The sequence below is a fragment of the Triplophysa dalaica genome, chromosome 2 (genome assembly GCF_015846415.1).
Source record: "Triplophysa dalaica isolate WHDGS20190420 chromosome 2, ASM1584641v1, whole genome shotgun sequence".
Classification (NCBI taxonomy): domain Eukaryota; kingdom Metazoa; phylum Chordata; class Actinopteri; order Cypriniformes; family Nemacheilidae; genus Triplophysa; species Triplophysa dalaica.
In genome coordinates, this window is record NC_079543.1 from 23,891,641 (window position 1) to 24,127,884 (window position 236,244).

General features: G+C 37.0%; 3 protein-coding genes and 1 long non-coding RNA gene across 4 annotated transcripts; 2 read left to right on the forward strand and 2 right to left on the reverse strand.

Moving 5' to 3' along the window:
* Positions 1–23,001: 23,001 nt before the first annotated feature.
* Positions 23,002–212,865, forward strand: sdk1b (sidekick cell adhesion molecule 1b). The gene is given in 48 exon segments (XM_056771518.1): positions 23,002–23,205; positions 23,479–24,351; positions 98,443–98,599; positions 100,882–100,988; positions 102,243–102,390; positions 110,065–110,198; positions 131,464–131,490; positions 135,334–135,445; positions 137,179–137,369; positions 139,331–139,414; positions 141,601–141,792; positions 142,757–142,873; positions 142,977–143,144; positions 144,510–144,612; positions 144,708–144,881; positions 149,523–149,659; positions 151,884–152,031; positions 155,245–155,385; positions 156,798–156,979; positions 159,238–159,353; positions 159,616–159,811; positions 162,621–162,719; positions 164,475–164,666; positions 165,235–165,356; positions 169,030–169,120; positions 169,123–169,132; positions 170,192–170,342; positions 173,208–173,445; positions 173,795–173,910; positions 176,383–176,572; positions 184,784–184,882; positions 190,949–191,143; positions 191,388–191,589; positions 195,260–195,363; positions 195,492–195,562; positions 197,292–197,424; positions 200,198–200,254; positions 200,655–200,756; positions 202,673–202,788; positions 204,387–204,573; positions 204,976–205,113; positions 205,627–205,788; positions 207,881–208,006; positions 208,426–208,590; positions 209,008–209,145; positions 209,785–209,905; positions 210,136–210,265; positions 211,460–212,865. Coding segments are annotated over 47 exon segments (6,861 nt in total). The 5' UTR covers positions 23,002–23,205; positions 23,479–23,849; the 3' UTR covers positions 211,730–212,865.
* LOC130439096 (uncharacterized) lies at positions 90,713–92,557 on the reverse strand. The gene is made up of 3 exons (XR_008909404.1): positions 92,466–92,557; positions 91,798–91,891; positions 90,713–91,463 (listed from the first exon to the last, which is right to left on the reverse strand). It is a non-coding gene; the product is annotated as an uncharacterized LOC130439096 (long non-coding RNA).
* Positions 212,866–215,133: 2,268 nt separating the features above from the next.
* knstrn (kinetochore localized astrin (SPAG5) binding protein) lies at positions 215,134–217,749 on the reverse strand. Its single transcript, XM_056737565.1, has 8 exons — positions 217,630–217,749; positions 217,092–217,186; positions 216,957–216,983; positions 216,757–216,856; positions 216,531–216,645; positions 216,372–216,433; positions 216,056–216,130; positions 215,134–215,811 (listed from the first exon to the last, which is right to left on the reverse strand). The coding sequence occupies exons 2-8, from the start codon at positions 217,175–217,177 to the stop codon at positions 215,680–215,682; spliced, it is 597 nt and encodes a 198-aa protein (XP_056593543.1). The 5' UTR covers positions 217,178–217,186; positions 217,630–217,749; the 3' UTR covers positions 215,134–215,679.
* A 154-nt stretch (positions 217,750–217,903) lies between these two features.
* knl1 (kinetochore scaffold 1) lies at positions 217,904–231,766 on the forward strand. The gene is made up of 26 exons (XM_056737566.1): positions 217,904–218,019; positions 218,482–218,531; positions 219,357–219,396; positions 219,500–219,553; positions 219,635–219,720; positions 219,814–219,866; positions 220,084–220,105; positions 220,248–220,288; positions 220,481–220,533; positions 220,632–224,714; positions 224,867–224,975; positions 225,072–225,139; positions 227,050–227,148; positions 227,237–227,352; positions 227,541–227,631; positions 227,770–227,886; positions 227,996–228,083; positions 228,172–228,255; positions 228,354–228,393; positions 228,495–228,599; positions 229,703–229,803; positions 229,890–229,955; positions 230,168–230,277; positions 230,695–230,816; positions 230,914–231,039; positions 231,568–231,766. Exons 2-26 carry the CDS (start codon positions 218,512–218,514, stop codon positions 231,662–231,664), a joined length of 5,991 nt encoding a protein of 1,996 aa, XP_056593544.1. The 5' UTR covers positions 217,904–218,019; positions 218,482–218,511; the 3' UTR covers positions 231,665–231,766.
* Positions 231,767–236,244: the final 4,478 nt, after the last annotated feature.

Genomic DNA, 236,244 nt, shown 5'->3' on the forward strand with positions numbered 1-236,244 from the left:
GTTGATGAATGCGTGGATGGCAGCGTGCTTTTCTGACAGTATGTCGAGAGGCTAGAACAAAAACCTTGAGGGCGATCTCGTGAAATACTAATGAGTGTCGAGACTTTCAAAATACAATAGCAGAGGCTCAAAGAGTCAAGCTGGAGGGTGAGCGGGTAAGACATGAAAGAATAGGGCAGAGAAATGGGTGGTGGAGCGTTTTCTTAAAAAATCCCATTCATCACACAGGCAGCGGTTCAGTGCAGTAAACAGAGGCACAAGCATGTTTGTGTGTGTTTGCACGTGTGTGCACGGCACTGTGAATGTGAGAGTGATGAATGAGAAGATTTGCATGGAAATGCCCCTTCAGCTCAGTAAGCAAGCTTTATTAGTCATTGCTCACCTGTTGTTTGCGTTGTGACAAGCCCTTGCTTTCCAATCAAATGTATATAAACCAGTTCAGCAAACAAAGACTAATCATATGTAGATTATGGTAAACTTTGACTGAGAGATAAAAGTGTCCATTATTTTCAAAAGAATATCTTAACAAAACTGTTCCTTCTTGGCTGTGTTTCTCAATGAGGGAATCAATTTCTGCATAGTTTCCCCCAAGTGTGCTGTTGCTGCAAGGTAGATTCAATTCTCTTTCTGCCAGTCTGTTACCTGTTAGTTAAAACACGTTATTACATGGCTTATAAGAATGCTTGACTCTGATTGGCCAGTTACAACATTTGAGGTTCTTTATTCCCAGATAACAACCGCTCAAAACTGCTCACGGTAATTTTTTACTAATTAAATATCAATATATCTTTGAATATATGACATTATATTTACAATTAAACCAAATTGCGTGTTAATGACATTTTAACGTCTTTTCTTACCTTAAAAAAAAAGAAAGTAATAGGCTTTTCCTTGCAGATGGTCTTCATTCGATGAAAATGAGCAAAAATATATCAAATTCATGTCCTGTTTTTTCTCATGTAATAAGCGGGCTTATGTACAATCAGCCGGCTTTTATCGTGAAATAACCCCCTTCAGTGCAATACAAGGTCACACTGTCAGTGCTTATTTCTGCGATTAAAAACCGGCTGCCTGCAAATAGCAAAAAATCACCTTTGAAGATTGTCATGTTGTCTTATTGTATTTTTAACTTAACTTACATTTAGGCACATTTACACTTCTGCCTCTGTTAAAATGTTAAATGGATCCAATTCATGTTCAGTAAAATTAATTGAATGTAGGAAAACTAGCTAATATTGTGTAGTACTGTCTAAAAATGACTGGTATCGGAACCGGCCAATAGTTGTTTGTCAAAATCGGTATCGGGCCAAATAAATCATATCGCTGCATCCCTAAAACCAAATTTTAGTTCATATTCATGGAGTCTCAAAATAGATCAGATGATTACACTTAGATGTTCTTAAGATTATCTAGTACTAAATAATCATTTTTTTGTATTTTAAGTAGTGAGGGATAAAAGAGCACTTCAAGTACATTTTGGAGGTTCACCTGGCTAAATAAAACAAGGCTATATAGTTACATTCAAGCTATTTTCACATGAATAAATGAAATAATGAAAGATGAGCTTCAAGGTAAAAATTTCTGACTCCATTGGTGGATTTTATAGCGACTGAAATCTGTGTGGTCAGATAAAGTTGTAAGTATTCTTAGTTCTCAGATTAGTAGAAAATTAGATTTGTTTTGTCATTAAAATCCCAAACAGTTCTTTGTTAATCTTCTGAAAGGATTTGTCTGGAAACATCTTTGAATTTCCACACATTTCTTTATGCGTCTGCTGATTGACTGAGAAGGTTAGAAAGCGCCGCATCCTAAAGGGCCCTTGAGTGAAGTTCTATTACTCACTGACAGTTCTATTACGGGGCTCTTTTTCTTCAGTGATGGAGGTATTACCTGTTTGAAAGGTATTGCTTCACCAGTCATTGTTTGATGACATCGCCTTTTCGACTCGGCCGACATTTTTTATGTATGAACAGTGCGATCGTGTCTTCTCCATGTCAGATAAGAGCATGAATCCAAATGAAATGGCAGATCTGTGTCTCAGGGGACAAAAGTAGTTATATTCCTGGGCCAAATTGTGTTCCTGTCACTCCGTTAATAATCTACTCAGTCTGCTCTCTTGACGCCATGATAGAAATATGTGTGTGTGATGGTGGAAAATGAATTCCACAGCTGAGTGGATGGGATCTGGTTGAGTCATTGTGGACCGAAGGTGTGTGTTCTGTCACTGTCAGTTCGCCGCACAACAGTGTCCTCCAAACGCCTCATCAGCCCAGAGATGGATGCTGTCTACTTTGACTCCCCGTAGATATCGCCCGGTTGGTTAATGTAAGCGTTTAATTGGGTGTTTGTATGTGTGACCTGACTTTGGTAAAGAAGCCTGGAGGTAGCCTTACTTGGCCTAAATGTTTACATATGTCATGGTTTGAATTCAGTGAGACTTGTGCAAGAAAGCCTTTTCAGATATCTTATGGTCATTCTTGGCGTAAACGCTTTTTCACAGCATTGTATTTTTGCATTGAAGAAAAATCATTCCGGACAAATTCTAAAGCAGCGTTGCATGAATCCTCCAGGGTTGGAAATCCCAGAATGCATTGCATTGTGAATTATTAATTGATTCATATTTCATGTTTTATGCAATAGTTTATAAAAGGGATATGTCACCCAAAATGTCATAGTCTATCCTCATTTATTCATTCTCATGTCATGCCAAACTTGTATGACTTTTTTCTTCTTAAGAACACAAAATAATACATTTTGAAGAATGTTGGTAACCAAACAACAGTGGTCCCCATTGACTTCCATGGTATGGACACAAAACACTTCTCAAAATACTGGTTGGACTATCCCTTTAAGAAATTGTGTAATTTATTGAATTTGGAATTTTGTAGGAGAGTCGTCCACTATAGACTTCATAATGTCACATTGGCAAAAATGTGTGTAGATTTCTGTCAGTTTATTTCCAAAAGTAATAATAACCGTTTTTTAGGAACATACTTCAGAAAGTCCGGTAGATGTTTAGTTCAAGTACCGCAACAAAACTCTCTTTGATTCTGATATATTAAGTTATTTTCCCTCAAAAGCATTCCCTTCACCAGAACGGAACTCACACAAATGTTTTTGGCGACCAGTTAAATGGTCTGTCCTGACTACCTCCAGTAATCTGATTGGCGCTTGCAATCTTCAAAAGTGCTTTGTATGCATTTTGCTTTGAACTGATGGTAGGTGGTCAGTGGGTGTGGCATCAGACTATTGTTGAATCAGAATCTCTCCTACCTTATTTCATTTATTTATTTATTTTTTGAGGGAGAGAAGCAGACCATTGTGTTAAGAGAACTTCAACCTTGAAAGGACACATTCTGAATGCTCAAGAAGGCAAAGCTTTGGAATTTCAATATCATTTTTGAAAGACTCAGAGCATTTTCTAGCTTTCAGGAGTGATTTTTGTCAAAACATCTCCCAATATTCCCTTTTATTAATGGGAAGCACAGAGAAGTCATTTGGCTCTTCTTAAATGGAACCACTAAAAGCTTGACAGGGGCTTCTCGTCATTGGAAGATGGGACATATATCTTATGAAGGTCTTTCATACAGGAAGTATGTCGTAATGTCCTGTTTTGTCCTTTCTCCTTCACCTTACCATTCACTCATATGTGCACACAAAAACACACACGCTTACACACGCATACACTTTAAAGGGGTCATTCCTACCTATTATGCAGTGCATTGTCATGTACTTGAAAAATAGTCCTACTTTGGTTTATGGAGTGCCCGACAACAAGTTTATGAACATAGAAGGTGTAAAAACACTATTATGTCGTAATAATAGGCAGTTATTCTTACCTTACTTCTTGACTGACTCTCAAAATGATTCGTTCGCGATTCATCCATCTAATCCCCTCCTATCCGCTAGCCTAGTGTCATGTGATTGGTCAAACGCGTTCAGCATGTGTCGCAAATGGAACGCCTACCACCATTTCTGGATTACGGTTTACAGGTGGTTGGATATTATATACAGTGTATGGATAGAGATGGCGGGGATTTGACCCTACCAGTTTGAGCCCGAGTCTGACGAAGAAACATCTGAAGACGATAGTAGATAATAGATAGACAATAATAGTTTGAACACTTAAATTAGCCGAGTTCATAGCTAGATAAGCAAACTATAATACCCCAGAAATAACCGTACATGTTAACGTTAGCGTTATAGGCATTAGCTAAACACAGATATAATGTACACAAATATTTCTTGAAGTTAACACAATAATATATAGTCACACTTCCAGGTCGTGATTCGGTGGGGCTAACAGGTCCAAATTAAGTTGGTATTGCCCCCTCTTTCAAGGATAGTCTTTTAATATATCCTGCAGATAACGTGGCAAGATTATCGAAGCAATCTTCGGTGAAATGAACCGCTCACAATAAAACCTCTGGTCTTGTCTGAAAAATGAATTGTAACCATTGTTTTCTCAGAAGTTCTTCCTTTGGTAGTTTAAATAAGATGGACTTTGTTTCACAACGCAGAACACAGGTTCTAGACATGATGCACACGCATCACGATCGAGCGACAGTGTTTGGGGGAGGAGTGTGAAGTTTTCCCGGCAGTCCAAGCAAAACATAGGCGGGGACTTCTAGTGATGTAGGTACACAGCGGTTAGAGACTTGGGCTAAGTCACGTCTCGTTTGCGTGATTCAGAGTCAACTCCCTTTTTTACAAGCCAAAAACTGTGTTATTCATTCACTTTATGACGTACAACTTTGCAGACTGCTTACTTTCAAACACGGCAACATTTACATTTACATTTAGTCATTTGGCAGACGCTTTTATCCAAAGCGACTTACAGTGCACTTATTACAGGGACAATCCCCCTGGAGCAACATGGAGTAAAGTGTCTTGCTCAAGGACACACTGGTGGTGGCTGCTGGGATCGAACCAGCAACCTTTTAATTTACCAGTTCAGTGGTTTAACCCACTAGACCACCATCTCCAACATAACACACTTCATGAAATGTCATTTTCATGATCTAATGTTACTCTCTCTTTAAAGATGTATTAAAAACGTTTTAATGTTGCATGGTTGAACGTTTGGCCAGGAGTCCCTGGAAGAAGAGATTTTCACCTCAATGGGACAATCCTGGTAAACTAAAAATTAAATAATTCAAAACTTGGGGTGTGAACTGAAGCTCATTTTCAGAAAAGGAAGGCTTGGGGGGAAAAAAGCACGAGACATGAGCACAGTTTAGAAAGACCAATCTCTCAAATAAATGTAATCTTTTAATTTTTATGTGATTCACCTGTTCCAAAAAATATATATTTTGCACTCTAGTAAATTAATTAATTTTTTGTGTATTTTTATTTAAAAGTTCCAAAATGTTTACCTTTTTGGTTCTGTTAGTGGGAAAGGCCGCCAAGCAAAATTGATTTGTCTCTTTACACCTGCTGCTCTCTAATTGCAAGTCAATACGTGTTTGCACTCTTAGCGCCCTCTTGTGAAGCCGGAAAATCAGAAATCCGAAAAATCCCATATTAAGGCTTCACAGGAAGCGTTGTGAGTTGCTCTCTCTGGCCGTGTCCCTTCTGCAGCACGTGTGCAAAATCGAAAACCTCCCGCTTTGCTTTTGGCACGTAACGCCCCCAACAGTGATCCCCAAGAGGCACACTAAAGAACTCTATGACACAGAATACATGAAAAATATTGTTTTCTCTTTGATGATAAGAGGATGGGAAGTTAAATCAGAGGTCAGTTTAATTGGAAAAGCCTTTTTCTAAGCATTGTATGACTTCTGAAACTGAGACTGATGTTTACCTGCAGGCTGTCTATGCGTGTATGTGACATTTCTTTCATCTAACGCATCGCGACTGCCGTCCTCAGCATCATTTGTCATTGGCTACTGTTTTGATCTCATTGCACCTGAGGTATGAGTGTGACTGAGATACTGGGAGAATCCAGGCTTCAGTGGAAGGGAGGGGGACCTTTGACATTTTGCTAATTCAACAGCACAGAGGGGTTTGAACATTACAGCTACTGCCTGGAGCAAAGTTAGTGATACAAGATACAAGAAGGCAGCGCGGGAGGGAGGTAAAGTGGTAGACGACGAGAGGAAGGGACAACGTGTGTGAGACACAAAAAGACAGCAATGTGCGAGACAAATAAAGTGCTGGATTCTTCAGAGAATGGATTAAAAACCAAATAACAAATGGATTAGGGTCAGAGATGACTGGATCTAAACTCAACCTGTCATGGATAGATTATTAATAATGACAATAATATAAATCTCTAATCCCCCCAATGTGAATTACACTATACAGCTCATTGTTTATCCTGGAATTATTGCACTAGGGATTATTTGGTAATATTGTATTGACTGTAGAGTTTTAAGTAATGAAATTTGCCACGCTGAAACTTCATTAGCCTGAGCTGCTTGTCTTAAAGCGAGAGACGACAGTGGATACTGTACAGTAGTAACACCTGTATTAACACCTTTATGTTTTACATAAATAAACATCACAATTATATTTATAAAGAATTTTTTTAAGTTATCACTCTTTAGAGATCACTGTAGATAGTTTGTATTTTAGTTATGCTAGGTTGTGTTTGATAATAATAACAAACCCCCTCCGCAGGTCGCCTTTAAGAGCCATATTGCTGTCTCGTTTAAATAACCGTACTAAAATTGTATATTATTCCTCGTAAATGTGAAATATATGAAATTTTGCCAAGTAATAGTACCAGAAAATGTGAAATCTGATATCTCTGTCCCAGATCGTTTCTTGCAATATGCTTTGATTGTTCCCAACTGGCAACCGAGCTGTCGAAATACAGTACTGGGTAAATGGTCAGTGGGCGGGGTCATACGGATCTAAAAAACATTTGTGGGGGATAACTGGCTATAGCTTTGCTTTTGGGAGGAACCGATACTGTATATGAGCTTAGCATGTTTCCTAAATGTCTATGAACATATTAAAGGATTGTTAAGATTTATTACACAGCTCGATGAAATGCTTGATTCTGATTGGACAGTCGTAACATTTGCAGTTTTGTTATTCCCAGAACCGTTGAGAAAGAGAGTCGCGTCAACTCCGTTGACTCCAATTGACCTTTTTTTTATAGCAATGGCAGTTCATTGAGGCTCTCAATAGTTCTTGGAAGTTACTAGTAACGCAGTGAGCTGAAGCTAAATAGACCAATTGAGGTAAATTTTAACCAAGACATAAATTGTTTGATGATTAAAGAAATGAAAGAAATAAAACATATCTGAAGGCTCCAATAATCACGTTACACGCAAACATTTTGAACTTCCGTTGATGCAACTCTTTCTCACTGGTTCTGGTTATTCCCAGATAACAACAGCTCAAAACTAATAACACATGGTAACCTGGATGCAGCAAATCATTCTGACACTTTTGTTTATACAAACAAATTCTGCTTTTATCGGGAAACTAGCCCCTTCAGTGTGATACCTGCTCACACTGTCAGGCCTTCTATTTCTGCAAGAACAACTGGCTGCCTGTACATTATCGTTTACTTAATACAGTAAGTTTATTACAGACAGCCCCTTTAAATAAATATTTCAAAAATACCTAGTTGGTTCTTAACATCTAATGACGGTTTAATTATTTTCCTTTATGCTAGTATTGACTATTTTAATTATATTACTACTATCCAGTAAAGAGCTCTTGAAGGCCTTTTCATTTTCTTTTAATGACCCATTTCATTGTTAAATTAGCAGTTAAGCAGTGGCATTATAGCAGTAACACAGAAATCAGCCCAGGCAGTTTTAATATGAAAGTGGCTTTGAGATACTGCAATGCTCCACCGCAGATCATTTTATGGCTGAAAGTGGTTTATTCAGCATTGGATTGCAGTTTTATGAAGTTGTGAAACTCACACAACAATGAAGATTGATGGGATTGAAAGTGAAATGTTAATTAAGCACCGCAATCTTCCCGCTGGTAGAGGGGTGATAGTGCCCAATTTACCTTCATTGTTAAATAAGTTGTATAGCGGAGGTTTTTTTTCGAAATGAAAACACCACAGCCAGGGCGTTGTTCGAGGAAGATGTCACACGCGACTCTGGAAGGTGCAACTCGCCGGAAATTACATTTGCATATTAATCAATTAAAGTCTAATACGTGCCCGTCCTTAAGCTTTACTTCTACAGGCCAGCTTTGTTGCAGATATGAGACCGTCTTTTCTTCCGAGCCTCACCTAATTTCCTGATGAACAGCCGGTGGAGGACGTGCCATGTGCGGCTATCGCGTTTACCCCGGAGGACAGTTGATTTATCAAACAGAATTACAATGGTTTATGTCGTGGCACGCACACTAATGATCTGAACTTAAGTTCATTCTCTGCCCTTCTTCGGAAAGGATTGTACGTGCAATCCTTCCAATGTCATTGGGCCTGAGTTTTTTTTTGTGATGAGCAGAGGAACAATGTATGACCTCCAAACAAAGGTCCATTTGAAGCATGCATGCTTGTTTACTCTGTGGTCTGCTTTGTGTCCAGGGAAAATAGTATTGCCTTATCTGCTTTAGCCATCCCATCAATGTGTTGGTTGAAGCTAACATCGACATGGAGGTACAAGCGTCATAGTTGGCTGATGTGAGAGAGAGATTTTATGCACTGCGACAATAAACATTTACAATTTACATATCAGAAGTTAGAACAGTTTACCATGTGAATCCTGCTCTTGCTCATAAGATGTATAGGATATTGTATAGGAAAGGTTTAAAGATCACCCCCTAATCCTTTGCTCTCTAATTCATACAATCCTTTTATGAACAAGCTGTGCAAAAAAGCAGTCGCGAGAGCAGGTGGGAAAGCCAGATAGCAGACCCGCTTTGATCTCGAGCAATTCTTAACACGTCTTTGAAAATGAATTCATAGCTTCTTCAATTATGAGAAGTGCTCCTTTCCCTCCAGATAAAACAACGGCAACCGTGTATCCGTGCGCTCGCAAATGAGAGCAACAAGTCTCTCCCCTTTGCTGCGACGAGCGAGCCACAGAGGAGCCATTAGAGCGAGCTAGAATAAGCAAATGGTGAGAAATTCACAAAACACACAAGTCCTACAGTGAGACTGATTTGTTTCGGATTGACTAACAAGCTCCCAGATGGGGCTCGTACTTGACTCGGTAACTACTTGTTTCTTTTAGAACATCTTGTGGTAGATTTTTCTTGTTCTGAAGGAAAAATTCACAGCAGTTTCTGCTCTGGAGGAGAGAGGTGGGATACACGCGCCGGCATTTGATGAGAAAGAGAGTGCTTCTGTGTGAGGAACTGAGGCTGGGTGGAATATAAATGAAGAGAATAAAACAAGAAACTTGGTGAATATATGTACGAGAGTGGAACCATAGATATTAAAAACTGTACCGATCTTGTGAGGAGAGAAAAGCACAGATCTGGGAAAAGCAGAGGGCTGTCATTAGCAAAAAAGCTGTGAAGGATCTGGTGAAAATGATTTTTAGATCTAGAGTGAATCAGAGAAAAACCAGGGGGTCTGTAAGAAAGCTATTCTCAGTCATCTCAAGGGTTTACGCTCAGTCGAAAAATGAATATTTTGGTAGTTTGTGTGTTCTGTCTGTTGACTGAAATTGATCTATTGTTCCCCCCAAAAAGAACATAATTTTTCATCGTGTATTCAACCTTCCGTCGTGTATATGACTCTTCTCTTTTGTGGAACACAATAGAAGAGATTTTGAGAAATGCTTTTTTATCTTTACATCGGGGGTGACTATTGTTTGGTTATCAACTTTCTTCAAAATATCTTCTTTTGTCTCCTGCATAAGAAAGTAAGTCACACAGGGTTGAAATGACATGAACGGTGAGGAGATGATGTAAAATGTTTCATTTCGTGTAATCTAGCCCTTGTCACTAGTGTTTGAATCTATTTATGACAATTTTATGTCAGGTCTCCGATTCCTATAACCTTTTGATTTCGATTCCCTACCCTAATGTTATCCGTTGAAATAATGAAAATGTCAGTCAAATTCATATTTTTGTGTTTATTTTGTGTTTTATTTGTGTTTTAATTTTTATGTACCCAAAATACATTGCTGGGAGTCGGGCAGAGAGTTGTAACTATTGTGACTCTTAAGGCAAAATGGATGATGAATAGTTTATGATATTACGATATGTGACCCAGTCTTTGAAAACCAGGTTAAGTCTCAAAATCAAATTCTGAGTTAGAAATTAGATTTCAGCCATTAATTTCACTATAGGCCTACCTATATTACATGGTCTGTCAATATTAAAGATATCAAGATTACTGTTTGTTTTCACAGAATGTTCTTCACATCATGTAGAAAACAGTAAATCACCAAAAAATTACTTTAACTGGGTTTTCACAGACTGGGTCTGTGTATATATACATATATGTAGAAAAGTCTATCTATCTATCTATCTATCTATCTATCTATCTATCTATCTATCTATCTATCTATCTATCTATCTATCTATCTATCTATCTATCTATCTATCTATCTATCTATCTATCTATCTATCTATCTATCTATCTATCTATCTATCTATCTATCTATCTATCTATCTATCTATCTATCTATCTATCTATCTATCTATCTATCTATCTATCTATCTATCTATCTATCTATCTATCGTTCTATCTATCTATCTATCGTTCTAACTATCTTGTAAATTGCTTTGGTTATAAAAGATTCAATTTATTTCTCTTTGATTGCTCTTTTTTACCTATATAAGTTCTCAAATGACTCAGAAGGACTGTGTTCAAATGGTAGAAGGATTGGGTGTCTGAGTGACCGAGTGAGAAAGAGAGAGAGCGATTCAGTGTGTGTGTGTGTGTGTGTGGCTAAGTGTGGTTGACATGATTAGATCACATTAGATTTGCCACAAACAGCTGCAACCTGCAGCAGATTTCTCTCTCACACCGGTTTGTTTTGGTGTCTATATGGGGACTTCTATTGAATTTATAATGGCCTAATTGTATTCTCTATCCCTACCCCGAACCACACCCCAAACCCTGCATTTGCATGTGTACTGGGCATATTTATTTAGTATTTTTAAAAACATATATTTAAAAATAAAATGTATTAAACAATTATAAGTGATGGCGGGCACGGTGGCTTAGTGATTAGCACGTTCGCCTCACACCTCCAGGGTTGGGGGTTCGATTCCCGCTTCCGACTTGTGTGTGTGGAGTTTGCATGTTCTACCCGTGCCTCGGGGGTTTCCTCCGGGTACTCCGGTTTCCACCCCTGGTCCAAAGACATGCATTGTAGGTTGATTGGCAACTCTGGAAAAATTGTCCGTAGGGTGTGAGTGCGTGAGTGAATGAGTGAATGAGTGAGTGTGTTTGCCCTGCGATGGGTTGGCACTCCATCCAGGGTGTATCCTGCCTTGATGCCTGATGACTCCTGAGATAGGCACAGGCTCCCCGTGACCCGAGGTAGTGCGGATAAGCGGTAGAAAATGGAATGGAATTATAAGTGATTTTAATTATTGGTCAACATAAATAGATTCATGTAAATATTTAATAAATATGTTTAAATGTATGTGTATATGTGTTTGTAATTACAAAATTATTATGCAAAGAACACAGACATATATTATGTAAACATAAACTTTTATTCTTGAAGCGATAAATAGTTTGACAGCCCTTATATAAATTACATGATTTTAGGTTTGCGAGTGAGTCTCAAAATGGCACATTAAAAATTTGCATTTGAATTACGCCTTTTAACGTTAACATGTTCCATGCGATTCATTTTTTTCAGATTAACATATTTAAAGGTACAGTTCGTAACAATTTTGCCTTAAAATTTCCAAAAACCAGTTCCTTATTTATGGACCACAATTATACACAACATTAATAAAAATATATTGCTTTACATCATCCGCATGATTTCTCGTTTCCGTCTGATTGATGGCCATCAGCGGTGGTGTTGAAGACTAAACACTGTTTTCATTGTGCGCCCTTTAGTATCGGTTTTATAAACTGTAGCTTTAACGCAGAATCCATTTATTTTCTCATTCTTTGTCTAGCGTTACATTTTATATTCACGCTCTTATACTTATTCATGTAAAGGCCTTTAAACCATTTAAGTGTGATTTGAAACATTTGCTTTTACGCAACGTGACATCTTTCCTGTCTGGTGTATACAGTCACGGGTTAAAGGCTGCGTCAGTGAATCTCAGCCATCGCACCAGTATTAAATTCTCTTTCGTGCTTGAATAAACAAAACCCCACAAGATTATGCCAGAAAGCCCATTTTGTGAAGCATTTTTGTAAGCACAGACTTCAATGTGTTATAAAATCCTAAATTAATGCAAAAAGTTGTGAAAATGGGTGTCAGATCTGCGTGCGGTAGTACTTAAAGGTGCCACATTCTTAAACATGCTGCTGTGACTCCTTTCATTAATTTTAATCAAAGAATAAAGAATACTTCAATGTGTTCTGTAGCTTCAATTCTGGATTTAATTTAGAATTTAGCATGAAACTCTGTAAAGTGTTTGAAACCTTAATTCAATTTCTGTATATTTCGTACATTTGGAACCATGCATACGTCTCAATATTGTACTTCAATGTTGAACGGTTATAAATAATGTTAAAATAAAGAACAAAATATCAATTTAATGGAGACATCAGTTGCAGTAGGCTACTAATATCAATATGTTGGCTTACATAAAATGATGTTGTTAAAGAAATCTCTTGTTTCTGCATTAATTTGGAGATTAAATGTGTAATTATTAGAATGTAAAAGTATATTTAAAAACATTAATGTTATGTGAAATTATTTGTGATTAATCAGATTACATTTTTGAATCGATTGACAGCACTCATTTGAACATAATACGATTACAACAAGAATTTATTAACAGTAATGTCGTGTTTTCATTTAGTGGAGTCCCAATGTAAATAGAACAAAACGTTATTTTTGCATATTTTTCTTTTCTTGGCTTATTAAAATTGATTGCAATTGATTGCAAGAATAGTGTTGCAAGGAGCACAGATCAATTTCTTGTGTAATTACCTTGTGGTCCCGTCCACCTGAAGGGATACCACAGTAGATCAAATTGGAATATACGTTCACAAATGTAAACACATTCATGATTGATTCATTATTTTATTACTAAATTAAATATCACTTTTATGTTTTGCTGTCGCCTGTCCAGAACCCTAAGACCAAATACAAAGGAAATTTGAGAATAAAATGAAAAATAGTTGTAATTCAAATCACATTGCGGTGCCTCTTTCAAGGTGAAAAATAATAAATTTTCGTTCTTATTATGATAGTATTGAACCGTATGTGTTCTGCATAAAGAGTTACAGAGCATCGAAACACAGTTCCACAAATTGGAACATTTGCATGATGGGACAGGAATTTTTTAGATGTAGACTCCCTGTTATTATAAACGTGACTTGGCAAGGAATATGTCCATTGCTGGAAGTCAAATAGAACAGATAAAAGGAAGCAGGGTATACAGCACTTGTTGGTCTGTGACGGCCGTTAACCCGGTAGTCCTCACGTTTACTGTCAGTTTGACATATTAATGCTGGAGTGGTTTAGACTGACTGAAACCAATTATTTGGGAGAAAAAGAAATTACACACACACACACACACACATACACTGGAGACTTTTAGTTAAGCACTACTCAACACTACTCTTTCTTTATCTGAGTTATTGCTCTTAAGAGAAACCATGCACATTCTGGGCGAATTAACTGTCAGTGATTTAATTTTACACTGGAGGCAATTAGGTATATATAAATTAGTTTTTGCAAAGTGGTTAAATGGGTCGGATCACAAAGAGAATATTAATATAGAACATTTTAGATGTTTTTTCTGCAGTAAAATTTCCTTTTTTAAGTCAACACGAGGGGGGGCACGGTGGCTTAGTGGTTAGCACGTTCGCCTCACACCTCCAGGGTTGGGGGTTCGATTCCCGCTTCCGACTTGTGTGTGTGGAGTTTGCATGTTCTCCCCGTGCCTCGGGGGTTTCCTCCGGGTACTCCGGTTTCCTCCCCTGATCCAAAGACATGCATGGTAGGTTGATTGGCATCTCTGGAAAAAATTGTCCGTAGGGTGTGAGTGCGTGCGTGAGTGAATGAGTGAGTGAGTGTGTGTGCCCTGCGATGGGTTGGCACTCCATCCAGGGTGTATCCTGCCTTGATGCCTGATGACTCCTGAGATAGGCACAGGCTCCCCGTGACCCGAGGTAGTTCGGATAAGCGGTAGAAAATGGAATGGGATGGAAAGTCAACACGAGAATAAAGCAATTCCCAGCATGCTTTGCATGGAACTGAATGAAGAGAGTGAATCTTGAGATTCAATTGGTTTTTGCTTGAGTTATTTAATGTGCAGTTGCTGTGCAAACAAGTTTAGTTTTAATTTAAGAACACTATCAGTTACGTACTGTTAAAATTAGGGCTGTCGTGGTGTCGGATTTTCAATACCCGGTTATTGTGGCCGGAATAATTCACAATATTCGTGTTATCTATTGAAATGTAAAAAGTATAGATGATGTTGTCAGTCAAATGTTTCTTTTTTGTTTCTTTTGTGTTGTTTATTTGGTACATGAAATGCACTCAAAAGAGTTTGTAACCATTTTAAGCTCAAATTTTTAAATGGATGCTAAATTGTTTACAATATTACAATATGTGTAGAACTAACACAATATCGATATCCTTGCTTTGAAATATCACAATAATTGCCAGTACCTGTGTATTGTGACATCCCTACTCAAAATATTTGGTATTGCTGGCTCATACAGTACCTTACTGAAAAAGATTTATGTAATATTACTGTAGTTTGTCTAATCTTTGTCTGTTTCATTTCTACTAAACATAAAATGACCATGTCAATTTGATTTGTAAAGTAATTTTTTAAAGTACATTGTTCAAGATTCTCTCAAACTTTTGCCTTGAGACCAAAATGGCGTTACAGACGTAAAATGGATTGCAAATCCTGTTTCTGCCTTTATTTTATTTATTAATGTATTATTATCAGGGGCGGACTGGTCATACGGTATTCAAAGGCTTCTCCCGGTGGGCCGCATCCAAACATGGGTCACCGCACCATCCCCACCCACAGACAGACGGGCCACCACACAACTGAGGGCTGTTCTGGGCCAATAAGTCCCGGGCCGTTTTTTAGTCCCATCCCCACTGATTATTGTTATTTAAAGCCACAATATGGAATATTTGGCACTGCTAGATGGTGCACTTTCGAAACAATGACAAAAGGCGAAGCTAAATGACGTTATGTAGGAGAGAGATTTATGGGACATGTCGTTTTCACTAGAGGCGTATGGAGATCGTCCATCATGTTCTCAGACGAGGTAATGAATGAATTTTATTTTATGTCATCGTAATGAATTAGCTTGAAAGAATAGTGAAATGTAATGCTACGTTAGCCCGCGACTGATATTGGACTTTGTCAATTGATTTGGTAGCGTAATGCAACACAGTTTTACGTGTTTAAAACAGTCATAACGTCGTTGTTTAAAAAGTAAATTGGAACGAACCCACAATATTTACAAGTAACGTTACCGGGTACATATTTTTGTAGGACATATACTGTATTTTATAGGATAACTGCATTCATAACTATTCAAATATTCTGTGCATGAGTATTTTGTGTATAATAAAAACAAATCGCTTACCTGTCTATTAAAACACATGCGAGAGTGGAGTCTCTGTCGAGTCCAAGTTGGTCGCGAAGCTCTCTACATTTAGAAAACGCCACGCCGATATTTATTCTTGTTTCATTTCTGCGTTTTATCCATGCTTTCTTCGTCATCTCCCTGTTTGCCTCATTTGGCCTACGTTTAAGCTTTATTGGGTTTCCTTTACTCCCCAAAGAGTAATCGTGATCCATAATAACAGAACAACAGATGTTGCGTCCCAGATGCTGTGTAACCACATCGCATTTGCGTGTTGCCGTTGGGCTCTCACTAAATGCTTGGTTTTTCGAGTCTGACGTCATCACGCAACCGTGTTTTTTGACAATTTTCACAATCATAGGTAGTTTAGATGGTCCGAGTAAGATTTGGTTGTGGGTTAGGGTAAAGGTAAAGGTCCAAGCAAAACGTAGGCGGAGAAAAAAATTTAGTGATGTTAAACCGCTGCTGTTTGCAAATCGGACAAAGGATGACTTGTTTGCGTGATTCAGAGTCGACTCCCTTTTTCCAAGCCAACAATTTTGTTATTCATTCACCTTCGGATTTACAACTTGGATGACTGCTTACTTTCAAACACGGCTACATAACACACTGGATGAAATGTAAGTTTCATGATCTCATAATATGTACTCTTTAAGTACCGGTTATACTTGACTTTCGCACAAACGCATCCGCACATATGATTATATTTTAATTCTTAGAGATTCATCTTCTGTGAGGTCCCACATAGAAGAATAAAGGGACTTTCAAACATTAAATATGGGTTGCGAGATGGTCACTATAGGTGGCAGTGTGTAAGATGGAAAGGATAGGTTGGAATTGAATGTTCTACTGTACCAAAGTATCCAAAATATTATGTGTTGGCTCTGTTTAAGGACTTGTTGCATGACGTTTTTAAAAATATATATTTTTCCCTATTATGCAAATTGAATGATTCAGACTTTTTTGTGTTTCCGCAGCCTTGCCCCAAGCAATGAAGCAGGCCGCTACAACACGACGTTGTACCTGTTAAGATTCTGAATGCATGTTTTAGTGGATAGCATTCAGTGGGCCAAACAGATAGAAACAGCCCACCACTAATGCCCTAATCTCACTGTTACGATGTTCGGTTTAGGTCCCATCTTCCCATCTCTGTTCTTTCAAACTTGCGGCTTTTTGCTATAACTCGCATTCAGATATAATCAATTAAAAATGAGCTTTTCTCTGTTATGTAAATGTTTAAGCATGCAAACCCCATTTGAAACTCACCACGCCTGTTTTCTTTATACCCCCCACTCTCTCTCGTTCGGACTCTCGCGTTTTGCGAGTGACAGTCTCGTTGCTACATCTGTTTGAGACAGCGGGACGTTTCACTATTTATTGCTCAAATGTATTTCCTTCTGAGAGTGAGTGTGTGCGCGAGTTGGGGAAAACGCTAGACGCCTGTGATGTATTGGTCATACTAGGAGCTGACGTGAAGTTCATCTATTACGGTAGATGGAGTGAGACAGGATTACATTACCTAAGCACCTCCAGTGAGGTGGGTGGTGGTGGGAGGGGGGGTGTGATAGAGATGATAGGGTTTAAACAGGGTAAGTTAAGATACATGAGACCATCCGTCCCTCTGAAGTGAATATGTACACGTAGGAGTTTGTTAGCAAGGGGAAAGAATGACTGACAGAATTCACAGGGTTCGCAATTTTTCATGCACTTCGGGGGATCGTTGGGGTCCAGGTGCCTGTGCTGTCCGGTAGAACAATGGACACTGGATGCTGTACCACCTGCTGAGGAAGTGCTTCCAGGTTTAGCATTGACTAGGTTTTCACATTTTCTGAGGAAAGCGTGAGGGCTGCTTGCCTGTGCAAACTCGCTGCTGTGATAATAAGGAGGCTTGGGTGGTCGCCTGGGCTTTGCTATCTTATTGCACAAGTTTTTAAGCATGTTGCTGTGCAGTTGCTAGGGCTTTGCTAGCTTGTTGCTAGATTGTAATGTATCCGATTTTCTTGGCCCTATCTATAGCCTGGGTCCCTCCTTCAGCTTAAGAGTCATTCACACTATGAATGATAATAATAACTATAAAGCTTTAAAAATCTTTCTAAATTTGAGAGAATTGTGAAGTCCAGTATTGTAACGACATTACCGTATTACTAACTAGCTAATGGTAAGCCTTCAACTTTTTGCCATCGTGTCACGATAATGCTAACGCCGCAGCTTCAACACAATGCAGGAAAGGATACAATTCCTGTTTTCTAGTGGATGCCAATGGAAGAGTTTTACTACTAGCTTTACTACTAGTGATGCAACGGATCACAAATCTCACGATTCAGATAATTTTACGGATTTTGGTTTACAAATCGGATAATACTTGGTAGAACAATGTAGACGTCAAACAAAGCGACAATCATGATTTTTTGTGCAAGACTACAATGTAGAAGGCTGCGTAGAGTCACCAATCCAAGCGCTGCATGAACTCAACCAATCAGCATGTTCAGTGCCCAAGTCCTACTCCGAATGTTCCTGAACTTTAAAAAAAGTTCCTGTAGTCAATATGGGTTTTTTGTTTGTATTACATATGTCATCATTTATTCACACTGGTGTCAGTAAAAACCTGTATTAGACTCTTATTACTGCCGAACACAAAACCAGATATTTTGCGATATGTCTGTGGTTTGTGTCCATATGGGGGCCAATTTTATGAGAGTGAATACATTTAGAATTTTTATGTGAACTATCCCTTAAAATCTGTGAGTTTATCTTAAACTGTATATCAGATTTTTCTTGAAGTAGCCTATTAACACTTCCCTCCTCAGCAAACCTAACAATTGACTTCCTGTGATTTTTAAAACGATTGTTATTTATCAAATTAAGTGTTGTTTTTATAGATTTTGAGCACGCTTCCCCTTAACATATAGGCCATTTAGACCCTTTTGATTTGTTGACAGAATGTCGTAATGGTTTTGTTTATTATATATCCGTACACTTTTAGATAACCAACTGAGCTAATATACCCGCATCCTTTTGTTCAACCCCTATTCAAGCTTTTCCATTCCGTCTTTGTCACTCCATGCCTCCATTGTACTTTAGGGTGTGTCTGTAGTTTGTAGTGATTTATAGCAAGACAGCATGAGCACTCCAGATAAGGTTTCAGGAAATCACAGCTTACCTGAGCCAACCCCAACTTTGAGGCTCAAAATCGGGCACAAACACAAAATAACCTGTGGGCATAAAGATTGGTGCTTCAGAATCCTGTGATCATGGATATCCAGTGCATAGCTTTTCAGATCACCCCAGGCTATCATCTGCACGGTATGCCGCCAATCACAAAAAAACAAGCAAACTGAATGAAACAGACAGACTTATGGGAACGCAAAATCACAAATTAGATTTTTAATGTCTCGTTTCTCACAATTTCTTAATGTCAATCAACTTTTAGATAAACACATCCTTGTTGTAATTTCACATGTATCTTGTCTAGTGTCACTTGAACTCAATATTAATTTTCATCAAAGACATCCAAGACCAAATTGGGATTTAGGTCACATTTAAAGGAACGGTTCACCCCAAAATGAAATTCTGTCTTTAATTAACCTTAACTCATGGGTCAGTAAATGATGCCAGAATTTGAGATCTTCATTAAGAGCAACTTTTTTGTCAGCTCCTTCGGGCAGTTTCACAGAGAACATTTAAGTGTTCTTGTGTGTTTTCTAACTGTTTGTCTGATAGCCTTCTGCTGTTATCCTGAGTCTATAGACACCCCACAGGGGAAGCTCATGAGAGCTAATGCATGGATATTATATACCTGTACCGCCTACATACCTCTCTTATCTCTCCTCCTCTGTCTACCCATCACTTTCTGTCCTACCTTTCGGTATCTTCACTTCATGCCTGTGTCTTTTCGTTCTTTCTGTCTATCCTTCCTATTGTCACTGATAGCCTTTTTTACCCTGTCCTATATCTCCACATCTCTCATTCTATCACTCTTTTTCAAGAGTTGTCTAGTCTATTGGTTCTCTACACACACACACACACACACACACACACACAGCACACACACCTTTTCCCTTCATGATAGAAGCAAAAAAATGCTAATGGGTGGAGGTGAAAGATCATATTTCTCTGTTGTAATACAATTAAGACTTCGTCCTCGGGCATGAAAACCACGGGTTTCCTCAAAGCCCGGGAATCAACCTTTTCCCCTCTAAACTGCTATATGCGAATGGAAAAACTGTGGATAAATATAGACATGCTAATAGCATTTCAGCATCTAATTCTGCAGTCTTTTTACACTCAATATACACCGTGTTTTCTTCTAGAAAAGGCGTAGTGTGAAACCATGTCCCACAGGGAATCTTTTATGAGTTTCTCGATGTGAAAAAGCAGCCTTAATGTATCGGCCAGCAGGCTTCTACTTATATCCGACTTTATCAAATCCGTAGCCGAGTATGTGGCCCTTTTTAAACCAGATGCTGATTTAGTCTGTTTGGTAAGCGTTTCTTTTGTTTGATTGACAGGTGTTTAGTGTGTTATGGGAACTTGGGATTGTAAAAAGACTTGCGCCGCAAACGCACACCATCTACTCCTCACAAAGCGATCTGATCCTTTGAAACACAAAACTGATTCGCCTCTCAGTGAACAGTGCATCTTCGTGCTTGGCCGTAAATTTGATTGACAGAAGCATGATGGATCAAAGACCAGCAACTGAGCACATTCCAGGTTGAGTTTCATTAGATGTCATATTAGGTGGCGCTATTTGTAGAGTTAAGTAGCCACCGGTGATTTCGCCGAATACGACATGCCCCTGGGGCATAATCCTTGTTGGGCTATAGCAAATTTATGTCACCTAATCAGATGATTTTACTGTATTTGGTTTCGGGTATAGACTGTTTCATCAGTTGCATGCGCTGGCCCGAAGTTAACTACTGTTTTTTTGTTGTTTAATTTATATTAATATTCATTTATATGAATATTTTATTGTATATTAATTGTATTCAATTGAATTAAAACTACTATTGATTCTCTGCTGAGGTCTACCAGAAGCTAAGCTTAAGCCACATAACGTTTGTTTATGTTCTTGCCTCTGAAACCGTCTATAGACCACTTTGCAAGATGTGAACACTGGTCAAGAAGCACTTATGGTTTCAGTTTTCATTTAATAGCATTTTCAATATTACAAACTAAATCCTAATGATATTTGTTTAACATTTTGTTTTGCTTATAAATGTTCACTTTTGTAGTGTTAAAAAACTTCTAAAAGTCTAAAACTTAAAAAGTTCTTCTCGACCAGCGTTGTTTATGTCTTCCGAAGTGGTCTATAGGTAATCGACATTCTTGATCAACCAATCATTTCACTCCAATTTCAGGGGACGTCAATAGTTAACCCTTCACACTTTAAATCTTTGCCAAATGAGCTTATATTTACCGTCCTAAAGTATTGGTTAGTTCAACTTTTTTTAATATGTTCGGTGTCTTCGGCAAGTACATCTGTCATAAATTGAGTGCAAACCATTTACACAGAGAGAAAGAAACGCATTAAGATGTGGATTAAGGAACATTTAATTTGAGGAAGGGCAGTAGATTGGTATCACGACACGGTGTGTGTGCTCGTGTGCACCTGCGTCCACATGTCAGTCCACTATCACCGTCTCGGTAAGACAGGCTTTAAATGAATACTGCCCTGGAATGGCGATGGACGTAATTGCAAATCAAATTGGTTTTGGAATTAGTTGTTCCAATTACATACTTAATAGAAAGCAAGGAATGACCAGCGCAGACAGGGGCCAGAGTATTAACACATTTTGCCACCGAGAAATGAAGAAACTGCTCTCAGTGATGAGAGAGAGCACAGATCCCCTCCAGACCACCGCGCAATCACCATGACCACCTGACTTCCATTAGCTTTCAACAGAATGTACTACTCTACAGTTAAGAGCCGTATGTTTTCAACAGAGAGATTACGGACGTTTTTTTATTGTGTGTGTGACAAACAAAAACAATTATCATTGACATTGTATGTCTAGCATTTAGATTGTTGTCTAACATATATTTTGTCAATAAAACCAGTTCATCTTTAAAAGATCAATAACTTAATATCAATAATAATCTCTTTGTCGGAGGTCAACTTCCTCATAAACTCTTAAAAGCAGAATACAGTTCTAACATGATTTATAGTCTCAATCAAATCTAAGATCATTTTTAGATCATCTTTGTCGTTATGTCATTTAAAAATGAGCCGTGTTCTTAATAGTAATTACTGACATCATTAAGGTGGCTCAATGTTAACACATTGTCCTTGACATTCTAGTAGCTCTGAAATTTAAAAAAAGGTATTCTATCATGCATGTCTTTGTCTTTACAATCTTACAAATCATCCCTGTTAATTTAATGTATAGTTCACCTTACACTTATCATTCTCATGTTGTTCTAAACCAATTTGACAATCCATAAAGCACAGAATAAATTATTATGTTGAATTTCCATTGTTGAGCTCAATAACATGCCATAAAGCTGTCTAGCTCTTAAATATAGCTCGCCGGAGATGGTGGTCTAGTGGGTTAAACCACTGACTGGTAAATCAGAGGTTGCTGGTTCGATCTCAGCAGCCACCACCAGTGTGTCCTTGAGCAAGACACTTTACTCCATGTTGCTCCAGGGGGATTGTCCCTGTAATAAGTGTAAGTCGCTTTGGATAAAAGCGTCTGCCAAATGACTAAATGTGACTAAATGTTAAATCTGAATACACGTTTGATGTCAGGGATGACTGGTCATTACAGACCCAAATCAATTACTGTATATGATGTCACCGTCTTCGAATGTTTAGTGTATGGCTTTAGAACATTTAAAATACAGTGTTCAACTTTTTAGATTGTGCTTTCGTTTTGTCACTTGTTTATTTGGAGCTCAAAGTCCCATTGAAAAATAGAATGGAAAAAAACGGTATATTGTTAATAATATTTTGTTCTGTAAAAAATCAGTTGTTGCACAGAAGAGAAAATCAAGGTGGTTTGTAAATAATAAGTATCATTGTAGACCACATTTAAGAAAAAACATGCCCATGATTTTATTAATAGAAGACAGAGCCTTGTTAATTTAACAGCGCTTTAAAACAATGACAGCATGGAAGCCTCTAAAAATTTACTGAAAACCTCACCGTCAGTGTGTGTGTGTGTTTGTGTGATTTAAGATGAATGTATCTGTCTGATTGGGGGCGCATGGCACCGTGTTTCACAAGCTTTTCCATTTTCCACGTGCTCCCCATGAAAAATAATATAGCCTGTAGTCTGCAGAGCGCCGACCAATCAGAGCGGAGGTGGGCGGAGCTGACGGGACTCCGAATTCAACTTCAAATTGTGCCCTGGACAAAATAATGTTCCTGAGGGGCAAACGGAACCCTTCATACACACGTTTTGGGCGAAATTATGCTTTTGAATGCACCATCTTGAACTTTTGATTTCCTGACGAGAGTCTGCTGAAAGAGTGTCTTTAGCTCCGGTCGCAGGTGTTCGGTGACCGAGGTTTTGCGACTCTTCAGTGGATTCGTGCACCACAGATCAACCGAATCGCAGCATTAGGTGAGAGCTGTTGGTGTTTTTCCTTTAACTATATAAAGTTAAATCGTGGGATTGTCTCGTGCGCTAAAGTGGACGAGTGTGAGAAAGTGTTTGTAAAGTGATAAAGGATGCGCACCGCTGTCTTTTAATATCTTCACCCTTGCTAGTCATCATGACTGCTTTGAGTCAGAGAGTTGAAACAGTATTTAATTGAACACATGATGTTTTATAATTCTATATAACACACATATTTTATAATATATTCAACTATTGTCTTTCTTTTGCATTTCACAGCCGTTTATCCGTTCACGAGGAGTTTGCGCCGGACATTTTTGGGTTATGTGATTATTGTTGAATCCTGGCTAACCTGTTGGATACATAAAGTATTCAGGATACCAAATTAACCACTTAAGAAAATTAATCTAACCCTATTTTATCCAGAGCCCACCCGCCGGGTCCAAATGGATGAAGGCACGACCAACGCACACCGGTTTGGATCTTAAATGTCTCTTCAAGAAACGTCGAATGCCGTGAGAATCGGGTAGATCGGGTAGATAATCCGTTTTGGAAACGCCAAAACAACGCGGGTTTATAGGAGGTACCGACGCTGTACGCGGATAAATTAAATCGGATCAGTACTTCACCGGGATCAATAGAAAAGCATCATGGACCGGCTCGGGACACAGAAGAGCGGCTCGCGCTCAATGGAGATATGTTTGTCCTACAAATCCTTAAATTTGGAGCAAATCCGGTCCCTTTCCGCGCAGTTCTCTAACGGGAGCTTTGAGGGTACCGTGTTATTAAGTGCTAGCTGTGATGAGGGTAAAAGCTTTCCCCAAGCCCCGAGAAATGAAAGTAAAGCGACCGGACGCAAAGTGGCGGACTCGGAGCTCAACTCTCCCGCGTCGCGGATGAATGAGAATCGCCTTATGAATGCAGTGAAGCGGACCGCGCACTTTTCTCCGTTACTAACCTCGACATCTGCCGGGGGTACAGATTCCGGCTTAAGTGGGGTTCAAAGCGATCTTACCAAAGGCAAAGTTAAAGGGATTATAGACCGCCGAGGAAATATAAAGAACGCGACGATGAGGAGAGCGAGGTGCGGGATGTGGGGTTGGATATTTGCCCTTGTGTTCTTCTGGAATACCCACATGTTGCGCGCCCAAGGTAAGTTTGAAGTTCAGCACCATGAAACGATGTTTGTGTGTTTGTTCTCAAAGTTTGAACATTATTTTAACAAGTGGGATTTCAATACTTTTTTAGCTTCCACTGGTTTAAAGAATGGGATTGATAGTATCTGATACAATTGCATTGTTCATTATAATGAGTGTCATTCAAGGAGGGGTAACTTGAAACCTTTTTGAGATGCTAAGGGTTTGAGAGAGAGAGAGAGAATGAGAATGTATGGAGTCAGAAAAGGACATGGATGGAGAGACATGGTAGAGACGGGGAGAGAGAAAGGGACAAGAGACATGCCTTATAATTAACAAGGGGTTAATGTAGGCGTAGATTTTAAATTGAATTAAAAAGTTAACACCTATTTACTATTGTCCTACCACACATACTGTAGTTTACCATGGTATTTATACACATAGTGTTGTAAACTAATGGTAATCAATTTGCCAAAAACATGGTCACTATGCATTTACTGTAATAAAACCATAATTTTCTCCATTAATAAAGAGAGAGAGCGATATACGGATAGAGAAAGGGACATGGAGGGAGAGGGTGTGTCTCGGCAAAAGCGGTAAAGGTCATATGCTGTCAACACGCACGTTTTCTCAGGTCGCACACGTGTCATATCGACTGAACGTCAAAGTGACAAGTAGAGAAAGAAGGAAGCATGAATTCACGGAAGCGCACGAGTGTGAAATAAAAAGGGTACGAGACAAGGACAGTGACATGCTCAGATTCAGAATTATGATTCAGAGCAGAATTCGGTTAAGCCTTTGCTGGAATCGGATTCATCACTCCAGACCGCATATGCTGCCAGCTGGGTCGCTCTGGTGCTCGGCAGGCTGTTTTTCAGAGGGGGGCGGTGTGTTACTGATTGAATTAGGATGTTTAAAAGGAGAGCACAGATTTTGCGTGCCACGCGTGGGTGCGTCTCAGTCTTTAAAACGGCAGCGAGATTAAAAGATTGAGAAGTATGATTGTATTATTGCGAGCAAGGGCTCAACGCATTAAATGCGTTTGGCACGGAGATGCCTCGGGCCTTTCAGCGCTGGGGCTGTGAAATCCGTCTCTTTCTTTTGGAGGTCGCATTAATGCTAACGCATGAATGCGTTCGACTCCAAACAGATATGAGAACACCCACTCCTGTGACTTTGCTCTAGCTTTGGTAGCAGGCACTTTTTTCCGGTCTCTCACTTTTCTGTTCGCTGCAGACGCAGCTTTCTCGCCGTGTTAGTGTCAAGACCTCAGTACAGCTTTGGATGGGTCCCAAACCCCAACCCCAAGGAGTTCAGAAGGTTATTGATCACCTCCCATCCAGCAAATGGCAGGGTCAAAGTCAGAGAATGCATAGGATCAGATCGGGCATATCAAACGTGTTCCATTATTTTTAACCTTAAAGTTACAAAGTATTATTATTAGTACGTATTACCGTATGGTGCACGCACAGAAATCTAGAGCTCATTACTGTAAATTTTCCTAAGGTAATTGTGACGAACATTTGATTGACAGCTGATCTGAATGCTGTGATTCACAGTGTGAAGTTTGATTTACACGGTCACTGAAAATGTTTTTAAGTATTTTGATGGCTGGATGTTGCTTTTCACAAGCTGGATATTTATAACACGACTTCACACGAAGGGTGAGAGCCATAGGTAAACACACTTCAACAGGTTTCTTTCCGGGTTTGTCTTTGATCCCCAGCAGACCTTGAGACTCTTAAACTCCAAAACAAAACTTCAGGGAACTGTCACACGCCATCCCAAGCCGTTCGCCCGCGCTCTCTGTATTTACGACTCTTGCCAGGCATGTCAGCCGCTGAGTGGCTTTCTGCGTGTACGCTCTCAATGCGCGTCAGTGATGAATGTTTGTATTCGAACGCTCTGACATCTTGATGCGCCATCGAGGTCCCACAGAGAATGGCATGAAGGAGAGAGGGTGCAGGAGAGATGGGATGAGAGGGGAGGTGTGGGCTGAAACAATAAGATAGGAGGGAGATGTTAAAGAGGAGTGGAGCGTGAAAAAGAGGAAACGGTGCAGAAAGAGGAAGGATGGAGAAGTAGTTTTGGATGGGTGGATCTCTGCGGAGGGCAGTCCTGGCACCTCTTTAGAATCTTCCTCCTTTACGCATCCATCACAGGAGACAGCAGAGCTGTTTAAGGGTCACCGAGATGTCAGTCATTCCAAAATGGAAAAGAAAGCAGAGCAAAGAGGGTTAAAAAGAGAGATATGTGAGTGGTAGAATAAAATCCAGATGGATTTGATTGTGCGGGGTGGGTGTATGCGCTTGTCCGTAGATTCTGGCAGGTTCGAATGCGCGGCATGAAAACTGCTACTTGTGTCTGAAGCCTCTCTGTGCTGCTCTGGTCAGATGGGCTTTTGATCTGGTATGACAAACTCCTGCAGGCGCTGAATAAGATCTCCTCTCCTCCTGGTCAGAACTTCACCCAGACTCCCTTTAGAGCAGCTCTCCGGTACATACCGCACCTTTCCCACAATCTTCTGCCATGCTCCATGCACTGGCACACTCAGACGCGTACTGCCAACACGAAACAGTTAGCATAAATATTCAAACCAAGGCTGTTTTGAACCAGATTGTTCGTCACAATTGCGATTGATCAAAATGTATTATTATTACCTTTTTAGTGTGTATCAAGATACAGTGAGGGAAATAATAATTTGAACCCCTGCTGATTTTGTAAGTTGCCTGCTTACAGAAACCCTTGTTGGCAAGCACAGAGGTAAGACATTTCTGATAGTTGGTCACCAGGTTTGCACATTTGTCAGGATACATTTTAGTCCACTCCTGTGTCAATCTTTAAGGTTTCTTGGCTGTCGCTCAGCAAATTGGAGTTTTAGCCTCCTTCACAGATTTTCATTAGGACAATGGTCTAGAGACTGCTAGAACATTTAATGTCCTTTTCCTTAAGCCACTCTTTGGTTGTCTTGGCAATATGTTTTGGGTCTTTGTCATGTTTAAGGCACATCCACGACCCATCTTCAGTGATCTAGTTAAGGGGAGGAAGTTCTCGTCCAAGGTTTTACGTTACATGGGACTGTCCCTCAGCCCCTCAATGCGGTGAAGTCATCCTGTACCCGTAAAAGAGCAAAAGCCCTAAAGCATAATGTTTCCAACAATGTGCTTATCTGTAGGGATGGTGTTCTTGGGGTCATAGTCAACATTTCTCTCCCTCCTTTAAAAGGGATTAATATTGATCTCACAGCAGTGCCAGCACTTTTACCAAAGACTTTTCTGAATCATTTTGATGTTCATTGTCAAACTTCAGACGAGCTAGACGGGTCTTATTGGGCAGGAGGACCTTGCAGATTCTTCAGGATTTCAGTCTATTGTTGCGTAGCGTGTTACCAATGACTTGTTTGGTAACTGTAGCAACTGCGCACTGTACTAAGTGTGTAGTGATTGGTCCAATACTAGAGTGTTTCACTGAAATGTAACTCCTCCTACCATATTCGGAATATCAGGTTCCAAAGAAATTGTACTAACAGGTGTTAAAATGTCATCGGTACTTCCTTATATCAATTTGAGCCCAACTCTGACACGGAAAATGAAGATGATCAGGCCGATACATCAACTTTAACAGTGCGACTTTGAGCAGGATGTAAAGGATTGGTAAGGTTTTATTAAAAAAAGAATATGTTAAATAGTTAAAAACTATATCTTACTGTTTTACCTTTTATATACGACGTTATAAAGACCATAAACAAACAACCATATACATCATACAGAGTTAATATGAGATAGAAATAAGCTCGCATTACAGCAGGGAATGGTAACATAATAAATAACGCGAGTGCGTTGGCCCTTCTTGATCAACCAGTGTTACGCCACGTCTCGTCCCGACTCAGCAAAGACAATAAATCCCACTTTAAACACGACATTTGTTGCCTCTAGTTGAAACGTTATTAGTGATTATTAGGACTTTTTCACGTTGCGCGTGTTTTTCCTTTCTGTTATTGCATAGTTTCACATATACACACTACCACAGTGTTAAAATGATCCAAGTGCCCACAGATCATCAAAAATGTTGTATGCCAGGCCAGTAGTTGGCCATGTCACTTTGTTAAAGAGTGCATAACATGAGATCATGAAAACTACATTTCATGGAGTGTGTAATATTGTCGTGTTTGAAAGTAAGCAGTCGGCCAAGTTGTAAATCCGAAGGTGAAGGAATAACAAAGTTATTTGCTTGGAAAAAAGGGAGTCGACTCTGAATCACACAAACAAGTCATCCCTAGTCAGATTCGCGTACCACTGCCCGTGAAAATTTCACTCTTCTCCGCCAAACACTGTAGCTCGTGAGCCTTTTTCGCCGTAGACCAATCACAGCAGAGTATACCATCTGACCAATCACATTCGACTAGGATACAGGAAAGAAGGGGATTAGACAGATGAATCGCGGAACGAATCATTTGAGAGTCAGTCTAGAAGTAAGGAAAGAATAATGACCAATTATGTACTCTTTAAAAAACACTGCATGGGTTTAACTGCATGTGTTCGGAATATGCCATATGTAAATAATGTGTTTTAGCTGGTCGTACATGTTCTGATTTAGTGTATTTACATACATAGTAGCTCAAAATGGTTTCAAGTCTTTGTGAATAGTCTGTATTGAGGTGGATGTTTGAGCCGAAAGTTCACGGGTGCATATGTTTCGCTCCTTATTTACGTCCAACCTCTGCCCTATTGTCCACATTGTGCCTGCGCTCTTTTACCTTCTTTTTCCTTGTGTACCGTTATTTCTCACTTTGACACTCTTGGAATAATGTGAAGTGGCCTTGTTGTGTGAATGTGAGTGTGTATTCATGCATGAGTGAAGTGTCAGAATCGGGCCCCTTTAAGCCGCCAGGACTCCATTGTTCGACTTTATTGTCCAGCCATGGACACGTCCGTCCCCCAGTCGTGACCTAGACTGTCTCATTATACAAAGTCTTTGTGCTTCTTTTTCTAATCGGTCAAATGAGTAAACACATCTTAATTTTAATAGCAAATGAGTGATGTAAATGGGTTCCTGCTAACCATGTTTCATTATAATTATCTTTTTAAATTGCGAAATAATTTTTATAGTTGTTGTCAACAGGTGGTGTATTAAGAGTAATGATATTAATGCTTGTAATCTCTCCAGCGAGGAGCTTTAAGACAATGCTTTGCGATAAACACGTGGATTTAATTTGCTGTGCCTGTCTGAACACATCTGCCATCCGCACTTACAGTAAATGTTATCAGGCGATCATTACACACACACGACATGTTCGAGTTCTTGCCTGTCCTCCCCCTCTCTCCCTCCTGACTCGAACTTAGTGGGTTTTTGTCACGGTGGTAATAATAAATCTTATTTGAGATAACATCAAAGGCGAATTCACACAGAGCAATTCCGATTTGAATTTACATTGGAAGACCTCGTTCTCTAATTCTCTTCCCGTCTTCCCTTGTGAAATCATTTTTTTCAAAGATTCAGTCTTTTTTTCTTTCACTCACTTGTTGATGCCTGCAGCGTTGGCTTCTGGACGTGGCCAATCCGTCGCTACTAATCAGCTTCCACACAAATAACTTCTTTCTCCGCATTCATAAACGATGAGATTAACTCATCTATGTTATCGAGCATTATACGTTCAAGTGCCTACTTTGCTTTTGAAAGGGAGAATCACTTCATAAATGCGCTCTTTTGTACCATTCAACAGCTTCTGGAAACTCAGAAGGCCACGATTCGCATTACACAGTGCCACATTAACATCTTTTCAATTTCTGCATGTCATCGCTAACTGAGTTTATCAGTTATGCAGGATTAGCGTGTGAGAACCTCTGTCACTTTGTTATCTTCGTCGGAATGATTTCAGTGGCACGCACTACTTGAACTGGAAGCTCATTAATTTAAAATTAATTAAAAATAAATTTAGGGTGAAGTGACACGTCGGGTTTACGGAGTCAGCTAAAACGCCTGCGAGGAAATGGAGAGGGTTTCTATTGTTTCAAGCTCTGGAGTCGAAGCATACTTCAGATATTTACAAAAATGCAAAAAAATTTGTGGTGGGCATAGATTAATTTTTTTAATCTAGATTAATCTAGATTAATTCCAAGATTAATCTAGATTAATCTAGATTAAAATGGCTCATTTGAATTCTGCCGAAGGCATTCAGAATATGTGTGCTACCCAAATAATGACTAAAAGTAAGTCTTTGAGAACGGGTTTCTCAAGCCAGGTGGCGCATTAGACCAAGGGCTCATCTCCTGTTTCCAAAATGCATCACAAACTGCTTGAGAAAGCTGTTCTACTATGATAATTGGTGATGAAAATAAATTATGTTCAAAAAGATGAACTTGTGTTTACTTCCGCATTAGCTAAGGGATGATTTGCGTTTAGGTGGTACTTGAGACTGGAAGAGCTCCTACAGTACATTTACATTTAGTCATTTAGCAGACGCTTTTATCCAAAGCGACTTACAAAGAGTGAGGGAGCAACAAGCGATATGTCATTCATGAGCCATAATACATTAGATCTCAATACAAAGTTACTGGTTTCAACTAAAGCTAGACCGCTACCTGTTGAGAGAAAGTGTTTTTTTAAACCAATTCCGCATTGCACAAGGTGCAAACAACCTTAGTCTTGTCGATGTTTTTATTGGGAAGCTTCTTAAAAATTAATATTCCCTGAAGCAAACCCGGCGGCTTCATAGCTGCATCCATGTTAGCACGTCACGTTTGATGCGGTAACTTCACAGTAATGTTATGTTGTGTTCAGACCAAACGCGAATGGCGTGTCAAGCGCGAGTGATTTATGTGTTAATGTAAAGAGCCAATAGACCTACTTGCTGCGCAAATCGCGCGAATGAAGCCCTGGTTATGAGATGATGTGGCGGCGCTAAGGACGCGAATGAAGCCCTGGTTATGAGATGATGAGGCGGCTTCTGCTTCCGCGAATGACGCGAATCACGCGAGTTAAAAATCTCGTTCTCGCCCCGTACAGTGCAGTTAAGCTGGTATACATCCGCGCTAAACTATCAAGGTGAAAGTCATCATAGCTTGCGTAGTATAGACCCAGCTCCCAACCCAACTTTGAGAATAGATTAACGGCGGCATTTTTTTTAACGCGCGATAAGAGTCTCACTGCGTTAACGGCGTACAAAATATTTGGACTGTACAAAATATGGCCTGTGTTCATTTCAACGACCTGAGCTTTCGCTTTGTTTTTTTAGAGGATTTAAGAGATCTTGAGGGATCATTTAGCTACAGATCTTAAGTAAACTGTTATTGGCAGAAGGGGGGCGGAGTCTGACTGACTGAGTTACAGATTACCTTCTTTCTTACTGACATCTCTTTATCTTTTTATAATATGCAACTTGCATTACACTACAGTCAACTTTTATTTTTGTTTGTTTGTCTGTTGGTTTTTCTAAGCGTGTCCACAGGTTATCGAACCCAAGACCTTGCTAGCACCATGACCCACCAGTTGAGCAGGAACAGTTCTGCACAGCAAGTATTTAAAGGGATATTTCGCCCAAAAATGAAAATTCTGCCATCCTTTGCTCTTTATCTTGTCAGTTCAAACCTGCATGACTTACTTTCTTCCGCGGAATACAAAAGAAGACATCTAAAAAAAGTATGTAAACAAACAACAGTGGCATCGATTCACTTCCATTGGTTTTTTGTCCCCGCAATAGAACTAAATGGGTACTGCTGTTGTTCGGTTCCAGAATTCTTCAAAACATCTTCTTTTGTGTTTTGCAGAAGAAGAAAGTTTTGTGTCATGCAGGTTTAAAATGACAAAAGGGTGAGTAAATGATGACAGAATTTTCATTTTTGGGTTAACTATCCCTTTAAAATCCACTTCTTTCCTCCGAATAGCTGTGACATTAGAAAGTTTCAGGTGTTTTTTTGTTCACTGCATTTGGGTGATGAATGTTATATAAACTGTGGATATAACGTTGGATTTGGAGATTGTCTGAAACTGAAATATGGAGCCGTCCCAGCTCCAGAAGATGCCCGACATGAACCGCATGCTGTGAGTGAAACTGATGTCTGTGTTCTCTTGAAAATGTGCTTTAGTTCAGCCTACCCCTCCCCCCTGCACCTGCCTTGTGATTTTCGGAAGGAATCGTACAGCTGTATCTATCCTTTATAAATGTGATCAAACTAAATACTCTTTGAAGATACTATGTATGCAATACTACTCTATAGGTACTAAAGATTAATATGAGATTGGCAGAAACAACGTGTGTTAGGGCCGCTTTAAAAGAAACAAGATTTGTATGGCTTATGTAGGCTGATAGTATTATTGTGTAAAGTTAGTCTACCATGATGGTTAAGAGTTTCTGTAAGTCGACCACTATGTGAAATTGAAGAGTTTATTCAAGAACAAATTTAATCATAATCTTTCACAAATAGGCCATAAATAAGCTTTAAAATCAATGAATTCTTGATTGATTATAGAGGGTAGGGAAGGGTATTTATTTGTGTATTGAAAATGTAGTTTAGTATAATCTGAACAGAACTTTTTTAGGTAGTAAAGCATTCGACCTGCTGTGTCGTGACCGTGTATTCAGACATAAGTGGTCAGTTTTTGCGACACACATGAAGATTGGCGTTAACGTGCGTGTATGTGTTTGTACAAAAGAAAAACTGTTGAGAGCTAACTTACAGTAAACCATCTGGTAGTCAAGACAGGAACATTTGTTCATCTGCCAAACGCTTTAAGAAATATCACACCCTTGTGATCGTGCTTCAAATATTAGATCGGTTCCGAAAAATAAGCAACAAAACATATTTTTCTACATTTAGTAAGTAGTAAGTTATGTTTTTCATCGCACAAAAGCCCACAAACATGCATTAAGCACATTAGAGGTGCATTAGAGGCCCCAGTGGTTTAGAAAAAGCTGCAAAATGGAGGCTGTTTATCTTCATTTTACCACATCTTAAGTGAGCTCCAGCAAACATCGCTAGCATGGGACTAAAAGCATGACAATAAACACCCCACCACTTCACACTACCCTTCTCTCATCAAGTGAAATTTATATTTATATTAAGTCATTTAGCACTCGCTTTCACCCGGAGAAATGGACTTACAAGCCCGGAACAAACAAAAGACAACTGCTAGTTTGTCTGACAGCAGCTCCTTCCTCGTGCACGTTATCTTCAGCAGTTAGAGCTAAGAAAATGACACGTAGACCATCTGACTGCAGTTTTCCAACGTCTCTCTCTGGTGGTTCAATGCTAGTTCTGTTCTGTTAATGGAAAAATGGACTGAATCGCCCATTTGTTGCAAGTGTTCCATTTTACAACTTCCATTTCAAACACACAGGTTCGGCTGTTTCAAAATCTTAGTGAGTGCAAAAGCTGTCGTGTTGTCTACTGCCTATGTAGACAGTCTGCCTACTTTACCTGTCAACTCATTAAAAATGCACCACATAAGTAGAAAGTTTGATAAAATTGTTGCCGACTAACGATTTATTTCAATTTCTTGATGATAGTGTGTAAGTTGTTGTGCCAAATACGGACCAAGCGCCTGTAATCTTGATTTGTTTAGCGACAGACTAAATTGGTGAATGACTACGAGGAGGCCAAAAGTGATGTCCAACTTTGGATGCTTCACTCTTTATTTAAAAATATATGGTTGAAGATGTATTAAAAATGTTGTATGCTTTTCTCAAAGTTATGCTGGGAGTGTCATATAATTCACAAAAAAGGTTATAATGTTTAACATTTTGTTGCTGGGGTGGTAACGTAAGGACAGTTAAGTGTCCTTAGGGTACCATAATGTGCACAAAAAGATCATTTTATATTCACTTTATACCACTCCAGCAACAGGAAAGGTACATTTTTAAACCTTTTTTCTGATAGTGTATTGTATAAAAAATACCTTAAGAGTGTAATGTTTTGTCCACTTTTGTTCTGTGCACTTTGATTGTTTAAAGAAAATGTTCACCCAAAAATTTAATTCTGTCATAATTTACTTTCTTCATCAGAACACAAAATATAACATTGGAATGAATGTTGGTAACGAAACAACGGCTGCACTTATTCAATTGCATTGGTTTTGTGTCCATACAATAGACATAAATGGGTTCCGCCATTTAATCAGGTGGTTAAATTAATTTTTTTGCATAAAAAATCAGACTTACCACAGACACTTCATTGGTTTATTATGAGCAGTTTTATTTGTATGCATTCCTCATGTAGACTCAATGTAGCATTAGGCCTCAATGAGGTTATTTAGAATCAGGATTATTCCTTCGATGCTCTAAACTGCTGTCTAGGTGGGAATTTCACTAGGTGTTGGAATGAACCTACAGTCTTTGTGAATTCTCATGGAAGGCACTTCTTGTGGTCACAGCAACCCCAACACTACTTCACTCACACAACCGGATACAGCAATAAATAAAGTGCTTGTTTTTAGGTTACGTCCGTGTCAGTTGCATATAGAGAGACAGAATGAGGCAGTGCTTTAGCCAGCTTCAATTTACTGGTATGAAATATTATTTACAACTTTCATTTGAAGTGCTCACTCATGCTTTTATGACCCAACATGCGGCGAGCGGAGCGTAGCTTCGCTGTTCTGGGCGATTTGATGAAAAATTATACTGTTTCAAGCTTGAGAAACGGTATATTCAGAATGGTGTATGCTTTTGAAAGGGTTTCTAGTGTACAGTAAGTGCCTTAAGTCATGTTGGAGGGTGTGGAGTCTGCTTACAATGTACTTGAAATGGCGTTACATGAGAAAGCATTCACGTTGGCACTTCAGGAATGTGAAATTGAACAGCTGGAGTTAAAATGCAAAGTTGCAGAATGTCATGAGTTAACATCACAGATGTTTTCATGTGACCTGAAAGGTGTATTTTAATGGTAAAAATTAAGTTGTGTGCTCTTATAAGGGTGTCAAGCTTGGCCCATCTAATGGGATTTTAAAGTTGTAGATATTGTATTTATAACGCGGTCAAACCGTTGCAGTCTGTCATTTTGTCAGCTCTTGGTTTTCACACAAAAGTCTGCCACAGTTTTCATAGGCATTATATAAAGTTACTCACAGTTTCGGTCTGTCACTTGAGCAGCTTTGAGTTTTCACACAAAAGACTGCCACAAACTTTTCCTAATCCTGCATAGTTCTATTGACTTTTATGATTTATTTGAAAGTTTAATTTTTTATACATTTTTTTAAAGCTTTAACTTTTTCAGCTGTATCGCAGATTACTTCAGATACTTTTCTTTAAGCAGGCTAAGTTAAAGTCAGGTGATGCCAGATTCATGTTTCCTGTGGAATCGTAGTGTTGTTTTCAGTTTTATTATAGTTTTAATCATATTTTAAATTAGCATTTACTTTTCATATAAATTTTCAAATTCATTATTTTTATTTGTTATGACTATTTTGCTGATTTGATTATTTTAGTTTTAGATTTATTTAGATTTATTTAATTCATTTTTTATTTAATATTTGATAGAGATGCAACAATACTATATGTCTCAATCGATAGCGGATTATTCAGTGTGGTATCTGCCGATACCGATTTTGAAGATTAAACTAATTTTTCTTATCTTCCTGAATTAATTAATATAGTGAGTTTAAATATTAAACATCAAAAAAATCATAGGGAACCAAATCAAGAGGGGAATAGGTGTGGGGCATGAAATCATTAACAATCAATAATGACGAAACGAGAGGGAACCAACAATAAAAGGCCTCTGTCCACACAAAACATGAGGCTCTGTCATGATCCCCCCACAAGACCAAAAAAAACATGACATGATGTGGCAGAATCATGACAATTTCTCAATATTTTCTATATACAGAGCATACATTTTTGCCATTTTCCTGTCCTCTTTTGATTAATACGATATAGCGGCCCTGATTATTGGCTGATATATTGGTGCATCTCAAATATTTAATTGAATATAATTTTTCAATTTAATTGAATATTTTTTCATTATTCAATTATTTAAGTGACTGTTTTGGTTTATTGATTATATAAGATCTCTCATTTTCATTTAGTTTAGGTTTCCACATAATATTTAGACAGATATTGTATTTAATTTTAATCAATAGAAACTTTTTCAAGTTTTTGTTTCAGTAAACTATAATAACCATTTACCCGACAGCTAACCTTACAAATCAATATTTTAACCTTACAATTGTGAGACAGTTTTGAACACTGTTAAAAAATGATGTACTTGCTCATTTTTTTTATATTTTCCAAAATCCTGCAAGTTTTATTTAAAATTCTTGTTTGTTTCATTTGTTTTCAGTGCAAACTAGTGTAAATGTGACCTTTCGTGAAGCCTCCCCACAGGTTCTGAACACCCAAGGTGGCCTATTTCGGTATCTTCCTGTCATTTGCACAGTTTCCAGGCTGAATGAAAGTGGGTAGCGTGTTTTACAAATGACCTTTCACACTGCAGCCCAAGATCCGCTTTGGGCTAGGAAGAGAAGGGAGATCAATCTCCGTTATCTGTCTTTTTAATAACAGATTTTTCATAGTTGTTTACCGTTTGGTTTTGATTGAACACCATGCGTGGTCGTCTATGAGGAAGCTGACCCACTTTTAAGCTAGCGGTGTGAGCGCTTAAACATTTGAGCTACAAAATCAACACCGTTACTCTATGGTGAATATATTGAGGAGTGAGTCACTTTATCCTAAGCACCAGGGCTGAATACAATAACTCTATAAACACTATGTCACCGGAATGGAAATGTTATATTATTTACGCTTTGACGTAAATCTTAGCAACCTCCAACCACAATAAAGGATTAGAAAGAAAATCCCCGGCACAGGAATTTGTTTTGATGAAAAAACTTTGAGAAGTAAACTTTGAATTGACTCGATTTAAAGGTATTGGGGCTCATGAAACACAAGCAGAACAAATTTCTGTGTATGCTGATCGGAAAGACAATTTATGTAGGAATGGGTTTTATGAATGAGGCCAATTGTTTTTTTAAATGTTAAAGTTCTTTGTCTCATTCCAGTGGGAAGACGTTCAACAGTAAACACTGAGGCTCAGTGAACCGGTCAACGTTGATGTGTTTGTTTGGAAGACATGACCTTCTTGTTTAGCCAATAGTATAGTTTTGGGGCGGGGCTACCTGTTTTTTGAACAAACAGTTAACTGTAAAGCAAAGCTGGACTACAATCAGACCATATTAACATCAGGCCATCATAACCTGTGCTATTAGCATACTTCCTTAAAACTGAAAACAAGAAAGTATACTTTCAGTCTTTTTATGTACTTCTCAGCAATATACCTTTTTATTATCGTTAAGAATACTTGACGTGACAAAGATAAAAAATGATGTTTAGATTATACTTGTGATCAGTCTTTTGATGAAGATACACTTAAACTTACTGAAAAGAATAAAAACAACACAATATTCTTAGTATATTGACTTGTTGTTGTGTTTACTCTTTTGATTGAGTACCCTATAAAATACTTTTTCCACACAATCATACTCTCTTACAAGCGCACATGTTCAAGTTTATAAATAAACTGTATTATATGAATAATAAACTGTAAGTATTGTTTAGTTCACTTAACGAGAGCTGGAAAGTATACTTGCAGTATAAAACTTGTAAAATAAGTAAAAGTGTAGTAAGTATATTTTCAAGTATCAAAAATATTTGGTATAAATATTTGGTGATTAGACTAGCACACTATCAGTATACTTATAAGTTCACTTGTAGTGTAGTTGTAGTACAAAGAAAAAAACATAGCTGTGTATTCAAAATATACTCCTTTTATGCTTACAGTATGCTTAAAATTACACTTCTGTAAACTAAATGTGGGCTAATTTATCCCACGTAGGATAGGAATAGTACACTTCTAAGTATACTTGTATTGCTATTAGTATACTTGCTACAGTACATAAAGTAAATACACTATAAATACACAAGGGGTGGTTTCCTGTACAGGGCTTACAGCTAGTCCTGGAGTAAAATAAACTGAAAACAACTTGAACTGACATATCTTAAAATACACCAGTGCCTTTGTTTTGTCTCAAAATGCTCAGTAATGTTGTTTTTTTTGTAAACCATGTTTGTAAAAACTACTTAAAAGTTATAATTTAACTAAGGCCTAGTCCTGGCTTAATCGATTCCTTGTCTGGGAAGCCGGCTCTAATTATACTTATTAAAATGAACTTGAAGTATAATTCTTTTTCATATGGGAAACCAGGCTGGGCCAGCATTGAAACTTGCTAGTCCAAGCTAGTTTTTTTACCAAGATAATACTTTGTTTGTTCCTGTCACAAAATGAACAAAAGACTGAACTGAAGGCTTTTGGAGCTTGATTTTCTAATTTGGTTGTCCTAGTAAAATGTAGCTCAGACGTTCTGTGAAATGTCTTTTTGATTCAGTTTGATAACAACAATCATAGTGGGTAGGCTAGCACAACACAACTTCATCGGTGACTAAATCAGAAGGAATAAAGATGAAAACTGTGTGTGTGTGTGTGTGTTTGTGTATCTGTCTGCTGGTGACTGATACTAGCATAATGGATGAAGCGTAGACCTTAATATGCACAATCAATGCTTAATTGGTATCCGCCGAAAACAAATTATTCCTCAGAAAATGAGTTTTCTGGGTCGGGTCGTTATAATGTAATTAATTCAGCTGTTTAATCACTTGTGTTGCTGTGGGTTTGTTTTTGACTTTTTTGGTACATTTTTTTAAGGAGATTTGCTGGATTAAATGGGATGAAATTGATTGAGACTGATGGTATCTTGGGGGTTTGGTCAGTTGGCTTTCTCAGTTTGAGCGTCATCGTGTAACTAGTTGGTTTAGAGCAGGCAATCGATCCAGAAAAGTAAACTGACCGACATGTAGACAAACATTATTTTTTCTTTCTGCTTTGTGTATTGTGAAACATTCACAACACGGGAAATATCTAAATTCAGTCCGAGTGAAATGGCCTCCGGAAAAGTTTGTTATGAGACGGAAACCGTTAAAATTAATAAAATGTGTGGTGGGTTGTTGCGGTTATGGAAGTAGTAAATACCACATGCTGCGGCCCACACTGTTTCTACTGCCTAAAGTAGTCTGATGACATCCTCGTACAGTAGCTACAACCACACACTAGGTGTGATTTTTATTTATTTATTTTGACAGACGCGATAAGTCAATGGGAAAAGAAAGAGCGAACAGGAAAACAACAGGTTCAAAGAGAAGTTACATCAGACAGATATTTATTTAAAAGTTGCTCTGATGCGTAAACACTAGCATCGCTAATTTTCAACAACCTTTTAAAAGGGATAGTTCACCCAAAAATTCTTTCATCATTTACTCGCCCTCGCGACTCATGCTATACCAAACCTGTGTGACTTTTTCTATCTTTTGCAGAAAACAAAAGAAGATATTTTGAAGAACGTTGGTAACCAAACTAGGGATGGGCATTTAAAGCAAAAATAATATTCGAAGATCGATGAGAACTATTCGAAGATTATTCGAAATGCGCACCCCTCCCCCCATTGAAGCTATAAATCTGTGACGACACACTGTTTTATTTATTATGGAATAGGCAATCTTAAATAAAGCCATGCATTAAGATAACGCGCTGAAGCATTACTAAATTAACAACCGAATGACGGCACTTATTAACAATACGTCGAACAGCATCAACTGCTCATAATGCTAGGACATTTCCTTGTAAAATATGAGCATGCACATTTACACCAACTAAAAAACAGCAGTGTGATTGATCAAGGAAATATTATAAAGCCATAAAGATTTTAGACCAGACTTATAACGCGTTAAAACATATTAACCGAATGACGGCATTTATTAACAGTCCAGGATATTTTCATGAATTAATAGCTCAAAAGGCTTTCATTTCTATTGTCATGAAAAAGGTTCTCCAGTCTGGCAATGATCGTTTTTCTAGACTAAAAGTAAACTCGGGCTGTAGAAAAAACATAAGATTTTTAAAACCCTCTCCTTCGACAAAGCTGATCGGAAGCATATCATTAGCGATCATTTTAGTAATTAAAGCCATTATTTGCTCCGCACGTCTGGTATCCAAATTGGTTGGTCTGACCATAAAACTAGCAACTGATTGCTGACCTGTGGATGGACCTGCTGGGTGCTTCGCCCTCAAATGATTGTGCATCGAATAGTTGTTGATCCATGATAAGCCAGCTTTGCATTGCAGAGTTTGCACTTTATTCTCATTCATTTTATTATAGGACCCCCACACAGAACTAATTTTTGACATTGTCTCAATTTATCTTAACCGTTTTGCCACGAGCGTCTACAGTGTGCGTAACTTTGTTAACAATTGTTGTGAGAAAATGTTTTCCTCTACTGTCTCTTGATTAACAGCCTTTAGGTTTAAGGTGCGTCGTTATTGGCAGCGCCACCCTTTGGTTACATGAACACGTTACGCGTGAAAACACGTTGATTTTTTAAGATCGCACACACTATTCGAAATTCTATAATTAAAAAACTAATTGAATATTCGAAATTCGTGACTCATCCCTAAACCAAACAACTTTTCCCCCATTGACTTCCAATATATGGACACGAACCTACTGTGGCATTTCTCAAAATGTCTTCTTTTGTGTTCGACAGAAACAAGAGCCATAAACACACAATGCATTTGACAATGCAGTAATTAAAAACATTTTTAACATGATGTATACTGTTAGCTCTTTAAAGAAATTGTACCTGGAAACAGCTTGCTCGCATGACAACCCGCCTTCCTTTTGATGAACATCCATATGATGCTCCAGGAACACATATGGCCTAGAATTCAATCAACAGCTTTAGTAAAAATGTCATACTAAGAATTATGTAACGTGTTTATGCAGCGAGAAACACTATATACAGCCACGTATAAACCTGTCTTCATACTGAACAGGTTACAAGCGATGCATTCTGTTTGTCACCGTGCCCGCAAATATATCGGTCACATTTGTGACATGCCGTTTTCTTTAAACCACAGTTTGCCTTCCTCGTTGGTTTGTAGGAAGAGTTTTTAATTCGTCTGAAAACTGTCAGAACCAGATCACCTTGATTGCGACTGACCCGATGCAAGAAAACACGCAGACTTATTGCTCTCATTATATTCTTCCGAGACGGACTCACAAAAGCCATAAACCCCTGAAATATGGGCTTTTGTTATTTTATTTATTTATTCGGCTTTTATTGCTTCAATAAACACTAACTCGCTAAATTAAATTAATAAATTGAGTGATTTTCTCAAGGGTAATGGCCGGAGATACAGCACAAAGAAATAGTACTGTATTTTAAACTTTGTTTAATTGGTCTTGAGAACAACTTGCTTTTTGTTTGTTTTGAAGTGTAAATGCAGACTGCGCTGCTTGAAGTCAACAAGAAAATGTACTTTCCTCACATATGGGCCTTTTAACTTAGTTATTGTAGATAAGGAGTTTTTTTGTAATAACTTTTTCTTTCTCTGAAAGGACATTTGGTTATATCACCTGGGACGGAAAAATTGTGTGGTATATCCATATTTAGGCATTGTAGATTTGTTGCGTTTTTGCCATATTTGTGGTTGCCCATATAATGCCTCTCAACACTAGTGAAATGAAGGTTATGACAATAGATTTGAAACAGAGGTGTTACCGTTGGGATGTCTTGGTGCTTTTCAAGGTGAAAGTGGCATTCCCAGTCGAATTTTCACTCAGTAATGTGTCACTTCACATGAGGGAATTGGGTTGCGAATGACTTGAGTTGTTTGTATAGGGACAGAACAAAAATCATGATGTTTGAAAAACTTAAAAAAGGCATTGTAGTAAATAAATCACTGCTGTCCTTAAACCTAATATCTCCGTATGTTGTGATGTTTATTTTTATTATTATTAGTCACCCTCAAGTTGCTCCAAATCTGTAGGATTTTTTCTGTTCTGCTCTACTCAAATAAAGATATTTGGAAGAATGTTTGTAACCAGACAGTTCTGGGGCACTATTGACTACCATAGTGGAAACAATTACAATGTTGGTCAATAGTGCCCCAGAACTGTTCCCTACATTCTTCAATATATCTTCTTTGATGTTCAATATAAAATACATTTAAAAAGCAATTTTTCCTACTGTGGTAGGGGGTACCACTATTGGTTTTTAAAAGGGGGCGTGGTCACTTGACATGTCTTGCACTCTTTGCATTTTTCAGTTGAAATTACGTCAACACATCAAATAATGCTGCGTGTTCCAAGACATTGCAGTGGGGCTTTACGAAACCTACGGGAAATAGAGATTTTACACTTTGTCTTTTATACACATGTGTACCGTTATACTATATCAAAATGATACAACCTGCTTTGTTTTGAAATGTATTTTCTTTTTTATGCCATTAAAGGGATACTTCACTCAAAAAATTTAATTCTGTCATTTTTTTACTCACAACTCACGAGTTGTTTCAAATCTGTATAAATGTATTTGTTATGATGAACACTGAGAAATATATTTTGAAGAATGCTTTTAACCAGACAGATTTTGTCCCCCATTGACCACCATATTGAAGTATCACTTTAATAAACCACTGATTTGTTGTAATGTTTCATGGTGACTTCAACACTCCATTTTCTTTTTAATGATTTGGACATTTCTATCTACATCAGTCTAACCCATACATGAGTCTCTTTAGTCACACCAAACATGAACATGTTTATTCATGTTTTAAAATCTCGATGATGTCTCAGGTGGCAGTAATAAACAGTCCACTGTTTCCATTTCCAAAATCTTAAAGTAGAAAGTATGTGCGCGTGTTCAATATAAAGAGAGAAAGATAAAACGAGACCCACTAGACCCAGCGCCAGGTGTGATTTTGGATGATAGACAACCACACACCAAACTCCATCCACTTTGTACACACAGAGGAGATCTGACATCAAGTATTAACAAAAGGCGATGTGGTTATTGATGTTTCTGATAGCTGAGAACATTTCATACATAATTGTTCCGGCCAACCATCCTATTCCATTAATATACACTTGTGCATTGTACTGGTTTAGTGTTGTTAAAGCTTTTTCTGACTTATTTATTAAACTGTAAATATTCCTCTACACCCCATGCTACATAAAGTGTCAGCGTCACAGTGTGGGAGTTGCTCGGGTTATGAAGTGTTATTCAAGTTTGGTGAACTCTGACCTGCGAATTCGCATCATGCGAATGCGTGACACCAATAGATCAAAACGTCACAGCGTATGGAAAAAATGGAGGAATCGTGCCGCCTATTTTCGTACCACCGTCCAAACGATCTTAGCATGCTCAAAGTCAAGTCGGACCACTGCTTTAGACAGATATTTTTCTGATGTCTGTGCTCTATTATCAGGGGTTTAGTAAAATATATGATCCAATCTACAGGTAATACATTCTCACAGAATTTATATTTCAAATTTCCAGGTCCATAATGGCGGAATTGCCCTTTTGGTTTTGTTTTTATTTCCTATTTTTACACATTTTAAAGAGAAACATTATCGGAGCACCATTAAGTTTGATGAGTGAGCAATAACATTATTGTCTGGGCAGACGGGAACACTCCCATTCAAACTGCTTGTGCTAATGTTTGTTGAAAGCAAAAACTGTAGTTTGCCCACAGAAATAGAAACATTTCATTTCAGAAAAATAAATAATATAACTTTCCACACCTAAATCAATTCTCAAGACCTGTGCTATAATTCTCATGTCAATGTCATGTTAATTCATCTTTATGCCCTCGCTTGCTTAACAAACAACAGGGCTACATTAGCATGTACCCACACAAACAAAAATAAAGAGTTTGTGTTAACTTTTTTAGACTTCATTCACTCATGTCACTACAATGTGTTTAAGACCTCTTTCATTCATTTGTTTTTGTGTTTTTTCTGTCAACCTGTCAGAATGAATCGAAACGAATGTAATGAATCCTGTCAGCCGAAGACTGCCAAATGTGGAGGCGTTTGTTTTTTGATAGCTAATAACTATGAATTTAGGATTAATAAAAGCGGCATTGGGAAACCGGAGTGCAGATATAAATACCGTCTGTCACAAAATGCTCTATTTGGCTTTGGCCTGTGGCATTTATTGGCATGCTGTCGACAGAACTCAATTTTTACCCGTTAGTTTTCGTTAAATTAGATTACCTCTGTAAATTAGAGGGAATGTAGATGCTCCGTTTCAAAGTGAGCTGTGTACCTTAGGAGTATTTTAAGACATTATAGGTGTGCTATTGGTTAAAAAGAGCTCCGAAAGTGCCATTATGTTGACTTTATAGATAGCCTACCTCAAATCCCAGAATGCAATGCGACAAATTGATCAAATGCAAGAGTTGAAAGAAATGTTGACTAAATACAAGCGTATATTTCATTTAATATTCAAATGAACGAAAGAAACACTATTTAACCCAACAGCATGTTGCGTATGATGTCATCATACTAATGTCGAAATTTTGGCAGTTTTGTAAGATTAATTGGGTTTGTGTGCCACACAATTGCTACCACCATCATTAGAAGTACAGTAACTGCCTGTGTAAGTACCGGACAATAAGGGTGCGCACTACATTTTGGACCGGAGCCAGTATGTTATCTCTCAACAAATGTAAATTGGAGGGCTTCGAAAACTACCCTCCACTGGTGGGCCTATAAAACGGTTATTGGAAGCTTCCGCACACCTGTGCTTTTATAATACGAGTGAATTGCAATCTTTTTTCATTTCGTTTTGGCTCCTCACGCTCGTCCTTGCCATTTCTCTCCGTATTTGCGCCTTTATTATATTTGTGACTGTTTGGCACACGCACAATCCTATTAATCTTTGTAGCACCTGTTTATTCATATTACCTCTGTTGTAATTAGCATACACTTATATGCAGACCAATTTGTGAAAAGACCTTGTTATTCACAAATGCAATTAAATAAACATGTGTTGCTCTAATAATGATAATCAGAATTCATTTTCACTGCGTTTTACCTCATGCATTAACCATACGGTCGAGCTGGAAGCACTTTGGATGATTTGCGGCGTTTGATGGTTCCGCACACGGGCGCGTTTGATTCGGAACGCGAGTTCCGTGATTAAGCTCGTGATTAATTGACATCTGCAATATATGAGAAATACAGTAGTATGAGTCATGTGTCCTGTGCGGTTAATTCATTGCGACTTAGTCGGAGTCCCTGCGCCCCAATGCATGCATAAGCTATTGGGTTTTTCGCACAGGAGCAAGTTTCTGTAGACACAGAGAGAGTGATGTTTGCATTTTTGTTCAATGAGGCGTGCGGCTCACTGATAATGAATTGTACGGTTTTCTTCCTTCAGTGCACATATATATTCCCTGTCATATTTGATAATTATGGCTTGTCCAATCCCAGGGGAACGTTTTATTGCTTAGTCAGAGGTTGCGCTCTCATAGCACAGGAGCTTTGAGGGTCCTCAGTTGTGTTTAGTTAAAGTTTCAACTCGGTTTGAGACGTTTCTCTCTGGAGAATTTAAAATGGAAAGAAATTAGACAATTGTTAAAATGGTCATTTTGATAAATTTGTTTAAATCTTCAATATTGACTTTGTTGAATGTGACATTGTTTAGATCTCTTCTGAATGATATAAGGCAGATTTTCTTTTTCGCAAAGAGACGCATGAGACTTAAAGTGATAGTTCAGTTAAAAAAAGAAAATAATGTCGTCATTTGCTCACCTTCAAGTTACTCCAAACCTTTATACATTTGTTAGTTGTGCTGAGATCTGGGGAACAATGTTCTGGGGCCCTATTGACTACCATAGTAAGATAAACTAACACCATGGTAGTCAATGGAGCTCCAAAACTGTTTGATTTCCTAGATTCTTCTTAATTTCTTGTTTTGTGTTCGACAGAATAAAACAACTTCAGGAACTGTGAATAATAGTGAACTATCCCTTTAAAGGATCAGTTCACCCAAAAATTGCTTTATAAATGTTTTATACATGTAATAGCAGAATGTAGAAAAGCTAACATTGTAATTTGTCCTACTATGGTAGTTAATTGTGGCAAAGAACTGTTTGGTTACAAGCATTCATCAAACAAAGCCATGTATACAGATTTTTTATTTTTGGCTGAACTGTCCCTTTAAGTAAAAGTTACCATTTCCTCTCCATTTAATCGTTGATGACAAGGTTAAATCGTTTAGATAATAAAGAGATCTTTAATCGCTGACATTTAATTTCCCAAATTACTCATATGAAAAGTAGTTGAAATCCTGTCAAGCTATTCTTTAGAAAATATAAGCCAGATTGAGGCTTTTTTAATATCTTTTGAAGTACAGATACGTGACTGTCATATAAGATTACAATCAAAGCCTTGTTTATCAGGCACTAAAAAGAATGGAGACGTCAATTAGGATGAACACATGAAACATGAACATAAATTTACACATAATGCAACTAATACAACTTCCTAAAACCTCATTTACATAATTGTGTCAAACAGTTAAACGTGCCTGTTCTTAACCAATTAAATCATTGAATTGTTTTTGATCCATCTGAACAAACTAAATGGTTAAAACGAATCATATTTCCCAGCGCTACATATGAGAGACAAGATATTTAAGTAGAGCGTGTTTGATTAGTATATTTGATTAATTCACCAAAAAAAAGAAAAAGCATAACATCACCTTTTGTCACACTGCAGCTCTACAAATATTTGTGTGAAAGTCTCATTTTACAGTGAGTGTGATGTAAAAGACAACTGGGATTGTGTAATTACAGATTCTGATATAGATCCAGTTCTCCTTTGGTTTCGCAACATACACACATTGTCTTTGTTTTTTTTCCTTCTGAATTGATATGGATATTACCTCTGTCTGGACTCATTTGCGATGGAGGGCTTTGATGGTAGCTGTGGATCCAGGGACCGGCATGCAAAGCCTGATGGGAAGTGAGGGAGGGGGAAAATGTTCAGAAACGTTCCAAGTGTTTGTTTTTCGAGAACTTCCAAACTAGGACATCTCTGCGCTTCGGGTTCAGCCCTCCGGAGAGCGTCAGAGAATGTTAAACATGTCAATTTTTCTCAATATTGGAAGTTTTCTTGAACGATTCTGCAATCTCATTTTTATTGGACCCTGGTTGATCCTTTTACAAGTGCATACTTTGTTGTAGTAGATGTGTTTGCTTGTATTTAAAAGTTTTATTGTAATTATCTGACAGTTTCTGCTGCGAACATGGACCATCTGTTACTAAAACCTTACATTGTTTTGCTTTGATCCAGTTACTAATTCATTCATTTGATTTTTGCAAATACACACAGGTGCTGTAAAACTGTCCCGTAGGGAGCAAAATGAGTTTGGGATGTAGACTCCCTTGTTTTCAAAACTAACCAATCTGAACTCATCATTTGATGCACTATCAGCAAAACTCTTGCCACGTTCTTTCTGCTGTATTTTGCAGATGTTTTATACATCCTATCATTTCGGTGTCAAAACTCAAGCCACGGCCACAATTTTTTCTCATTCTAAATTCCGTTTCACTATGAAATGCGACAGAATACGGAACTAAAAATGATCACAACTTCCGATTCACGGGGACTTTTAAGCTACTTTGCTAGTAAGTATACAAAACACCTTTTGCTTGCTGTGGACATTTGAATTGTACTTTTAGCTCTTTTATTTCGTTTTAGATTTTACTTTAGTTTCATTTAATTTGATTTAACCAAAAAGTGAAATCAATTTTATTCATTATTTACCTTCTGAATTTTAGGAAGTTACGAGTTTTGCTTAGGTGAAACTTTCTGATATAATTTTGATGAGTTGATGTTGTTCTTTGCTGGAACAGTTGCTCATTAATTTTAATTTAATTTGCATATTTGTCGCCTAGTATTAAAACACACACAAAGATCAGCCTTTTCAAAGCGATTTAACTTGTTTCTTTGCTTGCTTAGCCGGGTTTATGTTTGTGTGCTGCTGTCTGGGCGCAAAACACACACTCAGACACATAGCCTGAAGACTTTATGGGGTAATTAAGCAAGTGCTTTGTTTACGGAGCATCTAATTGCAATCATAGTGTTTACTGTGTAGCACTAATTACAATAGCTTTCATTTGTTTATTTCATATACTTTATCGTAAGTGTTCAATTGGGGTACTTACAAGAACATTTCTGCTAGACTTGATTTTATGACTGCATTTTCTGTCCACCTCCCTCCTGGCAGATGTTTTTCCTTTTAAAATTATTTAGTGGCGGTTCATCTGCATGCTTTCTGTTGATGTTTCGGGAAGTTTGGCAAATGAGTATAAAAGCAAAAGAAAGGAAATGGATCAAGATGCTTGGTGTAATGATTGGTGTAATTTTCGGTTGAGGTAGATGCCGGAATTGAGGGATTTCAGAATAAAGCCTCAAATCCTCTTAAGAATTAGAGAATTTCACTAATGACTTTCATCCTTAACACACACACGAGAGAGAGAGAGAGAGAGAGAGAGAGAGAGAGAGAGGGAGGGATCCATCAAGTTTAATTGCACAAACTTTTACATGCCACAGATGTGCATTTGCAAGCTTTGTCTGCAGAGGAAAGCAGAGATAATTTTACTAAGTGATTGTGTTGAAGGGGGGCGGTAAAAATCTGGATATTTCATGAGCATCAGGATATTTTTTCGAAGCAGTATTTGCGATAATAGCTTGAAGTTATGTTAGGGATAATGTACAGACAGCCGGTTGTTATCGCAGAAATAAGCCCCGACAGTGTGATCAGGACCCGATGTGAAGCGGAGGGTCTTGTGTCACACTGAAGGGGCTTATTTTGCGATAACAGCTGGCTGCATATTATGGCAGCTTATTACACAGCTACTTGCCACATGGGAAATAAACTGGACATAAAATGTGCATTTGAAAAAATGTATTAGCTAATTTTTATCGAATGCAGACCTTCCGCGAGGAAAAGCCGTTTAGTTTATAAGTAAGATACTTCGTTGAGACGAAGTTTCATTTGCAGCATCCAGGTTACAAGGTGTTATTAGTTTTGAGCGGTTGTTATTTGAGAATAATAACCCTTGGAATGTCGCGACCAGCCAATCAGAAGCAAGCATTCAAATGAGCCGTGTAATAAATAGCTATAATGTTGACTAGTCGATGGGAGTTCATTTATGATTATTTACCCAACATAAAAGAGTATCACACATTTTTTTGATAACTGTTTATATCAGTAACTATTTTTTGAAACAATACAAATGTACATAGACACATATAGAGGCAACTAAACAGTTAAAGTAAAATCTCACGGACTCTATATAACATCCCCTCGACATGCATTGAGGTTTAAAGTCACCGTGAGTAAGCTGACATTCTAACTGTAATAAGAGCCACAGCAACTTTTGTTTAGATAACATTTCTTCACAAACAGTGGGTGAAAAGTGTCTGTAATTCAAGTGTGAGTCTTAACTTTGTGTGTGTTTGTTTGAACAAGATATAAAAGGTCTATGGTTCAACTCCCACATCCGTATTTGTTCTTTTGACATGATTCTCATTGAACAGATGTTGGTCTTGATTGAAACTGCTCTGCACCAGGTGGTTGTGTGTGCAGCTTGATGTTTATGTTTATAGGCCCCTTTTGAGAATATTTTGGATTAATACTGTTTCCGCACATCTGGCACTTCATGTATAAGAATTTTTCAATTTATGGTTAAGGTTGGCGATTCGTCTTGATGTTTGGCACAGTTAGCTTTAATCAGTTAGATATCCAGAGAGTGGTTTTATGGTCTTGATGGTGTATTAAAGACGCATGGTGGAGAGAGAGAGAGAAAGAGAGAGGGAGAGGGAGAGGGAGGAGGAGCGTTAGAGGAAAGATGTTGGATGTGGATAAAGGAGGAAATGATCAAACGCAAAACAACTGTAATGGAAGCCTCTAGTAATATGTATAGATTGTGCTTTCTTAAAGAAGATATAATATACTCTTACTAGTACATAATAGGGTTTTGTGGCATAGATTTGTGCCAGCACTTGTAGATCAATGGAATCAGCGATGCTTAGGTTAAAGGTTCAAATCCCAGAGGATTTAGGAACTGGTTAAAAAATTTTTTGACTACGTTTAAAGGGATAGTTCACTCAAAAATGAAAATTTTGTAATAAAAACCTGTATATGACTTTTTCTTATGTGGAACACAAAAGAAGATATTTTGAGAAATGGCTCCATTGTTTTCTGCATGAGAAAGTAAAACATACCAGTTTGGAATTACATGAGGGAGAGAAAATTATGTAAAAGTTTCGTTTTAGGGTGAACAATCACTAGGGTGTTCTGAATAAATGCAGAAAATATAGATTTGTGTACATTGTATTATATGCTTCATTTTACGATTGTTTGCACAAAAAACATAAAATATATTTTATTAATTAATAAATAATGTTATAAAATCCGTAAATTATTTGTTCAGTTTCAGTTGGTCCACTCTGTATTTTGTAAAAAAGAATGCCGTTCATTTTAATATATCATACAATTTTAATATTTCACACCGGTGATTGCCGCTAAAATAAAAAAATAAGTAAAATTAATTTCTATAATTACTATCTGAATTCATTTCAAGAGTTTGATGCAGAAAGCGCAGTTGGAATGGCGACACAGCATGCGGTTGCATCATTAACATCAGAGTGAGCAACATTTACAACAAATTGATGGGTTGTCACGACGGGTCTCCGTGTCATAATCACCCCTTTGCCCCAATGGTTTAAAAACGACTTTAAAAACTAGTCAATTTCTCAAATGGGTGCTTTTATTTTAATGATTGCAGACCATTTATGAGATTAACTTTCATTTGGGAAGATTAATATAAATTAAACTTTGGTATGCTTACAAAACAGCGATGGTGTCACATGCTGATAATGTGGTGCCAAATGATAACCATTATCATGTACCATGGCTTTATCATAATATACATAAATATAAACAAGGTGTTACCATAGTAGTATCACAGTTTATGTTTTTATATATATTAACATCTATTCATATTTATTGCTTTATATGCAGAGAATTGAATAATATAAAAAACAAATGTGGAAATGTGGATAATTCCCGCTGAAGATTGCAAGTATGGCTGTTTACGCAAGTCTGAAATTCATTTTGGTCTGATGTCTCAACGGCTCTCTGCCTCTCTCACACGAGTCTTTTTCATTAAAGCCTTATCTAAATTGTGACACGCAATTGCATGTTTGTGCGTGTATGCGCACTATGACGGTTCTGTTCTATTGTGTGTGAAACGCGTCTTCTGTCATGCATCGGTTCGAGGCTCCAGGTGTCTCCACCTCTTGTTATCTTGTCAGATGTCACACGAAAACAAATGCACGCTTACAGGAACGCACATGCATAGATGGGGGAACAGTAGAGACAGCGAGTGGTCTGTTTACCCGCTTAAGATGCAGATTTGAACCAATTTCACTCTTCCATGAATCCACCTTATGCCATGCTTGGCTTGTTCACAGCAATGCTTTGCTTTGCCTCTTGTCTTTTGAAGAGTTCAGATCTTGACCTTGTTTTTTATTCTCAGGCGGTCCAATTTACCTAGAAACTGCTGAGATAGAGGACTGCCTGAGTGTTCACACGGTACTGTATGGAGGTCTGAATATTTTTCCCAAAACACGAAAAAATACACGAGTGCCAGGGTTTTTAACTATAGATTGTTTCAAAGTGGCAACATAATCAAACATAACTGCGCATGCCTGTTTTCGTGGGCTACCCTTAACTTCCAGTACACATTCACAATCAATAGAGTGCCTGTAGATTATTTCTGATAACAAGGAAAAGAAACCAAGAAGAAACGTTACTTGGCTAAACTTGCCTCTCCAATATTTCGAAAATAGACTGCGATACAATGCCCAACCACTAGATGTCAATGTAGCATACAGTTTCTTTAAATGCGACCAAATTGCAGGACCCTTTTAACGAATTGTTTATTTAATAAAATGAAAAGTAAATTTTTACAAACCAAATATTTTATACAATTATTAAACAATAAAATAGTAATATAAATTAAAATAAAATAAATTAAATTAAATATAAATAGTTATATTATTGGAGACTAGCCAAACACAGACCAGGAGATAACTGCAGTCGGATCTGCCAACACAATAAAATAGTAATATAAATTAATATTAACATAAATAAAATAAAATATAAATAGTTATATTATTGGAGACTAGCCAAACACAGACTGGAAGTTAACTACAGTCGGATGTGCGCACACAATAAAATAGTAATATAAATTAATATTTATATAAATTAAATATAAATAGTTATATTATTGGAGACTAGCCAAACACAGACCAGGAGTTAAATGCAGTCGGATGTGCCAACACAATAAAATAGTAATATAAATGAATATTAGCATAAATTAAATTATATATAATAGTTATATTATTAGATACTCGCCAAACACAGACCGGAAGTTAACTGCAGTCGGACATGCGTGCACCTGATCCCCAGTTAACATCCGGTTTATTTTGACTAGTGCTTATTTTAACAACTGTAGTGCAGACACACAGAGCAGGAAAATAGACATACAGCAGTTAACAACATGCAGCAATATTAAAGTATTTGTACATGTCAGTCCGTTTACTGTTTGCGATATGTCTCCAGATTTGTGATATTTTATGAACCATAACGTTTTTATCTACATTTAGCATTAGCATTATTGATCCACATGTAAACCCTGTGAAAACCCAGGCTAAAGTCTCATAATCTAATTATTTATCTGAGAACAGGCATTAAAGATAAATTTCAAGCATTCAGTTCACTAAGATTTAAATCTTAAAAATTGTATAGCTTTAAATGCTTTCGTGTAGCTCAGTGGTAGGAGCATTAATAACGCAAGATTGTATGTTCGATCCCAGGGGATTGCATATACCTATGTATAAACGTAGAGGATAATGCAATGTAAGTCGCTTTGGATAAAAGCGTCTGCCAAATGCATGTAAATGTAAATGTAAAATGTAAAATAAATGTAACATTATTCAGTCAATATGGAAGATATTGTTGTTATGTTTTCACAGCATATTCTGTAGGATGATTTTATGTAGAAAACAGTTAGTTTGCTGGGTTTTCACAAGCAGGGTCACATTCTGTAATGAGCAACGTTCTAATTGGGAAATAAGTTAAAGGTAGGAGTAGTTCTGCTATGAATGGCATGCAAAGGCTCATTTAGTAAGTAACCTCGTTTTCTGTTTATGATGAGAGCATTTTAATTGGTTCATTACATTTGCTGTTTGTATGTTGTCAGTAGTTTTTTTTTATTTACAAATATGAATTATCAAACTTCCCCTTAAGCAACAGAGCCTACAACAGATACATACAGCCGATATCAAAATATAAAATAAATGCCCTTATGAAAGATCATATCTTTTATATATACTGTATATCCAACTGGGCGTAATTGATTAAATGTTTATTTATTTTCAAAAAACATATTGTCCGGACCTCCGTTTGGAAGAAAATCCAAGACCAAATCCAAGACCTCTTGGAACTTTAATTTAATACCCCTGCTATAGAGGGTCTGGAGAAGACCATGTTTATATCCGGCAGTGGCCGTGAGGAGGCTAACTTTTGTTTTCTTGTTAATTTTTCGATAATTCAAATTAGGTTAAGCATTTGTCTGTTCCTTCCTCCTCATTCCCTGAACTAAGAACTGTTTAAAATATACACACAGATTTCAGCCATCGATATGTTAGTTTACTCATGAACTTTATGTAGATATGCACAGTTAAATTTGCATTCTTATTGGAAACTTGGCAAACATACTGATTAGCTTGTTGCAAACAATGTGTGTCCCTATCACAAACGATTTTTTTTAGACCTGTCATAAGCCAAAGAAATGGCGCATATATTTAACTTCTGTACATCTTTTGTCAACGTTGACTCATTTTCTGATAGCATTTTCAGAAGTCAACCGTTCTGTAAGTCCTGTCAAGGAGGATGTGTAATTCACAGTGAGTAAATGTAAGCTGGAGGTGAGTTACGTTCACTTCAAGGGAAATTTTTGCGTTTTATAACAGATAATCTTCAAGCAGACACATGTTGTGATGCAGTTTTGGGTTCTCTCAAGTTTACAGGATATATGAAGAATTTGTTGCTCGGGGTAGAGGGCTAATCTTTGCTAATGCTAAATTAGCTGCTGTGATGGTAGATTTATTTTTAAGAGTATTAGTACACTGGCAGACAGGTGTCTGAGTGTGTCTCTCTGAATGTTTGTGTGTCTGTAAATGTCAGTTATTGGGAAAGACGACTTTGTAGCCTATTACTCCAGACAGCAGGATCTGTATAATATTAACAGAAATGTAGGTTTTTAATTAAATAAATAAATTAATTAACTTAAATAAATACATTTAATAAAAATGTATTTGTACAGTTTAAATGTATTTGTACATGTATGATTCATTTTTTATGTATTAATGCTATTCAATTAATAATAATACAAATTAAATAATACAAGTCAAATACAATTACATAACAAATACATTTAAATTTTAATAATTATAATAATATTAATAACAATAATAATGATGATGATGATGATTATTATTATATTTGAAGTAATCTTATAGATTATTAGATTAATATAATTCTTCAATTTTAAATAATTGGATATTTTAGTCTCACTGGGCAGCTATGGATAATTTAAGGCTTGTTTGGGCATACAGTACATTTGTATATTTGGCATTTGTTGTCCATTTTCTTGGCAGTAATTGGCAGCCTCAAGCCAAACTATGCAAACAAAGTGGCATGGATGAACTTTTTGTGCAGTATTGATTGATTTCGTGTTGTGTCTGTTTGTTTCTTTGAGTTATCTTCCTACTTTTGCTTGAGCATATGTGAACTTTGTATAGTGTGTGAGCCTGAGCCACTTTTAGCATTTTATTTCGTTTAGCTGGTATGTTTCTCCGTCAATGCGGTCGGAGAAAACTGCAGCATGGAAAACTTTGGCAACCTGCGTTTTGCGCTCTGCTTGTATTTTGATCTTTTACACGTCGCTTGAGCTCATAGTTTCCGCCTCCTTTGGCACGGCTGGACTTCAAAGTGTTTGGTGTAATAAAAACATTTTAAGGCCGTCAGATTCCAGAAGAGAGTTGTTGGTTCAGAGAAAGAGAGAGGGGATGTTCTCTGTGTCCAGTCTCCCACCACTTAACCTGAATGAGATATGAAAGAGGGAGCAAAAGAAAAGGCCGGAGAGAATTGGGTGATAGTAGACAGACGTGTTATCAGTCTTCATTGAGATAAATGGGCCGCAGGCGTGAGTTCTCTATAGAGAGAGAGAGATAGCGTGCGCGTGTGAGGTTTTGTTAGACGCTATCTGTGTTTGTAGGCTGCTGTTTACAAGCGAAGGACAATGGACAGACATGGGGTCATCAACACCAGAGAGCAAGAAAACAGAAGGACGTAGCAGAGTTCAAACCTAGACAAAATTGATTTACTTTGGAAAACTATATCACAGCTAATGTAAATGGTTCTTTATATGTTGTGCTGTTGAATTGTTATAAGTACATTCAGCATATATTTAAGAATATGTTGAAAATTAGAGAGTTTTTGATTGAACAATTTTTGTAAAAAAGTTTGACATTTGACCTTCTTTCTGCCCTTAAGAATGAAAAAGACTTTTGTTACTGTACATTGAAAGGGATAGTTCCCCCTCACCATCAAGTTGTTCCAAACCTCTGGCTTTAAAATTTCTCGGTTCGGTAGAACACAAAGGAAGATATCTGGAAGAATTTTAGCAACTGAGATTTCTGAGGCACCACTGACTACCATTGTAGGACAAATTAATGTGTCGTTTTTTTGTTCTGTTTAACACAAAAGACGATATTTTGAGGAATTTAGGAAAGCAAACAGTTCTGGGGCACCGTTGACTACCTTTTGAACTTTTCCTACTATGGCAGTCAATGGTGCCCCAGAACTCACAAACATTCTTCCAAATATCTGTCTTTGTGTTCAACCGAACAAACACATTTCTACAGATTTTGGAACAACTTCATGATCGAATTTTCATTTTTGGGCGATCTCTTTGAGACTTCTTCAGAATATGTCATGATCTCCGTTATGATTGGCTAACCACATTGACATAAATGTCAGCTCCCCTGCCCATTTGCTAACGTAAGAAATAAGTTGTTATATGTGAATATTTCTATGTGGTGAGTGAGTATGCAGATGAATATATGAGTATGTCTGCATGAATTACAATAGCCGCAGTCAGAATTGGTTTACTTTGTGTTTTTATTGCTTTTTAAACTTTTTCTTTATTTTCCACTTGAGTGAACATCTGAAGATGTCAGTTTATAGGCACTTTGTATTGCATGATGTACAATTATGCCATCAAACCCTATGCAACAGCAGGAAATGGCTTTTCGAAAAGCTGCCAATAGTGACATCTATACAAGAATGGGTTAAACTTTTTTGTAAGTGACAGGAAAATTCTTTTTATGTCGACGTGAAGTGCTCTGATTCAGTATTCTTGAGCTCTTGAATACTGTTTGCTCTTACCTGCAGCCATGTGAGGCTGGATACTTTTCCTTTTAAGTACTTTATTGCTGATGCAATAGAAGCAAAGCGACCGCTGTGCACTCTAGGGGTCTGTATTCAGGTTAGCATATTTTATTCTTCTGGTGTGTTTTTCAAGAATGTAAAAGGATAATCAATTTGACTGAACATTGAAAGAAATGTTCTTTAAGGTTCAAGAGGCGAGCTTAAGATTCCGGTCTTCGAGAACATGGTTAACCCAAATCAATCGGATGAAATAATAATTCGCTTAAATTACTTGCTATACTTTACTTTTATTTTATGTACTTGTTTCCATGGTAGTTAAAGGGATAGTTCACCCACAAATGAAAATGTTGTCATTTCCTTCTCATGTTGTTCGGACACAAAGGGAGATATTTATTTTTGTGTCCGTACAATTGAAGTCAATGGGGGCCGGTGTTGTGTGGTTTACGACATTCTTCAAAACATCTTCTTTGGTGTTCTGCATAAGAAAGAAAGTCAAACCGGTTGGAAATGACATTAATATGACAGAATTTCATTTTTGGGTGAACTATCCCTTTAAGCTCATTTTACCACAAAATCACATTACAGCTAGATTGAAAAATCTAGCTGTAACTTGACAAAATCTTATAAAAATGGTAACTTGACAAATGTGCAATACTTAAATTACCTTTACAAGTATAATACAAGTATAATACAATCAATTCAATTTACATTGTACGCATTGATGACTGTAATTACTATAATAACGTTAAAAATATCACTTATTAATATCACATTATGATGTTGATACAATGCGGTCTGGGAAAATGGCAAATTTAATGATAGGCTCTTCAACCGTTTTTTGGAAAGAAGGAGCAGCGATTTGACAAGAAAATTGGAAAACTGTTACGTAACTTCTCTCCGATCTGATCTCTCGCTGTCACTCAGACAAACACACAGCGGTTGATTGGATGACAGTTGCTGGTTTACAGGTGGTCACAGCTGTGGGGTAAATGTTTCTCAGTTAATCAGGTTGGCATGAGTCTTGCCGTATCATGTTGCACTAATGTACGTGGGCGTGAATGTGGATGTGTCAAGTGTCAGCAGTTGTCTCCCCGAGTTGTCTGTGGATGTGTATCGCGTATCTGTCGGAGGTCAGCGAAGCCGCGTAGACACTCTCACGGATGGACACACACACACACACACACACAGATAACTCTTTTTTACTATTTTACCCAGAGAGAAACTGGATACCTTCAATAACGCGGGTTAACATTGCCAGCAGCAACTGGAGCAGGTGGCTGCTTTTTATGTGTCAAGGGTGTGTCGGAGAAGGCAGATGAGTGTCTTCACAAATGTAACATAAACAACAGGTCAAAAATAAAACAAGTGTTATGAAACATGAGAATGAATAGTGTATAAGGCACAGATTTTCCAACACAATCTCACAGCCATTTGTACGTATTTTACTAGGTGGCTAATTTGAATTCATTGGTACTATCTCATTTATACATTTCAATGCATTTCGTTTTATTGCCAGTGACATTTTGCTGCGTTCACACCAAATGCGAAGCATCAAGTTCTACACTATTTACAACTCACAGGAATAGTTCATTGTCAAGGTGTCCATGTACTTTTCTTGCGAATTCTTTGCGCCGTCTGATTTGCGTTGCCCGCCACAAGTTAACATGTATTCACATCTTTACATTGACTGTATGTAATGTATACGTTGAAATTGCTTAATTCGCGTTTGCCGTAAACGCAGCATTACGGGTGATGTTAGGCGTTAATTGTGGCGATTTTTTTATAATTTAACATTTTTGTACTGTTCACTTCGTACAAATTTATACTTATTAAAATAGTAAATAGTTACGGATTACTGTGAGATCAGGCTGGATTGACACATTCTATATGAAACTTTGATTTGAAATTTAATTTGAAGGGAACATGAATTGGACTACAAAAAAGCTTATGGCCCATTCACACGATAACTTTTTATAATGAATGATATTAGCGTTAACATCAACAGATTATGACATGGGGTCAACGTTTAGGATTTTTGGTCACACTTTTTAACTCATTCGCCGCCAGCCTCTTTAAAAAAAGTTGCCAGCCGACGCCAGCGTTTTTAAAATTTTCAACCAACTTTAATGTCTCACAGTAAATGTTCTGTAAAGAATATGTGGACAAACATATATATGTCAAATGAAAGAAACCGTATTCTTCTATCTTCATTTGTTCCTCTTTTATCACTCCGAAGATGTGAGTAAGTTTCTTCAAAAATGCATCATTTTGATTAAACAGCTGAGATAATTAAAGTTTTTTTGTCAAAGATTCCGCCAAGATTATAATCAGAACAATCATTAAAAACCGCTAAAAGATATACTTCTAGGTCCTGGGATTCTGTACTTTTTCCCAAAGGTGTGTAATAGCGCCACCTGCTGTAAAACAATACTAACACTGATTGTCGTAAAAACTCGTCTTTGGCGGGGAAACGTTTTTTTTTTAAATGACGAGATAACTCGTCAATGGCGGTGAGAGAGTTAAGGTCAAGTTCTCGGTTTTAGTAAACTATTAACTACGACGTTTGCTGAGTTAACTCTTAATTTCTTTGATAGTTATTAATGTAGTTGTTAGTTTTAGGTATTGGGTAGGATTAGGGATGAAGAATATGGTCATGCATAATATGTGCTTTATAAGTGCTTATAAACAGCAAATATGCTAATTATAGGCATGCTAATAAGCAACTAGTTAAAAGTGAGAATTGGTTTTATACTAAAGTGTTTCCGGATTTTGGCCCACTCAGGCCAATGGTTCAAATTTTTACTTGCCCTGCCACAAAAAGTAATAAACAAATAAAATAATAAAGGCATAGATAAATTGCTATTGCATTTTGAGCTATGCAACCTTAATAAATAAGATGAAATAAATGATAAACTAACCCAACTTTTACAGATTTCAAAAATTGTTAAAGACAACTGATAATAATGGAAAAAAACAAATAAAATTATGAGCAATAGCACAATAAATACAACTAAACAAATGTAAATTCCTAAATGAACATGTAAATAAACTGTGTTGTTTATTGTTATTATTGCTTCTTTTGTCCTGCACTTTCGCTTTTTAAATACGTTTTCCCTTTAAAGGATAATGGATTTTGATTGGCTGTCAATGATTTATCGTTCATCAGCTGGAATAAAATCGTTCCTCTGTATCATTATCGTTACAGTTGTTATATGGATGCCTTTTTTCTCCCATAACTTTCGGATGATTTTAGAAAAAAACTTGATATTTACATTCAAAACTATCAGTTTTTGGTGTGAGCATGCTGTTTAGAAAAACTACCTTTTGCTACATGTGTTTGTGTCTGCACGCCAATGACTGCTAGTGTTATCTCCATTGTCATTAAGCACTACTTCACAGATTCCTTTCTTTATTAAATTCCCAGTTCCTCGCAAACTCCCAATCCTGTTCCTCTATTGAAATCCCGACTCCGAGCTAATCCTCTTTACCCCAGAACTTCTCATGGGCTGATGTTTCAGACACACACACACTCATAATTCTTAAGACTGAAGTGAACCTGCAGCTAGTTTCATTCACCGCCCTCACTCTCCGTCTCATGTATGCTAATGAAAATATATGCTAATGAGTGCCGCTGTTTAAAATCAATTTAGCTCATCTGTTGTACTAAGTATAGATACTTGTCCTGAGCTTTAAAGCACAATTAAATGAGCGCTTTGGTTTGAATGCAGTATAAAATAATGAAGTTGTACGCTTTAATATATTAATTCATAATATATTGGTTTATATACTGCACAGTTAGTTCGTTTTCTTTTACTGTATATAGCTAGTTCTCTTTCCATACACATTCGGGTCATTTTGGAGGGCTCATAACATAGGCTACCGAAATCAAAACCTATTCATGATTTCTGGTTCTGTATTGTGAGTATGTGTGTGTGTGTCTGTGCTTGTTAAACGGCAGATCACCGAAGGCCCTTTTGTTGTATCCCAAAGAGGAGCTTTCACATAAATCAAAGCAAATAAAGGATTATGTTACTGAATAGCACCAGATATACATGAATTAAACAGTGTCAGGTTTTATGGACCATTTCTGCATATATTTTGAATTTCTTTAATGCGAAAAAGATATTTGTGGCGTCTACTGTGAATATTTGCGCTTACGCATTTGCGACGTTCATAGCCTCGGTGCATATCTTACATCTGCAGTTAATCTGCAATCTTTTTATCTCATTAGCGATTGAAAGCTTTTAAGATTTCCATCACTATCCAATTATGTACTTATGTCGGTATAGGAATTATCGGATTTTGACCCAGTTTGTTGAGGAAATTACAGTTGGGAAACAAAGAACGGAAGGTGCAGCCCACAGCATGCAATGCTCTTAAAGGGGAAACGCGTTATTAGAGTCAACGTGTGAGATTGCGAATTTCTGCGTTCAAACAATCCCCTCACCTATTTGCCATGTTTTTGTTAAAAATGAAAAAGAACAGTTGAGCTCGCACATGAAAAACTGTTACTTTACTTTCCCCCGATTCGTGGTGGACAGTTTATATAATAATACAAGCTTGGCATCATTTCTCTTTAAAGGGAAACTTCACCAACAAAATTAAAATTCTGTCATTTATTCTCCCTCCTGTCATATCGAACCTGTAGAAATTTCTTTATTTTTCAGAACACAAAAGAAAATATTTTTTAAGAATGTTGGTCAACAAACAAGGGTGGTATCTATTGACTTGCATTAGTTTTGTATGGGCACTGCCATTGTTCGTTTTTTCAAACATCTTTCGTTAGCAAATTATGGCTGAATTTGCGATTCATCAGAGATGAAGATAGAGATGCAAAAGTGAGCACTGTAGCTTTAAGATCTTGTGTGACTTTAAGAGAGGGGCTTATTCAACGTTATTTATTTCAACCAATTTACTTTAATCTCTCTGATTAGAGCATTCATTGAAAGATCTTCACCAATTCAAAGATTCACTTTCTGAAGCCAACGCGTAACATCAGGAGCGGGGCATCTTGGCTGACAAGGTAATTAAAAATAGAGCAGCTAATCTCCAAGTAAATTACTATTGAGCTTGTGAAACAACAACAAACTCCATGGCAGAAGTAACCAAACATCAGTGCAGTTAAAATACAAATGACAGAATTAATATATTAATTAATACAATAAATTCAACACACAAATCCTTTTTTTTATTAAAGAACATCCATTTGTCCAGAACGGAAACTTATATTTCAATATACAAGAACATTCCCAAAATTATTGGTTCCATTTTATTGAGGATTTTCTCTAACTGTGCCAAATTAGACGCCAATGGACACCAGTTTTCAAGTCACACTGCGGATTGTACGTGTGCTCACTGCTTGAGGTATTGTAACATAACAGCCTCGCCTGTATACACCATCATCCATGTTGCATTTGATGGCAACAGGCTGTTAAGTCCCTCCGGCTTAAAGGAAAGCTTAAGGCTTAATGCTGTCACCACCGTGCTTGACAGCGAGGTGGTCTTGACTGGATGCTGAGCTGTGGTTGGTTTACAATGTGCTCAAGGCCAATACTATAATTTCAATGCAATTGCTAAAATCTAAGCGTCGAATAGCTTTTCGGTTATCAACAGTATGTATGTGACCTCGCAACGCCTGTGATGTTTATTATTCAATTATTAACTGAGCATATGCGTTTTCAAGTGAGACTTGATGTAAGTTTTATACACATGAAGTGTGATGTCCCACAATAATTGAATATTTCACCCCGTTCAGATTTTTGAATAATAAACAGTGAAGTGTCATCAGACCAGGCAGGAAAGTAACTTCAAAAGTAGATGTTAGCTAACGAGATGAATATGCCAACAAATAGGGCTAAAGGCCCCTCGGGGAACAAAGGTTCCTTTTTTTCCCAAAACTTCATTAAGTTTTGGGAAAGAAGGGGAGAAGCAGTTTGTTGCAGTTTGAGAATCATCTGAAAGTCGTAAGTTTAATTGATTATTGTGAGTGTGTCTTATTGAATCTAGCGCAGTTTCGTTTCCATTGTGTGCGTCCGGTGAGTCACGTGTTAACAGTTGCGTTTAATTGGCGTGTTATTGGGAGATTTTGGAAGGCGTATCCAACGCCAGCTAAAGTATTTAAACTGTTGTTTAAGCCCAGTTCGTGGGAGAAGCAGTTTGTTGCAGTTTGAGAATCATCTGAAAGTCGTAAGTTTAATTGATTATTGTGAGTGTGTCTTATTGAATCTAGCGCAGTTTCGTTTCCATTGTGTGCGTCCGGTGAGTCACGTGTTAACAGTTGCGTTTAATTGGCGTGTTATTGGGAGATTTTGGAAGGCGTATCCAACGCCAGCTAAAGTATTTAAACTGTTGTTTAAGCCCAGTTCGTGGGAGAAGCAGTTTGTTGCAGTTTGAGAATCATCTGAAAGTCGTAAGTTTAATTGATTATTGTGAGTGTGTCTTATTGAATCTAGCGCAGTTTCGTTTCCATTGTGTGCGTCCGGTGAGTCACGTGTTAACAGTTGCGTTTAATTGGCGTGTTATTGGGAGATTTTGGAAGGCGTATCCAACGCCAGCTAAAGTATTTAAACTGTTGTTTAAGCCCAGTTCGTGGGAGAAGCAGTTTGTTGCAGTTTGAGAATCATCTGAAAGTCGTAAGTTTAATTGATTATTGTGAGTGTGTCTTATTGAATCTAGCGCAGTTTCGTTTCCATTGTGTGCGTCCGGTGAGTCACGTGTTAACAGTTGCGTTTAATTGGCGTGTTATTGGGAGATTTTGGAAGGCGTATCCAACGCCAGCTAAAGTATTTAAACTGTTGTTTAAGCCCAGTTCGTGGGAGAAGCAGTTTGTTGCAGTTTGAGAATCATCTGAAAGTCATTTTGGAAGGCGTATCCTGCTGAATTCAAATGCTAGACTAAAACGGGTATATAAGTAAGACTATCCACCGCGTGCAGCGGTCGCGTGCAGCCCTCATCGTGTGAAGACCGAAGAGAGTAAAGACCATCGACTCTACCTGTGCGACTCCACCGAGCAACGACACAGACAAGGCACTTGAGTATTACTGTTTGCACTTCGACTATTATCTTTATTTGTCTTGTACATTCCTTCCTTTTTTACTATGTGTTTCCAAATCCATACTGTCATTACATCTCGTACACAAACGGTTGCTCGCAGAAGGCCACGCATGGCTAATGCTAACAACCTGCGTACTCTTTCTGCATCCAACACTACCTCTATTACCTTTCCTATTGGTTTATGGAACTGCCAATCCGCTGTAAACAAGGCAGATTTCATCACAGCTATTGCAAAACATTCTGGTCTTTCTATTTTAGCACTTACTGAAACCTGGATCAAACCCGAGGACACTGCCACACCGGCTGCACTCTCCAATAATTGCACTTTCTCCCACAGCCCACGCATATCAGGGAGGGGCGGAGGAACCGGTCTACTTATTCCTAACAACTGGAAATTTAAACAGCTTGCACCCTCATGCAACAACACCGCCTTTGAGTTTCATGCTGTCACTGTCATATACCCTGTTAAAACACATGTTGTAGTTATATATCGTCCCCCAGGGCACCTTGGACTCTTCTTGGAGGAATTGGACACACTTCTGTCATCATTCCCCGAGGATGGTACTCCTCTGGTGGTACTTGGAGACTTCAACATCCACCTGGAAAAACCACAGGCTGCTGACTTCAACAACCTGACTGCATCGTTTGACCTCAAGCGAGTCCCCACTTCAGCAACCCATAAATCTGGTAATCAACTTGATCTCATCTACACACGCTATTGCTTCACCCATCACTCCCAGGTAACCCCACTGCACACGTCAGATCATTTCCTCATAACCCTTGATCTCGACTTAACTTCTCCAGACACTACAAATGATTCCCCACTGGTCACATTCCGACGCAACCTACGATCACTCTCTCCTTCCCGCTTATCCTCTGCAGTCTCTGCTACTCTCCCACCCGCTAAACAGTTCTCTCTCCTTGATGCTAACACTGCCACCAACACCCTTTGCTCCACACTAACCTCCTGCTTAGACATCTTATGCCCTCTTAGATCTAGACCATCTCGTGCATCTCCTTCTGCCCCCTGGTTATCTGAAGTTCTCCGTGAGCATCGCGCATCTCTCAGGTCTGCTGAGAGAAAGTGGCGCAAATCAAAAGAACCCACTGACCTCTCTCTCTACCAGTCTATTCTCTCTTCCTTCTCTGCGGATGTCTCCTCTGCGAAAACCCAATACTACCACACTAAAATCAACAACTCTCCTGACCCTCGTACTCTCTTTAAAACCTTTTCTGCTCTCCTCTGCCCGCCTTCCCCCTCACCTCCATCGGACTTAACAGCTGACGATTTCGCATCGTTCTTTTTAAAGAAAACGAGCACCATCAGCAATCAATTCTCTGCGCCACCGCCTCTTGACCACAGTCAATCCCCTGACACATGCTTGTTCCCCTCGTTCTCTCTCCTATCTGAAGAGGAAGTTTCCAAGGTAATTTCTTCCAAACACCCGACTACCTGCCCTCTAGATCCCATCCCCACACATCTCCTCCAGGCCATCTCTCCATCGGTTGTTCCCTCTCTGACTCACATTATCAACTCGTCTCTCACCACTGGCACATTTCCTACACTCTTCAAAGAGGCCCGTATTACCCCACTACTAAAGAAGCCTACTCTTAATCCTGCACTGTTAGAAAACTATAGACCGGTATCCCTACTCCCCTTCGCTGCTAAAACTCTAGAACGTGTTGTTTGTAACCAGCTCTCATCTTTCCTCTCCCAGAACAACCTCCTGGACAGCAACCAGTCTGGGTTCAAGAGCGGTCATTCCACTGAGACTGCGCTGCTCTCTGTTATTGAAGCCCTGAGACTGGAAAGAGCCTCCTCTAACTCATCTGTTCTTATCCTACTGGATCTATCTGCCGCCTTTGACACCGTTAACCATCACATCCTCCTGTCCACCCTCAAGGCGATGGGGGTCTCTGGAATGGTGCTACAATGGTTCAGGTCTTACCTCTCGGGTAGGTCCTTTAGAGTATCTTGGAGAGGTGAGGTGTCGGAGTCACATCATCTCGACACAGGTGTGCCTCAGGGCTCAGTGCTTGGTCCGTTGCTATTCTCTGTATACATGACATCCCTTGGCTCTGTCATTAGGAAACATGGCTTTTCCTATCACTGCTATGCGGATGATACACAACTCTACATGTCTTTTCGCCCTGACGATCCGACTGTCTCTGCACGCATCTCAGCTTGCCTAGCCGACATCTCGCTCTGGATGAACGCCCATCACCTGCAGCTGAACCTTCCAAAAACAGAACTGCTTGTAATCCCGGCTGACACGAAGACTCATCACAACCTTTCCATTCAACTGGGCTCATCAACCATCACACCTTCCAGAAAAGCAAGAAACCTGGGAGTGGTAATCGATGATCAGCTCAACTTCACAGATCAAGTTGCCAACACCGCCCGGTCCTGTAGATTCATCCTCTACAATATCAGAAAAATTAGACCCTTCCTATCAGAGCATGCTACACAGATCCTTGTCCAGGCTCTTGTCCTGGCCAGACTGGACTACTGCAATGCACTACTGGGAGGACTTCCAGCTTGCACAACCAAACCTCTACAGATGATCCAGAATGCTGCGGCAAGAGTTATCTTTAATGAACCAAAGAGAGCACACGTCACTCCTCTACTCATTAAGCTACATTGGCTTCCCGTAGTCGCTCGCATCAAATTCAAGACTCTGCTCCTGGCCTACAAGACCACTACTGGTTCGGCACCACCTTATCTTAAATCGCTAATGCAGACATATGTACCCACCAGATCCCTACGCTCTGCAAACGAACGACGTCTTGTGGTGCCATCCCATAAAGGTAAAAAATCTCTCTCGCGCACCTTCTCCGGATCTGTTCCACCTATGTGGAATGATCTGCCCGCTGCTACAAGATCTGCAGATTCTGTAGCCATCTTTAAGAAACGCCTGAAAACACATCTCTTCCGCCAACATCTGACTGATCTGTTCTGACTCTTTTCTTCTCCACTCTTTTCTTCTCTACTCTTTTTCTTCTCTACTCAACTAAAAAAAAAAAAAAAAAAAAAAAAAAAAAAAATGTATGAATGAGTGAATGGTTACGTATACTGTGTTAGGCTATATGAGACTAGTCTTCATTTTAATTGCACTTATGCTTTTGTTGTACTTATGCTGTCCTAATTGCTTCCATTACCTACCCCACTTGTAAGTCGCTTTGGATAAAAGCGTCTGCTAAATGACTAAATGTAAATGTAAATGTAAATGTAAATTAATAATGATTTTACAAAATGTTGGCATTGGCTGAAATGTTTGCATATATTGAGACCAAGGACCTGTCAAAAGGCAGCTTGTTTCTACTGCAAGATAGGGGCATAATCATTAAATTATGAATTAATATGTCGGTGTTGTCTGACAGGTAATGAATATGCATTTGATCCTTAAGTAAGCGTATTCGTATTGTGTGTTATATAATATGATTATACTAAGTGGATGTTTACATGATTTTTTAATCAAAACAAATTTGATTGTTATATCCTTTGGGACTATAAAAATGGCGTCTATTAAGCAAGTAAATAAAAACAAAGATTATAGATATTAACAAGATGCACTACTCTCAACCTTTGGAATGAGGATGACGCAATGCAACTCTCAATGTAGCCGCACGGAAAAATCCCACCTTCCAGTAGAAAGAGCCAAGCGTTAAAGACTATTCTGTGCGGCTGGGCTCTAACACGAATGCTTTTGAGGTGCTTGCCAGAGCTGTTGAGAGAGGGCGTCCAATGGAACTGTTTTATCACTGCAATGGCGGTTCATGGAGCCTCTCAGTAGTTGCCAGAAGTTATATGTAATGCGTGGAGCTGCAGAAAAACACACTGATTGAGACCGATTTGAGCGCATTTAAAGACACTTGTTAATGAATAAAAAAACATAACGTCCTGAAACTATCTGAATGCTCAATGAATGACATCATGCTCGTAATTTTTTAACTACCGTCGTTGCGACGCGATTGCTAACCTACGCTTGCTAACCTGCGCGCATGCACGGTAGCTGAGTCGACCTTAAAATATGTTTTAGGACAGTTCGGAAACATAAGTTATGGTACAGTTGATGTCTGAATTATTTGTTGATTGGAAATATGCTATTTTTGCCAGCAATTTCACTAATATCTGTCTTCCTCCATTCAGTTAGATAGGACTGTGGTCTTGCTATGACGGAAATAGCAAGTTTAACAGTTTCAGTGCCCAAAGTAAACTTCAGAAAGGGCTACGGTGATGGACATTAAAATGTATTCACTCGGGAAAGATACTTGCTTATTTATTTAGAGTGATTTGTGGTCAGTAACTTTAGCAATCTTTCTTTCCAATTCTGGTGGAAGGTCCTGTGTGGTACAGTGGCTAAAGTTTGCGGTTTATGCGTGGAACACGTCCGCCTAGACTTTTCACACTTTCCCTCCCACACAGCACTCAGAAGCACACGTTCACAACGTTCCCGGACTATCAACGCTCAACAGTCGTGATGTATAGTCATATGCATTAATGACCACTGAGTGCAGGTACTGTTGGAAAGGCTTTTTACACTCTCGGACTGTATTTAGATCATATTCTCAGAAAGTACAGGTTCATTTTCCTACGTTTCAAATTCACAATCCTTTATTCATTTGTTCGAATGAGGAGTAACAATGGCCATAGATTTAGAAAGCTGCACATCTTTCCCTTTTCCATTAGAGCGGAGAATTGGAAAGAACATTGTATATTTAAGTTCGCAAAGGAAACTGAGTATGTGTTTTTTTGAGGACAGAAAGGCCGTGTTGGATATTCAGTCTTTCAGCTTTTTATGCATTAATGAAATGATAACATTGGAGTAAAGGAACGTTTGACTTTGTAAATTTCAGTGTGCATTTTAATTAGATGAAAACCGAGCCTGGGTCTTATGCTAAATGATATTGAGATCCTGTTTCACACAAAATGGTTTAGAATTGAAAGCTGGCTGAAAGTCTGAAAATCCAAAATCCATTTTTACACACATTTTTTACGCATTGGATTCTGATAGCTTTGACATTCTGCAGTCAAAATATTTTGCATATTAAACACGAATATATACTGACATTGAATTGAAACGATTCACCGTGAGCCTGTTGAAAACCGGTTATAAAATGAAACGATTCAAGTCGGATGAGATGTTGAATGAAGCGCAATACCAGTCTGAACAGCAGGGGGCGCTGCATTTACTGCACACTTGGAAAACGTGGATCTGCTTATATTTCTTAAAAAGAAGTTAGGAAAAGCACAGACAAAGTTTTAGTTTGTTTATTTTAATGAGACTTTTGTTTTATTACTTTTTTATTTGATTTGGAATTCATTATAAATCTTATCGTATTATGAGATCAGTATCGTGAATCGTATTATATTGTGATTACAACATTACAGCCCTTATACTCACTGAGTTCATTTGTGTTCAAGGTAGTTCCTGTTCACACTTACTTTCGATAATCCGAATTTGAATTCAGTTTACACTGATTCAGTATCACACCCCTTCTGCTGAGATTTCAAACATAGCAGTAGCATAGTTTTGTTCCTGGGCGAGTATTGACTTCAGAAAATGTCTGATCAAATACAATCGATCAAATCTGGGTTCACACTAAAGCTCCCTAAATCAAATGCCTGTGCACATTAGACCTGCAGAAAAGCATCTGAAAAAGCAAATCTAGATTTCTAGATGTCCATAAATAAGCAGATTTTTTCTTTTGCGAAGTTCACATCTTCCGTAACTGTTGATGTGATGTGTGAGTCATACAATTAAAAGTCTATCTATTTGTGGCAAGCTGTAACACAATGAGACACAGAGGGAAGACATCTGATGAACTTGTGAACTTTTATCTGTAGGCATTTAGAAAGCAAGTGTGTCTAGTGTTTTAAAGGTGAAATGTGTCATTTTTGGGGGGATCTATTGACAGAAATGCAATACAATGTACATTCATGCATGTGTATAAAGACCTTATATAATAAAGCGTTATGTTTTTATTACCTTAGAATGAGCTATTTCTATTTACATACACCGTGGGTCCCGTTGCATGGAATTTGCCATGTTGTTTGTACATTAGCCCTAAATGGCAAACCGTTCTACAGAAGATACATTATCAATTTCGGCAAGGAAGCAAAAACGTGATGACATCTTAGTTCTGTGTGAGCCGCCATAGGATTTAGAAAGGGAGGGGGAGAGGTGGAGTGAGCCGTTGGTTGCAATACATAACCTCACCCCTTGATGTCGCTAAATTGCATACACTGGAACTTAAAAACTGTGATATAATTTAGCTTTTTGTCTTTTATGCCTTTGTCTGAAGTGTTAATACTTCTGCAATGAATGTTTGGTTTGAAGACTATAGATCCATCAGTGCAAAATATTCAGGAAAGGGTTACATTTTGTACAAGACGTGTGTGCATTGGCAGTGAGGTACTAAATATATTAGTCTGACATAGACATTGCACTCAGACACTGCATATACTCCAAGAATAAACCTCCAAAAAGTCCCTTTTCCTAATACGTTGTTCCACAATTTGGGAAGAAATAGCAGCCATCCAGGAAAATTAGGTTATGGAACTGGACATGTGCCACTGCTCTGTGTAGTTTTTCCTCTTTAGAAAATGAGGGATCTGAGGGAAAAGTCAAGAGGAACAACACAAAGACTAAAGGCCAACAGTAGTATAACATCAGTGAGATGAACAGTTTTATTTTCCTGCAAACTCAAATGGAATGTAAAAACCGAGAGCTACATTTAAAGACAAAGGCCATGGTTTGACTCTGGAGATGGTGATAAAGGAAGATAATTGATACGGGGGGGGGGGGAAGCCTGTCAGCTCTTAGAGCTGCTGCTATGCCTCAGTCTGTCTCTGCCTCAACTCACTCACATACTTTCCACATTAAAAACACATACTGGAATCACAGAGTTTTGACTCTTTCTGTAATCGTGATTTACCACAATGACCGGCTTCATGTGTAGTGTGTGCGCGAGCTTAATCATTCATCTGATACAGTTTTCTTAAAGGGAGTTAGAGGCTGGCTTACCGAAAGGAAAAATAAAGCATGAGAGGAGTATGGGGATGGACAGATGCCGGATTAGATTCCCTTTTTGAGCTCAGCATTGAACAACTCATTCCATGTGCTGCTCCTTAAAGGGACCATATTCTATAATATTCTATATTTTATTTTTATACAGCATTAATGTTTTTTTAACTAATTTGAATATTTTAATAATATTTTTTCTTGAGGTCTGTGTTCAAGTGTTTGTCAGGGTTTTTTGAAGCACAATTTTTAATTTAGTTTCATGGAAATGTGATGTGGAGTATTTTCCTCACTCTTTCTTTCTTTCTTTCTTTCTTTCTTTCTTTCTCTCTCTCTCTCTCTCTCTCTGTTTTTAATATTGGACCATCAATCAGCAGCAATTGATGTATTGCTTTTACTTTTCCTAGTATTCAGTTTTGCATGTAAGAAAGTTTGATCGCAATTGAAAGTTGTTTAATAAATGACTTCACTCGATGTGTGCGATCGGCGTACAATGACTTTGAGCGAGTTTGTAGAAGCGTGCAATTTGTCGATGTCATAAGTCATAAGAAGAATAGATTTAAAAGCTCTGATGTATTATTGTGAAGTAAATGGATATTTATTTGCATAAAATATTTTTCATGAAAAACTTTTGTTAGGGGCTGGTCTGAGGATGATAGCTCTCCTCTTAATACTGCCAAAGCATTGTGTACATAAGTCGTGTATTTGTTTGTCTATTTGTGTGTGTGTATATATGGCAATATGCTACCTGTTAAAGATTACGAAAGCTTGATGAACTTTACAAGTGTTTATCTGTCAGACCGAGCCGTAATTAATAGTATCAAAGGCTTATATCTCTCAGCTGTTCATTTGAAGCTCTACAAATTTTGGATCTGTTTATATTCACACCACCTTTGAGATCACTCTGGGAATAGTGAAGATTTAGCTCAACATCCACAGGTGCCAACGTGGATCTGTATAGGGTACCCCAAACTTCATGAAACGCCATCTTAACTACCAATGTTGACAGCTTGCATCCCACGAGGGAATCATGTTGAGTCTCAGAAGAAAAACAAGCGGGAACATGTTGCTCGGCGTGGCTCTGTGATATTTCTTTGTTTCGGTGTGTGCGCCAGCTCGTTCCTAACAAAGCAGATGGAGGTAGGTTTGGTATAATGACTCCGGTGGGGTTTGTCCCCTGCTGATGACATTATCGCCGTGGCAGGTGTGGTGACCTCATGGTAGGGGACCTGATTGAACTCGGGGCACGGCCCTTTACCATCTGCCCGTCACAGAACTGAGACTTCCCATGGAAAAACAGCGTCTGCGTTACAGATCAATGCTATGCATGCTATGCAAACTACAGTAGATTCTCTAAAAGTGCAACTAACTGAAAGTTGCGACTTTACTAACTTAAAAGGAACAGTACACCTAAAAATAAAGATTCTCAGTCACAAGAAAACGTTTTGTGTCGAGTGGAAGTCCGTAGGGGCAAGTGAATGATGACAGAATATTTATTTGGGGCTTAACTGTCCCTTTTACTACTAACTTCAAGTGATAGTTCACCCAAAAATGTGTCATCATGTACTCACCCTTCTGTTGTTTCATTCCTGTATGACTTTCTTTCTTCTTCAGAACACAAAATAAGATATTTTGAAGAACGTTGATAAGCAAATAATGGAGGTGCTCATTCACTCTTTTGTATGGACACAAAACCAATGCAAGTGAATGGGTGCCGCCTTTGTTCAGTTACCAACATTCTTCGAAATATCATCTTAATATCTTCATAACAAGAAAATCTAACTGCATTCAAAACACATATTCTTGAATTATTATTTTCACAATTAATAAGATTCATTTGCAGTTTATTCCCTAATTTTAACCTCTCAAATAACCACTTAAATGATGTTGGAAGTGCCAACTACTGTAGTTCCACTCACACTCTTTAACAAATGATGTCAGCCAGGTGACATAATTTATCACAGCCCCCCAAATCTTATATCAAAATATATCTCTTGATGCCATGTCAATGTGTTGACGTTGACAAATTCCAAAGTTGTCCTCACCTTGACAGGTTTTAATCTTTTAATGTCCCGATAAAATCAGTGAGGATGGATCAAAGGGGCAAGCAATCGCAAAGTTACATTTTCGTGGTAACATCATGATCCAGAAATTAACCATGTGTCGACCTGGCCTTGGAAAATGACCTCACGGTCTCTCAATTCTCCTGGAGACTTCGTGCATAGGCTGTGCCGCTCTATAGGGCTAATTGCATTTTAGAAGCATGCCTCATCGATAACACGAGCTCATTAATGCTTTTGATGGATACGCCAGATGGTATCGAGAAACTTTTTAAGGAGGCAGACGTGGGTCAAGTTTAACAACTTGTCTGAGGGTCATTTCAGTTTGTTTAGGTAATTTGTCTGTTTGTTTGCGTTGGTGGGTGGCGGGGTGGCTAGACGGATAGATGGATCAATATAGAGATAGACAGGAGGATAGAGAGAGACCTTGCTTATAGGTTATAGCCAGAATAACACATCTCACAGGTTGCTCTTTCATGACTCAGGAAGCCTAATTTATGATTTATCAGATACAAAATTATAGTGGATACCGTAGCTATGGTAGGGAGAAATGTTTGAGTTCACTTGGAAATTTTGGATTGCAGACTTGCAGGGCTCCTCAAATACAACAAAAGTTGTAATCACGATTATTTTTGCCCAATGTTGAGATCATTTAGCATCATTTCTTATAACTAGATAATTATTAATAAATAAGAAAATAAATAGCTTGTCAATTGAATAGCTAATTATTAATAGATATAAGTATCACTAAATAATAAATGAATAAACTTGTCAACAATAACATTAATACCATAAAAATAGACGGACCTTGACACTGAATGGATACATTAAAATAAACAATATAAAAAAAATAAAAAAAATATCAGAATAGAATTTGACTTTGCTCAAATAAATTTGACAGGTAATCACTTTCAATGTTGGTTCTCTGATTTATGACACAACTGCATCTGTATACAAATTTTTTAACATACAGCATATTATACTAACTTTTATAAACTATTATGCACATCATTTATCTTCTAGCATTTCTATGCAAATGAGTTGATTCCGCCTGGATAAAACACTAGAGAATTGGTCCTGTACGTAAATATTTCATTATAAACAAACCCACAGTTCTAGTTGTATGGTATAGTTGGCAACCCTATTTACACAACATGTACTTGGCATTCAGAAAGAAGCTTCTCCACAGCTGAACGTTACATTCTTTAATAAATAACACAATTATGATGATAAGTCGTGTGCATCCATTATATCAGAGTTAGCTGGTGTTATGAAGGATGCTAATGAACAATCACTGCATATGCTCTTCTGGTGTATGTTTTTGTTTCTTCTGTGAATCCGTAAATTGGTTATTTTGCATCAGGTGGGTGATGTTATTTTATGGGGTCTATGAAGTATTAACATTGAAATGATTTCAAAGATGCTTCAAAGATGATACATTATTGATTGCATTGCAAGGGCTCTGTCATTTGAATCACTTGTAGCATCTCACTCAAAAAATAAAATGACCGTGGTGCAGTATAGCAATGCTATCTGATGGTTATACTGCCATGTAAATCTCAGTGCTTGAAAGGCGGAGACAATGTCCGTTGTTAATGTTTTATGCGTGATGCTTTTTAAGTTTCAGATCTTGGAAAAGAACTACATGTTTGTCAGAGTCACTTGGATTCTTTGTAATAAACGTTGATGCGGTGCAATGTAAGTGCACTCAAAGTGTTCTGTATTATTGAAGATGCGCGGTATATTGCCGTGTATTATCGAGATGTTCTTTTTATGAGCATTTCAAATGGACTGGAGTGTTTGTCCAAGGCCAAGAGAAGATTATGCGCAGGTCACGTGCATTCACTAGGTTTCATTGATTTACACAGTCAAGGACTTGAGTACGCAGCATATATAACACGTTGTGATGTCATAATGTTGTTTTTAAGTGGCTTTTTTATAAAGAAGGTGTGCTGTCAAGCATAAATGCGTGAACAAATTTGTAGCCAGTCACAATGTGTTACCTTGCAAAGTGTGTGGCTGTGCTGTCTGAGAGCAGGGGAATTATGTGTGGTTGTGATCGTCTGGAGGAGACATGAAATATTAATGACACTGATGATTGGCCGTCAGACATGACAGATGGTCAGTAACATGGTGTGCGCAGGTGTGTGTGGCACCTTCCTCAAGTACCTGCTGGAAATGCCACTAAAACTGCCTGTACTGCATCCATAGAAGTGTCATACCGCTAACTCTTAAAGGAACAGTACACCAAAAACAAAAATTCCAAAAAAATATTACTCACTAACTCATGGCATTTCATATCATTTTTGGCAATGAAAATTATGTAATGTGACCAATCACAATGCAACATTTATGAATATGCAAATGAGAGCTACATTGCTCACATAAAGATTTAAATAGCTTTAAAGGAACAGTTTATTCTTTCTTCATTTACTCATCCTCTTGTTCTTCCAGATCTGCATACATTTCTTTGTACTGATGAACACAGAGAAAGATATTTGGAAGAATGCTTGTTACCAAACGGTTCTTTGCCACCATTGACTTAATGACCATTGACTTAATGACCATTGACTCTTTGTTCGTTTGAACACAAAATAAGATATTTCGAAGAATGTAGGAAAGCAAACCGTTTTGATGCACTTATGACTGCCATTGAAATTTTTCCTACTACGGCAGTCAATGGTTGCAAAGAACTGTTTGGTTGCAACCATCTTCCAAATACCTTTCTCTGTGTTCATCGGAACAAAGAAATGTATACAGATTTGGAACATTTTGAGGTTGAGTAAATGAAAAGTTGGGGGAACTTTCAGGTAATAAACTTCAACTGCTCTTTCAACTGCCACTTGAATAGAGTTTTACATAGCAGGGGATAAAATTTCATTAATAATTTGTTCCAAACTTTCTCTAAAGCATAACCAATTAGACCTACTGAGGGCTTATAATCAAATGCTTCAATCTTTGGCGAATCGTAGGAAAAATTAGTTGGACAAAAATAAGCTCAGATTTTATTACATTTGTAAAATAGCTTTAGATGTACACTCACCTAAAGGATTATTAAGAACACCTGTTCAATTTCTCATTAATGCAATTATGGTGGTGGTGTAATGGTGTGGGGGATGTTTTCTTGGCACACTTAAGGCCTCTTAGTGCCAATTGGGCATCGTTTAAATGCCACGGCCTACCTGAGCATTGTTTCTGACCATGTTCATCCCTTTATGACCACAATGTACCCATCCTCTGATGGTTACTTCCAGCAGGATAATGCACCATGTCACAAAGCTTGAATCATTTCAAATTGGTTTCTTGAACGTGTCAATGAGGTCACTGTACTAAAATGGCCCCCACAGTCACCAGATCTCAACCCAATAGAGCATCTTTGGGATGTGGTGGAAAGGGAGCTTCCTGCATCCCACAAATCTCCATCAACTACAAGATGCTATCCTATCACTATGGGCCAACATTTCTAAAGAATGCTTTCAGCATCTTGTTGAATCAATGCCACGTAGAATTAAGGCAGTTCTGAAGGCGAAAGGGGGTCAAACACAGTATTAGTATGGTGTTCCTAATAATCCTTTAGGTGAGTGTATTTCTTTCTCTCTGTTGCTTCTTTAAGGGTCAAATGGTTTTGTTTAATAAAAGATCAAAGAATGCATGTCAAACACACACACATATACACTAGCGTATACGCCTCCAGCTTTAACTTAATGTTTTGATTGAATTAATGTCGGTCTCTCATGAAGGGTCTGATCAATCTGTAGGGTCATTACTGAGGACTGAGAACGGAGAAGTTCACGTCATTTGTTTTGATAATTGTTTGTTGTGATTAGAGTCAGGATGATTATTCAACTCATATGACAGTGAAAATCCATCATTCCTACATGTTTATAGCACAAAATACGGTGCCCTTGATCTTTAACGTTCTTATAAATTTATCTAAATGCCCATATGTACTAAATTTTATGTTCATTGTCTGATCAAGGCATTACTTTGGCAAATTAGCTACTTGAAGACCCCATTAACTGGTAAGAAAGGCATGTCTTTTCTTTTAAAACAGGCAATTGGTTTTAGCTTTAGTCAGGTGGTGAGGGGGAAGGAGACCCAGACAGCATTTTATTGGATACGCCTGTGAGTACATGATGAGTCATCGACTATATTTTGAATGTGTATCTGGTGTAAGTCAAAGCAGAAGTTCACTCCAAAGTTAAAATTCTCTCATTATTTTCTCACCCTCATGCCATTTCATGTTTATGTGACTGCTTTTCCGATCAACACAAATAGTTATTTTGTAATAATATCTTGGCTCTTCATTTAATTGGGTAAAATGTTTGAAATCTCGAAAAGCTCATCCATTCATGATTAAAGTAATCCAAATGATTTGTTAGTTAATGCATTAGCTAACATGACATGACATGAACAATTTCGTTTTTCAGCATTTATTAATCCTTGATAATGTTAGTGAAGGTCAATATAATTTGTCATGTTAGTTCATGATGCGTTACATTAATTTATTGATTTGAAAAATGTATTAGTAAATGCTACAAAAACATGAACTAAGATTAATAAAAGCTGCAGAAGTATTATTCATTATTATTTCATGCTAGCTAATGCATGAACTAATTGCTAACAAATTCAATGTGTTACCCAAAAAGTTTTGTTTAGGAAAACAAAATACAATGTTTTACTAACTTTTTACTATAAATGTTGAATTCCAGTAATATTATGGAGCAAAGAAGAACCAGGAGTATTTAATATTAATTCAATGTGTTAAGGTGAAGTCATATAGGCTACACATTGGAAGACATAAGGTGAAATAATAATTAGATTTACTTTATTTTGGAGTAACTACTCATAAGTTTGTCAACTTACAAATCAACTTCTTGTCAACAAGAAATTGTATATGCGATACACGATAAATTGCTAAAAAAATGCGATAAACAATACGTGATATGATGTGTCAAGTTAAAAAAATGTACTCATATATTATATTATATCAATTATGCAAAATTAACCATTACAACATGCACATTTGCGTTATTTCGATCATTTCGATTTACAGTATTGTGTAGCTATAGTGTGCACTAGCACATAGACGGCCTCAAATCTGATTAACTTAAAACCAGAAAAGTTTTTGGCAGCTGTAATATCATTTGTTATTTAGTTATATTAAAATGAGTATTTAGAGTCTCATACTGACAATATCTGAAAATGTTGTAATACATTTACTTAAGTGTGTATCTATGTGTCCTTTGCATAATTCTGTTGAATAGTACAAGATATGCTGTTGCGGTTGATGAAACCTCCTTTCTCCCTCATCTGACCATTTCTCTCACACACATTGTATATGTCCGAAACGGCTTTCTTATTGACTTACTGCCCAATCTGTCAAAAGTGCATTTTCATGCACAACAGCACACTGGTAACTATGAAAAATCGTCTCATTCTAAAACCCTGACAATGCAAGAAATCTGAATTTGGGGAAAAAAGAGATTTGAAATGATCAGGTTTTCTTTAATTATTTATTGTCAGAACATAAACAGATATAACACATGCATGTATTGAATATCCCGCCAGCACTTCCTAAGGCTGCTTTCACGTGGGCAAATATTTATTGATAAAGCAGTTCTCTATGTAGAAATGTGTGTACATTTGACTTATTACTCCTTCAAATGGTATTGCTACTATCAAGTGCTGAACCACATGCACAGGATTGTGGGATATCATATGCACCCGCCTTATTCGGACGTGCATTGATGTCTTCCTTACCTTCTTAGTCAGCATTTCTTAAGCCTTATAATCACCTCTTTGACAAATAAAACCTGTCTGCTCGCATTGAGATAATGTTCAACATTGTAACAATTAATCCGAGAAACCTGCAGAGACAGACGTAACCATAAATTGTACTAAATAACAAAGTGGTTTCCTAGAATATCACAGTTTAGAGGTTTTTGTCTGACGTAAGTGAAATCATATCAGACGCTATCCTTTATTAATGGATACATCTTTCTGTTGCGAGCACAGAATATAATCTAATAATGTAGTGCTGCGTGTCTGAGGCTCATTCAGATTCATCACGCGCACACACACACACACACGTATGGTTAGCCCCTGCTGTGTCAGTAATCAGCGAGAAGCTCTGGAGCTAATTAAGGAGTCACTGCTGGATCAGTGTGGCCTGAGAGCTCTCTGCTCTATTGCTAATGTCTGACAGCAGCATGTCTCTCTCTCTCTCACTCATGTAGACAGCACTCTTCTTGCGGGGCTTGATAACTACTGTCTTGACTTAGATATGGCTGGAGCGACAGAGCAATTTAAAAAGAGGACGAATTTTAAGTATTTTAAAGGAGTAGTTCACCTTCAAAATGAAAATACACCCTCTTGTCATTTCAAACCTGTATGACTTTCTTTCTTCTGAAGTACACAAAGGAAGATACTTTGAAAAATGTTGGTAACAGAACAGTACAGTCCTCCAATCACTTCTATTGTGACCAATGCAAGTGAATGTGGGGCTGTTAACAACATTCTTCAAACTATCTTCTTTTGTGCTCTGGAGGATAAAGAAAGTCATATGTTTGAAATGACAAGAGGGTTAATAATGACAGAATTTTCATTTTGAAGGTGAACTACTCCTTTAAGGGTATGTTTCCACAAGTCCACTAAATCAAATCCAAAAATAATGGAACATTTTATTTAAAAAATATATATTAAATGCTCAAATGAAGCAGTGTCTGCCCAATGAAATTAGCCACAATAAAGATGTTCAGTATGCATTTTAATCCTGAATGAAATAGTACTACAGTAGTGTAAACAAGGTGATTCAACACTAAATCCTTTAAAACAGTTGAGGAAAAATCACTGCAAAATAACCTTTCTCATACTTTTCTAATGCTGCTTTCAGATCAAACGCGAATAACAGAAAGAGGTTTACGTGAGAAAAATACATAAAAAGTCAATGCTAAGATACGAATAGACGTGAACTCGCACCGGGCGACACGTCTTCTACACAAGTTGAAAAATTTCAACTCGAGCTTTTGCACAAAGCGTTCATTGACACCTACTGTTTGACACTCTCTATCATGCAATATTTTTTGCATCACTCGCGTGAAAATAACTATTCCAGTGAGTAATAAGGAGCGAGGAACGCTCGAAGGTTTCAGGTTCGAGTCTCAATACCAGGAGGGATTGTAGGTAGGGGGAATGAATGACCAGCAAAAATTGTGAACACAGGGTCTTTAAACATTGTTTTGGACAATAGGGGGGCATTGAAGTCAAAATGATTAAAGACCACCGCTTTACAAATACCCGCTTTTTGTGGCAGATTGTTAAACTACTATGGGAATCCGTTGCATTTTTCACACAGTGATTGGCAGGCGTGTTTTAAGGCTATTATTTGCATAAGGTTGAATATTTCAGAATTCAAGGATATCACTGCTTGCTCCACTCTGCTGTCAATCCCACAATCCCCCTGTGACCTGTCGCTCAGTTCTCACACAAAATGAATCAATTAAATTGCCCTTTGTCTGCTCACCTCATCCTCTGATACTCTACAGTGGTCGACTTGTACGTTAAGACTTTATTGGTATACAAAGGGTCCAGAATAAGGTGCTAAACATGCCAATGATGGGCGAACTTTTATTTATTTGTAACGCTGTTGGAAAATGTCATCACTCAATTCTGGATAAAGAGCAGATATTGCAGTCGTTTAACCTGTTTGAAAGGTGTGCACACTGACATGAAAAGCTTAAGGAAAGATTTGGCTTTTAATGGCATTGCTGATCCTGTCCACCGAGGTCAGATGTGTTTTTGCATGTATATTCATTCCACATGAAAGCGTGCGAGCGTGCCCCCTGACGCGAGACTATAGCTCAGTTTCATCTCAGATCTGAGCTCTTGACTGGGTTGTGACTGGGTTACGGAGTGTAGGAGGACGGTAGGGATTAAACGCTTTAAAGATGATGAAAACGCCTTTGAAAATAAAGAATGAAGCTCGGACAAACGCTGAACTGAACTTTAAGGTTGTGGAGTTCAAGTGGATGGGAGCGTTGGAGCGTTCAGTGCGTGCTTGACTCCACGATTCACATATCTGAGAGATGATAATTAAATATTTATTCTCTTGTTGCCATGAAAGCTTTCCACAGCGTGTGTTACCTGTCTGAATATATGTATGGGTTATATTTCCTCGCGTTATTTTTGTTATGGATCAAAAGAACCACCGAACTATGAGTGAAGAATCTCCACAGATTCATCCAGGTATTGTTCACCTACTGTATCATAAATAGTAAGATTATGGATGCTGTTACACATGTGATGTACCGTGTGGAAGGGAAGTGTGAGTATTTGGACACGGGACTGGTTTGTACTAATCAATCACAATCCACTGATGTCGGTTCAGTGAAAGACGCTTCAATCAACAGCTGAAGGAAATTGTTGCACGGCAACAGCTGCTAAGTGCTCTGAATGTCAATGCCATTAAAAAACATCAAATTACATTTTGACAACGTCCTGATGATGAATGGAATTAAACGCTGGCCAAGTTTCAGACCCAGAAGGAGAATTAAACGCAGCGTTCAAGTTTGCAGCATTCAGAAGCTCTGTGGTTTCGCCAGATTTTGAGGGATAAACCACACTGATGCTCTTCAACGCGTTTTAAAGTTTCTTTTTGTTTGATGAGATGGCAGTAATTACATGTGTGTGATGTTTGGGGTGGAACAGAAAGGTTTGTTGGTAAAGGTGTGTGTTGTAAAGGTACATACAGTATGTGTGTGTGTTTAATATAATGAACACAGGCACTCCTCCAGGCCTGAGCTTTGATTGATTAGTTTGGCTTGGCGTGTTTATTTTCTATTTCTAATCCGGTAGCCATTCATTAGGCCTGTCAGTAAAACCTTTAAATAAAACTCGCTTTCTCTACTTCCCTTCCTGCCCTCCTCTATAACTCCCCCCTCCTTCCTTACCTCTCTCTCTCTTTTTTGCATTCTCTCGGTTCGGTTTTGCCTTGATTTAGCTTATGGATCTTGCATGCTAATGTGCTTTATTCATGTTAAATATACGTGATGGATGGATGGATTAATAGATAGATAAATGCATAGATAGAAAGATACATGCATTTATACAGTAGATAACTATAGATGGATGGATAGATAGATAGATAGATAGATAGATAGATAGATAGACAACTATAGATGGATGGATAGATAGATCGATAGATAGATAGACAACTATAGATAGATGGAAAGACAGACAGCTATAAATGGTTGGATAGGCAACGATGGATGAATGGATATATATTGATTGAAAGATACATGCATGGATGGATAAAAATAGATGGATGGATGGATAGATAGATAGACAACTATAGATGCATGGATTGATATACAACTATGGATGGATGGATGGATGGATGGATGGACAACAAAAGATGGATGGATATATAGATAGATAGATAGATAGATAGATAGACAATTATGGATGGATTGATAGATAACTATAGATGCTTAGATCGATAGAAAACTATGGATAGAATAATCGACAACTATAGATGGATGGATAGATAGACAACGATGGATGCTTGAATAAATAGACGACTGTGGATGGATGGATGGATGGATAACAATGGATGGATGGATTGATAGACAACTATGGATGGATGGATGGATGGACAACTATAGATGGATGGACAGATAGACAACTATAGATGCATGAATAAATAGACAACTGTGGATCGATGGATAGAAGGACAACTGTGGATGGATGGATAACAATGGATGGATGGATGGATGGACAACTATAGATGCATGAATAAATAGACAACTGTGGATCGATGGATAAATAGACAACTTTGGATGCATGTATAGATGGACAATTGTGGATGGATGGATAACTATAGTTGGATTTATCTTTAGACAGACAACTGTAGATGGAGGGAAAGATAGACAACTATAGATGCATGGATTGATAGACAACTATCGATGGATGGATAGATACATAGACAATTATGGATTGATTGATAGATTGAAAGATAGAAAGAACTATGAATTTATAGATCGATAGTCAACTATGGATGGATGGATCGACAAGTTTAGATGGATGGATAGATAGACAACTATGGATGCATGGATCAATAACCACTATGGATGGATGGATGGATAGACAACTATAGATGCATGAATAAATAGACAACTGTGGATCGATGGATAAATAGACAACTTTGGATGCATGGATAGATGGACAACTGTGGATGAATGGATGGATAACTATAAATGCATTTATCTATAGATAGACAACTATGGATGCAAAGATAGATGGAGAACTATAGATGGATGGATAGATAGATAGTCTAGATAACTATGGATAGATAGATAGTTGCATAGAAAGAAAGCGGTAGATGCATAGTTTAACTTTAGATGTACAGATAGAGGCATACTGTAGATAGATATCTATAGATGTAGATACATCGTTTAACTGTAAGTTTATCTGAAATGTGTGAGTATATTTAGTAGCAGATGTCAGTGTGACAACTTCCCCCATATAGAGAAACAGAATGTTCGTGTCGGTGGGTGTTCAATGAACTGTATCTCTCTTTCTGGGCAGCAACAGTGAAATCGTTCAATAGGTTTTTTGTAACATTTCAGTAGAAATTGACTTTCAAAATACAAAACAAGCCTTTCAAGAAAGAAAACTATAAAATAAGTCTTGTTTTACACACACTCCTGCATTATACAGGTATTTACGTGCTTACACACACGTCACAAGTACATTTTAGTTTGACATGTAATAAATAGATAAAAATGACAGTTTTTTTGTCATTTGACATTGTGTTGTCTGACAGATCTCTAGAGTATTTAATTTAGAAGCAAGACAGTACCGATTTCATTGGTTTGCATCTGTTTTCGCGCGCGTGGGTTTGTGTGTGACGGTGAGTGATGGTCTTTGATTCAGAAAGGCCCCAGATGTTCATCCGTCCAGAGTCTGCCAGTCACAATCCAGCTCTGACAGGACACGACAGAGCTGTCATTCCTGAACGCCTGCCAGTCAAGCCAAAGTCGTATGCATTCTGGGAGCGTGCGCATGTGCGTGTGTGGTGGGGGTGTATCTGTCACAATATGTTTTGCCAAAGGCTTGATGAGGAGAATGATAACTCAGAGGTTTACTTCACCATGTGTGTGTGTGCGTGCATATGTTTGAACTGTCTGTCAGTGTACGTTTCTTGAGGATTGTTACGGGTACTCAGGTGTCCAAGAGTGTGACTGGAGGGACTGTAAATGAGATGGGTTGACCTTGAGCAGAAATCACATCTTTATCACATCTCATCACATTCGGAGTGGAATGGAATGGGCAGCTAATATATGATACCTGTACGCTGTGTATAAAGTATGGCTTGGAAGTTGGATTCTTTCGTGAGGAGAACAATTGACAACAACGTAAACAAACATAATGTGGTCCAAACTTAACTTCTGATAGATCTCTGCAAATAATCAATAACTGTTGAGTTGTTTTTGTATAATTGAAAACAATTGAATAAAATTAAAATTAAAATAAATTGTGATAATATAACGAACACAGACCAGAAGTTAACTCAGGTTAGCATGTGCGTCTGATGAAACTTTCTATGGAAACAGTTTTGATGGTGCATGCTTAAATATCTGAATGTCAGTAGTTCGTAGACAAAAACATAACTTTGCAAACATAAACATTTTTTTATACAATTTCTTTTTTTTTAATAATATTTAAATAGATGACTTTGACCTAATAATGTAGAAAGAACAGACAATAAGAGATGACTTCTGTTATTTCTTCAAATTTAGCTACAATATGGAAGCAGTTCGTGTGTAAGATACAACCTCAATTTGTGAAATTGAAACCCCAAAAATTCATTAATTTCTTATATGATCAAACATTTAACTTCGAATACCATTGGTTCTGGTTTGTTGCGTTAGAAAATATCATATGAAAACTAGTCGAGACACACAAAAACAATAAGATTCAACGTTTTGAAATGATGAGTCATATATATCCATGATTTCATGAGGTTGAGAAAATGACGGAAGTTGTTTTTGGGTGAAATATGATTTTGGTAAACATAATATCAAGATCCTTCTTTATTTTTACAAAATAAAAAAATGGACTTTAATGAAAACGTAATGACTTTTATCTATTTATGGCAATAGCTGATTATATTCGATTTCATGAAGAAACGTTAACAATGATATATGTCAAGATGCTCTTGAGGGTGAACTTGACCTTCAGCCGTCATGTCCTAATAAAAAATGATCTTCCAAATTGGCTGCCGGTCATGTTTCAGGAGGTGGAGATGGATCATTTTTTGTGACCGTCCAAAATCCACTGTTATGTCATGCCTGCTTTATCCAATTCAATTACTTCCATATAGATCAAATTCAAATAAATGGTGTACTTTTTTCTCATTGGTTATTTAGTTTCACTCTGAAATACTTCACCTGCAAGAATTATGAACGCATGTTAGCTCTATTCAAAAGAAAACCTGTAATCCCAAATCGGATCACATAACACTGCTCGGATTTTGTAACGCAAAATTTGATTTGAATGAAAATTCTTAATATGGTACGTAGATACCTAGCAATGAAACTTTACAACTTTTGTGATGTTTCTCTGTGCAATATCTGTGCCGGTTTTTAAGACGACACAGCTAAACTCTGATAATACATATCAATATAGTCACATCCATGCCACATTACATTTAAATGCCTGCAGGAAACAAACTAAAACGTATTTCATGCATCTTGCACAATCCGGGTCAATAAGGGAAGACTCTTTTCAACGTCTCTGCGCCTCAAAAGGCTACTTTTTCTTCATTTGCTTCATCCCAGTTTCTTATTTTTGATACAGATTTGCTATTTCAAAGCAACACATTTCATCATGCGTCGTTTTATGCTTGGGCAGTTTTTGGAAGCCAAAAACTCATTCCCGACACATCAAAACTCCTTCTGTTTTTGTCCATTAGGTATTCATGAGATGCCGAACGTGAGCACGTAACGCGCTTAGACGCCGGCCGTACACATACACCGCATCCTTGAGCTCAACATCACAGACTGTGTTGACATGTAAGCGTGATATAAGTGATAATGAGTCGGTCATGGGTGGATGGGTGTGTGAGGGGGGTCATAATAAGTGGAGAAATATAGAATAAAAATGAGAAGCCAAAGAATGATGGAGCACCTCATCAAAGCCACTGGAAATGACAGGGAGGCAAAAAGCGAGGTGAGAGAAAGAAAAATAGTGGTGGAAAGAAGGAGTGCTGATGAAATGATATTGGTTTACCTGTATGTGTGTGTGCGTGTATGTGTGTGCGTTTAAGGCCTTATAAGAATGCCGCCTGTGACTCGGAATACAAATGAATTGCAGAATAAAATGAACCACGAATGAGAGAACCCCCAACTCGTCGGAGACGTCAGAGTTTTCTTGTCTCTGCCATGGGTTAACACCACCCTATTTATGCCAGATGGAGCTTAAGGAATGAACTGTATCATCTTTGACCTTGGAGTGGGGAACGTTTGGCTCCAGGATTTGAAAAGATTTAAATACACGTATGCATGTTTTTTATATTTCATAATTGTATCAATGTGAGATCATCTTGCGTTTCAATGCAACAAGAGAATCTGACCTTAAGCAAAGCAGTTAACATGCTTAAACGTCACAGATTCGGTTGCATTAAAGTGATCTTCGCTGTATTTAAAGAGACAGTTCACCCAAAAAAATGAAATAATGTCATCAATTACTCTGAATTCTGAATCCATATGTATTTCTTTGTTCTGATGAGCACAGAGAAAGATATTTGGAAGAATGTAACTAAACAGTTCTTGGCCACCATTGACTACCATAGTAGGGAAATTTAAATGGCAGTTAATGGTGCCCCAGAACTGCTTTCCTACATTCTTCACAATATCTTCTTTCGTGTCCAACAGATCAATAAAACTTACAAAGGAATGTTTTCTACGTTGTAGCTATCTGAAAATTCAGAAAAGTTCGACCAGCGCACTTTTTGCACGTTTGGATCTTACCATTACGGTAATTGCTGCATGCTGTGAACGCACCTTTATCTTCAAAGTTTTTATCTTTTAATTACCAGTTAAATATCACAAAGTTTAGCTTTATTGAGCTGAATTTTCAGACAGAGATGTATCTGTGTCGTAGTCACCTTGAGAGTGCAGTTAAAAAAACTCTGTTCCGTCTGTACTGGGAAAATGCTTTTCTTCCTGCGGTGGGGATATAATTGTACTTTTTGCATATGCAGATACACACACAAACGCAAATTCTGCAAAGCCAATCTGACAACACTGGAAGTCATGCTTTGCCCACAGTCCTCCAGGGGAAGTTGTCAAATATTAAAGTGTCTACCTTTAATGAGATCACGTACTACGGTGTGTCCCGTGGGAGAGCCACTGCTTCGGCACCGGTGCGTATACGCCAGCTCGCGTACACGTTTGGTTCTAGTCGAGACTAATCTTTTTTAAAATTACAGATCAAGCACTTGAAATCCAGCTTTTCTTGACTTAATCCAGGCAGCTGTGTCCCACCCCTGGAGTTTATCTCTCTGGAATTCTGCTCTTCCATGTCATTGAGGGGCTTTTTTCTTCATGTTTCCCTCTGTAGGTAAAAGGAAAAGTAATGAAAAAGAGAAAAAGCATTTTCTTAAAAAAGGGGGTAGAAATTGAAGGTATTATAGCACTGCATTATGCTTTGAAATTATCACATGAGAAACCCATTCTGACTCGGTATATATGGCCCAATTAAATTCCATGTCATTCCTTTTTTTTTCTGGATTCCACGTTTTCCTTTTTTTTATATATATATTTGCCCACATGAAAATATACTTTGGTAAACTATACCATTCTCTTAAAAACTATATAAACCTACAGTGGATACTTTGAACCACACAAGCAAAAACATCATTAAAATAGGGTTCAATGTACTTAAATTTGTTAATACACAAGTACGTTCAAATTTTTTTCTCTTAAGTACTATTTTTTTACAAAACTGCCTTTTTCGCATCCGTAGCAAGAGTAGTTTTGACAATTCAGTGACACCGTACAAACAAGCGCCAAATATGAACACATTCGAAAATGTCGGGCTGTTCGTTTAAAGACCTTAATTCTCAAGCCAACACTTATCCACAGGAACTTTTTCAGGATGCTTATCACATGAACAGTCCCTCAGGAGTTACCTGTGTCTTGTAATAAATTGGCTTGCACAGGGTGACTGTGGTCATAAGTCACGAAGAGTTTAGGGAGGGCAATTTTTCACTTCCTGTTAACGTGGCGAATTACGGGATGCTTACTTAAACAATAGTGCTCAAGCAAAATGAAGATTATTTCAACATTTACATACCTTCATTTCCTTCCTGTATGACTTTCTCTCTTCTGCAGAACACAAAACAAAATGATTCGAAGAACGCCCGTAACCATAGAACGTCCCAAATTGACTTCCATTGTATGGACACAAAACCAAAATATCTCAAAATATCTTCTTTTGGTTAAAGAAAGAGTTATATACATGTTTTTAATGACATGAGGTTGATTAAATAAAAAACTGAATATGATTTTTGACCGGCATAGTGATTATGGAAGTTAATGGCACGCTATCAGAAAAATCCTAAAAACACCAAAGAGACTTTTTTTCTGTGTAATAATGAGTACTTCCCATGTGTACACTTCTCTTTTATCTCTGCTTTAATAATTCTGAGGGTTGTTATTGCATTGAAAACACAGACTAATGTAAGGCGATGATGTTTTTCTCTTGAATATTGAACAAGTAATTAAAAGTAGATTTAACAAGCAGATATTTAATCACTGTCAATCACTTTTCATGTTTTGGCTGATTTGTCTATAATTGGTGCCAGCGTGTTTTAACAGCAGAAGAGTCTTATTACATGCACTTTTAAAAAGATTTTTAGTCATTTTTTTCTTATGAATAACAATCATAATTTTAATATATTTTACACTCACAGCCTCTCTGAGATATCTGAGAAATATCTGAGATGTATAAGACTGTTCACCCCAAAATAAAAATTCATAAAAACATAATTTACTCACCCTCGAGTTGTTCCAAACCCACCGGTTCTTGGCCACCATCGACTACCATAGTAGGGAAAATTACAATGGTAGTCAAAAGTGCCCCACAATTTTATGCTTACCTACATTCTTCAAAATATCTCCTTTTGCGTTCAACAGAACAAAGAAATTGACAAAGCAATTTTTCCTACTATGGCAGTCAATGGTGGCCAAGAACTGTTTGGTTGCAACCATTTTTCAAATATCTTTCTTAAGGGTGAGTAAATGATGACAGAATTTTATTTTTTGGCTGAACTATTCCTTCTTCATTTAAACTCATTAATATCTTGGAGAAATAACAGAGACATTAAGGAGATTTATTGTTTCGTTCTTATGGGAGGCTAGAATGAAGTCACGTTTCGTACATTCCCTATTTTTGCTTGTCTTTTGCTATTTATGGTGTCAACCAAATGAAAAAGAGGTATAGAGAAAAGAAGCCAAAAGTCTATAAAGTTAACACCTCAGATAAAATGTCCTCTCAGACTTCATTGTGTTACTTGTTGGCAGACTTGCGGTTTGATGCTATCATTGATTTTTCTGATAAGTAATACGCCTTTCACTGTTGACCTGGTGTGGTGTTTCTATTCTAGCCACAAAAAGAGATCACTGTATTTCATATTTCAACAGTAGATAAACCTTTTTTAGCTACAAGCTTCTTGCTTTGCTTCATCTGTAATAAACTGTATTAGCATTTGACTTCTATAGAGCACCAGAAAACTGTTAAAAATCTCTTCCAACATTAGTTTATTATAAAATAATATGCCCTCCACTGTCATTCCAAACATAAGATTCCAGTCGTCAGGCTGAATTGGGAGCGAACGACGTTTGATCTGAATCTGCCTAAATTATGAATGAAAGTAGATCCGTCTGTCCATCATATTCAGACATGACAACCGCACCAAGGTTACACCGGTAAGACCCATGAAAGAATCCGCGAGAAAACAAGCCAGTCGGTCTTTGGCGTGCTCTTGAGAAAAGGTTAAAAGAGAGAACTTTTAATAAAATCCTCCTCTTCTTGATCGTGGAAAGCTTTGCTTGAGGTCTACCGACTACTGGGGGAATATTAGATGGCTGGAGTCTTAATGGAGCGTGTCACAACTTCTCTTTTGGTGTGTGATAACTCTTTTGGATGTGGCCCATCTCTTTTTTACTTGAAAGAGCGTTTCTGAGATGTTTGTCCTTGTGAAACAGCAGGACTGTCAGAACAACTTCCTTGCTTTGGAGAGTACATGTCTGTGTACGTTAGACATTCGGTATCTGAAGCTTTTTTTACTTATTTTGTTGCAGAAACATGTAGGCGAGAACGCTTGTGATGTGTAACTGCTGCGCCCGGCAAACGTTCACGCATGTCTTTGGCGTACGTTTTTTCTCCTGAGAAAATCACTCTCAATCTCACACTTGTCTTCTGAAGAGATTTAGAAGATTCTGTAATAATTTTGTTTATATGTAAGCAACAAAATATTCCTCTGGGACCGCACGGGCTGTAAATAAAACAGTAGCGAGGAGGAAAAGGCGAGCGAATGAAATCCCAGTGGGCAATTGATGTTAAATAGACATCAAATTGACGTCAAACATCGGCATCAAAGAATTGGTCAAAAATGCAAATCAAATCGATGTCAAAATTTGACATCAAATTGACATCAAGTTTTGACGTTAATTTGATTAGCAATTTCTTTTACATTTTTTAACAAATTGATGTCCTATTCTAGACCAATAAATAATGAAACAACAGTACTTAATGTAAGACATGTTTTATTAAATACAATCAGCTACAATTCCAGAAATTTAAAATGTTCTTAAACCACTAATAAATATAAAATCCTCCTTGAATTACTTTTTAATTAAATATTAACATTTAAATTGATATATAAATATTAAGTGATCTGGAAAAAGCCATCACATGACAAAATTGTACATATTACAGGTTTTGATATCATATGAAAGCTCTCAAGCCCTTTCCATTTGTTAAAAACATTTACATTTACGTGTAGTTATTTAGCAGACGCTTTTATCCAAAGCGACTTACAGTGCACTTATTACAGGGACAATCCCCCTGGAGCAACGGGGAGTAAAGTGTCTTGCTCAAGGACACACTGGTGGTGGCTACTAGGATAGAACCAGCAACCTTTTGATTTACCAGTTCAGTGGTTTAACCCACTAGACCACCCACTCCATAAAAACAATTTGTAAATTAAATAAAAACAGTTTTGGAAAGGGCTTAATAGCTTTCATATGATACTAAAACCAGTATTTTTTATTTCACCATGTGATGGGTTTTCCCAGATCATATCCCAAATGAACAAAAATAATTTTGATAAACAATTGGCTTAAGGCCTACTTATTCAGAATCTGAACACACATCAATCGCCGATTTCCCCTTTTGTCGTCCCATACCCCCACATCTATCGGGAGCAGACCGGAGATTTTTTAGCTGTATTTTTTTATTTCAGCCTCTGATAATGAAGGTTTGGACTGCTGTAGTGCACCTAAATGAAGATGAAACCACAATTAGCACACCTTTTAAGACATTAAAATATACCTAACATTTTTCAGCAACCATCACTTGTACATAGAAGTTAATGCAAGTTGCTGCTCTTAAATGTTTATTAACACTAAGATGTTCCCAGGTTTAAATAAGTATCTGTTAAATTTAGAAATGTGCACTACTTGCAAATATTTAAGAGTTGTTAAATGTTTTAAATGTGTCAGTTTACTAAGATAAGATTGTAATTTAAGCATTACATGTTTAATTTACTTAAAATGTAGCATATGTTGATAGACACTACATCCTCTAATCATACAAGAAAAGTAATGTAGTACCTATTATAACACGACATAGCCGTGTTTTCCAAAGGCCTTCTTCATTCCTGAGCCATCCATATTCATTGTTGACATCAATTTGTTTGTAAGAATTCTGAAAAAAAAGACAACCATATCAGTATTCAATGATTGTTAAGATTGTTGAACAATACAACTAAGTGACCAGAACAGCTGAGAAGTTTTCCTTTGAGCACAGTAACACAAATTGTCATTGAACCAGCTTTTGGTACCTTTAGTAGTGTGGGCTGGTCCTGCTTGACACAGTGGACCGGTCCTGCTTGACACAGTGGACCTTCTACCAGGACATTTTAGAACACTTCATCAGTGTGTATCAAATTATGAATTATAATTATGGGTATGTTTCGCTTTGTCGCATAGCATCGGTAAAGAGATTCAAATGAGGGCATTTTTATTTTATCCGAATATTAATTGCAAAACTAACATTACTCACTGACATTTCTAAATCGTTAACTCAACGTTACACGCTTAATGGATCGCACATTAACATTACCTCAGAAATCTTCACGGTACTTCTGGCGGGATATTTCAACTCACCAGATTCTAATATATCGCCAAGTCATATATTTCATCAAAACACAATCTTCTAGGTTTTCAAAGTTACCCAATATATATCGTATTTTTTATTTCATGAGATGTTTATTACTCACCTGATAAAAAGCGACAACCTTCTCCAATGCTTCGACCGCATAGCAAACACTGGCCTCTACGCAAGACGTGATGACGTACGTTTCAACGGTCAACGTATTAAATCCTCCAAATATTTTTATAAATTTTATATTTTTACGTGTATGTATAAAATAATATGTTATACTACATTTGCATCAAATTTCACACAAAAAATAAATTAATTGTTGTAGTCCATTCACTAACTTCAGCTGCTGAGAAACCCGGAAATGTGAAATAGGCCATGGCGCCGTCTACAGGTGGTATTAAGAAATACATAAGACAGATAATAAATGGGCATTAAAACTACAGAGAATGAATGGGCATTGTAGGCCCAACATTTTTCATAATAAAATTAATGATTAATTAATGATTATTAATAAAAATTAAGGAAAAATAAAAATGTATAAAAAATAATAAAAAAGTTATAAGAGTTTTTTGACTAAAATGAACATGAAGTTGTAATACTGTAAAAATGGTACATACATTATAAGGTATTACAATTTTATGAGTATTTTCAATTACAGCAATGTTTTTCTAATTTTACAGTAATATAATATCACTATAAATAACAAAAATAAGGATACATAATACTTTATGTGGGGTTACAGCAAAAATGCTGCTTTTGTTTTTAATATTTTAAATTGTAATTACATCTGAATGTATTATTGGCAAATCAGTATATTTTCTTGTAAAATTTAACAATCACTGTTTCCTTTTATTTCAGCATGAGTATTTACATACTTTTAAAAAAAGTGTTTTTTTACCACAGAAGTTACAGCAGTCCACTTTCATGTACAAATCCAACAACTGCTTCAAAAGATGTGACAAATAGATGCATTTTGAGGGGCCAGTTAGAAGAAAAATGCTATTTCAACTGGATTTACATTGATGTCAATATGATGTCAATACAACATCAAATGAATGCCTATAATGCAACGTTGATTTGACGTCATTTCAATGTCAAACATATTGGGCTATACTTACATTAACCAATTTCAGTATGGGATAAACCTCATATTTTCACCTCATTAAAAACCTTGAAGAATTTAATGTATGATTTGAATTTGAAATGATGTGGTGCACCATCTTGATCAAATCTTGTCTGAAATTTGACGTCAAATTGACATCGAGGTGCCCGCTGGGATGATAGTTGGATAACAGTCAGTCAATAATACACCTCAGGGTTCAGACATTTAGAAATGATAGACTTGTAGCCGCCGGAGGATTCGTGTGTGACGTGTGTGATGGTGTATGTTTATCCTTTTGTTTCGCTTTTCGCTTGATTTCTGTTCGCTCTCTCTCTCTCTCCTCATCCACTTAATTTTCAAGCTGTCAGATTTTCATCCTTTTGAACTTTAATTTGATTATAAACAAACAAAACGTACTGAATGCTCAGCTTGCTGGCTTATCTAGCGGCACACAGTAATTATTGTGCTATTGTTCCATCTTCCCTCTGAAGAATAACTAACTCTGTCAGGTGTAACTAAACGCGTCTACCTGAACCAAATAGAGGCTGAGACGTTCTGTTAACTGATTCTCTTAAAGGGACAGTTCACCCAAAAATGAAATCTCTGTCATGCTCTCTTGTATTTCAAACTTTGTGTAGTGTAACTTCTTCATGTGGAACACAAAATGAATACATTTGGATGAATTTTTATGGTTTTTGTTCTCCACACAACAGAGGCTTACAGTGTTTCAGAGGTTTTTAAGTTCCAAATCAATTCGATCTACACGAAGGTAAATTGATGACAGAATTTCTTGTTGTGTTGCGTTCTGTAAAATTCGTACATTGTTTTCCGTTTAAAATTTTCAAAAATTGTGTGTCGCACAGGAATTCGGTACCCTTAAAGGTACAGTTCACCCAAAAATTTAAGTAATTATATGCTCACACCAAATCTGTATACGGTTAGTTGATAGACTAATATGCTCATTTATACCATGGTCTTTTTGAATACTGGATTCTGATTGGCTGGAAGGTGTGCATTAAAAACCTTTAATGGGGTAGCTCCGGTCAGGTTGATTAATTTAAAATTAACTGACCAAAAAAACTTAATTATCATCTGTTCGATCTAAAATGACACTGTAAACATCAATAAAAGCTTTAACTTGGGAAATAACTACCCGTGTTCGCGTCGGGTGGTTCTTCGTCTCCACATCGTGCATTCAAATCCTTTCATGCACGGCTAGCTGTGGATTATCCCTTACGTGTCATATTGTGATGGCAAACATTTAGAAAAAAATGAACAATGAAGATAAATCTCTCTTATGCTTATTTATATCATAAAGAAATATTAATAATATAAAAAAAAAATTTTTAACAGTTTGTTTACTACATTTTGCTATGTCACACCATAGGACACATGTGAGATTTTTTCGTCAATTACCCATCAATTTCTTTGTTCCGATGAACACAGAGAAAGATATTTGGAAGAATGCTTGTAACCAAACAGTTCTTGGCCCCCATCCACTACCATAGTAGGAAGAATTGCAGTTGTTATCAATAGTGCCCCAGAATTGTTTGCTTTCCTACATTTTTTTTTATATCTTCTCTTGTGTTCAGCAGAGCAAAGAAATATATAAAGCAAATTTTCGTACTATGGTAGACAATAAAACTATTCCTTTTACAAGGTCTCTTATTCTTTAAAAAAAAAAAAAAAAGATGTCAGATATTGTTGTTTATGTGCTCCGTAAATAAAGTATTAAAGTCTTAACACAATAAGCATTGTGTTCGCACGGCTCTGAAAGTGTATTTGAGGACAACGTTTATCCTTTTGGTTTCCGAGGTCGTATGTTCTTCCGATCGAGCTGCAGAGATTGTCTGGTCAGGAGGCACTTTAAAACACACCGTGTGTGTGTGTGTGTGCATCTGTCGTGTTTCCCGTTCCCTGGAGTTTTTTCTGCCTCCACTTTATGGAAATGTCACTGATCACCGTGTCTCTTCCACTGCGTGAATCGGCGAGATGTGTGTGAGTGTTTGTGTACACCGCTGATATTTGTGCGTGTGGATAGCTTGCGCCGCAGTTCACCGAAATGTTTGTGCGAGTGTGTTTGATGTGTAAATGTCACTGATCACCTCATTTTTTCCACCTGATTACCCATGCTTGCTTCTACCTGTCTGTGCGCTCAGATCTTCTCTGTTGGTAACTGTGTCCTGAGGGGAAGGGATTGGTGCATTATGGGCAGGGGGGGGTCGATTAACTCCCCCAAATCGTGTGACTGTAACAAGTGCATGTAGCTGTCGCATCAACTCACACTGGAGAAACAAAAAAGGGCAGATCGCGAGGTGTTGTCAGACTTTGTGCGAGAGGCGTCTAAAGGATGTGGGATGTTGAAAATGTTTTTTCAAATTCGCCTGAACGACTAATTGACGAATCAGTTTTAAAGAAGTCTTGCATTATTAATAATGATGGAGGAAGTCAAGACGTGGAGTTATTGTTGTGTTTTGCTTTCTAGAAAAAACAGTACGCAACATTACTCATATATTACTCATACACACACCTGAGTATTTCATTTGATCATGTGTTCTGGCATCTTAATAACACAATGATGATATTAACAGGGGAAAGTTGTTCACAAAGAATCTGAATGGATTCCAAATGCTGATCATTTTGGGCGCATATAATAAATCTGGCAAATAATATCCCATAAACTAATATTGAAGGAATCACATAGCAACACACTAAAAATAATGCTGTATATTGCTATACAAGACTAGGTCTTCACGGAAAAGAATTACTTGAACAAACAGAATATCATGTCATGTTTTTTGACCTTTGCACATTTAAGCGAGGCACTTATTTTCTCCAGGAGCCCCGTTTCCGCAATTAGTCTTTTTTGGATGAAAGCGTCCACTAAATGATGAGTAATTTACTAAAAAGTGTGGTGGGAGGTACTGAGAAATTGCCCATTAGCTTTACAAAAACAGCATGTAAGCACTTATTCCTGGAGGAAAATATTTTTTGCACGCTGACCCGCGATGCTTGAATAGCAACAGTCCTAATGTAGAGCTTGTTCTTAAAGGGAAAGTTCACCCCAAAATAAAAAATCCTGTTATCATTTACTCACCCTCATGTCATTTCAAACCTGTATGACTTTCTTTCTTCTGGGCAATTCCGTGAAAATGTCAACCTTACCCGGGCTGTGTCTGAAGCAACTGCGTCGCTGCATCTGAAATCACATACTGTGACAGTATCTGGACCTATCGGCCATAAAAACATTCTGCAGTATATACACACTTAGAAATGAAATGTTGTATTTAATTAATAAAGTTATGTCAACCGGTCCCACAAAACTTAGTTGCTTAAATGGAAAAGGTAATATACAATTAATTGTAACATGGTGTTTTAAGTAAATCGCTCATAACTGTGTTAATTAAATGGTACATCCCACACTTATTTTGAATAAATGTAAATTATTGTCTTGAATTTAATGACTATAGCTTGATCTAAGATGACCTGATTAAGTTCAATTTATTTAACAGAAATAAGCTTTGCAAACATTATCCATTTGTGTTGATTGTACTTAATGATTGGAACTTAGAGCAACTAAGTCTGTAGGTCAAATAAAAACCCTAAATAAAATGAAATGTTCAACATTTTTTATATTATACATTTGTTACATTTATTAGACATTATCTCATTTAACTTCAATAAGATGATATTGAGAAAATAGAACTCAACAGAACTGCAAAAAAAATTATTGTAACCGCCCACGACCTAACCAAAGGCAACACTTTTCTGAACAAGGGTAACCACCAAACTCAAAAATATAACTAACTCTTTAAAACTTTAAAGATAAATGAACATTTAACACTAACAAGTGTTTCTTTTTACTGAAAAACGCAATAATATAAAACACTTATTTAATGCTGGGAAATATAAGTCCTCTGCCCTATTATAACTATTTTATGGTAACACAACACAACTCCTTTATGTTGTCCCAACATGAATGGATTCAGTTATATGACTCAACATAACACAATCATGTTGTAACCATATTTTCCAAAAGTTGTGTTGATTTAACTTAAGCAAGTTATGTAAATTGAACAGCACGCAAAAATATTTTTTTGAGTGTAGTATGAGAAGGAGTAGTATGAATACATTTTGGATATACTGAGTCCCCCATGTTTTATGGTCATGTGGTCTTGTATGCTCTTTGACCTATGAACCATTAACAACAACCAATACGTGTGTGTTGATAAAAACATAATTTAGTCACGAGAAATCCATTTATTGGCACTTAAATTAAAAACTTTATTTATATTTTTACTATATTTATTTCATTTACTTTTGAAATTTGACTGTTGTTCAGCTCCTGTGGCATCATGGGATAGAGAAGTGTCCATCCAATCCACACTCACGATTATCGGCGGAAGTAATAGACCATCCGGGTATTTCTCGTCTACTATTTTTAACATACTGAGGTTTCGGACATACTATTCATGACTCATACTTATTTTCGCCTAGTATATAGTTTGGAAGTAGACAATTTCAGAGGCAGTGCTAGTGTTTGTGTAAGTCTTTTGTTCTTCTTCTGTCCCGTATTCGGAATTTCTGCGCGAGAGTGCCCTCTGGCTTTCGGATGTCGCGCATTTAACTGTAACTCATTGAGGATGGGAAGGTTTTGCTAATAACAGGAAGTAAAGGATCATGACAGAAAGACAGTACTGAACTGAATTTTAACTCTGAGCACCGGGCATCTGAAGTGGTTCAACCAGAGAAAATGATTCCGAATTTATAAGTTTTAATTTGAAAATTGCGATAAAGATATGGCCGATATTTTATTGTGCATCCCTAAACCAAACAACAGCAGTACCCATTCACTTCTATTGTATGGACACAAATCCAATGGAAGTCAGTGGGCCCCTAATGGGTCTAAATCAGACAGATAGAGAAACTCTCATTATTGTGAATTACTTATAATGCATTTGAACGTATACGTTTTGTTAATTCTCCACAGACGTCGCCCCTTACTTCAAAACAGAGGCTGGAGGTGCACAGACACACCTGGAGGGCAACAGACTCGTGCTCACCTGTTTGGCCGAGGGCAGCTGGCCGCTGGAGTTCAAGTGGATCAGAAACACCACAGACATCACAGAATATTCCCCTGAGTACAGGTACTGAAGAACTCTTGAATACTGCTGCACGCATACTTAGGCTTAGATAAATATTCTGTCGGTTTAGTTGTTTAAATATCTTATCCAAAGCTGTTCAGCAGGGATAATCCTCTTGAAGCAACCTGGGGTTTAGCACAATGCTGGTATGGGATCCCAGACACTCTTTGCAGTTTAACCTTCAATCTTTGTTGAGATGCTCCTTCAGGATGTTAAAGACAATATAAATAACAGTAACATCACTATTAACTTCCAAAATTCTGCACTTTCTTTAATAATGTAAATCGGGATATGAAAGGGAGATATCAAGGTTTGTTTGTGGCATTATGTTAAAGACAAATAAATGTCTATTTTATTAATTATTTTTATTTTATTTTATTATTTTATTAATTGTATTTAATTTTATCGCTTTGGATTGCATGGCAAAGTTTAGTTTAGTTTAGTTTATTTTACACATAAACCAATTGTTCAATATATTTCTTTACAAGGACATGTGCATTGGACAATTAAATAGGATCTCTTTAAATTAAAATAAAAATCAAATATAAAAAAATTGTTTTCCCATATTATTAAAGAAATATAAATAAACAAATAAATACATTTATTATATATTATTTAAAAATATTTTGTTTCATTTTTTGTCAACGTAACATTAAAACTGATCTCATGAACTTTTCTAATGCAAATTGATATGCAACAAATATAGTGAACAATAGGTTTTTGTTATTCTAAAAAAAATCTTTGTAATCTTTAATCAAAATGTAAGTGCTTGGTCTTCCTCCAAAATGTTTTCCCTTGTCCTCTAACATCACCTTGGTTAATGTTTACTAATAGCCAAATAGTTATTTATGCATTATTCTAGCAAACTCGAATTCAGGTCTCGTTCTGAGGTCTGCTGCGTAACATCTATTTATCACAATCCAATCAATACCCTATGGATAAAATCATGTCCCGTCCCACATATTTTACTTTAAATAATCGACTTAACTCGTAAATAGACATTGCAGAAGTAAAATGTTTGCAGATGGGGTTCGAAATTGACTTTATTTACATTTTTCCTCAGTCAATGCAGGAAAAATAAATCATGATTAAAAATGGCACACAAATTATTATACAAAATAAAACGTACATTAGAAAAGTAAATAGGCTCGGTTCTAATTTAATGTTGACTATATTCATTTCTCAGCTTAACATTATAATCCAAACAAATCCTCATAACACTACACATTATTTGTTACAGAAATGATGTTGCATTTCAGAAGTCAAATGTGTTGTCCACCCTATTGATTTGAGCTGCGCAAACCCACCGATACTCCGTTTTCGGTTGGTTTTGGTATAAGTAACTATTATCTTGCACTGATTTAGTAGGTTTTTGTGTTGGGGTTGTACGGTACAAAATAACGCTGCAGTGTAAAATAATAGTTCATACCAAAAGGAGACAGTGTTGAGTCCTGCGGGATCTCATTTGTCCTGTTCTCTTCTTTGGCCTCCTTCTCCTGTCTGGTCATCCATCTTTAACCCTAGAGTTTGGAAACTTTATTATTGGACATTCGTCTAAGAAAGAACAGCTTTATAATGAGATCGGTTTTAACCAGATGAGCAGTAACGTTGGTTTTTATTAATCAAAGATTAATTTAAAGTGACAGTACTTCGAATAATAAACAAATCCTCATTGAATTAGGTAATGGAAACCATTTTTTTCTATTCCTTCGACATTCAAAACAATGACTACGGTATAATTGCTAAAATAACTACTGTTGTCTGTGCTTTCATTGATATTCAGCGAACATGAAGAATGTCTACAACAGAAACAATCTTGACGTTGACATTTAGTTGAAATGTAAAAGTTTTCAGTATTCATTGAGGCTGTCTGTAAAACTGTCAAGACGTCGTGTTTTCATTAGCGGCAGCCGTTTCCGTATTCAGTCCATGCAAAGCCTCCGTTCTGCATTAAACACAGTCATCTATTAAAACCAAATCCACACAAGTCTGACCTTCTGGGCTCATAATCTTTTTCATTCAACAGCTCGCGCTCGCATCCATCCGCTTTTAAATCAAAAGGCTTGTTAGCTGGCGCTTTCAGACCTCTTGACGGTTTATTGAGCTGTTTATTGCGCAGTCAAGAAACCAAATTGCAGGTTGGGGGATAAACACACATTTGATTGTGATATACTATATAAGTCCAAATTCAATAATATTGTACTGTATTCACCGTTGTTCCTTTCTTAGTCAGTGTGTAAATTCCTGCAGTTGTTTTTTCTCATTCTCACATTTCTCTCTCTCAGGTATAAGATCGCATCGTTAGATCGCGAGGATGCAGGCGTGTATCAGTGCGTAGTGAGGAACAGGATGGGAGCGCTGATCCAAACCAGAGCCAATGTTCGCGTGGCGTGTAAGTACATGTGTATGTTGTAAGAGAGGGGGTCCGGGTGGGCTGAAGCACAAATGGATTTTACACATCAACATTCTCACCTAGAACACACATTTATGTGTGTACTGTACCACAGGGTCCCATAAGAGATGAACTAGCGGTGACATTCAGAAGCACTCCAGTAATTTCGAAAAGCGCTGTCATGCTGGTGCATTTTATCTACTGTATGAAATACAGCATATACGGGACAAATGAGTATATCAAAGCTATAAGCCACGTGAGGCTTTGTGGTAGAGCATTCTGACCGAGATTGAGGATTTATGGTGGACAACTAAACAAAAACTAAGGAAATCCTATGGACAGAGAAAAAAACTTAGTTCCAAAATCTTCGTTCAAAAGTCACAAAGTGAGCTCAGTTTCATCAAGTCTTCTCACTTATTTGTTTTGTTTATAAGATGTGTTACCATTTATTTCGATTGACAGGACATGTTATTATAAATGTACAACTGCAAACAATTAAGAGTCAACTTTTCATTTAATGATTGTGGTGAGGAAGGCGGGACGGGAGCCGGGAGGCGTGGGCGGTGTGCGCACAGCTGATTCTAACTATCACTCACAGCCCCGCCTCCCGGCTCCCGTCCCGCCTTCCTCACCACAATCATCATTTGTGATCATTCCAGTCCAGTCAAACATCAAGAGTGAAATAAAGTCATCCAACAGCAATGTGAAAGACTGATAGCATGACAAGACACATGAAAATTGTAATAGAATTGAAGCCATCACATAAAAAATATTTAAAAAAATGTCCCAAACAGTTGAATAAATATTACTATTGTATTGCTTAAAAGTGAATAATAACTTTTTTTGCAGTTTTAGAGCTCTGAAAGATACAGAACATCTTTTCTGTTATTTTGAAATGTTCCTCCAGTTTTCATTTTCTGCAAATACATGCAAATAGAAACATTGTTTATATTTGACGTTTGCCTTATGTTCCCAGAAAGAAGAAAAAAATATGAAAATCATTTTCATTTTTTTCGCAGCTGTATAAATATAACATGTTACAAAAATATTTTACTGTAAACTTATTTTTCATCAGATTTATTCTGTCCGATAGTTACTCCCACTCCATCTCCTGTTCCTAATCTCAGATAAACGTCCTAAATACCCTTTTTTATGACGAAATGAACAGTTTTTATGAGGCAAATGGTCATAAGAACCTACCTTCTCTCTCTCTTTTTAATTTGTTTCTCTCTTTTTCTTCTCTCTCCTTCTCAGACATGGATAACTTCGCTGAACTGGAACAGAGAAAAACGATCGCTCAGGGAAGAGCGGCCGTTCTGAATCCTCCCGCTGTGGCTAGTTACCCACGCCCTCAGGTCACATGGTTCAGAGAGGGCTACAAAATCATCCCTAACCATCGGATGTAAGTTTTAAAGCGATATGAAGCTCATTGTGAGCTGGGCTTGATTATTGTTTTATACTATATTGTTTTATCCCATCAAGCGATCTCTAACAAAGCAACAGTAAGGCATAGTACAAAAATATTGTACTCACATAAAATTGCTGCATCATTCCTATCACTGCTTTTTAATTTTAGTCTCTTCGCAAATCCATCGCCAACCTGTGCCTTATTCACAAAGGAACCTTTTTAAAAATAAATTTCAACCAGGCATTACTAGTGTCGGAATCCGAAGGAAGGTTTTGCAGCGACTGTGTTCTTCCACAACCAGGCACTGACTCTACAATATCTTGCGATCTTTAACAGCATGTTTATTGCTTGCTCGATCTATCTGGTTCAGGGCAACTTGTGTTACTTCAGTACTGTCATGTGCGAACCAAGGGGCGGGGCTAGAGAAGCAGTCATTGATATTTTCCTATGGAGGCGGTGTTCAACCTATCAATGACATCATAGTTAGGTGCATTCCTGGACCTGGCGTTCGCTGGGCCTGGTGTCCATAACAGTTGTAAATTCAGTAACAAGGGCGTTTTCAGTTGTGACACTCACAGGATGTTTGCTTGAATATGATTCCCTCTTATAAAACAAAAGCATGGTTTTAAATTGATGTCTTAATTCATCGCCCCTTTAAGCGTTCAATGGTCATTGAGAACAAACCAGCTCTTATTCGTTATGTAAATGCATTCCTAATGCAACAATCCGTCCTACAATTCTCATCACTGCGCTCCGGAGCATATACGCAGACACTCGTGCATGCATCCAGAACAACGACGCAACATCAAAAGCTGTCTGCTGCATTTTTAAACGTATAGATTTCATCAGTTAGCCCCCGAAGCAATGATGGGCTTCATGACAGCCATTGATTCTTTAAATGAAACTGCCAAGTCCTGTAGTTGTTGATGCTAGCCGACTCATTCTCTGACTGTCGTAACAGGGTTGAGTCGTGTGCCCATTACGCCTCACTGTCAGCTTCATGCCAGCGTCTAAGGTTAACTCACCTCGCTGCTGTCAGACTGCTGCTGTCGGTTGGGGAAACTTAAAGTAAACTAATCTTAAAGGGACAGTGTAGCAAGTTCAAAGTCATAGGGAAGGAAGGAAGCGGGAACCGTCAGGGATTCAATATCTTTTAATCAAAATAAACAAACAATAACACGGAAGTAAAAGGCCGCCAGTCGTCCTCTTATGCTCCCGATCTCCTCTGTGAGATATGTGGGACTCTTGTGCGCACAGCTGATTCCAACTATCACTCCCGGCCCCGCCTCGTTGCCTCACGGCTCTCGTCCCGCCTTCCTCGTTACAGACAGTTCACCCAAAATTGAAAAATAAACTGAAAGAAATGTTCATTTACTTTCCATCAAGTTGTTCCAAATCTGTTAAAAATTCTTTGTTCTGACGAACGCACAGAAAGATATTTGGAAGATTATTTGCAACCAAACAGTTTTCGGTCACCATTGACAACCATAATAGGAAAAATGACACTGGAGATCCATTTGCACCCAAAACTGTTTACTTTAATTTACATTTAGTCATTTAGCAGACACTTTTATCCAAACTGACTTACAGAGTTCAGGGAGCAATAAGCGATATGTCTTACAGGAGCAATAATACAATAACAATGCTTTCCTACATTCTTCAAAATATCTTCTTTTGTGTTCAACAGAACAAATACTTTTTGAGCAATTTTTCCTACTATGGTTGTAAACGGTGGCAAATGACTTTTGTCACAACCATTCTTCCGAAAATCTTTCTCTGTGTTCATCAGAACAAAGACATTTATACAGATTTGGAACAACACAAGGTTGTGTAAATGAAGTCAGAATTTGTATTTTTGGGTGAACTGTTCCTTTAAGGTTGTTTAAAATGTAACAATATAGACAAAATCATCGATATAAAATGAATAAAATGGTACAATAAAGACAAAAAACTACAGTATTTTAAATGTAAACCAAATGCAAATTTCACCAATACTGTAATGCCGGTCATCAAGAAACTTCCCAAACTGAAGTGATTTTTCAATATTGGACCTACAATTTCAAAGAAGCCCTGTTTATGCAGGTATAATTTGTGTATATGGTTTTGGTAATTCAGCGTCTGCTCTGAGTATAAATCGAAACGTGCGATTCCAGCAAAAATAGCTGAAATCAATCCATTCGCGTTGCTGTTATCTGCATGAAATTTCCAAATTTCCATCTTGACTCTTTCCTCTTGATTGCTCTTTGAACTTCACATCTCCAGAGGCACACGTCTTCTTGCTTCATCTCTCTCTCTCGCCGTTCCTCCTCCATCTGAGTGTGTTTTTTCCTGCTATTTCCTTTTCCTGCTTCGTTTGATTGTGATAATTAAATTGGCTCCTTGGTTCCCTAACAGCATCACATCACAGATTGGACTACAATGTCACCATCCAACACACACACACTCGTATTCATTTGACTTACAATCAAACTTTTTCAGACTTTACTAAATTTACTGAGCACATGAACAGCTTGGTTTTATTTCAACGTAATCTGCCGCGTCCTCCACAGTCTAGCACTCAGAACAGGCATGCAAGATGGAAAATTATGCATGCATATTCGGCAATAATTTTGTGGGCATGCTTGCCCTGTTACCTGATTTACATAAATATTTGAGTAAATCTGGCGCTAAAAATCTCAGGGTTCACTGCACGACTCGTCTTTTAAAGGGAGTGCGCATACACATGAATGGAAATTCTTTCAGCATTTACTCACCTTATGTTATTCCAAACCTGTATGACTTTCTTTCTTCGGCAGAACACAAAAGAAGATATTTTGAAGAAAGTTGATTACCGAACGACATTGGACCACATTGACTTGTAGTGTATGGACACAAAATAAATAGCTTATTATGTGTTTGAGAAAGGAGTCGTCACTGTAAAAAGCTGAGATACCAGAAATATTCTGTGAAATATTTTTTTTCATGAAAAGCTTCATGTTTTCCTTTTTCTGTAATTTGACAGTTTTTGAATGTATTTCAAAAAGAAGACTTTAAAAAAATACCTTAAAAAGCCAGAAATATATTTGACCATAATTCATTACTACAGAAAATATTATATGGGAAATATTTTTTGGACATAATATGGGAAAACTTGTTTGACAAATGACATTGTTTCAGAACCGGCAGAAGATTTAAGGCAGGAGCACATGTTGCTTGACAATATCACTGTGTGCTTATTTCAGGAGTGAAAAGTTAGTATCTATCTTGAATCCGACTATTAAACCCCTTCGGACTCCAACAGCAATCTTTATTTTTAACATCACAGCCCCTTAAGCAATGTAAACAGCCGATGGACTTGATGTTAAACAGCTGGTGTCCTGCTGTTATCACAATAACCTGAAGCCGTGAAGCCTGAAGTGATGGCTCAGCTGTCATCCCTGTTAGATCCTTAAGTATGCCTTTAAGACAGAGACGGAAACTCATTCAGTGTCAACGAATCAGTACAGTACGGCTTCATGGACATTTATTTTATGTGACAGTTGAAGACAGGTCTGCCGCAATTTTGGATCAAATCCACATCTGTCTACTTGAGGGTTGTTTCTCTACTTTCTGTTTGTGGTTAAGATACACTCAGGGTTCTTTCATGTGATAAGCGGAGCTCACTAAGCTCCTCGGCCCAATAACAGGAATATTTTTCTGTTGACTTGCATTGTGAGTTTGCAATTTATATGACCTATTTTAATGACTATTTCATTCAGTATTGTTACGTTTGATTTATTTTTTGACACGTGGTGCAAACATATATTACAATATGCTTTTCTTCTCTTCAGAATTATTTATTACTCGTGCTTGTTTGTGTTGAATGTTTGTTGTGTCCTTGGGAGCAATTCGACAGGTCAAATTCCACCAGTACAGTTTCTTGGCATATAAACTCAATTTGAATTTTATCGCTTTGTTTCCCATGCACGGTTCTATTTGACTAAAATATATTCCACTTGTCACTATTCTATAATAATTTTGCTGGTGCTAGTACAACTCTATAGGCATTCTGCACTGTAAAGATATTATAATTCAGTTTTCTCGTATGTTTTATCACATTCACTTCCAAAAGCGCAGCTTTTCCTAAAAAGTTAAACTCCCTATTTCTTTGGTAAGGGAAATGTCCCGCTCACATTCACTGCTATAGGTTGAGCTAAAAGTGTACCCAAGAGACAAAGTTTTAAGAAATAGGTATTTTCTTAAGTTTAGTTCAATTGTATTGCCGTAGTGCTTTTCACAGTGCAGCTTTAAGGTAAACACAGGGAAGAAAAGTACTTGCAAACAAACAAACAAACTATAAATAAATATATGTATATATATAGAATACAGAGCATATATTGTATTATTACGGAAAAGATTGGCTGTACCAACCTTAAAAAAGTCAAAATGTCAATCCAAATATCAAAAATCAACACATATAAAGATATTTGGCAGAATGCTTGTAACCAAACCCCATTGACTACCATAGTAGGAACAATTACTACATTTTTGATGTTCTGTTGATCTAAACTAAGATATTTTAAAGAATGTAGGACAGCAAACATTTCTTAGTCGCATTTAACTACCATTGTCATACATCCTACTGTGGTAGTCAATGGTGGCAAAGAATTGTTTGGTTACAAGCATTCCTCCAAACATCTTTCTCTGTGTTAAACCAAATAAAGAAATGTATACAGGTTTGGAACAACTAGAGAGTGAGTAAATCATGACCCATTTTTAATTTGGGGGTTAACTATTCCTTTTCGAAAATATGCAGGTAAATGTTTCAATGTATGAGACATACGCAGTAATATTTTAAAATATAAATTATTATATTATATTATACTCTTTTAGCTAAGTCTACCCACAATTGGCATACTTACAGATGTCTCTTTACATTGGGATGAGACAAAAGGAAGAATTTTACCATTGAAATATATTTACACACGTCACTCTGCACAAATCTAGTGTATGTGCTCAATAAATACCTGAAATACCACATTTTCCAGAAAGCCGAAGCTGCATGTGTCAAAACGTCCCACGCTGTGATTTTTCCGCTGTGAACTTATTTCGGACTCAACCAGACTGCCAGACTTCTCCCGCTTTTTTCCGTTTTCCTCTCCTCTTTTTTCCCCGGACGGAAAGGCATGAATTAAAGAGGCTGAGTTCAAAGGGAAACTTTTTCCTTAAAGGAGACGGATTAAAACGCTTATTCTTGACGTTGGATGTGGATTCTCTCCTCTCCCTCGTGCTTTTGCTGTCGCTCTCGCTCTCCTTCTGTCTGACGTTACTTCACCTTGAACTCCTAATGAACAACATGCAGTGCTCATTAAATTGCTCGGCTTATCCTTTACTCCATCTCTCTCCTTGTTTGCTTGTTCTGATGCACATTTCCTGGCCTAAAAGCTCTGCTACGGTGAAGTTAGAGGGCAGAGCGCTTTTCCTCGGCCTTCACCTTGACTCTGTATACACACATAAGTGTACGAAAGTGTCGGGTAATCAAAACAGTTCCACAGTCTCCAAAATCTAAACAAAAGACCTCTATATGTATGAATGAGGACAGTCACCCATGACTTGATCTTATTGACATAGAGGCTCAGAGCATTAAACACAGATCCTCTGTTGGAAGATTTCTGTAGATGTTGGCTGTGGTTTGGTAAATCTGCTGTAGCCTCAGGATTTGGCGTGGAACTGTGAAGAACTGTGCGCTTACATAAACTCATTATCTCTAAATAAAGTCGCGTTGAATATTTTTTCTGTTTCATTGGAATTTTGGTTTTAACTTTTGAGTTTATTTTTAGTCTCGAATGTAATTTAAATATGGGTTTGCACTGGCTGAGTTAAAGGAGTTATTCATGAAAACAGCTCACAGTAGCCTTACATGTAATGCATTCCCAAGGGCATCGTTCCACCCAGAGTGTTTAACACGTTTTTATGGTTGTGTCATTGAAATTGTAACTTTATTGAAGTACTGCCAGGAAAAGCTACAGTAATAGCAATAGTTCATATGTTTGAGGTTGCCCAGACCTGGCACACATGTACGCATTTTTCACTATTATAATTAATTGAATAAAATAAAATCTGAATTTAAATACAAGAAATAAGTGAAATGTATAGACGGCGTAAACAACATAAACAAATGTTATGTACCCTAAACTTAACTTCCAGTAGACCCTCACAAAGAATCAATAAATTCTGAGTAGTTTGAAATTACTTTAATATAATTAATGTAAAAACAAAATATTAATACAAATGAATGTAAATATACATTAAATATAAAATAAATTGTTATTTTATAACCAAACACCGACTGGAAGTTTACTTTGGGCCAGGCATTCTGAAATATTTGAGGCTTATGTAAGTTTAATAATAAGTTATTGATTTACTGGTGCATGTTTTTCTTGTCTCATAGTTTGTCTCTTATCTTCTTATGAACGTTTCCTTTTCTGTGGTCTCTTGAATAAATAAAAGAAAATCAATATTCACAACCACTCTTTCTGAATATTTTTTCAGGAAAAACAGAACCCCTACAGCATTTTAATCTGAAGGGAAATCAGGTTAACAATTACTTCCATTTATAACGTATACAAACATAAAAACTAGAGGCAGTAATAAATGGATAATTCACCTGAAAAAAACAATTCTTTCATTATTAAGGCATCCTCATGTCAAACCTATATGACTTTCTTTCCTCTGCAGAACACAAAAGAAGATATTTTGAAGAAAGTTGGTAACCAAACAACATTGACCCCCCCATATACTCCCATTGTATGGACACAAAACCACACAGACATTTCTCCAAATGTCTTATTTTGTGTTCTAAACATGAACGATATTCAAACAAATGTTGAATTTGTTGAATTGGGTTGAGGTAAGATGCTGATACAACTGTAGATTTTTTTTTTAAATTAAAATTATTTCAAAGTTCAGACGTGTAAGCTGCTATCAGTGTTTTCTCTTTTGCACAGAACTTTTGTTTTAGAAGGTTTTCCAGTAAAAGACCGTTTCTTAAAGTCTCACAGGCGAGAATCTACAGTTATTCTGTTTGGGCTTTCTGTAGGTTATCTGGATGTTGGACGTCTAGTTGCAACTGTGACACTTTTGTCATCATGACAACTGTGAAGCTCTTAGTGCTTTTAAAATCTTGCCTCATATAAAAGTGTGACTGTGTCATATCTGTGTGAAAATTTGAAAGTGCTATTGACGTCTCTCACAAGAACGTGTTTGAACATAGGCCGCTAAAGAACATAAAAGAACACTCTCTCTTCTTCCTTTATTCATTTTGATTTGTTTACCTTTAGCAGGTTATTTTTTCTCTCCTCAAGAGGTATAAATATAAGTTTATAAAGTTTTAGTTAGTATGAGTGAATATGTGTGTTTGGGTGTGTTTGTGTACATTGTAAATTTCGCAAATACCTTTAGCCAAAGCAACTTTTTAGCGTGTACATTTTTCAATAAGTTCATTCACAGAGGTTTGAACCTGTGACCTTGGTGTTGCTAGCATGCTGTATTGATATGTTATACATAATTTTTGTCTTTGTTAATTCTGATAAAACGTAGTGTAATGCTCATGTCGTTCCATAATACATAGTTTTCAAAATATTTGTATGCACAGATATGCGGACATTTGCTGTTTTTACATGTATTTTTCTCTGTTTCGTTATATTTCAGAGCAATCACATTGGACAATCAGCTCGTAGTGTTGGGGACAACAGCAGCGGACGCAGGCCGGTATTACGTGCAGGCTGTGAACGAACGCAATGGAGAAAACAAAACCAGCCCTTCAATTTATCTGAGTATAGCAAGTAAGTTAATGCAGAATTTTAAAAACAATGGAATGTTTATAACAGTTGGTTTAAAGTATAGTTTTATGCTGCTTGTTTTTGTTATTTCATTCCCATTCGTTCAAGGCTTTACACATTAATAGACTTTGTTATATAACTGTAATAATTGCTCTTTTAAGTCATTAACAAACATTATATAAAAATAAAGAAGCTGATGTACTGTATATATAAAGATGAATAGATGAATCTAATTCACTAACGTGTCTGAGTGAATTTTAAAGGTACAATTTGTAACTTTTTGGTTAAAAATAAACTTAAGGGCAGGGTGTCCGATTGTTGATGTTCAAATCAGCAAAATAAACACCCCCAACCCCCATCTTTCGCTTTCGTCACCGCTCGGCTCAGCTAATGTCCGTCTTGTGCACTGTTCACCATACTGCTGATTGGCCACAAGGTTGATTTAGTACTCAGCCCGACTTAGTATCTAAAGGGTAATTCAGAAATCGGTTACCCCGCCTTTAAATCAGTTGTTCAGCAATCGCCTAAAGATTATTGCTTAAAATCTCTTTATCTTATTCTGATTTACAGTAACAGCTTAAAATAATGAATTATAAATCAATACCAAACCTCATAACGTATAACAGAATATTAAAGCTGCAGTCTGTAGTTTTTGCCTATATTTTGCCTTCATCTCTGTTTATAAACATAAAATTGCAGGTTACTTTACATTCTTATTTTTATTTGAGTTAAAGTCAAATGAGGTATCGTACTTAACATCTCAATTTATAATTCATAATTATAAGCTTCTTGTTGTTAATCGGAATAGGATAAAGACCTAGTTTTCTAGGTTATTGCTTAATATTTGATTTATTTTTATTTTTAACCAAAAAGTTCAAAATATTTTAATGTGTATAGCTTTGCCTTTAATGAATGGGAGGATGTAGTAACTAACAGACTCTACCAAATAAAAACATTTGTGATTATTAAAGAACAATACTTATTTACGATATACGATATTACAGCTGTTGTACAAAAGAGGCCTGTCGGGTTGTGCAAAGTCGTGCAGCTATTAATGATTTATGGATACATGAATTTATGTCATCAATGTCTATATAAAGCACCATTGATGGCAAAAATTGCCATCTTTAACAGATGTTAGATCTGAATATATTTTCTTATGGGGGGGTTTGGTGCACGATAACATTTAAAATTAGACACAGTGTTATTTTTGAAGTAGTTCTCATTCAGATATGCTCTCTGGAACAAACTATTGACTTTTCTTAAAGTGGATGTTGGTTTAAATCGAGCTGATTGACCCGGTGATTGACCTTCACATTTTCAACAATCTCATTTCTCTGTACTGTCGATACGTTCCAGAAACACAAGTGCATTGTGCGAAAGCCACGTTTTCTAGTTTGTTTGTAAAGTCTTTCCACCGGGAATAAAGTATAAGAGTTTTTTTTACACTTAATTAAAAGGTTTTTTCATACCTTACCATATAAACAACAAGTTACTCATTTGTAAGTAGAATGACAGAACAGGGCTTTGCAGGAGACATTGCTAAATTTAATTTCAAATCATAACTGCAGAACAAAAGGGCAAGGAAAGTAGAGAAGGGTGTGAAAATCATATTTTTTCTAAGTCATTAGTTTTCTCTGTGGTGTCGCGAGGTTCGTAACTGTCAGTCAAACGAATCGTTTAGAGAAAGTCACTTTTCCCAATCAAAATTTCGAGGGGATGTTGAAAGCAGTTTTACAGGAGTTGGTATTCTGCGAACAGATTTTTGAGTCGAACGAATCTGACAAGGACATGAGAAGGAGGCGGAACAAAAAAGAGCTGACGGCAGGAGGCATTTTCAACAGAAACTTCTCTGCTTTTAATTTGATTTATTATTTTTGCTTTTCAGGCCCTTCTGCATTGACCTTTTAAGATATTTAGGAGCTTTCATGTTTTTGTCAGTGCCGCTTTAAAAGCTCTTTTATGGAGGCACAGACACTTCGGTCACTGTTAAATTACAATTTCAGCAGGAACACAGCAGGATTTCCACAAGCAAGGAAGTAGGTAGCTAGATTTAAAAGGGCCAGAGACCCCTTTGTGTGTGTGTATGTTTGCGGTGGGCTTTGTTTTATTGTGAAGGACCCATTAAACCACTTAATGAATGCGGTTTTATTTTCTTGTATTAATGAATTCATATTCAAACCAGAAGGTTTGGGCCATACGTTTATTTATTTTGTCATTTAATTGTTTTTGAAAAGGACAGTTTACATGAATCAAAAGAGAAAGTTGTGAATGTAACCATTTTAACCCAAAGGGATTTTTTTATTAGTGGTGTTATTAGGGTAGGGAGATTCTCATTCTAGAGAGCATGTGATTGGCCAAATTGTGTAAGGCAATATGAGCTATAAATATTTTATTTTAGCACTATTTTCTCTAAAGACTGGATTTTTAAATCCAAATATCTGTAGTAATAAGTTTTGTTGGTTTAAGGTGTACAACACGGATGGCTTTATGTTTAAGACATGGATCTTTAGCCTAAAGATTGTCATGTGGAGGGACGGAAATGGACAATCATAAAGTCTGTGTCACGGTTGGATAAGAGGCAGAACCCAAATGCAGGCAGGTGGAGGCAACAAGGAGACTTATTTAAATAAAACAACACACGATGGGGCAAAACAGAGACTATTTCTCAAACAGAAAACTTTCCACGAGGGGAACAAAACAAGATAGCTTATAAATAATAAATCCAAAACACGAAATCCACATACAGAACTCACGGGGAGGAAACACATTCAGGAACAGGAACAGGAACAGGAACAGGAACAGGAACAGGAACAGGAACAGGAACAGGAACAGGAACAGGAACAGGAACAGGAACAGGAACAGGAACAGGATAATCCAAATAACATCCGGAAGGTATGATAACGAGGGGAGATTGCGCAGGGAGGGAGAAGGGCAGGTGACAAGAATAAACACTAATGGGAAATCTGGCGGGAAGAAGAAGGAACAGGTGAGGGAGATAAAACACTAATGGGACACCAACGGAGAAACAAAGGGGTGGAGCTAAACGAAGAACAGGAGGACACGCGGCGAATTATCAAAACATACCGCCACGTGTCTCCACATAAAACAAAACATACACACAAGACATGGCACTGTAACAACCCTGTCCCCAAGGCACGAAATCTAAGAACAGAAAGGACAGGATCGTCACAGTCTGATTCTGGAAGTACATACACACACACAAACCTTTCATAGCGAATAAACATTTTCAAACGTTTGTAACCATGGAAATATAAGATACAGCATCACTTACAGCAGCACAGAATTTTGAATGTTTCTCCCTGGTGTGACTCATCTCTCGGTCGAACAGAGAGGTTAGTCATCCATCTGGACCAGAGGATGGAAACCAAATGATGACATCTGGAGAGAGGGCTATATGATCTTGTTAGTATTCAGAGATATGTTTACTTAAAGTGTGGATGAAGAACATGGGTAATGAAAACATGTTTGCTGTTCTAGCACTGGGAAATTTCAGTACATTTGGACAGACAATAAAATAGGGATACACCGATATGTACATTTTGGTCGATAGGGATAGCTGATAATCCTTTAACAATGGAAGCCTTTAACCGATATATTGGCCGATATCCAAATAATAATATCAAATGTCCTGAGACTGAAACAAAAGGCAAAAAGTGGACAGCTGCTTTTATTTGAAGACATGTAAAATTGTGAACAATGTGAAGCTGAAGAGGTTTAACCAGAGGAAATTAATTATGATTTATCGGCTACAATCATCGGCCGATACCGATAACATGACCATATGGCCGATCATTTATTATGCATCCCTACAATAAAATTTAAATGTAAACATACGGACCACATTTAATACATAAACCATTTTACCTCTTTGTGTAAACAACTTTTTAGTCCTCTTCCAGTATATTTTCAGAACTGTAAAGTATAATTTTCAGGTAAGGTTTTAGGTGCTGTCGATATGCACAATATTGCGTCCTCTCACCGCACAAATGGAAATTCTGCCAAGCATCGGATGTAATTTGACATGGCTCGATCTCTTCTGACTCTTCTATGGCTGTTTATTTGGTTTAGTTGCTGGTGGTTGCGTTCCAGATGTTATACGATTTATATTCATCATACACTTGTCCCCGGTGTCATATACATTTTTAATTGTCTCACAGAATCTCCCTGCCTATATGTCTCGAGAGATGTCTGCTGCTTCCCCAAGAACATAAGTTATGTTTCTCCCTTTGCTCTGTGTTCCCAAGCCTCGTTCCTCTCCAAGTGTCTACAGCATGCTTTTCTCTGAGAACAATGAGAAATATTTTCTCCTTTATCTGCAAAACCTGTCAAATGCAAAGACTGCACAGACCATAATCCAGTCCTGTTTATTATTGTTATGAAATCCAATCCCTGCAGATTAATTCATATTTGATTGGGGATTAAGACATCTGTAAAATGACTCCTTAATCTTGATGAGATTTATGGTTGACAGTTATTTGCAGTAAGATCTTGTGCTTGATAGATTGCTTCATCCACAGTGTTTTTGAAAGGATTTGTTTTTAAAAAATATAATTTTCAATTTATTTAAAATCTGTAAGTATAATACTACCCTGCTTTTCTATTGCAGTTTATTCAAATCAGATCAAATGGAAATATTTCGCCTTAACCCCCTGGAACACTGGGATTGTAACTGACAGGTGATGTTGACGTGATATTATCCTGATATACATATATGAGGTGTTCAATCAACTCACAATTTTTTTTGTGATATTACCCAATAGAATGACACAGATCATGCCGAATTTTTTGTAGACCGAAGTTAGCATTAGGCTGCAGTGGTTGACTCGACCAAAAGCCTGTAGATTTTCCCCATAGACTTTCTAATTAATACATTTTAATTAACTATATCAAGATAATCTTTACAAATTATGTTACATATTACTTTATGAATTTTGAGGCCTAAAAACAAAAGCTAAATTGAGTCAATTAACAGACTACCACGGTCTGCAACATATCAACGTCACCACCACTAAACCTCCGACAATTCTTTGAACATTTTTTAAAAACACGTTTCTGGACAAGTAAATACTCAGTAAATAAAACTTTGTGCTCACTTTGTGTTAATTGTGAGGGTTTTGTTTGTGTGTGAAGATGTTTAACGTCCCCGAAACTTCTGAAGTAGCTTTTAGCAACTTGTTAGCAATCACCATTTTGAAGCTTTTAAAACTGTAAAAGCTTAAAAAAATCATAGAATAAAACGTCAATATATTTAGAGGCTTTATTAACCACATATCTTGTAATACACATGTAAAAGAAAACATTTTAAAAACCCACTGACTTCAGGACGAAGGTACTGAAAGTGCTTCCACGATTACTCATTCCAGGTTTTACATGCCTGTGGAATACTTGATTCTGATTGGTTGATGGCTAAGTTCTATGGCGATTATTTTTGTGCAGTGAATGGAAAACTGTGTGAATGCTGTTTCAAGCCACATAGATATGCCTGCTTTGTGTTTTAATTTCTCATTTTTTTGCAATTATTACATCTTTGTTCAAGATTTTTTGATTATTTAATTATTTATTTTTGCTGCCTGCACTAAGCTTTGAATTTGTTTAAATATTATTACTACAAATTGACATGCAGTAGCTAACTTGAGGTGAAGTTTAAATAATATGATGTCCTAAATCACTTTGAAAGGTTTGCAGTATTTCATTTTCCATTCCAGTCAATGTTAAACTACCTCTCTTCTCAAGAAGTCACCGCGGTAACGTTTCCTCCTGGAGTATCTGTTTAGATTTTCCTTTGCATTTCGTCTTTTAACAAGGTTCATTACATTTAAACGAGTCACTTTCACGTTTCTTTGAATTCCTTACGGGTAAGCAGATGGAGGACGTGACCTAAGTCATTTTGCTTCTGTGCTACTTTGAGTAGTGTAATTAGAAAATGTTTGGAATTTGGCAGTAAAATGAAGCAGTAACGTCTTTCATTGTGGTAAAAAACATATTATGCATCCTCTGGTAGTTTATTGCTATGGAAACGGCAAGAATGCATAGGAAAGAAAATCACAAATGAGATCTTTGTAATATTGTAATTTCCTGTAGATATCAGTGAGATTAAATGGCCAACAAATGGAAGCTTTGCTTTAAATCTCAGCGTCTCAGATATTTCTCATGAAAGAAAGACAAGGAAATCTCAGAAAATGTCTCCATTAAAATTCAAAGGAGATCTTAACAGTGTTACAAACTCGGCTATGAGTTATCAAATGTCAATAATATTAAACTTTTGAAAAAATGCAATATAATGTACATAAGTATGTCTTCAGATGTGTATAAAGATCTTACATAATGAAGATTTATGTTTTTATTCTTACCTTAGAATGAGCTGTTTCTATCCACATAAAGCGCCGGTACCCTTCGCCATGTTAATTCTACAGTAGCCCTAAATGAACAAACAGGTCAACAGAGCGTGTTTCATAAATATGTTTCCTCTTTTGGCAAAGAAGCAAAAATGTGGCAACATCTGGGTCCTGTGTCAGCCATCATAGTGCTTCGAAAACGGGGGGTGGAGGGAGCCGTTGGTTGTAACTCCCAACCTCACCGCTAGATGCCGCTAAAGTTCTTAAACTGGACTTTTAAAAGGGATAGTTAAAAAATGAAAATTCTGCTATTATTTACTCACCCTCACGTCGTTTTTCTTCTTCTGCAGAACACAAAGGAAGATGTTTTAAAGAATGTTGGTAACCGAGCAACCCATTGACATTGCATTGGAAGTGAATGGGTTCCAAAGTTCAATTACCAACATTCTTCAAAATATTGTGTCTTGTGTTCTGCGGAAGAAAGAAAGTCATACAAGTATGAAATGACTAGAGGGTTAGTAAATGATGACAGAATTTTTATCTTAAGGTGAACTAACCCTTTAACAATAGTAAATCAAAACTCATCTATGCTAACGCCATATAAACTTATTTTATTTAAGTTTATTTGCTTTATCAAATGACACACTTGGCATCTTTAGAGAACATGAGGATATATTTGTGTTTGGAAAAGCAAAGAATGGCTGTGTTAGTCGTTGTGTGAAAAGCCCTTATGTTGACTTCTCTACTTATTGTGTTTGCTTGCGTGTGCTGTGCCCAATCTTTCTTATCACATCACAATCATTGCAAACTCAGAAATGATAACTAGAATATAAATGCTTTTGTTGTTGTTTTGTAGACTCCACAGCAGGACAGGAAACATTGCTTCATGGTGCTCAGATATGTGTGTGTGTTGTGTAGGCTTAATTCGCTACATTTGTGAGGCAGGTACGTACTTGTTTTATACATCCGCGCTGATGGTATAAATATTTCTTTCACTTCATATCTAGTTCGGTCTAGTTTTCAAGATCTCGTTTGTAGGTTATGCAATTAGCAACTGGACATATTCTGTCTTCACACCATCGAGCTGTTAATTATTTTGCATGTCTGACAGGGTTTAATATGGCGATCCAATGAGCAACTTGAGAATTAATGTGAAAGTGTGTGCATTTGTGTTTTATCGTTGCCCTGCCTTGTCCAAAGGTTTTTTGTGTGTAACAAAGTCCATCAGCAATGACGTTTGCTCACCTCAGCTTAACGTGAGTTTTTTTTGTCTGCCATGTTTAATTACCAGCACAAGGCGATGTTGGTTCAGTGTGTTTGTGACCTCAGTGGGGTCTTGTCTTTGCCAGTTAGAACATGCGGGCCAAATTTTTATCTCGTGGTGGCAGCCCACTCGCACAACGTGAGCCAAAGTCTACTTCAAGAGAATTAACCAAATCATTAGAGATAAAGAAAAGAAAGCGGAGAGGATTGGTGGGGTGGAAGGGGAAGAAAACGAACAGAGTCATTAGTCTCGAAATAGTTTACCGAACAGTAAACTTCCTCCATCTGTAGTGTTGACTATTTGGGTGTTTTATTGGATGTCGGAGGGAAATGTTTGGTTCATATTGTTGATATTGTGTTTGGGCCTCTGCGATGTAATTGCAGAAATTTCCACTATTGACATACTTTATTGCTCCCTTTGCTGTCTGCTTTCTATATAGGCTGCTTTCTTCTAAGGCATCCGTAATGAAATAATATCTCATAAGTAACCGATTGGCTTTCCTTTACGTCAGGATGCTTAAACATGCTGTCCATGTAGGCAGCTCACTAAGTTTTTGGAAAAATGCTACTGTACTGTGAAGGGCAAAAATTGTTTTGAAGTAGTTCTCATTCAGATATGCTCTCTGGAATAAACTATTGACTTTTCTTGAAGTGGATGTTTGTTTAAATTGAGCGGCCATTCCCTGTGATGCCAATTTTCAAACTTTAGTTAGTGTGTAATGTTGCTGTTAGAGCATAAACAATATCTGAAAAATGATAAAGCTCAACGTTCAATGCCAAACGAGATACTGTCAAGGACTACAGAGAAGGGCTGGAATCGGACTAAAGCCCTTTACTTCCTGGGTACATGATGTCACTATTCCGCGTGCTTTAATAACCTCTGCCAAAGGAATACTCCTAAAAAGGGATGAGGCCTTCCTTAGAGAAGAGGAAGATGCGCTAGAGTAGTGTTTGGTTATCAGAGGTTGTAAACATTAGACTGAGCTACTCGCTAAACTACTTTCACTTTCATCACAGTCCTAAAGCTGGTAATAAGAATTCCGCTACACACATTCTCAGATAGCCAACGGTCAAATAACAGCATCCATGACTTTAACATCGGCATTGAAAGCTGTTCTGTGTAATACAACGATATTGTGTGTGTGCGCATACCTCTAAATCACTTCTATGAAACTTATTTTGAAGTCCTGCTTGCAAAGTCCTAACTTTCCTGTAGCTCAGTGGTAAGAGCATTGCGTTAACAACGCAAGGTTGTGGGTTCGTTCCCAGGGATTGCAAATACCTATGTAAAATGTATAGGATAATGCAATGTGAGTCGCTTTGGATAAAATCGGCTGCCAAATGCATAAATGTAAAGTCTCCTGGTCAATCTGCTTGTTTAATTATCCAATTCAGGTCCAATATAAAAAAAAAGAATATTCTGTTATTAATGTTAATTAATATGACTGGTTTGACCCAATCAATCCGGTGTGATTTCACTCCCCATAGTAGGAAAAGAATTGCGATCTCTAACAAAGATCACAACCTTGTTAATGCAATGCTCATACCACTGAGCTGCGGGAAAGCTGTAAAACTTATAAAGCACATATTCAACATGACAATATTCTACTTCCCTAATCCTACCTAAACCTAACAACTGCCTTACTTACTAAAAATAAGCAACAAACTAGTAGTTTACTGAGACAAAAGTCATGGTTTATGGTTTATTAATACCGAGAATTGGACCTAAAGTAAATAATTGTCTTATTACCGTTACCATTTAAAAAAGCAAAGCCATTACGCCTAAGTAAGTTTTTATTAATCATACATAATAAGACATTAATGAATTGTGTTTTAATTGAAAGTTATACATGTAAGGTGAAGAAATGAGACAAGAGAATATTAAGCATTTTGCTAGAAAAATATAAAGCAATCTGCTAACTTGGTAACCATTTGAAAGCTACTGGCAGATTACGGAGGATGAAAATATCTCTCATGGACACTTCTTTTTTCCACAGTTTCTTCATTTTTCTAATACATTTATAGTCTGTCTGTTTTTGTAAGTCTGTCTGGTAGAACATCCAATTGTTTTTTTCAAAATAATTTATTTTAGTTTACTTTAAATTTCAGCATATAGTTCACTCTGAGAAATCGTACGTTTTAATTTCAGTAGAATTTCAGTAGAAAAAGCAACTTTTATTTATAAATAAACCCCAACGACTAAGATAAGGGGACTGTTGTAATAAAAAAACAAATGTAAACTTCTGTAAAGTATTTAAGAAAGGTGACATAAATACTTAATAAATGTTAACACTGATATTGTGAACTCAAATAAATAGTGATACTGTTGATGTACAATTTTTAAATTTTCAGTCTCTAATATTCTCTAGAGATCCTTAAAACCATTGGTTCTATGAGGATCATTTTATATTTTCATAAACTGCTAATGATGCAATTTTACTTAAACCGACATCTTTGTCAATGACACCACAGAGACACAATTATTGGACATCTATGCCAATTACACCGGAGAGACGACAATATTGGTTTCGTATACCATTTAACCTGGCATATTCTACTTTTTACAATTTGACTATTTCCCAGAAGTTCCCTTTCTTGCCCCAGATACAGGCATAATGTAATCGTTTTCACTCTTGAATGGTCTTTTTTCGTCACTGTTCTTAGTAATTCTAGGTATTCTACAGAATTTGTAAACCTCTGTGTACCTGTGTAATTTCATGCATCGAGGCAAGTCATTCATCAAGATGGTGAATACAGTACTAAAAAGCTGATTTGTAAACATGGGCAGTCACATGGTGGTCACAGTGGTTGTGACATCAATATCATGAGGATTTATGAAGGATTGTTTATTGCGGCTTTGGCAGTTTGCAGTCTGAGAGGACTGGTAGGGACAGTCTTTCAAGACTTTCACCTGTGTTTTGCTGTAAAAACTACAATGTTTGCTCAACTAGTAGAGCAAGGCACTCGACAGGGTAGCATGTTTGATTTGTGTGTTTATATATATATATATATATGCCTGTATACAGTGCTCGATTTGAAGGAGGGCTGGGGGAATCCGGAAGGCATTAGGGGCACCCCTTAACAAGTCAAAAAACGCACTTTGGGGGGTCCCTCAGATATTTGTATTTGAGTAAAAATTATGATGACCAATGTGATTAAATTCATGCAATGGATATGGCCAATTTTGTGAATTAATTATTTACAATAATTTATATTAAGTTTGTTTATGGGCTAGTTGTCATGTCTCTTTAAATTTGAAATGCCCCTCCCCACGTCTAAAGTCCGCTAAGTGCAGGACCTTGAAAGAAGCCTGTTCTTCTATGTAAGCCTGTTTTAAATATAATAGCATATAGTTATGCATATTTTTATCAAATATATTGTGTATTTTGTATCAATTGTATATTACGAGACTAACCCCCACCAAAAAAAAATGTATTATGAGGGGGACCCCCATAAGACTTGGTTCAATTCGAGAACTGCCTGTATATCCCTGCTAAAAAAATCAATAGAACCTTGTCTAAAACACGAGAGAAATTTAATACTCACTAAAAACAGAATAATGCTTGGTTACTATAGCACCGGCCCATCGTTGCCAGCATGTTATTTATTATTATTGTTTGTTATATTTGTGGTTTATTACTTTTGGCCATCCTATTTATTATTATTTTATTGCAGTGAAAAGTTGTATAATACATCTGCGATGCCAACACACACCTATTTCTAATGGATGAAGCCTTGGTCTGGAAGAGAAGTCGTCAGGTGGTCCCTAACCTTCTCTGGGTGTTTCGACCCTTAACCACAACACCCTCCAGTTGGCGGGTCAGCAGTAACTGGTGATTTTCTCTGCTGTGCTTGTGAAGAGAATGAGAGTTTACTTGACCCAGAATGGATATATTAACACCTCTATCCAGAAGGGCATTGTTGACGGGTTCTCCAGGTGCTTGGAGCATACAGGGGACCCCGGCCAATTCATCCAAGAACCGAAGGAGAAGAAACGCAGCCTTACAGTTGTCTGGCTTGACTTTGCAAATGCATATGGGTCTATTCCCCATAACTTTATCCAAGTTGCCTTGGACAACTGCCACATATATAATGCACTACATAGAAATACCTTAATAATTCTATATTTAAAATACAGTTAGTTTTGGTTGCAGTTGTTTTATTAATGTTCTAGCAACTAAGTGTCAATTTTTAAGAATCGAGTAAAAATAAATGAACAGAACAGAGGCTAGTCTAGCTCATACTATTATAAACAACCTAAGCAAAAGACACCAAACTGCAGCACCACCAGACTACAAAATGTAAATAAACAACACGGATCAAATGCTTGTAACAGACGGTCTTCCTCCAGCATCATTCCTCCCACAATAACGAAGACTTAAGAGGAACTGGTTTTATCCCAAGCTGTAGAACAGGAGGTCTTCCAAGTTTATGACTTACATAAAAGTTTCGAACAATGAAAAACAAAGCGAGGGGGCGTCCCAAAAAAATATTTTTATTTACGTTTAAAATTGGTTGGTTATTAAAAGCAAGTGTTGTCGTCAATAGTCATGAAGATTATAAAAACAGTCCACAGGGATGTAATTGCTTTAGTTTGTGTTGCTATGAAAAAACACACGCACATTTCATAAGTATTATTAATATTCATTTACCTCACGTTTGTCAGTAGTGGTGCCGATCGACCGTTGAAATTTAAAATTCAAGCTCACTCAGTTCAATTTGAACCCAACTGGCTGGGTTATTACAGAAATGACCCAATGAACGTCTGAAATAACCCAACAAAACGACCCACTATCTCTAACACAACTATTGGGTTACAAAAATAAACCAACGTTTGCTTATAATGAGAATTGTATTAGTTTTAATGGTGTCTACTGGTATTTGATGGATGGTGGGGTGTTATCTGGCAGATAGTTGCCTAAACATTCTACAAAAAGTAATATTGTTATGGTTTTGATGGAACATGGTAATGGTTTATAATGATAGTTGAATGGAAACCATTCTGTGATGGTTTCTAATGCTAAGTCTATTTTTATCATCATTTTATTTGAACATATTTGTAGAAAATTGTACGGGTCAAAATGACAAAAATACACTGGATTTTTAGATCTTGAATGCTGCAAAGAAAAGAAGTTAATATTTATGTTTAAACAACACAATACTAAAGTTTTTACAGGCATTTTAGGATCAGTTAAAAATGCATATTTGACTGAATGAGCCTTATATTTTTCAACTTTTCTGGACTAAAATTGACATACATGCATAATATAATATAATATTTTGTTATAACTTCTAAAATTATTAATTTCTTTTTTTAATAATTTATTTAATATATGTATATACATATTTATATATATATCATAATAATTTCTATATCCACTTTTTTAAGGTGGCACTGTCTTTGTTTCCCCTGCTACTTGTTAAATCATTCTCTTTCAACCCAAGAAACCAGGGAAATCCAGTTTCCCATGATATACCCCCTTAAAGCAATTTGGACTCCTGACATAAAGGCTGCGAGTTCAATCGCAGAATGGATTTCATCGAAACCTACTGAAATCACAAGCCCATTCTGTTATCAGAACCCAGAGTACGTCATTCAACATCATTTCCCCCCGGGGAGCCCGACTCTGTACTCTTCTCCAGCAATTAGTTTACTGTAAGAACTATTGATGAAAAAGTTTCTTTTCAATTGCGAGTAACTGCAGAGAATTAAGTCTGACTCATACATGCAGGTAACACCACTGCAGTGCTTTTAAAGGATTTTAGTTTTTTATTATTTTTAGACGTGCTGGCACTGTAAATATACGGGTAGAAATGATAGAGTGGAGAGTGACTGTATTCTTTGCCATTCATTAAGGGTCAAATGTGAAAGTTGTGTGTTCTGCATCACGCTGTGTGTGCAGAAGGGTTAGTCAGGTTTTGTGTGGATTGTGTGTCTGCACAAGGATAGTTAAAAACCTATTTCGGTTGCCTGCCAACCATTCCTTTTCGGAAAGTATTAATAAATATACAATTAATGTTTTGATAAAAATCTAAAATTGCAAAAAGGTTTCAATCAGTGTTGGGTAAGTTACTCTGCAAAAGCAATGAATGACTAGTTACTTATTACATATTCAATAGTGTAATTAGATTACTCTACAGAATACTCTCTCCACAAAGTGTTTAATGACTTATTAGTAATTACTTTCTATATCCTACATCAACTTTGATAAGAATTCATTCTAGGATAGACATGAAACGGCTCTTTTAATTCATTCATATAAATAAATACATAAATTATTCTTATTAACTGACCAAAGAATACAAATGTGAGAAGGAAACATTAAAACATATATTTTAAAGTTAGACTTATCATTTTGATGTCATTTCCACTATTGAATATATTACACAGTATTAAGTTCAATTACATCAGAAGTAACTGTAATTAATTTACAGGAAAAATAAAAGTAATCACTTTCTTTACTTTTTCAAGTAAAAAGTAATTAAATTACAGTAACTAATCACTTCGTAACTAGTTACACCCAACACTGGAGTTTGTGAGTTTTAAGTTTATGAAAGTGGTCAGGGGATTAGAGATATCATTAGCTATATATACAGCCATGATTGAAAAAAAAATGTGTGTGTGTGTGTATGTCCTTCACACAGAAACTCTGTATGTGGTATAGTAATATATGCATAACATCGGTTGTGTTTATTCTTTTTCCCTGTGTGGTATGTGCTTTTAGTTGAATATTGACTGTGATTTGGTGTGACCCTGAATGAAGCTGCATATGAGTCACTCATGAGCTACACAGTAAACTGGATTATTTCTTCTTTTTCACTGCGCAGTTTCTCATAGCAACAACATCCTGAGCATCTGTAACCTGTGTTCATCCTTCAGAACACTTCATAGACCGGATAAAAGAGTAAATTGATGATGGAATGAGCATTTAGTGAGCAAATGAATAAGTAAAGAAGTAAATGAGTAACTGTGAGAGTGGCTGGATGAATATGAATCTTTGAAAATGGGAGTGAATAAACGGATGAATATTTGGTACTGTTTAAAGAACCTAGTCTTTTGCTGTTTTAGAGGCTTTGATTATGACCTTTGAGCTTTATCATTTTGCAGGCCTTGTTTATGCGCTAACAGCAACATTACACACTAACTAAAGGTTGAAAAATGTGATCGTGGGGAATATGACCTTTAATTTTTAGCAATTCAGACTTTGCTTATCGATTCACAGTTTTGGTATCAAAGTTTGTAAAAGTATTAAACTGTATGGTAATTTAGCCTTCTTTTTGTCTGGTTTGCAAAAATATATATATTTGTGTAATTGTATAATATATGTATATACAGTATATTGTAAATATATATATGTATACGTTTTCGATTCCCAACCCGATTGAATGAAAGAAGAAAGAAAGCAGGAAGCTAAGAAATAACGATATAAAAATAAAAGAAGGAACGAAGGAAAGAAAGAAGGAAAAAAAGAAAGGAAGTTAGAAAAGAACAAAAAATGAATAAATTATAGAAAGAAAGAGAAAAGAAGGAAGGAAGAAAAGAAAGATTGAGAGAATGAAAGAGAAAGGAAGTAATGAAAGAACGGGAGGAAGGAAGGAAGGAAGGAAGGAAGGGAAGTCAAAAGATAGAGAAAGTAAGCAATGAACAACAAGGAAAGAAAAAATAAATGAAATAGAAAGAAAGAAAAAAAGAAAAAAAAAGAAGGAAATGGAAAGAATAATAGAAAGAAAGAAAGAAAGAAAGAAAGAAAGAAAGAAAAAAAGAAAAGAAAAGAAGAATAGAGTAAGAAGAATAGGAAGAAAAGACAGAAAGACAGAGAAAGTTAGGAATGAAGAAATAAGCAAAGAAGGATAGAAAGAAAGAGATAAGAAGGAAGGAAGTAAAGAAAGATTGCAAAGAAAGAAAGAAAGATACAAAGAAAGAGGAAGGAAGGAAGGAACGAAGTAATGAAAGAAAGAAAGAAAGAAAGAAAGAAAGAAAGGAAGGAATGATGGAAGAATAAAGAAAGAGAAAGTAAGTGATGAAGAAAGAAAGGAAGGAAAAAAGAAGGAACATTTAAAGAAGGAAAGAAAGAAAGACAATCGATCACGTCCTCATATTCCTGGATAAACAGTTGTAATGAGTTTGACTGGGTTGAGTTGAGGTGTTATTGTTTATTGCTCAGTGACATTGAGAACCTTCAGTGTCTCACCTCTTTAATTTGGTCTGTTGTGGCTGGATGAGTTTGACACTTTTAATGAATTCATATTGTTGCACTTCACCTAACAAGCATGTCAAGAGGTCAGAAATAAAAGAGCCGCTAACATACGTTTCAGAATGTTCACAGATAAGAAATTCAAGGACATATCATTCACAACTATTTTGTGACGGCCAAAATGTGAAATGTGTTTCCTGTAGTTAGTTTTGGGGTTATTGTAAGTATGTCAATCTCCATGAACCACATGTCCGGCAATGTATTTATATTACACACCTGCAAGACACTTTTTTAACATTCGAGTGAACGCACAATAAAACAAAATGAAAGTATGGGAATTTTGATGTATCTCTTTACAACCAGACATGACTAAAAGTTAAAAGAATTTCTTTTAACAAACTGTACTGAAGATATTTAACCTCAAACAGAGAATGTACAACCTCCAACTTCTTTCACGAGGTGTCGAAACTTAAAGGGATTTTTCACCCCCCAAAAATCTATTTACTCTCGTGTCATTCAAGACCTCTATACGATTCTTTCTTCTTTGGAACACAAAAGAAGATATTTTGAAGAATGTCTCAGTAGTTTTGTACAAATGGATGTTAATGGGGTCCAACGTTTCTTCCAAATATTCTGGAAAGACATGAAGGTGAGAAAATGTTAAAAGAATTGTCAATATTGAGTGAATTGTACCTTCAAGATTTAATGTAATAAAATCACCGTATTCATAGATTTAATTTGTGAGGAATCATCAAGAATCTATTGTTTGATTTTTCTCTTTTTAGCTGTTTGCAGTTTTAAAGAGGAAAAAGTATTTCTTAAAGGGTCTTGTACAGACTTACACGAGTCCCGACTAGATGCCAGTTTCAAACTCATGAAGCTTTTGAAGAAAAATGTTTTTATCCTCTGCTGGAAGCAAACCGTTACACAAAATGACAAAAATCACAGCCTATCAGAACGTTTTTGATGTTTGATATGTGGAGCAGGATGGGTGCTCGTCCAAACACAAGCTAGTGAGAAATTCCGGCTACCCAGAAGAAATTATTTTATTTGTTGCTTGTGGTTTTGTGGGGTTATGCCTGGTTTGTGCACATACGGGATCTCATTCTTGTAACACAAGCAGACCGAGTTGTTTACAGAAATTGTTAAACAATACTTTCAAGTACTGTGTGTAAACACGCACGAGTTGTTGCAAAGGAAAAATGGCTTTACAATCAAAGTCGAAAGCAGCTTATTGTACAAAAAAAGTTTTGAAGAGGCACATCAAAAACGAAAACCTAAAAGACCTGCTTGGCTTCTCTGACACTCAAACTAAAGGATCGAAACTTTTAAAATGTAGGTGAGGATCTTTCAAGTATTTCTGATCGAGTGATTTGCCATTCACTGAAGGTGTTCAAAGATGATGTGTGAAGTTCTTCTCGTGATTCTTAATTAACTGGCGTTCCTCCTGCATTCTTGGCATGATCAAAAGATCTCTGCCGTCAGAACAGAAAGACGCCTTCGATTAAAATGAGCCCAGAAAGTATATTAATAGCAAAGTCTGTTAGGACTCTTAAGGGAAATGCTGAGTTCCAGCACAAGCTGGCTGAATTCACTCAGACACCAGAAAGCCTTAAAGATGAGTCCACTCGCTGTATTTTAAGACATATTCCGACTAGTTTCCCAGAGGAGGTTAGAGAAGATGTGATTTGTGATTTTGATCCTGTATTATCGGCCAAATCTGTTTTTTCTTACACAGTATGTATAAACAAATTCACAGCAGATTTCTAGCTGTTTTTGACAAACTCAGTGGCATCTTCTGTCCTGTATTATTGTTTTTTTAAGATGTTGATATTTTGCCATTCGATGAAGAAAAAAATAAAGAAAAAAATAAACAGTTGACTCTTTTTTTCACGGTGATGTAATGTAATAATTATATACTTAATTGCTTATAAATGGTTTATTTTAGTTGATTCATTATTAGCGAACAGTTGCATAATGTCATGTGAATATTATTGTAATTTTTATATAGTTAACATAAAAGTTTTGCCTACAACCTGTTTATTTTAGTTGATTCATTGTAAGGGAACATTTGCATGTTATGTTATTATAATTATATATATTTTTTATATAGTTTACATATTTTTTTTAATGTTCTCTATTCATGTTTTTAATGATAAATAAATAAGTAAAAAAATACAAGAGTACCAAAATAAAGTAAATATACTAGTGGTGGGCATAGATTCATTTTTTTAAATCTAGATTAATCTAGATTAATCTTGGAATTAATCTAGATTAAAATGGCTCATTTGAATTCTGCCGAAGGCATTCAGAATATGTGTGCTACCCAAATAATGACTAAAAGTAAGTCTTTGAGAACGGGTGTCTCAAGCCAGGTGGCGCATTAGACCAGGGGCTCATCTCCTGTTTCCATAATGCATCACAAACTGCTTGAGAAAGCTGTTCTACTATGATAATTGGTGATGAAAATAAATTATGTTCAATAAGATGTACTTGTGTTTACTTCCGCATTAGCTAAGGGATGCTTTGCGTTTAGGTGGTACTTGAGACTGGAAGAGCTCCTACAGTACATTTACATTTAGTCATTTAGCAGACGCTTTTATCCAAAGCGACTTACAAAGAGTTAGGGAGAAACAAGCGATATGTCATACAGGAGCAATAATACATTAGATCTCAATACAAAGTTACTGGTTTCAACTAAAGCTAGACCACTACCTGTGGAGAGAAAGTTTTTTTTTTTAAACCAATTCCGCATTGCACAAGGTGCAAACAACCTTAGTCTTGTCGATGTTTCCATTGGGAAGCTTCTTAATTTTTTTTATCGCCCGATAAGAGTCTCACGGCCCCCCACTAAAATATACATTTTTTATATAATACGATAAAAGTACATGTTCATAAATGTACTTTTGATCTTCTTTGAAACCCAGAAGTAAAAAAACTGACAAATCTATATCAACACACAGTTCGAAACTGTACATGAACACACAAACGCAGAACGAAAATGAATTGCACCTCAAACATTGTTAAGAAAACTAGTCTTGTCTTATCAGAGCTTTTATTTTTAGTCATATCTCTCACCTCTGCCCGCTTTGGCCTGTGTTCTGAAATGGTTTGACTTTGAGTGTGCGAATTACCTGACAAATGCACGAGGGCAGCTCTGCTTTCACGGTGTGCGGGGGTAAGTGGAAAAAATGGAAAGGAATTACACCTGGAGAGCGGACACCCCTCTCTTCGCTATCATCTCGCTCTCGTTCATTAAGGTGATTGACACGGGAACTAGAGAGGGTCAATAGGTCCCGGTGTACAAAGAGGGAGGAAAGACATCTCTTTGTAATTCCTGTTTTTGTGTTGTTTGCCACCTTATCTCTCGTTTTCTTTTCCACTCAGTTCTGCATTATTCTCTTCCACAGTTGCTCACATCTGGTATTAAGATGCGTTTGATCACCTGCTCACTGTCAATAAAGCCATGCATAAGTTTTTAAAAGTGCTTTGTGTAATTCATCTGGACGACCTATTGACAGAAATTGAATATAATATACATAAGTATGTCTTAAGAGGTGTATACAGACCTTACGTCATTTTTTTATTACCTTAGAATGAGCTGTTTCTATCTACCTATACCGTGGGTCCTCTTGCACGGATCTTAGTCCTGTGTCAGCCTCCATAGTGCTTGGAAAGGGAGGGGTGAGTGGTGAAGTGAGCCATTGGTTGCAATTCGCAACCTCACTGCTAGATGCCGCCAAATTTCATTCTCTAGATTTTTAATGAGAATAACCGTCTGCTGGAAAACTCATGCACATGCACTGTGCAAGAATTTCAAGTAACTTTTGTGCGGTACCAATTTACTTCTATTGTACTGTATAAACACAAAACCAATGCAAGTCAATGGGTACCGCCGTTGTTTGATTAGCAACATTCTCCAAAATAACTTCTTTCGTGTATGCTAAGCAAGAAAGTCATGCAGGTTTGAAATGACAAGAGTGTTGTGTTCTGCTTACTGCTGGGGTTCATCTGCTTATTTCATGGTTTTTTACCTTCTGCTGTTCAATTACAGATAAATTGATTGAGAGTGACAGATGATCAAACTTCAATCCTAATATTGCATGTAGTCATATGCATGTGTGCGGCCGCTGCTCATGCATGACTCCGAGATTGCGTTTGAATTATCCATTCATTCATCCATCCATCGCTCTCTCTCTGCAAATGATGCTGCTGGGGTTCCTCTTTCAGTTCCTGATGCTGTAAATCTTTCATGACTTGTCTTTCATTCTCGCTTTCTCACTTAATCGTCCTGTTTTCTTCTTTCATCCTCCGATCCTCTCGTCTTTTCTTGTGTCGCCGCTCTTCTCTGCTCCTCATCATTGTTCGTTCTGAAACTTCAGCTTTGCCCTTGTTCGTGCTCGGGAAGTTTTTTGAAAAATACCGGGGGGGGAAAGGAACAAGAAGTTTTAAATGAGATCTTTTTAACATCCAAGATGTTTCTCTTAGACGGCAATGCGATTTTGTGAGCAGACTTGTAATCCTGGTGCCTGTTTTGCAGATTGCTGTACCTTTTTGTTTTAAGGTACACTTGGTACAATCTTGTGAATTCTTCACCGACATCTTAAAAATAGCTTTTTGAAAAACGATGACAGCGTCTCAAATTGTGGTTCCAATTTTTGTACTGCTCCTGAGATGTCAAATAAAGAACCAATGGGTGCACAGTTTTTGATGACTGTGTGTGTGTTTGGTGTGTTTTAAGGCACATTCTATATGGTAATATCATACCTGTATGACTGTACCTGCAGAACAAAATGTCATTTGCGCTTTTTGCACATTTTTCCTTTAGTTGTGCAGACACAGGAATCCAATACGTTTTGTGCTTCCATTAAAGCGACACTTTATAATTTTTGCTCACAGGTTTCCCCATGTGGTTGATAAGAGCAATGTCTGTTACTATTGTTGTAGATAATGTTGCTGTATAAGCTTCCCTGTGGGCAGTGCAATACAAGTGTTTACTGAGCTGTATGGAACCGGCGAATGCAGAAACGTTATTTTAAACACCCTGTCGCATTTTTCGCAGGCAGGGGATGGGCGGGGCTGTGTGTACCTACCCGAACACAGAACTTATAGAATGTGTAAAAATGTGTAGAACTTGTCCAGTTAAGAGTTGTTCTACCAATGAAATAATTTTAGAGACATTATTTTAAGGGATGAAAAAATACAAAGTCTTGCTTTAAGGGGAGGTTAAGGATTGGCAAATTTCCATAATTATTATACCTATTTATTCCTATTATAATGATGTTGCTACATCATAAAATCACAGCAGGTGTTTGGAATCAGCGACAGGGTCATGAGTCGAACCAGTATGCTAATGTTGTGAGGTTGACTGAGGTATTTTGGTAAAAGGAATGATTTTAAATTTTTCTAATTTTTTTTCTTTCTTTGCTCTCTGTGTGACCTGATGAGCAGTAAACAAGAGGAGTCGTGGTTCTCTTGGTAAGGCACTTTAATCAACTCTTGAAGCTTGTAATCTCTCTCTCTCTCTCTCTCTCTATCTCTCTATCAGGCTCCATCTCCTTGTTCTGATGGCATCAGATGATCATCTGCTGATCAAGTGAATCCTTGTGGCGATTTTTTTCTATATAATTGCCCACAATATAACGCTTCCATTATCCTGCCTTCAAGCCATGTTGAAATCATTTGTATATAAAATTTCCCGTAAAAAATATCCTACCTTCCCTAATACATGACACAATTTCTTGAGAAGCAGAAAATGTGTACGGTAATCAGGCTTATTTCAGAGAATATATCTGAAACACTGCTTTTTCTCTTACCTTTTTATTAGGGATGTTTCCCAATAACACACCTTAAACAAGAAAAAATAAATACAATAAACTGAGAAATATAAACTTGATTCAATATTGTGTTCTTGCACTTGCATCTTACACAGTTTTGCTTCTCATGGGAATGTGGTTTGTTGCAAGAATGTTTTATTATTTAAACATGAAAACTAACATAAATACTGGTTATGAAATTATTTTTGCAGTCTATTTATGGATGCACACAAATGTACCCACAAAGGCATTACCAATAGAAATGGGATCATGGTAAAAATTGATATAAAAAATTGGTCATGATAGTTTTTAATTGTGCATTTTGGAAATCACTTAGTTTGTATGCATTTTTTATGCATTTCCCCCTAATAATCTTTAACTTCAGCAGCACAATGATAAAATACCTAGTAGTACATCCGTTAGACTCCGTGAAAAATAATTAATAAAATAAGTTAAACAACACCCTTCCATCAGATCGAAATTATAATTATAGCTCATCATAAAATGTAATTTCTTAATTCATACAGTATGTAGGAACATTCCTAAAGCAAGCGCTGTCATTTCTCCAGTATGCTAAATTTCTTAAATACGCATTATATAGCCATACACAATGCACGGGATATAACATTTGCTTCTTTATTTTGCCTTTGGTGCGTATGCATGCAAAACATCAAAATGCACATAAAAATACACTTAAAATGAATCCCAAAACAAATAAACTATTGGCTGATATTTTGAAATGGTTTTGGAGGCCTTTAGCGTAAATGAGAAGTCCTTAAAGCTAAACTCATAAACCCAGCACGATATCAATGGTTAATATGTTCACACCCATCCACAAGTCAGGGTTCATCAGAAATATTGTGCCAGCTCCCTCATTCCTGTCCAGAGTGACTCACGCTTGTTTTTCCCATTCCTGTGTATGTGTGTTTGTGTAATCTCCCATTTTATGTGTTTAGATGGATTTATTCGAGGCTTATGATAATGGATTCTCCTCAGAGACAAATTTAATATCTCCACATGTCATAATCTCCGACACTACACATGTATATGCTGGATTAAGATTATTGCATTTGATCTTGTTGAATGACTCCTATGCCATTGTGTACCGTACTTTATGTATGTGTGTACAGACTCTTGCATGTCCTGATGGCAGTGTCCTACATTGTTCTCGCGATCATTTCTGTATGCTTAGGGCAGCTTATCTCTTTGCCTGATGAAAACCGCACCGTGTCAACACCATGTCAAACACCATTCTCACTTGAGTGCCTGAGACTGTTTAACTGATTGACAGCAACATAACGTCGAAAGCACCACACGCTGTCTTTTCTTCTCTTTCATTGGCTGTGTTCTCCAGGCTACCATACTTCTGTAAAATAACACCCAACTTTCAGCAGTTCCTGAAGCACTTTGAAAGAATAGCAAGACTTACAAAATTAGACTGTCAGCAGTGGGGAGGGATATGATATCTGTATCATATTTAATGTACATATGAAAATTGTTTATAGACATAATACTGATACTGAACCCACCCTGGGTTGAAACTCACCTTGAAACTCACCCTGGGTTGAAACTCAAAACACACAACTAAAAAATATGGACAAACCCAACTGTCGGGTTTAAACTTTCCAATACTGGTTGTTTTAACCCATGATTGGGTCAAATATGGACCTTTTTAACTTTAATTTTAACCAACATTTGGGTTTGTCCATATTTTACCCAACAGTGGGTTGAAACTCAACTTCCAAAACATGTGCAACTGCAAAATATGGACAAACCCAACCGTTCCTTTAAATTGCCATTTGCTGGGTTGTTTCAACTCATGATTGGTTCAAAAAATGGAAATGTTTCTAAGAACATTTAAACCAACGGTTGGGTTTGTCCATATTTAACCCAACAATGGGTTGAAACTAAACTAACAAATGTGTAAAACTGCAAAATATGGACAAAAAATGATGAACAAAACCAACCGATGTGTTGTTTCAACCTTTGAGTTGGTCAAATATGGACATTTTCTTGGATCATTTAAACCAGTGGTTGGGTTTGGCCACATTTAACCCCAAAGTGTATTGAAATTCAACTAACAAAACATGTACAACTGCAAAGTATGGACAAAAATGATGGACAAACCCAACCGCTGGTTTAAACCACCCTTTGATGGGTTGTTTCACCCATGATTATGAAATCCTCCAAGGTATGGAATTGTCAAGAACTATTAGGGCTCCATGAACCACGTGACCACACGGCGGCGAGCTTGAGTGTCATAACTCTCATATTCATAGGCTCTGACAGCATCTATCCGTCGGTTGCTATGGTAACCCAACTATTGAGTTTGGTGCCACTGTCATCAAACCTTCAATTTAGTCCTAGACTTGCCCATACTTTTCCAAGTTTTGCTTACATCAGACATAAATTTAGAAGGTGGCAGTCTATTCAAATCAGTTCACATGCCGGCTAGCAAGATCCAAACTTGAGGTGTTACATCTTATGACAAGCTCTTACATTTAGAGTGCATGTCAAAAACCAAACTCAGAAACAAATCTTCTATACTAAATCTTAATTCTCACTCTCACTTTTTGCTGTCTGGCTTTATTTGACATTCAGTGACATATTCCACTTTTGTTTGCATTTCGTCTTCTGCTGGGTTTTTGTCATCTTTTTGAATGATGAGATTCAATGACTGCGAGACGAATGCATAAATTTGAACATATTTCTACAGAGATTACAAAAGTTAGAGCGTCTGTCATCTCTGTATTCGGAAGTTGTGAGTCTGCATTACACCTTTCTGTTCAGTGATCAGAGACGAGATCAAAGCTGATGTTTGTGTGTGTGTTTGCATCACTGCAGTTTATCTATTATGGAAGGCTTTTCATCCGTATTCTGACTATTTTCATTAATTCGTAAAGGAATAGTTCATCAAAAAGAAAACCCTCTTTTTATTTCCTTCTTGCGTGGAACAAAATGTCATTTTTAAGTTTTTAATGTACAGTAAATGAGAGCTTGAAGCGTTCAATGTTATCAATGTTAAAAAGGTATCATGAAAGCATTGATTCAATATATAAAGTTTACGAACAAAATTATACGATAGAAAAAAATAGAAACAGTTAATGCTTTCAAATTCTTAATTTTGTGTTCCACAGAAGAGAGAAAGTCATACAGGTACGGAGCAAGATGAATTTTCATTTTTGAGTGAACTATCCCTTTAAAGATGCAATCTCGTCCCATTATCAGCGTTCATCTGTCTTTCTCCATCTCTCGCTCATTCTTTCCCTCCACTCTCATCTGTCAGCTATCGACTGTCATTCGACTTTACCTCCTGCATGTATTATATTTCAAATAGAGAAAGAAATGATTCAGAGGGAGGATAAAAAGAGAAAAAAGAAAACCTAGAGGCTCATCAGAAAGTCTTATCTCTCTTCCTGGGATGCGGGGTCTATTAACCTGATTGATTGTACCAATAATCGTCCAGTCTTTTTTTAAACTAGTTTTTCTTCCTTCTCTATCTCAGATAGCATTGCCCCCGCTGAATTGGTTGCCCCGGTGATCGTGATTGCACCTAAGAACACATCAGTGGTTGCTGGGGCGAACGAGGCTACTCTCGAGTGCGTCGCTAATGCGAGGTGGGTTACCCCTGGCGGCAGTGACTCATCGCCTCATGGGTTCTGGTGGAAACAGCCGTTCCATTATCATTCCCAAGATGTTTGTCATAGTTATTGCATAGTTTAAGCTGCAATTCGTAACTTTTTCTTCACTGTCGCCATCGCTGTTTAAAACATGCCATTGCAGGTAGGTTTACGTAATGTACTTGAATGATGTCAAACAGACATTTGTGAAGTACAACCCAACATCTCAATTTATTAATAAATATTATAACCTTTCCATTGCAAACAGGGTAAGGTATGGAGAGTTGATTCTAATACTACAATGATTAAAACGTTCAGCTCACAATTCGATACGATACACGATACTGTGTTAACGATGGCGTTTACATCACGATATTTGATCTAAAAATATAAGAAACTGACACTCAAATGACAGATTTTCTCCCAAAACATTATTGTTTTGTAACATTTATTATTTTTCATAAATAAACGACAACATTCAAGGTTTGATTATACCATACTTATGCTAACTAATAAGGACTGAATAGATCTCTCACAGAAAAAAAAAATATCATAAAATCATAAAAATATAAAAAATATATTTACTTAAAAAATATATATTACCATGGCTTTACGAAACATATCTTAATAGCTCTGCGATACATATATTAAAGGTTTTGTATTGCGATATTTTGTTACACCATTATTTATTTTTGTTTATTTTCATTCAAAAACATTATGGATTGCAGCTTTAACTGTAATTTTTTTTATTTCAGTCTGTCTGTTGTATAAAATGTATTTCTTTTGTGTTTTTTCAATTTTGCACCTTTGCAAAGAAGAAACACATTGGACAACCCAGTCTATGAAAACGCAGCTAAAGTAGTTTTTTGAGATTTTCAGTTTTCTACATAAAGTCATGCTACAGTACATATTATAAAGAACATTCTGTGAAAATATAACCTTGGTAACTTTGTCAAAGATTGAAATCATACTGAATTGAATGACTGGAATCAAATTGTGTTTTACAAAAGTTTCTTCACATTATAAAAAAGTAAGAAAGAGATTGTTCTTAAAGGACCTTTGAAAGAATAGTTATTTTTGGAACCAAAATGGTTCTACTATGGCAACGCTGAGAAGAACTATTTAAAGTGATACTTCACCCAAAGATGAAAATTCAGTCATCATTTCCTCACCTTCAAGTTGTTCCAAATCTGCATACATGTATATGTTCTGATGAACCCAGAGAAAGATATTTGGAAGAATGCCTATAACCAGACAGGTTTTGCCACCCATAGACTTCCATAGTAGGAAAAATACAATGGTAGTCAAAAGTGCCCCAGAATTGTTTGCTGTCCTACATCCTTAAAAAAAAATGAAGTAGTTTTTCATACTATGGGAGTCAAACAGCCAAGATCTGTTTTCATCAGAACAAAGACATTTATAAAGATTTGGAACAACTCAAATGTGAGGAAACCATGACAGAATTTTCATTTTGGGAGAAGACTGCCTTTAAGCACCTGTATTTCTACGAGTTTAAGTGGCATTCATCAATAACAATGATTTCAACATAACGCATCAAATATGAAATAAAACTTAAACTCTTATTATCAAAATTTCAACATAATGAAAATCAAACTATAGTATTAATACATTTTTATTTTTTTAAATGTATTTTTAAGCATAAATGCCATAGCTTTCTTATTCCTAAACCTTTGATTTAACACTGTTTTGGATGTGTATGTGCGGGGCAGGTCTCTTGACAGACTGCAGGTGTTCTGGAAGCGTAATGGGGTGAGACTAACAACAGGAGTGGACTCGTTCGGTCGCAGGCTGGTCATCAGTAACCCCACTTCAGCGGACACAGGACTGTATGTGTGCGAGGCGGCTCTCAGAAACAGCAGCCAAAAAAGCACCGAGGCCAAAGCGTACCTGTCAGTCTTGGGTAAGAGGACTGAACTTCTTTCTTCTTCGAAAGCAGACGGAGATGACCTTGAGTATTATTATTGAAGAGTGGCAGTGGACTGATTTGATTATTCCCGTAAATATAAAACCAATTAAGAATATGGTTCATTCAGACCTCACTTAAAACACAAACACATGTTAGTAAACAAATTAAACGATGCAACACCAACCAGAACCCCAATCCCAGTGTTCCGTCACATCCTTGCCAGCTTTTCCAAGCGTGATGTCTCTCAGAGTTTCCAGAAGGTCAGTGGTCTTATATTTACTCAGCCCCTCGTACTTGTATAATCATCATACTGCTCTTTGATCCAAAAACACAAATGTTACCTTCCAAGATATTTTACCAAAGATGAGCTATGAATATTTATTCTTCCGCTCGCACTCTTATTAGAAAGAGCAATGGATATTCATTCGATGAGCTTATCTGACAGGTGTGAGCCTTACATGATTGGGCAAAAGGGAGGCATGCATATGCATGAGGCAGCCAATAGAGTGATGAATAAATTGGGGTTTTTGGAGAGAGACTTTTATAGAAAGATAAAGTGAACATGTCAGAGCAGCCAGCAGCGGAAAAAGAGAAGAAACCGAGGAGGCTTGTATTGTTTCTGCCGTTGAATCCGATCCAGAGCCCGAATCTCAATATGTATATGCTGATCTGCATAGCTGTGGATTGAGAGAGAATGTGTGCTGATTTGATGAGGACGAAAGAAAAGGCGAAGAAGGGAAGAGTAATAGGAGAGAACAAATACAGAGAAATTGTCATATTGTTGTGCTGTTAGTTTGAGGGTTTTTATTGGTTTAACCGCCCCCCATCCTCCTTTTTTGGCATTATCCTTTTGTAGGTGAAAAGCTGTTAACAGCATCGTGCTTAACAGATCCTTTGTCGTGTTTCGTTTCAAGAGGGACAAAAAATCAGCATGTGTGTGAAAACGGTAACGAGAGTCGTGCTCTTCTCGTCACGAAACCTGAGAATAAAAGAGCTGCAGATGAAAGGGATTTTTGCTTCTTTACTAGTGAAATGAGCTGAGCGGAGCAGCGATGACTGCTGGGTAAAGTGTGAGCTTGCATACTTTTAACATGTGGTTTGGTGGAATACAAAGTGACGTATCAAGTTTTTAAATGTGACAAACATGCTGTTTTTTGACGGCACATATTAGACAGAATTGCATTAATTTGGCAGTTTTAAATGGAACTTGCTCTTTTAATACACAGTACCTACAAAACACATTTTGTATGCCATGCTACTTAGGCTACTGAAAAGAAACTGTACCGTATAAGAAATAAAATGTCACTAATATTGTTTATTAAACATACCAAACTGTTTGAATGATGGACACAAATGTCATTTTTTTGCGTGGTGGATGATGAAATAGGAAAATCTGACTATCAGAAAAATGGTCAAAAAGTATACCCAAGCTGTTACTAGGACCGTACCCTTTCAAAAAATACACTTTTCGATTTAAGTAGTGCATGTTAGTACCTCAGAGGTACATATTGGAATCACAGAGGACATACAGAGACCGGTGTGCGCACAGCTGATTCCAACTATCACTCACACCACCGGCCCCGCCTCACGGCTCCCGTCCCGCCTTCCTCACCACAGCATATTAGTACATTTGTCGATACCAAATGTATACATATATCTCTATCTAAATGGTACATGTTAGGACCTTTTTATAGGCGCTGTCCCAGTGACTGGTTTGGTCAATTTTTTGATAATTTTGGTCTGACAGTGCCGAACATCCCAGAAACAAACCTCAAAAGTCTTAGAAACAGCACAATAATGTGCCAAATCCATTTTGTTCTCCTTAGCAACTTCGTCTCAGCATGGTTGCAGTCCACAAATTCCATAGGATTAGTTTTACGTGAGAAATCATGATGTATGTTTAACGTACGTTATTTTTTCTAATAATCATGTTGATCTTGTTTTTTTTTATGCAGAGTCTCCATATTTCACGTCAAGGCCAAAAAGGACAGTGATAACCGAAATTGAGAAAAACATTGAATTTCAGTGTCAGGTCAAAGGTAAACCCCGCCTTTTTCTCATGTATCTGCTTGTTATGCTAATATATGTAAATAATATAAATGCTAATGTACAGTCATAGCGTCAAACTCGTGGTGTAAAACTGCAGAAAACACCTGATCAATATTAAAATATTGATGTTGGAGATTCCATGAGCCTGGAGACCAAGATCTTATAAACGTTACACTTAAATGTGTGATATGAATGAAAAGTGATCATAAACGGCTGAATAAATAATATCCTCCATTGAAATGAGTGGAGGCTTGGACCCGGGAACAGTATTCCTTAATGTGACAAGTGGCTCGCCCATCACTAAAAAAAAGTTAAATTTTTATCATTTAATGATGAGAGAGTAAAACTCAGTAACGCAGCAAAGTCGAACAGAAATTAAATATCGTCATTAAATATCTCTTAATGTCAATTTGATTGTGTGTTGTGTGTGTCAACCACCATTGGAAGCATCATGTGACATATTTGGTTGTGACTCATCAAGTATGAACCCTAATAGTCGCCAACTGCAGTGTGAACACCTCTTTAGAGAAAACCAGCTGTGTTGTACCTATCAAATAATTGCACCTCGTTGAGTTTGACCACTTTGGACTCATGTAAGTCCCGTTCCGCTTGTATATAATCATTCCCCCGCAAGACTCCGAGAAACTATAATCTTTATAATGTCAGTAGTATAAAACTGCCAGCGCTTGCACAAAAAAGCCACTTAACTTCCAGTCCAATACCTGACATTCCCGAACACTTAAGAGTATCTTATAAAAGCAGCCTGCAGTCATCGCATAATGTTCCAATTTCTACACATTGTGTATGAAGCGTGCAATATGTTCATTTGACGGTGGCTAGTGTGCTTACAGACAGCTATTTGATAGTTCCTGTGGTGACTCAACCGGAACGCGTGTCGCTTTTATTGTACCTTTCCCTCATTGCCTTCGCCGCCTCAGACTTTTCCACCAGGCGGGTCGTATCGACCCCTATTCGTCTTTGTGCAACTCGCCCTTATTTGCATTCATTTTTGTTTAATTGACTAAATGAGTGATGTGGAATAGGCGGTCAAGTGCATTAGAAAAGGCGAGTCAGGCGCTAACGCTATTAGCCGCTAATTGGCCTCTGCATTCGTTCTAGTTAAGATCCAGTTGAAAGACCTTAGGTACATCCTTGGCACAAAGGGCAATGGAAGTGTGGGATCCCCGTAGAAAATCCATTTAACAAGCAGAGTAAATCTGACCTACATTTCAGCAACAAAGTGCCAAGCGTCTAAAAGTTCAACTCTTCATGACTTCTAACTAGGAAATTCCTTAAAGAAAGGCCTCAAACAGTTCCTTTTCATTTCTCTCTTTGTGAAATTTGGACATTTTCCCTCGACACAAAAGTTTCAAAACTTCAACTTCACTTCTTTTTTTTGCTCCTGAGATCGTGACTCTGCAATTTACACTTGCTGAAAAGTCTCGACTCGTTCTCTTTGCGCTTTCGTTAGGGTGTGAAGTCGAGTTTATACGCACTTTGTCATAAACTGTCAGAAATTTAATTACGGCGCGGTTGTTTTTGACAGTCTTGTTTTAACATTCTTGTCTTGCGTTCCAGTGGGTGTGATGAGACTATTGACGCCTCCGCCGTAGAAAGCGGCGCGGAATAGATTTGTGTTTTTATGACCTTTTAAAAACGTTGAGCTGTGAGATTTACCCATTACACATTCTTTATCGCGCTTTCCATTTGCATATCATTACGAGCATATCATGAGCTCTTTCAGATGAACCAAATTTATAATTATTGCTAATATGTATAATTGCCGTTTTATTTGCTTTTTTCGCCCGCTCCGTTTCTCTCGATGTCTCTCGCTTATTCAGGTCTTCTACTCTTTTCGGTGAAGCATGTCAAAACTTTATTGGAAGTTTAATCAATCAAAGCCAATTTATAAGATTACATTTTCATTAATTAAACCGAAGTGTGCCCTGATGAAGGTCTATTGATGGAAACGTTAACTTTGTGATAAATCAAGTGGAATGTGAGGCTGTGTGTGGAGGTGATTGTGTCTACTTGGGTAATCATTTCCTTTTAATCCAAATCCGACGGGGCATTTTTTATCGTGTAAATCTACTTTTTATAGTTCTTAATAAATAATGTTGATTTTATTTTGGTTAAATACTGATGGCATGCTAATCTTGATGTGTATAATATTTAGGGGTTCCCATGCCAAAACTGGAGTGGTACAAAGATGCTGTTCCTCTGTCTAAGCTGAACAACACTCGATACAAGATCACCGCGATGATTCTACAAGTGCAGAAAGTTCAGCCAGACGACACGGGAATATTCCAGTGCTTTGCAGAAAACACGGCCGGACAAGTCCAGGCATTTACCAACTTGGTTGTCACAAGTAAGCTGACCTCCAAACTTGAGAAAAAGACTATTGCTTATAAAAATGCGATACGACACGTCAAGTCTGGTGTCAATAGAGCATTGATTTATGCACATCTTACACTAGTTTGAATATTGCTTGTTGGCCCCAGGTTACTGTATGGAAAACAACAGCATAAACATTGATCAAAACATCTGTTTTTGTGTTTCACAAACACAACTATCTCTTTAAGTTAATGTGTGAATGATGCATATAGTAAATGCAGCCATGCACCGTGCTCTTCTCTCTCTCTCTCTCTCTGTCAGTCTCTCTCTGTCGAGGGTTGTGAATTGATCAGGGAGTTCAGAGACCCCTCATTGATCTGTGTAATTAATCAGTGTCTGCTGAGAGATCAACCTTTAACACACACTCATATACGCACGCAAACATGCACACAGACACACACACTCAGCACTTAATCAACACCTTCAGCTCTTCTTTCTCTCGCTTAGTCATTCTGATCTCCATTTTGCAAGTTTCTTTAATCTTCGCACCATTTTTTATTGAAGTTTGAGAGTTTAAAGTTGGTTATTTTTCTCACGTTGACGTAATTCGTTTGAAACACATAAATGACATTTAAGTCATTCATGTTTGGTTTAGTTTGTTCAGATTTTTATATATCGAAATAAAATTCCCCCCAAAGATTTACTGAAGGTAATCTGATACTGAATTTTTATTGATCCACATGTACATGTTTTTGTGAATTGAAATGTTTAGCTTTTAAAATGACATTACATTTACTCATCAAGCTCTTACAGATAAGAGCGCATTAAACATTTTGTCAATTAACTAAACAATAATTGTAGATTACCGAGCCATACCAAGTAGGATTAGGAAACACACTTTGCTTTCGTAGTTTGTTGTGTTATCCAAAGACATTTACATTTTTAAGTGTTCACGGTTGTAAGTTGCCTGCTTGAATAGTTTCGCTCTTTCATTGTAGGCGTGTCACCAACTTTCACCACTCCCCCTTCTGACATCACCGTGACTGACGGAACGTTAGCCGTCTTCAGCTGCGAGACATCCGGAGCCCCCAAACCTGCCATTGTTTGGAGAAAAGGTACGTACACTCACATATTTGGGTCTTCCAAAGTTCACCTTTAAGACATCTGTTCTCTTGAGAGAAACATCAAACTATCATCTAAAGCGTGTGGATTTTGCAGGTTCTCAGGTGTTAGCGAGCGGAACGGTTCAGGTGCCTCGTTTCACTCTGCTGGAATCTGGAGGGTTGCAGATTCTACCCATAATGCTGAGCGATGCCGGAAACTACACATGCTCTGTGTCTAACACTGAGGGATTAGTCAGCGGCACCGGAGCTCTGACCGTCCTGAGTACGGATGCTTATTATTATGACATTATAATGACTTTAAAGTAAAAAAAAAAAAGGAACTTGATATTCAACGCGAATGGCATTAAACAAAGTGGCAGAATTGCAGACATTTTCAAAACTTGCTTTTTATCATCAGTGTTTTTTTATTTTTTATTAGCTGTATTCATTAGTCAGAGTATAAAGGCACAGCAGAGGAAAATATTCATGAAATTAAGAGCCGTCCTCTGTTATTTCACATCTTTAAAACCAAAGGGCTGAGTCTGTGGTACTTTTACCTCTTATTGCACGCTTAATGAAACTGATGTTGGTTTGCACACAAGTGTGTGCGTCTGGAAGCATCTAAGCAGATTTTTACATCTAGCACAAATTAATTCGGTGTGTTCATTGGTCACTGAAAAAAGACTGGAAGTTTCACTAGTAATAAAGGTGCCGCATGTAATTTTCACACATAATTATTAGAAAAATTCAACAAAATCTTTTAGCAATTCATTTGCATTTTACAAGTTGGCTTATTTAAATGAATTCGTTAAATCTCAATATGCTTTACAATCGTTTTTCAGACCGTTGTTGTTTAGAGGGCGGGGTTAAGGATGAAACTTTGTTATTGCTTTTTCTAATAATCGTACATTCTGTACAATTCACTTTGTAAATATTCATACGAAACAGCAACTAACACATTTCTGAGAACATTTTGCGTCTAGTCTACATTATGCAGTCTTGCATGTCCACTTCTGGTGCACTCTAAACCTTTTGGTCTCTCCATGTGAAGTAAAATCATTTTTTAACTTTTATGAAAGCAATATTTTCTCTTAATAGTTCTTGAAATTTCAAGGGAAGACCTTCAATAAATTGCCTCAGCTCCCTTGGAAATTCCATTCGGGATCATGTATTTAATGACATAATTACTTCCTGTCATACAGAATGACTTATTTTTGGTATATGTTGTCAACCGATGACCGATAACCCCGCCCTTAACTCACACTATTGCTATAACCCCTCAGGTATAAACAGAACAATACATACTTAAAGACGTTTTTCCGTTGTTTTACAGCTAATTTTGTCACTGCATATTAAATTAGGAGAGTGTTTTACTGTCAGAAATATTACACCCATTAACTTTAATCAAGTCAATTGAGGTCAGTGCTTTATGGGCGAGAGCGTGTCCGTTTGCTCGGCTGTACTGTGTTGTGTGTCATTGGAATGCGTTGGGAATATAAGAACTTTCATGCTTTGTAAATTTCATTCTGTTAAGCTAATGGAGCTGTCAGTGGGAATTACTTAAACGGGTAACAGAACTTTGAATAATGATGTTTGTACTGATTAAACTGCAATGTGATTTTGTAATAAACTGCATTCTTTTTATCAGGTCGAACCTTCGTTTCGACGGCCCCGGATGAACAGCGCGTCATCAAGGGAACCACCGCTGTCCTGAACTGTGCAGCAACCCATGACCCAAGAGTCACAGTGAGGTCAGAAAATAGGCTGTGTTCGGTATATATCTTCGCTGGTCTTCGGAGTGTGATATTTTCCATAGATCGTGACTCATCGGTCTCGTTCTTCTCAGGTACTCTTGGAAGAGAGGTAACCGCATACTGAGCGTATCGACTGGCGGTCGAGTGTCGATGAAAGAAGGCTCCCTTCACATCAGCCAGACGTGGTCCGGAGACATCGGGGACTACACCTGCAGGGTCACCTCGCCAGCTGGAAACGACTCGAAAACCGCCCGTCTGGAAGTCATGTAAGCAGAAACGGACGTGCCAAAACGTGCGCTCTCGACACAAAGCGTCCGTACGCGGTTCGGAGTGCAAGTGTCTTTTGGAGTGCTTTTGTTGGAGGACGATGCTTGGATCCCAGTAACATCACTGGAGCCAAAAGATCCAGCCAAAAATGGGCTGTAATGATAGGACACCGGATGGTGCAGCTGTGCTTGTGTGTTTATATGTGTGAGTGGTGGCAGAAAGATAAAGCGAGACTGGAATAAGATAGGACCGCTGCCCAAGGCTAAGATCGTCTTCTTTGATGACTAGCCAAGATGCTAGTCTTCTGTGGCATCGGTAGCTAATCGAACACACACCCGCATGCACACACATAGGGGGCATCTACACTACACAGTTTTTAATAAAACGGATAACCTTTAATGCGTTGTGGCGCTTACTCGACAATTCTGTTTTGGTAGGCTGAAAACACAAACTCGTATTATCCTGATTTCACAGAAATTTGCAGCTATTTTACGTATAATTTCATTTTACGTATGATCTCATATTTGCAGAAAAACGTGGAATTAGTAGAATAAAGGTAATACTAAAGGCCCTCCCCTAAACTTGGCATTGGCACATAAGGAATTCGTACTAATACATACAAATTCATACATGTAAGGCATCTCTGAAATTGTAAAAAAATGTGATCACCTAGTGTACTACTGTACTACTGTACTACACTACGCTATTTATAACAACGACAAATTCTAAACCCATATCAACACCAACCAAGGGTATTCAAAAGGTGTTAGACATGTAAACAGGCACGTAGTGTTTCTTTACAAAGTGGTAATGCCATCTTCTACAGAAAAACAGCATTTTCGCTGATCTGCGTGATACAAGTTTTGACAATGTTGTTTTCAACTAAACTTTTCAGAAACACAAATGCAGACTTTACAGTTTTAATGCATATTTGTAAACGTACCCTTCGGCCGTGTTCACATTTGACTTCTTTTTGGACAAGGAAAAAATGACAATAATGCTTTTATATTTTGAAAATTATGCTTACGACTCTGTGGTTACAAATAGCAGCCGGCAATGTTCAAACATAGCATTTTTGTATGGTGGCAGCTTAGAGAGACAAGCTTTATAGGAAGCGTAACATAATTCTATTTGAATTATAAAAAGAGAGTGTCTTTGCTATAACCAATCGCATATTTTAAAACTACATTACTAATTTCTCGCTAGAAATACAATTGAAAGTTATTGAAAGATTTAAAGACTTAAATTTATACAAAACTATGCTCCAACGGGCGTTTTGGCTTCCAATTTATTTTTTTGAGCTTGAGCCATCTCGACCAATCACGGTCCTCCCATGTTGTTATGGAGACGACAGGTCTCTGTCAATGGTTAGCTGTTAAAAGGTGCTTGACGTAGGGCTTTTTACAGAAACCTAAAAAGACACTCTGATCTGCAGAAAAAGACGCTGGCGCTTAGAAAAGTGGTTTACTCCATAGGATTATAACGTAAAACAAATGCTAGCAGCATCAAAAAAGAAGTCAAGTGTTAACACGGCCTTAGATGTAACTCTGTGCTTCTAGATGGCTAAAAATTGGGTTGAGTATAGTCATACGAATGTATCCAGAGAAAAATTGTAATCATCTTTTATATAGTTGATTATATAAACAAAGAAACACATGTTGAACATGGAGCTGCTCGTTCATTTTGATGTTTTTTCAAAACAAGGGCGGATGATCTGCTAACAATGAATCACCTCCGCCAATAGAGTTTGTGTCATCACTGACTGACTGAAGATATTATGCAAATCATGTTACGGCATAAACACGTGCAAAATTTGGTGCTGGATGCTATTTGCACTGGTGCGTGTGCGTATCTTGCATGGCGGTTCAGGGTTATGGCTGATGTAGACGACTGCCGTGAGCTGGCAAACATGACCGGGACTGTTCAGCATCGCTCCACTAATATATTGAGTTCCAGGCATCTGATTCAGCTCTTTAAAATGCCGAAAGAGTGCCTGTCTACACCGCTCATCTGGATATATGCCCGGTTAAAACGCTCTTCTCCATCATTTGATGAATTACTGCTAATACGGTCAATAGAAAATGTACACAAACGTTCCTTTTAAAAGGTCACGGAAATGCCCCGTTTCATCGGCGGTCATTTTTAAAAGACTCAAGAAATGGGTGTGAAAAGATGTTAGTTAGCTGCTGTGTTTTTTCAGAGTTGAGAAACAGTTTTTCTGTCAGTCTATAGAAGACGGTGTAATCAAATTTGTGAAGGAAAGACATCAGTTTAGGAAAATGTGCTTGCAACGGCGAGGTTATGGGTTCAGAAGATTATTTTTTTTGGAATGATTTTATATGAGAATAATAGTAAGGTAGAAAAAACACTTCCAACAAAATTTAGGTTTTCTTTCATAGAAAGCATTCATAGATACTTATTCTTTAATGTCTTTTGTGCCAAAAATAGCTCATCACTGTCTACTAGGTTTAAGCTTCTATTTTATTTTAAGACACTCGACCGCAGGCCAACAAACTCCCAAGTGTTTCTTTTATCACAAGAGAAAAGAATAACTATCATATTAACAGTAAATCAAATATACTTGAACTGTTCTGTGTCAAAATACTCATTTGTTTTCGTTTGAATCTGTATTTGAAACAAGACCATTTAAAGGGATAGGTTAACACACGTGGAACACAAAAGAAGATATTTTGAGAAATGTCTCTGTGGTTTTGTGCTTTTCGGCACGAGACAGAAAGTTGTTATTCACTGACAATGCGCATGTTGAAACGGAACCAATGAGATTTGAGAAGCCATAATTTGCGTTACGCTGTTGTTCCAAATCCGCTGACGTTACAGGCTGTGTTGTTTTGATAGAAAAACTGGTTTTAGGCTAAATTCAAAGAGCCGTCCGACAACTGGCAGTTTAACTATGAGAAATGAATTGAAAACACATGCAATTTGAATAATACCAATAATAATTTCGACAGTCGAATTAAGATAACAGAGCACCACAATACACTCTTGACTTTAATATTACAGCCAGCAAATTTAGTGGAAGGAAACTCATCAGATTTGAAGCTTGAAGGGGAAGCTGTGGTTTACATGCTAATGGGATTTCACTGGAGTTCATCTCATGCAGTAGAAGACATGTGCGCTTTTTTACCACGTGTTTACAGTGTTATTTTCAGTTTATAGCCTTAAATGTCAGGGGATGTTATTGTGTATTTAGGCTTTTGTAAACCAACATTTGGACAGACACGCTCGGCAACAATGTTGAAGTGTTGGGTAAAGACAGAATTGTTTTATATCTCTTAAGAAAAATCTTAACATTAACATTTTTGTTACAATATTTTTACCGCTAGTATCATAATTAATATATGGTTATCATAGTGGGACTATGATGGTTTTACTACGTTTTACCTATTTTTGCTGCGGTAAAACCATTGTTGTATTTCTAAAAGTGATAGTTCACCCAAGAATATACAAATTATTTCTTCATTTACTCACTTTTATGTGAATCCATACATGTATGACTTTCTATCCCCTGTGAAACACAAAAGAAGATATTTTGAAGAATGTTGGTAACCAAACAACATTGCTCCCCATCGAAATCCATTGTATGGACACAAAAAACAGTAATTTCTCAAAGTATTATCTTTTTTGATGACATGTTTTGAATGACGAGATCACTGTTATATTGTAGTAAAATATATCTTTTATGAGATTATATTGCAATAGAGTTGAAGAAACTGAACCTTTTGTGAAACAGAACATTCAAATAAAAAAAAATACAATTCCATTAACACAACATTATTATTATTCATGAATTAATTCGTTTTTAGATAAATCAGGTTTTTATATACAGAACCTTCAAGGTGTACATGATACAAGGATTTTACATAAAGAATTCAACTCGAAGAATACAACATTTCCATCAACTTTTTGTCAAAAATTCTTTTTGTAGTCAAAAAACTTTCAGAAGCCGTGAAGGAGCTTTTTGAGATGCAGTAGAGAGAACCCCTCGCAGCTAGTAAGACCCCGTTTTTGCTTGCAAAAGGATTTTGGAGCGGTAATGCTTCTACCTACCAATTGACATCGAAAGACCCCTAAAAGCAAAGTTTGAAAAGTGCAGACAGCAACAAAGTTGCAAATCTACAAAGGAATTTCACATGCATTTAAAGATACAGATCTATAGACAGATTATTAGTGGTGCTTACTAACGGATGATACAACGGGCAAGAATGAAATCCTACATTTTGTAAATTGACATCCAAGGACCAGAATATGATACAGGTGGACATTAAAACATTTTTAAATGCATGTACCATTTGAGTTGTTTCAAACCTCTATACATTACTTTGTTCTGTTGAACACAAAAGAAGATATTTTGAAGAACGTGGGAAAATAAACCCTTCTGGGGAACCATTGAACACTGTAGTCATTTTTTTCGTACTATAATAGACAATGGTGCCCCAGAACTAATTGGTAACAGGCGTTCTTCCAGATATTATTTTCGAAACAAACAGGTTTGAGGGTGTGCAAAGGATATCAGAATTTTCTTTTTTGGATGAACTATCCTTTAAGACCACTATTTCAAATTTGTAGTTGCTATATAAAATTAGCTTTTTTGTGTTAAATCTCTCTCCCTCTCTCCTCAGAGAACTTCCCCATTCGCCGCGTAACCTGCAGGTTGCACTTAATGAGACGGACAGCAGAACAGTTCTTCTCTCGTGGGTTCGACCCTTTGATGGAAACAGCCCTCTTCTGCATTACATCATTGAACTCTCTGAGAACAGTAAGTGTGTGTGTCTTTTACACGAGCGTTGACATATGGTTATTACGTTGACATATGGTTATTAAACTTAATGTACCTTAGCTGCAGCTTTCAATTAAGCTTGTTTGCAGCCAGTCTTTTGTACTGAATACGCTCTTATTCATTTTCTTCTCAGTGTATTCTTTCCTGAGCTCATAAAACAGACAGAGAGGCTGAAATGGCTGAAAACAGAAGCGGTTGATTGTAATAGAGGCTAGTGGGAGGCGGTTTGTTTGTGCTGTATTGAGCCGGAAAGGTGGAAGATTAATGCCGAAACAGATAGTGTTGAGAAATGCAGAGGGAGAGAGAGATTGATTTGCGTAATGTCAACTGAAAGACAGTGAAAAATGTGGTGGAACGTCTCTTTTTTTCCTCACACACACGCATAGATGCTAGGGGATGCACAGACTAATCTTGTAGTTTAGTTCTTCCACTTGTTGGCTCCATGGGAACTAACCATGGGTCACATTACATAAGTTACACAAAATTATAAACACTTTAGAAGTTTTGAACTGTGATTGGTTGTTCTACATGTCAGTATATACAGTAAAAATAAAACCCAGACAGAATATTAAAGAGATAGTTTTCCCAAAAAGGAAAGTACTGTCATCATTTACTCACCCCATTATCATTTCTATTATCATTTCAAACTTGCATTGCTTTCTATCTTAAGCAGAACACAAAAGAAGATATTTGGAAGAAAGTCGGTAACCACGCTTGCATCCATTCACTTCTATTCTATTGACATAAACCAATGCAAGTGAATGGCTGTCAGTTAACAACATATCTTCTTTTGTGTCCTGCGGAAGAAAGAAAGTCACACAGGTTTGAAATGACAAGAGGGCGAGTAAATGTTCACGTTTTTGGGTGAATTATCACTTTAAACGCATGCAACTTGAACGTATGCTCAATAATATGGGAATAAAATATTAGCAATATACCTTGAATGAATGGAGACTTTTCTATTGATTACTATTGATCAAATGTATCACACAAATCATGTAATTCAGTCGAAATTTGTAATTCAACAGGAAGCCCATACAGTATTCATACAGTATAACAATATATTATAATATTCATATGCATCCCTGCTGCCTTTATATTTACAATTTCTCTTTAATTTATGATTTCTTTTCACGGTTCCTCATAGTTTCTGTCGTCTTTTCTCTCCGGTCCGCATCGAGTGGTTTCTCAAGCTAAATTGTTCATTGATCTGCTTGCCATCCTTTTTAATGTACTGCACGAACACACACACACACACACACATCAGACGTTACGCATAGTAACACCCTCCAAATAACCAACAGCACAGTAAAATCCATCATTTACCCAACCGCTGAAAAGGAAGAGATACTTCAAACAACCGACAATAAATCTAATAATACGAGTGAAATTAAATATCAGGCTCTTTCCTACTAGAAATATGTACTTTGACGCTCGGCTAGCCAAGTCTTAGTGACCTGGGGTACTAACCTTAGCAAGTTTAGGATAAAGCAAATAAGGCTGTCGTGCTGTCTTCAATCTAAGTGTAAACTTGAATATGATTTTTGTTTGTACAATATTTTAATGAATTTTAGTTTGTTCCTGTGATCATTTCTAGAGTGCACACAGAAAGGCCCGGTTATGAAACATGACATGAACAGATTTTAGTTATTAAAGGTCCAATATGTACCTTTTTGGAGGATCTATCGACAAAAAGCTATATAATAAACATAACTATGTTTTCAGAGGTGTATAAAGACCTTACATAATAAAGCGTTAGGTTTTTATTAACTTAGAATTACCTGTTTCTATCTACATACACTGTGGGTCCCCTTCCATGGAATTCACCGAGTTGTTTCTAGAGGAGCCCTAAACGGACCAATGCGTTATCTGCTTCAGCATAAAAGCGAAAACGTGACAACATCTTAGGTTTCGTGTCAGCCACCATACTGCTTCCAAAGAGAGGGGTGGAGAGAGCCATTGGTTGCACTTCGCAACCTAACCACTAGAAGTCACTAAAATGTTTACACTAGACCTTTAAATCATTCATACAAGTCCCAAATAATTAATTTACATAAGTATGGTTTACACAGAAAATTGAAATGAATGGCTAAAATAGATATGAACATGATCATATTTCCATGTTACGTATAATTTTGTGGGTCCCCTGATCTGTATCCTAAAAAGCAACACTTAGTTTTGTCTTGTTTGTTCTGTGTTACAGATTCGCCGTGGAAGGTTTACATGGCTGACGTTAGCCCTTCTCTCACCAGTTTGTTAGTCAGTGGTCTGACACCAGCCAGGACATATCAGTTCAGAATATGTGCCGTCAATCAGGTGGGACGTGGACAGTACAGCCCCGAGACAAACAGGTAAACTGAGACTCAAAACCAGACTGTTGCCAAATGCTGGTCCATTTACAGGACATGGGCATCAAGGGGGCAGAGCGGCCAACCATGGATAAATATATAAACGTAGACCAGCATGCGAAGAAGAAGTAGGTTGTTCAAATCAAGGTGTAAAAAAGGAGTTTGGAAAGAAATGATAAAAAAATATTCAGGCTTTTGAGTGTTTGTTGCCATCTATCTAAAAGTTCTTGTTTGACAGATACATCAGAATACACGGTTGTGCCTGAGGTTACGCTGTTTACTTCCTATAAACTGTCTCGAACAAAACCCTTGAACGTCTTATAAAGATTCACGATCAGAAATAAATGTATTGGCAGAGTGTCTTCACTCACGCAAGAAATTTGCTGATGCTATCTGCCAAAACTCATAAATCCAACATCTTACAAAAACAACATATTTACAGAATAATCCAAACACAGATAATGCAGATTTTTTATCTTTACAAAGAGATTCATGTTTAATGCATTCTTTGTCTCAAAGCGAAAATGTTGCACTTCTTTCCTCGCAGAAACCATGTAGCAGCCAGCCAATCAGATTTGAGCAATAAAATGAGCCATATTCAGTAACCCTTGCTATTTTAGTGTGCATCAAATGGTCCATGAGATGACATATGACATCCTCAGACATGATGTTACTGAAGTGTGAGGACAACATTTGAACCCTATCAAAAGAAATTATGGTTGTAATTGAATTACATTAAACGCTCTGATTGAGAGACATTAACACAAAAGCAAAGCTATATTTAGGGGCCATTTAAAACGGTGTGCGAGAGCGTTTTTTAAGGAACATTTCGCGTAGGATAATCATTTAAAAATCTAAACTTGGCCATAGAGGAGGTGTTAGCTAGCCCTAATTCGTTCTTTGTACGGTTTGCGTTTTTATTCTCATATAAAGTGGCGCACATCACAACAACTGCTTTTCAAGTTGAATCAAAATGCTTAAAGAATTTAAAAGTCCAGGTTCAAATGGTAAAGAGCTGAACTCTCTTTGCTAAACGGCACGCAGATGGCCTCCTCAGTATCCGAGGACACGTTGAAAAAGCTTGTCATGCTGTTTTGCAGATCTTCACTTCTATTTGAAGTCAGTATCCATTAAACTGACATCCAGTTTCTGTGGAACAGCCAAAGCCTCCCTTGAGTTTATAATCACTGTGTTTTATGTTGAGATTATGTTGATAAAGTGGGTTTACGCTCTTTTGATTTTTATCATTTGGACCTTACGCTGTTTTGTCGTGTTTAGATAAGGGTCAATTTCACACATCTGAAGTACCTGCATGGTTACATAGACCTGTAATCTTTCTTAGACAGAGTGTCAGTCAGCATCAAGTCTTATTCGTCTACATAATAGTTTTCTTTCATTCACAGTTTCAATTATTTCATTTCCTAACCCAAAATTTCCCAAATGCTTTTCACCTATTTTAGTTGCTTAAAACCTGCGACCGAACATAATTTAAAATCACCAGATTTGTGTGCTATCGCATATCTTTCAAACTGAATGCTTCATTTAAAATGCCCAGTGATAACAAGAGGAACAGTCGAAGAGGACGGAAAGAAAGATGACAAAGAGGAAGAGAAACACAAAAAATCGAATATTGATGAAGAGGGCACTTATTAAAATTTGAGCACCTATCTGCTTTGGCCTCATTTCCAATTAATGTCTGGATCTTCATCATTTATATGAAAAATTTAAACCTCGGATTCTTTTATTCTTCTTGTTCAGTTTTTGGCACCGGTCTATCAAAGAAAAAAGTATAATAACTCCTGAATATGTGCAAAAGAATCCTTTTCTTTCAATCATTTATAAACGTTTTTATCTTTAACTTTAAAGGCTGCTTTAGACGTAGAGGTGCATTCACATTTGCCACAATGCAAAAAAGTTAACTTTTATATGTAGGTATTTACAAATAATATTTTATATTATGAGGATTTGGACATTTTTTAAATTCAGACCTTTTGGAACATACAGTATGCATATTTTATATGATGGCTCTGTCTAACCGTGTAACCTGTGGAGGTCAGTGTCTGAATTACAGAGATATAATACTGAAGTTTGTATATAAAATAAACTATTAAATAACGTTTTACAATGCCAACCTGCCCCTTTCATACTGCCGATTGACTGACTCAAACTACTTTTTCTAAACCTTTAAAATTGGTTTAGGAAGATTATTGTTTATTTGACAAAACATCACTCATACTTAGTAACTTCCTACAAGATTGCTTACTTGGGGCACTATGAGGTTTACTCACTTTATCAAGCTAAAAACCTTTAAATCGCAGATTAGAGCCTTGGATTGTTTATCGCCTGCTCAGGGACTCTACAATTCTTCAGACAGATGCTGAGTGCCAAAACCCATGCTATTGATCATGTTAAGAAATTAGAGGATTTACTGGTTCACACTGATTGGGTTGAATGTAAAAAAGACTGTTTCTGTAGTTTATTGATAAAATATATTGAGTTATTTAGTTGTTTCATCACATTATCATTATTATTATCTTCATAAATAATTTTCTCACTTTTTTACAATTGAATACTTCCCATTTGGTTTGAAAAAAACTAGATTTCCGTCACATTAAACTAAAAGGGCTGATTGAAGCGGATCTAAGTGTTTTGCAAAATCTAGCAATTGTTTTTTTCTGTAATTAAAAATTATATTTGCTTTATTTGTCAGCTGAAAATGTCACCACCATTCAAAGGCCACCTGTTTTACTTTTTTTTTGGCTAGATTTAAGACTCTAGATTTATTTTTATTAAACATACAATATTCATGTGAAAGAATGTAGTATATGTGTACTATTAAGCCTTGAAGATTTGAATTAAAAAGCAAATCTTTTAAAAACAACAATGCATAGAAGACACCTCTGTACTTTTTTAATGAGTTCTTCCAATTAAAGATATATTTTTTCCAGTTTTTCTACACTCTTGTAGAACCGAGTTAAGCTGAGGATGTTCCGGTGAATATCATTCACCTGCTGGATCAGTACAGAGTTTTTCTGTACTATTAAAGGCTTTATAGACATACCAGAAGTATTGATTTCTGTCTCTGCAGAACTACAGTATAAGCTATAAAACTTTAAGAAAGTATTTATGATTCTGGAAGAAAACTCAGAGATAAGCCTCCAGCTTGTTTGTATGATACGATTCACATGATGTTATCTCACGGTTTTATTTTGTCAGGCTGATGTTGCGAGAGGAACCACCCAGCGCGCCTCCCAAAAACATTGTGGCTAGTGGACGAACCAATCAGAGCATCATGGTCCAGTGGCAGCCGCCCCCAGAGCTACAGCTCAATGGAGTCCTCCGAGGATATGTGCTCAGGTATAAAATAAACAACCCAAATGGAAAATTCTTTCATCATGGCCTATACTGACTTCCATCGAATGGACATTTCTTAAAATATCTTCACTTGACCGAATGGTGACAGAATTCAAATTTTTGGGTGAACTTTCTCTTTAAGGATGTGTTGGGTGTGAAGGTTTAATTGTTGGATCAATGTGCACATCATTTTGTGCACATTGATCTTCTCTCTCTTCACACATGCTGTAAAACGATAGCTTCTTATGCTATTTACACACTGAACAATAGACTGTTTTAAAGCAACAACATAAATAACAAGTTACTGCGCATGTACTCGTTCGTGGGCTGACCTTAAATTCCGGTACACGTTCCCAAATAATGGAGTGCCTGTAGATTATTTCTGATAACAAGCAAAAGAACCCGCGAGGAACCATTGCTTGGCTAAACTTGTCTCTCCAATATTTTGCATTTAGACTGCGATAGAAGCTCAAACTCTAGATGTCAATGTCAATACGGTTTCTTCAAATGCGCCAAAAGTACAGGACCCATTCAACAAACGATTTAATAAGATTAACATATGACGAAATTCAACAAATCGTTTATTTAATACAATTACTATACAATAAAATAATTTAATATATATTCAATAATATAAAAATTAATTATTAAAATGATTTAAACAAAATTTAAATAGTTATAATATTAGTCTCCCAGAAATGTCTGTAACTAGAGAATTTTTAGCTGAACATGACTAGAACACATTAACAGCCGATGCTATATTTCCAGCCACCTCGACTAAATCTCAAAATCTACTAGCCGATCTGACTCAAACCAACATCTGTGGGTCCGAGCTGGACATTTGTTGTCATTAGCTGGTCCAAGCTGTTTTAGATGCTTGATCAGATGGATCACCAGCTTATAGGATTGAGGTTGATCTTGAAAAAGTTATTTACAAACCATGACAACCAACAATCCTATATAGATGTCAGCAATCATTGCCGGTTATGTTTTAGGAAATTGTATGCATGACATGATACAAGATTTTATTTGTGCTGACAAGGCTCAGAATTACTGTAGCTCATACCATTTTATAGAAGAAATAAATAACATAGCTTCAAAAGCATTTCCTGTTTCAGTGTTTTACTGTATTATTATTTTAATAACTGAAAATAGATTGAAAAGAACCCAGTATTTTTTAGAATGTAGAGACTAGAATATCCTAAATGTATACCTTTTTAACTTAGTCTAGCAAACAACCACAAACATTCTTAGAAACCAAATAGTAACACAAAAAAACTCTCAGAAGACATTAGCAACAAGTTCTGCGCAAGCACACACTTCTCACATTCTCAGCAAACAAGTAAAACGTGTGCGAGAGCAATTTTGACAATCAACTCCTAAAAAAACTCATGTTCTCTCCTCCTCCCACTCAGATATAGATTGGCGGGTTTGCCTGGTGAGTTTCAGCTGAAGAACATCACCAGTGCAGAGATTAATTACTGTCTGATTGGAGACCTCATCATCTGGACGCAGTATGAGATCCAAGTGGCTGCCTACACTGGAGCCGGTCTGGGGGTGTACAGCCAGTCTGTCACTGAGTACACACTGCAAGGAGGTTAGACAATCACACACAACCATATACACAATTACACACAGACCCAACGCTTTACCAGGTAAAACATTGTTCCAACTACTCTTACAACAGTTAACTAAGGTTTAACTATAGTAGTCATAGTTCCTTTTGGTTTTATGTGTTTTAAAACCAAAATTACTGCAGTTTTACAACAGTAGCCATTTAACCTTGGAATTTGGAGTAAAACTATGATATACATATGGTAAAACGTTCTTGAAAAAACGGTTACTACACTTCATACATATTACTGGAATAAAATCATGGTTGATTCTTCTACGGTTGGTGCAGAGCCATTAGAGAGAGAGTCGCGTCAACCCTGTTGATTTTAATGGAACAGTTTTTTCACAGAAATGGCGCAGTTCATGAAGGCTCTCAATATTTCCCAGAAGTTACTAGGTACGCATGGAGCTGCGACTAAACTAAACTTAGGTAAACTTCTAACCAATTTAAAGACGAAAGCCATTTATTTAATGAAAAATGAAAGAAATAAAGCATTTAAAGAAGGCTCCATGAATCACGTAACACAGGCTCTCAATAGTTCCCGGAAGTTACAAGTTTTGCATGGAGCTGCGACTAAACATGCCAACTGAGGTAAAATTTTAACCAATTTAAAGACGAAAGCCATTTAATGAATAAAAAATGAAAGGAAAAAAGCATTTAAACAGAAAACATAACTTCCTGGAACTATCTGAAGGCTCCATGAATCACGTGACGCTCCAGCGTTTTGGACTTCCGTTGGCAGCACTCTCTCTCTCAATGGCTCTGGGTTGGTGCAGGTACTGCTTTAATGGTTGTCAGGGGACATTACCATTTAATTTAGTGTACGTTTTAGAATTTGGATTCAGCAATTTTACTCTCAAAGTGAGTCAAAAAAGAAAACTTTATGTTTTTCTACCCCAAGTGGTGAACAGTAGCACATATGGGTTCAACATCACACCATGTGGGTTCAATCCCAAAGGAAGAACATATTGAATGTATTTTGTGACCATTAGTTCTATTATACACTGACACATCATCGCTTTGCACATTGTGGATAGTGAATACTATCTGAGTCGAAGTAATTTATCCCAAAATTAACATTCTCTTAATATTCTGAAGAACATTGGTAACCAAACAACACTGGCTCCCATTGACTTCCATTGTATGGACACAAAACCACTGAGACATTTCACAAAATATATTCTTTTGTGTTCTACAGAATAAAGAAACGTCTGAGGGTGGATGATCATTTATGGTTAAACTTTCCCTCGAAACGGACTAAAAAGAATGAAAAAAAGACATGGCAGACTACTGACACAAACTAAGACAAATAAAACCAAAAAAGTATCACGAGTACCAAAGCAAGACACTCATCGGGGTTGCTAATATCATAAAAGATCTATTGTAACCATGGGAACCGTAAAATCCATTAGCTGGCTTTACTGCCCAGATTGGCCATCTGAAAGAAGAGTAAATTTATGGTCTCTGGGCTAACACTGACCATAGGCCATTAATTAATCTAATTTGCTTTATGTGCCTGAATTTGTGTCCCTGTGCACGCAGAAAATGTGGGGGGAGTTCTCAGTTTCCTGAGCCGCGTTTATTAATATTATTTACTGTCAGCGTAATGATACTCCTGCAGAGATTAATAGAGATTTACTATCTTTATTAAAAGAACCTTTTTCGTGCACTGTCAACAAAGCCCTTTCCACACTTTAGCAAGTAGTTTTGTGGTCACACACTTTTGGATGTGAATGTGGGAAAGACCAAAGTATTATGTGCATTTGCGTCCTTTGCAGGATGAATTGTAGTGTCCATTCCAATTGGATGATGCCTAATCTGTTTTTAATCTGACTTTACTTCACCCAAAAATCAAAATCCTGTAACCATTTACTCACCTTCAAGTTGTACACAGAGGAAGATATTTGGAGTTCAACAGAACAAAAAAAAGAAAGTATTTGTTCCTACTTTTGGAGTCAATTGGGGGCAAAATCTGTGAGGTTGTAAACATTCTTCCAAATATATATCTCTTGTGTTCTTCATTTTTGGGTGAAGGATCCTTTTAAAGTGACCATTTTAACATGATTAAACAGCTTTTAGTTTTTATGCAAACATGAGACTTGATCAAAATCACTTTAAATGTCCAGTCCACTTTTTTGCTTAAAGTAGGTGCCCTTACTATTCATATACTGTCAAATGCAAAATTATATTTTCAAATTCACAGAATTCTTTGATATGATTGATTGTCTTGCGCTTCGCAGTGCCTACAGCGCCCCCACAAGACTCGGAGGCTGTCGCTGTCAATTCCACCACCATCAAATTCACCTGGACGCCACCACCTCAACAGTTCATCAATGGCATTAACCAGGGGTACAAGGTACAGCACAACCTTTTTGACATGTTTCCGTCACTTCTCTGAGAGTTTGTTTTGTATGTAATAGTAACTGACCCTGAATGGCTACCCATTAAAACCAAATTAGTAATACAAAAACAGAAACAGATTCATAGTCGACCAGTCAATATATGGGAATCAGACATTCTCATTGTAGAGAGCATTTGAATGGATCTTTAGGTTTTAATGTTGAAAGCTCAACCTTTACTGTATGTCTAATTCTTATTCTTTGGTGTCTCTCTCGCAGCTGCTGGTGTGGCCAGAACACTGTCCGGAATGCATTACCATGGTGACTATTGCCCCTGAGTTCCACGGGTCACGTCACTATGGTTACGTTACCGATTTAAAGAAGTTCACATGGTATGAAACGGTGGTGCTTTGTTTCACCACGCCTGGCGACGGCCCAGCTAGCACGCCACAGCTTATCCAGACGCACGCTGACAGTGAGTACACGCACACACACATACTAACACCAGTGTTGGGTAAGTTACTCTGAAAAGTAATGAAATACTAGTTACTAATTACATACTCAATAATGTAATTAGATTACTGTAGAAATTATTCTCTCCGAAAAGTATTTTATTACTTGTTACTTTCTATATGCTATATCAACCTCGATTAGTTAAGTGATTCAAGAATAGACACGACTCATTCATTCATTCCAATAAATGACTTAAAACTACATAATGTATTCTTTTTAACTGACTAAAGTATTAGTCAGAAGAGACAATGTCTCAAACTGCCAGTCAGATTTTTTTATCGAAAACTACAAAATCTAAATTGCATGCTTTATCTGTGCTACAATATGAATATCCACATTATGTGTATGGCAGTATAGTCAATGTTTCATTTATGAGGAACATCTTAGAGTTGATTCATCAAACACAACTGAGATCTCCAATAAGTCCGATATCATGAGTCATAAAAGAGCAACCTCTGAGCAATTAAACAGTCCTCAGGGATATAATGTTTTCTTTGCGCTCTTGACACTCAGCAAACTTGCGGATACCCACGCATACTTACGTCAGTCTGTCTGTAGTTAATTGGCGGCGATCGACTTACAGTACAGCTCTTTATTTCAAAGCTGTCCAGCCGGCATCGAGAAAGATATCTTGCTGCAAAAACAAGCCAGTTTGTTTGACATTTCAGCCCCCAGAATCAATATTGAGGAGAAATTTGGCCCTTTCACTATGCATACTGCAATTTGCCATGTAATTGTGCTTTTACATCGCTATTGATTAGCTTTTTTGCCGAATATATATTGGCCGCCGGAGCTCTGTCTTTGTGCCATGCCGCAGGCGCTCAGAGTCGGCTTGGACTAACCTGCAATTATTGAAGCAGGATCACTCTTGTTAGTCAATTCGCATGTGCTTGTATTGATTGTCCTATTGCGCCCGAGCGCGCAAATACATTGTCTGTTAACAGACAATGTAATTTTCATCAGATAAAAACAGCGTGTGGTCTTCTCTGTTCTGGTAGGCCACAGGAGCTTGTTTCATATGAATATCTCAATCAGACCAACAGGTTGGATAAACGTAAACCATTGTGTACATATACGCTCCCCCGTCTCTCAGGCTTTTATTTATTCTGTGTTAGGTGTGGCCACGTTTTCATGCTAGCAAAATACAGCAAATTTGTTTCATTTATTCATGCAGCTGGATATTTTGTCGTTTTCTGGTTGTTTTAAACTCTTGGATTGTTTAATTTTACTGCAAATGGAAAGAAATCGGATTTATGCAGATTGAAATTTATTCGGCTAAAACGAACATGATTCAATTTAGCAAAAATGTCATTTTAAACTGTTGCAATTATTTTTATTATTTCAACTGAATTCAGGTTTTGGCGAAGAGCCCTCGTTTATTCCATATACGAAAAAAGTATACGAAAATGTGCAAATTCGCTACATTTAATAGCGTAGATTTTCTTATTAAAGTTCACTTCCTAAATGTTTTATTTTAAAATAAGAACAGACTGGAATAAAACAACTTAAGTAACATGTAGCTTACTAAAAGATGTATGAAAGCAAAGATCTACGAAAAAAGTTGTACAAACTACAACGTGAATAAAGTTGTTGGAATGAACAAAACATATGCGAATAAAGCGAATTATTTCGAAGTACAGATTAGTTTAAAAAGATTAAAGTAAAATGTAATGCATGTAATGCATGAAAACAAAGAAGTACGAAAAAGGTTGTAAAAACTAGTTGTCGGAACGTAAGCGAATTAATCAATTTTAATGTATTTTAAGTACAGATTGGAATAGAAACATTCAGGTAAAATGTAACTTCGACGTGAATAAAGTTGTTGGAACGTACAAAACTTAAGTGAATAAACAGTTTAGTTTGGGATTTGAACGAGTGCAGTCAGTTAAATGGACTTGTGCGTACTCATAAGCACGGGTGATTGATTAACTTGTCAGTCTAGCGTGACGACCGGCTCTGATAAGGTCCGCTTGACAGTTGGGGCGCGAGAGTTTGCCACACTCGCGTTAGATCTAATGAGATTAAAGGTTTAAAGGAGCATTTCAGGCAACTGTCATGTTCATCTGTCAGATTTATTGTCTTGCGGGGTTTGTACGCATGATTGATTAACCACTAAATGACTGCTAATGCATTGAGGGTAATTACAAACAAATACATAATTCGCGTTCGCCCATTTGCATTTGTGTTGGAACGCTTCCACAGCACCAAGCTCTTCGTAGGAGCATTACGGTCTGCGGACCGAGGTTAAATCCTTTACCATAAGATAGTTTCAAAGCATCTAAATTACTGCCAAATAAATAATGAGCTTTGTTCCAGCCAACGTAAGGGCGTGCATATGCTAGCAGCGATAGCGTTGATAAACCTGCTGTGTATTCATAGTTTTATATCCCCTCACAGAAAACTGTGTTGTTTAAAGATTAATTGTCTTATGTCTTCCATCTCTATAGGTGACATTCGGATTCAGAATGCACCCTGTGTATATTAAAATACACAAATATTACTATTGTACAAGCTAACTCACAAGGCTATAAAGCACACATAAATTCTTCAGTATGGTGGTGTCTTGCAGGCCTCAAGCATGTAACCTCACAACCATAAATCATTTATCTTGTTTTAAATGTAGTTTACACTAAAGATTTGTACTTTTTAAATGCTTCAAATTCGTGACATAAAGACTACAGTCATATATACAGTTTTTCTGGACTAAAAGCAAGAGAAACATACGCATCTTGAACTTTATGTGTGTTTGCGTGTGTGTGTGTGTGTTACAGAACCTGGCCCGGTCTCTCACCTGAGCTTTACTGAGATCCTGGACACATCTCTGAAGATTAGCTGGCAGGAACCCAAAGACAAGAATGGCATTATCACAGGTGAAACTATTCAATAACCATCCAACCATATTTACATTTCTTCATTTAACAAACACTTTTATCCAAAGCGACTTAAACATTAAAGTCCCAGTGAAATTAATAATGACCATTCTTATTTTTTCATGAAATATTGCAGCATTTATCGTTAATAGCTCATCAATGGGGGTCATTTTCTTTTTTAAATTCATGAACCCTCATAATCTTCAGTTCAATTCTGAAAATGCACTTCCGTCCTGAAATGACTATCCATCTCAAATGACGTAAATTAGATGGCTTGGCTGGAGCATCCGTTAACTCCTCCCCTTTAACTGTCAGTCTGCTGCCGGTTTCATTTCAGATCAATGCAATGGCCGTTTTTACACATTCAATCAATTCGCAGTGAAAAACGCACTAAGAAATGTGTCCGAATACGGAAGTAAAAAGCGATCGCAACCTCTGGTTCACAGGGACTTTAATCACAGTTGCAACAGGAACTCAACAGAAACTTCTTTTTTAAAAATCGAATGCTTCCCACACACTAGGTCTGTCCCAAACTGAACATATGCACTATTTTTCTCCGTAAAGAAGTGTGAATAGTGTAAAATAATGATACATTAACATTTTCGACAAGAATAAATGAACTTAAAGTACCTTGATGATGCACCCACTTAACCGGAAAAAATGAAGTGTGCAATGTTGGACACTTTATGAATTCATCGGTTACAGTTTTTCTTGTGTAGCAGAAGAGAGGGACTATCAGACTGAGTAAGCAAAGTTCACACTGACAGCAGAAGTAATGTTAAAAAAAATTCATTGACTTGCATTGTGTTAAGCATCAGTCTTCCATTTGAGACGATACAACCCCAATAGCACACATACATCTGGGAGACGTTTATTTGATCTTTATTTGATCGTTTATTGCATCTGCAATACGTCTCTGAGATGTCTTCTGTATATTTGTATGTGTGATGCATTTTTGCGCATAACATTGTGTTGTTTTGTTAGCATAGCGGTAAGCTAATGTCATTAAAGGGGTCAAGTGACACAGCTAAAACAAATTTTATCGTTTGTTTTAGATGTAATGCAATGTCTATACACGATTTAAGGTTAAAAGGCTGTATTTCCACATACCATACATGTTTGTATCTCCTCTTTGCCCCGCCTCTCTGAAAAGTGCTGATATTAAACAATGCTCATCGCTCTGAAAAGCAAGTGTGATAGGATTGGTACGTTAACCAGTGCGTAGTGATTGGTTGAATACTGCGAGCATGTGACATAAAATGTAGCTCCTCCTACCATATTTGGAACATCAGGTTCCAAGAGAAAATGTACTGACAGGTACGTCCACCTTACTTGGGAATACATTTGGGCGGTCTTCCTCTACTCATACCACGAACTGACGTAGATTTGTGGGGGTGTGGTTACATGGGCCGTTTCAGGCAAGTCTGGGTGAGCATTCGCTTTTAGATAGAATGCATCTTTGTTCCGACACTTTAATTTGAGCAATTTAACGTGTCTAATACATGCATGGACAACTTTTTACACATCAAGACACATAAAAACACGTGTTCGTGCCATATGACCCCTTTAAGAGTCAACTGTGAGTAGTCGAGTCTGTTGTGTGATTCGCACACTATTCATCTGACTAACCATTAACAGAGTCTCTGCAAATGTCGAGCATTCCAATTCAGTCACTAATAAGGTCTGATGATGGATCGGATGCTTGAAGGTTACTACCCACAGTATGCGAACACTATCTCCACCTTTTTTCCACAGGCTACGTCTTATGTTGGGAGGAAGCCGGTGAAAACGAAACCCGCGTTAAGCAAACTCTATCCAATTCCACGCTGGTGTATAAAGTAACCGGGCTGACCTCGCTAACCACGTACACACTGCAGGTGTCCGCAGTAACACAGGCCGGAACGGGAACGGCCACTTCGTCGACTATCTCGACAGGACTTCCTCCAGGTCTGCACATTCAAACACACACACTTAAGTGCATCAGATTATTTGACAATGAGCAATAGGCAAAGCGTTCAAAATCAAAAGGAAATTCAACACGTGAAAGAGGATGCTGCAGCTGGGCGCATATTTCACAAAGACCAGCAAGCCGAGACACAGTCAGTAAGTCTGTAATACATCACAGGGAGTCAGTGCTAAGCTCCTGGGGATCCTGCGCGTGTGTGTGAGAGAACATGAAACAAATGATGATGACCAAAAGCCAAGCTACACTCATTATCTCCCACTGATATGCTATGGAGTCAGAAGAGAACGAGCTTTATCTACTGTTGAATGAGCCACCCAAATATCATTATCAATCCATTTAATTGCCAATTTATCATATACCCAAACACAACCAACGCTGCTGTACACAAAACCTAATCGACTCTGAAGTGAGTTATGGGCCCTTTTATATGAGTTTGCTTTGAAGGATAATGAAGACGCAGGGTGGAGAGAAGCGAGACTTTGGTAATGTAGAAATATTTCAATTCGCAGGCAATTGTAATGTAAATACTTATGTTTCGATTGTGAACAGAGCTTCCCGGGGCGCCGTCGAACCTGGTCATCTCCAACATAAGTCCTCGGTCTGCCACCATCAGGTTCCACCCCGGCAGCGACGGCAAAACCGACATCTCCAAATGGATCGTGGAAGGACAGGTGTGTAGACGTGTGTTTGTGTGCAACTTGGCTAAAAGCTTCCTGTCTGCCAAATCTTTTGCTAGATGCTTGCCCCAACTGGCCATTTTATCTGTGAAAAATGATGGTCTTTTACGGGAAAACGTCTTAGAATGACAATTGTCTCTCCGCAAAATGGTTAATTTGGCCACAAATATGAATTTTCCCTCAGACGTTTGTTCAACTTTGCCCCATATTGTAATTTTCCATTCGAAGATGTTTGCACAAATGGCAATTTTATCTCTACCTTATTGGTAAACTTTCCCATAAATGGCAATTTTCTCTCTGCCAAGACCACTCAACGTGCTATTACTGTTCAGCGTGTGCTCGTCAGCATGTGTGTGTTTGTGCGTGTGTATTTGTGTCTGTTATGCCCTTGTCTGGCAGGTTGTGCTCCACTGAAGATGCTGTTGTTTGGCAGGTACTTCATCTCTAGGGACAAACAGACTTGCTCTTCGACTAAAACATCTTCCCCGGAGAAAACGCACGCGCGCACAAACACACACACACAGCACGTTTGACATAGCTCTAGAAGGCTAAGACGATGTCATGCACCGTGTCTCGCGTCCACTTTAGGTGCGATGCGCATCTTTGTGTGCGTGTGCTCACGCATACGTGTTAAGCCCCTCTTGGACGGCGCCCAACTCCGTGCGGCGTGAAGAGAAAAAACTTCTCCTAATGAGAACCCTCCTGTTTTTTCTCTCTGTTTCTTCTGGGCTCCCGTCTTTAATACTGTTTAATCAAAAGAGAGCAGGAGGGTGGGATGCGAGGGGAGAAGATTAGAGGTACTGAGGTGGGACTAATGGGGTCTTAAGTCTATGGGTTAGAAATCAACTTGCGTAGGGGAGTTTTTTTTACAGTTGAATTCCTCGCAGTTGAACGCCGGACCGGGCCGATGCCAATTTCGTTTCCTTTGTGATCTTTTCACCTATCTTTCGTTGAAATGGGAGGCTGCAGGAATACATGATGGTCTGAGCGAGATCTTTGGACATATTGTCTGTTTCAGCGAAGGGTTACTTAATATTAGAGGCAACATTTAATCGAAGGTTTTCTTGCTGTTGTGAGTTGAGTTGCAATGCTCCCGTTCTATTTACTTCAGAACCGTTATTGATAAATATTTCATTTGGACTTGTACTATAGGTCAAATGACACTAGTGAAAAAAACAGTTCAGCAAGAGATAAACAGTGGGAATGAGGCAGGAGTTTAGCCAGTTGTAATGTATAGAGCTGTGGGATGCGACCAAACGCAATGCGAGGACCTGTGGTGTATACAGTCACGGGCTAAAGGCTGCGTCAGTCAATCTCTGTCAGAATCTCAGATCGCGCACCAATATTAAGTTCTCTTTCATGATTGAATGACATCACGTGACTTCACCTTGTAAAATAAAATCTTACATGAATGCAAAGAGTTTTGAAAATTGGAGAGGCATCAGATCTGCGTAGAGAGACAGCCCTTAAAGGGTCCGCGTTCTTAAACATGTTGCTGTGACTCCTGTCGCTAAAATTAATCAGAGAACAGAAGAAAAGAGGAATCCAATGTGTTTTATAGTATTTCATTTACAATTTAGATTAACTAAATATATTACCTAGCTGTAAGACATGATAGCTCTCAATACTGTTGAATGGCTATTAATGTTAAAATAAAAAAATCAATTTTTATAGAGATATCAGTTACAGTACTAATATCAGAATGCTGGCTTTCATACATAAAATGCTGTTTAAGAAATCTGTTGTTTCTACATTAATTTGAAGATTAAATGTGAAATTATTTGAATGTAAAAGTATAATTTAAACATTAATGTTATGTGCGATTAATTGTGGTTAATCACAGGAAAAAATGCGATTAATCATATAATTTTTTTCATTGATCAATTTTTTTTTAAAATAATGCAATTAAATATGCCATATATTCCAACACTTACTGTTTTTATTGCATTACTCGTGTTGTTGTCTTATTTTTAACAGTTGCTTTCAGTGCTGAAATAGTGGGATTATAACACCTAGTCCTATTACGCAAATCTGTATAAATACTTCTTTCGGATTCATTTCAAAATCCGCGCTTGCGTCTCTCTCTCTCTCTCTAGCTTAATCGCTTGCTAGCTCACTTCCATCTGTGAGAAAGAAGAGTTTTAAAGTGATAGTTCACGCAAAAATGAAAATTCTGTCATTATTCACTCACTCTCTTGTCATTTCAAACATGTATGACTTTCTTTCTTCAGCAGAACACAAGAGAAGGTATTTTGTAAAATGTTGTTAAATGGCACTCATTCACTTGGATCGATTTTGTGGCCATACAATAGAAGTGAATGGGTGCCGGCGCTGTTTGGTGACCAACTTTCTTCAAAATATCTTCTTTTGTGTTCTGCAGAAAAAAGAATGTCATAAATGTTTGAAATGACAAGAGGGTGAGTAAATGACAGAATTTGTATTTTTAACTGAACTATACCTTTAAGAATGCATCGTATTGTGACCCTTTGAACGGTAATCGAGTTGTTGTGCACAGCAAGTCAAGATTCACGTGTAAAAACATAAAGTTTTAAAGGAACAGTTAGCAGAAATAATCAGCTAGTTTGATTTATCACTCAGGGGTAGAAAATTAGAATGACTTGTGCCAATGTGTAAAATATTACTGTCTGTATGTAATTATAAGGGGAATAAAAATGCTATAGAAATGTGCAAAATGTTCCTTTCAAGCATTTTGACAGTTTGTACACGTTAATGATAGGAAGCCGTAATAGAGCCGTATGATATTAATCACAGGTTGCTCAATGAATAAACAGAAGCAGCGCTCCAAGAGAAAATTGGAGTCACATAACTGTGCCATGTTTGAAATGATAAGCAGTTTTTGTTTCAAGATAATGACCGGTTATATTAGTCTCTTTGTAGCGTTTTTCTCATGTTGGAGATGCACGGTTTTTCATTAGCTCATTATTTCATTACAGCCTTATTAAGATCAAGGTTGATATGAAAACAGCCTTTTCAGGTTCTCAGATGTGAGTGTTGACAATCTTTGGCGACATCCTTTTAACTGGAAAAAATAGCCTAGTGCACACAAGCAAAGGCAGTCGAAGTGATGGTATGAATTACGAGCAGTTTAGTTTGTTTCACAATTTTATTTTCCAGTCTGAATAAAGTTTATTTTATCATAATATTATAAAATGTTTTTTGAGACTTTTGGAATGTCATGTAGTTTTTCTTTGACTAGAATGTGTTATGAAAATTTTTGACTATGCGTCATAGTTGTAAAATACCCGAATCGAAACTTCAGCGCTCTTATTTTGTATCCCACAATGCACTTGATTACAACTTGACCTTTCATTTCCAAAGTGACTGAACAGAATCGACATCTTTACCAAAAGGGATATAAATAGGAGTCTCTGAATTCTGCCTAAAATTGAGAATACGCATCTCCAAAAATTGGATGTAAATTGATTTTATTGTAGAATTATGCCTACTTTTACACTTTTTATGCATTTGGCAGACACTTTTATCCAAAATAACTTACAGTTCACTCAAGGTATACATTTTATCGTGAATGGGAATACTTCATTCTCTGTGTTTATAGTTGTTCAAACTGTTTTCAAGTAGTATGCATAGGGTAGTATGCAGTGGGCGGTGGTTTTGCATTCAGAACATATGCTCTGTGTGGCTGTAGGTGGGCACTACGGAGGAGTGGAAGGTCCTGTATGAGAGAGACAATCCACCAACCTCTGGAGACTCTCTGGAGATTCCAAATCTCATCCCCTTCATCAATACAGGTGAGGCTTTTCAAGTATTTACCTGCCGAAAAGAGCACATTACACCACGATGTAATTCCATGAATGTGTGGGATTGGTGATGCTGGTCAAAGCTGATTGGCCAACCTGATCTCGAAAGAAAATTAACTTTTTTATGAGTTAGCGATGTTGTATAAATGTGCATTGTAAAACTAAAATAAAAAAATAAGCCACGTCCCTAAACTAAGAAGATCATACTATACATAAAAATTTCCTAAATAGTTACGAATGGCTTTAAAATAATTAGGATTTACCAAAGTTGTCTTAATGGTTAAAGGCATAGTTCAGCCAGAAATACAAATTCTATTGCCCTTTACTCACTCTTACAACTTTCTGAACTTTCTGAACTCTCAACTTTCAATAGACAGAATTTCTGTAAATCTTGCGTACCAGTCAAATCTCATTTTCGTTCATTTCAGATAGGCCCGTCATAACGTGCCTTGCTTGTTTTCAAGCATCCCGTCACTGACGCCAAACCTGTCGGGACACATCTAGATGCTTCATGTTTTAAATAAATGAAACATGAGAGCAACAATGAAAGGCTTGAGTTTCAGCAAAAAAATAAAACGGAGCTAGATATCCCCAGTCACCACAAAAAAATTCACATGGATTTGGAACAAAGTGTAAATTGCTTTGTGACATAATGTTTATTTTTACCTACAGTGTCCCTGAATAGCATCCAACATACGACACGCATAATTCTTCAGGATGCTTCAATATCAAAGTTGTAATCCCAGATCTCTGCGCATCTCTTCCTATCTGTGTTACTAGCTTTAGTTTTTGTTGTTTCATTCCCCTCTCTCTCGCCTTCTATCCGTTCCCCTTATCCATTTCTCTCCTTAATTGATTTTCTCAAGGTCCTGTGGAAAGATGGTCTTCTGATTCTCAGCACACTATCTTGTCCTAAAGGGATTACAGATGATCAGAGGCAGCAGATATCTGTTATCCTGTCCAAAACCCCTTGTTCTGTCACTATTCAAGAGCTAAACCAGGAGATTAAAAATGCTGTTTTCCCTCCCTCCTTGTTCATGTGTGTGCCAGGTTCAGGATGAGGCAGGTGAATGTGGTGGGTTCGAGTCCGTTCAGTCAGCCGTCGAGTGTTATGCAGACCCTCCAGGCCAGTCCAGATGTGGCCCCCGCAGATCTCAGCGTGCTGTCCTCTACTGAAACCAGCCTGAGGATTCGCTGGCAGGTGAGAATGGGTCACAAACACTCTTAAAACTTATTTCAAACTAATTAAAAAAATTGCAATTACATTTTGCCTGACCTGGAGTTAAAGGAGTAGTTCACTTTAAAATGAAAATGTTGTGCTTATGTCATCCAAGTGGTCCGTGTCTTTAATTCTTAGAAACGAATCCAAGGTTGTTAATGAAGAGTTATCTTCCTCCAAATAATGGATTTAATCGAGGGGCAACCTGATTTAAGGTCCAAATGTCAGTTTCTCTGCAGATTTTAATGGCGAAACATGACAGCAGCCGATGAATTTGTGTCTTTTCTAGCAAAACGATTAATCATTTTCTAAGATGTTGCTGGATGTTTTTGAGCCTGATTATTGTTTGGTCCATTGTTCCTTTCGTTGTTCGGTTCTTGTGCTTATGTGGGATGTAATAAAGTCAGTCGAGTTTCCTTTTTAACGTGATTCCGTATTACCGGAAGTCGTCAACGCGCGGTTAAAAAGTAAGTTAAATCAGGTTAAATCCATTATAGGGAGGAATATCTGGAAATGTTTTCCTCAACAACCGTGGATTAGTTTCTACAGAAGAAATAAAGACATAGATATCTTGGATGACATGAGGGTGAGTAAATAAGCATGACATTTTAATTCTAAAATGAACTATTAATTTAACTTCCGGTCTGTGTTTGGTTATAATATAACCACTTATTTGTATATTACTTTTTAATTATAACTAATATTAACTTACATTTAAACTATTTACCAGTTCTTGAATCTTTGCTGAGATCTACCGGAAGTTAAGTTTGGGCCACATAACATTTTTGTCAAGGGTGTTTTTGCAAAAAATATCAAGCGTATAGGCTTTGTGCATTTATTATTGTTTTTTGTAGTTGTGTTAACATTTTGAAATTGTTTTTATTATTCATCGTAATTTTATTAAAAATAACAGAAATAGAAGTATAAATTACTTTGTAATATTGCTATAAAGCTTTATAAATGTTAACCTAGCTGAAACTTATTTTAGTTTATTGCTACGTTAACATTTCGTGTTTAGTTTTTGTTAAGGTTTGTGAAATAATATTTAGGTCTGTATTCTGTTTGATTTAACTAAATATTTAATGTATTATAATAATAATAATTAAGTAAGGGAAAATCAACGGTAGCTGTGCATTAAATGATTTTAATGTTTGACGTAGAAGTCAAGAACTACCCTCCGCGAAGCGATGCCTAAGATAAGTTCATTAAAATCTTTTAATGCAAGGCTAGCCGTGGATTATCCCGCTTATACCATGGCCATTAGCCAAATTTAAGCTGTAATTGATGTGTCTGTTTATTTCAAATGTTGATCAAACTGTCTGGAACGACTCATGTATTAAACGGTATTAATTCACACCTTTCAGCCAATCAGAATCGAGTATACAAACAGACCATGGTATAACAAATAATAATATATAACAATAATAATAATAACGTTTTCCTATATTATGCAAACTCAGATTGTAATTGTCTATTTAAATAACAAAAACAAACCATTTTTGTTTACAATATTGAATCATTACTTAACATCACTACAGTTGCCGCACTTCGAAGTGCGGAGGATCTTTAAAAAAAATCCTATTGAGGAAATGCAATCTGGATTAAACAGGATTTAGATTTGGTGTGAACAGTCTGTAAAATGATCATAAATAGAGAAACGCAACAAATGATAGTGATTTACACACGCACACTCAAACGCAAGCAGATACGATCACAAACACAGTCTGTTGCACTTCTGTGCTCTCACTTTATAGACGAGGAAACACTGAAAGAGCTTGACAGCTTATTTTTCCTTTCAGTTTTCCTGCTATCACGAGACGTAGTGTCTGTCAGTATCAAGTGTAATTGCTGTTATTTTCTCCTTCACTTCTCCTTTTTCCCCTCTCACCTTTTCAAAGCCTGAAGAGCGATCGAAGAATTTGAGTTGTAAAGGCACAAAACATGAAGGCTGTCATTTCATAAAACAGGACTCCATTTAATCTTAAAAAATGACTTCTGCAAAACGCCCGCTACACATTTGGGGGGTACTGATGCTGAAAATGACCCTCGGGACACATACCAGCTTAATGCATTACTTCGGGACAGTAATTTATTACGTTAGCTCTAAAACTTTCATGTAGCTGCCATTAAAGATAAGGTTATACTTTTACAGTTCTCAAGTAACTGAAGTGCCTCGCGTTTTAATGTCTTTAATGAAAAGCATTTCCACTAAGATGTACTTTATAGTCGCCATGGAAACGTGATGGTGACCTCCAAAATGATTTGGACAGTATTTAAATTTTAGTTTGTCACACAGTCTATGCGCATTAAACTAAGATAGATAAAAGATTTTTTAATAAAATAATTAAAAAATATATATATTTTTAAACATTATATGCATGACTTATATCTATAGTTTGCTCTCCTTCAATGCTATTTTATACTATTAGTGCTGAGAACATCGCTTCCATGTAACTATAGAGTCAATACAGACATTTTAGATTTGGTTGATTGAGTAAAAAGCCTTCTTGTGAAATGTTAACTTTTTACTAAGAAACTGTCCACCTCTTTAAGTTCGACCTTGACATGCAATTTATTGGAAAATGATTCTCATCTTAGTTCCACACACGAACACACTACAAACTAACATTCACATGTGCGCCAAGACAATCAGCTGATTCTGTCAAGTACAGCCGAGGTGGATGTCAAGATTTTTTGGTGAATAGCACCTTAGATTATGCTTTTCATCACTCCATGCTATCATTGGAATAAAATGCAGCCGTTTGGATTTCTTTTACGATACTTCTGTGGTGCTTTACTCCCCATTGGTTTTGTGTCTTGATGTCTTTGCCCTTCACCTTTATTTAGCCACTTGCAGAAGCAGATTACAATGGAAATCCGGAAAGCGTGGGCTACCGCGTACGTGCTCGGAGGTCGGACGGGCTCGGGCAGCCACGGATGGAGACGGTTAATGACCGTCAGTCTCGGGAGGTGACAGTTGAGGGTCTGGAGGAATGGATGGAGTATGAGCTGAGCGTTCAGGCCTTCAATGCCATCGGCTCAGGACCCTGGAGCAGCCCAGTGCTAGGCAAAACTAAAGAATCAGGTGAGGCATGAGCATAACTTCACATTAATCTTGCTTTATTTGATATAGTCTGAAAATAATTGTTTAGTTGTTCTTTTTTTTATGTCATTTCTCTCCTGTCATATTTCTTTTCTCAACATAGTAGAAAAATTGTTGTATCATTTTTTTTCTTCTGTTGAACTCAAAATGAGATATTTGGAAGGACAGTTCTAGGGCACCTTTGTCTACCATTTGAATTTTTCAATTTTTGAAAACATTTAACAGGTCGGGAACAACTTGGGGGTAGTTATTCATGACAGAATCTTCATTTTTGGGTCATTTTTGTAGAATTCCTTTAAAATATATATTTTTCTTACGGGTACATTTTCAGTTCCCTCTGGGGCTCCAGAAAACGTGAGCGCTGAAGCAATGAGCTCTACAAGTGTACTGGTCACCTGGGGGTCGGTCCCTGAGCACCAGAAGAACGGCCACATCCTTGGATACAAGGTACGGTAACTATATCAAAGGGAATGTCTTAACACCCTTAAAATTCCCCTGAGGCTGAAGACATTCATGTGGGTGAATTTCCACTGCATGTGGAGAATTCGGACTGGAATTAACAAGAAAGATGGGAATTTATTATATTAGCTGTGGTTCCTATGAATTTTTCTCATACCTTGGGGTGTAGATCAATCCCATAATCCAATGTCATGGCTTTCTGTGGAGAAAAATATAGTCAGATCTTTGACTAGAAAACACTTAGCAAGGAACTGAAATATGTGCTTTTTGTTAGAAAGCTTTACCTTAGCAACTGAATTGTGTGCTTGGTGTGCTTATCTGAAGGAGAATTTCTTATCATTCAGTATCAATGATGGTTGCAGACGTGTAAGCAGAACACACTGAACACTTAACATTGGGTCAAAAGCCAACGACACTTAATACCCCACAAAAAAATGCATCTTGGTTTGATGCACGTAGTTCATATTGAGGTCATACGGAACAGATCTATAATCTGTGTAAAGCTATTGAAACCCTTGCGAGCGGTTACTTGTCTGAGACTTTCATAAGTTTTTGCTCGTGTAAAGTGACATGATGCAACATCATGAAATTGCTGAAGCAGTTTTTTACACACACTGTAGGAAGAAACCAAATGATAAAATGCTTAGACTGTAAAAAGTGGGGAAAATAAAATAACGCAATGAATTATTTATTCCTTCTATATTCAGCAACCAATATACGCAAAATATAAAATATAATATCATAATTGAATTCATATTTTTTTATTTTCTTTTTCTTTAAGGCAATAATAACTATAACCGTATGGTTCCCAGGGTGCAGATGTATGGTTTCTAGGATGTTGCTACTGGTACAATAGTTGCGTGATACTTTTGCGACTAGTTTTTAAGTGTTTGTTTATTGGGAAAATTTGAGTTAAACCCATTCCCATGCAGAGTTTTAATTTTTATTGGAGTTTAATTAGGATTATAAATTTAATTTATACTGTAGTTTTCATGATCGTTTTCGGTTAATTTTAGAAACTTGCTTTTGTCCTTTTTTATTTAGTTTCTAATGTTACTGAATTATTTTACTGCTTTGTTTATTTCTTTAATCATTTAAATTGTTTAATGTTTATTTATTATCTATTTTATTTTATATTGATTATATACATATACTGTATATATAATATTTTAGTCTATTTTCAGGCAACGTTTCTAATTTCCATTTAGTTTTTGAAATATTTTAACTGCCATTTTATTTCAATCAATGTTTTCATAGTTTTAATCTAAGTAAACGGGTTAAATTGGGCCGGGGTCGTCCGGGGGGAGCCCCGGCACATCGGCTGACCCTCTTGCTCTGCTCCCCGCATGTGTGCGGCTCTTCTGGTGTTGTGGAGAGGTACTTCGTTGTGCCCGAGTATTAATCTGCTGTGCCTCAGTATAAATTTCAAGTTTAATTAACAATTTACCTTTTTTGTCAGTGTATACACGGACAGACTGAAAATCGTTGAAAAAACAGATCTATATGCAATTCTAACACAACTCGCATTCGTACAATAACAGCGTGCACGCAAAATCATTCCCTGTGTTACATTCCAAAGTTTTCATCCCTATGCCCTACTCTCTTCGCCGAGCACTCCCTATTTGCAAGTATTAGACATGACACAGAGCCCCGCTTTTCGTCCGGTGCGCACTGTTGTTTTAACGTTTCAAGCTTAAGCTGTATAAAATATGGACATATACAGGTCCAGAGGTTGCGTTAGTTTTGTCTGTAATTGACGAACAGACTCTCAAAAAATCTGTCCTAATCTTTTTTTACCCATCACTATGGTAGAAGGTGGCGAGATGTGCTAGTTAACATGTTCGTGATGTCATTATGCAGTACTTGCGCTTACACTCTGAACTTAGCATACTTTATTACAACTGATTGCCCAATAAAACCATTGTTGTTTATATTATATTGAATATATATGAATGTGCTGCTTCTACCGCTTATTGTACAGAGAAGACGACATTTTTCCGCCCACTGAAAGCTAATGTTTATCCATAAAGACGCTAGTATCTTTTCTGAAGGAAAAACTGTAAACACTGCGCGCCTGTGCGTGTATGCGTGCACGCGACGAGGAGATCTGTGACGGATGCATCTGCACCACGAGTCTCTGCTGACCGTGCTTGATTTTTCCAAAAAGGACCAAGCAGGCATTTGTAAGGAAGCCAGAAAATGGGACACAAATGTCCCTTCGTGATCGTGTTAAAAATATCAGTAAAATATCTGTCAATGATGGAGAACTTTTTATTTATCAACATTTTATTGCTCTCTCAATTTATATTATATAGTTTGTCAATTAATACGATTATAAGCTTTGCATAAGCACCCCTCAAATTCCCCACAAACTCCTGGCACATAACAAATCCCAATTTAACCCCTATATATATATATACTGTATATTTCTTATATTCCCATTTTTCCCTTTATGTGTAGGTATTATACAAAGAGAAAGATTTGGAGCAGGCTCCCCAGGTCAAGCCGGTGAACGGGAACCAGGTTCACTCTCTCCTTTTGCGGAACCTGAGTAAGTTCATCCTGTATGAAGTTCAGGTGCTTGCATTCACACGTGTCGGAGAAGGACCACCCAGCATCCCCCCCACAATTGAGAGAACTAAGGACGACGGTAAGCAAGGAGTGAACTCAGTGCATCATCATAATTCACCAAACGGCAAATTGTCCAGCCCCTCGGCCAGCTCTTGTTGTTTCCACCGGTTTTGTCAAATCACATACGCGTAATAGAAACAAAAATAAATGCCCGAACACAAATTGGGTCAAAATTAGACTTTGAGTGAGAGCTACCCATTTAGCAGATGTTCCTCCACACACTCACACACCGGTACAAACACACATTGGTAATGTGTGCGTAGAGTTATGTCTTGCTTCATGCTCTGCTGGTTTCCAGCTGTGCCCGACATTCAGACTGGCATTACCTCCCACATGGCTTCAGACACACATGTGTGCTCACACACTCGCCTGCCCTCCTGCTGCCCCCTCTGTACGAAACCTCATCCGCTGCTTTGCTTGATTCACCTGTCTGAAGCTCCTCTCTCTCTAACTTTATTATTTCCCAGCATATAGGACAGATGAAATCTCTAATGAGATTTCTTTAATGTCTCAGTTGTGGCTAGAAGACTGTGATAAGATGAAATGGAGCACAAATAGAGTCGCCTGTGAATCAGTTTTATTTATTGAGCAAAAAGTTCATGATCTTGCATTTGTTTCTAAAGAAAAAAGGAGATATCCCACTGATGTGTCAAAATGTGCACGGTTTTGCCAAGACACCAGTCTGCAATCTAAAGTCCGAAAAAAAACGTATTATTTGACATAATCACAATTATTTTAGATAACCACAAGTATTGCGCTCTTTAAGAAGATACAAAGAAGGTCTGTCTATCTTCTGTCTATCCATCGTTGATTTAAATTTCGATATAATTAGAGTCCTACCAGCTTTGTATTCTTATGTGTTACGTTTTTTTCCAGACTTTATGCATCTAGATGCAGATGATAACATCATCATATCTCGGTTTTAGTTTGCCTTGAACATAATAAATCCTGAGCATCCAGTCCTTTCTGATGTGTTCACTTTATAATGCACAGAATTTCAAGAACATTTTCTTCAATGAATAAATTAACTGTGAGCAAAGCTCTAAAACAGTCGATTAATCGTCGTAATCGCAATTATTAGACGATCGTCAGCCAAATTTCTTAATCGTTACAGAAGAATCTTGGAAGTAACACGAAAGACAAAATTGGTGAAATATGATCGCCATATTGTGCCGGAAAATTTGCATCATTGTTGGTAAAAAAAAGAAACGCAAAAAGGTGACACTTCACAATTAGGATGTATTTTATATATTAACATTAATATTAATATATATATATTAATAGGATGTATTTTATATATTAACATTAATATTAATATATATATATTAATAGGATGTATTTTATATATTAACATTAATATTAATATATATATATTAATATTTGCTTTAACTAACAATGATAAATTTCATTTTTTAACATTTAATAATATTTGTTAATACTAATTCAGTTGTTTGTGTTAGTTCATGGCGCATTAACTAATGTTAAGAGATACAATATTTGATTTTAAAAATGAATTAGTAAATGCTGAAAAGATTGATAAATGATGTTCATTGTCTGTTCATACTAGCTAATGCATTAACAAACCTTATTAATGCACTCACAAACATATTGTAATATGTTGCCAAAATAAACAAATGGAAAATAATAATAATAATGGTTATGACAATAGGCTTAATCTTATGCAGGGTTAAATTTTTATTTCATCTTTCGGAAATGATTGAGACAATTCTTCACAGTTCACCCAACTGAGAGTCTTCTGAGCAAAGAAAGATCAACCTCTGGGCAAAAACCTATTTTTTGGATGTTTCTCTTTAGAAATATGTGCTCGCCCATACGCAATCTTTTTCAACAGCAACGCTGTCATCTTCCCAATGAGAGAGAGCGTTTATATGTGCACTGTGGAGTCTCGCCAGCAGAATGACAAATGCCCTATTTCTGTCATTTTTCTTAATCGGCTCAATGGGACAACATTCATTTAAAATGTACAGGGATACCAGATACTGGGATGTCTATGTTATTAGTTTCTCTCCACACACACACACCCATCAGAAGCGGTGGATTATCAGTGTTGTTGGCCAAGTGTCCACTGGCAGAATTACATGTGTTTGATGAGGGATTATAAAACACTAATATTACTATTTGGATTTAAAGAATTAGAAGTTTACAGGGAGCGTGTGAGGGTTTGTTTGAAGAGATTAAAATGTCATATTTGTCCTAGCTGAGATAAAAACACGGCCCTGGCAAACAGATGTTTTGAAGTGTTTGAAATGTGGTTTTGTTAGAGGAAACATATCAAAATGAGGACTACAGTAATCTCTTTTAATACCACACTATGTATGTCTCTCTCTCTTTCTCTCTCTCTCTGTCTCTCTCTCTCTGTCTCTCTCTCTCTCTGTCTCTCTGCCTCTCTCTGTCTCTGTCTCTCTCTCTCTCTCTCTCTACCTCTCTCTCTCTCTCTCTCTCTCATTTCCGGTGCACGCTGGAAGCGTTTGGGGTGGTGGTGAGGGGTATTGCGGAGAAGTGCTAAACTTTTCTATTGTCTCTCTCATTTCTTTTTTTGAGTAAATTTGATATTTAAATATAATATTAAATATAGTAGTTAAAGTTTAGTTTGAGGTTAGTGGACGCGTTGTGGAATTAGTTTCGAGTGGCGAGTACAGAGATGGCGTCGCACCTGGATATGCGAACGCCGTCGCTGTCGCTTCGTCACGGAATTAGATGCATCACTCAAGTTGGTATAACAGTAGAGGATGTGTTGCTGGATGTAGCTGAGCGAGTGGGACATGAAAACATTATTTCCGCGTCTCGAATGAATAAGGCCGTGGTGGTTTTTTTGAAAGAGGAGCGACTGGTAAATCTGTTGGTAGAGAGCGGTATTGTGGTAAGTGGAGCTTTTATCATTGTTCAACCGTTAATATCTCCAACTGTGAAGGTGGTAATTTCAAATGTGCCGCCATTTATTCCGGATGAGGATATACAGCGTGAGCTTTTGAGGTATGGAAAACTAGCAAGCGGAATCAAAATGGTACCGCTTGGATGTAAACATGAGTCTTTGAAGCATGTGTTGTCTTTTAGACGGCAGGTGTTTATGTTTCTGAATGCCCCGACATTAAACGTGTCTTTTCGTTGCGTTTACGAAGGAAAGTCGTACATGTTGTATGCGAACACTGGGGAAATGCGCTGTTTTGAATGCGGTGCTGCGGGACATGTAAGATTGTCTTGTCCGCAAAGAGAGGAAGCGATTAAAGAGACAGGTCAAAATAAAGATACGAATGGTAGCGTAGAGCAAACTATGGAAGAAAGAGTGGAAAATGAGAATCAAAATGTTCATAATAACAAGGATTCAGTTAGTGTTGGTGCTGAGGGGGAGACTAATACTACTGAAGTGTCTACTGAAGTGATAGAGAATGTTAATGGAGGTGAGATACAGGTGACTGAAGAGATGGTGATGACGGAAATTGAGAAGAATACAGAGCAAGTGGAGAAGGTAGAGGGTGTTGAGGAAGTGATGTTAGTCGATGGAGATCAATTAAGGATAGTGAACTCAGAGGGTAATAATTCAGAAGAGATGGTTGAAAATGAAGGAGAGGAAGATAGTGATGACGAGTTGTCAGATGGATCAGACGCGTCAAATTTATCTCAGATGGGATGTGATAAGTGTTATGCTTTGGAGGAAATAGATGCCTTTCTGGATGAGACTTTCGGGAAAGCAGCAGAAGTGAAGGATTACTTTGCTGACACTAAGAAATTTGAAAGTTCTGTATTATACTGGATGAAACGAGTTGGAGAGGACAAATTAAGTAGGAGGAAGAGGTTTCGTTTGAAAAAGTTTGTCACGAAAATAAGAGGGGGGAGAACCCTGAAAAAAAGGAGATATAAATGATGTCTAATTCACTAAGGGTGTTTCTATTGCTTCTTTTCTCTCTGTCTTTCTTTACCCTCCATTTGAACCTTATTATGGAGTATGTAAGAGTAGGATCCTTAAACATCAATGGTGGAAGAGATGGGGTCAAAAGAGCATTGATTTCTGAATTTATTAAATTAAATGATATCAAAGTAACTTTTTTACAAGAAACACATTCTGATAGTAATAATGAATTGGAGTTGTATAGATGGTGGGAAGGAGAGTGTAAATTAAGTCATGGAACAAATTTAAGTATGGGTGTTGCAATCCTCTTTTCAAAACATTTGGAGTTAAAAATTGTGACAACAATAGAGGTAGAAAAAGGAAGAGTGTTATTAGTTATAGCAGAAATTAAAAGTGTTAAATTCCTTTTTGTTAATGTGTATGCCCCGAATATAGGATGGCATCGTGAAATAACATATCAAAAATTAAGTGATGCAATAAAACAATATGATGATGGCAATATATGTGTAGTAATAGGAGGTGATTGGAATTGCACAACACAGTTTTTATTGGATAGGAATGGGGATGAGCCTCACTCAAAATCTAGTAAATTACTACTTGATATCACAAATAATTTAAAGTTGGTGGATGTGTGGAGAAGTAGAAATAAGTTGGTGAAGCAATATACATGGATAAAGATTTTAGATTCTGTTGTGATGGGAGCGAGACTGGATAGGTTATATATAAGTAAGTCAAAAATAAATAGAGTAACTAATACTAATATATTCCCAAATGGTTTTTCAGACCATCATATGGTTACTTTAGATTATAATGTTGCGGAAATTGAAAGACCTACATTTTATTGGCATTTTAATATAAAACTTCTACAAGATGCAGATTTTTTTGAGAAATTCTGTAGTTTTTGGGAGATTTGGAGACAGAGAAAAAATAATTTTGAAAATCTGACTCAATGGTGGGAGGTGGGAAAAGCACAGATTAAAGTTTTTTGTCAACAATTTTCTTATAATGCTACTGCTACAATGAAGAGAAATGTGAAAATGTTGGAGTTTGAGATTAATGAAATGGAAAAAAGAATGATTGATGTTGTTAATGATGGTTCAGTGAATATTTTAAAAAAGAAAAAAATAGAGTTGAAGTCATTGTTGGAACAAAGAGTTAAAGGTGCACTAGTTCGAGCGAGGATATCTTCAATTAAAGAAATGGATGCTCCAACTGCTTATTTTTTTGGACTTGAACGGAAGGAAGCACAAAAGAAATGTATGCTTCATCTTAAAAGAAGAAATGGAACTATTACTTCAGATCCAACAGAAATGAGAACAATGGGCATTGAATTTTATAAAGAGCTGTTTGGTAAGATGGACTGTGATGTTGGATCTAAGGACCAGTTTTTGCAAGATCTTCCTAAATTAAGCTCGGAGATTAAAAATTCATTGGATGTAATGATTTCCTTGGATGAACTTTCGAAGGCGGTCAAACAGCTCTCTACAGGAAAGTCACCAGGAATTGATGGTTTACCGGCTGAGTTTTATAAAGCCTTTTGGGGTGTCTTAGGAGAAGATTTGTACAATGTATTTTGTGAATGTTTTAAAAGAGGTTGTCTACCAAAAAGCTGTCAAAGAGCTGTGTTATCACTTCTGCCAAAAAATGGAGACCTAGGATTGCTGAGGAATTGGCGACCAGTGTCCTTAATGTGTCTAGACTATAAAATATTGTCTAAATGTTTAGCAAACAGACTTAAAAATATTTTGCATGTTGTGGTGGAAAGTGAACAAACTTATTGTATCCCTGGGCGGACAATAATGGACAATTTGTTTCTTATGAGAGATGTGATTGATTTATCTATTGGAAACAATCTTGATGTGGGTTTTTTATCTATTGACCAAGAGAAAGCTTTTGACCGGGTAGGTCATGAATACCTTTTTTCTGTTTTAAAAACTTTCGGATTTGGGGAGAATATTATTTCTTGGATAAAAATACTTTATGAAGATGCTTCACTTTTGCTTAAGATAGGGGGTGGCCTGAGTTGTCCAATCCCTGTTAAAAGAGGAATCAGGCAGGGATGTCCTTTATCAGGACAACTTTATAGTTTAGCGATAGAACCCTTATTGTGTAAGCTAAGAAATGAGTTACAAGGGTTAATGATACCAGGAGATAATTCAGGGCTAAGGTACTCTGTGTCTGCTTATGCGGATGATGTAAATATTTTTATTTCTGGTCAAAATGATATTCAGATACTGTGTAAAAATTTAAATCTTTATGAAAAGTCTTCTTCAGCCAAGGTGAACTGGGCAAAGTGTGAAGGATTTGCTGTGGGGTCTTGGGCTGATACGGGGCCACCTCAACTTCCTGAAGGACTGAAATGGGGAAAGGAAGGTCTTAAAGTTTTGGGGGTGTATTTGGGCACTGATAAGTATAAAGAAAAGAACTGGGAGGGTCTGCTTGGAAAGGTTGTTGCTAAGTTGTCTAAGTGGAAATGGCTATTGCCCGAACTATCTTATAGAGGCAGAGTCTTAATTACAAACAACCTGACTGCCTCTATGTTATGGCACAAATTGAATGTGCTTGAGCCACCAGAAGACAGTATTAAGGAGATTCAGAGGAAACTGGTGGATTTTTTCTGGTCTGGTCAAAAATGGATTCCTCGGCAGGCACTTTATCTACCAGTGATTGAAGGAGGGCAAAGCCTAATAGATGTACGAAGCCGCATAAATACTTTCCGATTGCAAGCAGCCCAGAGACTATTGTACGAGGAGAAGGTTGGATGGATTAATGTTGCTTGTGCTCTTCTGCGGAAAACATCTGGACTATTGTATGATAAACAGCTTTTTTTACTGAAAAGTGATGAAGTGGATTTGAAAGAGTTGACACCTTTTTATAAGTCAATGATAACAGCTTGGAGAAAGACATTTGTTATTCACAGAGATATTTTACAACCTGAGGACTGGATAATGGGAGAACCGCTGTTCCATAACCCATTAATAAGAACAAGGATTTTGTCCTCTAAAGCGGTGGAAAGCTGCTTTGTGAAGGCTGGGTTTGTCAAGTTGGGGGATCTGAGAAGTGGTGATGACTGGAAAACAGCTGAGATTTTACAGAGTGTTACGGGGTTGAGATCTCTTCGACTTGTGAGACGAATAATGAAGGAGGTGTGGGCAGCTCTACCTGGGGCCTGCAGAGAGGCACTGTCACAGGACTTGAAGGAGGACTATTCATTTCCACCCATCAAAGTTTCTGCTGCTGTGCAAGAGGAGATGGAGGAAACTGGATATTCGATTTTATCATTTGAGTACCCCGAGTTGGGGAGTTTTAAAGAGGTTAAGAAGAAAGAACTGTATGTAACGTGTGTAAAAGTGACGCATCAGGCTGTGCTGAGAGGAGTGGAGACTTGGAGGTGGTCAGAAGTGTTTGGGACAGATTTTAAGGCATGTTGGAGGTCTACATATAAGTTGCCTGTTGAAAAGCGTACTGCAGATTTGCAGTGGAGACTGATGTTCGGGGCTATAGCTACGAACAGACACGTGGCACACCTCAATCCAGCAGTGGGGACAGCGTGTTTATTTTGTGGCTTAGACGAAACAGTTAATCACTTATTTATTGATTGTTTTAGGTTGGAGGGAATGTTTAATTTTTTAAAGCAAGTTTTTATTAAATTTGGAGAAAACTTTTCTCATCAGATTTTTATAAGCGGTCCAATTTATTGTTTTCAAGAAAGGAGGAAGAAATGTTTACTTAATTTTCTGTTGGGTTCAGCTAAGTTGTCCATATGGAAAACTAGAAAAAATAAAATGTTAGGAATAGGTTCAATTGATGCTGAAATGGTACTAAAATGGATGATAACTGCTAGAATCAAGATAGAGTATACATATTATAAATTGGTCAGTGATATTGTAATGTTTTCTGAAATTTGGTCAGTGGGGGAAGTACTTTGTCAAATTGGAGAAAATGAAATGTTGTTTTTAAATGTGTAGTAATAGGAATTTTAACTTGTGGAATGAAAATTGTGTGAGAAAATTGTATTGAGGTAAACAAATGGTCCAATAAAGATATTGTTAAGCCTCTCTACCTCTCTCTCTCTCTCTCTGTCTCTCTCTGTCTCTCTCTCTGTCTCTCTCTCTCTCTCTCTCTCTCTCTCTCTCTCTCTCTCTCTCTCTCTCTGCCTGTCTCTCTCTCTCTCTACCTCTCTCTCTCTCTCTCTCTGTCTCTCTCTGTCTCTCTCTCTGTCTGTCTCTCTCTCTGTCTCTCTCTCTTTCTACCTCTCTCTCTCTCTCTCTCTCTCTCTCTCTCTGTCTCTGTCTCGCTCTCTCTCTCTCTCTCTCTCTCTCTCTCTCTCTCTCTCTGCCTCTCTCTCTCTCTCTCACACAGTTCCTGGTCCACCTGTCAGGTTGATGTTTCCAGAAGTGCGACTCACATCTGTGAGGGTTGTCTGGCAGCCTCCTTCCGAGCCAAATGGTATTATTATGGGTAAGAGAAATCATAAAGCTCACACCCCCTCATACAAAAACATACAGCTTGATATTAAATGAGATGCCAAAGACTTTTTATAAAATGCTTATGGAAATTTTGTGCAAAATGTGTGTGCTTTTCTATCAAAGTTCCAGTGCATGAAATTTAGTGGCATCTTGCGGCGATTTGCGAATTGCAACCAACAGCTCACTCCACCACTCATCCCACCCTTTCGAAGCACTACGGGGTCTGACACAAAACTAAGATGTTGTACATTTTTGCATCGTTGCCAAAGGAGATAACATATTTTAGGAAACGCGCTCAGTTTGTCCATTTAGGACTCCTGTAGAAACAACATGGTGAATTCCATGCAAGGAGAGCAGCGGTGTATGTAAGTAGAAATAGCTCATTATAAGGGAATAAGAACATAACTCTTCATTATGTAAAGGTTTATACACCTCTGAAGACATAGTTATGTAGATTATATTGCATTTCTGTCGATAGATTCCTCAAAAAATCCCACACATTGCACCTTTAACTCACATAAATTGCTACAGTATGAAACGACAACATAAATAATTGACTTACTGCAAAAACTAATTTAAGTTTTGTCATAGTTGTCTTTTGGGACCTGTGTTAAAATGTCCGGTTTTCTCCCATTACCTCTCATTCGAGCACATTTGAACGTCACTTTGACAGCAACAAGCTGTGTAATGAATTCCAGTCAGAATAGCCGAATGTTGTTTTACACCACAGCTGCCTTTGAAACTGCATGTCTGTGCATTATGAGATTTTCTCGTATTGGGATTTCTCATCGCAATGAGATTATACCGACTCAGTTATGCCGTTGTCAAGATTATGGGTCGTTCGGGTGCGAGCGGCTCTAGATGACTGGATAACGGACACTTATCCATCCGTGATGGATCATATAATCCTTTAATAGTGATATAAACGTGAAGCCTCTTTACCTCGAATGATCTCTCGCCTTCTGTCCCCGCCGCGCACGAGCTCTCGCGTCGAGCTCCCTCCTGATTGGATCAATCGGTCCCCATAGGATTGAGCGATATAAAGCCGAGAGCTTCAATCAGAGCAGTCCTGTCAGCGTTCCAACGCTCATTTTATCCTCTCAGATCTTTGTAATATATTTCATACGTTGGGGTTTGGAGTTAATGTGACTTTCACAAAGAGTATGTCATTGTTCCGTGATTGCGCTCAACAGCAGTCAATTGCTCTCGCAATTACCGGCGCGTCTGTCTACAATGCGAATGAAGCTGCGTTGCAGTATTCGAACGGTGACCTTCAGTGGATTTCTGTCATCAAATCCATAAACCGTTTAGGGCTGAACTGGATTATCGCTATATTGCATTAAAGACGTGCCGTGCCGCCGGTGGTGTAATGTGTATACGTAACTGTTGTTTCATTGCATTTTAACCTTTTATTATGAATCTTGAATGAGTTTCAATGGAAATGTATTGAAAGCGAGAGATTGACGGTGAATATTGATTGATGGGCCGAGGTCTCGCTGGTGTCTCATTTCTCTATGCCCTTTAATAGCTCTCTCTCTTTTTTCTCTCACACATAATGACGTTCTTTCATTCTTTTTTGCCAGTCTGTTTCATTCATTGTTTTCCCTTTGTTTTCTTTCTGCTTCAATTTGAGTTTCAATTTAAGCTTTGTTGGCGAGACAGAAATCATGCATATTTATTGGATTACCAATTGCGGCGTAGTCGCAAACAATTATATAATAACAGTGCGAAGTAGCATGCATAACTTGTGAAAAATATAGAACACCACTATCATATTGATGGAAAGAGATCCAATTGATTACATAACTGTAGACTTATGTTGAGTATGAAACCAAAGTGGATCTAGTTACTTTGTACACCTCTTTTTTATTTATTTACTTGATATATAGATGGGACTATTTTTTATGTATTTCTAGTTACGTTTTGCCCAAAGGTGATGTCCAGGGGGCATATTTATACAATATTTGTTTTAAGTGTCACCACAGGTTAATTTAAACCATATAAATAAATAAATATAAATTAAAAATGGACACATTTTTTTACTTGAAAGGTATTTATTGGACAAGAATTAAGGAAAAATGCGGAAAAAATTAAGAGACCATTCCAAATTTTCATTTATTCAGCATTTCTTGATGTGTTGTAACCATTCTAGTCCAGTGTCTGTTGACTTTCAACAAAATCAAACCTCAGGAGTGACATAAAAATCATTCAACATCAATGTGAAAGACCGACAGCATGACAAAACACATGAAAACTTTGATTCAATTTTTAATTTTCTGAAATACATCTAGAGATATTATTGTTGTATTGTTTAAAAGTGAATATATATGTAAAGAGATTCAAAGTAGGCAGGGAAGGAGACGGGAACCGGCAAACATTTATACATTTAATAAAGTAATAACAGCCGGCGGCCCCTCACGGCCGACTGTCGGCGAACAAAGCATAAATATAAATACAAACATGTTCGGGCCCGGTCCTCTCTCTTCGACGGTCCGGTCGCTCGTTCTCTTATATGCTCCCGATCTCCTACGTGACTCAAACCACGGTCTCGCCCCGCCTACTCCACTACAATGTATATATAATATATTTTATGCAGTTTTTGAGATCTGAAAAAATACAGAGCACCTTTTCCGTTATATTGACCTGTTTCTTCGGTTTCCATCTTCTGCAAATAAACGTCAATTAGAAACAATGGGTCTCATTCATGAAAAATTTGAGTGATTTGCGCTTAAAACGGATCTTCCCGAAAACTCTCCTCCTGATTCACAAATACTTCGTAAACTTCAGATTTGATAGTTAAACATGTTTCCAATCATTCCTAAAAAAGACGTGCATGCATGGTCATTCGTAATTAGCATAATCCTAATAAAGAATTACAGCTGTGCAAATTACGAATCTAGAAATGCTGTGAAATCCTCTGGATTCCATTCTGAGGTTTGGCTTGTTATCTCTTGCATAAATGCGTAAAAGACTAATAGCCTAACATTGAACACAATATAACCTATATGTCATTTGAGCCTTTTATTCAGAATACGGTTAAGACATCCTTTTTCCATCTGAGAAATGTAGCTCGCTTACATCCTCTGTTGTACTTTTCAGATGCTGAGAGGTTGTTAAATTCTTTTGTTTTTACCAGTATTGACTATTGTAAGGGTCTTCTTGCTGGAGTATCTCAAACCTCCATTAACAAACTGCAATATGTACATAACTCGGCTGCTAGAATTCTATTTGGGGCCAGGTCTGGTGAGTCTTTTCACCTTAGTATGGCTCCCTGTCAGGTACCATATTGATTTTAAAATCCTTATGTTAACATTTAAGGCTTTGCATGACCTGGCTCCGCAGTACCAGTCTGATCTGTTATTGCATACACTTCTACAAGTTTGTGGTACAATGACGGTATCTGATAATAATACCAAGGTACAAATCTGCCATTGTTTGATTACCATATTCATATAGCATTGATATAAAATGGTGAAAGTTCACAGAATTTGCATTTATATTATTTTTTATAACATAATGGATGTTTGTAATGTTCTCTATCCAGATTATTTTTCTCTGCTCTCTTTCCATCGAGTGTCCGCTGTAATGTGTCCTCTGGTTAGGGATCAGTGATCAGTGTGGTAACAGGGCGCACAAATAAAATGCTCCTGACTGAAGGGCCGACGATCCGACCAATTACACGGCTTACTGCTCTCACCACGGCAACCGAGACTTTAAAAAATGAGTACCTAACCACCTGGCATGGGTCACAGCTCTAGCATGATAAATGACGAAGAAAACAAACAATCTGTCTGAACAATTGAACAGATGACCCTTTGGCCATATTTAAGTCCTCGCCCTCATCTCTCCATTTCTGCAGCGAAAGCTACTTTTAAAAACATCGGAGGAAAGTGTGAAAAAAAGGTCTTGATTCCTGCCCCTAGCGTAACATGCACAAAAGAGAAATACCATCAAAAGAAGGAGCTCCGAAACAAGTGAGAAAAGAAGAGGATTTTGCATAGGCCCCTCTGGGCTTTTTTGGGTTGGGTTAGCGATGGCCTCTTAATAAGTCGGATCTTAGCAAGCTCTGCCTTCCGAAAGGGGAACAGAGAAAAGGAAAGAAAGGGTGAAAGAGAATCTAAGAAGACAAGACGAAGCAAAGAGATTTTCATTGAATTGAAATCACCCTCGGCTCAGTAGCGCCGTGCTAATCCTCAGAACGGTGCGAGCTAACACCAAACTTTCTCCCAAAAAAATCCTCTCACGGCCATTCACAGGATTCTCCCGTTTACAAAGCCCTCTACATCCTCCTTCAAGTTTCAAAAACATTCTTTCAGCACTTATAGATAAGAACATGCTTGTAGAGTATAAAAAACAGGACAATTTGGTCGTAGCGTTTCCTTTAAATGAGGATAAATTCATTCCTTCATGAAGGAAGGCTACTGTTGTAAACTTGTGTAATTGATACTGTATTTAGCTAACTTGAGACATGTTTGATTTCAAAATGTTTGATCGGGGGGCGGGATCGGCAAAGAAACGAGATAACTATATGTTAACCACAAGACTGACTGACGACAATTCTTATTTTTTTCTTAATTTGTATTATGTCATTATTTTTATAAGTTCATGTGCACTCATAATCTATTATCATATTAACTTCCTGTTCTCTTCAAAACAAGATTTTTTCCTCTTCGTTTGAGGTTGGGACTATAGCGGTGACTGTCCAACGGCCAGATTTCCAATTTCCAACAATCCAAATAAATTCCCAAAACTATTAAATCCTATTTATCCTCATTTTGGAGGCCATTTCATTCAAATATACACACAATTCTGAAGAATTAAAAATGAAACACCACAGCTATTTGTGTTTCATGACGACTTGAAAGTGTGTTGTATGCTATAAATGCACTGCAATATTAGTCTTTACATTTTTGTAGATAAGTAGTATTTAATTAAATTTAAACTACTTAACAGTTATTGATACTTTGTAAAGGTCTATCGGAATCTAAGTTTGGGCCACATAAAGTTTATGTTGTTGCCACTGAGATCGATGCACATGCACATAATTTCAAAGCAGTTTTGCAGAAAACTTTAGTGTTGGGAACCTCTCTGTGAGTCAGTGAACAAATTTTTTGGAAGATGTTTTTGTCTGTGGTGAGAAAGTCAAGAGTGACTGCTGGATGGAACAATATCATCTGTATACAGAACATGAACATAATAATATTAGTTAAATGCAATTGACGTTTTAAAGTGATACTCCACCCAAAAATGAAAATTCGGTCATCATTTACTCACCTTCGAGTCGTTCCAAATCTGTATACATTTCTTTGTTCTGATAAACATAGAGAAAGATATTTGGAAGAATGCTTATAACCAGACAGATTTTGCCCCCATTGACTACCATATTAGGAAAAAATACTTAATCTTGTTCCGTTGAACACAAAATAAGACATTTTGAAGAGTGTAGGACAGCAAACAGTACTGGGGCACTTTTGACTATTATTGTATTTATTTCCTACTATGGCAGTCGATGGGAGGCAAAATCTGTCAGGTTGTAAGCAGTCTCCCAAATATCCTTCTCTGTGTTCCTCAGAACAAAGACATTTATGCACATTTTGAACAACTCGATGGTGTGTTTTTTGGGAGACGTCTCACTTTAAGAGAGACACATTATTATTTGTTTATTTAGAGTAAGAAAAGTCAGCTCTTATTTTTTATTGCTTTATTATTATTTATGTGTGCAGAGTTGTCCTTGTTTTGTTAGTAAGAATTCAAGCAGTTTTCGTCTTGAATCTTTCCGTAGCAATCCGTCTAGGAAAGTGTCAAGGCAGACAATGAAACCTCTGTAGCAGTTTCCTAATCTCATTTGTGCTTCCAAAAAGTTGATTTATCGCGTTGGTGTTTGGCATCAATCCTGGCACTAGGTCTTGACAAAGCAAATTTCAATCTGCATGAAACATCTTGTAGAAAACAGCAGTGCACGTTGAACATAACTTTTATTTGTAATAAATATAGCAACTACTCTCGACTGATATCCATTGTATATCGTGTCCTTTTCATTCTGGTTTTGTTGCTGTAGGTTATCAGATTTCTTACCGACTGGATGTCAATGACCCCAACAAGTTCACCACGGTGGAGGTGGGGTCCAACGCGAGGCAGTTCACAGTAAGCGGTCTGAACCCAGAGTCTGCCTACGTGTTTCAAATCCAGGCACGTACACAGCAGGGATGGGGACCACCGGATGAAGCCATCGTCATAACGACAGAGAAAAGAGGTGAGAAAATCTGGTTAATGGTGGAGAAAAACAACCCAATTTAAAGGAACATTTCATCCAGAAATAAAACATTTATCATTATTTATTCAACTTCATGACTTTCCAACTCTGTGTATGACTCTTTCTTCTGTGAAACACAAAAGAAGATATTTTGAGAAATGGACACATTGGAAGTCAATGGGTCACAGTTTTGATTGGTCACCAACATATGATAAGTACGGACATACCCATGCATTTTCTATAGAACGGCCTCAGCCGACTCGCCGACTGACCACACCGCAGAAAGGGGTGGAGTCCCGTAAGCTTCGTCTTCAGTGGACAGCGGGCGGAGATGGCTCGTCCCCCGTGCGCTACTATACCCTGCAGACATTAGAGCTGCCGGATGGAGAATGGAAGACCCACACGTCCTCAATCGGTCATAACAACACCTCCTGGGATGTGGATAGGTAAGACACACACGTCTGTTACGGATTAGTCATAACTGCCTGTCCACACATAAGACGGAGCGTGCACTATTTATAGCATAATGTTGTTTATCACTGAATGCATTAAAATGCACAGAACAGGATGAGGGTTAAACTCATTGTAGTTTTGGATTTTTGGATGCGAACATGAACATAAGTGAAAATGGGATTTCAAAATGAACTCTTGTTTTACGTAGTAAACTGTACAGAAAGGTACCATCGTGTTTTTGATTTAGTCCATCACTCTAATTTTGGACATGGGTTTACCATTTTTTTAAACACAGTACCATGGTAACACTATGTTTTCTTTCTTTTATCTTTTATAAATACCTTGTGGCAGCCTGAACATATCATCTTGGTACAACCTTATAAATTAAAAAAACATTCCTTTCCATCTCAAACAATGATTTTACCATGGTAAAAAATGAAAGCCATTTTAAATCAATTGAATAAAAATAAAAATCAGATTAACCATTTCAATATGTGAAATCATTTCCTTTTCAATGTTGGCACATATTTAGCATATTTTTTTATAAAATGATGAATTGTCATTATTGTTTATTATTATTGAATATATGTTTTTTTTAATTGGCAGAAAACGTCTTCTGTACCGTGGCCATAAGGCACAAAAGAAAACTGATAACAATTCTGTAAACAAAATATAGAGTCAAAAAACACAATGACAAATCAAACCGGAAAACATTGTGGTATTTTGTTGGAATGGGATAGTTTCTGCTGATTGGACGAAAGCTTGTTAAAAACCATCAAAATGACGCGTATATCTCACAATAGAACCAAATCTCAGAAAAAATAAACATTTAAGGCATTTTATACTACAGACATCCACTTCAGACACAGATAAGAGATCATACAGAAGAACCCAGAGAGAGCGAATGTGTCGAAAGCAGAATGCAATCATAATCAGTCTGACCATCAGGTGGCCTCATATCTAATCACACATCCATTCAGCTCCGCCCGCTCGCTAACCTGTTTTCTGCCCTCCATCCTTCAGCATATTTCTTCACCTGCCTGTTCTTCTTATCATCACCTGGCTGATTCACGCCGCCTTCTCCACTCACATCTCAAAACGTCCACATGCATTAAGGGGAAGGATTTATTGAGCTCAAGCACTCGAAGAGATGCTTACCACATAACGCCATCCTTCTCAACATATTGTGTAGTGGAGCCGTGAGAGCGTTCTTGAATTCTGAACCTACTCGCCACCCACACGCTTGTCTTTTTAATTTGATTTCCTTGACATTTAGTGAGCCATATCATAAGGCATCTATACAACACAAAGACATCGAGATGATCGTAAAGCGATGTATGTATGGTGTGCAGCGTTGGCTGTCTTTGGCATTTCCAGCGAGCTCCAGCTGTATTAACGGAGTGTGTGTAGAGACCATTTTTGAGAGAGTGAGATGATGCTTGTAAGGAAGGAAATCATGCGTTTGTGCATTAACAGGGGCAAGTTTTGTGAGCGTGCGTGCAACACTTGATTGGTTTCTTTGTGGATTGAAAATATAATAATACAGACTGTCGTCAGATCGCATCCTGTGTCTACGACCATTGTGCTTACAATGTGCTTTAGTGAAATCTCTAATAGGCTACCGAAGTCACACTACACTTTTCATTCTATGGACTTTCATTCATCACGTGACGACGTGTTACCAATATAAGGTTTTAGCAGATGCACACATTCGGTTATTAAATAACAAAAAAATTGTATTTAATTTATATAAATATTAAATTATTCAAATATGTTATTCTATATTAATTGTAGTAAATTAAATTACTCATGAGTTATTGTTTATAGTTATTGTTTATTATATAATTTTTTTGCGGAAGCGACACAACATTTGCTGGTGCCGCTGAACCAGTACATAAAATATTGACAGTATGACACAATCTAACCTTGTTCATTACAGCTTCAAAATAACTAAATCAAGGAAATAGTTCAGATGTCATGATGTGGAAAAAAAAATAGTTTTTTTGCTTCCTTAAAATTTTACATTCTGAAATTATTATATTAGCAACCTAACATAAACCAAACTTTAACATGTGGCATTGAATACATTTACATATACAGAAATCAAAATCACGAAAAAACAATGTTTGTGTTTATATTAATGCAATATTGAACTTGTTTTACTTGTTTTTTGCATTATGTAGTATATGTTGCGCAGTTTTTGTGTGTTTGTGAGTGTTTAAAGAATATAAAAAAAACAGGGTGTGCGTTCATTCCTAACTTTCCCCATCGTTATGACACAAAACTTCCCAATATTGTTTTTGTTTCAGACTTTCCAGTTTGGATGCGTATCGAAATATCGATATTTGTTATAAGCACTAATTTATTCTTGTTTTCATCTTTTGATTTCGTGTATATTTTCAGTCTATACATATTGTCGGTACAGCGCTATGACAAGCTCTTTTTCACACAAACACACGCACACACTTTTATTATGGCACCAAGCGAGTGTTCTCAACCGAGAGGATGTTTGTGTTCAAACCATCTTGATTCTCAAAGGAAATGCCTCCAGCTATTAAAACAGAAATGCCACTATCAGTCCTTGTCTTCAACGCCCTAATTATAAACATACAGACACACACACACGTAAAACAACACAAGCACCCCTACAGACCTGTTTTTCAAATTCCTAATTGATCGCTCACAAACATTCACACACGCAGACACACACAACCCACTGATGGGCCACTTTGATATACTGTAGTCTACCCACAACCCCCTGCGGTGTCTTCCTCCCATGTCCCTTCGAAGTTTGAAAAACAAAAACAAATCTGTGTTGGCTAATGATAAACTAATGATTTGAATGAATTATGATTCCGATCATAATAATCCAGAGTTGAAGAATTACAGGAGTTCATCCTGAGGGTCACAGTATCTGGTGAATTTCGGCAGTCTGCTCACATTTTCTAATTCACTGTTATTTATACCTAGTGTTGTTTATAAATTGAATTGTTATTCAGATGTGCTTGAGTTATGGCCTCGCTGATGTTAGACAAGCTGGTTTAATAGTTTCCCTGGTATTTCTTTCATTACCTTTTAATGTTAGTTAACTTGAAGATCAAGGCTGCTGAGAAAGCTTATCTCTGTAATGGAAAAACTGAAATGACAACAATTTAACATCGCGATACGATTAAAACAAAATCATTAGAGTCAAATTAAAAACGTTGGAATTGTTAATCTTGTCAAAAGCACATTGACGGTTTCTGTAGTTAGATATAAGTTGGATCTCTTGAAATCACAAGCGAATTCGAGCTCAATTCATAAGCAAGAATAAAAAAGTAAAACTCCACTGCTGGAATATGTCAACATGGTTTGCTTTGGTACATTAGATGCACAGAAACTCTGCAGCACTGCATTTGATATAACAGATATTGTTCCTCTCTAGACAAGCATGTTGCATTTTGGGTAGGAATCGTGTCAGATCGTGGTTTGTTTTTGGATTTGAGCTGAGGTCATTTTCTTGTATTCACGGATGCATTTTCTATGATATGTTTCCAGCATTAGCACATTTCTTTAATGTTCTTCATAAAAGAAGACCCAAAACGCATATCTTGTGGTTTCTAATGGAAAATGAAAACGATCTACTTTAGCTTGTGTTTTAAAACGTATCTTTTTCCCCCGCAGGTTGAAACCGTACACCTCTTACAAATTTAGAATGATGGCCACAAATGATGTGGGTGAAAGCGCCTTCAGCAAGGAAACCGAGCCGGTTACCACGCTGCAAGATGGTAATGTTAGAGTTCATGTATTCTCATTTTTTGTTTTTTTATGGATCTTAATATTTGTTAAAGGATGGACGGATCAAACTGATTCAGATGGATGAAATAATGAATCAATTGTGGTTTTCTGTGTTTAGAACCGGGTGAAGCTCCTACTATTTTGCATGTCAAACCGTCCACAACAACATCCGTGATCGTCCAGTGGCAGGTAAAACATTGTTCATTGTTCCAACACAAAGGGAGCTGCCCTACTACATGTGTAGCTACTTTCTAAGCCGGTATTCAAAATACACTGAAACCAAATAACTACCTGATAGTTTAGCAACCGTTTTAAAATAGTTCAAATACGTCTCCTAACATGAAGCATGTTTCTAAATGCCAAAGAATGCGCTCATGAAAATTAATTAGCTCATTCTGACATCAATAGGTAAACACCCAGGCTACTTCATAATTAAAGAAACAAGCAAAACTTTTAATGTTCACAGTTGATTCAAGTTAAGCAGAGTTGGACATGCCACAATATTAGAAATATTCAATACAATTTTCAATTCAGTTTTTCAGTATAGCATTGTTTACGATACATTTAGGCAATGGTTACTAAAAAAAAAGTTATACTACATGACACTATTAAAGTTTCCTGTGGCAAGCCAAATTAACTTTTAATCATTCTTAGGATATTAATTTTTGATATCAACAATTATGTTTTTACTAGTAAAAATGATCAATTTTGATATCAAGAATATAATTTCTAGTAGTAACAATTACTATTTTTGATATCAGTAATTACCTTTTCACTAGTAAAAATGTGCATTCTTGATATCAACCATGACGTCATCACTCGCAGAAATTGTGTATTCTTGATGTTTGTGCAACATTTTTTGACAAAAATATAATAGTAACTTTTATACTATCAAAACAACTTTTTGCGATTAATCGCTTCCTCAATAAAATTTTGTAATGTACTGTACTATGTTCTATTCATTTTTTGTATGTATAAACACAAAAACATACACAAACATGTATGTACATATTTAGGAAATATTTAGATAATATGTATTTTTAACAGTAATTTAAATGACTAATAAAAAAATGTGATGTGTAATATATATTTCCTAGATATATGCGCGTATGTGGTTATAAATACAAAATGAATATGCACGGCACAAAGACATATATTATGTTAACACAAATTTTTATTCTGGATACAATTAAACGTGACAGTTTGACAGCCCAGTTTTGTAAACAAAATCTTTTTAGGTAAACACTTAAATGAAAATACAGTCTAGGTAGCCTGCAGTGTATGACTATATTGTGTGTTTCACAAACAACTTATCTCCCTTTTTGATCTAATCAGGTGTTCAAAGTTCAATTCTTCTGAGCGCGTTTAATAGCAGACTTGTTTGCAAGCTATTCAGCCGCCCTCTCAATGTTAATTATGTTTGGCGAGGAGGTTCTCGGCCTTACACTTTACCCTCAAATTAGTTAGTAATCGCTTCACGTACCTCTGCTCTCCGTTCACACACATAAGGATACATTTACAAAGCCGGTCTGTTTTGACCCCGTCTTAATTAACTTTGGCTATAACACTGATCACATACTAAACAGACACATCCATAATGGAGAAGGAGAATGAGGAACACAGTCAGGTTAGGTCTTCACTGACCTGCAGTCTCAGTCAGCTTGTCCTCTGTTGATCTGTGCTATCTTGTGGGCTGGTGTGCATTGTGCCGTAATTACTTTCTGTCACTGTTTCTGGCTGCTAATTAACCAGCAGCAGACAGCAGAGGCTCTGACACTAACGTTCTTTCATTTAGTATCATCACGGGTCATACGCTGAAAAGTTAGGTGAATATTTCATGCTCTGTGTTAAATAGAGCAATTAGATGCCGGTTTGTTACTCTGGGACTGATTGAAATTCGATGTGTCTGTGTCTGTAGCCGCCTCAGGAGGGGACTGTGAATGGGATTCTTGTAGGATATCGCGTGTATTATCGCGAGCTTCCGCACGAACACGCCACTGCTGAACCGAAAACAGCAACCAACCAATCAACATTGAGTCCTGAGTTCAGAGGTAATAATATATGTGATGTCTGTCTGCCTTTTCTGTCTGTATCTACCTGTTTGTCTGTCTATAACTATACTTACCTGCCTGTCTATAACCATCTGTCTGTGTCTTCGTCTGTCTATCTGTCTGTATATCTATGTCTGCCTGTCTGTCTATCCATATCTCTTTATATATGCATATAGAATATATACATTCTATCTATCTATATCTATCTATCTATCTATCATCTATCTATCATCGTCTGTCTGTCTGTCTGTCTGTCTGTCTGTCTTTATATATACATATAGAATATATACATTCTATATCTTTCTATCTATCTATCTATCTATCTATCTATCTATCTATCTATCTATCTATCTATCTATCTATCATCGTCTGTCTATCTGTCTGTATATCTATGTCTGCCTGTCTGTCTATCCATATCTCTTTATATATGCATATAGAATATATACATTCTATCTATATCTATCTATCTATCTATCTATCTATCTATCTATCTATCTATCTGTCTGTCTGTCTGTCTGTCTGTCTGTCTGTCTGTCTGTCTGTCTGTCTGTCTGTCTGTCTGTCTGTCTGTCTGTCTATCTATCTATCTATCATCGTCTGTCTATCTGTCTGTATATCTATTTCTGCCTGTCTGTCTATCCATATCTCTTTATATATGCATATAGAATATATACATTCTATATCTATCTATCTATCTATCTATCTATCTATCTATCTATCTATCTATCTATCATCGTCTGTCTGTCTGTCTGTCTGTCTGTCCATATCTCTTTATATATGCATATAGAATATATACATTCTATCTATCTATCTATCTATCTATCTATCTATCTATCTATCTATCTATCTATCTATCTATCATCGTCTGTCTGTCCATCTCTCTTCATATATACATATAGAATATATACATTCTATCTATCTATCTATCTATCTATCTATCTATCTATCTATCTATCTATCTATCTATCTATCTATCTATCGTCGTCGTCGTCTGTCTGTCTGTCTGTCTGTCTGGCTGTCTTTCTGTCTGTCTGTCTGTCTGTCTGTCTGTCTATCTATCTATCTATCTATCTATCTATCTATCTATCTATCTATCTATCATCGTCTGTCTATCTGTCTGTATATCTATTTCTGCCTGTCTGTCTATCCATATCTCTTTATATATGCATATAGAATATATACATTCTATATCTATCTATCTATCTATCTATCTATCTATCTATCTATCTATCTATCATCGTCTGTCTGTCCATCTCTCTTCATATATACATATAGAATATATACATTCTATCTATCTATCTATCTATCTATCTATCTATCTATCTATCTATCTATCTATCTATCTATCTATCTATCTATCTATCTATCTATCTATCTATCTATCTATCTATCTATCTATCTATCTATCTATCTATCTATCTATCTATCTATCGTCGTCGTCGTCGTCGTCGTCTGTCTGTCTGTCTGTCTGTCTGTCTGTCTGTCTGTCTGTCTGTCTGTCTGTCTGTCTGTCTGTCTGTCTGTCTGTCTGTCTGTCTGTCTGTCTGTCTGTCTGTCTGTCTGTCTATCTATCTATCTATCTATCTATCATCGTCTGTCTATCTGTCTGTATATCTATTTCTGCCTGTCTGTCTATCCATATCTCTTTATATATGCATATAGAATATATACATTCTATATCTATCTATCTATCTATCTATCTATCTATCTATCTATCTATCTATCTATCTATCTATCTATCTATCATTGTCTGTCTGTCTGTCTGTCCTTATCTCTTTATATATGCATATAGAATATATACATTCTATCTATCTATCTATCTATCTATCTATCTATCTATCTATCTATCTATCTATCTATCTATCTATCTATCTATCATCGTCTGTCTGTCCATCTCTCTTCATATATACATATAGAATATATACATTCTATCTATCTATCTATCTATCTATCTATCTATCTATCTATCTATCTATCTATCTATCTATCGTCGTCGTCGTCTGTCTGTCTGTCTGTCTGTCTGGCTGTCTGTCTGTCCATCTCTCTTTATATATACATATAGAATATATACATTCTATCTATATCTATCTATCCATCCATCCATCCATCCCTCCATCTATCTATCTATCTAAATCGACATCTATCTACCTACCTACCTACCTACCTACTACCTACCTACCTACCTACCTACCTATCTATCTGTCTGTCTGTCTGTCTATCTATCTATCTATCTATCTATCTATCTATCTATCTATCTATCTATCTATCTGTCTTTCTCTTTGTATATCTCTATCTGTCTATACCTATATCTGTCTGTCTTTATACAGTACATGTTTTTACATATATCTGTCTGTGTATGTCTGTCTGTCTGTCTATCCATCCATCCGTCCATCTCTGTATCTATACCTTTGCCTGTTTGTGTATATCTATCATCTCAGTCTCTGTGTCTATTTTTATATTTGTCTGTCTCTCCCTCTGTTTATGCCTCTTTCCAGTCCCTGCTAGAATTTTGGTCTCAAACAAACGAGCCGTATTGTTTAGATTTTTTTGTTTTGTTTTGCTAGCAGGTAAAATGTGTTGTTGTTGTTCATGATGATACTACCAATAATAACACTTTCCTTAGTTAAATATATTTTGTCATTGTTATGCTGCTTATTTAATTCAGACAAGCGTTTTGTCTACTGTCCTCAAAGGCATTATGAACCGTGTCTCTTGTATAATGTCGCTCTCATTGTCTCTTCCTCTGTATCGCTTTATTTCACTACTCAAACAGCCAGGAGCACTTTTAAGACAGTGAGCAGCCCTTCATTAACGGAATTTGAATTAACTCGTAAGTATTTTTTGATATTATTTTAATTGCTGAGCTGTTTCAATAGTTGTAAACTTTGAAGTGTTAACAGTGTCGCATTGTTGCCCGGAGGCTTTCAAACTGCCTGTTCAATCCTTCATTTTGCTTTACCTCTGGAATAAACACTTCCTTTAGTCATCATGTTTTTGTTGTTTAGCCTCTGGTCTTGTCATGATGTGCTGTGAGGAAAGGAATCGAAATCTATTCGGTCTTCTTCCTCATTTCCACACCCTTCATCTTAAATCTACCTCTTTCTGATGCCGCCTAGTTTAAATTCCCTTTTTGGATTTTTTGTCTTTCTCTGCGCTTCTCTGAACTATCTATCAATCTATCTATCATCTAATTTCTCTTTCTCAATCTTACTGCATTTATTATTTTTCAGAGCTCACCAAGTACCGGCGCTATGAGATTGTCATGACGGCATTTAATGTTGTTGGAGAGAGTCCCTTAAGTGCACCTGTTGAGCTGTTTGTTGGAGAAGCCGGTATGTCTTTATGCCTTATTAAGTTATCTCATATGACTTTCATACCATAAACATCCTACATACCTTGCAAAAAAAGTGTTGGTAAAGTGATGTATAATGATGATGTACAATACCCTTATACTTACAATCTATCCATTTATATATATATATAAATATATTCTTTTTATTATTGTTTATTCAACAGGTGCAAAAACACAACTCTGTAAATGTGGCAGGTGTAAAAAATTAGGCACCCTTTCATGCAGTACTCAGTTAGCAACATCTTTGGCAGAAATCAGATCTTCTGAACGATGCTTGTCATCTAATAGTCTAATTATATTACCCAGTTTTACTTTGGATTTGTTCCATACTCTTGTGATTTTAGTTCAGCAGCTTTCTCAAGGCATCTCGCATGCATTGCATGTTTGAGATCTACCCCGAGAATTTCAATAGCATTCAACTCTTGGGACGGTGAAGGCCACTGCAAAACTTTCATCTTTCCTTTCTTAAAGGGATAGTTCACCCAAAAATGAAAATTCTGTCATGAATTACTCAACCTCAAGTTGTTCCATATCTGTATTAATTATGTTGTTTGGAAGAATGTTACCAACTGACATTTCTGGTGCTCCATTGACTGCCGTTAAAATGGTTGTCAATGGTGCTCCACACTGTTTTCCTAAATTCTTCAAAATATTTTCTTTCGTCTTCAACCTATCCAAAAATATTATACTAAAATTATTATTACTTTGGTGCCCCATCAATGTCCGTTGCTAACCTTCTTTCAAATATTGTTCTTTCTGTTCCACTCTTCAAAGAGATTTATACACAATTGGAACGACTTGAGGTTGAGTAATTCATTGCAGATTTTTATTTTTTACTGAACTATCCCTTTAAGATAGCTCAGGGTTGCATTGGGGAGGTTATCTGATTGAAATAATCAACCTCTTTTTCAGCCTCAGTTTTTCACTGACAATAGCTTTCAGGATTTGTTGGTACTGAGTCGAATCCTGAAATATACCTATTATACCTAACAGCATTTTCTTATTTTATCATCTTATCCTATCTCTTTCTGTCTTTTCTTATCCTTATCTTATTTTATTTTATTCTATCCTATCTTATTCTTTTTTCTTATTCTATCCAATCTTTTTGTATACTTCCGGTATTGTGTATGAGATTGAAAGTGATTCTACTAAACAGATTCTAGATTCTAGAAAAAGCATTATATTATACTGAATGGAAAAAAAATAGATGAACTTTGTTTCAGAAATATTAGATAAAACCATAAAATTCCTTAAAAATGTAATATATTAATGGTAAATTTATTAATTATACGGTGTTTAGTCATTTTTGCCCAGAAAATAATAATACAACTTTTGACCAAGTATGAGTGTGACCGACCTGAAGGCGGACTGTCCAAATACTTTTAATTATTAAATAGTCAATTGAATTATTAGTAGTTTAGTAGAACCAGTAGAACGTTTAGTAGTAGTTGAAAGGATTATCAGTTATCCGTTCAAAATGTACATGGTTTTCTGAAATACTTGCTTATGATTGGTTGATTTGTATAATGACTTCAGTGTATAGTCACTGAGACAGTTAAACAATTTCCTTCATAGCTGTGCTGGTTTCATGTCTCTTCCCGCTATCTTGTTTTCTGACTAAATAATTTCTCATGCACATTTGTTGATTTATTTGCTGGCCTGTTTACGTTACATTACAGTTTACACGTTGAAGTGTGTCAATAAAGCACTGAAGCTCTATTTCCCTCTGAGTTTAGTTACTGTCCATTATGTCACAGTGAAATGTCATTTGCCCTTCACCTGAGGCAGATGAAGTTAATGGTTTTCGTGCTACGACACATTTCATCCCCCACATGCACGTTTATTTAGTTTGAAGCTAAAAGTGTAATCACGTGTGTCTGGTGTGTGTGTTTGCAGCTCCTTCAGTAGCCCCTCAGAACATCCAAGTGAAAGCTGTTTCCTCCTCTCAGCTGGACGTCGAGTGGCAGCCTCCGCCTGTAGAGACACAGAACGGGAATATTCATGGATACAAGGTGACCTGTAATGACTGTGACTCCGCTAGGGGTTGAAATATTTCTTTTTCTTTTCTTGCCTTGCCAAACACAAAAATATTTTCGAAAGTAAATACATTTGGGAAATTTTGTTGAACTGGACACATTTTGAAATTTTAAGAACTATCCTTTTAAAGAGTACATAACTAGTGATAGTGAGGGTCCTACTTTGGTTTATGGAGTGTCCAACAACTAGTTTATGTACATAAAAGGTGTAAAAACACTATTATTTCGTAATAATAAGTGGTCATTATTTTTACCTTACTTCTTGAATGACTCTCAAATGGTTCGTTCGGCGATTCATCTGTCTAATCCCCTCCTTTCCGCTAGCCTAGTCTGATGTTATTATTCAGATGGTCTAGTCTGCTGTGATTGGTCTACCGGGAATGAAGCTCACACGCTACAGTGTTTAAGGGCAGTCCTAGCAAAATGTTGTCGGTTAAATCCGCGGCGGTTGGCAAATCGGACAAGGGACGACTCGTTTGCGTGATTCATAGTCGACTCCCTTTTTTCCAAGCCAATAACTTTGTTATTCATTCACATTCGGATTTACAACTTGTCAGACTGCTTACTTTCAAACACGGCAACATTACACACTGCATGAAATGTAATTTTCATGATCTCCTGTTATGCAATCTTTAACAATGATAATAGCATTTTTATAATGTTTAAGTTTATATATATATATATATACTGTATATGGACCATTCTTGTTCCACTATTCATGACTCTTACATCAATACAACTCAAATTATTCTGGGTCCCTAAAATCGTTCTCGTCTTTCACTTCAATAGCTACAGCCCTGCCATCCTTGATGTTGTGTTATCACAAGTTACACTATGGGGCAATACTTTCAACACATGAAAATGTGTAATCCATAAATATTTAGTTAGTTTGAATCCTGACATGAACCTGGATAAAAGTAATTCCAAAAGCAGTCAGGCGTACCATCTGTTTGCTGGCATAAATAAACTACAGTTCATTTGCAGTCTCTAATCCTTTATCTCACTGTCATTTGTTGATTTTACCATATTAGCTTCTGTCCTTGTTTTCGGTTTTATGCCATCTGTAGTTCTGTCTCTCACAGACAGTTAAACAGGAACTGATCATAAATCCTTATGTTCTTAGCGCAATCACAAAATACCCATTATTCTTGCCCCATTCACATCTTATTATGTTTATTTGTGTAAGCCTTTACGTAAACCGCAACCAGAAAAAGTGTTTTGAATGATGAATGTCATTGCGTAAGACACAAAAGATAAAACCAAGTGGCATCTTCAGATATGTTCATTTCCAGAGTTTTTTTGCATTAAATATGCAATACATGTGACATTCATTTATTATGTATTAATTATTTATGGAATTATCTAAGAAATGATTAGTAACAGTCAAGTTATTATTATCATTATCAATAATAATAATAAACATAACAGCAATAATAATAAATAATAATATTAATAATAACAATAATACATATTATTATTATTATAATGTATTCAAACACATGCACAAATTAAGCATCCGCATATTGTGTCCGACCTTTATATTTGTAAATAACAACCATTCCCTCGCCCCGCAGATTCACTACTGGGAAAAGGACAACCAGAATGACACAGAGAAGGAGCTTGTTTTGTTCATTCCCGAGACGTCTGTGCACCTGAAGAACCTGACGTCGTACACCACCTACCACATTCAACTGTCTGCATTTAACGCAGCGGGGGACGGCCCACTCAGCGCTGCCCGTAAAGGACGAACGCTGCAGGCTGGTGAGTCCCACTGGGGGCCCTGATTCGCTCAGCTGGAGGCAGATGCACCAACCGGCGAGACGCTGGTGTCCAAAACATTATCAAACTGTGTCAGTCTGCTGGTTTTAATGCTTGGAGCCTGGTGCCTGTTCCTGTAATCCCAGTCAAGGCTCTCAAAACTATCTTTGGCGGATGGAAACATAATTGTGTATTTCTCATTCATAATTGTGAATTAAAGGATTGTTCTGGATATACAAGTTTAGTGTCTCTGGCATGGCAATATTTTGTTGAAGCAAGGGGGTCGTTGTTTTATCAAAGAAATCTTTAGTAATCTATCTTTAGTCGAAGGTTTGGCAAATGTGTTATTGAGAGTGAGTCACCATCTCATTCTCTCTCTCTCTCTCTCTCTCTCTCTCTCTCAAGCTCCTGGGCCACCCAGTCATGTTCTGTTCTCAGAGGTAACAGGGAGCTCATTGAATGTGTCGTGGGGAGGACCTCTTCAGCCCAATGGAGTGCTTGAAGGGTACAGAGTCATCTACGAGCCCACGGCACCCGTTCATGGTAAAAAGATGGAGAAAAAAGCACTGATGTCACTTGTAATATTTATGTATTGTATTATATCCGCTCTAAAAACACCCTTCCCAACTGCTACCGGACATTAAAACCCATGCCTCAAGCGTCAAGTTTGATTTGAGTTAGTTATAAAACGTTAGAAACATGAGGCGTGGCAACATGATTTTTCAGTTTGCGTCTTGAAATATGGGCGGGACCTTGATACCCCGGCTCCACCTCTCGCTTACTATCGTGCAGACTTTGGCTCCGAGTGACGTCTTCGGTGCAATATGTCACCTGCCATGTCTGGGCCATTTTGGCTTCATTTTTCTATTTTGAAAGTTACTGTGGGATGTGTTGTCCATCTTTTTTACGGCATATAGTGTGCTCTGTGGTAACCTCTTCAATAAAGTCTATACATTAAAATAAATGAAAAATGCACCTTTTATAGTTTCCAAAACAGATTTGATGCGACTTTCATATTTTAATGTTACACTACTGTAACCATTTTTTGCTTGGCAGGTGTCAGTAAGATTGTTACGGTGGACATTAAAGGCAACTGGCAGCGCTGGCTGAAGGTTCGAGACCTGATGAGTGGCGTGATCTATCGCTTCAAGGTCCAGGCTCGAACCATCACTTACGGACCTGAGCTGGAGGCCAATGTTACCGCCGGACCAGTAGAAGGTATGAGAAAATATGAATATTAACTTTGAATATTAATAATGCAAAATAACATGCATGGTAACTCCTACAGTGACTGGATGTGTAAGAAACATCCCCTGCAGCTACAGAAACAGGACTGGATTAAGAGAATTAAATGAATTGTTGAATGTCTGAGTCATTGAACGAGTGCTTTTTTAAAACCCCATTTAAAGCCTCACATCCTGTAACCCACCAGCATGACGCTGTTTTAGACATGTGCTTTATTATTCCAAAGCTTAAAATTAGGTGGAGATGGAAATAAGGCCGGGTGAAACTGGTTTGAGTAATGCGGCGTACTAAAATTGTGATTTTATGTAAGTTAAGGAGCGCTTCTATATTATCAAGATGTAAGAAGCTTACACTCCAAAATAAATCTGTAAAAATAGAGCACAATAAAATCTTTTAATATGAAGGACTTTTCCATAATTTTTTACTGTTGTTTAACCTGTCTTTAACATTTTGAACTGCATAATGTTGCATTTTAGGATTGACAGAAATGTCCTTAAGATAAAGGAAAATGTATTGGTCATTTTCTGCCAGTACTTTATCCGTTTTTTTTACTAGAATTTTGTAACAGTAATAATTTTTTTACAGTTTAAATGAGTTTTGGAGACACATACATACATACATAAATATACATACAAATTTGGATCAAATCTATTTTAATTGGTCAAGTAGAGCACATAGGAAAGGCCAAAAGCAGAGTCAAAGGTTGCAATGAAAAAAGGTTTCTGCGCGCAACAGTATTCTCCTAGATTAGCGATAACTTTTTCTATAATTAAAAAAAAATAGTAATTCAATCAAATTTTATTCAATTTAATTTATAATTTTTTCAATTTAATTATTATTCTTTTCTATTCTTATACTTCACAATTATGCATTGTGCGCCTGACCCCCAATTAGCTTCCGGTTTGTGTTTGGCTAGTGTCTAATAATATAACTATTCATATTTAATTTATGTTAATATTAATTTATATGATCATTTTACGATATAATAATTGTTTTGAAAAAACAATATGTTGAATGGGTCCTATAGTTGTGACACATTTAAAGAAACCGTATGGTACATTTACATCTAGCGGTTGAGCTTGGTATCGCAGTCTAAATTCAAAATATAGGAAAGGCAAGTTTAGCCAAGAAACGTCTCTTCTCGCTTTCTTTTGATTGTTATCAGAAATAATCTACAGTTAATCTTTTGTAAGTTAGCCTGGGGTCACAAAAGTGTGCGTGCGGAGTAACATTTGTTTATGTTGTTAAGATGAAACTATCTATAGAAATAAGCAAAAGAAGTTTCCTGTAGCTCAGTGGTAAGAGCATTGCGTTAACAAGGTTGTGGGTTCGATCCCAGGGGATTGCAAATACCTATGTAAAATGTATAGGATAAAGCAATGTAAGTCGCTTTGGATAAAAGCGTCTGCCAAATGCATAAATGTAAATGTAAGTTATATAGAAAGAAAGGAATATTATAACAAAATATATTGTGATGATGAGTATTAAAGAATGAGCTTTGAACTGCAGAATTGAATTTGGTGCATCGTTTGAAAAGATAAATCAAACCAACAAACGTTTTTTTTTCACTATTTGAAGATTCGTGATCTGCACATAAGACTGAAAGCGTTGCTGCTTATGTGTAAGTGTATAGAATCACATGACATTTACAATAGTCTGATTCATTCAAAAGGAGCGAACATTTGTGGGAAATGAAGAGCGTAAACGTTATAGTGGCTGTGAATGCTGTAAGGTCACTGTAACCAATAACGCAGATCTTTTTAAGAAGATGTATCCCTCAGGCTTCAATGTGACCTTTATGAAATCTAAACAACTTCAAGCTGTCGGTCTTAAAAGCTTGTGTTGTACGTAAGTGGAGAAAATCTGTTTTAAGATGATTAAATGATCAGAATTTCATCACTGTCATCCTTCCGCCTGATGTTTAAGCTCTGTGATTCAGTCTGAAATATTATGATTGATCAGATGGGCCAGATTCGTTTTTAGACACAGCTTTCTGTAATGTTATTGATCGTTCAGATGTGAGATGCTTACAGAATTTAGTCTCAACTTGGCTTTTGTCTCATAGGCTCGCCTGGGTCTCCCTTGCAGACTTCAATCACAAAATCAGCATCAGCTCTGACGCTTCATTGGTCAGAGGGTGCTGAAGGGGTGGGACCTGTCACGGGATACGTCATTGAATCACGTCCATCAGGTGAGCTGTAGTTGAGGGACAGAGTAGTTCAAACTCACCCTTGACTTTTACGACTCACGTTTCACATCAGGAGTTCTCAAACTTATATGGACCACTGCACAATTTTTGTAGGTTCTCAAAGGCATACTTACAAAATTCTGTCATCACCCTCTCGAAAATATTTGGAGAATTCCATACAATGGATGTCAATGGGGGCCAATGTTGTTTGGATTACATATCAAAATGTACATGTACTGTAACATAAATAAGATAATGTACAGTTCATAAAATCTGTCTGTATCTCTGGCGCCCCCTATGGTTGATTTCCCTGTACTACATGTTCTTTTAAAACCAGGCGTGTTCTCAATTAACCTTCTAGTTCTGACTTCTTCATTTTTCTCCCTTGTGTGGCGACTGATTACTTCCCCCTACATTTCCAGATGAAGGATTATGGGATACATTCGTCAAACATCTCCCACCTGGAAGCTTCTCGTACACCATTAGTCTGGACCGCCTACGTTCAGGTGTGGCCTACGAGTTCCGTGTCATCGCCGTCAACCGTTTCGGCTACGGGGATCCCAGTCCGCCTTCCACTGCCATGTCTGGTAATCTTCCTCATTATTTTGCTGCACTGTGGTACATTTACCCATTTTTAAAGGTAACGGGTGATTGAACGTTTATTAAAGATGGCTTGCTGTTCACTAGACGCATGTATACAGGTACACTTCATGCACATTTTATGCTTAGCGAATGTTGTCCTCAATACCTGTGATAAGGAGTACCGCTATGGGGGGTAAAAAACATTGTGAAGTAGCTGACAGGTATTTTGTTTTCTTTGGGTTGTTGGATTACTCTGCAGTCTCTTCTGCCATCTAGTGTTAAACATCTAAATGTTCAAAATCTGTTAGCAGAATAATTTAATAAAAAATAAACAGTTGTTTTGTTATTGACATCAATATTGTTTGAGGGCTCTCATTTTGTAAATAATGAACTAAATGAAATACTGTGGTCTGTTGTTGTAGCTCTGTCTGAAACGCCTTTCTATGAGGAATGGTGGTTCCTGGTCGTCATGGCGCTGATCAGCCTCATTCTGATTCTGATGGTTGTGTTTGGTTTGCTGCTGCTGGGACAAAACAAGAAGTACAGGAGCTGTGGTACAGGTGAGAGTTACAAGGAATATAACGTACAGTCAGCTGGGCATTATCACAGAATAAACGCAGACATTGTAAGGCGGCTCACAAGTTATATTTTGTTATACTGACCAGTGGAATGTACAATACATTATCTTGTTTATTACTTAAATGTTAAATTTGGTCATTGAATATTGAATATTTACTTAAGTTAAGTATGTTAATTTAAGAAAGAGAAAAAGAGTTTTAATTTTATAATAATAAAATGTCAAATAATAATAACAATTTAAAATGTCAAATAATAATTTATATTATAATTAATAGTAATAAAAAGAAAACAATAACTAATAATAACATAAACAATAATAAATGGTTATATTCATACAAATTAAAATAATTTATAATAATAGCAATCTGTAAAAATGAGAAAAATGCAATAAATAAATATATTCATTTATGGTTTCAATATAAGATAATATATACAGTATGTATATAACATGTATAGCTTGAATGCACCTTGCTTTAGATTATAAGCTTTTGGTGAATGTATAAATTGTGTTTCCATTTCCAACAGTTGTGGGAAACCCGCATAATGTATTGATATGCCTGAATTAAGCACATTAAAGTATTTTCTACAGTTTCATTAATGTCATGTAATGTTTCCCACAGGAAAGCATATCTCCACTGTAGAAGAGGCCGTAACCCTCGATAATGGCGGTTTCACAGCATTAGAGTTAAACAGCAGACATCTGAATGTGAAAAGCACTTTCCTCAAGAAGAATGGAACGAGGTGAAGTTTCAATTCAGCTACATGTTGCATGTCACATTATTCTATATTACAGTGTACTAAAGTATGATAAATCTTGCTAAATTAATTGAAGGAAACCAGGACTAATCCATGTTATAAAATAATCCATATGTCAAACATAAAAGTGGTTCAGGTGTGCTTCTTAGAAACTTCTTCATACTGTGTGATCTATTATTGGCTATGTTCATGATATGAAACTTATTGGTCCACAGGTCACCCCCACGGCCAAGCCCAGGTGGTCTGCACTACTCAGATGAAGACATCTGTAATAACTACAATGGGGCGGTTTTAACGGAGAGCACCACCCTCACAGAGAAACCCACAGATCTCTCTGAGTCAGAGGTATATACACAAACACCATCTGACTGCTCTTCAACATCTAATACCACATAAAGAACTGAGAGTGGTTTATGTAGAGAGGACCTTCTTTTTTCATTTAGAGAATTCATCAGATATGAGTTGATCAAATGACCAATATATTTTTAAAGTACATTTAGCAAAATGTAAACAACACTAATCCAGAAGGACTTCCTGTTTCAGTTTCTTGACACTACAGAAACGTTAGAATTAAATATACAACGAGCAAAACATTTAGGTTTGAATTAAAATGTTAAATGAAGATCTTTAAGACTTAATCATATTTGTGAAATTTCAAAAAGATAAACTTAAAAGTGCTTCTGGACTATTGTTACAATTTGCAAAATGGTCTATAACAGTATTTTTTTATCTTTTAATATTGTTATAATATTTGGGAAATATTTTATTCTATATTTTGTAGTATAAAATATGTAATGAAATCTTTTTAACAATATTTAAAAGAAAAAAATCTATTCAAAAATAAAAACGATATAAAAATAATCAAATGAATATATTATACAGTTTCTATATATACAAACATTTATACTGTTTTATTAATATTTATTTAATAATTATAGAATAAAATAAGATAAAAATGATATACCGTACAGACCCGCTTCATAGTGGCCACCATTTAGAGATCACATAACCAATGAAAATCTGTTAAGTCTATAATAAAGGTCTATAACAGATTTTTTATTATTTATTACATTTTTGCTTTTTTACTAGACTTTTATATTTTTTATATTTTCATAATATTTGTAAAATATCTTATCATTTTTTTTAATAACATATATAACAAAACATTTAAAAAATATATTATATATAAAATATAAAACATCTATTAAAAAGGCAAAATTAAATAAATAATTAAAATTAAATAATACAATTAATTTATAATAACGTATTTATAAAATATTTGATATGGTTTCATTAAAATTATTTAATAATTCACATATATATATTGTATTTTAAATATCGTACACACCCCACTTATGGTGACTGCCATTTTGATATCACTTGACCATGCACATTTCTCACTTCGTAACCCTCCACAGGAAATATTTTCATCAGGAGCTCCTGAAACCTAATTTATAATTCACGTTAATACGTTTACATCCATATTTTAAAGTTACTTTCTCTCTTGTCTGGATCCATCCCATCATCTCTCGTGTGCAGGTGAGCGACAGTGACTACGAGGACGATCATCCCAAGCACTCGTTCGTCAATCACTACATGAGCGACCCCACCTATTACAACTCATGGAAGCGGCAGCCCAAAGGCCTGAAAACCGGTGGAGGCTTGGAAGACTGTACCCCGACAGACGCGGAGGGGGGTTATTATCAGACTGTGGTGACCCAGCACAGCGTAGGGGGCGTCTACACCCCCACAGGACAGCCCGCACCGGGAACACGCACCCCAGTGACTGGCTTCTCATCGTTTGTCTGATTAACTTACGAGATCAAGTCAAAAGCAAGCTGGAGGCTGACAAACAGGACCCTTAACGGGACGAGTCGCATTGTCTCGGAGCATCAAAGAAACTGAATGTGTTTTCCCAGAGACGATTATCCTCTAATTACCCGAAATGTGTATGTTAGATCTCCTCTCTTCAAAGAAGGGAAGGTATTAAAGTATCTCATTGTTAATGTGTTAATCATTTCTGGGTGGATTTTGGAAGATTAACCGCGACCCAACGGGCGCGGAGACTTTACACTGTGAGACTCTTTAGCAGGATACTCATTTCTCAAAGACTCAAAGAACCACAACGGAGGCCGGATATTCCTTTGTTCTGAAATCCCGCTCTGTAGCAACTCCGCGGGATTAGTCGTAATATTTGGGCAAACACACGCTTGAGTGATTCAGCGAATAACTTTCTCTCCTCCCTGATCCCCGAAACTCTATTTGAAGATCGCCGAAAATCTGAGTTGTACAGTGTGTTAGATTGGAATAACTTGTTTGTGTGTGTTTTTGTGTCGAAGATGGGTGAAAGAAGCACTGAAAAAACTGCCTTTGCACATGTATGGCTCTCTTAAACCAAAAGGGTGATGCTTTATCCAGAAAGAAAATGTGACCCTGCCTGTGAAGACCCAGCTCAAGGCATTTTTTGTGATTCACTGTTTTCTACATCAAATCATCCTGAAAGATATAAGTGAAAATATAACCTTGATATCTTTAGTATTGACTAAGTGAGGCCATGTCAAATATGAAATCAAGGGAAATGAATAGTTGATATCAAACTTTGAGGCTCAGTACGTCAGAATTAGATTTTGTGACTTTAGTCTGTTTTTCTCAGGCCGGGTCACAAAGGTGCGCTCACAACAGATGTTTTCTTAGGTTAGCAATACTGTAAATGATGCTGGATGTGTGTATATTTTTAGGATCACTTTTGTACGAACGACGTTTTTACTGTAGTGCAGGTTTGTGCCAAGTCGACGTAGTTCTTTAGTGACGTTCATTTCTGCAAGTCACAATCACGCTGTTTGTTTGACTGGCTTGCTGTGTGTGTACAATCCAGTCACCCAGAGAGTTGATAAGAAATCCAAATATACACCGATTTTTCATCTCATTTGATGTTGAATATTTATTTCAATATGAAAGAAAGTGCTGAATGAATAAAATGCACAAGTAAAAATGACCATAATTGTGTTGCATAGAAGTTGAGAGTGACGGTACGGATCTGGGGTGGGAACAAAAAGGTTGCCAGTTTGAACCCTTTAAAGGAAAACAAATCAACAAAAATGAGAATTCGTTCAGTCGTTTACTCGCTCTCGTGTCATTCATTTTTGAAAAGAAGAAGATATTTCGAAAAATGTCTTGGTGGTTTTGTGTTCATACAATGGAAGTCAATGGGGATGAAAGTTGATAGGTTACCAACGTTCTTCAAAATATCTTCTTTTGTGTTCTGTAGAGAAAAGATGAAAGGTTTGAAACGACATAAGGGAGGTTGATGATAAAAGAATTGTCATTTTTTATTATACAGATACAGTAATTCAGACCCAATACATGCAGTAGGCTATGTTTATAATACCAAATTCTATTTTTTATAATATACAGTACACAGATATTAAGTTTGTGTATTAAAAAATTAATGCTGTACTATATAGTGACATTTGAAGATATCTCATATTTGTCCTTTGGTTACTGAGTTTAAAGGCACAGTTTACTCGAAAAAAAACCTTCTGTCATCATTTACTCGCCCTCGAGTTGTTCCGAATCTGTTATTTATCAAATTTCTTTGTTCTGATGAAAACAGAAAGATATTTGGGAGAATGCTTGTAACTACACAGTTCTTGGCCACCATTGACTACCATAGTAGGAAAAAATTACAATGGTATGTAAAAGTTCCCCAGAATAATTTGCTTTCCTACATCCTTATAATATCTTCTTTTGTGTTCAACATAACAGACACTTGTTTCCTACTATGGTAGTCAGTGGTGACCAAGAACTGTTTAGTTACAAACATTCTTCTAAATATCTTTCTCTGTGTTTTTCTGTACAAATTTGAACTCAAATTAAGATTTTTTTTAGGTGAACTGTTTCTTTAACATGTATGTATAACAAGACTCCATACTTCAAACGCAGTGGCTGAACTTGGACAGTCAATACTTGTGTGAAGCATTTTTCTGACCTAGAAATTCTTCTGTTCTATGCAAAATTTATAATTTATAACAAAGAATAGACACGGACGGTCTACTTAGCAATTTCCGCATCTAAATGAGCAACGCGTTAGGTTCAAGGACAGGAAGGACTATGCAGTGTATTGTTTACCTGAAGGACACAACTGTATTCACTTCAAAACACTAAACCGTTAGTCAATGTTCTTACAGCTATATTACCCACAATTCATTTTGTGTGCATTTACCAGCATTGTACTCGAGTACTCTTAAAGTGAGTTGAAATGGTCGTATTTGGCGCTTGTTTGTACGGTGTCTGTATTGTCAAATTGCTTGGTTCTGGTGCGAAAAACGCAGAAAAACGAACCCAGTCCAAATTTTTTATGAGGGTAGAAAATATGGGAGGGAGTGTGTAAATAACACAACGTGAGGTCTTATTTATTTTTTAATAAAAAAACTACCGTGGCATTGAACCAAATCTTTAAAGCATTATAGCCTGTAGGTCACAATTGCTTTTAGAAAACAACATGCATTTGTCTTTTACACTTACATTACAACTGCTGTTATTATTTTTTTGTTTTCTGAACCCTAAACCCCAAGTGTTTCACTTTGAGAACCATTCACACAACAGACGAAAGTCATACTGAAACTGTGTGATGTGTTTAGTGGTGTCATGTTACTTTAAAATCAAACTTATTCGCACATTCAAGGAACCCAAGATATGTTTAGTGTCTGCAATATCACACCTTTTCCCCAAAATGTACAAAATCTACCTACAATTCATTTTACATCCCTTTGCTCTAATAAATAAACCAAACGTTGTCATTATTACTCAATTTATAACTTCATACAAATTCCCCAAGCACTAAACCTTCACGATACGTTTTATGTCACAGGTGTCAAACACATTTTTGTATATATTTCGATAAGAGTTTTGAAATGTGGCTCAAATCTTTTTTATGGTCCACTGTAACAACCCTTTATCACTATTATGGCCTGTGATATTGAGGCTTTATCATTGTAATACACTTGTTTTGAGTACTATGATTAAATGTACGAAATATGTATTTTACTGATCATCTTTTCCTCCTTTTTGGCTAAACAAAAGACATTTAAGGTTCTTACTGCTGTTCACACAATGTGGATTTGGTTTATAAATCAAGCCTGCGCTCAGGCTCAGATCTGATTGTGTCATTTTCTGCAGATATCAGATGATATAATAATGCAGGCATCAACACATTTCACTCTCTTATAAATGACTTTCTTTTACAAGCACTGGAGGCAGGGAGACAGAATGAGGAGAGCTGCCCGAAAGCTGAAAATCCTACCTTTGCTTACAACGTCACAGTATTTAGTCATAGTGCTATAACATCCTTAAGTAAAAAAGCAGCCTTGATTTTTCCAACTATAATGGGACCACAAAAGAATAACCAATCTCTTTTTCAAAGCCAGTTTTGCAGTTAATAGCTTTTCAATTTTTCCAGAGCATTCACAAATAAACAGGCTCCATTTTTCTAGAAGTGCTTATATGTATTTTTACATGAAAATAGTTGAAATTATGTCTCAAAGGGTAATCAAACAAACCAATGTTTTCACAGATAGAGTTTAGACACACTGTAAAGCATTTTATGTCAACAAAGTAGTATTTAAAAAACGAGGTTTTGAAAATATTGGTCATGCAGTAACAATTCTGTTCAAAAGGTTTGTTTTCACAATGGTGTCTGTTTTTTTAGATTGACACATCTTGGAACACCACCATATGGCCAGCGGAAGAGTTTCTTTCATTTAGTCTATCAAGAGCCTCTCTGCCTCCGCCAAAGCTCTCTCCATTTCCTCCACATCCAGATTGAACAATGCTCTATCCTGCTGGAGCTTTTCATGGTTTTCCGTCAGGTCTCTCATGGTATTCTGCACTTCCTAGAAGCGTTCACAAAGACCAAACAGTGATTCACATTACAAATCCTATTTTAAGCCACTAAGGTGAGCTGTACTTTTGTAGAGGCATCATCAAAAAATAAAATGCATGTCAAATGAATATGGTTGTGGACGTTGGATTTGTGAAAATTATAGTATAGTGAAATATCTATAATGTCTGGATAGTGCTGCCGTTTTAAATTTTTAATTATGATAAAGAAATGCTAATAGTGATACTGATAATGACCTGTAAATTTGCTGCGTGCTCCTGAGCCATCTCTCCAAACAGTTTCAGTTCAGTCAAAAGATTTTGCGAAACAGTCTGTTATTACAACAACAAAATTAAACAATAAGAAATAAATCATTTTATAGGCATTTACAGTCTATTCACTATAAATGTATCACTGGTTATAATAATAATAATAAACAATTTCTGTTTTAATGTGACGTGATTTCACCCTATCACCTACTACAATTTTATATAATAGTAGTAATAGTACGCAAATTACTTAACATGCAAGATAAAATATGCATGAATAAAAAATAAGTAAATATTGAGTTACCATAATGTCCTTTCTTTGTTCTTCATTCTGCTGTGCTGTTTGGCCCAACTTCTCCCCTGAAACTGAATTTAAGGTTGTTAGATTCAAACAAAACCAGATACATCTCTCAGCGCCATTTGTAAGGACTCATGATCCAGCAGACAGGTAAAAACCAATCACCTGGGTCGAGATTTTCTGCAACAAGTAAGACATGGCAGTCTCGCAGCTGTTTCTGAATTTCTCTGTTTTCCCCCTGGATGTCCGAGCATCGATGGTTCAGTTCAGTTACTGTTACCTTTAAAAACATCATTCAAGAATGAATGACTTAAATATTATCTTCCCAATAATATTATATTTATTTAATGCATTTGAGTACATGACTGGATCAGATCCTTGACATTATCACCTTCATTTCTTCAAGCTGTCTCTGCAGGTCTTCATTTGTCGCAGTCAAGTTTCGATTCTGTTCCCTTAAATCATTTTGCTGTCCGTATCTTGTGGTTGGTCTAAGAAAAACAAAAGAAGTATTTAACATTTCAAAAAACATATTTCATTTTTAAATCCGTATAACAGATGAATTACAATTACCACCATCATTATACTCACACTTTTAGAGATCTCTGCTGGCTCTTTCTGAAAAAAAAAATGTGTTTAAATGTGTGTCAAGTAAATATACAATTAAACATACATGTTAAGAATTGCATATATGGTGATAAAATTGTTTTTGACAGATTCACTCACTTGTCTGTGTCGTTTTTGGCATGTGCCGTTTTGGATGTCACACCTGTCTGTGAAGGGATGGCCTCTTTCACTTGAACTTTCTTCATGACTCCAGCCTTCAGAAGAACACAAAATCTCATACACTTACATGCAAAAAAAAATTCAGTAACGGTAAGTTCTATTCATAAATTCTGTAAAGAAATAACAGTTTGCACATCTCACAACTATAAAGGCTTATTTAGGATGACGTGCTTCACACAAAAAACATTGCATTTGGTCACATTAACTGACGTATTTTTAATATCACGATTTATGCTTGAGAGACAAATACATTTATAAGGAAACGTTTGTATTTTAGGTGCCAACGTTACACTAGTGAAAGTAACATTGAATGATGTCGCTTTACCATGTTGCATGTTACTTTGATCTTTATTATGAAAGATTTCAAAACATGCGACACTACTGTGACTCGTGGTGATCTAACTAAGCGTCACAATCTTACATATCAGACATTCACACAAATGAAGGACACAATTATGTGTATTACTTATAAACTTACCACAAAACAGAATCTTTATGCAGAGAAAGCTTTAATTTTAAAACCCCGGTTTTATTCAGCGCCACCACAGATTTTCAAAATAAAACGCGTCACTTCCGCCTCCTCCCCAACACATCCGTTTTGGCTATAAATGTGATATTAATGAATAGCGTTAAAACGCAACGAAATTTCAACGTGAATAAAATACGGTAAAGTCTTAAATGTGTAAAATCGCCTAATAAATAAGTTTTGTTTTTAATATTTAGATGTGTTGATATGATGTTCTCCTTTCCAGCAGAGGGCGCGGATGTGCTTCGGTCGCGCGTTATGAACGAGACGAAGAGACGCGGCGGTTGAGTTCAAATTTTACAAGGAGAAAATAAGCAGCGGATGGAGGGAAGTTGCATTTAGGTATTGCGCTTTATTGTTTATTTATTTCAAACAATCTAAATACAATAGATTTTTCAACTAATGTGCATGTGTGTTTATATATTCGAGTCATCGAGATGTCAAGAGATGTTTGCTATCTTCAATTTTGCGTGGAAATGTTATTTAGAGCTCGTGAATTTCTTACATATGACTGTCAGATTTCTAGTTTAAGACTTCAGGTTTTGAACTTGGAAAGACGTATACATTATTATCAGATTGGTTAACAAGATAGTAAAGAATAATTCAACCAAATTATGTTTATCGTGTGTAATTATCCAAATTATTGAAACCCGTTTTACTACGCTTTGTTTTTTGTTGTCCTTATGTTGCTGCAAATGTAAATGTATTGGGTGTAGCTTAACCAAATACTACAGTTACAGTTCATTGTTACTGATCAATAATATACACGCTATTTATAGTCTTTTCTCACTATATCTTATTTAGATTTAGTGCAGTTTTCCACGTGACCTGAAGATGGAGCAGTTGAATCTCGTGTAAGTTTGATCTTTTTGACTTTTTTGTAGCAAATAGTAGCAAATAGTAATGTTAACAGATATTTAACAACCTGCTTATGGGTATTCCATATGAAGATTTCGTGTATGTCTAACAGAAGTTGTAAATGGCACATTTTCTTTCAAAATGTATTGTCAATTATTGGCACCTTTTACTTTAAATTGGTAGGTGATGTGTCAAATGAATTTATATTGAGTGTTGTCTAGTGTGAGGTTCCTTGTATAATCCTTTACACATAATAAAGCTAAAATATTTTTAGAAAGCGTGAAGAATTTCCAACTGCCTTTGTCTTCTTAATAATAGCTGTATTTTTAGATGAACAATTCACAGTTATTGATCTCATATAAATGGTCCAGTCTGTCTGCTAGTGTTCAAAATGTTCAAATGCTTTTTTATTTTGTGAAGTCAAAACTGTCAGAAAAAATAGGGCTAAACAATAAGAGCGTTTTCTGCTGGCCGATGAGGACAGAATCTTAAATGTGAAGCTTCTGTGCAGACATTTTCACTGCCCAAAAGATGAAACATGTTATAATCCCCTTTATTAGTTATCTATAGAACACATAAAAAAGTTGTTACTGTCTGCTGCAAACCTTTCATTTGTTTCATCCCCCTGCATGACAAAATGCTCTTTTGTCCATAATATGGAACTGCCATAATAATGCAAGACTTATTGATGATAATTTGACTTGAATGTGTATCCACATGTTGTTTGCTTACATAGATTACTTTTCGAGTGTACTGTATTGTGTTGTATCTTGTTACCAAAGAACTATTAACATTTATGTGTCCACGTTTGTTCTACACAGAAATGAGGGAGGAAAATCTTCCAGAAGGAGGTTGTCATCAGTATGTATCCTGTCTTTTATCATCCATATTAGGGTCTGAATAATGTGATGCTCTATTAAAGACAGGTGAAATGCTAACTTTTCTCTTTATTGTCCCCAAACAGATTTTAAAAGCTCCTCGGACATCAATGAGAGTACCCGAACCAGAGGAGCCACAGGTGAATAAGTTGCTCAATGTTTTAAGTGTTTTTTGTTGTTGTTTCTTTGTCTAATAAAGTTTTATTATGCTGTTTATGTAGGAGGAAGTCACCAAGCCTATTGAGAAGAAGAGAATTTCACGGCGAGTGAGTTTTGCAGCAACGAAAAATGTCCGTGTTTTTTCGAAGTAAGTTTAATGATCTCAACCCTCATAATGGTAAAAAATGCAGAAAATGAAAGATGCACATCCAATATATAGACAATGTTTTTAATTTCGCAGAGATATAAAGAGTGAATCTCCCGTTTTGGCATCTGTTCCGAACACAGCTGTCGGTGAGTGTTCTAGTTGTTTATAGTTCGTTGTTAAGTTTATTGTACCTAGAGTTAGCTGGCACTTACTAGGCTATAACCAGTGTTTTTATATTGAACTGTGTATTGAAATATATGTTGGCTGTCCCAGGTGTAGAATACATGAATTCTGTATATCACAGTACAAAAATATGCTGCCACTGTTATATATCTCATCGCGTTTTGCCTTTTAATTAAACAGGAGATGGCAGACCAGATGAAAAGTAAGTCATAGATCATACTATTTAACATATCATATAACAGGCACACTGTTCAAATTGTTAAATAAATCTTTTTATTTGATTGTGTGTGTGTGTAATATATAACTAATATATGATAATAACGGCATTGTCTCTCTAATGAAAGGATTCTGCATTTTGTTGAAGAGGGAAATCACCAAATCAAAGGTAATGTTTTTAGACAAAAAACATTTCAGTTAATGTAGTTGTATTTTTAATAAGACTTCAGTTGTACTTTGTGATCTTCGCTGCTTTTGTAATACAGTATCTTCTGATCTCACGCAAGCAAGTTTTCATTTTGTGAATGATTCTCACAATTAAAGAATGAATTACTAAATTACTTTTTTATTCCCTTTTCAGGCCTAGACACTTTGTTAAACACTCCTCTATATGTATCCCAGCATCTGGGCAGGGTCAGTACCAATTTATCTAATGCTGAAAATGAAAACATGCAAACAAAACATGTCTACTTATCATGTGTTTTTGTCTTTCTTTTTCTATATCATTTTAGGAGAACTTCTTCTCAGATCCTGTCCTGCAAGATGACTGTGTGGATAGAACAATGTTGATTGGAGAAGAGACTGGATACATGGATATGACACACAGCCACACAATATCAATTGATAAGGATAACGAAATTGAGCAGTTGAAGCCAGATTTTGGCCTCAAAGCAGCACAGGTCATCGGGGATCAGAATGTTGCCGGTCAGAAGCGTGTTTCATGTTGCACAAAAGTCGAGACTAAAAATCCAAACATGGACTCAGACTTCAATGCTTTTCTTGCGAGTATATCGCTACCCACTATAAAAAATGTTGTACCCTTGTCTTCTAAAAAAGAGCTTGCCTATACAAGCACATCGGAAATTGACAAGGAGAATCACCTGCCACCGTTTTTAATGCAACAAGTTCAGCATTCCGTCACCAAAGGTAACCCACAACAACCAAGGGGACTTCAACGGAGACGTTCCCGTGTTGCATTTTCTGAAGACAATACTGTGGAAGTGACCACAAGTCACACTGCTGTTATTGAAAACCGAAGTAACGGTCAGCCTGTTTTGTCTTTTGTTTCTGGAAATAGTGGTATTGCTTCAACACCGATGTTTTCACATGATGATGACATGGAGCTCACTCAAAGCCAGACTGCCGCTATCAATGTTAAGCTTACAGGAAATATCAGTCACAATAATCATTCGGCTCTGGATCACAACAGATCCCATTATTTCTCAGAGAACGATGATGCAATGGAGATGACAGGAATGTTTGATGTTTCCCGTCGAGAAAAGGAACACGCAATCAGTACGAAAGAGGAAACTTCAATTTCCAAAGCTAGCAAAATATCCCATTTTAATGTGGCTGGAAATGTAGAGATAATGGATCGAAACAAACCAGGGCATTTTCAAAGCAATCTCTCAATGGCCCAACCTGCTAATTCTGATGATATGGAGATGACAGAGACTTTAGATGTATCTGTTCAAGAGAAAGAGAATACAGCCAGTATGAAAAACGAAAGTCTGTTTTTATTTCCCAAAATAAGCAAGAAATCCTCTTTTAATGGGATGGGAAATGGTGTAATAGTGGATCAAAACAAATCTGGTCATCTTTCAATAGCTCAAGGTGCTAATTATGATGATATGGAGATGACACAGTGCCAAACTATTGTTCTTGAGTCCAAACAGTTCAGTGGAGAGAAGTCATTGGTTAACTCAAGAAGGAGTTTGTCTAATGCATCCATGTCTAGTTCTGTTCAAAATAAAGAACATACAGCAAGTATAACAGATGGAGCTTTGCTTCAAATTCACAGACCAAGTAAGATGTCCTCCATTAGAAATGAAGAGATAATGGCTCAAAACAAATCTGGCAATCTCTCAATAACACAACATGCTTATTCTGATGATATGGAGATGACCGAGGCCTTAGAAGTGTCTGTCCAAGAAAAAGAATATACATTCAGTAATATGAAGAAAATATCACTTCCGTTTTCCCAAATAACCAAGAAGTCCTCATTTAATGTGACTGGAAATGCCAGGATAATGGATGAAAATGGATCTTGCTGTCTTCCAATCCCCCAGACCGATCATTTTGATGATATGGAGATGACACAGTGTCAAACTATCGTTTTCGAGGCCAAACAGTTTAGTGACGACAAACAGTTAAGCAACTCAAGAAAGAGTATGCCACATGCATCCATATCAAGTTCTGTTCAAGAGGAAGATTTGAAAATGGAAGCTCTGCTTCAAATTCACAAACCAGGCAAGATGCCCTCTGTGGATGTGTTTAGAAATGAAGAGAGAATAAGTCTAAAAGAGTCCGGCAATTCCCCAATAGCTCAGACTGCTGATTCTGATGATATGGAGATGACGGAGGCATTAGAAGTGTCTGTTCAAGAAAGAGAATACACTGCCGGTGCTTATCCATATCCACAAATAAGCAAGAACTCAAATATCAATGTGACCGGAAACGGGAAGATTGTGGACCAAACCAAATCTGCCAATTTTGATGATATGGAGATGACACAATGTCAAACAATCGTTCTCGAGTCCAAACAGTTCGGTGGTGACAAACCTCTGAGCAGCTCCCGGAAGAGTTTTTCTCGTGCTTTAAGGTCTGAAACTGAATATGGCGATGGGATGGACATGACTCAAGCATTCTCTGGACGTATTGTCCTTAACGCCCATTCAGCTTCCAATAGAGGGAAAGGACAAAGTGTTGTTTTACCTGCAATGCTTACATCCTCAACTCACAATCAAAGTGACTGTATGGACTTGACAGGTGAACCAAGTACCTTTGCTGGAATTGCTCCTCCAAGTCCAGACGAAATGGAGTTGACTGGATGTGCGACTGTTAACATAGACTCGAATCGCACCTTGCTAGCTGCAAACACAACCTCCATGAGAAGAGCACCGTCCTTGGAAAACCAAACCATCGTTGTTTCTGAACCCATGGAGATGACTGAGGTGCAAATGTTACCAGTCAGTGAGAGGAAAGCGGTGGCGACTCGAAAAATGTCAGAAAGAGGCGTGTTGTCGTTTCCCAATCCTAAAAATATTGAAGTCAATAACTGTCTGAAGAATTTCTCAAAGCTTGATGATATGGAAATGACACAATGTCAGACTGTCGTACTTGAGGCTGAAAACTACGAGAGCGTCAAACCGAAAGGTAAATCGAGGAAGAGTTTGAACCTTGTAACTTCATTGTCCAGACCTAATGTTGACTGTATGGACATGACCGAGGCATTCACTGCAAATATTATGTCGAGGAGCCTCGTATCCACTGAGAAAAGGAAGACTGACCGAAATCTGTTGCCTTCGGCACAAATTGATCCAAATTGCACGGACGTAATTCATCAAGCCAGTACTTTAGGTGTCGATGATAAAATGGAATTTACAGGTTGCAATACGATTGCAATTGACACGCAAGGAACTTTGGCAGGCACTAGTGCAAAGATCAAAGCAGCTGAAAGTGCACTTTGGGCATCAACATCTGTTTCTTGCCCAGGGTCAAGTGAAGAACAGAATAACGCGTCTGAAGCTGCCAAAAGGGGTAGTAACCATGAAGTCTACAACTCAAAACACATCCTATTCTCTTCAAACTCAGACCTTGATGATAGCGGACTCAAATTCACTAATACAACAAAGTCGTACACTGCAGCTGACATGCAAGTTGATGGAAATTCCAAAATGGCACATCGAAGCAATTCAATGACCACAGGATCTGTTGATGAAGACAACAACATGCAGGTTACAAAAGTCATCACAATACCCAGCGAAATACAAGAAAATATTACATTTAATCAGAGACGAGCAGCGAATGTGGAGACCTCCAGAAATGTGGAAAAAGTAGCCGAGGGTCTGGAGCAGAGCTCAAACTCGGTCCAACTTGAACTTTCTTCAACTGATTCTGTCGCAGATTCCTTTATTAAAGAAGAGCTACGACATGCAAAATCAAGAAGGAGAAGTTTGGTAGACTTTCAGATTGAGCTTCAAAATATGTCACGGCGTCTTAAAGAAGAGGTATTGAAGGGAGCAACTGCGCCTTTGCCCTCATGTTCACTTCCAGAGATGTCTAAAGAGCATTGTGAAACTGCCATTTCTACAGAGCCGGTGTCAATTGTTACACCTAACGTCAAACAGAAAGATAAATCTTTTCAAAATGACAAGACCACACCATTCAGTCTTAGAAAGCAGCCATTCTTATCAAGGGTTTCATTCAGTGGCGTTGTGCCGAAACTTTCCAAGAGAGCTACGGCTATAACTCCGAACAAGACCATAACCCCAAGTACTCACGATTTGCAGTGTTTTTACGTGGAGAAACATTTGGACGTCAAGCTAAACAGCAACTGCGAAACAGTCAACATCAATGACGAAGAATTTCCCGAGATGAGCACCGAAGAGGATTTGTCAGGAACTCTTGAAAATTGGCCGATTCACAAAGAAGAGGAACGAGTTGATTCTTCGGGTGCACTTATGAACGAGGAGCTCTTAGAGAATGATGTCTTTGAACCAGACGTGAACACCAGCCAAGCTTTGAAAAGACCGTATCTTGAAGAAACCAACGTTACAGCGGAACCAAACAAGAAAGCATACATCTCTGACATGGTGAGCAAGACGTTTTAATAATTTTCTGCTTAATCATTTGTTGGCTTGATATTTCCACTACATGCTTGGAGGTTGTTCTGTAATAAAGTGTTAAGCGTGGGCTCCATTCATGTGCGTTATTATGCTAATTCATCAAATTTCTGTCTCCTCAGGGGTCTGACTGTCATGAAGCTGGCGTACAGTGGGAAGGTTATTTTACGAGTCACGCCGCTCAGAATCGCAGTCCAAAGCCAAGAGAAGATACAGGAGTTTATGAATCCAGTGAGTTGCGTTATCAAATACATTAAAATGTTTAATCGCTGTGCAATGAGAGAGGGTTTGTGTGGGGTATTAATAAAGAAAACATCTGTTTTACAGCTCTCAGAAGCTCCCACTATGAATCTCATGTAGATGGGACGTCGGATTACGAATTTGAATTCAACAAGGTACTAGTATTTTTGCATGCGTTAGACTGCTTTTTGAGAGTAATTTTTTGTAAAGTGTTGTTTATGTGTTTTTTAGTACAGGGAAACACTTGTTAGTATTTAACGTTTATATATCTTTAAGATTTAGAGGAGTTTGTTATATATTTGGATTTTGTAGCTGCTTTGGGTATTGGGTAGTTAGAATTTTTTATTTCTAATTGTTATTTCACATTACCTAGGGTGACCATACGTACCATTTTTCCCAGACACATCATTGCCAGGATTTCAAGTGCGTTCTCAAGAGGTCGAATTTGTCCAGCGCATATGTCATGGTCACCCTACATTACTTCAAAATATTTGAGCTGGAACTTTAAATCAAAATATGTAACTTTTCCATATAAAAATCGTGTTTGTTTAACAAAGAAAGACTGGGATACGTGAACATAGATTTATTTTGCTGAGCAAATATAACTTTATTATGTGCAGCTGATCCAACAGATCTTTTCCACCACATTTCATAAATACATTTTTAGGTATATCTTCGTAATGTTATTTTGTAAAAAGGCTTAAGAAAGTACTAGATTTATGTACTTAAAGTCCCCCTGTGATCAAAGTTAAACTAGCGGTGTAACAGTATTATCAATATTGTGTTATCGCAATAGAAAAAATTGTCTCGATATTATCGTGGTCACATGATTGGATGAAACAATAGGTCTTCTGGGCCTAGCATAACAAATAATAGATGATACCTTTGTCGAGGTCTATCTGGTGCAATTATTTTCTTTTATAAAAGGGATTTTTAGGTTGTTTGACCCTTCTCATACTATAACTCGTAACTCTAAGCAACAGTTTATATTTGAAGATAAAGAAAAGAGGATGCTTATTGTATGTTTACAAGTCATTATTTGTCATTTTAAATATTGCAATAATTTCGTACTGTGGAGCTTATTCTTAGGTATTATCATACAGTGAAATTGTATATTGTTACATCCCTAATTAAAACTAAATACTCATAAATGGTTTAAAATCATAACTTAGCAGAGGGTTTGTCTTAATGCATATTAAAAACACAAAAAAAAAACATATAAAAAACATTAAATTCTAGATTTTTACCACATTGGGTCTTTAAGTATTAAGGGTTCAAATAATCATTTATTTATTACTTTAAGGCCCAGTTTCACAGACAAGGTTTAAGGGTACCAAACTAAAATGAATATGTGACCTGTCCTAACTCATAAATTGCCCAGAAACATATTCAAATACATCAGTGCCATTGTTTTGTCTCAAGATGCACACCAGTAATGTATTCTTCTATGGCATTTTTATAAAAGCAACATAAATATCTTAATTCAACTAAGGCATAGTCCTGGCTTAAAGTGACATGTGTATGACATCCTTTTTTCTGCAGAATACAATAGAAGATATTTTGAAGAATGTTGTTGACCGAACAGCGATGGGAGCCATTCACGAGCATTGGTTTTGTGTTCATGCAATAGAAGTCAATGGGTGCACCCGCTGTTCGGTTATCAACATTTTTCAAAGTATCTTCTTTTGTGTTCCGCGGAAAAAAGAAAATCATACTGGTTTGAAATGACAAGATGGTGAGATGAATTTTCCTCTATTGGGGTGAACTTTCCCTTTAAGCTAAGCTGTCTTTGAAACCAGGAATAACTGGAGGAAAAAGCATGTGTTATTCATAAAGTAGTAAATGTAGCAAAGGAAACAATTTTGCAAAGTGAAAACACTGGTAAAGTGCAGATAACTGGTAGCAGTTAGAGAGACTCAAGCCATAGAGACCATAATAATATCATTGAAACAAGAGTGTGGATTATGTGGAGTCGGGGTTTATAGCAAAAGCGCCTTTAAGGGTGACTTCAGTGGAAGAAATTCTAAGAAAGTCTAGTTGATCATCGCCTTGTGTCTTTTTCCAGAAACTTGATGACGGAAGCATCACCTTGAACGAGTTCCTGAGCCACTTCAGTATCAACTTCGTTATCCATAAATCTAGACCAAGTGCTCTTCCTGAAAGTGTAAGTGTTCCCATTTTTTTCTGCTCTGCCTTATTGTGACTGACATCTACATGTATATGTGAGATGGTTTATCCATTTCTCTTTGCAGTGCAGAGCAGGAGAGACTCGCACCATGGAGGATTTACTCAAGGAGAAATACATACATCACCCTAAGCAGAGAGTGTATGAGCAAGATTGTAAAGAGCTTACGGAAATAGTGGAAAGGTGTGTAGTGGCTTTGATCAGTGTATGACATGACATCACTGCAGAATTTAAATTACTATGTTTAATTGATCCTAGTGTGTGGACACAAATTAAAGATGAAGTGTGCACATTCTGCCTCGCTATTGGCACCAAACTTTGCTTCCTAGATTATCATAATGTATTGTTTTATGAAATGACATTCCTCTTAGACTTAAAGAAGAAATCCCTGAACAAGAAAAGGCCCTGAAAAGCATCAACGGAGCCCTTCAGCAGGAGATATGTACCATCCCAAAAGAGCAGGTGTGTTGTTTTTAAACCCAAATCTGCTTCAACTTTGGTTAAGAATCTATGAAATCGTAGCACATGCCGCTTCAGTCTCAGTGTCTTCCGGTGTAATGAGGTTCATCTTTTAGATTAAGCCTTCTTCTTTTTTCTCAGCTTAAAAGCTTTGGCGCCATGTTGAAAGCGAGGAGAGTTTTCTTTGGAAAAAGAAGCAAAGCACTGTCTCACGAAATGAAGGGAGTCTTGTACTCTCAGCTGATCAAAACAACACAGGTAAAGGCATCTCCAACTAGAAATAATACAAAATAAAACATTCCTCCATGTTTCTCAATGTCTAAAGGATTGTATAAGGTTAGTGTATTTTATCACCTCTGACATTTAGGACGCAAAACATCAGCTCATTGGTAAAATCAAGGAGACAGATGAACTGATGGAAGAATTGAATGGATGCATCAATGATTTAGAGACAGGTACAGAAGACTTTCCACTTCATTTAAACATTGTGTAGCGGTGTATGTACATAGCTTTGCAAATAAAACACTGTTTTTTCTAAACCAGAAATTGCAGCTATAGATGCAGCGATGGTGGGAAACAATCACAACTCTTCCCAAATCAGACCAGACTTGAAAGCAAAGGAAGACGGTACTGTGTATACAATTTGACAGAAATGTAAAGGCCTATAAAATATTCAAGAAAATAATGATGTGTTTCTTTGTTGTTGTTGTTGTTGTTATTAACAGATTTACACAAGCTTAATTCTGCTTTCACTGAGAAGGAAAGGTATGTCATTTTGTGAAATTGTTTATTAAATCTTAGATCTGGAAAATGTGTATATATTATTATGTGTATATATAAATTTAATATAATTGTGAATCTTTCAGGGAAATTGATGAGCTACAGATTCAACTGAAGACCTTTGAGGGCCAAGAGCAGAAGCTGCGAGAGGAATGCAGCGGCTTTAAGAGTGATCTTGCAACTTTAAACAGGTCATTTGCTTCAAGCAGAAATCAGTTACACTGTCTACATAGCAAGTGTTGTATGAAACACTTCCATAATCATCACTGCAGCTGTTCCAAACATCTTAGTGCCGTAAATCGTCCGCTAGCCGCGAGTAGTTGCAGTTAGGGTTCGGAATAGAAAATCAATTCTAATTTGGAGTCGGAATTGAAAGGCTAGAAATCGGATACTTGAGATTCAAGGGGTCATATAGTGAGAATAATTGTCTTTTTTAGCGTATTATAAGTTGCCGATGGATGTATTAGACACGTAAAATTAAAAAAATTAAAGTGTCGGAAACAAAAAATGCATTCTATCTAAAAGCGAATGCTTACCCGGACCTGCGTGAAACGCCTTGGGTAACCACACCAACACAAATCTACGTCAGTTCGTGGAATGATTTGACGAAGACCACCCAAATGTATACGCAATAGTGATACGCAGATGGCGGTTAAAACCGCGGGAGCTGCGGATGATCCGCGGGTCTGGTGGGTCGGGTAATAAAAAAAATGCATTCAGATTTATTGCGGGTGGATGATATCATATACAATATTAACAACATTTCTCTAAAAATACGAATTACATTTTTCATCAGGCGCTAATTTGCAGTAATTTAAAAGGAATGCGGTAGAGGATTTCTTAAAGCAGAAATGGAGGCAAAACAGATCCAAGAGAAGCTAAATTGTCAATAAAAGCCGGTATCAAATTTTCTACATTTACAAAACTGTGTTCATAAATATATACATTCTTTACATACAAGTGAATAAGCAGGCCATATATGTCGAAATGACCATACAGTTGAAATCTAAATGTTTTACTTCAACTGTGGAATCGAAACTGAGAATCGATAAGAATCTAAATAGATAATCAGACTCGGAATTTAAGACAGAATCGATGCAATTCAAATGACTCCAGCCCTAGTTGCAGTGCACATAACATTTTCAATACTAATCCATATTGTCAATTTATTCCCATTTAGCTTAATACCGCATGTTGTGTTATGAAGGATTGTTCGTCTTGGTGTTTGTTTATTCTTAAAACTAGCCTTTTAACTTTTGAATTGCTCATGTTCGAGTCCTGTTATGTCTTTCAGTTTGAATGAGTGGCGTCTGGATGAGACGGATGAAAGTGGAGCTTTGTTTACTTTCCTTCACAACACTGTGCACCTGCAGGTGAAGCTACAAACACCTGCTGGTGAGTTGATTATTGCTTTACTATTACTTGGAATGTTTACGTTGTAAACACATTCAACAGTAACCTAAAATGATCTTGTCTATCAGGGAAGGAATGGATGACTGAGGATGTAGAGCGGAAGATGGACGTATCGCTCCATTTGAGACTGGATTGTAAGAGAGTTGTTCTTTTTGTTTGTTCGTTTTGTCATTTTTAGTCATTTCCATATTCTGGGTCTAGTTATTTATTCATACAATCCTGATCATCCAAACATTGCTTATTTTTGCAAACATTGGCTGGATGTAAATAATCCCAACATGTTTTACATCGCATTATAGAATGTTATAGTTTGTATCATTTACTTAATATACTTTTCTTTTTAAAGTGGAAAAGTCTGAGTGTCATGCCAGCATGGTTCACAGGTTGCTAGAACTGCACAATAAGTCTCAAGTTCATTGGATGCAAAAGTACCCCACAACTAGACATATACCAGAGGTAAGCACGCTTTTGATCAATGGACACATGGTTTTGCTACAGCGGCTGTGCTTTACACTGAACAATAGACCGGTCCAAAATATTTTTGATAATTTTGGTACTTGACAATAATGGCTCTGTTCCAATTTTAATTAAAAACAAACAATAAACTGTGAGGGAAAACCTGTTGTTGCTCGTTTTATCGGTCTTTCAAATTTGCTCTGTGTATTTGAGCAAAGTAAGCCTTCTGCACAACTGCTCTGGGACTTCATTTGTAAAACTTTAAATTAATTTTATCTTTAAAATGTGTGTACCCATAGACAAAAGTGTGTACATAGGATGTGCATATTTATGCTTAATGTTTTCTTTTGTATATAAAACGTATCTTGATATATAGTTTGACTGTTGTTTATATGTTGTCTGACTGTTTCTGAACAGCTGCTTCATGGTCTCAGTTTGCTGGCGGGTCGTCTCCGACTTTTGGGTGAGGAGATTCATCGACTGAAGAAGTCAGGAGGACTGAGGCTTTGCATTCGACAGATCACTTGTGTGGACACGCAGTACGTCATCAAACATTTAATAATCATCATATTAAAAATATGCATGTTTTGAAGATGTTTGGAGGAATGCAATTAAAAGTGCTGTTTTTTATTTCAGAATCCATATCATGTTCTCAAGTCTGAAAGCATTTGAAAAGTTTGAGTTAAGTCTGTTGGTCACCCCTGACTATCCCTTTAAACCTCTACAAATACAGAACTTCCAAAGTCACATCGGCAACACCAGGTTTGAAAGCAGTGTTTTCTGTGTTGCATATAGTTGTTTCAGTTTTTATATGCTGTCATGACTCACGAGTGGAGTTGATAAAACTGAGGTTGTTGTCTGATAACAAATGTCCTGGGGATTGAAAGCGGTTTGCTGTGAATTACATTGTTTTTCAATTATGTCGAGATAAGATATTAAATTCATAATAATTGGAATTCCGTTTTTTTCGATAGAAAATCTATTTGCGGCTAGTGTAGTTTATCACAGAACATCATCTCTCCACGACAAACCAATTTTCATACTTTTATTTGTGTGCTTCCTAGAATGTAGGCTGCAATACTTACAGGTGGTGGAAATAAATTAGATTTGTAAAGCAGTTTTCACTAGATCATGAAAATTATTCATGTTATAATAAATATTTATTATTTATTAAATATAATAATATATAATGAATGATTGCTTATTTGTTATAAAAATATAAATACTATTATTGTCATTTATTGTTGATGTTGAGTCGGTTGCTTTACTTACATGTTTTACTTCGTTTAGGTTGAGCCAAATTGAAGACATTGTGTCATCCGTGAGTCCAGGCAGGAACTATCTGACAAAAATCCTCAAGAACATTCACAGTGATCTCCTGTGCTAGGATGTCAAACCTGTGTTTAATCCCTCCACCCTTCTGTTCATTTAAAAGTTTGTAAATATTAGTGTTCGTATGATCAAATATCCATTAAAAGAATAACCACAATGAACAGAGTTTGAAAGTTCTTTATTTTGGGCGGAAACACTGGGCATATTGGGTCATTTGGAATTCTGTGCACATGTAACCGGTTCAACTCTGACCCATTCCAGTAATCGGTATAATAGCTTTTGCACACTAGCTGGTCTCTGTTATGCCTTGAAATGACATGAGAGCATAATTCTTTTTACATTGCCTACAGCAGGTCAACATTTTTGGACATACAGTAGTGGCCAAAAGGGACGGCCATGGGCTTATACACTTCATATTTGGTTTTATTTAACCGGAGGGAAGATTAAGGGACAAAATAGATACACAAAACTTTTAAAGTTTTTGTTTGATCAAGTGATTTGACAAAAAGGGCAAACTACAGCATATCTGGAAATGTGGGTGCTGTTTATAAAAAACTGCATAAAAAAACAAAGCTAGTGCAGACAATAGTGCACACAACCTGAGCTTCACTTTACAATCCAAGCACAATACTAAATAGAACGTTTTAATATACCATTCTTACATTTTTGAAAAGAAAGCAAAGGTGTTTATTTTCTGAAGTCTGATGAAGAGCTGTGCTCGAAACGTCACGCACCATGTGAAGGTTTTTTAAATTATAAAGTATTTTGGACATTTTTGGAGCTCTGGTGTGCCAACTTTTGTAACTACTTGTATTTCCTAAAGTTGGATAGCACTTTTGGCCACATCTGTTTTTGCAAAATTTGACTATTATCTGTTTGGAATTGTGAAGTTTTCCTTGAGGTTTAACGTAAACATGACCTAATTTTGGTATTCAAGAAATTTTGTTCTGAATACAACGGAGCTAATACCAATTTACTTCCAGTAGTAACAACCGCTGTTGAAGATGGAGACATAGGTATGTAATATTAATTCCTGAGAGGAAATCGATGCGACATGTGAATCACAAATCCATTTAACAGCCATAGCAGACATTACTCATTACTGCGTGTAGCGGTGGTGGAAAAAAATCATAAGAGTCTTTTAAGTGCATAAGCATTAGCCCTAATGCAATAAAATATTTATCATACACACGCATTAGCAAAGATGCATCATATTATTAAATGACAATGTTGTATCCGCAATGTTGTGACTCTGAACAATTCACCAGAATGCAGGCATTGACTGTGGCGTTAAAGAAGCTCAACTGTTCAAGGAGCGTCGTTTGCTGGAATATAATTGAGAATGATGGATCTCCAGCTTCTTTTGAAGGTACAGCTTTTTTATGTTACACCGTGGGCGTTTTTCACAGCATTAAATGACGAAGGGGTATCAAATATTCACAGAGCACAGAAGCAGAGCTTTTGTAGTCGTGTTGGTCTTTGTGTTATTAAAACACTATCAGCTCTTTGCTGAGTTCAGCTGTGTGTTCTGTAGTGCTGACTGGATAGATAGAGTCTAATAGCAGGACAAGAGAGATGAATGTAACTGAGTGTGGTTGACAGTGCTGTCATTTCTAAATGTTCCTCCTAAAAAACTCTAAAACGACTCTAAAACTAAAGACTCTTAAACTAAATGACTTTGGTATAAGTAGGCTGTATTTAAAGTGATAGAACCCAAATATAAAAATGATATTGTGATTTATTCACCTTCATGTCATTCGAAATCTGTATATGACTCTTTATTCTGAACATAAATGAAGATATATTGAGATATTATTTTGGGTTTTTGTCCATATAATGGCAGTCAATAGGGGCCAATGTTTCTAGTGGACCAACATTCTTCAAAATATCTTCTTTTGTGTTTTGCACATATTTTTTATATGGTTATACGTTTAGTTTTTTTTGTATTATATTTACTTCCTATTAAAACAGAAAGCCAGAAAAAAGCCATAGGCCATGATTCTCAGAAGATATTTGACCAGACAAAGCATTATTTAAGCAAAAATTGTATGTGAAACTCTCCAAACTTTGATTCATTCCCAAATACTTTTGGGTTAATGAACAGCATGAGTTTTAGGTTGCTCGCACAGCAAACTCCAAATTCTGAAAGCAGGGATTTGTAAGCGTTGTTTTAATTTTTAATGTTATGCTTTTAGATTCAAGCTCTGGTTGTTTGTCTGTTTTAATGACAAAATATTCTTGCTTATGATTCCTGATTATCATTTTGATGCGATGCCCCGAGGCTGCATTTATTGAACGAAGTGCTGTTGTGGCTATCTAGTTATTTAATATCATTTTTTGATATTTTATTTTTCTCTTGCAAATCTTCCTTGATCATGCTACTTTAAACACATCCTGTTGATGTCAAAACATGTTTAATGTGTTTAAGAGCTAGTGTTGCTCTGATGTTTATAGATCTGCCGTTTTATGGCCTCTTTTGTGCAGTCAAAAACATTTTGGGTTTAATTTGTTTATTCTTTCTATTACAGACGGCGAATGGTCATAAAAACAGACAAACAGAGCAGGGTTTTAGATATTCCATTAACTTAATAAACGCAGCATAATTGCCAGTGTTAAAAAATGTCTGTGTATATACAGTATTATCCACACTATTAATTTGACTTTTTTTAACACTTTTCTTTTTACCCGCACAGTAAAATCGCCAAAGGAAACAAACCTTTTCCACACTTGATCAAATCTTTTACTGATTTGATGCCAGCGAATGCCATTTACCTTTTTAAGTTGCCCATGCAGTTACAATTATCAAGCAGATTTAAATATAATTTCTGAAAAGCATCAGTTGATGGAACGCACAATGATTAGATATTCTGGGTAAAGTGGATGCTGTGCGTGACATGTGCCCTGGAGTCGTGTCCTTGAGATTACCATTTTTCTGTGATTTAAAACTTTGTGTTCCAATACCAGAATGACTGCCTGTCTACTGTCAGCTGAGAAGCTAAACTAGTGATGCTATCATATAGACCACTTCGCAAAATGTAAACAATTGTCCAGAGGCACTTTTAAATGTTAATATTTTTTAAATTTTACGTATATAAGTGAACCTAAAATGTATTTTTTGGATACAATTTTGATTCGGTTACCCTGTTGAAAAAACCAGCGTATGTTGTTTAGGTAGGTTTTGAAGTATGGTACCTGGATTCTTCTGGACGTTAGGTTTTCTGATGTGTTCTATACAAATATTGTGCCAAATAGTGTTTCAGGTGTTGGGAGAGCGTTGTGTTGGCACCGCAGGAGTCATAGGTCCAGTTCCTAGGATACACGGGTAAAACCCACATCCTGACAAGTCTCAAGGCAGTCGTGCCGTATGCACAACATTTTGTAACTATTTCTTCTTCATGGACACAAATTTCCTCCTTTTTTCCTGTCAGTCAAGCACAACTATTTTGTGTGTCACTCACTTTCAATATACAGACTGCAAATCTTTTTAATTAGTCTTTGTCTTAAAATGTATGCTTAAATGTTTAAAATGACTCTTGTAGACCAAAATACAATTTTGCCAAAATAGAGTTCTTTCAGTAGAATTTTTTTTTGTTTAAGTTATTGATGACTTGAACCAAATGAGGAAAAAAGCGGTCTACAAGATCCCAGAGTAGATTACAATTCCCTTAATAGTCTTTAAAAAGGTTCGCAGGTTGAGACATCAAGAAACTAAATGATAAAATGCCAAGAGAACTGTTTAGCAAATTCTAGTCGAATGGTGGCTACTTTGAAGATGCTAAAATATGAGATAGTTTTGATTTATATTAGATGCTTATAGTCACAACATAATTACAGCTACAGTAGTGTTACTCAATAGCTTTGATGAATTTACCTACATTTGAAACGGTGGAAAAAATATAAAGAAAGAAGAATAAGTGTTTTGGACTGGAAGTGCTAAATTGGTTTTACTCCACTTAAGAAGACAGGATGTGATCTCCTGAAAAAAGAAATATGTTCCTGCACAGAGACAAAGCTTATATGCATGCCAAATGCACAGAATTTTCTTTAAAACTACTTTGGCATGGTTAAAAATCTGTATGTTTCTCACCTTTTCTGCATTCTTTAATGCATAACAGTTTGTCACAATGCATTGTGGGATTGAAATAGGAGATATCTTACCTTTCATAATATAGTTTGTACACCAGTGCATACTGTATGACACCATGTCCTAAACACCCGTGACAGCAAAACACATCGAGAAATAGTGGGTTCTGTATCAAAAACATTTTAACCGAAAGTCGCGTCTGCTTTGGGCATGATGTAATGCATCAAAATCTGCCTAAAGTTTGTCTGGATATGGATCTCATTGAATTTTTCTTTCACAGAGATTTTCCTAACTTGGCGTGCAACATAATTGTGAACAGCCATAAATTTGGTACATTGAAATGAACAGCATCGTTTCAAGCAGACAGATCTGGCTCTTGATCTGACCTTTTGGGGTCTGGCCTTATATTCTTGGTCTTACATTTCATCTCTGGAATGTCCGCGAGTCCACAACTTACATATTTCAAAGACCACCCATAGTGTTGCTGTTCAGCATTTAATAAAATGAGTACAGCAATACAATACACCAGAGGGTTTATTTTGAGTTTTTGT

Excerpts from the sequence above, each read along its gene's own strand:
- knstrn (XM_056737565.1), bottom strand. The coding sequence starts at position 217,177 with ATGAAGAAAGTTCAAGTGAAAGAGGCCATCCCTTCACAGACAGGTGTG. Across the intron at positions 216,984-217,091 it reads GCCAAAAACGACACAGACAA|AAAGAGCCAGCAGAGATCTC; the intron begins GTGAGTGAATCT and ends TTTTTTTTTCAG. Across the intron at positions 216,646-216,756 it reads GACAGCTTGAAGAAATGAAG|GTAACAGTAACTGAACTGAA; the intron begins GTGATAATGTCA and ends ATGTTTTTAAAG.
- knl1 (XM_056737566.1), top strand. The coding sequence starts at position 218,512 with ATGGAGCAGTTGAATCTCGT. Across the intron at positions 219,867-220,083 it reads TGTTCCGAACACAGCTGTCG|GAGATGGCAGACCAGATGAA; the intron begins GTGAGTGTTCTA and ends TTAATTAAACAG. Across the intron at positions 224,715-224,866 it reads AAGCATACATCTCTGACATG|GGGTCTGACTGTCATGAAGC; the intron begins GTGAGCAAGACG and ends CTGTCTCCTCAG.